Source organism: Bufo bufo, chromosome 7 (genome assembly GCF_905171765.1).
Source record: "Bufo bufo chromosome 7, aBufBuf1.1, whole genome shotgun sequence".
Classification (NCBI taxonomy): domain Eukaryota; kingdom Metazoa; phylum Chordata; class Amphibia; order Anura; family Bufonidae; genus Bufo; species Bufo bufo.
In genome coordinates this window covers 164,368,514-164,656,871 of record NC_053395.1, presented here as the reverse complement: position 1 = coordinate 164,656,871, position 288,358 = coordinate 164,368,514, and the positions used below count along the sequence as shown (strand labels likewise).

The 288,358-nt window shown below is 45.6% G+C and overlaps 1 protein-coding gene across 1 annotated transcript; it reads right to left on the bottom strand.

Moving 5' to 3' along the window:
• Positions 1-51,383: 51,383 nt before the first annotated feature.
• LOC121008606 (putative methyltransferase DDB_G0268948) lies at positions 51,384-167,863 on the bottom strand. Its single transcript, XM_040441255.1, has 6 exons — positions 167,785-167,863; positions 111,124-111,287; positions 110,818-111,031; positions 109,046-109,146; positions 80,004-80,141; positions 51,384-51,505 (listed from the first exon to the last, which is right to left on the bottom strand). The coding sequence occupies exons 1-6, from the start codon at positions 167,839-167,841 to the stop codon at positions 51,418-51,420; spliced, it is 762 nt and encodes a 253-aa protein (XP_040297189.1). The 5' UTR covers positions 167,842-167,863; the 3' UTR covers positions 51,384-51,417.
• Positions 167,864-288,358: the final 120,495 nt, after the last annotated feature.

Below are 288,358 nucleotides of genomic sequence, written 5' to 3'. Positions count from 1 at the left end.
CCAGACAAGGTCTTAAAGAACAATCTTTTTTCTTAAAAAAAAACAAACAGCGGCAACAGGTGACTTCGAGGGTCGGATGTGTCCCTTTCTCAGGCTCTCAGAGATATAAGTACGCATAGCGACTCTTTCAGGTTGGGAGAGATTGTATAAACGTGATATTGGCAGTTTGGCGCCTGGGATGAGATTAATAGGGCAGTCGTACTCCCGGTGCGGGGGCAACTCCTGGACACCACTCTCGTAAAACACATCCGAAAATTCTGAGAGAAAAGATGGCACAGTCTTGGTAGAAACCTCTGAAAGAGACGCCGTGAGGCAATTCTCTCTGCAAAACTCACTCCAACCATTTATTTGCCTTGCTCTCCAATCAATGGTGGGGTTATGTTTAGTGAGCCAGGGTAGCCCCAACACTAGAGGAGTAGGTAATCCGCTTAAGACAAAACATGACATATCCTCAATATGAGCGTCAACACACAGTCAAACGGATATTGTGAACTATGCCCTTTAACGATCTTTGTGAAAGTGTAGCTGTCACGGCTGTATGTGAGCAACAAGAGCATACACAGTAAATAGAGCTACTGACCGGACCCAAACTAGGGAGGATAAAGGGTGACCCCTGTCAGACCCTCAAAGCTCTCCCTATGCTGCTAAGCACATGCCCGGATCCAAATGGTGGATCGAGGCATGCCCGCGTACCTAAGACTGATGACCACTGTAACCCCTACAATAGTGGAAGGGGCACGGCCACCGGTGCCCTGCTCAGTATATGGACGGAACCGGGGTCGCCTCAGATCCAGTCAGAAAACAAACAGAAACACACAATGTCTGCACACTTAACTGAAGGAGCTGCAGCAGCAGTGAAGACAGATCCAAAGACAGCTGGCAATATCCGGAGTACTTGCTGCAGCAGAACACAGGTCCAGTGAAATGATGGCACACAAGTGAAGATACTCAAGCGAGAGATACAACTCAAATGAGAAATATAATCCGCACCCTACAAAGGAGGAGGGGTGATTTAAAGGCAGAGAAATCAAACACAGGAGGAACAGCTGGGAGGAAGGAAACAGAAAGTAAAGACCTCATCACAGGGGCAGAGAAACAGAGCAGAGAGAACTCCTCCAAGCTCTAGTAGTGACATCATCACAGGGGTGGAGAAACAGAGCTGTGAGAACGTCTCAAAGCTCTGGTAGTGACAGTAGCGAAATCGATAGCAAAAACAGGTATATCCTTTTCAAAGTGCATACCTGGAAACCATGCGTTATTGCAAATTGATTATCAATGAGATTGACAGCTGCTCCACTATCTACAAAAATCTCACAAACAATGTTCTTGCTGTCTAGCGCCACCCTGGCAGGTAGGAGAAAACGGGAACTACAAGTAAATGGCAAACCTTCAATTTCCGCATCAACCTTGCCAATAGTAGCAAATGGAAAGTTTTTAGAGGGTTTTTTTCTTTTTGTTTTTCTTTTATTACCCTCAGAAAACTCCATGAATCTCCTAGAGGGACAAATATTAGCCAAATGATTTATACCCCCACAACAGAAACAAACCCTCCTCTGAGAGCTGAATCCTCTACTATCGGAGGCAAGCAAACCCAGCTGCATGGCCTCCTCTTCAGAGGGGATTGATAGAGACTGAGACCCCTGCGCACTGAATGAGACAGCCCCACTGTCCTAGGACTGAATATGGCAGGAAGGAGTAGTCTCCTCTCTCTCTCTAAGATGCCTGTCAATACGAACAGCTAGAGACATGGAAGATTCTAACGAGGCTGGTCTCTCATGAAAAGCAAATGCATCTTTCAATCTTTCTGAAAGACCATGGCAAAATTGACTTCGGAGTGCAGCATCATTCCAACCAGTATCAGCTGCCCATCTCCGAAATTCGGAACAATATACCTCTGTGGACTGTTTACCCTGGCATAAAAGACGCAGTTTAGATTCAGCCAGAGCAATACGATCCGGGTCATCATATATCTGCCCCAGGACAGCAAAAAATTAATCCACCAATCGGAGGGGCCGTGTCCCGACCGGCAGCGAAAAAGGCCCAAGACTGAGCGTTATCCCTGAGCAGCGAGATGATGATCCCCACCCTCTGCTCCTCATCACCAGAGGAATGGGGAAGTAGGTGAAAATGGAGTTTGCAAGCCTCTCTAAGGCCTCATGCACACGGACGTTTTTTTTTGCGGTCCGCAAAACGGATTTCCGTTGTTCCGTGATCCATGACCGTTTTTTCGTCCGTGGGTCTTCCTTGATTTTTGGAGGATCCGTCCCTGCCGTGCGGAGCCAAACGGATCCGTCCTGACTTACATCGCAAGTCAATGGGGACGGATCCATTTGACGTTGACACAATATGGTGCAATTGCAAACGGATCCATCCCCCATTGACTTTCAATGTAAACTCAGGAGTTAATATACCATAGAATCAGAGTTTTCTCCAATCCGATGGTATATTTTAACTTGAAGCGTCCCCATCACCATGGGAACGCCTCTATGTTAGAATATACCATCGGATTTGAGTTAGATTGTCAAAACTCAGATCCGACAGTATATTCTAACACAGAGGTGTTCCCATAGTGATGGGGACGCTTCAAGTTAGAATATACTAAGAACTGTGTACATGAGTGTCCCCTGCTGCCTGGCAGCACCCGATCTCTTACAGGGGGCTGTGATCAGCACAATTAACCCCTCAGGTGCCGCACCTAAGGGGTTAATTGTGCGTTTCATAGCCCCCTGTAAGAGATCAGGTGCTGCCAGGCAGGAGGGGGCAGACCCCCCTCCCCTGTATTTAACTCATTGGTGGCCAGCGCGGCCGCCCTCCCTCCCATGTATTTAACTCATTGGTGGCCAGTGCAGCCCCCCTCCCTCCCTCCCTCCCCTGTATTTAACTCATTGGTGGCCAGTGCGGCCCCCCTCCCTCCCCAGTATTATATTCATTGGTGGCCAGTGCGGCCTCCCCTCTCCCTCCCCCCCCTAATTAAAATCACCCCCCCATCATTGGTGGCCAGTGCGGCCTCCCCTCTCCCCCCCCTAATTAAAATCACCTTCCCCCATCATTGGTGGCAGCGGAGAGTTCCGATCGGAGTCCCAGTTTAATTGCTGGGGCTCCGATCGGTAACCATGGCAACCAGGATGCTACTGCAGTCCTGGTTGCCATGGTTATTTAGCAATTTTAGAAGCATTAAACTTACCTTCGCTGTCTGTGACCGGCCGGGCGCTCCTCCTACTGGTAAGTGAAAGGTCTGTGCGGCGCATTGCCTATAGCACAGACCTGTCACTTACAAGTAGAAGGAGCGCCCGGCCGGTCACAGACATCGCAGGTAAGTATAATGCTTCTAAAAATTGCTAAGTAACCATGGCAACCAGGACTGCAGTAGCGTCCTGGGTGCCATGGTTACCGATCGGAGCCCTAGCGATTAAACTGGGACTCCGATCGGAACTCTCCGCTGCCACCAATGATGGGGGAAGGTGATTTTAATTAGGGGGGGAGAGGGGAGGCCGCACTGGCCACCAATGATGGGGGGGTGATTTTAATTAGGGAGGGGGGGAGAGGGGAGGCCGCACTGGCCACCAATGATGGGGGGGGATTTTAATTAGGGGGGGGGAGAGGGGAGGCCGCACTGGCCACCAATGAATATAATACTAGGGAGGGAGGGGGGCCGCACTGGCCACCAATGAGTTAAATACAGGGGAGGGAGGGAGGGGGGCCGCACTGGCCACCAATGAGTTAAATACAGGGGAGGGAGGGAGGGTCTCCGCACTGGCCACCAATGAGTTAAATACAGGGGAGGGGGGTCTGCCCCCTCCTGCCTGGCAGCACCTGATCTCTTACAGGGGGCTATGATACGCACAATTAACCTCTCAGGTGCGGCACCTGAGGGGTTAATTGTGCGGATCACAGCCCCCTGTAAGACTTGATCGGGTGCTGCCAGGCAGCAGGGGGCAGTCATGTACAAGTTCTTAGTATATTCTAACTTGAAGCGTCCCCATCACCATGGGAACGCCTCTGTGTTAGAATATACTGTCGGATTTTAGTTTTCACGAATTGAAAACTCAGCTCTGAAAAAGCTTTTATGCAGACGGATCTGCGATCCGTCTGTGTGAAAGTAGCCTACGGCCACGGATCACGGATGCCAATCTTGTGTGCATCCGTGTTTTTTCACGGACCCATTGACTTGAATGGCTCCGTGAACCGTTGTCCGTCAAAAAAATAGGACAGGTCCTATTTTTTTGACGGACAGGAAACACGGATCACGGCCGCGGATGAACAACGGTGCATTTTCCGAGTTTTCAATGGACCCATTGAAAGTCAATGGGTCCGCAGAAAATCACGGAAAATGGAACAATGGCCATGGATGCACACAACGGTCGTGTGCATGAGGCCTAAAGCGAACAAAATTCTCACTACCCCCGGAAAACGTATCCGGAAGCGAGATCTTAGGCTCTGAACAAACTCCATGAACGCAAGCAGAATCGGTCACCTGAAACTGAGACACAGTTTTACAGAGATCTGCTACCTCCAGTGAAAGACCTTGCATGTGGTCAATCAAGGCTGAAACCGGATCCATGCTTAACCCCTTAAGGACTCACCCTATTTCACCTTAAGGACTTGGCCATTTTTTGCAAATCTGACCAGTGTCACTTTAAGTGCTGATAACTTTAAAACGCTTTGACTTATCCAGGCCGTTCTGAGATTGTTTTTTCGTCACATATTGTACTTTATGACACTGCTAAAATTGGGTAAAAAAAGTGATTTTTTTTTAAATAAAAAAATACCATATTTACCAAAAATTTTGAAAAATTTGCAAATTTCAAAGTTTCAGTTTCTCTACTTCTGTAATACATAGTAATACCCCCAAAAATTGTGATGACTTTACATTCCCCATATGTCTACTTCATGTTTGTAGCATTTTGGGAATGATATTTTATTTTTTGGGGATGTTACAAGGCTTAGAAGTTTAGAAGCAAATCTTGAAATTTTTCAGAAATTTACAAAAACACCATTTTTAGGGACCACTACAGATCTGAAGTCACTTTGAGAGGTTTACATAATAGAAACCGCCCAAAAATGAGCCCATTCTATAAACTACACCCCTCAAGGTATTCAAAACTGATTTTACAAACTTCGTTAACCCTTTAGGTGTTGCACAAGAGTTATTGGCAAATGGGGATGAAATTTGAGAATTTCATTTTTTTGCCTAATTTTCTATTTTAACCCATTTTTTCCACTAACAAAGCAAGGGTTAACAGCCAAACAAGACTGTATCTTTATTGCCCTGTATCTTTATTACCGTTTACAGAAACACCCCATATGTGGCCGTAAACTACTGTACGGGCACACAGTAGGGCGTAGAGGGAAAGGTGCGCCGTATGGTTTTTGGAAGCCAGATTTTGCTGGACTGGTTTTTTGACACCATGTCCCATTTGAAGCCCCCCTGATGCACCCCTAGAGTAGAAACTCCATAAAAGTGACCCCATCTAATAAACTACACCCCTCAAGGTATTCAAAACTGATTTTACAAACTTTGTTAACCCTTTAGGTGTTGCACAAGATTTAATGGAAAATAGAGATACAATTTCAAAATTTCACTTTTTTGGCAGATTTTCCATTTTAATATTTTTTTTTCCAGTTACAAAGCAAGGGTTAACAGCCAAACAAAACTCATTATTTATGGCCCTGATTCTGTAGTTTACAGAAACACCCCATATGTGGTCGTAAACAAAAAGAAGAAGGAAAGGAATACCATATGGTTTTTGGAAGGCAGATTTTGCTGGACTGTTTTTTTTGACACCATGTCCCATTTGAAGCCACCCTGATGCACCCCTAGAGTAGAAACTCCAAAAAATTGACCCCATTTTAGAAACTACGGGATAGGGTGGCAGTTTTGTTGGTACTAGTTTAGGGTACATATGATTTTTGGTTGCTCTATATTACACTTTTTTGTGCGGCAAGATAACAAGAAATAGATTTTTTGGCACGTTTTTATTTTTTGTTATTTACAACATTCATCTGACAGGTTAGATCATGTGGTAATTTTATAGAGCAGGTTGTCACGGACGTGGTGATACCTAATATGTATACAATTTTTTTTATTTATGTAAGTTTTACACAATGATTTCATTTTTAAAACAAAAAAAATGTTTTAGTGTCTCCATAGTCTAAGAGCCATAGTTTTTTCAGTTTTTGGGCGATTATCTTAAGTAGGGTCTCATTTTTTGCGGGATGAGATGACGGTTTGATTGGCACTATGTTGGGGTGCATATGACTTTTTGATCGCTTGCTATTACACTTTTTGTGACGTAAGATGACAAAAAATTGCTTTTTTTACACCGTTTTTTTTTTTTTTTTTTACGGTGGTCACCTGAGGGGTTAGGTGCCGGTCGATACGGATGCGTCGATACCTAATATGTATACTTTTTTACTGTACTGTTTTACACAATGATTTCATTTTTGAAACAAAAAAAATCATGTTTTAGTGTTTCCATAGTCTAAGAGCCATAGTTTTTCAGTTTCTGGGCGATTATCTTGGGTAGGGTATGATTTTTGCGGGATGAGATGTCGGTTTGATTGGTACTATTTTGGCGTACATGCGACTTTTTTGATCACTTTTATTACCTTTTTTGGGAAGTAAGGTGGGCAAAATTTAAATTTTCTCATAGTTTTTATCTTTTTATTTTTATGGCGTTCACCGTGCGGGGAAAGTAACATGACCGTTTTATAGATCAGGTCGTTACGGACGCGGCGATACCTAATATGTGTAGTGTATTTTTTTATTCAGTGATAAATGTGTTTTTGTTTTATCTTAACTTTTTCACTTTTTTTACATTTTTTTGACCCAGACCCACTTGGTTCTTGAAGATCCAGTGGGTCTGATGTCTGTATAATACAGTACAGTACACTATATAGGGTACTGTACTGTATTTTACTCAGTGCCATCTTAAGAGCATTATAGGCCCCCGGGCAATACAGTGCACTGGGGCCCTGTCTACACAATCACGCACTAGAATAAAAATGCAAATTATCAATAAGGCGATATTTATTGGTACTTTCAACAAAATCAGTGTTTAATATAGGAATAATATATAGGGGGGGCACAAAGATACCACAGTCAAAAATGGGGGGGCAAAAACAAAATAAGTATATATAAATAAGATTACAAAATATGAGAGAATTGCGGTATGCAGGGATACATTTATAATAAAACTATTTACTTACAAAAGAAGCTGTTCAATCGTCTGCTGTACCGTCCTCTGCTTGCTTCCGCGGATTCTTTCCCCTTCTTTCTGTCTCTCGTCAGTGCGCAGGCGCACTGTTATGGTGGATCTGTGGAAGACACACTGTTATGGGGGCATCTGTGGATGACAGTGTTATTATGCCTCTCATTAGCCCCCATATGCTGCCTCTCATCATTAGCCCCCATATGCTGCCTCTCATCATTAGCCCCCATATGCCTCTCCATTAGCCCCCATATGCCTCTCCATTAGCCCCCATATGCCTCATTAGCCCCCATATGCCTCTCCATTAGCCCCCATATGCCTCTCCATTAGCCCCCATATGCCTCATTAGCCCCCATATGCCTCTCCATTAGCCCCCATATGCCTCTCCATTAGCCCCCATATGCCTCTCCATTAGCCCCCATATGCCTCATTAGCCCCCATATGCCTCATTAGCCCCCATATGCCTCATTAGCCCCCATATGCCTCTCCATTAGCCCCCATATGCCTCATTAGCCCCTATATGCCTCTCCATTAGCCCCCATATGCCTCTCCATTAGCCCCCATATGCCTCATTAGCCCCCATATGCCTCTCCATTAGCCCCCATATGCCTCTCCATTAGCCCCCATATGCCTCTCCATTAGCCCCCATATGCCTCATTAGCCCCCATATGCCTCTCCATTAGCCCCCATATGCCTCTCCATTAGCCCCCCATATGCCTCTCTCCATTAGCCCCCCATATGCCTCTCTCCATTAGCCCCCCATATGCCTCTCCATTAGCCCCCCATATGCCTCTCCATTAGCCCCCCATATGCCTCTCCATTAGCCCCCATATGCCTCTCCATTAGCCCCCTTATGCCCCCAGCAGCCACATTTTCTTATAAAATAAAAAATCACTTACCTCTCCTGCTCCTGGACGCCGCCTGCCTCTCCTGTGCTCTGAACTGGCGCGCACAGCGTGAGGTCACAGAGCGCCCTCACGCTGTGCGCAGCCCTGCACAGCCGACAGCCGAGGACCAGGAAGTGGTGAGTACAGAGCGTTCACCACTTCCTGGTCTCTCGGTTCTAATGAGCGCTTCCATAATGGAAGCGCTCATTAGTATTCAACTGGGGGAATCAGCGGGGGGGAAACCGGGGGGGCAAAGGACAACATAGGGGGGGCGATTGCCCCCCCTCGCCCGCTGCTAAATGACGGTTGGGAAGTTGGCTGGTGGGTTCACTGGGCAGGCGGGCCCCCAGGCAAGTGGGGCCCCCGGGCAACTGCCCAGCGTGCCCATTCGAAAAGACGGCCCTGATTTTACTTACACTTTGTCTGAACAGATCTATGCCTTTAGCATAGATCTGTTCAGCCACAACTCCGCAGACGGGGAAGGGTAAGGACGGGGCTGTCGGGGGGCTGTCTGGGGGCTTTCTCCCTCTCCCATCGGGGGGCTGCAAAGGCACAGCAGCCCCCTGATGGGAGAGGGTGGGTGCTCCCTGAGCTGTTAACCTTTTCCATACAGCGGTCCATACGGACCGCTGTATGGAAAGGGTTAAACGGCTGACATCGCATCACCGATGTCAGCCGTTTATACCACGGTGTCAGCAATGTGCTGACACCCTGGTATAACCACTGTCCACCAACGATTATTCAAGGGGAGGCGGGCGGGGGATCGCGATCCCGCCTGCCGCACCGCCCGCCTCCCGCACATCCAGCGACACCCCCCCTGCACCACCCGCCCACATAATATCATTCAGGGGTTCAGGGGGGGTTAATAAAACTTTATTTCAGGCATTTTAAAGTTTGATCCCCGCGGTCAGAGACCGCGGGGATCAGAATCAGCTAAAAGCGCAGCAAACCGCAGGTCTGAATTGACCTGCGGTTTGCTGCGATCGCCGATATGGGGGGGTCACATGACCACCCCCGGCGTTGTGACAGGATGCCGGCTGAATGATTTCAGCCGGCATCCCGTTAGGATTAACCCCCGGGGCGGCCGCAATCTTATTTTAAACTCATGACGTACCGGTACGTCATGGGTCCTTAAGGACTCGGGACCCATGCCGTACCGATACGTCATGGGTCCTTAAGGGGTTAAGACGGTTATGGCGGTTTATAATGTCACGGATGGTGTTGCAGAAAGCTGGCTTGATCCCAAACTAAGGAGCATATGGGTGAGCCCTATAAAACCCCTAGAGCTCTCCCTGACTGCTATGCCCATACAAAGGTCTTTATGGTAGACGATTGCATGTCAACGTACCTCATACTATGTGACACCTGAAAACTCTATAATAGTGAGTGGACACACTCACCGGCTGCCTGCACTTAATACGGAAGGGGGGGGGGGGTCACCAACAATCAAGCCAGCAAGGAAACACAAATAAAGGAAACAGACTTATCTGAGGAATCAGGAGAAGGAGCATCCAGCAGTGAACAACTCATCCAGGAAGAAGTATAAACCGCAAAGGGAGGCAGTATGGGAGGGAATATAAAGGGAGACAATCAGTGCAAATAGATGACAGCTGGGAGAAGGAAAGGAGGTGACAAACTGAAACCAAAACAAAGAACGTCATGCAAGAGATAGCGAAGAACGTCTAACAGACCTTCTCACAGAGCTGGCGGTGACACACATTTGCCGCTGAGAGGCTGACAGCCTTGCAGCGTGATCGTGTCTCCTGTCCGTGGATTTGAGCATTTGATGCAAGCAATAGCAGCATCATGGCGGCTAACAGCATTCCGCTGCCTGAGCAGATGAGGCTAAGCGGCAATGTTTGTGATAACTGGGACACCTTCAAAACTGAGTTTGATGACTACTGCCTCGCCACAGGGTTAAAGGAGAAGCCTGCAGAAGTGCAGGCAGCCACTCTGAGGAGGGTGATGGGCAATTAATGTGTAATGGAGACGGACCGTGGGTACAGCTACACGGATGCCAAAATATGCAGTGGATCAGGATATGGGTTTAATAGTCTATAGTTTTGTTTGTAACACCAATTGCAGCATGCGCAGGGTGCTGTCACAGGGCCCTCTAAGGTATTCTAACTCATGCCCCAGGTTAGGAATGCCAGAGTGGTGTAATGTCTCTGTATGGTAGTAGTAATGGTGTCAACGGTGTCTCCTACCTGGGTATGGCTGGACTCCTGGCTCACTTGCAATAAATTGAGTGTGGTGCTAGTAGGAGTAATTGAGGAATTTGCAGCAGAAATTGAGATCCAGACCTTTGGTAAAGTTCAAACTTGCCTTTACTGGTTGTAGCTTTCATCCAAGCAAGGTACAGCATTCGTCTTTGGTCCCAAGAGGTATTGGCAATGTGTGGCAGGAATTTATCTTCTGCTCTATCATGTACCTGGAGCTTTGCAGGAAAGGACATTTGCTTGTTAGCTCTAAATTGTGGCAGGAACTTCTGCGCTTTCTATCTTCTGTTGTCTGGGGACTGACTAGCTGAGAAGGAATATGGCTTCTCCTGGGGTCTCTGGACTTTACTCACAGCTTCACAGGGTATGCTTTCTTCCTGGAGTTTTGGAGTTGTCTGCTTGCTTCTACCAGCTGAGGCTGCAAGCCTCAGGCTGGGGATGATGATCAATTGTCTCAGCCGAGACAAGATCCTGGCTTGGATCCCTATATCTGGGAGCTCCTAGCATGCACACCCTACCCCTAGCAGGGGGTGGGTTACACTAACTCTAACTTCCTTCCCTCCCTATGAGGCAGGATATGGTCGCAGCCCACTTTGCTCACAGAAGGGGGGAGCTGAACTGGAATGTACTATTCCAGCTTAGAGACACTAAACTGACTTTAACTCCTTGCTAACGCATTGCTGCCACCTGCTGGTGAACATAGAAATTACAGCAATATACATTTAACAAGGCTTTCAATGCACATTTGTGAGGATATTATGTGAAATTACACAAGATGACAAGGTAAATGCTCTTAACAGGTTGTAGCGGGGTAAAAGAGTTTCGTAACACAACTCTGGGGTGTTACAAATGCCTCCATGTTTACAAGCATAATTTAAAACTTACAGAGGAGCAAAAGAATGACACCAAAGCCATCCTGGATACTTTAGAAACTTTCTTCAGGCCTTCTAAAAATGTCATATATGAAAGATATATATTTGATATATTTGGCTGCTGCAAGCAAGAAGACGGTGAATCGATAAACAAGTTTGTCACACGGCTTAGAGAAAAATCTGCAATCTGTGAGTATGGCTCTTTGAGAGATGAACTTATTCGTGATAAACTGGTTCTGGGTATCATCAATGAAAACGCATGCCACCACTAGTTGAGGAAACGCGATTTCGATTTGCAAACAGCGCTTGAGATATGTCACACCGCAGAACTTACTGACAAGCATATGAAAGCTATGGAGCAGGATAAAACGACTGACAATATCAATATAGCCTCTTCACAGCATCACAAGTTTCAACACAAGAGTCGCTCACACAACTAGCCTGAGCAGAAGCCTGGATCATGCAAGTATTGTGGCAGTTTGCATTTACGTGTGAAAGAAAAGTGCCCTGCATATGGGAAATTCTGTACTGCATGCTGTAAGCCAAATCACTTTGCAAGGGTGTGTCTCTCCCGTGACATGAAAGTAAGGAAGCTACACCCAATTCAGCAAGTACCTGATTCTGAGGATGCACAACTGTTTAGCACTGATATGCTTTACTCCTCAGAATGCATTGGTGCTGTAAACACAAAAGGCAAGAAATGGTTTGTAAACCTCAATTTAAATAATATAATCCAACCTTGTCAGCTGGATTCAGGTGCAACATGTGATGTAATGATGTAATGAGTTTAACCCCTTTAGGACACAGCCTTATTCAGGCCAATTTACCAAAAATGTCCAAGTTTCAATTTCTCTACTTCTATAATACATAGTAATACCTCCAAAAAAAGTTATTACTTTACATTCCCCATATGTCTACTTCATGTTTGGATCATTTTGGGAATGATATTTTATTTTTTGGGGATGTTACAAGGCTTAGAAGTTTAGAAGCAAATCTTGAAATTTTTCAGAAATTTTCAAAAACCCAATTTTTAGGGACCAGTTCAGGCCTGAAGATAATAATTTTTTGCCAGTTACAAAGCAAGGGTTAACAGCCCAACAAAACTCAATATTTATGGCCCTGATTCTGTAGTTTACAGAAACACCCCATATGTGGTCGTAAACTGCTGTACGGGCACACGGCAGGGCGCAGAAGGAAAGGAATGCCATACGGTTTTTGGAAGGCAGATTTTGCTGGACTGGTTTTTTGACACCATGTCCCATTTGAAGCCCACCCTGATGCACCCCTAGAGTAGAAACTCCAAAAAAGTGACCCCATATTAGAAACTACGGGATAGGGTGGAAGTTTTGTTGGTACTAGTTTAGGGTACATATGATTTTTGGTTGCTCTATATTACACTTTTTGTGAGGCAAGGTAACAAGAAATAGCTGTTTTGGCACCATTTTTTTTTTTGTTATTTACAACATTCGTGTGACTAGTTAGATCATGTAGTATTTTTATAGAGCAGGTTGTCACGGACACAGCGATACCTAATATGTATATTTTATTATATTTATGTAAGTTTTACACAATAATATCATTTTTGAATAAAAAAAATATCATGTTTTAGTGTCTCCATAGTGGGAGAGCCATAGTTTTTTCAGTTTTTGGGCGATTATCTTAGGTAGGATCTCATTTTTTGCAGGATGAGATGACGGTTTGATTGGCACTATTTTGGGGTGCATATGACTTTTTGATCGCTTGCTATTACACTTTATGTGATGTAAGATGCCAAAAAAAAGACTTTTTTTACACCGTTTTTATTTTTATTTTTACATGAAACTTTTAATTTTTTCAGGGGAAAACTTTATTTTTGCAATTCTTTTTTTACTTTATTTTTTGTCCCACTTTGAGACTGCAACTTTTGGGGGTCTAATCCCTTTTACAATGCATTCCAATACTTCTGTATTGGAATGCATTGGCTGTATGTGTAATACCGGGACATCAGGGCGTACCTGTACGCCCTGTGTCCGGAAGATGTTAATGTACGACATACAACCGTGCCTAAAAAAATGCAGAAACTAAAAATATCGGCGTTCACGCCCGCCTCACTGCTTCACATGCATCCTCCTCCAATTGTGGTGATTCGCTCTCTTAGACAGGACAAACGGGTGCAGTATAGAGGCAAAGACACGTCTGTAACTCAAAAACTGCAGTGTTTATTCACACTAGTTGCAGGCTCACAGTATGACAGTTCAATTTCAGTATTGGTGTTAGTTCACACCCAAAACAGTTCGTACAGAAAAAACATTCACCTTTGATCCTGGGTGTTTAATCCACACCCGGGTGAATGCTCAGCCTCAGAAATTCAACCTGCAGGCTTTAGGCGGCCTGCTCACCCGACACACTGTCTTCAGCTTTCAGCCCACACACAGGCCTCAGATCTCAGCAGAGTTTCACACAGCTCCAGTGTCAGAGAGGAGTAATCCCCCCACCTGACACTGCTGGCTGTTTTTTATAGGCCTCTCAAAACCCGGTGTCATTGCTTGGTGGTAGTTTACCGTCACACTTTTGCAGCGCATGATGGTTGCCGGTAGTGTAACATCCCAGAGTTATGTTACGAAACTCTCTTACCCCGCTACAACCTGTCAAGTGTATCTGCATTGTCATCCTGTGTAATTTAACGTCACATCCTCACTAATGTGCATTGAAGCCCTTGTTAAATGTATATTGCTGTAATTTCAATGTTCACCAGCAGGTGGCAGCAATGCCAGGGACCTAGAGCCAGTTTAGCATTGCTAGACTGGAATAGTACATTCCAGTTTAGCTCCCCCCTCTCTGAGGAGGTGTGGAATGTTCCCACATCCCAGTGGCGGATCCAGGGGGGAAGGGAAACGGGGCAACTGCCCCCCCCCAAGCTTGCGGCGGCGGCGGGGCACAGGGAGATGAACGCTTCCATTGTGGAAGCGCTCATCTCCATAGTCATCTGTATCGCCGTCCTCAGGACAGCGATACAGATGGCTGTGCTGAGGCAGGGGAGGGAGAGGCGTGTCCCTTTCCCTTCCTCTGATAGGCTGCAGGCACTAGGCCGGCAGCCTATCCGAGGCCGGCGCAGGTGGCGCGATGACGTCATCTCGCCGCCTGAGCCGTACAGTGCGGGACACAGGCCGGAAGAGGCCTGCATCGCATCGCTGACATGGAGGTAAGTATGTATTTTTTTTTGTGTTTTTTTTTAAATATATACAATACTTTTACTGGCACATGGGGGGCTGTTATTACTGGCACAGGGGAGGGGGGCTGTTATTGCTGGCACATGGGGGGCTGTTATTGCTGGCACATGGGGGCTGTTATTACTGGCACATGGGGGGCTGTTATTACTGGCACATGGGGGGCTGTTATTGCTGGCACATGGGGGCTGTTATTGCTGGCACATCGGGGCTGTTATTGCTGGCACATGGGGGCTGTTATTACTGGCACATGGGTGGCTGTTATTACTGGCACATGGGGGGCTGTTATTACTGGCACATGGGGGGCTGTTATTACTGGCACATGGGGGGCTGTTATTGCTGGCACATGGGGGGCTGTTATTACTGGCACATGGGAGGCTGTTATTGCTGGCACATGGGGGCTGTTATTACTCGCACAGGGGGGGCTGTTATTACTGGCACAGGGGGGTTGTTAGTACTGGCACATGGGGGGCTGTTATTACTGGCACATGGAGGGCTGTTATTGCTGGCACATGGGGGCTGTTATTGCTGGCACATGGGGGGCTGTTATTACTGGCACGGGGGGGCTGTTAATACAGGCACATGGGGGGCTGTTATTACTGGCACATGGGGAGCTGTTATTGCTGGCACATGGGGGCTGTTATTGCTGGCACATGGGGGGCTGTTATTACTGGCACGGGGGGGCTGTTAATACTGGCACATGGGGGGCTGTTATTACTGCCACATGGGGGCTGTTATTACTGGCACATGGGGGGCTGTTATTACTGGCACATGGGGGCTGTTATTGCTGGCACATGGGGGCTGTTATTACTGGCACATGGGGTGCTGTTATTACTGGCACATGGGGTGCTGTTATTAATACTGGCACATGAGGGGCTGTTATTAATACTGGCACATGGGGGGGCTGTTATTAATACTGGTACGTGGGGGGGCTGTTAATACTGGCACATGATTGGGGGCACTATAGGGGCATCTACTGAGGCCACAAAGAAGGGGTATTTTATATGGGCGCTCTGTACAGTACAATTTTATACTGGGACACATTATGGTGGGTACTATGGGGAAGGGCGGAGAGGAGTACTATGGGGTCATCTACGGGGGGCACTAAAAAGGGGTATTTTATACTTGCAAATTATGGGGGACACTGAGGGCATCTACTGGAGCATTTTATACTGGTACATTATGGGGGACACTAGGAGGAAGGAGCGTGTGGAGCACTATGGGGGCATTTACTGGGGGCACTATATAGGGGTATTTTATACTGGCACATTATGGGGGCACTATGGGGACATTAGCTCACTGGGGGCATTACAAGGGGGTATTTTTTGCACTGTCACATTATAAGGAGAATTATTTCTACTGGGGGGGCATTATGGTGGGCTTTATTACTCCCCCATGGTATGACCCCCTAGTAGCAGCACCATCCTCTCCCTGCTCTGCTATTCTTCTGCCCCTTCTCCAAATCCTTATTATGAAATCTTTCTCATTAGGATAAAACACATCAGCTCCACCGAGCCCCCCAGCCAAAGTGTTGAAGTGGTGTCCGAGATCGCCAAGGGCCAAGTAAAGTAATTGTAAGGCTACTTTCACACTAGCGTTCGGGGCTCTGCTTGTGAGCTCCGTTTGAAGGGGCTCACAAGCGGCCCCGAACGCATCCGTACTGCCCTAATGCATTGTGAGTGGAGGCGGATCCGCTCAGAATGCATCAGTCTGGCAGCGTTCAGCCTCCGCTCCGCTCAGCAAGCGGACACCTGAACGCTGCTTGCAGCGTTCGGGTGTCCGCCTGGCTGTGCGGAGGCAAATGGATCCGTCCAGACTTACAATGTAAGTCAGTGGGGACGGATCCGTTTGAATTTGACACTATATGGCTCAATTTTCAAACTGATCCGTCCCCCATTGACTTTCAATGTAAAGTCTGGACGGATCCGTCTGAAGCTTCTTTCACACTTAATGCTACTTTCACAATATAATGCAGACTGATCCGTTCTGAACGGATCCAAAGTCTGCATTATATGAGCGGATCCGTCTGGGCAGACCCCAGACGGATCCGCTCTGAACGCTAGTGTGAAAGTAGCCTAAGTTTTCATGTGAAATATGTTTGTTATACACATATAGCATACACTGTGTAGTCTGTTCTATAAGCACCATTGTTTTGTGGCGGCGGACAGAAAATAATCTGAAAGTGCCCCTCCCGAGACCAGTCTCTGGATCCGCCACTGCCACATCCTGCCTCATGGGTGGGGAAGGAAGTTAGAGTTAGTGTGCCAGCCACCCCGGCTAGGGGAAGGCTGTGCGGGTAGGAGTTCCCAGTTCTAGGGATCCAAGCCAGTCTCTTGTCTCGGCTGAGACAAAAGATCATTCCCAGTCTGAGCCCTTCAGCCTCAGCTGGTGACAAGCAAGCAGCCACCTCCAGAACTCCAGGAAGAACCATACCCTGTGAGCATAACTGTGAGTACCATCCAGAGACCAGGAGAAGCCAAATTCCTCCTCAGCTAGTCAGTCCCCAACACAGCAGAAGATAGACAGAGCAGAAGATAGTAATTCCTGCCACATATTGCCAATACCTGCTGGGACCCAATACTATTGCTGTATCTCACATGGATTACTGCTGCTTCAAGTAAAGACCAGTTTGAATTACAGTGCTGCCCATAATTATTCATACCCCTGGCAAATTTTGACTTAAAGTTACTGTTATTCAACCAGCAAGTAATTTTTTGACGGGAAATGACATAGGTGTCTCCCAAATGATAATAAGACGATGTACAAGAGGCATTATTGTGGAAAAAAAAAAACATTTCTCAGCTTTTATCTACATTTGAGCAAAAAATACAAGATTTTCTGCACTGTGGAAAATCTCAGAGAACGTGGTCGAAAGCCAAAAGTGACACCTGTGCTGGCCAGGAGGATAGTTAGAGAGGTGAAAAAGAATCCAAGGATCACCACCAAGGCCATCCTGGTGAATGTGGGCTCTGCTGGTGGCAATGTCTCAAGGCAGACAATCCAACGGACACTGCACAATGCAGACCAAGGAGGACTCCACTTCTCCAGATAAGGCACATAAAAGCTCACTTGGCCTTTGCAAAAGCTCATCTGGACAAAGAAGAAGACTTCTGGTCTTTTGTGTTATGGTCAGATTAAACAAAAATGCAATTGTTTAGTCACAATGATGTTTCCTTCATTTGGCGTAAAAAAAGGAGAAGGCTTCAACCCAAAGAACACCATCCCCACTGTCAAACATGGTGGTGGGAACCTAATGCTTTGGGGGTGTTTTTCAGCCAATGAACCAGGGAACCTAATCACAGTAAACGGCACCATGAAAAAAGAGCAATACTTGAGGATTCTCAACGACAACATCAGGCAGTCTGCAGAGAAACTTGGCCTTGGGCACCAGTGGACATTTCAGCATGACAATGACCCAAAACACACAGCAAAAGTGGTGAAGAAATGGTTAGCAGACAATATTAACGTTTTGGAGTGGCCCAGCCAGAGTCCAGACTTGAATCCAATTGAGAATCTGTGGAGGGAGCTAAAGATCAGGGTGATGGCAGGAAGACCCTCCAACCTGAAAGATTTGGAGCTCATTGCTAAAGATGAATGGGCAAAAATACCTGTGGAGACATGCAGAAAGCTGGTCTGCAATTATAGGAAGCGTTTGATTGCTGTAATAGCCAATAAAGGCTTTTTTATTGATTATTGAGAAGGGTATGAATAATTTTGGACTGGACACTTTTTGCTCAAATGTAAATAAAAGCTGAGAAATGTTTTTTTTCCCACAATAATGCCTCTTGTACATCGTCTTATTATCTTTTGGGAGACACCTATGTCATTTCGCGTCAAAAAATTACTTGCTGGTTGAATAAAAGTAACTTTAAGTCAAAATTTGCCTGGGGTATGAATAATTATGGGCAGCACTGTATATTCCAAGTCTGGATCTCAATTATTGCTACCAAATCCCTCAATTACTCCTACTAGCAACACTCATTTTATTGCAAGTGAGCCAGGATCCAGGAGTCCAGCCGTACCAAGGTAGGAGACACCGTTGACACTATTGCCACTATCACACAGAGACAGTACACCACTCTGGCATTCCTAACCTGGTACGTGAGTTGCAACACCTTAAAGGGCCCTGAGACTGTACCCTGCACCCACTGCATAATTGGTGTCCGTGTAACTGTACCACGATCCAGCTCATTGCATAAGTGGCGTCACTGGAACAGGATCGAGCTGTGTGCCAACCGGATCCAATTGTGTGTCAACAGAACCGGATCCAATTGTGTGCTTAACTGGATCAAATTGCATGTTTCACAGTACTGCAAGATCTACAGATTGTGCAAAAACCCTGAAAATTGACTTTATTGCTTTGTTGCTGTGCCAGAAAGCGCTAAACGTGCACTCCAGCACTCAAAGGGTTAATTCGCCATTTTCGCAAAATGGCGCTGTTTCTTCATGCCCAGAAGCGGGAAAACTCAGGAACGCCCTCTCAAGAGCGCGAAGATGCCGAATACGCCCCCCTAGAAGCGGGAAATCTAAAGCCTGCCCACCAAGAACTTTGCAATGCGAGCCAAGGGAGTGAAGTCTCCTCCCTCTGGGCTCTACCCTCTCTTCCTGAAAGCACCCCGACAGTGGAGCCAAGGAAGATGGCGCTCCCTCCTCCGAAATGGTACCAGATGGCGATCCAGGGAGAGCTTGTCTATGAGACCATCGTACCTGAGATCCGGGTCTCTCAGCTTGTCAAGAGAGCTGGCCCCTGCACGTTTGGAACGTCCCCCGCGCCGGCGCTTGCCGCAACCAGGGAAGAAGACGCGACTCCAGCCAAATCCTCGGAGGCTGTGGATCCCTTCGCTACTTCTGCTGACAGCGTCGAAGGCGAGACGTCCCCCAAGATGGCCACCGTTGCTGAGCCTGCTCCCGCGGATGATGCCGCTGACGTAGCTGCCCAGGCTTTGGACCAGCCTGCACCGCAGACGGCGATTGGACCCCGCGATGACCTGGCACCGGAACCGACCGCCGGCCGCGACATCAGGTAGGAGCAGCCGTGCTCCCTGAGGCCCAGGAATGGCTTGGGTTGGACGGCACTCCTCTAGTGTCGTTTTGGTACGGTGCTCAATGGTAATTTGAGGTAATATAGTGAAGGAAAACCACGGCACTCGTTTGTAGTAATTTTGAAAAATTATATTTTCATTTCATAATATTCATTTCATCATTTCATTTCATCATTTATCAGCATCCAGGAATATACATAATTTGCACAGACTGGCCAACGTTTCGGTCCTAGTATGGGACCTTGATCACGGCCTGGAGTAAAATATAATGCAATATATCAGGGTATATTTTACATGATGAAAGGTGCATATTTAGTTCATAGTATATACAGCAAAAATGTCCAATGTGCAGTATATGAGAATACAGAGGAGAAAAAGGCATATTTTCAGCTCATATTAACATCATCAGTAATAAAGGTACGTTGAAAGAGGTATATGAAGACATATGTAATCAAATGCATCGGTGATTAACATTGAAAAAGCAGCAAAGAAATCAGCAGCAGCCGGGATCTTAAATGTGCTTGGCGAGGTTAGCACAGTCAGAGTAGTGCAGGACAGCAGAGCGTCTCAGGGGTGGCATGACCTATAGAGTATGGCATAAGTTATACCATGTTAGCAATAATCAAATAGCAGACCATAGAAAGGCTAGGTATACAGACACAAGGCAGATCTGAGGTATTAGTGAATGAGTGAATAAGTAAGTAAGGGCCATGGTCCGGTCACCTATGGGCATCTATGGAAGCTGCCGATGATGAAGAGAACAACAAGGGTGCAGGCAGAGCGGCGAGATATAGGTAGTAGAAAGTCCAGTATTTACCTTAGTCTTGGTTGCATGTTGCCTGTATGGGATGCGCTAGCATGCACTGCGCTTGTGTTCCTTTTGAATGGTGCCGCTGGTGTGGGCGGGCGTCCTGCGCACGCGCGTCCGGCTACGTCGCACGGATGACGCCATCACGATCGGGCAAGTGACGTCACTGCGGCAGCGGCGCCTGCGCGCATGCGCAGTGGGCCGGCCGGGACCCGGACTGGCAAAATGTTATTGGCAGCGTAATGGAGAGGGGATTAGATTACCCAGATATAGATCATAAAAGGTGATATAGTATGCCCCTTAGGAGAAAGACCGGTTAGAGCAAATTTTGGAATACAATTGTATATATATGAGGTGACCCAACCAGGGTAGACGTTTTGCTAGCAAGCATGATATATTTATTTATACCTTAAGGCAGTAGTGTATACAGGTCCTTTTCAAAAAATTAGCATATTGTGATAAAGTTCATTATTTTCTGTAATGTACTGATAAACATTAGACTTTCATATATTTTAGATTCATTACACACAACTGAAGTAGTTCAAGCCTTTTCTTGTTTTAATATTGATGATTTTGGCATACAGCTCATGAAAACCCAAAATTCCTATCTCAAAAAATTAGCATATTTCATCCGACCAATAAAAGAAAAGTGTTTTTAATACAAAAAAAGTCAACCTTAAAATAATTAAGTTCAGTTATGCACTCAATACTTGGTCGGGAATCCTTTTGCAGAAATGACTGCTTCAATGCGGCGTGGCATGGAGGCAATCAGCCTGTGGCACTGCTGAGGTGTTATGGAGGCCCAGGATGCTTCGATAGCGGCCTTAAGCTCATCCAGAGTGTTGGGTCTTGCGTCTCTCAACTTTCTCTTCCCAATATCCCACAGATTCTCTATGGGGTTCAGGTCAGGAGAGTTGGCAGGCCAATTGAGCACAGTAATACCATGGTCAGTAAACCATTTCCCAGTGGTTTTGGCACTGTGAGCAGGTGCCAGGTCGTGCTGAAAAATGAAATCTTCATCTCCATAAAGCTTTTCAGCAGATGGAAGCATGAAGTGCTCCAAAATCTCCTGATAGCTAGCTGCATTGACCCTGCCCTTGATAAAACACAGTGGACCAACACCAGCAGCTGACATGGCACCCCAGACCATCACTGACTGTGGGTACTTGACACTGGACTTCAGGCATTTTGGCATTTCCCTCTCCCCAGTCTTCCTCCAGACTCTGGCACCTTGATTTACGAATGACGAGCAATAGTCCAGTGCTGCTTCTCTGTAGCCCAGGTCAGGCGCTTCTGCCGCTGTTTCTGGTTCAAAAGTGGCTTGACCTGGGGAATGCGGCACCTGTAGCGCATTTCCTGCACATGCCTGTACACGGTGGCTCTGGATGTTTCTACTCCAGACTCAGTCCACTGCTTCCGCAGGTCCCCCAAGGTCTGGAATCGGTCCTTCTGCACAATCTTCCTCAGGGTCCGGTCACCTCTTCTCGTTGTGCAGCGTTTTCTGCCACACTTTTTCCTTCCCACAGACTTCCCACTGAGGTGCCTTGATACAGCACTCTGGGAACAGCCTATTCGTTCAGAAATTTCTTTCTGTGTCTTACCCTCTTGCTTGAGGGTGTCAATGATGGCCTTCTGGACAGCAGTCAGGTCGGCAGTCTTACCCATGATTGCGGTTTTGAGTAATGAACCAGGCTGGGAGTTTTTAAAAGCCTCAGGAATCTTTTGCAGGTGTTTAGAGTTAATTAGTTGATTCAGATGATTAGGTTAATAGCTCCTTTAGAGAACCTTTTCATGATATGCTAATTTTTTGAGATAGGAATTTTGGGTTTTCATGAGCTGTATGCCAAAATCATCAATATTAAAACAAGAAAAGGCTTGAACTACTTCAGTTGTGTGTAATGAATCTAAAATATATGAAAGTCTAATGTTTATCAGTACATTACAGAAAATAATGAACTTTATCACAATATGCTAATTTTTTGAAAAGGACCTGTATTTTAAAGACATATTATTGGTATTGGAGCAGCACAATACATTTTTGTTGTATATAGTTATATACTATATTGGCGTCAGTACAGCTATATTAGACTTATGCTATATGGAGTACTATACGACTACTGTATATCTCATACTACCTGGTTGGGATGGACTTTATGAGTCATTTGGTCTGTGGAAGGTAAGGGAGAAAATATGGTGTTAGTAAACATATCATAACAGGTTGAAAATATAATCGTTAACAAGTGATACAAAAGGCGAGAGGGATTATAAGGTTACAATGTCCAATCCTATATGTCATACAATATAGTGATATAGATCACGATGTGCAAAAGTCAAAGTCCCTGTTCATACCGTTTGGAGAAAGGGTATTGATTTCAAATATCCAAAAGGATTCGCGTTCTTTGAGACGCGCAATCCGGTTCCCACCTCTTCTTCCCGCTGGTATTTGCTCCAATATTTGGAACCTGAGTTGACTGATCTGGTGTTTTGCCATAGAGAAATGATGTGGGATGGGTTGTTCTGTTCTGTTACAACGGATATCGGATTTATGTTTGGAAATTCGGTCACGTATATTTTGAGTAGTTTCTCCCACATAAGCCAGGCCACAGGGGCATTTAATGAGGTACACTACGAACGAGGAGTTACAGGTGAAGAAGTTTTTTGAGTAATATATTTTGCCCGAACAGGGATGTACGATACGGTTCCCTTTAATTACATTGGTGCATTGTGCACAATGTAGGCATGGGTATGTGCCTGTTTTTTTCGGGGCTAGAGTAGTTTGTTGTAGTGTGGGTTTAAGTGGGCCGATGTCGGCATGTACTAATTTGTCTTTGAGGTTATTTGGTCTCTTATAGCACATACGGAATGGATGTTTGAATTCAATGACCTCAGGGTAAGACTGTTGGAGGAGGGGCCAGTGTCTTTTGACAATGGATTGGATTTTGGGGGCAAACGGATGGTAAGTCATCACTAGGGGGACCCGTGGTGGAGACACGGTCTTAGGTAGTATGGGTTCTGTGGATGTGGCTATTGAGAGTTCTTTTGTGAGCAAAGAGGTAGGATAACCCCTGTCTTGGAATTTGTGGGCCATTTCTGTAAGACGTTGTTCTCTCAGAGTAGGATTTCCTACGACCCTAGTTACCCGTTTAAACTGTGAGCGTGGTAGAGATTTTTTGGTATTCTTGGGATGGCAACTGGAGTAATGTAACAGGGTGTTACGGTCAGTAGGTTTGGTGTATAGATCAGTTGCAAGGGTGCCTGCCTCCGTTTTCAGAACTACCGTGTCCAGGAAGTTAATGGATAGCACATCAGTGTGGGAGGTGAAAGTAAGATCAGGGTCCTGATTATTAATGTATTCCGTAAATTTGATAAATGAGTTAATATCTCCGTGCCAGATGCAGAACACATAGTCGATGTAGCGATGCCAAATTTTGGCATGGGTCTGGAAAAGGGTGTGTGTGTAGACTAGGTCCTCCTCGAATTTAGCCATAAATGCATTAGCGTATGGCGGCGCTACGTTGGCCCCCATAGCTGTGCCCCGTTGCTGTACGTAGAAATCATCCCCAAACATGAAATAGTTATTCTCCAATACAAATCAAAGTAGATCTGTGCAGAACCTTTGGGTATCTGTGGAGTAGTCGGAAGTAGTTAGGAGTGCTGCAACAGCTTGGATGCCCTTGTCGTGTGATATTGAGGTGTAAAGACTATTGACGTCAAGCGTGATCAGTAAGTCCTCAGGAGTGATGTTAGTGGTGTTAAGGATAATGGATAAAAAATGTGATGTGTCTAAGAGAAAGGAACGTGTCTTTTTCACTAGTGGGGTCAGAATTTTCTCAAGAAGAATGGACAGGGGGGAGAGTATGGAGTCCGTTGAGGCTACAATGGGTCTGCCCGGTGGGTTGGATAAGTTCTTATGTATTTTGGGTAATGTGTAGAAGACTGGGGTCACAGGATTTTCGTTGATGAGGAACGTATACGTGGCCTTATCAATAGTACCTATCTGAAGGTGGTGATCAAGGAAATTACCAATTTCTTTTTTAATGCGGAAAAGGGGGTTAAGTGTTACCTTTTTGTAAGTGGAGACATCAGCCAGTTGCCGTTGAATTTCGGCTATATAGGCTGTGGTGTCCATTACTACAATAGCTCCCCCTTTGTCTGCTGGTTTGATGGTTATAGATTTATCGTCTTGAAGAAATTTAAGTGCCATGTGTTCCTCACTTTTTAGGTTTTGGGGAGTGTGTATAGCACCTGTTTTGAGATCATTTACGTTTTTATTAATCTCGTTTTGTACGAGACTAATAAACGTTTCAGCGGCGTGATAATGCTTGGGGGGCATAAATTTGCTTTTATTGCTTAAGTTTAGGGACTTTAAAGAAAGTTCTGTAGTGGTAGTGGGTATTGGAGCTAGTGACGGTACTATTGGCTGTGTGGAAAAATGTGCCTTAAGTCGTATGGACCTGTAAAATCTTTGCAATTCCTGTTCAAGTGTGAAGCGACGTAGGTTACCATATGGGCAAAAGGATAGACCTTTTGAGAGTATGTTGAGTTCGGCAGGGGATAGTGTGCGTGAGGCAATGTTCACAATTATGTTCCTACCTGGGAGGGAGTCTGGATGCTTGTCTGACTGCGGTCGGTGGGAACCTCGTCCTCGACGTACGCAGCGGGTCTTCTTCTCCCGGGTCGGTATCCACGTCTGTGGAAAAAACGTTGGTTGCGGTAATTGGTTGGTCTGTCGCTTCCTGAGGAGGAGGATGCGTATCCGAGGAAGGAGGAATAATCGGAGCCCTTGGAGGTACTTTGCCATTGCCAACGATAGATCTTTTGTAGATGGTAATCCTCAGAATCACGGATAAACTTATTTCTCTTGGTATTTTCTAGGAACTTCCGGTGTTCTTCTAAAATGTTGTCGGTCTTCTTCTTGAGCTCGGACCACTCATCAGATGAGATTGTAGAGACTAATTGGGTTTCGATGGCCGTTAGTTTTTCTTGTGATTCTTTAATTGATTGTTGTAGAAATTCTATACTTAGCACAATGATATCCAAGGAGCACTTGTTAATAATGGATTCGAATTTAGCACAATATTCAGTGTTTGAAGGAAAAAGAGTCGGACGGAGATGCACTCGTAGACCCCGTGGGATTTTCTTTTGCCTGTGGTACTCTGCCAATGTAGTGCAGTGTAACTCAGCGGAGAGTAACTTCTTGGATTCGCGTTCCCAGTCACGTGATTTTAATTCGCTGTGTGAAACGTGTAGAAAATTACTTGATGCGTTCACCCTGGAAACAATCTCCTCTGCGATTGCGTTATCGTACGAGAAGGTGTTTGAAGACATTTGGAGGGTGCTCAGTCACAAAATTTCTTGAAATCTTGGAATGGCTTGGGTTGGACGGCACTCCTCTAGTGTCGTTTTGGTACGGTGCTCAATGGTAATTTGAGGTAATATAGTGAAGGAAAACCACGGCACTCGTTTGTAGTAATTTTGAAAAATTATATTTTCATTTCATAATATTCATTTCATCATTTCATTTCATCATTTATCAGCATCCAGGAATATACATAATTTGCACAGACTGGCCAACGTTTCGGTCCTAGTATGGGACCTTGATCACGGCCTGGAGTAAAATATAATGCAATATATCAGGGTATATTTTACATGATGAAAGGTGCATATTTAGTTCATAGTATATACAGCAAAAATGTCCAATGTGCAGTATATGAGAATACAGAGGAGAAAAAGGCATATTTTCAGCTCATATTAACATCATCAGTAATAAAGGTACGTTGAAAGAGGTATATGAAGACATATGTAATCAAATGCATCGGTGATTAACAACGGCCCGGTCCGTACCTGCCCCTGCACTGCTTCCCGCGGGTCCCGAAACTACTAACAGCTTCCACTCCGCCGCCCAGTGCCTCAACTACTGCAAAACCGGGATGTCTTAACCCCGAAGTCCCTTGGGAAATTACCGCCTATGCCCAGACGGCTTGGGAATACAAGTCCGCCATAGAAGAATAGGTGAAGCAGGTAGTAGATGACCCCCAGCCAGGAGACCCCAAATTGGCCAGGCGCACTGGGACTGTGCTCTGGTTTTCAGTTGAGAGAGGAGTGGGATTCCTGCAAGATAGCCACTCTGGGTCAGAAATCTTTGCGGTCCGCCGCTCAGTCAAGCGACATTACCTGCCACAGGCCCGTCACAACCTGTACGCATTATAGGTTAAATATCCACGGCACTCCAAAAAGTTTTTGCAAGAATAATTTCATTTAATTCTTAATAAACAGAATGCTGTTAATATACATCCAGTGCAAGTTCATTTACATATGGTAAGTATTTTATGCCATATCAGATAGAAAAATCCCGAACGTTTCGGTCTGTACGACCTTCTTCAGCGGGGTCTGAAGGCAGAGAGAATAGGCATGCGCATGCCTATTCTCTCTGCCTTCAGACCCCGCTGAAGAAGGTCGTACAGACCGAAACGTTCGGGATTTTTCTATCTGATATGGCATAAAATACTTACTATATGTAAATGAACTTGCACTGGATGTATATTAACAGCATTCTGTTTATTAAGAATTAAATGAAATTATTCTTGCAAAAACTTTTTGGAGTGCCGTGGATATTTAACCTATATTGTCTAAACCACTCTCACAGGCACCCACACTGGACCCAAGGTGTGCAGAGTACATAATCATTCAAACAACCTGTACGCAGGGAATCAAGTGGAGTATACCCCTATGCGTTCAGTCTAAGGCCCCTTTGCTGCCGGTGTGACTCTGCTGGACAAACCATTAACCCCTGCAGTGACCCCATAGACCTGGCAGGAAGACCCAGGCTCTGCAGGAAAGGTCAGATCTTTGCAAGAAACCCCAGACGGCAGGTTGCGTTTCAGAGAGCAACCCCAGCCAGAACCTGCACCACTCATCCATGACCTGGCCGCACCACCAACCCTGCGGGTGGGCCAGATAAATAATTCTGTTTTAACATTTAACCCCAGGGTGCAACCTTATGTCCTTTCTTGGGAGCTGCCCCAGGCACCCGCAAGTAGCCTTCCAGAACCCCTTCAGCCGGAGGTTTTGAATGCCTCTGCACTGGCTAGGGATCCCGGCTTGCAGAATGTCACAGCTGCTTTCACCAGGCTGTCTGCACAGCCAGTACCCAAGGATACCACTAGAGGTCAGTGGCGTACCAGTACTGCTGCAACCATGAGCTACCAGAGGCAAGAGCGCCCCCTGATGCGCTTTAGTAGCTCCAGCAGCGAGGAGGACATGGATGTCCTTCTCTAAATGCATCCTTCTTCAACAAATAAGGAACTATATGGGAGCCACATCGTGGACTATTCCTGTCGGGTGAGGACCCGTTGGCATTGTGTTTTAACGTTTTTATTTTCAGGTTGCCCTATTTTGTCCTCACCCTGATGGTCATGAGCTGTAAGGACTCCCCCATCAGCATTTAACCCCTCACGTCTAAGTTCATTGTTTTACCCCCCTTTCTCAGGTTACATGATAACCTTATGGAACTATGGTTATTAAATATGTGCTTTTATATAACATTTTATACCTCCTTTGGATTACAATTGACTTTTATCCCTGTGGATTACAATTGACTTTTACCTGTTTCCAGAGGATTCAACTTCAAGCACTTCAAGTCAAAGGACTCAAGTTATTTTTGAGCCTACTCATGCATTAATAAAATTGCAATACTTTTACAAAAAATGTTTACCGCAACATAAAAGCTTGCACCCAAAGAAAAGACTCAAACGATTACCTGAGCTCTTTGTGATATTAATGTGATACTATTGCACTAATTACCAGTTTACCTTTTATGCAACGTTTAAGATAACATGCCCATTGTGTGTATTCTTTTCCAGGTGCCGCAATGTGACCTTCCTGCACTATTTGTGATGATTGCACTTAACATTGCACTTAACCTAAAATGTAGCAAATTACTCAATTATGCCTTATTTTACAGCTCTTATTCTCTCCTCTCTTTACACGGACTGCCTTTATGCGGATGCTTAATACTAATGGCCTACTCTTAGTGCACAGGTAGGACCAAGTGGTAAGTCCAGGCAGGTCTAGTAACTACACGGGTAACCCCGCTGCTTTGGGAATGGTTAGTAGTCATAGACCCCTCCTTCCAGCTCGTTATATGTTCAGGATTGCTCCCATCCTGAGGTGTTTTACTTCCAGGAGTTTCATGGGATTATACTACCCTTCTCCTGTGACATTGCCAGAAGCGCATGGAGACGCTAAATACCTCCCCTTCTGAGCCTTTGCCTAAGGTATGGTACCTCAATCCTTAGAGCCACAATTTAGCTACCCCTTATTCACCATAGTGATCGTGCTATAAGCCAAATTTCTCAGGCTTTGGTGCAGGGAAGGGAATACAGGATAAAGCCACCTTTTTATTTGTGGGCATTCCATTACACCATGGTGGGACTACAGAGTAGAGACACCCCCATGCTTTCTTTGGTGTTTACAGCACTTAGAATACTTCAAAGTCAGTCAGTAATGTTTGCTTAGTGCAGTATTTGGTTCACTGGTTATACCGAGAGAGGGAAACTGTGTATTGGACACCGTCAGTGGCGTAGCGTGGGTTGCCAGCACCCGGGGCAAGCCAAAAATTGCGCCCCCCCCCCTACCCCAGGCACGCCCCTTTTAACAGATACTGTAGTAGATCACTAGCAGTCCTATGTAACACCTCAGATAACACAGAGATAACTCTCTGAGTACAGATAATGTAGTAGATGGGTGTGAGGCCCCAGAATTCAAAACACAGTGTGACCTGAAGTCTGGGGCCAGGATGCAGCAGGGTGGGCCATATTCTCAATCTCCTGCCCCAACCCTACCGTGAAACAGATATGTGCATGGACATTATTATTACAGTAGAATACCGCACCATACCTGTTACATCCAGTGACGTCTCCTGTGATGTAGACTTTCCTCAACGTCTTCATTCAGAGATAAGACCGTCATGATACCTTCTTTCAGCCGCTTCTCGTCTCTGCAGTGTTTCACAGAAAAAAATTTAGGTTCCTCACTTTACTATCATCCTCTCCTTCCTGGTGTCTCAACACTGTCATCCTGCTGCCCCCCAATACTGTGCTAGAGCCAGACAGATAGTCCCCCATTCTCCAAAATATTATTCCCCCTGTATATTATAATGGCCCCCTCTTTATTATTAATATTATGGCCCCTCTTTATTAATAATGTACTGGCCCCCTCTTTATTATTAATCTACTGGCCCCCTCTTTATTATTAATGTACTGGCCCCCTCTTTATTATTAATATAATGGCCCCCTCTTTATTATTAATATAATGGCCCCTCTTTATTATTAATGTAATGGCCCCTCTTTATTATTAATGTAATGGCCCCCTCTTTATTATTAATGTAATGGCCCCCTCTTTATTATTAATGTAATGGCCCCCTCTTTATTATTAATATAATGGCCCCCTCTTTATTATTAATATAATGGCCCCTCTTTATTATTAATGTAATGGCCCCTCTTTATTATTAATGTAATGGCCCCTCTTTATTATTAATATAATGGCCCCTCTTTATTATTAATGTAATGGCCCCTCTTTATTATTAATGTAATGGCCCCTCTTTATTATTAATATAATGTCCCCCTCTTTATTATTAATATAATGTCCCCCTCTTTATTATTAATGTAATGGCCCCTCTTTATTATTAATGTAATGGCCCCCTCTTTATTATTAATGTAATGGCCCCCTCTTTATTATTAATGTAATGGCCCCCTCTTTATTATTAATATAATGGCCCCCTCTTTATTATTAATATAATGGCCCCTCTTTATTATTAATGTAATGGCCCCTCTTTATTATTAATATAATGGCCCCTCTTTATTATTAATGTAATGGCCCCTCTTTATTATTAATGTAATGGCCCCCTCATTATTATTAATGTAATGGCCCCCTCTTTATTATTAATATAATGGCCCCTCTTTATTATTAATGTAATGGCCCCTCTTTATTATTAATGTAATGGCCCCTCTTTATTATTAATATAATGTCCCCCTCTTTATTATTAATATAATGTCCCCCTCTTTATTATTAATGTAATGGCCCCTCTTTATTATTAATGTAATGGCCCCCTCTTTATTATTAATGTAATGGCCCCCTCTTTATTATTAATGTAATGGCCCCCTCTTTATTATTAATATAATGGCCCCCTCTTTATTATTAATATAATGGCCCCTCTTTATTATTAATGTAATGCCCCTCTTTATTATTAATGTAATGGCCCCCTCTTTATTATTAATGTAATGGCCCCCTCTTTATTATTAATGTAATGGCCCCCTCTTTATTATTAATATAATGGCCCCCTCTTTATTATTAATATAATGGCCCCTCTTTATTATTAATGTAATGGCCCCTCTTTATTATTAATGTAATGGCCCCTCTTTATTATTAATATAATGTCCCCCTCTTTATTATTAATATAATGTCCCCCTCTTTATTATTAATGTAATGGCCCCTCTTTATTATTAATATAATGTCCCCCTCTTTATTATTAATATAATGGCCCCTCTTTATTATTAATGTAATGGCCCCCTCTTTATTATTATTAATATAATGGCCCCTCTTTATTATTAATATAATGGCCCCTCTTTATTATTAATGTAATGGCCCCCTCTTTATTATTAATATAATGGCCCCTCTTTATTATTAATGTAATGGCCCCCTCTTTATTATTAATGTACTGGCCCCCTCTTTATTATTAATCTACTGGCCCCCTCTTTATTATTAATGTACTGGCCCCCTCTTTATTATTAATATAATGGCCCCCTCTTTATTATTAATATAATGGCCCCTCTTTATTATTAATGTAATGGCCCCCTCTTTATTATTAATGTAATGGCCCCCTCTTTATTATTAATGTAATGGCCCCCTCTTTATTATTAATATAATGGCCCCTCTTTATTATTAATGTAATGGCCCCTCTTTATTATTAATGTAATGGCCCCCTCTTTATTATTAATGTAATGGCCCCCTCTTTATTATTAATATAATTGCCCCCTCTTTATTATTAATATAATGTCCCCCTCTTTATTATTAATATAATGGCCCCTCTATTATTAATATAATGGCCCCTCTTTATTATTAATGTAATGGCCCCCTCTTTATTATTATTAATATAATGGCCCCTCTTTATTATTAATATAATGGCCCCTCTTTATTATTAATATAATGTCCCCCTCTTTATTATTAATATAATGTCCCCCTCTTTATTATTAATATAATGGCCCCTCTTTATTATTAATATAATGGCCCCCTCTTTTTTATTATTATTAATGTAATGGCCCCTCTTTAATAACAAAAAGGGGGCCATTACATTAATAATAAAGAGGGGGACATTATATTAATAATAAAGAGGGGGGCATTATATTAATAAAGAGGGGCCATTATATTAATAACAAAGAGGGGGCCATTATATTAATAATAAAGAGGGGGCCATTATATTAATAACAAAGAGGGGGCCATTATATTAATAAAGAGGGGCCATTACATGAATAACAAAGAGGGGGCCATTATATTAATAATAAAGAGGGGACCATTATATTAATAATAAAGAGGGGGCCATTACATTAATAATAATGTACTGGCCCCCTCTTTGTTATTAATATAATGGCCCCTTCTTTGTTATTAATATAATGGCCCCCTCTTTGTTATTAATATAATGGCCCCCTCTTTGTTATTATAATGTCCCCCTCTTTGTTATTAATATAATGGCCGCCTCTCCACTCTTATTACTATGCCATTCAGTAGGATATCCTCTTTCTGCTCCAGCCCTCTCCCACCCCCCATACTGCCCCCAGTGCCTCTGCAATTAGGTAAGGTTACATAAAAAAAATACTTACCTGTCTCCATCACAGCTTGTGGCGTCCCGGCGCAGGCGGTCACGAACGCCTCACTGTGCCTTTCTGCGCCGCGTCATCGCGTCATCTCGCGAGATCCGATGCAGGAGGTCCCAGTGAGGTTATCGTGACCGAGTCCTGCATCGCTCTACTGACTTATAGGCTTCAGGCCTAGTGGCCTGAAGCCTATGAGGCATAATGGAGGGGACGGGAGCCATAGGCTCCCGTAGCCCTCATTGAAATTTCGGCTGCCTGGCGCCCCCTGCAATTTGGCGCCCGGGGCAACGGCCCCTCCGCCCCCCCCCCCATGCTACGCCCCTAGACACCGTACTCATGCGGGCAGGAACCTGGGGATAGCCGTTTGTCTTTGTATGTCATTATGTGTAATACATGCAGCACTTTGTACTTATTTGGGTACCCCAGAGCTGGTTCCTCTTCACTCCTAAGCATAAGCCGAGGGCGGCTTAACTCAAAGTAAGGGGGAATGTAACATCCCAGAGTTATGTTACGAAACTCTCTTACCCCGCTACAACCTGTCAAGTGTATCTGCATTGTCATCCTGTGTAATTTAACGTCACATCCTCACTAATGTGCATTGAAGCCCTTGTTAAATGTATATTGCTGTAATTTCAATGTTCACCAGCAGGTGGCAGCAATGTGTTACCAAGGACCTAGAGCCAGTTTAGCACTGCTAGTCTGGAATAGTACATTACAGTTTAGCTCCCCCCACTCTGAGGAGGTGTGGAATGTTTCCACATCCTGCCTCATGGGTGGGGAAGGAAGTTAGAGTTAGTGTGCCAGCCACCCCGGCTAGGGGAAGGCTGTGCTGGTAGGAGCTCCCAGTTCTAGGGATCCAAGCCAGTCTCTTGTCTCGGCTGAGACAAAAGATCATTCCCAGTCTGAGCCATTCAGCCTCAGCTGGTGACAAGCAAGCATCCACCTCCAGAACTCCAGGAAGAACCATACCCTGTGAGCATAACTGTAAGTACCATCCAGAGACCAGGAGAAGCCAAATTCCTCCTCAGCTAGTCAGTCCCCAACACAGCAGAAGATAGACAGAGCAGAAGATAGTAATTCCTGCCACATATTGCAAATTCCTGCTGGGACCCAAGACTATTGCTGTATCTCACATGGATTACTGCTGCATCAAGTAAAGACCAGTTTGAATTATATTCCATGTCTGGATCTCAATTATTGCTACCAAATCCCTCAATTACTCCTACTAGCAACACTCATTTTATTGCAAGTGAGCCAGGATCCAGGAGTCCAGCCGTACCAAGGTAGGAGACACCGTTGACACTATTGCCACTATCACACAGAGACATTACACCACTCAACCTGGTACGTGAGTTGCAACACCTTAAAGGGCCCTGAGACTGTACCCTGCGCACGCTGCAATTGGCGTCATAAACAAAAACTCTTAACTTTCATTTACACCTGACCCAGTCATTGCATATTATAGCGTCAGTGTGCATTATTCCAATCCGGCTTACTGCAGTAGCAACGTGTTGTTTGCTATGCATGCATGTGCATTTCCCCTTTTAGGATGTTTCCCTTACCTTCTCTGTTGTGTATGGGGTTAATTTGTGTGCCAGGTGGTGCTTGGTGTGGCCTCTTGGCTCTTATTGTTTTGAGTTGTGAGCATAAGGTCAGATTGTCTTCAGTGTCTTGAGGAGCTGGTGCTTTTCCATCTGCCCAGTCCTTGAGGGCCACCTTATGGGACATAAATGTCACCTGATGTCTTCTGATGTCACCCTTTTGTGTTGCTATTACCCTAATTCACTTGTTCTATTTTTGGTGTGGGTTTATGTTTGGGGTTGTTGTTATGTCTGGTTTGGTGTTTCATGTCTGGCCTATTTGGTGTTTCAGGTCAGCATGGATGCCAGACATATCCTCTGTATGTCCTTACCTCCGGAAGGGGGTCCCTGCAGTTCCCCGTAGGGGGAACTACAAGCAACTCAGCCTGGTGCCGCCATTGTTTATGCCTCATGGTGGTCCAGGTTGTTTCTACTGGATTCTGTGTTTGGTGTTTGTGCTGTGTCCAGCATGGTGTGTGTTTGGGCCTATGCGCATTTCCAGGATGCAGTAGTAGCGTCGTCGACGGCTCGAGTTCCTAGTGCAGCTGTGTCAGATAGGTGTCCATGTTGGTCCTGTTGGCAGTGGTGTTTTCTGCCTCTGGACACTTACCTGTCTTGTCGTCCACTGCTGGCTGCTTTCTTCCCCTTGATTGCTAGGCCTGTTGGAGACTCCGGTTCCTCCATGTTGTTGAGAAATCGGTTGTCTACACCTTCTGACGCCATATTGCAGGGACCGTTAGGGTCAGTAGGGCCCAGGTTCGAGAATATAAGTCCCCCTACCATCGAGGGCGGCTCATACAGTCAGGGATAGGATTTAGGGATGCTTAGTTTTGTTACCAGCTCCCTTTTCCCTGTTTTCTGGCCTAGCTGCTACCTGATTCTCCTAACATTGTACGGTGGGGGTTTTTCCCCACTCCCCACCGTGACACTCGGTCTGGACCGTGTGAAGTAGTCACCCACCCAGCACTTTGACTACTCCCAGTAAGAGCAGCCCCGGATCAGCTAGTTACAGCCATACTAGATAGCAAGGTGTCAAACAGCAACTGCTGCTGACCCAGAAAACTGGCTCTTACTCCACCGAGGCCAGGAACCTTGGTGACACATACCTATCAACTACGATGATTCCTTGTACCTTCTTACACAGCACACTGCCCCATGCACAAAGACACATGCAAACATTGGATTATTCAGAATTGCATTACTGCAGTGCTTACTGTACTTGAAAATTTGAAGCTCTTTGCGTGCATTTTTTATCTCAATTGTGTAGGGCCATCTACCAATGGCAAGGTGACTTCTTTAGATGGGAGAAGAGTTGAGCGAACACCTGGATGTTCGGTTCGAGAAGTTCGTCCCGAACTTCGTCCCGAACCCGAACCCCATTGAAGTCAATGGGGACCCGAACTTTTCGGCACTAAAAAGGCTGTAAAACAGCCCAGGAAAGAGCTAGAGGGCTGCAAAAGGCAGCAACATGTAGGTAAATCCCCTGCAAACAAATGTGGATAGGGAAATGAATTAAAATAAAAATAAAATAAATAAAAATTAACCAATATCAATTGGAGAGAGGTCCCATAGCAGAGAATCTGGCTTCACGTCAGCAGAGAATCAGTCTCTTCATGCCATAGCAGAGAATCTGGCTTCACGTCACCCACCACTGTAACAGTCCATTGTCATATATTTAGGCCCCGGCACCCAGGCAGAGGAGAGAGGTCCCGTAACAGAGAATCTGGCTTCATGTCAGCAGAGTATCAGTCTGCATGTCATAGCAGAGAATCATGCTTTACGTCACCCAACAGTGGAACAGTCCATTGTCAGATATATAGGCCCAGGCAGAGGAGAGAGGTCCCGTAACAGAGAATCTGGCTTCATGTCAGCAGAGAATCAGTCTGCATGTCATAGCAGAGAATCAGGCTTTACGTCACCCAACACTGGAACAGTCCATTGTCAGATATTTAGGCCCAGGCACCCAGGCAGAGGAGAGAGGTCCCGTAACAGAGAATCTGGCTTCATGTCAGCAGAGAATCAGTCTGCATGTCCTAGCAGAGAATCATGCTTTACATCACCCAACACTGGAACAGTCCATTGTCAGATATTTAGGCCCAGGCACCCAGGCAGAGGAGAGAGGTCCCGTCACAGAGAATCTGGCTTCATGTCAGCAGAGAATCAGTCTGCATGTCATAGCAGAGAATCATGCTTCATGTCACCCAACACTGGAACAGTCCATTGTCAGATATTTAGGCCCAGGCACCCAGGCAGAGGAGAGAGGTCCCGTAACAGAGAATCTGGCTTCATGTCAGCAGAGAATCAGTCTGCATGTCATAGCAGAGAATCAGGCTTTACGTCACCCAACACTGGAACAGTCCATTGTCAGATATTTAGCCCCAGGCACCCAGGCAGAGGAGAGAGGTCCCGTAACAGAAAATCTGGCTTCATGTCAGCAGAGAATCAGTCTGCATGTCCTAGCAGAGAATCATGCTTTACGTCACCCAACACTGGAACAGTCCATTGTCAGATATTTAGGCCCAGGCACCCAGGCAGAGGAGAGAGGTCCCGTAAACAGAGAATCTGGCTTAACATCAGCAGAGAATCAGCCTCTTCATGCCATAGCAGAGAATCTGGCTTCACGTCACCCACCACTGTAACAGTCCATTGTCAGATATTTAGGCCCAGGCACCCAGGCAGAGGAGAGAGGTCCCGTAACAAAGAATCTGGCTTCATGTCAGCAGAGAATCAGTCTGCATGTCCTAGCAGAGAATCATGCTTTACGTCACCCAACACTGGAACAGTCCATTGTCAGATATTTAGGCCCAGGCACACAGGCAGAGGGGAGAGGTCCCGTAACAGAGAATCTGGCTTCATGTCAGCAGAGAATCAGTCTGCATGTCATAGCAGAGAATCATGCTTTACGTCACCCAACACTGGAACAGTCCATTGTCAGATATTTAGACCCAGGCAGAGGAGAGAGGTCCCGTAACAGAGAATCTGGCTTCATGTCAGCAGAGAATCAGTCTTCATGTCATAGCAGAGAATCAGGCTTCACGTCACCCACCAGTGGAACAGGCCACTGTCAGATATTTTTAGGCCCAGGCACCCAGGCAGAGGAGAGAGGTCCCATAACAGAGTTTCAGGCTTCATGTCAGCAGAGAATCAGACTTCATGTCATAGCAGAGAATCAGGCTTCACGTCACCCACCACTGGAACAGGCCACTGTCACATATTTAGGCCCAGGCACCCAGGCAGAGGAGAGAGGTCCCGTAACAGAGAATCTGGCTTCATGTCAGCAGAGAATCAGTCTTCATGTCATAGCAGAGAATCAGGCTTCACGTCACCCACCACTGGAACAGGCCACTGTCACATATTTAGGCCCAGGCACCCAGGCAGAGGAGAGAGGTCCCATAACAAAGAATCTGGCTTCATGTCAGCAGAGAATCAGTCTGAATGTCCTAGCAGAGAATCATGCTTTACGTCACCCAACACTGGAACAGTCCATTGTCAGATATTTAGGCCCAGGCACACAGGCAGAGGGGAGAGGTCCCGTAACAGAGAATCTGGCTTCATGTCAGCAGAGAATCAGTCTGCATGTCATAGCAGAGAATTATGCTTTACGTCACCCAACACTGGAACAGTCCATTGTCAGATATTTAGACCCAGGCAGAGGAGAGAGGTCCCGTAACAGAGAATCTGGCTTCATGTCAGCAGAGAATCAGTCTTCATGTCATAGCAGAGAATCAGGCTTCACGTCACTCACCAGTGGAACAGGCCACTGTCAGATATTTTTAGGCCCAGGCACCCAGGCAGAGGAGAGAGGTCCCATAACAGAGATTCAGGCTTCATGTCAGCAGAGAATCAGTCTTCATGTCATAGCAGAGAATCAGGCTTCACGTCACCCACCACTGGAACAGGCCACTGTCACATATTTAGGCCCAGGCACCCAGGCAGAGGAGAGAGGTCCCGTAACAGAGAATCTGGCTTCATGTCAGCAGAGAATCAGTCTTCATGTCATAGCAGAGAATCAGGCTTCACGTCACCCACCACTGGAACAGGCCACTGTCACATATTTAGGCCCAGGCACCCAGGCAGAGGAGAGAGGTCCCATAACAAAGAATCTGGCTTCATGTCAGCAGAGAATCAGTCTTAATGTCCTAGCAGAGAATCATGCTTTACGTCACCCAACACTGGAACAGTCCATTGTCAGACATTTAGGCCCAGGCACACAGGCAGAGGGGAGAGGTCCCGTAACAGAGAATCTGGCTTCATGTCAGCAGAGAATCAGTCTGCATGTCATAGCAGAGAATTATGCTTTACGTCACCCAACACTGGAACAGTCCATTGTCAGATATTTAGACCCAGGCAGAGGAGAGAGGTCCCGTAACAGAGAATCTGGCTTCATGTCAGCAGAGAATCAGTCTTCATGTCATAGCAGAGAATCAGGCTTCACGTCACCCACCAGTGGAACAGGCCACTGTCAGATATTTTTAGGCCCAGGCACCCAGGCAGAGGAGAGAGGTCCCATAACAGAGATTCAGGCTTCATGTCAGCAGAGAATCAGTCTTCATGTCATAGCAGAGAATCAGGCTTCACGTCACCCACCACTGGAACAGGCCACTGTCACATATTTAGGCCCAGGCACCCAGGCAGAGGAAAGAGGTCCCATAACAGAGATTCAGGCTTCATGTCAGCAGAGAATCAGTCTTCATGTCATAGCAGAGAATCAGGCTTCATGTCACCCACCACTGGAACAGGCCACTGTCAGATATTTTTAGGCCCCGGCACCCAGACAGAGGAGAGGTTCATTCAACTTTGGGTTGCCCCGCAATATAATGGTAAAATGAAAATAAAAATAGGATTGAATGAGGAAGTGCCCTGGAGTACAATAATATATTGTTAAGGGGAGGTAGTTAATGTCTAATCTGCACAAGGGATGGACAGGTCCTGTGGGATCCATGCCTGGTTCATTTTTATGAACGTCAGCTTGTCCACATTGGCTGTAGACAGGCGGCTGCGTTTGTCTGTAATGACGCCCCCTGCCGTGCTGAATACACGTTCAGACAAAACGCTGTCCGCCGGGCAGGCCAGCACCTCCAAGGCATAAAAGGCTAGCTCTGGCCACGTGGACAATTTGGAGACCCAGAAGTTGAATGGGGCCGAACCATCAGTCAGTACGTGGAGGGGTGTGCACAGGTACTGTTCCACCATGTTATTGAAATGTTGCCTCCTGCTAACACGTTCCGTATCAGGTGGTGGTGCAGTTATCTGTGGCGTGGTGACAAAACTTTTCCACACCTCTGCCATGCTAACCCTGCCCTCAGAGGAGCTGGCCGTGACACAGCTGCGTTGGCGACCTCTTGCTCCTCCTCTGCCTTCGCCTTGGGCTTCCACTTGTTCCCCTGTGACATTTGGGAATGCTCTCAGTAGCGCGTCTACCAACGTGCGCTTGTACTCGCGCATCTTACTATCACGCTCCAGTGCATGAAGTAAGGTGGGCACATTGTCTTTGTACTGTGGATCCAGCAGGGTGGCAACCCAGTAGTCCGCACACGTTAAAATGTGGGCAACTCTGCTGTCGTTGCGCAGGCACTGCAGCATGTAGTCGCTCATGTGTGCCAGGCTGCCCAGAGGTAAGGACAAGCTGTCCTCTGTGGGAGGCGTATCGTCATCGTCCTGCGTTTCCCCCCAGCCACGCACCAGTGATGGGCCCGAGCTGCGTTGGGTGCCAGCCCGCTGTGAACCTGCTTCATCCTCATCCTCCTCCACCTCCTCCTCATCCTCGTCCTCCTCATCCTCCAGTAGTGGGCCCTGTCTGGCCACATTTGTACCTGGCCTCTGCTGTTGCAAATAACCTCCCTCTGAGTCACTTCGAAGAGACTGGCCTGAAAGTGCTAAAAATGACCCCTCTTCCTCCTCCTCCTCCTGGGCCACCTCCTCTTCCATCATCGCCCTAAGTGTTTTCTCAAGGAGACATAGAAGTGGTATTGTAACGCTGATAACGGCGTCATCGCCACTGGCCATGTTGGTGGAGTACTCGAAACAGCGCAACAGGGCACACAGGTCTCGCATGGAGGCCCAGTCATTGGTGGTGAAGTGGTGCTGTTCCGCAGTGCGACTGACCCGTGCGTGCTGCAGCTGAAACTCCACTATGGTCTGCTGCTGCTCACACAGTCTGTCCAGCATGTGCAAGGTGGAGTTCCACCTGGTGGGTACGTCGCATATGAGGCGGTGAGCGGGAAGGCCGAAGTTACGCTGTAGCGCAGACAGGCGAGCAGCGGCAGGATGTGAACGCCGGAAGCGCGAACAGATGGCCCGCACTTTATGCAGCAGCTCTGACATGTCGGGGTAGTTGTGAATGAACTTCTGCACCACCAAATTCAGCACATGCGCCAGGCAAGGGATGTGCGTCAAACCGGCTAGTCCCAGAGCTGCAACGAGATTTCGCCCATTATCGCACACCACTAGGCCAGGCTTGAGGCTCACCGGCAGCAACCACTCGTCGGTCTGTTGTTCTATACCCCGCCACAACTCCTGCGCAGTGTGGGGCCTGTCCCCCAAACATATGAGTTTCAGAACGGCCTGCTGACGTTTACCCCGGGCTGTGCTGAAGTTGGTGGTGAAGGTGTGTGGCTGACTGGATGAGCAGGTGGAAGAAGAGGAGGAGGAAGCTGAGTAGGAGGAGGAGGAGACAGGAGGCAACGAATGTTGCCCTGCAATCCTTGGCGGCGGAAGGACGTGCGCCAAACAGCTCTCCGCCTGGGGCCCAGCCGCCACTACATTTACCCAGTGTGCAGTTAGGGAGATATAGCGTCCCTGGCCATGCTTACTGGTCCACGTATCTGTGGTTAGGTGGACCTTGCCACAGATGGCGTTGCGCAGTGCACACTTGATTTTATCGGATACTTGGTTGTGCAGGTAAGGCACGGCTCTCTTGGAGAAGTAGTGCCGGCTGGGAACAACATACTGTGGGACAGCAAGCGACATGAGCTGTTTGAAGCTGTCTGTGTCCACCAGCCTAAATGACAGCATTTCATAGGCCAGTAGTTTAGAAATGCTGGCATTCAGGGCCAGGGATCGAGGGTGGCTAGGTGGGAATTTACGCTTTCTCTCAAATGTTTGTGAGATGGAGAGCTTAACGCTGCCGTGTGACATGGTTGAGATGCTTGGTGACGCAGGTGGTGGTGTTGGTGGTACATCCCATGTTTGCTGGGCGGCAGGTGCCAACGTTCCTCCAGAGGCGGAGGAAGAGGCCGAGGCGGCGGCAGCAGCAGAAGAGGTAGCAGGGGGAGTCTGAGTGACTTCCTTGTTTTTAAGGTGTTTACTCCACTGCAGTTCATGCTTTGCAAGCAGGTGCCTGGTAATGCAGGTTGTGCTAAGGTTCAGAACGTTAATGCCTCGCTTCAGGCTCTGATGGCACAGCGTGCAAACCACTCGGGTCTTGTCGTCAGCACATTGTTTGAAGAAGTGCCATGCCAGGGAAATCCTTGAAGCTGCCTTTGGGGTGCTCGGTCCCAGATGGCGGCGGTCAGTAGCAGGCGGAGTCTCTTGGCGGCGGGTGTTCTGATTTTGCCCACTGCTCCCTCTTTGTCTTTTGCTACGCTGTTGGCTCGGTCTCACCACTGCCTCTTCCTCCGAACTGTGAAAGTCAGTGGCACGACCTTCATTCCATGTGGGGTCTAGGACCTCATCGTCCCCTGAATCGTCTTCCACCCATTCTTGATTCCTGACCTCCTGTTCAGTCTGCACACTGCAGAAAGACGCAGCAGTTGGCACCTGTGTTTCGTCATCATCAGAGACGTGCTGAGGTGGTATTCCCATGTCCTCATCATCAGGAAACATAAGTGGTTGTGCATTCTATCTCTTCCACCCCTGGGGAAGGGCTAGGTGGATGCCCTTGGGAAACCCTGCCAGCAGAGTCTTCAAACAGCATAAGAGACTGCTGCATAACTTGAGGCTCAGACAGTTTCCCTGATATGCATGGGGGTGATGTGACAGACTGATGGGCTTGGTTTTCATGCGCCATCTGTGCGCTTTCTGCAGAAGACTGGGTGGGAGATAATGTGAACGTGCTGGATGCACTGTCGGCCACCCAATTCACTAATGCCTGTACCTGCTCAGGCCTTACCATCCTTAGAACGGCATTGGGCCCCACCAAATATGGCTGTAAATTCTGGCGGCTACTGGGACCTGAGGTAGTTGGTACACTAGGACGTGTGGCTGTGGCAGAACGGCCACGCCCTCTCCCAGCACCAGAGGGTCCACTAACACCACCACGACCATGTCCGCGACCGCGTCCCTTACTAGATGTTTTCCTCATTGTTACCGTTCACCACAATAAGAAAAATATTATTCAGGCCAATGTATTGAATTAAAATTCAGCCCTTTTTTTACAGACACCTAACACTAAGTCTATCTGGCTATCTATTTAGGTACCGTATTACACTAATACACGCACACCAGTAATGACAGATTTAGCTGAATATAAATTTGAGGCCTATTATTTAGGCGCTGGGTGACAGGTATACGTTTACGGACAGAATTAGACTTGGATCTGCACTGTAGCGTGTGTGTGAAGTTCTTGAGAATTACCCTATCAGCACCTTGAATCTAATATACCCTTTTAGGGATAGATTTAAAGTAGGCTTGATACAGCAGAAACCACTAATTTTGAGAATTGCAAATTTGGGAATTGTTTTTCAACCCACAACAAAAACTGTGCTTTGACGGTCACTAAAAATAACTTGACCAGCTAAAGCAGTACAGATTTGGATGAATATAAATGTGAGGCCTATTTTTTAGGCGCTGGGTGACAGGTATACGTTTAATCACAGAATTAGACTTGGATCTGCACTGTAGCGTGTGTGTGAAGTTCTTGAGAATTACCCTATCAGCACCTTGAATCTAATATACCCTTTAAGGGATAGATTTAAAGTAGGCCTGATACAGCAGAAACCACTAATTTTGAGAATTGCAAATTTGGGAATTGTTTTTCAACCCAGAACAAAAACTGTGCTTTGACGGTCACTAAAAATAACTTGACCAGCTAAAGCATTAATGACAGATTTGGATTAATATAAATGTGAGGCCTATTTTTTAGGCGCTGGGTGACAGGCTCAACTTGCCCCTGATGTAGTATATGGCCAAAAAATAACCACTCTATTGATGGTTAAATGCACTTGTGACAGGCTCAACTTGCCCCTGATGTAGTATATGGCCAAAAAATAACCACATTATTGATGGTTAAATGCACTTGATGAAAGCTTGAGCCTGATGTAGGATATAGCAAAAAATAACCACACTAATGATGGTAAGGCTACTTTCACACGAGCGTTCGGAGCGGATCCGTCTGATGTTTCATCAGACGGATCCGCTCCGATAATGCAGACGTTTGCATCCGTTCAGAACGGATCCGTCTGCATTATTACTTAGAAAATTTTCTAAGTCAGAAAGTAGCCTGAGCGGATCCGTTCAGACTTTACATTGAAAGTCAATGGGGAACGGATCCGCTTGAAGATTGAGCCATATGGTGTCATCTTCAAGCGGATCCGTCCCCATTGACTTCCATTATAAGTCTGGACGGATCCGCTCGCCTCCGCACGGCCAGGCGGACACCCGAACGCTGCAAGCAGCGTTCAGGTGTCCGCTCACTGAGCGGAGCGGAGGCTGAGCGCTGGCAGGCGGATGCATTCTCAGTGGATCCGCCTCCACTGAGAATGCATTAGGGCCAGACGGATGCGTTCGGGGCCGCTCGTGAGCCCCTTCAAACGGAGCGCACGAGCGGACACCCGAACGCTCGTGTGAAAGTAGCCTTAAATGCACTTGGGTGACACAGGCTCAGCCTGCACCTGATGTAGGATATAGCAAAAAATAACCACACTATTGATGGTTAAATGCACTTGGTGGTAGCTTGTGCTGGCGCACCACAAGCCACAAAATGGCCGCCGATCACCCCAGAAAAAAGTGATATAAAAACGCTCTGGGCAGCCTAAAAAAAGTGAGCAATTCAATATCAGCACTTCAATGATCCACAGCTGTAGATCGATCACTGAATGAAGTCTTTTGGAGGAGTTAATCACTGCCTAATCTCGCCCTAACGTCGCAGCTGCAACCTCTCCCTACACTTGTATCAGCAGAGTGACGTGCAGCGCTACGTGACCCAAGTTTATATAGAGGCTGGGTCACATGCTGCACTGGCCAATCACAGCCATGCCAATAGTAGGCAAGGCTGTGATGGCCTCTTGGGCCAAGTAGTATGATGCTTGTTGATTGGCTGCTTTGCAGCCTTTCAAAAAGCGCCAAGAAAGCGCCGAACACCGAACCCGAACCCAGACTTTTACGAAAATGTTCGGGTCCGTGTCACGGACACCCCAAAATTCCCTATACAGTTCGGGTTCGCTCATCCCTAGATGGGAGCCTACACTATCAGACTTGCCTCTCCTGAGCCTAGGCATTCAAAATTCAGGGCAATGTAGGATCTAGGTAAACTATGCTCGAATTTAAAAGCCAGTACACTAAATTCATCTCAGTGGATGATTCATATGGTGCATAATTAGACATAGTTGTCTAACTTTACACCACACAGTTTTATCCATAAAGACATTGGGGATCATTTACTATCCAGAAATACTTCTATATTAGGCATATTTCTGGCGCAATCTGCGACTTTTCCTCACTCACATCAGGTCTAAAAAAGTGGGCGTGGTGTAGGCAGTAAAGGAGCTGTCCATCCATTCCATCTCATTTATCATTTTCTACTCCTGTTTTAGGCATAGAAAGTGTTCTAAAATGTAAGCCAGCAATGAAGCTGGGTTACATTTAGACTGGTGCTGGATAGACTGAAGTTATGTAGAGGCCGACGCCTCTACTGGCAGCTATAGGGGTTATTAGGATAGGCGTCTAAAACGTCGGTTTTAATAAATGACCCCCCCATTGTGTTATCTTCTCCTGCTATCATCTTGATGAAATCTCAAATTTCTTAAATAAAAATTAAAAATGATTCAAAAGTTTTAAAAGTCCTGTCAGACATTTACCCATTTCAGACAGTGCAGTGTGTCCTTAACCTACACCAGTGATGGTGAACCTTTTACCAATTGAGTGCCCAAACTGTAACTCAAAACCCACATGTTTATCGTGAAAGAGCCAACACGGCAATTTAACCTGAATACCAATGTACAGTAGTATATTTTCCATGTACTATATCATTTAGTTATAATAGCCTGCCTACATTTAGTGCCCTGCCTGTGCCATTCATAGTGCGCCCTGCGCTGATAAATATCAGGAAAAGTCTAAGGCATATTGGTACTCTTTAGACTTTTTCCAGGGTGTGGGTGCCCACAGAGAGGGCCCTGAGTGCCGCTTCTGGCACCCATACAATAGGTTCACCACAACTGACATACACCATGTGTTTGCTTAGCCTGCAACAGACTCTTATGCCCCAACTGTGGCATAATGTTGGTGCAAATGGTGCATATTAGGCCATGCCTCTTTCGTATTTAACAACCCTGCTGTACATATACAACAGGGGTTGGGTCTTTAAAGATGGCATATCCACCGGTTTCTGCTGTTTTAAACAGCAGACACCCAGGGCTAATGTCTGTGATCAGGAATAACGCCAATCAAAGACATTTAACCCTTGAGATGCCATGTCAAGTGGGATCATGACATCTGAGGCAGTTTTCCCGGGAGCTCTGTACTCCCGGGACCCAAATGGCTTCCCCACATAGAGATTGAGGAAGCTTTTTGTGCTCTCTAATAGCCTGGATTTCTCTGAAGAGTTACGGCTAATAGAGCCATAGTTCCTATTGAGCCCTTCTGGTGGTAGAGCTCCATAGGAAAAAGCTGAATTTTAAGTCCCCATAGGGATTTTCAAATACACAATTTTTAGATCACTTTTCCCATACACTACTGTGATTTAATACAGTAGTGTATGGGAAAAGTGATCTAAAGATTGTGTATTTGGAAACCCCTATGGGGACTTAATATAAGTGTAAAAAACTAAATTCAAATTACCCCACTTTCTCTATAATAAAATAAAAAAAAATATATAAAAACATCATAGGTATCGGCTTGTCCCAAACCACCTAAACTATAAATGTATTTATCCTGTATGGTGAACACAGTATCAGGGAAAAAATCTAAATATTCAATTTGCCATTTTCGTCGCTTCATCTACCACAAATAATTGAATAAAAAGTGATCAAAACGTCAAACACATTTCAACATGGTTTCAAAAAAAGTACAGATCACCCCTCAAAAATTGAGCCCTCACACAGCTCTGCAGATGTAACTGTAAAGAAGTTATGAGGGTCCGAATATGGTAATGAAGTTGTATTTTTTTCAGTATTAAAACACAAGAAATTATATACCATAAATGTGGTGTCACTGTAATCGTACTGACCTAGACAATAAACCTGTTTAGAACATAGGGCGTACTGGTACGCCCTAATGTCCCGATCCTTAAGGACACAGGACGTACCGGTACGTCCTATGTATTTCCGATCACCGCCGCGCGGCGGGCGGAACAAGGTGCCTGCTCAAATCATTGAGCAGGCACCTTGGCTAAATGCGCAGGGGGGGGGGGGCGATTGCCGCAAACTGCAGGTCAATTTAGACCTGCGGTTTGCAGCTTTTTATGGTGCGGCGGCGGCAGGCGGTGATGCCATCGGGTCCTCGTGGGGCTGTAGGGGAGACCCGATGGCATGGAAGGCAGCGCGATACCTTCCTGTGACAAGCCTGTGAGAACTAAAACTGCCACTCTATCCGGTAGTTTCTAAAATGAGGTCACTTTTTTGGAGTTTCTACTCTAGGGGTGCATCAGGGGGGCTTCAAATGGGACATGGTGTCAAAAAACCAGTCCAGCAAAATCTGCCTTCCATAAACCGTATGGCATTCCTTTTCTTCTGTGCCCTGCCGTGTGCCCGTACAGCGGTTTATGACCACATATGGGGTGTATCTGTAAACTACAGAATCAGAGCCATAAATATTGAGTTTTGTTTGGCTGTTAACCCTTGCTTTGTAACTGGGAAAAAAAAAGATTAAAATGGAAAATCTGCCAAAAAAGTTAAATTTTGAAATTGTATCTCTATTTTCCATAAATTCTTGTGGAACACCTAAAGGGTTAACAAAGTTTGTAAAATCCGTTTTGAATACCTTGAGGGGTGTAGTTTCTAAAATGGGGTCACTTTTTTAGAGTTTCTACTCTAGGGGTGCATCAGGAGGGCTTCAAATGGGACATGGTGTCAAAAAAACAGTCCAGCAAAATCTGCCTTCCAAAAACCGTATGGCATCCCTTTCCTTCTGCGCCCTGCCGTGTGCCCGTACAGCAGTTTACGACCACATATGGGGTGTTTCTGTAAACTACAGAATCAGAGCCATAAATATTGAGTTTGGTTTGGCTGTTAACCCTTGCTTTGTACCTGGAAAAAAAATATTAAAATGGAAAATCTGCCAAAAAAGTTAAATTTTTAAATTGTATCTCTATTTTCCATTACTTCTTGTGGAACACCTAAAGGGTTAAAAAAAAGTTTGTAAAATCAGTTTTGAATACTTTGAGGAGTGTAGTTTCTAGAATGTGGTCATTTTTGGGTGGTTTATATTATGTAAGCCTCACAAAGTGACTTCAGATCTGAACTGGTCCTTGAAAAGTGGATTTTTGAAAATTTCTGAAAAATTTCAAAATTTGCTTCTAAACTTCTAAGCCTTGTAACATCCCCAAAAAATAAAATGTCGTTCCCAAAATGATCCTAACATGATGTAGACATATAGGGAATGTAAACTAATAACTATTTTTGTAGGTATTACTATGTATTATAGAAGTAGAGAAATTGAAGCTTGGAAATTTGCAAATTTTTCCACATTTTTGGCAAATTTGGTATTTTTTTTTATAAATAAAAATTATTATTTTTTTACTCCATTTTACCAGTGTCATGAAGTACAATATGTGAGGAAAAAACAATCTCAGAATGACCTGGATAAGTCAAAGCATTTTAAGGTTATCACCACATAAAGTGACACTGGTCAGATTTGCAAAAAATGGCCTTGTCCTGAAGGTGAAATAGGGCTGTGTCCTAAAAGGGTTAAGATGACAGATCAGTTTTACTGTATAAGGCATGTTATAAAAACAAAAGGCATAAAACTGAACACTAATTTGTACCATCTTCCCACTACATTGTATGCAATAGTAAATGATGCCATTAGAAAATACAACTTGTCCCGCAAATAGCAATCTCTCACACAGCTATGTGAATAGAAAAATAAAAAAGCTATGGCTTTGGGAAAGCAGGGAGTGAAAAACGAAAATGCAAAAACGCCTAGGGCTTAAAGGGTCAGGCTACTTTCAAACTGCCGTTTCTGGGTCTGCTTGTGAGATCCGTTTCAGGGCTCTCACAAGCGGGCCAAAACGGATCAGTTCACCCCCAATGCATTCTGAATGGATAAGGATCCGTTCAGAATGCATCAGTTTGGCTCCATTCCGCCTCCATTCCGCTCTGGAGGCAGACAACACAACGCTCCTTGCAGCATTTTGGTGTCCGCCTGACGATGCAGAGCCAAACGGATCCGTCCTGACTTACAATGTAAGTCAATGGGGACAGATCCGTTTTCACTGACACAATATGGTGCAATTGAAAACGGATCCGTCTCCCATTGACTTTTAATGTAAGTCAGGACGGATCCGTTTTGACTTAGACTTTTTTTTTTAAACAATAATGCAAACGGATCCGTTCTGAACGAATACAAGCGTTTGCACTATCGGTGCGGATCCGTCTATGCAGATACAAGTCGGATCCGCACCGAACGCAGGTGTGAAAGTAGCCTTAATCACACCCCTTTCTCTTTTTCCACAAAAAGGACAATAATGGAAATAATAAAAAAGGACAATAGAAATAATATAATTAAAAGTAGTAGTAGTCCATGTATAACTCTCACCCCTACTAGTAATGGGTCCCACTACCAGATTGTTTCAGCCGCTGATCCCGCTAAGCTATATACACTGCTCAAAAAAATAAAGGGAACACTTAAACAACACAATGTAACTCCAAGTCAATCACACTTCTGTGAAATCAAACTGTCCACTTAGGAAGCAACACTGAGTGACAATCAATTTCACATGCTGTTGTGCAAATGGGATAGACAACAGGTGGAAATTATAGGCAATTAGCAAGACACCCCCAATAAAGGAGTGGTTCTGCAGGTGGTGACCTGACCACTTCTCAGTTCCTATGCTTCCTGGCTGATGTTTTGGTCACTTTTGAATGCTGCTGGTGCTTTCACTCTAGTGGTAGCATGAGACGGAGTCTACAACCCACACAAGTGGCTCAGGTAGTGCAGCTTATCCAGGATGGCACATCAATGCGAGCTGTGGCAAGAAGGTTTGCTGTGTCTGTCAGCGTAGTGTCCAGAGCATGGAGGCACTACCAGGAGACAGGCCAGTACATCAGGAGACGTGGAGGAGGCCGTAGGAGGGCAACAACCCAGCAGCAGGACCGCTACCTCCTCCTTTGTGCAAGGAGGAACATGATGAGCACTGCCAGAGCCCTGCAAAATGACCTCCAGCAGGCCACAAATGTGCATGTGTCTGCTCAAACGGTCAGAAACAGACTCCATGAGGGTGATATGAGGGCCCGACGTCCACAGGTGGGGGTTGTGCTTACAGCCCAACACCGTGCAGGACGTTTGGCATTTGCCAGAAAACACCAAGATTGGCAAATTCGCCACTGGCGCCCTGTGCTCTTCACAGATGAAAGCAGGTTCACACTGAGCACATGTGACAGACGTGACAGAGTCTGGAGACGCCGTGGAGAACGTTCTGCTGCCTGCAACATCCTCCAGCATGACCGGTTTGGCATTGGGTCAGTAATGGTGTGAGGTGGCATTTCTTTGGAGGGCCGCACAGCCCTCCATGTGCTCGCCAGAGGTAGCCTGACTGCCATTAGGTACCGAGATGAGATCCTCAGACCCCTTGTGAGACCATATGCTGGTGCGGTTGGCCCTGGGTTCCTCCTAATGCAAGACAATGCTAGACCTCATGTGGCTGGAGTGTGTCAGCAGTTCCTGCAAGACGAAGGTATTTATGCTATGGACTGGCCCGCCCGTTCCCCAGACCTGAATCCAATTGAGCACATCTGGGACATCACGTCTCGCTCTATCCACCAACGTCACGTTGCACCACAGACTGTCCAGGAGTTGGCAGATGCTTTAGTCCAGCTCTGGGAGGAGATCCCTCAGGAGACCATCCGCCACCTCATCAGGAGCATGCACAGGCGTTGTAGGGAGGTCATACAGGCACGTGGAGGCCACACACACTACTGAGCCTCATTTTGACTTGTTTTAAGGACATTACATCAAAGTTGGATCGGCCTGTAGTGTGTTTTTCCACTTTAATTTTGAGGGTGACTCCAAATCCAGACCTCCATGGGTTAAAAAAATAGATTTCCATATTTTTTTTTTGTGTGATTTTGTTGTCAGCACATTCAACTATGTAAAGAACAAAGTATTTCAGAAGAATATTTAATTAATTCAGATCTAGGATGTGTTATTTTTGTGTTCCCTTTATTTTTTTGAGCAGTGTATATATATATATATATATATACACACACATATATATGTTCAGTTTGACTCCACTCCCCTTTTCTGTTAGGAACAGGTTGCCATCCACAACTTCTCACCCTTGGCCCCACATTAGCTTTCACCTGCACTATAATTTAGAGTATGATGTTAATTATATTTTATGCTACTGTTTCTGGTATGTAGCAGTAGTGGTACAGCTTTTCTTGGTGCTCAAACAGGGATCTGCCCACTCCATGCTTCATCTCTAAAGTTGGCCATCACAGATGTAGGATACACATTCCTTAATTGAATGACTTATTGTCTTCCACAGTTTGTACCATTCTTATTTCTAATACATACTTCATATTTTACTCCCATACATTTCACACATGTACATTCCTCAGTGTAGGACAGAGTGACCTCCGTACAATGTATCTATATCCATTTACGTATTTGGCTTCAGTATTCATCCCAATCCTTCAAAATTGATTTTTTTTTATTTTTTTTTATAAGAGGACACATTGTTCTTATTCCACTAGCGCCTAAGGTGGCCACCTGTTCCACCTTCCCTCGTCCTACTCTATCTATCTATCCATCCTATCTATATCTATCTATCTATCTATCTATCTAATCATTCTTCTAAAAAACAGGGAGAGAGCCCTACTAAATAGAGTAATGACCCCCTCTTCTGTGACAGTAAAGAGGTCTGACTATGGAAAACGGATGACAGCACTAGGTAGGCAGTGAGCAGGACAAATATCTTTTGTTATCAGGAGTAGTGTATTTACTTTTATTCTGCCAGGCACTCCTCCTGCAAGTGCCCAGGAGTTGGTGGTTCATGTAAAGCGCTCTCTTTAGTGAGTTGTCTCACTGTTCTCCTATCTACTACAGCTGGCAGTCAGAGTTGATGGGCAGAGCTCAATGCATAGAGCACTTCACAAAGAAGCACCTGCTCCTGGGCTCTTGCAGGGGCAGAACTTTGCAGAATAAAAGTTTATATTCACACTAGTCCTGATAATAAAAGGTCCACAAAAGTTATGTTTGTACTGTTACCCCAGCCCCCATTTAGGTTAAAACTGCTGACAGATTCCCTTCAATTAAATGATTTTAATCATGTTAGCTTTGTTCAGTATAAGAAACAAGTAGAAGAAAAAAAGACTTCATGAATATATAGATTCAGTAGGTCGTCATCTTAGTCTTTGCAAGCAAGGGCACAATAGTGTTTAATTTGCATATTCAGACGGACAGAATCAGCCTCTTCTCCAAGTATCTCTCGGAATCTGTAACGATAAGATTAATTCAGCAACATCATAGAAATTACGTAAGTACCTTATATGTGCTTGTTAAACTTTATACTATGATATAGATCTTCTGTTGCAAAAAACACGTTTCATTACAAGGCCTCATGCACACGAACGTATTTTATTTCCGTGTCTGTTCCATTTTTTTTGCCGACCGTATACAGAACCATTCATTTCAATGGGTCGGCAAAAAAATGGAAGTTACTCCGTGTGCATTCCGTTTCTGTATTTCTGTTCTGCAAAAAAATAGAACATGTCCTATTATTGTCTGCACTACAGACAAGGATATTACTGTTCTATTAGGGGCCAGCTGTTCCGTTCTGCAATATACGTAAAGCACATGGATGTCGCCTGTATTTTTTGCGAATCCGTTTTTTGCAGACTGCAAAATACATACGGTCGTGTGCATGAGCCCTAAGGGTTAGGGCTCATGCACACGAACGTATTTTTTGTCAGTGTCCATTCCTTTTTTTTTTTTTTGCGGCCCATATGCGGAACCATTCATTTCAATGGGGCCGCAAAAAAAAATGGAAATGACTGTGCATTCCATATCCGTATGTCCACAAGTCCGTTCCACAAAAAAAAATAGAACATGTCCTATTCTTGTCTGTTTTGCGGACAAGGAAAGGCATTTTTGCAATACATCTGCAAAAAAACTAATGTAACACGGATGTCATCAGTTTTTTTTGCGAGTCCGTGTTTTGCTGACCACAAAATACATACAGTCATGTATAGTCTTTTTTTTAATACATGTGTCTCTGAAACCCATAAAGTTTTTCTTTTCGGTTATGTTTCATAACATTTGTGCCTTTTTCAGTGATATCTGGGGATTTATTTTATAGTACTTTTTATTTTAGTATTTAGTAATATGTTTTAATTTTTTTATTCCCAGGAAAATGTAAAAAAAAAAAAAAAAAAAAAAGTGGGGAAAATAGTCTTTCTCCCTTTTTATTTTATTTTTTAATTCCACAAAATGCAACAATAACTTATGTCCCTTTGCCATAACAGTAGTTTTAAAATATGGGATTTATGGGTTATGGTCACTGGGGGCAGCAGTAGAAGCTTTGGTGTGGAATTTGGTGGACTATTTTTTATTTATTTTTTTATTTTACACTTTGTATCCCCCATAATGTTATCTAAGACCTTTGGGGGGCATTTAACATTTCATTTTTTACCTGATATAACAGCCCCAGATACTAGGGGAGTACAGCTATCAGAGGTTGTACAGGGCTGTACAACTGATCTGGGTCTGCTTAACAACAGCAGCTTTTGCAGATCACATTACACCTGTGATCGGAGCAGGCATGGATCTCGATACACAGCATTTCATTGAGCACTGCATATAGAGCGATAAAGAAGGTGGGGTTGGTAAAAAAAAAGTCTCTGTTCTCTATAGGGAGCCCTGCTGTCACTGACAGTGGGCTGCCTGCTTCTGCATGACTGCCTCGACATTATATTTAGTTGCTATGTAATGGCCTTGCATTTGAATCTGGATTTGGTTATCATCTATCCTAATTTTACAAAGTCTAGTGTGCTTTCTGTATATTCTGTCATCTGAACTTCCACGGAGTCTAGTGTGTTTTCTGGGATGTGTAGTTATGTTTAGATATGGTCAGTTCAGTATTGCTCCATTAAAGGGGTTCTGCAGTTATTTTAAACTGATGATCTAACCTCTGGATAGATCATCAGCATATGGTCGGCGGGGATCCGACACCCGGGATCCCCGCCGATCAGCTGTTTGAGAAGGCAGCAGCGCCGCGGCCTTCTCGCTGTTTACCGCAGGCCCAGTGACGTCACGACTAGTATCACTGGCCTGGGTGTGGCTAAGCTCCATTCAAGTGAACAGAGCTTAGCCCCTCCCAGGCCAGGGATACTAGTCCTGACGTCACTGGGCCTGAGGGTTACCAAGAGAAGGCCACGGCGCTACTGGAGCGCCGCTGCCTTCTCAAACAGCTGATCGGCGGGGGTCCCGGGGATAGATCATCAGTTTAAAAGAACTGCAGAACCCCTTTAATGTTCGTTTTTCATACATCCGCTATTTACATGTATACTACCCATCTGTCATCCACTCCATTACTAGATTATATCCTCTTTACATGACCTACAACACTCAGTTCCTGTCATTTACCTATGATTCTGTGTGTTACTTTCAACCAGTGTTGATATGTGCTTCATTTAACCCCTTAACGACCCAGGACGAGAATGCTCGTCCTCAATCGCCGGCACTTAGCGCTAAAGGACGAGCGTTCTCGTCCTGCAGTCGTTCCTCCCCCCGCGTGCTGTCCCCCCGATCAGCAGCAGAGATCCGGCGGTTACTGACAGCCGGATCCCTGTTCCATCCACCAGCATCGGCGGTAACGCCGATGCCGGTGGATTAGCCCCTCATATGACGCGGTCAGCGCTGACCGCGGCATATGGGAGGTTTGCGCTCCCTCACCTTATACATCGGGTCCCCGCATTGCTGTGGCGGGGACTCGATGGTTGCCATGGCAGCCCCAAGCCATTCCAAGGCTTGGGGCCTGTCATGTACGGAAGCCTAAGTGGCCCAGCCCTCAGGCTGGGTCTCCTATTCAACTGTTAGCGTCTTACAGTGTATTGTGCTGTATTGAAACAAGGATCAGACCCTGTCCCTCAGTGGGACAAAAAATAAAGTGGAAAAAAAAAAAGTTAATAAAATTAAAGTTTTACAAAAAAATTAAAAGTTTCAAGTAAAAAAAAAAGCGTCCTTTTCCAAAAATAAAGTAAAAAAAATTGTAATAAAAAAATAGGGAAAAGACATATAGACATATTAGGTATCGTCGCGTCCGTATCGACCGGCTCTATAAAAATATCACATGACCTCTAACCCCTCAGGTGAACACCGTCAAAAAGAAAAAACTGTGCTAAATAAACCATTTTTTGTCACCTTACATCACAAAAAGTGTAATAGCAAGCGATCAAAAAGTCATATGCACCCCAAAATAGTGCCAATCGAACCGACATCTTATCCCGCAAAAAATGAGACCCTACCCAAGATAATCGCCTAAAAAATGAAAAAACTATGGCTCTCAGAATATGGAGACACTAAAACATGATTTTTTTTTTTTAAACATAGAAACATAGAATGTGTCGGCAGATAAGAACCATTTGGCCCATCTAGTCTGCCCAATATACTGAATACTATGGATAGCCCCTGGCATGGGCGTAGCTAGAAATGCATGGGCCCCATAGCAAAAAAAATTTATGGGCCCCCCACATATCTATCGGGCCTCCCACCACCCCTTCCAGAGCTCCCACCCAAACACCCATCCTAGATCTCCCACCGCCATGAGCAGTTTCACACTTGCGGCAGGACGGATCCGACAGGCTGTTCACCATGTCGGATCCGTCCTGCGGCTATTTCGCCGTGCCCGCGGACCTCTGCTCCGTCCCCATTGACTATAATGGGGACGGGGCGGAGCTCCGGCGCAGCACGGCGGTGCATGGAGAAAGGCCGCCGGACTAAAATTACTGCATGTCAGGCTTTTTAGTCCGGCGGCTTTCTCCGTGCACCGCCGTGCTGCGCTGGAGCTCCGCCCCCGTCCCCATTATAGTCAATGGGGACGGAGCGGCGGTCCGCGGGCACGGCGAAATAGCCGCAGGACGGATCCGACATGGTGAACAGCCTGTCGGATCCGTCCTGCCGCAAGTGTGAAAGTACCCTTAAGAATTTAGATTATCTCAGAAATCATAAATTCTCAATAATCTCACTTCCTTAAATTCCAATGAATCACATATTCACATCACTTACTTGTAGTCACACAGACAGCAGGTGCCAGCCAGGCACAGACTGGAGTGGCACGACCGACGGCGTCACGGCCGGGACTGAGTCTGTCACTGGACTGGAGACTGGAGAGTGGAGACCAGGCAGTGAGGCAGGCACTGACTCCACTGAGACTGAGGACTGGAGTGACTGTGAGGTCACCGGTGAGTTCCCCTCTCTCTCACTTTCTCTGAGTGTCTGAGGCTCTGAGCTGCGCCGCCGCCTGCTCTGCTCAGCCAGACTGGTTTAGGGCAGTCAGATTAGCATATCAGCCGCCAGCCGCATAGCGCCTAATCTGACTGGCGCCAGTGCGGCCGGCGGGACCCTCCACTCTCCACAACAGCCAACAGGTACCCCGGCCCGGCCCCGCCCCCTCCACCGCCTGAGTCCGCCTCCTGAGTCCTCCCTCTAGTTACTAGGACTCTAGGAGGCGGAGCCGGAGGAAGTCTTTCCTGCACGCACTGCGCTGGTGCCAGCCTGGCTCCGCCTCTGCTACTCCCCTGTTCCGGCCCCCTCCACCGCCTACCTCATGTTCTCCTTCCTTGTGTGTGCGGCAGACAGTGCGCCCCGGCCCGGGCCCTCCTGCTCCTACTGCAGCTCCTCCTTCCTGTTGGCTTCCTTCCCCCCAGCCAGGCCCGAGCCGCGGACCGCCCGATCCTCGCCCAGTGGGCGGGCGGGCCTGGCTGGCTGTGCCTGCCTGTGTGTGTCATGTTTGTATTAATAAAAAAATTAAAAATTATGCGGTCCGGACGGGCCCCCAGTGGCGTAGGGCCCCATAGCCACTGCTATGGTTGCTATGGCGATCCCTACGCCACTGGCCCCTGGCCCTATCTTATATGAAGGATGGCCTTATGCCTATCCCATGCATGCTTAAACTCCTCCACTGTATTTGCAGCTACCACTTCTGCAGGAAGGCTATTCCATGCATCCACTACTCTCTCAGTAAAGTAATACTTCCTGATATTACTTTTAAACCTTTGCCCCTCTAATTTAAAACTATGTCCTCTTGTAGCAGTTTTTCTTCTTTTAAATATTCTCTCCTCTTTTACCTTGTTGATTTTCTTTATGTATTTAAAAGTTTCTATCATATCCCCTCTGTCTCGTCTTTCTTCCAAGCTATACATGTTAAGGTTCTTTAATCTTTCCTGGTAAGTTTTATCCTGCAATCCATGTACCAGTTTAGTAGCTCTTCTCTGAACTCTCTCCAAAGTATCAATATCCTTCTGGAGATATGGTCTCCAGTACTGAGCACAATACTCCAAATGAGGTCTCACTAGTGCTCTGTAGAGCGGCATGAGCACCTCCCTCTTTCTACTAGTAATGCCTCTCCCTATACACCCAAGCATTCTGCTAGCATTTCCTGCTGCTCTATGACATTGTCTGCCTACCTTTAAGTCTTCTGAAATAATGACCCCTAAATCCCTTTCCTCAGCTACTGAGGTTAGGACTGTATCACTGATTTTATATTCTGCTCTTGGGTTTTTACGCCCCAGGTGCATTATTTTGCACTTATTCACATTAAATTTTAGTTGCCAGATTTTTGACCATTCCTCTAGTTTTCCTAAATCCTTTTCCATTTGGTGTATCCCTCCAGGAACATCAACCCTGTTACAAATCTTTGTGTCATCAGCAAAAAGACACACCTTACCATCGAGGCCTTCTGCAATTTCGCTAATAAAGATATTAAATAATATGGGTCCCAGAACAGATCCCTGAGGTACCCCACTGGTAACAAGACCTTGGTCTGAATATACTCCATTGACTACAACCCTCTGTTGCCTGTCCCTCAGCCACTGCCTAATCCATTCAACAATATGGGAGTCCAAGCCCAAAGACTGCAATTTATTGATAAGCCTTCTGTGTGGGACAGTATCGAAAGCCTTACTGAAGTCTAGATAAGCGATGTCTACTGCACCTCCGCCATCTATTGTTTTAGTCACCCAATCAAAAAAATCAATAAGATTAGTTTGACATGATCTCCCTGAAGTAAACCCATGCTGTTTTTCATCTTTCAATCCATGGGATTTTAGATGTTCCACAATCCTCTCCTTAAGTATGGTTTCCATTAATTTCCCCACTATTGATGTCAGGCTTACTGGCCTATAGTTGCCCGATTCCTCCCTACTACCTTTCTTGTGAATCGGCACAACATTTGCTAATTTCCAATCTTCTGGGACGACTCCTGTTGCCAGTGATTGGTTAAATAAATCTGTTAATGGTTTTGCTAGTTCACCGCTGAGCTCTTTTAATAGCTTTGGGTGTATCCCATCAGGCCCCTGTGACTTATTTGTATTGATTTTTAGACAGCTGACTTAGAACCTCTTCCTCTGTAAAGACACATGCATCAAAAGATTCATTAGTCTTCTTTCCTAACTGAGGTCCTTTTCCTTCATTTTCCTTCGTAAAGACTGAACAGAAGTATTCATTGAGGCAGTCAGCTAGTTCTTTATCTTCTTCCATATACCTTCCTTCTTTTGTTTTTAATTTTGTAATTCCTTGTTTTAGTTTCCTTATTTCATTTATGTATCTGAAGAATGCCTTATCGCCTTTTTTCCCTGACTGAGCTAATTTCTCTTCTGCCTGTGCTTTAGAAGCTCTTATAACTTGTTTGGCCTCTCTCTGCCTAATCTTGTAAATTAGCCTGTCATCCTCGTTTTTATTTTTTTTTAAACATGATATTATTGTGTAAAACTTACATAAATAAAATAATGATATACATATTTAGGTATCACCGCGTTCGTATCGACCGGCTCTATAGAAATATCACATGACCTAACCCCTCAGGTGAACACCTTAAAAAAATAAAAATAAAAACTGTGCTAAATAAACAACTTTTGGTCACCTTACATCACAAAAAGTGTAAGGCTGGGTTCACACTTGAGCGTTTTACAGCGCGTTCAAACGCGCTGTAAAACGCTCAACACATGAAAACCAATGCTTCACTATGGCCCTGGTTCTCACTTGAGCGTTTTACAGCGCTGAAAAACGCGCTGTAAAACGCCCTACGCTCAAACAAGTACTTGAGCTTCTTTGGGGCGTTTTGACGCGCGTTTGTGGCCATAGGACATTGCAGTCAATCACACAAACGCGCGTCAAATGCGCGTTTACTATTGCAAAAAACGCTCGTCAAAAACGCGCGTCAAAAACGCGCGTTAAACGCGCATATCAAAGACGCTCAGGTCTGAACCCAGCCTAATAGCAAGCGATCAAAAAGTCATATGCACCCTAAAATAGTGCGAATCAAACAGTCATCTCATCCCGCAAAAATCATACCCTACCCAAGATAATCGCCCAAAAACTGAAAAAACTATGGCTCTTAGACTATGGAGACACTAAAACATGATTTTTTTTGTTTAAAAAATGAAATCATTGTGTAAAACTTACATAAATAAAAATAATTGTATACATATTAGGTATTGCCGCGTCCGTGACAACCTGCTCTATAAAAATACTACATGATCTAACCTGTCAGATGAATGTTGTAAATAACAAAAAAAAAAACTGTGCCAAAATAGCTATTTTTTGTTACCTTGCCTCACATAAAGTGTAATATAGAGCAACCAAAAATCATATGTACCCTAAACTAGTACCAACAAAACTCCACCCTATCCCGTAGTTTCGAAAATGGGGTCACTTTTTTGGATTTTCTACTCTAGGGGTGCATCAGGGGAGCTTCAAATGGGACATGGTGTCAAAAAAACCAGTCTAGCAAAATATGCCTTCCAAAAACCGTATGGCATTCCTTTCCTTCTGCGCCCTGCCGTGTGCCCATACAGCAGTTTACGACCACATATTGGTGTTTCTGTAAACTACAGAATCAGGGCCATAAATAATGAGTTTTGTTTGGCTGTTAACCCTTGCTTTGTAACTGGAAAAAAAATATTAAAATGGAAAAATCTGCTAAAAAAGTGAAATTTTTAAATTGTATCTCTATTTTCCATTAATTCTTGTGGAACACCTAAAGGGTTAACGACGTTTGTAAAATCTGTTTTGAATATCTTGAGGAGTGTAGTTTCTAGAATGGGGTCATTTTTGGGTTGTTTCTATCATGTAAGCTTCACAAAGTGACTTCAGACCTGAACTGGTCCTTAAAAAGTTGTTTTTTTAAAATTTCTGAGAAATTTCAAGATTTACTTCTAAACTTCTAAGCCTTGTAACGTCCCCCAAAAATAAAATGTCATTCCCAAAATTATCCTAACATGAAGAAGACATATGGGAAATGTAAAGTAATAACTATTTTTGTAGGTATTAATATGTATTATAGAAGTAGAGAAATTGAAACTTGGAAATTTGCTAATTTTTCCATATTTTTGGCAAATTTGGTATTTTTTTATAAATAAAAATGAATTGTTTTGACTCCATTTTACCAGTGTCATGAAGTACAATATGTGACGAAAAAACTATCTGAGAATGGCCTGGATAAGTCAAAGCGTTTTAAAGTTATCACCACATAAAGTGACACTGGTCAGATTTGCAAAAAATGGCCTTGTCCTGAAGGTGAAAATGAGCTCGGTCCTTAAGGGTTAAGTGATTTTTGTAGCCATCTGGTTGTTGTGAAATTCAGTCCTACTGTAGGTCCTTGGGTGTATCTGAGTACCATAAGTCACAGGTACACAAAGGAAGGGCCGAGTCTAGTCTCTAGAGCAGGCATGCTCAACCAGTGGCCCTCCAGCTGTTGTAAAACTACAACTCCCACCATGTGCTGCTGTAGGCTCATAGCTGTAGACTGTCTGGGAATGCTGGGAGTTGTAGTTTTTCAACAGCTGGAGGGCCACAGGTTGAGCATGCATGCTCTAGATGTTCACTTCTGCAGTCTTGTGCACGGCTGGGGTTAGTATAGTCAGCCACAAATGTTTTCATTCCACCCCCAATTATATTCTTCTAGGTTGTTATTGTAACACCCCAGAGTTGTGTTACTAAACTCATCTACCACGCTACAATCTGTTTAAAGCCTTAACCTTGTCATCTCATGTAATTTCACATAATCTCCTCACAACTGTGCATTCTAAACCTTGTCAAATGTATAATTGTTGCAATTTTCATGTTCACCAGCAGGTGGCAGCAATGTTCTGGCAAGGACTTAAGTTCAGTTTAGTGTTCCTAGGCTGGAATAGTTCATTCCAGTTTAGCTCCCCCCTCTGTGAGCAGAGTGGGTTGCGCCCACATCCTGCCTCATAGGTGGAGAAGGAAATTAGTGTGTAGTCCACCCCCTGCTAGGGGTAGGGTGTGCATGTTAGGAGCTCCCTGAGATAGAGAAGAAAGCCAGGATCTTGTCTCGGCTGAGACATTGATCATCATCCTCAGCCTGAGCTCTGCAGCCTCAGCTGGAAGAAGCAAGCAGACACACTCCAGAATTCCAGGAAGAAAGCATACCCTGTGAAGACAACTGTAAGTAAAGTCCAGAGACCCAGGAGAAGCCATATTCCTCCTCCGCTAGTCAGTCCCCAGACAGCAGAAGATAGAAAGTGCAGAAGCCAAATTCCTGCCACAGTATAGAGCTACAAAGCAGACGTCCTTTCCTGCAAGCTCCAGGTTGAGAGAGCAGAAGATAAATTCCTGCCAACTATTGCTGTATCTTGCTTGGATGAAAGTTGCAACCAGTAAACACAAGTTTGAACTTCATCAAAAGTCTGAATCTCCATTTCTGCTACAGAATCCCTCTATTATTCCTACTAGCACCACACTCATTTTATTGCAAGCGAGCCAGGATCCAGGAGTCCACCCGTGCCCAGGTAAGAGACACCGTTGACACCATTCCTACTACCATACAGAGACATTACACCCCTCTGGCATTCCTAACCTGGGGCGTGAGTTATAACATCCTTGGAGGGCCCTGTGACAGTACCCTGCGCACGCTGCAATTGGCGTCACAAACTAAACTATAGACTATTATACCCATATCCTGACCCACTGCATAATTTGGCGTCAGAGTGCATACCCCGGTCCAGCTCATTGCATTATCTAGAAGAATACACAAGTTTAAATATGGTTGTTTAGGGGTTAGAAATTCCTATATGTATTCTTGTAATATCCCTAGTGACCTACAGTAACTTAGTGATTAACTTAGTATCTCTGGTTGTCTAGAGAAGGCATTCTCAAACTGCGGCCCTCCAGCTGTTGCAAAACTACAACTCCCAGCATGCCCGAACAGCCTACAGGTATCAGCCTACAGAAGGGCACTGTGGGAGTTGTAGTTTTACAACCGCTGGAGGGCCGCAGTTTGAGGATGCCTGGTCTAGAGTGATTAAGTAATAAATATTAATATCATTATCCATGGTGGTCTAGGATGATTGTGGGTTAATAAGTATGACTTAAAGGATGGAAGATACTCAGGCCCGTAAACCACCCGTCTACCTTACCGCCCCCTCCTGTTCCCCAATTAACACACAGAGACATCTTCTTGGGAAAAGAGCCTTCTCGGCCAATTTATTCAACAACATTAATTATCACTTCACAGAAATACGTAATAACACGCATAACATATCAATTACCATAACAATTACCATAACATCTGAACCATTGAATAGGATCCTAGAAGGCAACAGGTAAGCTGTGTTCTCCACCATTCACCTCCACTTGTAATATCGCCTTACCCTCGGCCGCGGTCACCGACCCGAGAGCACCGAATACTCCAACTGTAATTAGTCTCCCCTGTAGGCCCATCTGCCCAACAGGAGCCCCATGCACAAGCTTACCGAACCTCCTGAGATGCACACTCCACCTTGGCATGCACCTCTTAAACCTATCATTGCCTTCCAGGACCCTCCATTACCACGCCACGAACGACCATAGGAGAAACCTCACCTATGGGAGTCCTGCCACACACGAAAAGCCGTCTCCAGACCCTTCTGAATTCCTAAGGCCCACATGTCAATACCCACCTCATTCAGGTGAACACCATCAGACCTAAGGAACTGAGGCGATGCCGCCTCCAGCTCCCGGTGCCGCACCACAATTCCACCATGGCGCCTCACAAAACGTCCAACCTCCCTATTAAGTTTAGCCCGGGCCTTGTTAAGCCGGTCAACCGACCTCGCAAAACGCCAGACTCTCTGAGCCACCACCTCGGACCAAACCACCAACACACCCGGAACATCCGACCACAAACGCAGGAGATCCAGCTTCATATCACGAATCACCTCCTTAGTACTGCGAACACCCAGGTCATTCCCCCCAATGTGCAATACCACAATATCAGGTGACCTATCCAACGAAACTGAAGCATGAAATTCCGGAAGCACCCCGTATGCCAATCCAGCGCACTTGCATGTCAGCCGGGTCAAACCCCAACTGCCGTCCGTTCCTCCGCACGTCCGCCCGCAATGCTCCCCAGTACACGTAGGAGTGTCCGAAGATCCAAGCCATACAAGCCGACCCTGTAAACACATAAAATTATAACCTAACTCACCAGACAGCGTAATAAAAATACCGTATAAACAACTGAACATTGCTCCCCTTGGCACTCACAACATGTGAGTACGAACATACGACTGATAACACCTAGATTCCCACCGGCCAATACGTTTAATGGCCTCCTCCCCTAGGCCCCATCTGGCCGCCTCCGTTGCCGCCCCAATCCTAAAGGAATGGGACGCAAAGTCCTGAGCCGGGTAACCCGCTGCAACCAAACACTTCCGAAAAACAGCAACAAACTGATACCTCGACAATGCCGACCCATCTACATGCATCAACAACGAACCCACCTCATCCGGCCTAACCACTAACAACTCCTCCACACACCTGACCGGACACAAGACCGACCCAAGCAAAGGGCGCAATATAATAACCACCCCTTTGCCCTCCTGATCCGTCTTAGACCTACGCAATATGCAACGCAGACCCCCCCAGAAAAACACACATCCTGCCGCAACAAACCTCCCCCACATGACCGATTACCCGACACCAATTCAGACACCCTGAATGCCCCAATAAAGGCCAAGGAAAAAGCAGCCCTAAACAAACAAACCTCATAAGGCGTCAAACACACCACACCAACCATCTCCCACAACGACTGCAACACTGCCCACGAAACCGGCCTGCGCGTATCTGGCCGCGCGGCACTACACCTATAACCCTTCAAAGCTTGCCTAACCAGAAAGCAGTTAGACACCTCCATAAGACCCCGCAACCGCAACCAAAAATTGACGGCTGCCACTCGCTTGGAAACCACCGAAACAGACACCCCCGAACTATAAGACAAACCGATAAAATAAACCAACAACATCTGAAAATCCTCCACTACCTCACAACCCCCCACCTGATCCAACAACTGCTCCCACTGGGACCACACCGAAGAATACGCCAACCACGTACTCATACTCACGGACCGGCAAATCAACTCAGAGGAGACCCCAAGGCCATGTTCCAGAGCCACTGAGGACATAATAGACCCGTCTCGTCCGCATCCGGCACCAGCCCGCGAAAACGATCCCACTGAAAGTGAGAAAGTGAATCAGCAATGTCGTTATCAACACCCGGGACATGCACAGCCACAAAACAGGCATTCAACCGCAAGCCACTAAGCACTAAATGGCGAAGAAAGCGCACCACCGGGGGCGAATTAGCAGACTGACTGTTAATCGCCTGAACCACCCCCATGTTGTCACAGCAAAATCTCACTCTTTTATTCCTGAGCACGTCCCCCCACAACTCAACAGACAAAATGATCGGAAACAATTCCAACAAAACCAGATTTCTCAAAAAACCTGCCTCTACCCAAACCTCCGGCCAGGCACCAGCTCTCCACTGCCCCCCGCAAAAGGCCCCGTAACCACAAGACCCCGACGCATCCGTACTCAACTCCAAATCAACACTGGACACAGGCGCCCCCATCCACACCGAACGCCCATTAAATTCCTCCAGAAAACGCTCCCACACCAGCAGTTCATCCCGAACCTCAGATGATAATCGCAAAAAATGGAAGGGCATCCGCACCCCAGCCGTCGCCATGGCCAAGCGCCTGCAGAACACCCGGGCCTTTGGCAGAATTCTGCATGCAAAATTCAGCTTCCCTAGAACCGACTGCACACGCCGCAACTGCACCTTTTTCGCCCTCCTCAAAAAAGCAATATCATCGCGCAAGTCCGCCACCTTCTCCTCCGGCAACCGACACTCCATGGCCACACTGTCTATCACTATACCCAAAAATTTCACAGACGTCGCCGGGCCCTCCGTCTTTTCGGGCGCCAACGGGACACCCAAACGACCAGCTATGCTCTCCATCGTGTGAAGTAACACCGAACAAACCTGCTGTCACGGCTGTGACTGATCCAGACAGGTCTGGGAGGAGAAGGTTGCAGCGACTTGCTACTCGCGATAGCTTGTGAGTTTGCTCCGTGGTTCAGGGTATGTCATCTGGGTTTTGCCTTGTGAACCTTTTTGTCCTGACTGGGAGTTTGTAGGCATCCTTCTCAGGTGAGTCCTGTCTGCCACTCCCAGCTACTATATTAGTTTCACTTTGACTTGCAGTCATTGCCAGATATAGTCCTTACTTCCAGTGCTACTCTGACCTTGGAAGGAGATCGTTTGATGGTGTTGCTGTGGAGCTCTTGTCCGGCGTGGACTGTCGTGTTTGGGATCACCTTCTCTGCTCGTGACTGGATAAGTCTACCTCTGCTGTTGTTTGTTTGTTGCTGTCTTTCCCTGTTGTTTTCCTAGACGTGAGTGATGGTGACTAGCGCTCCCATCGGCCTTTCCCCAGTCCAGTCTTGTTAGGGCGACTGAGGGTTTAGGCATCCTGCTCGCCGCACGGGTTCACACCCCGTCTAGGGTATCAGGGCAGACAGGTGCCAGCTTAGGGTTAGTCAGGGGTGGCCATTCTATTTCCCATCCGTAGATAAGGGTCCCCCTTCCCCTCCGTCTGGTGCGACACGACTGCTGCTGGGATAGCGGTCGTGACAGTATATCTGGCCTTTTAAAAAAAAAAAAAAAAAAAAAGTGACATTTCTTTTTTTTTTTTTTTTTTTTTTTTTTTGATGCTTGCTGTTTTGCTTTGTATTTTGTCTGTTCCACTATGGATCCGGTTTCGGTTTTGGCGAAACATTTACAGGGGTTATCCCTTGAAGTGGCAGGATTAAAAGCAACAGTGCTGCAGCAGCAATCCTTGGGTTCCACCGTTGCTATGGGAAACCAAGGTACTCCTGAGCCAAAAGTGGCTTTACCTGATAGGTTCTCTGGAGGGAGAGACCAATTTGTAACCTTCAGAGAAGCTTGCAAATTGTTCTTCAGGTTACGCCCTAGATCCTCCGGCGGTGAGGAACAACGGGTGGGCATTGTAATTTCTCTCCTGCAAGGAGATTCGCAGGCTTGGGCTTTCTCCCTACCATCAGACTCTCCGGCCTTACGATCAGTGGAGGAGTTTTTGGAAGCCCTGGGTCTCGTATATGATGACCCGGACAGGGTCTCACTGGCTGAGTGTAAGCTACGTAGACTTCGGCAAGAGAACCGGTCTGCTGAACTATATTGTTCCGAATTCCGTAGGTGGGCTACTGATACGTTATGGAACGACTCGGCCCTTAGGAGTCAGTTCTGCCAGGTGTTGTCTGAAAAATTAAAAGACGCGCTGGCGGTATACGAGGTCCCTGGGTCTCTTGAGGCTGCTATGTCTCTGTCCATAAGAATCGACAGACGACTCAGGGAGAGACTATTAAATTTTACGGAGGCCTCTATAGGGCAGGGATCGGTCTGTTATGGTCCAGTCGAACCAATGCAAATAGGGGGCGCCACTAGACGGTTGAATCCTCCTAAGTTCCGCCGTAGGTCAGAGGTTTGTTTTCGTTGTGGGGGGAGGGGTCATTTTGTAAAGGTTTGTCCCTCAGAACCCAAGAGACCACAAACAAAGGAGCCGCCGGAAAAACTAGAGTCCCCAGATTGTGCGGAGGAGAACAGTCTGGGCGTATTCGTTTCCTCCATACGCATGTCTCAGTTTTTGTTGTCCGCTACCGTTGAGGCGGGCAATAAAACTGAGATCTGTTCCGTTTTTTTGGACAGTGGGGCCGGGGTCAACTTGGTGGATTCACTGTTTGCTCAGGCTCTGGGTTTTACTCCGGAACCGGTATGCAGAACTATTCCTGTGTTTGCCATCGACTCCTCCCCTCTTACTCAGAGAGAGTTAACTCAGATCATCCATAATATCCATCTGCAGGTAGGGGACCTCCATAAAGAGCATATCTCTTGTTATTTCCTGGACGGTCTTCCGGCTCCTATGGTATTGGGGCTTCCCTGGCTGGTGACTCACAATCCAGTGGTGGATTGGCAGGCCGGGGAGATTGTGGAGTGGAGTGAACATTGTAAGGACAACTGCTTGAGTAGTAGGTGCTCTACACTCTCTGTAACATCTTTACCTGCCTTTCTGTCAGATTTTATGGATGTGTTCTCTGAGAAGGGTTGTCAGGGGTTACCACCTCATCGTCCATATGATTGCCCGATTAATCTATTACCTGGGGCAAAACTACCTAAAACCCGGTTATACAATCTTTCCGGCCCGGAGAGGAAGGCTATGAAAGATTATATTTCAGAGAGTTTGGCTAAGGGACACATCAGACCCTCTTCTTCACTTGTGGCTGCAGGGTTCTTTTTCGTTAAAAAGAAAGATGGGGGCCTACGTCCTTGCCTGGATTTCCGGGAATTAAACCGGATAACTATCCGAGATCCCTATCCTCTTCCTCTCATTCCCGACCTCTTTAATCAGGTTGCTGGTGCTAAATGGTTCTCCAAAATGGATCTCAGAGGAGCCTATAACCTGGTTCGCATCAAAGAGGGGGATGAGTGGAAGACGGCTTTTAATACTCCGGAAGGGCATTATGAAAATCTGGTCATGCCATTTGGTCTTACTAATGCGCCTGCGGTATTCCAACATTTTGTCAACGATATTTTTAGTCACCTTATCGGGAGATTTGTTGTGATATATCTTGATGACATCCTGGTGTATTCCCCGGATCTGGATACACATAAGATCCATGTGAGACAAGTGCTGCAGATATTAAGGGCCAACAAATTGTTTGCTAAGTTAGAAAAATGTGTGTTCGCCGTAAAAGAACTGCCATTTCTGGGGTATGTGTTGTCAGATTCAGGTTTCCGCATGGATCCAGAGAAAGTCCGGGCGATTATAGACTGGGATCTGCCTGAGAACCTGAAGGCATTGCAACGCTTCCTGGGGTTTGCCAATTTTTATAGAAAGTTTATAAAGAACTATTCCTTGGTGGTCAAACCACTGACGGACATGACCCGAAAGGGATCCGATTTTTCCAAATGGTCACATGCAGCCAAAACTGCCTTTGCATCTCTGAAGGAGAGATTCACCTCGGCCCCTATTCTCGTACAGCCAGATGTCTCGCTTCCTTTTATTGTAGAGGTTGACACATCAGAGGTGGGGGTGGGAGCGGTACTATCTCAGGGCCCGTCCCCTGGTGAATTGCGTCCGTGTGCTTTCTTTTCGAAGAAATTGTCTACTGCAGAAAGGAACTATGATATTGGCAACAGGGAACTTTTGGCTATTAAGTTGGCTTTTGAGGAGTGGCGTCATTTTTTGGAGGGGGCGGTTCATCCCGTCACGGTGATTACTGATCACAAAAACTTATTATATCTGGAGTCTGCTAAACGTCTCACCCCTAGACAGGCTCGGTGGTCGTTATTTTTTACTAGGTTTAATTTTGTAATAACCTATCGCCCGGGGGCGCCCCGGCCTCCTGCCCCTCGGGTAAACTGTTTGTGCCAGATAATTTACGACTGGAGATACTAAAAGAACACCATAACTCCACACTGGCAGGACACCCAGGTAGTAGGGCAACCTCTGAGTTAGTGTCTCGTCGGTTCTGGTGGCCTAAATGGCGCCAGGAGGTGTTGAATTTTGTGTCTGCATGTGCTACCTGTGCTCGTTCTAAGGTAGATCATACTCGTCCGGCAGGGCGTCTTTTACCTCTGGCCATCCCCAACAGGCCTTGGACGCACCTGTCAATGGATTTCATTACGGATCTACCAGTATCAGCGGGGAAGACTGTTATTCTTGTAGTTGTTGACAGATTCAGTAAAATGGTGCACTTTATTGCTCTTGCCGCATTGCCTAATGCTAACACACTGGCTCAGGTTTTTATTGACCACATCGTGAAGCTTCACGGGGTCCCTTCCGATATTGTTTCGGATCGTGGTACCCAATTCGTTTCTAAATTTTGGAAAGCTTTTTGTTCTCGTTTAGGGGTTCATCTGTCGTTTTCTTCATCTTTCCATCCACAGTCCAACGGTCAGACTGAACGTACCAATCAAAACTTAGAGACATATTTGAGATGCTTTGTTTCCGAAAATCAGGAGGAATGGTCATCTTATTTACCGTTAGCCGAGTTTGCCATTAATAATCGTCGTCAAGAATCCACCGATAAGTCACAATTTTTTGGTGCGTATGGTTTCCATCCTCAGTTTTGTACGTTTAGTGAGGGGGGGCCGTCTGGGATTCCCGAGGAGGAACGATTTGCGTCTTCACTTTCTTCAGTGTGGCAGAGTGTGCAAGAAAGTTTGAAGAGAATTGGTGGTAGATAAAAACGTGCAGCTGATAGGAAGCGCTCTGAAGGTCCGGACCTTGGGGTGAATGACTTGGTGTGGTTGTCTACCAGAAATATCAAGTTGAAGGTTCCCTCGTGGAAATTAGGTCCGAGATTTATTGGTCCTTTATAGGGTAATTAAGATCATTAACCCGGTGGCTTTTCGTCTGGAGCTACCTCAGACTCTAAGGATCCATAATGTCTTCCACAGATCTCTGCTTAAGAGATATGTAGAACCTCCTGAACCATTGCCACTACCGCCTCCACCGGTGGTTGTTGATGGCAGTCTTGAGTTTCAAGTAGAAAAGATTGTTGATTCACGATATGTTCGCCGCTCTCTTCAGTACCTGGTGCACTGGAAAGGTTATGGTTCCGAAGAGAGAATGTGGGTTCCAGCATCAGAGATAAAAGCGGACAGACTCATTCGGGCTTTTCATAGCTCCCATCCGGAGAGGCCTGGTCTTGAGGGTCCAGGGGCCCCTCGCAGAAAGGGGGGTACTGTCACGGCTGTGACTGATCCAGACAGGTCTGGGAGGAGAAGGTCGCAGCGACTTGCTACTCGCGATAGCTTGTGAGTTTGCTCCGTGGTTCAGGGTATGTCATCTGGGTTTTGCCTTGTGAACCTTTTTGTCCTGACTGGGAGTTTGTAGGCATCCTTCTCAGGTGAGTCCTGTCTGCCACTCCCAGCTACTATATTAGTTTCACTTTCACTTGCAGTCATTGCCAGATATAGTCCTTACTTCCAGTGCTACTCTGACCTTGGAAGGAGATCGTTTGATGGTGTTGCTGTGGAGCTCTTGTCCGGCGTGGACTGTCGTGTTTGGGATCACCTTCTCTGCTCGTGACTGGATAAGTCTATCTCTGCTGTTGTTTGTTTGTTGCTGTCTTCCCCTGTTGTTTTCCTAGACGTGAGTGATGGTGACTAGCGCTCCCATCGGCCTTTCCCCAGTCCAGTCTTGTTAGGGCGACTGAGGGTTTAGGCATACTGCTCGCTGCACGGGTTCACACCCCGTCTAGGGTATCAGGGCAGACAGGTGCCAGCTTAGGGTTAGTCAGGGGTGGCCATTCTATTTCCCATCCGTAGATAAGGGTCCCCCTTCCCCTCCGTCTGGTGCGACACGACTGCTGCTGGGATAGCGGTCGTGACACCCGCGACCCAGCAGGTCCCAGAAAATAAAAATCGTCAAGGTAGTGTAACACGGACGTCCAACCCGCCTCCTGCTTCACCACCCACTCCAAGAAGGAAGCAAACTTCTCAAACAAAGAACATGAAATTGCACAACCCATCGGCAGACAACAATCAACATAAAAACTGTCCTCCCACTTAAAACCCAACAAGTGAAAACTGTCCGGATGAATGGGTAACAAACGAAAAGCGGCCTCTATATCCGTCTTCGCCAACAAAGCCCCTTTTCCAAAACGACGCACCCACCGAACCGCCTCATCAAATGAAGTATACGAAACCGAACAAAGCTCCTCAGCAATACCATCATTAACAGAACTACCCTCAGGAAACGACAAGTGGTGTATGAGTCTAAACTTGCCCGCCTCCTTTTTTGGGACCAAACCTGGCAACGGGGATTCCGCAAATGGGCCAGCGACCCGCCCGCCGCGACCTCCTTACCAATCATCTCCGCTACCACGTCCGGCCTACGCAAAGCCGATGCCAAGTTACGGGGAGCCACCACCGGACTGACCGAAAAACACGGGATCCGAAAACCATGCCTGAAACCAACAAACAACAAAGCCGCTGCAGCCCTATCTGGGTACCTCTCTAACCACGGCACCATCTCTTCCACCTTCACCAGCGTCACCCCTCTTCTGCGCCCCATCAACTCCTTTTCCTCGCCCCCGCTTGAAACACCGTGACAGACTGTGTGCACCACCGCATCCGGAACACTCGTGCTTGAAACCGACAGTCAGCGAGGTATCTGCAATAACCTTCATTAAACTGCCAACAGCAACCCTTCTTTTGCCCGCCACCAGGCTCGGACACCGAGGGACCCCCGGCTGCCCCACGAAAGGACTGATGACCCACCTTCGGAGCCGCCATAAGCCGCATCCAAAGACCGATATCTTTGTGATCCCAGCGAATACTCGCCCGGACCGCCTTCCGCTGCCGAAATTGCTCGTCGTACCTCAACCATGCCACACCCCCATACGTCCTATAAGCCTCACCAATGGCATCCATGTAACAGAAAAGCGCGGAACAGTGTTCCGGCGCTTTTTCCCCCACCACGCTTGCCAAAATGGCAAAAGCCTGCAGCCAATTTAAATACGTCCGCGGTATCAACCGGTACCGTCGCTTCTCCTCTTCCTCCTTTTTGGACTCATCAGGCCTAACCCTATCCAAACTAAACTTTTCCAACTAAAGCAAAGAGAATATCTCCACATACTCGTCCTTCCAGATCTTCTCTTTAACCTCAGCCTTCAAATGAGCCCCCAGCGGCCCCTCAAAACAGACGTAGACCTCGCCCTTAGCTGCGTCTGCCAACCGCACCTCATCCCCAACTTTTCCTATTTCCCCAACACCGACCGACACATCCCCAGTCCCCGGAGCCGCCAAATCCGCCCCAACGCTACTCGAGCCAGCCCCGCCAGACTGACACCCCGCAACACCGGACACCACTGGAGCCCATACCGCCGCAGGTGACTCCCGCACACCCGACCCCAACCTAGACAAAAGCGACACCATCCCCTCTAGCAATTCCTGCGCCAACCCCTGGCCCTGCAAAACACCCCCCCCCACCGATTGCTCAACAGGAGCCCGTTGCTGACCCGAAGGCCCCTCACCTGACCGGCCCTGAGGTATCCGCCCAGCAGCCACGGTCCGCCCAGACACTCCAGCCATCGATGGTCCGCTCAGCTGCGCCGCCGCCGGACCGGCTCCATCCTCGTCCATCCGCCCGTCGTCAGCTTCCCAGTCGTCCTGGCTCACCTCGCCGTCCTCCACTTCCGCCAGCTGTCCAGGCCCGCCGACAGGCGGCCGCTGTCTCTCGTCGCCCCCGGCAACCGACGTAAACCGACTCTGTCCAGGCTCACCAGAAGGGGAACCGGCAGCCGCATCAGAAATACCTCCATCACTGCCGTCGTCCTGTACTGCAGCACCTCCAAATCCAGCTCCCACAGCAACCTCAGCCTCCTGAACAAATCCAGCTGCAGTACCTGGGCCTGCCACCGGTGTCGCTGCCGCGCTCCGCCCGCTCCTCTGCAGTCTCACAGAAGAACGCCGCCGGCCCTGCGACAAGGGCCGCAGCGCAACGCGCACCACTGCTGACCGCACTCCAGGATCCAGGCCCCCACTGACAGGCCGTGGGGCCGCACGCTCCTCTCCCCGCCGTGGCTGACTCACTGCCCGCTCCTCAGGTAAGGGACGAGGCCTGGCTCGCTCCCCATCCGACAAGGCCTCAAGGGGAGACGCCGCACCACCATATCTCCTCCCACGCCGTGAATAGGACGAGGCGACGGGCGCAGCCCGGTCCTCTCCCGCTGGTGCCCGGCGCCGACCAGGATTCCTCCCGCTGCGGCGGCGAGGCGCCGGGCTCACTGCCCTCACCGCCCGCAACGAAGGGTCCCTGCTGGGGCTCCTTAAGCACCGCCGCACCCGTGGGGTAGCCTCAGGGCTCAGCCTCTCTGGGGGCACAGACCTCCTAGCCCTGGGCCTAGCAGCAGGGGCGGCCGGTGTGGGGACCGGACCCGCCAAGACAGCTTGTAAATTCTGCTGCAACCAATCGGCCCCATGTCTCTCCGCCGCTGCCTTCACCGCATCCAATAAAACGTCCAAAGACTCCATAACTCCCAGCAAAATCCTTCCAAAACCTAAAAAAACCTTCCTGCTTCTTCCACAAGCGCCGTCTGATAAACTCCGCCCCCACTCCCCTCATATACTGCCCGGGAAAATACATGACCAAGACCCCTCGCCATGACCTAACCTTAACCCTCAACTGCCTGAACTTCCCCCCAAGTCAAAGAGCACTATGCCCAGGCTGCGCCTAGCTCCGTTGCTCCCAGTATCTCTGGTGGTTCAGGGTGATTAAATGACAAACACTAAATAATACAATTCAGAACATTTTTACTTTTACATTTTTCCTTTTCTGCAAGCGCGGCTGTGTGAGGGCTCATTTTCTTTACAGGGAAAGCTTGTAAACTTGTAATTTATACATAAATGTCTGTTAGGTGTGAACTTTAGACCACACCCATGTACAGCAATCTGAGAAAGAGCTATGTATATACACTAATACATGGAAGGCTATAAATCACTGATAACACCTCCACTGTTTACAACTGTAGTCAGAAAGAGCAGAGATATAATGTATAAGTTTCAAGTATTACAGAATTTTTACCCACAAGTATACATATATCATTATTTTTTTTTAATGTTTTTGCTTTATAACCTGTTGCCTGCAGATTGCACTGCATTGTGTGGTGATAGGTTCTCGAAGTCTGACATATCTGTCATGAGATTCTTCTCCAAATTTTATGGAGTACATTTGCATACAAGAGTAAGGCCTCATGCACACGGTCGTTGCCCGGCCGTGGCCGTATTGCGGCCCGCAAACAGCCACTTGAATGGGTCCACAATCCGGAGCTGCAGTGCGGAACAGAGGCACGGAACCCCACGGAAGAACTACGCAGTGCTTCTTTGGTGTTTCTGTCCGTGCCTCCGCACCGCAAAAAAATAGAACATGTTCTATTTTTTTGCGGTGCGGATGGATCCGTCCCGGTTGCCGCACGGATGTTGTCCGTGCATTGGGGACCGCAAATTGCTGTACCCAGTGCACAGAACGGCCGCACAACGGCCGTGTGCATGAGGCCGAAGGCTTCATTCACACATCAGTGTTTGGTCAGTGATTTCCATCAGTGATTGTGAGCCAAAACCAGGATTGGAGCCTCCACAGACATAAGATATAAGGGAAAAATCTGCACCTGTTCTGTGTTTAGACTTGCACCTGGATTTGGCTCACAATCCCTGATGGAAATCACGAACCAAACAATGACGTGTGAATAAGGGCTTGTACACAAGGCTGCTACCCGGCCATGCCCATATTTCCACCCCCAAACAGTGGGTCCACAAAATATAGGCACCGGCTATGTGCACCTCACATTACGGATGCAGGCCCATTCACTTGAATGGGTCCACAATCCGGAAGGTCATGTGCGGAATCGAGGCACGGAACCCCACGGAAGCACTACAGAGTGCTTCGTGGGGTTTATCTCCGTGTCTCTGCACCGCAAAAAAAAGTGCATTCACTACTTTTTTGTGGTGCAGATGGATTACGGACCCATTCAAGGCGTCTATCAATGTGTATAGCAATAGACCTAGCAGCCTCCAGAGACACTGGGGTTTCATGAAAGGCCAAAGCGTCCTTCAGCCTCTCTGATAACTCTTGACAAAACTGGCTATGGAGGGCAGATTCGTTCCACTCTGTATCCGTAGCCCACATCCTAACCTCAGAGCAATAAATCTCAATGGAACGATCACCCTAACGAAGGTCGCGCAGCTTGGTTTCGACTAGAATGGTTCAATCCGGATCATCATAGATGAGACCCAAAGCTTCGAAAAATTCATCTACTGACCGGAGAGACTGCGATCCAGTCGGCAGAGAAAAAGCCCATGACTGAGCGTCCCCCTTAAAGGGATTTTGTGTATAGAGATGAGGACATGGGTTGCTAGATGGCCGCTAGTACATCCGCAATATCCAGTCCACATAGCTCTGTGTGCTTTTATTGTTAAAAAAACCCGATTTGATACATATGCTAATTAACCTGAGATGAGTCCTGTCCCTGACTCATCTCACGTACAGGACTCATCTCAGGTTAATTTGCATATGTATTTAATCATTTTTTTTACACAATAAAAGCACACAGAGCTACAGATGGAGCAGGGTTAGCACTCCAGCTCTTAACTCAAATTTCTTAGCTCATCGTGTTATCTTGAGACAAAAGACATTGAAAAGCAATTGAAGGTGTTTGCTTAGATTAGATAACACAACTCAGAAATCTCAGAAAACAGGAGTGTTAACTCTACTCCATCCGTATGGGGACTGGGTATTGCGGATGTGCTAGCGGCCATCTAGCAATTCATGTGCTCTATACACAAAATCCCGGTGACAGGTTCCCTTTAAGCAACAAAATGACCACACCAACTATCTGATGCTCATCCCCAGATGAGTGTGGACGTAGCCTAAAATACAGTTTGCACGCCTCTCTAAACAAAATGAAATTATGTCCCCCAGAAAATCTGTCTGGGAGGGCAATTTTAGGCTCCAGATAGGCCTGGTCTCGACCACTACCACCAGGACCAACAGCCTGTGATCTCTGCATCTGGAGACGGTCGTGCGGAGGTTAGCTACCTCCAAAGATAGCCCTTGCAGCTGACCTGCCAGTGCAGCAATAGGATCCATGGCTGCACACAAACAAACAAAAAAATGAAGTTTTTGGCGGTATATAATGTCACGCTTTGGTGTGGAAGGAAACACCACACCGAGCATAGGAGGGAAGGGGGGACGACGACAGGGAATCAGGCCTGAGAACTATGGAAGGAAAATGGACACCTCCTAGTGAAAACCCTAACAAAAATCCTAACTGACTACCAGTATGAACAGACCCCAAAGGTAGGCGAGTTCATACACCGGAATACATAGAGTCCTATAGGACCCTGGTACTAATGGCAGGGACGAGACTACCTGTTACTCCAAAAGGAAGAACGAACAGGACTCTCCTTCAGGCCTAATACAAACAATAGGGAATTGCAACACACAGAACCCAAACAAAATACAAAAGGGAAAGGAAAGACTTAACTTCAAAGGAGCAATGGAAGCACCATGAACTCAGCCGAGATCCAACCACAATCTATCCAAAGGTCCAAACAGAAGCTATAAACCACACAGCATTGTGGGAGAAGCAACTATAAATAGAGAAGGTTAAATGACCCTAATAGCCACACCTGGGAAAGAAGGTGTGGCAAGCACCAGAAACAACACAGACGTCATTTGATCCAAACGGAAAACATGTCAGATCAAATCACGTGCTGCCAGTCTCACAGATCTCCTGCAACCTGTCACGGGAACGTCCGTGACAGTTGCTACTGGAAAAAAAGGTTCAAAACCTCATGGATTTGCTAGGGCAATGGAACCAGAATATCACAGAGGGCTTGGAGCTTGCATTGACAGGCAGAGAAGCTGCTTAGTCTGTGCATCCTCCTTGCATGTGTGGCAAGTTCCGTGCACAGGAGGACGCTGTGTCTGAGAACTGTATTTGAGCTGGAATCTTCTTTCTTTGAGATCCTGAAAGGAGCCTATGAAGAGACAAGTCAGAGACCTGCCAGGCTGTCACCCAGGGCCGGCCTTAGGTGTTCAGGCGCCCTGTGCGAGCTAACCTTGTGGCGCCCCCCCCCCCAAAAAAAAAAACCAAAAACACTGCTTGTTGCTGGCATCATGGCATAGGCTGGCCGACTATCCAACCAAGTAGTTACCAGCCCGCACACCCCAAAGGCCGGTGTAATGTTATACTTCCCTACTTCGTGAGATTTCCCTACCCTCGTCACTTCCGGTCGCACCGGACATGACGTGAGGAGGTGTGCAGCGCCGCGCAGGCGCACAACGACAGGTTAGGGAAGTTTCACAGCAGAGTGCGCATGCGCCAGGAGCCTCGCCGGCGGTTAGGGTAGGAAAAAACTATGGGCCAGTGCGCAGGCGCAGTGATCGGATGGATGTTCTCAGCTGGACACCGGCCGACACTGCGCATGCACCGGGAGCCTCACCAGCGGTTAGGGAAGGGAAAAATTACGTACGGGCCAGTGCTTTTTCCCTACCCTAACCGCTGGTGAGGCTCCCAGCGCATGCGCAGTGTCGGCCGGTGTCCAGCTGAGAACATCCATCCGATCACCGCACCTGTGCACTGGCCCATAATTTTTCCCTACCCTAACCGCCGGCGAGGCTCCCAGCGCATGCGAACTTTGCTGTGAAATTTCCCTAACCCATCGTTGTGCGCAGTGCGCCCCCCCTAATATAATAAACATTGGCGCAGTGCGCCCCCCCAATATAATAAACATTGGTGGCGCAGTGCGCCCCCCCAACACCCCAGTATGATAAACATTGGTGGCGCAGTGCGCCCCCCCAAACACCCCAGTATAATAAACATTGGTGGCGCAGTGCGCCCCCCCCAACACCCCAGTATAATAAACATTGGTGGCGCAGTGGGCCCCCCCAATATAATAAACATTGGCACAGTGCGCCCCCTAATAAAATAAAAATTGGCACAGCGCGCCCCCCAATATAATAAACATTGGTGGTGCAGTGCGCCCCCCAACACCCCAGTATAATAAACATTGGTGGCGCAGTGCGCCCCCCCTCAATATAATAAACATTGGTGGCGCAGTGGGCAGTGCCAATGAGGGTTAAAAAATAAAAAAATAATTAACTCACCTCCTCCAATTGATCGTCTCCTGTTCTTTCTTCATGACCTGTCAAAGTACCTGTGCTGACATCACATGATACATCACCATGGTAATGGACCATGTGATGAGCTCAGTGACGTCACCACAGATCCTGAAGAAAGAACAGGAGACCGGCAGCTACGCGATCAACTGGAGGAGGTGAGTTAATTTTTTTAATTATTTTTTAACCCTCATTGGCACTTCCCCCTGAGCCACCAATGTTTCTTATACTGGGGTGTTGGGGGGGGGGGGCGCACTGTGCCACCAACGTTTCTTATACAAATACAGGAGGCGGGTGCTGGAATCAAATAGCCGGCACCCGACCTCTGTGACAGGGAGCTGCGATCAGCGGCAGTTAACCTCTCAGGTACCGCACCTGAAGGGTTAACTCAACTGCAGCTGATCGCAGCTCCCTGTCACAAAGGTCGGGTGCCGGCTATTTGATTCTGGCACTCGCCTCCTGTATTTGTATTTCAGGTCAGTTATCTTCATTGGTGGCGCAGTGGCCACAGCCCCTCCCCTCCTCCTCCTGTCTCTCTTCTTATTGGCAGCGGCGGGGGCAGCAGGCAGGTCAGACACAGGGGAGGAGGAATCGGGTCAGACAGGGGAGGGGGAGATGGAGGGGGCGCCCCGAGGGAGAACACAAGTGCCGCCTCGCCTGCCGCATATTACATTGTGAGCTGTCGGCCGCCCAGCTCCCCTGTTGCTATGGCGCCCTGTGCGGCCGCACAGCCCGCACACCCCAAAGGCCGGCCCTGCTGTCCCCAATAGTATGTGTTGCAGAGATACACGTATCTGCTGCAGAGTGAGACATCTTGACCTGTGTGTTTCGGAAGGCAGAGATACCGCGATAGATCAGTGTGTGTGCAGTGGTTGTGAAGTGAGAAACTGCAACATGGAAGTGCCTGTTAGGCTACTTTCACATTTGCGTTTTTCTTTTGGCAGAGGATCTCAATACTGGAGAAAAACGCTTACGCTTTGTCCCCATTCATTGTCAATGGGGACAAAACTAAACTGAACAGAACAGAATGAACCAGAATGCATTCCGTTCCATTTGGTTGCGTTTCCATACCTGTTCGGTATGGGATGCGGAGCAAAATTGATCCGTTTTCTCAGACACAATACAAAACATATCTGGCACCCATTGACTTACAATTGGTTTTAATGGCGGATCTGTCATTGCTATTTTAAAAGATAATACAACCGGATCTGGTCATAACAGATGAAGGCGGTTGTATTATCAAACATGGAAGCATTTTTGCTGATCCCTGCCGGATTAGGCAAAAACGCAAGTGTGAAAGTAGTCTTAGAGACTGTGTGATGCTGTGCCACTTGGAAAGGTATATGTTGTGATAATGTAATGTACATTGCTGCCACTCTGAGGAAACATGAGCCAAAGTATTGTTGCCCAGGGAGAGAGAATTTTTACTCTTAAAGGGACAGTAATATATCTGCTGCCTCTTAAAGAGACAGTGTACCAATTTATTCTGTTGCCTCTAACTAAGCCTCTGTCTTCATTAAGATTGTAACCACTAAGCCTGTGGCCTGTCAAAAACTGTTGTACCCGCATGCCTGTTACCCCTCATAAGTAAAGTAAATACCACTTTGGTTAAGTTACAACTGTGTCTGTCTGATTCCTTCCAGTAGCCTAGAGTGCGGAGCCATGCATATCGCTCAGGGCCAAAAATATTCTCCCATTTTCTCTAAGGCCCCTTTCACACGGGCGTCACAGATTTTGTCCGGATGCGTTGCTGGTGCATTGCGGGAAACCCACGCAATTGCGCACGCAATTTCGGTCAGTTTTGTCTGCGATTGCGTTGCATTGTTTCGTTTTTTCCACACGAATGCAAAGCGTTTTAATGCGTTTTGCACGCGCATGATAAAAAACTGAATGTGGTACCCAGACCTGAACTCGGACTTCTTCACTGAAGTTCGGGTTTGGGTTCGGTGTTCTGTAGATTTTATTATTTTCCATTATAACATGGTTATAATGGAAAATAATAGCAATCTATAATACAGAATACTAAATAAAATGTCGCTTGAGGGTTAAAAAAATAAATAAAAATTACTCACCTCATCCTCTTGATCGTGCAGCCGTTATAGTCTTCTTTCTTCTTCTTGCAGGACCTGCGCTGACTTCATCGCGCTCACCACGTGGTGACATCAGCGCTGGTCCTGCAAGAAGAAGAAAGAAGACTATAACGGCTGCGCGATCAAGTGGATGAGGTGAGTAATTTTTTAACCCTCAAGTGACATTTTACTTAGCATTCTGTATTATAGAATGCTATTATTTTCCATTATAACCATGTTATAATGGAAAATAATAAAGTGAATGGACCTCCACATCATCTCCTTAGCAACCATCCGTGAAAATGGCATAGCATCCGCACTTGCTTGCGGATGCTATGCGATTTTCACGCAGCCCCATTCACCTCTATGGGGCCTGCGTTGCATGAAAAGTGCAGAATATAGAACATGCTGCGATTTTCACGCAACACACAAGTGATGCGTGAAAAACATCGCTCATGTACACAGCCCAATTGAAATAAATGGGTCAGGATTCAGTGCGGTTGCAATGCGTTCACGTCACGCATTGCAGCTGCGTGGAAAACTCGCCCGTGTGGGGAGGGGGACAAAACCGCCTCAATACTAGCAATTGATTGGAAGGCAAATTATCATTGAATCCATGAAATGTTATAAGCAAAGAACCGTGTATTTATACTGCACCTTTTTTCAGTCTGGGTAAGGAAATGTTCTGCTCCTTTCACATCTTTCTCCATGAATTCCTGATACATGTAAACTGACTGGATAAATCCAATAATTTCAGGAATGGACAGCTGAACGGTCACTGGTATATCTGTGATCCTGTAAAGGAAAAATATATGCTTACAATATAGTTTATCTTAGTAAAAATGAAAATTTTTATGGTTACAGCATTTAACCGTTTCACTACCGGAGGTTTTTTCGTTTTTGTGTTTTAATTTTTCTTCCCCATCTTCCTTGAGACATAACGTTTTTATATTTCCGTTCACATAGCTGTATGAGGGCTTATTTCCCTTACGCCCATGGCAGCACCCTTGAGAGACCACCTCCATCCAGGACAGGAAACAGGAACCTTCCTGGAGAGCACTTAAGGAGGGATACCTCCCCTATACCACCAGTTTTCTGTTTCCTGTCCTATGGATAGGACGTTCTGTGTAAAGCTGGATTAGGCTGCAGGAGCCCCGCAGGCACTTTATTATAGAGGTTACCTGGTGCAGCATAAGTCTCCTCTAGGAGCCGCCTACTAAGACTGGGATACACCCTTCTGGGTCCTGGATAGTTTATCTGGCCGGTGTTCCTGGGTAGTCCCAGCATAACCGAGAGCGGATGCTGACACGCCGGTTCCTCCTAGCGGTGTTCAGGAGCCTTTTCTCTGCCATCCTCCCTGTCTCGAAACTTACAGAGGCGGGGGGCGGGGTTTGATTAATTTGCGTGCCCTGTGCGCAAACCGGAAGTTGTAAGACGCAGCTTCAGGTACTTGGAACGCACGCGGAGTGCGTTCCGGACGTAGTAGAAGGAAGGTCCTACTGAGGCCGCATAATGGGTGCACCGGCAGGGACCCGACCGAATTGGTATTTAAACCCTCAGCGCGCGGTCAGAAGGAGCCCAGCCAGCCTACGATCTTCAGAGGATCTTTAATGGAAAACTCTCGATCCTTGCCCACTATCATGGATGCTGAGAGTATCCAGCGTGCTGATATCCAGGAGACTCATGATGCCAGACCGGTATTCCTGGTGGGATAAGGGGGTCAATCCCCAACTTTTATTTTTCCTCTATCAGATCTAATGGGGATTATTCTCTTATTTTAATTGTAGAATATCAAAGAGGGCCCCAGTAAATCTACCACTAAATCCAAAGGGAGGGAATGTGCTGTGTGCAAGAAAAAACTCGTCCCTTCTTGGTCTAAGTTACTGTGTCAGCATTGTGTGAATAAAAATGGTAGAAGAGGAATCTCCATCTTTACTTTAAAGTATCAAAGATATTGTTAAATCTGAAATTTCAGATTCAATGAAAATGTTTAGGAAATGAATCCCTTCCTCGGCCTCGGGCAAACAGAGTCACGCTACTATAATATCTGATTTGGACTCTTCAGATGAGAATGAGCAGGGAGAAATCCTGGAAAATTCAAGCTCATCTTCAGATGAAGAAGCCATGAGCAGACCTCTTTTATTCCCTGAGGATACAGAATCCCTACTGAAAGCTATTAGAGCTACTATGAAAGTGGATGTTCCTAGGGAACCAAAATCTGTCCAGGACATACCGGTAATGTTTGGTGACCTGGGGCACAAAAGGTCAAGAGTTTTTCCTTTAAATGAAAACATAAAATGTTTAATTCAAAGAGAATGGAATAAGCCTGATAAGAAATTCTTTATTCCCAAGAATGTAAAAAGAAAATACCCTTTTGATGAGGGAGAGTGCTCCTGTTGGGATAAGCCTCCTAAACTTGACGCCCCTATCGCCAAAATGTCAAAAAAGGCGGCGTTACCTTTTGAGGATCTTGGTAGTTTAAAGGATCCTATGGACAGACGTGCAGAAGTATACCTTTAAAATAGCATGGGAAGCCTCGACCCAAGAATTTAAACTAAATATTGCTACTACCTCTACTGCCAGGTCGTTAAAATTATGGCTACAAGAGCTGGAGTCCCATATTCAAGATAAAACCCCTAGGGACCAATTACTAGAAGTATTTCCTACCATCCTTAAAGCAGTGGACTTCATTTCTGATGCTTCTGCAGATGCCTTAAAGTTAGGTGCCAAGTCAGCTGCTCTATGCGAGAAGAGCTATTTGGCTTAAAAGATGGTCAGGTGAAACAGGTTCAAAGAATAAACTTTGCTCTATCCCATGCCAGGGAGATTATCTCTTTGGGCCTGTTTTGGATGACCTTTTAGAAAAAGCTTCTGATAATAAATAGCGTTTTCCTGTTTCTAGACCTCCAAGAAAACAACAGTTTTTTCGCAGGAACAAAAAACCTAACACACAGACAGAAGGCAGATTTTTCGACAAGAAAACAAAAATAGAAAAATTAAGGGATTCCTCTTTAACAATCAGTCTGCTTCAAGATCCAAGGACAGTCAGCAATTACGGTTTCTGTCCAGACTTTCTCAATTTTTTCGGGCATGGGAAAAGATCTCGTTAAGCCTGTGGATATTAGGCATCATAAAAGAAGGGTTCCATCTAGAGTTTGCTTCCCCCCACGGAAAGATTAAAAATTACAAATCTAGTTCAAAATTCCGCTAGAAACCTGCTCTAAGACAAGAAATATTTTCTCTAATAGAAAAAAGGGTTCCTGTTCCAGACTTGGAAAAGGGCATAGGTTTTTATTCATCCCTTTTTCTAGTACCCAAACTGGACGGGTCATTTAGGATGATCATAAATCTGAGGGACCTAAATAATTTTCTGAAATACAAAAAATTCAAAATGGAATCTGTACAGTCCACAATAAAGCATCTCTATGAAGACTGCTTCATGGCCACCATAGACATAAAAGACGCTTACTATCACATTCCAATTCATACAGATTTCCAGAAATATCTCAGAGTGTCAGTATCCATGGAAGGTCAAATTCATCACTTCCAATACAAAGTGCTTCTGTTTGGAATATATCAGGCCCCCAGACTCTTTACAAAAGTAATGGCAGAGGTTATGGCCCACATAAGAGAAAGAGACGTTCTGGTCATCCCTTATTTGGACGACCTCCTGGTGGTGGCGGAATCCGGAGATCTGATAACCTCTCATCTTCTGGAAGTAATAGACATCCTGACAAAAACTAGGATGGCAAATAAACTGGGGAAAGTCAAATCTGATACCGTCCCAAAGATGTGTGTTTCTGGGTCTAATCCTGGATTCAGTGAACCAGTGTTGTTTTCTTCCTCAACACAAAGTATCCCAAATAAGAGAAGACGTGTGGTCCCTTCTAACCTCAACGAATCGAACCATCAGACACGGGAGGACCGTATTTGGGCAGAATGACCTCCACAATACCTGCGGTCAATTGGGCCCTTTTTCACTCCAGGTCTCTTCAGTGGCAGATTCTAAAAGAGCGGCAGGGATCTCTATTCCCATTAGATGCCCCACTTTCCCTGACCCCTCAGGTGATTCAATCTTAAACCTGGTGGCTAGAACCTGCAAATCTGTCTCAGGGTCTACATTGGGATCCCCAGGAGCAGATATCCATCACTACGGATGCCAGTCCGTCTGGGTGGGGCGCTTATTGTCAGGGGGAGGTCCGTCAGGGGGTATGGAGCTCGATAGAGAGTCAGGACTCTCAGAATATGAGGGAACTCAGAGCAGTCCTATTAGAATTCCTACCCAAAATACAAGGAAAAGGAATAAAAATCTTTTCAGACAACGCCACGGTCATTTCTTATTTAAACAGGCAAGGAGGAACCAAATCAGAAAACCTTATGTCCTTAACCGCAGACATTTTCTCCCTGGTCATTCCTTACGTTCCCTTTGTCAAAGCTGTACATTTAAAAGGAGTAGAGAACAAGGTGGCAGACTTTCTAAGCAGAAACCAGTTAGATCAAGGAGAATGGTGCTTAAACCAACAAGTCTTCAGTCAGATAATTCAACTTTGGGGGTCTTCCTCAAATAGACCTCTTTGCGACCAGGCAGAACAAAAAATGCAATCTATTCTTTTCCCTAAATCCGGAAAAAATTCCCCGACAGGGATAGATGCGTTCTCCCTTCCGTGGCCGAATCCGCTTCTGTACGCCTTTCCTCCTCTAAGACTCCTTCCGAGAATATTACAGAAGTTGAGGAAGGAATGGATGAGGCTTATTCTAATTGCCCCCTTTTGGCCAAGGAGGACTTGGTTCACTTGGTTGAGGAAACTTTCCCTGACAGATCCCTGGATTCTTCTGGACAGGCAGGATCTGTTGTTTCAAGGTCCTGTCTTCCATCCAGAAGTGAGAAGTCTTCATCTAACAGCATGGTATTTAAAGGGGGAAATCTTAAAACATAGGGGCCTGTCTAAGGAAGTTATATCTACTCTTTTATCATGCAGGAAAGAAGTAACCTCTATCATTTATCTCAGAATATGGAAGACTTTCCTAAAACTTCTGTAAAATCGCGGTAGATCCCTTGAGTTATCCTCCCATGCCAAAAATTCAAGATTTTTTGCAAAAGGGTCTGGATAAAAACCTAAGACCGAGTACTCTTAGGCTGCGTTCACACGGGCGAGATTTCCGCGCGGGTGCAATGCGGTAGGTGAACGCATTGCACCCGCACTGAATCTGGACCCATTCATTTCAATGGGGCTGTTCAGATGAGCGATGATTTTCACGCATCACTTATGCGTTGCGTGAAAATCGCAGCATGCTCTATATTCTGCGTTTTTCACGCAACGCAGGCCCCATAGAAGTGAATGGGGTTGCGTGAAAATCGCATGCATCCGCAAGCAAGTGCGGATGCGGTGCGATTTTCACGCACGGTTGCTAGGTGACAGTCTATACACTGTATTATTTTCCCTTATAACATGGTTATAAGGGAAAATAATAGCATTCCGAATACAGAATGCATAGTAGGTGATCAATTGAGGGTTAAAAAATAAAAAAAATTAACTCACCTTCTCCTCTTGTTCGCGTAGTTCTCCCGGTCTTCAGTTCTTTAACCACCTCCGGACCGCCTAACGCAGGATCGCGTTCCGGAGGTGGCAGCGCTGCGCACAGTCACGCATATACGCGTCATCTCGCGAGACGCGAGATTTCCTGTGAACGCGCGCACACAGGCGCGCGCGCTCACAGGAACGGAAGGTAAGAGAGTTGATCTCCAGCCTGCCAGCGGCGATCGTTCGCTGGCAGGCTGGAGATGTGTTTTTTTTTAACCCCTAACAGGTATATTAGACGCTGTTTTGATAACAGCGTCTAATATACCTGCTACCTGGTCCTCTGGTGGTCCCCTTTGTTTGGATCGACCACCAGAGGACACAGGTAGCTCAGTAAAGTAGCACCAAGCACCACTACACTACACTACACCCCCCCCCCATCACTTATTAACCCCTTATTAGCCCCTGATCACCCCTAATCACCCCTGATCACCCCATATAGACTCCCTGATCACCCCCCTGTCATTGATTACCCCCCTGTCATTGATCAACCCCCTGTAAAGCTCCATTCAGACGTCCGCATGATTTTTACGGATCCACTGATAGATGGATCGGATCCGCAAAACGCATCCGGACGTCTGAATGAAGCCTTACAGGGGCGTGATCAATGACTGTGGTGATCACCCCATATAGACTCCCTGATCACCCCCCTGTCATTGATTACCCCCCTGTCATTGATTACCCCCCTGTAAAGCTCCATTCAGATGTCCGCATGATTTTTACGGATGCACTGATACATGGATCGGATCCGCAAAACGCATCCGGTCGTCTGAATGAAGCCTTACAGGGGCATGATCAATGACTGTGGTGATCACCCCCCTGTCATTGATTACCCCCCTGTAAAGCTCCATTCAGATGTCCGCATGATTTTTACGGATGCACTGATAGATGGATCGGATCCGCAAAACGCATCCGGACGTCTGAATGAAGCCTTACAGGGGCATGATCAATGACTGTGGTGATCACCCCATATAGACTCCCTGATCACCCCCCTGTCATTGATTACCCCCCTGTCATTGATTACCCCCCTGTAAAGCTCCATTCAGATGTCCGCATGATTTTTACGGATGCACTGATAGATGGATCGGATCCGCAAAACGCATCCGGACGTCTGAATGAAGCCTTACAGGGGCATGATCAATGACTGTGGTGATCACCCCATATAGACTCCCTGATCACCCCCCTGTAAAGCTCCATTCAGATGTCCGCATGATTTTTACGGATGCACTGATACATGGATCGGATCCGCAAAACGCATCCGGTCGTCTGAATGAAGCCTTACAGGGGCATGATCAATGACTGTGGTGATCACCCCCCTGTCATTGATTACCCCCCTGTAAAGCTCCATTCAGATGTCCGCATGATTTTTACGGATGCACTGATAGATGGATCCGATCCGCAAAACGCATCCGGACGTCTGAATGAAGCCTTACAGGGGCATGATCAATGACTGTGGTGATCACCCCATATAGACTCCCTGATCACCCCCCTGTCATTGATCACCCCCCTGTCATTGATTACCCCCCTGTAAAGCTCCATTCAGATGTCCGCATGATTTTTACGGATGCACTGATAGATGGATCCGATCCGCAAAACGCATCCGGACGTCTGAATGAAGCCTTACAGGGGCATGATCAATGACTGTGGTGATCACCCCATATAGACTCCCTGATCACCCCCCTGTCATTGATCACCCCCCTGTCATTGATTACCCCCCTGTAAAGCTCCATTCAGATGTCCGCATGATTTTTACGGATGCACTGATAGATGGATCCGATCCGCAAAACGCATCCGGACGTCTGAATGAAGCCTTACAGGGGCATGATCAATGACTGTGGTGATCACCCCATATAGACTCCCTGATCACCCCCCTGTCATTGATCACCCCCCTGTCATTGATTACCCCCCTGTAAAGCTCCATTCAGATGTCCGCATGATTTTTACGGATGCACTGATAGATGGATCGGATCCGCAAAACGCATCCGGACGTCTGAATGAAGCCTTACACGGGCGTGATCAATGACTGTGGTTATCACCCCATATAGACTCCCTGATCACCCCCCTGTCATTGATCACCCCCCTGTCATTGATCACCCCCCTGTCATTTATCACCCCCCTGTCATTTAGCACCCCTCTGTAAGGCTCCATTCAGATATTTTTTTGGCCCAAGTTAGCAGAATTTTTTTTTTTTTTTCTTACAAAGTCTCATATTCCACTAACTTGTGTCAAAAAATAAAATCTCACATGAACTCACCATACCCCTCACGGAATCCAAATGCGTAAAATTTTTTAGACATTTATATTCCAGACTTCTTCTCACGCTTTAGGGCCCCTAGAATGCCAGGGCAGTATAAATACCCCACATGTGACCCCATTTCGGAAAGAAGACACCCCCAGGTATTCCGTGAGGGGCATATTGAGTCCATGAAAGATTGAAATTTTTGTCCCAAGTTAGCGGAACGGGAGACTTTGTGAGAAAAAAATTAAAAATATCAATTTCCGCTAACTTGTGCCAAAAAAAAAAAATTTCTATGAACTCGCCATGCCCCTCATTGAATACCTTGGGGTGTCTTCTTTCCAAAATGGGGTCACATGTGGGGTATTTATACTGCCCTGGCATTCTAGGGGCCCCAAAGCGTGAGAAGAAGTCTGGTATCCAAATGTCTAAAAATGCCCTCCTAAAAGGAATTTGGGCACCTTTGCGCATCTAGGCTGCAAAAAAGTGTCACACATCTGGTATCGCCGTACTCAGGAGAAGTTGGGGAATGTGTTTTGGGGTGTCATTTTACATATACCCATGCTGGGTGAGAGAAATATCTTGGTCAAATGCCAACTTTGTATAAAAAAATGGGAAAAGTTGTCTTTTGCCAAGATATTTCTCTCACCCAGCATGGGTATATGTAAAATGACACCCCAAAACACATTCCCCAACTTCTCCTGAATACGGCGATACCACATGTGTGACACTTTTTTGCAGCCTAGGTGGGCAAAGGGGCCCATATTCCAAAGAGCACCTTTAGGATTTCACAGGTCATTTACCTACTTACCACACATTAGGGCCCCTGGAAAATGCCAGGGCAGTATAACTACCCCACAAGTGACCCCATTTTGGAAAGAAGACACCCCAAGGTATTCTGTGAGGGGCATGGCGAGTTCCTAGAATTTTTTATTTTTTGTCACAAGTTAGTGGAAAATGCTTATTTTTTTTTTTTTTTTTTTTTTCATACAAAGTCTCATATTCCACTAACTTGTGACAAAAAATAAAAACTTCCATGAACTCACTTTGCCCATCAGCGAATACCTTGGGGTCTCTTCTTTCCAAAATGGGGTCACTTGTGGGGTAGTTATACTGCCCTGGCATTCTAGGGGCCCAAATGTGTGGTAAGGAGTTTGAAATCAAATTCTGTAAAAAATGACCTGTGAAATCCGAAAGGTGCTCTTTTGAATATGGGCCCCTTTGCCCACCTCGGCTGCAAAAAAGTGTCACACATCTGGTATCTCCGTAATCGGGAGAAGTTGGGGAATGTGTTCTGGGGTGTCATTTTACATATACCCATGCTGGGTGAGAGAAATATCTTGGCAAAAGACAACTTTTCCCATTTTTTTTATACAAAGTTGGCATTTGACCAAGATATTTATCTCACCCAGCATGGGTATATGTAAAAAGACACCCCAAAACACATTCCTCAACTTCTCCTGAATACAGAGATACCAGATGTGTGACACTTTTTTGCAGCCTAGGTGGGCAAAGGGGCCCACATTCCAAAGAGCACCTTTCGGATTTCACAGGTCATTTACCTACTTACCACACATTTGGGCCCCTAGAATGCCAGGGCAGTATAACTACCACACAAGTGACCCCATTTTGGAAAGAAGAGACCCCAAGGTATTCGCTGATGGGCATAGTGAGTTCATGGAAGTTTTTATTTTTTGTCACAAGTTTGTGGAATATGAGACTTTGTATGAAAAAAAAAAAAAAAAAAAAAAAATCATCATTTTCCACTAACTTGTGACAAAAAATAAAAAATTCTAGGAACTCGCCATGCCCCTCACGGAATACCTTGGGGTGTCTTCTTTCCAAAATGGGGTCACTTGTGGGGTAGTTATACTGCCCTGGTATTCTAGGGGCCCAAATGTGTGGTAAGGAGTTTGAAATCAAATTCAGGAAAAAATGAGGAGTGAAATCCGAAAGGTGCTCTTTGGAATATGGGCCCCTTTGCCCACCTAGGCTGCAAAAAAGTGTCACACATCTGGTATCCCCGTACTCAGGAGAAGTTGAGGAATGTGTTTTGGGGTGTCTTTTTACATATACCCATGCTGGGTGAGATAAATATCTTGGTCAAATGACAACTTTGTATAAAAAAATGGGAAAAGTTGTCTTTTGCCAAGATATTTCTCTCACCCAGCATGGGTATATATAAAATGACACCCCAAAACACATTCCCCACCTTCTCCTGAGTACGGAGATACCAGATGTGTGACACTTTTTTGCAGCCTAGGTGGGCAAAGGGGCCCATATTCCAAAGAGCACCTTTCGGATTTCACAGGTCATTTTTTCCTGAATTTGATTTCAAACTCCTTACCACACATTTGGGCCCCTAGAATGCCAGGGCAGTATAACTACCCCACAAGTGACCCCATTTTGGAAAGAAGAGACCCCAAGGTATTCGCTGATGGGCATAGTGAGTTCATAGAAGTTTTTATTTTTTGTCACAAGTTAGTGGAATATGAGACTTTGTAAGGAAAAAAAAAAAAAAAAAAAAAAATCATCATTTTCCGCTAACTTGTGACAAAAAAAAAAAAGTTCTATGAACTCACTATGCCCATCAGCGAATACCTTAGGGTGTGTACTTTCAGAAATGGGGTCATTTGTGGGGTGTTTGTACTGTCTGGGCATTGTAGAACCTCAGGAAACATGACAGGTGCTCAGAAAGTCAGAGCTGCTTCAAAAAGCGGAAATTCACATTTTTGTACCATAGTTTGTAAACGCTATAACTTTTACCCAAACCATTTTTTTTTTACCCAAACATTTTTTTTTTATCAAAGACATGTAGAACTATAAATTTAGAGCAAAATTTCTATATGGATGTCGTTTTTTTTGCAAAATTTTACAACTGAAAGTGAAAAATGTCATTTTTTTGCAAAAAAATCGTTAAATTTCGATTAATAACAAAAAAAGTAAAAATGTCAGCAGCAATGAAATACCACCAAATGAAAGCTCTATTAGTGAGAAGAAAAGGAGGTAAAATTCATTTGGGTGGTAAGTTGCATGACCGAGCAATAAACGGTGAAAGTAGTGTAGGTCAGAAGTGTAAAAAGTGGCCTGGTCTTTCAGGGTGTTTAAGCACTGGGGGCTGAGGTGGTTAAAAAGATGAACTATGGGCTAAAGGACCTTTGGTGACGTCAGATCACATGCTCCAATCACATGGTACATCACCGCGGTACATCAATCCGGACACGCTCGTGTGAACCCAGCCTAAGGCCCCTTTCACACGAGCGAGTTTTCCGAGCGGGTGCAATGCGTGACGTGAATGCATAGCACCCGCAGTGCACCTGCGCGGAAAAAACTGAACAACTGAACGCAATCGCAGACAAAACTGACTGAACTTGCTTGCAAAATAGTGCGAGTTTCACTGAAGTGCGAGTTTCACTGAACGCACCCTGAACGCATCCGGACCTAATCCGTCACGCTCGTGTGAAAGGGGCCTTAAGGAACAGGTCTCTGCCCTTAGGCCCCTTTCACACGGGCGTTGCGGAAAAATGTGCGGGTGCGTTGCGGGAACACCCGCGATTTTTCCGCGCGAGTGAAAAACATTGTAATGCGTTTTGCACTCGCGTGAGAAAAATCGTGCGTGTTTGGTACCCAAACCCGAACTTCTTCACAGAAGTTCGGGCTTGGGATCGGTGTTCTGTAAATAGTATTATTTTCCCTTATAACATGGTTATAAGGGAAAATAATAGCATTCTGAATACAGAATGCAAAGTAAAATAGCACTGGAGGGGTTAAAAAAAAATAAAAAATAATTTAACTCACCTTAATCCACTTGCTCGCGTAGCCCGGCATCTCCTTGTGTCTCCCTTTGTTGAAAGACCTGTGGCGAGCATTAACTATAGTTCAAGGACCTGGGATGACGTCACTCCGGTCATCACATGGTACGCCATGGTAAAAGATCATGTGACGTACCATGTGATGACCGGAGTGACGTCATCCCAGGTCCTTGAACTATAGTTAATGCTCACCACAGGTCTTTCAACAAAGGGAGACACAAGGAGATGCCGGGCTACGCGAGCAAGTGGATTAAGGTGAGTTAAATTATTTTTTATTTTTTTTTAACCCCTCCAATGCTATTTTACTTTGCATTCTGTATTCAGAATGCTATTATTTTCCCTTATAACCATGTTATAAGGAAAAATAATAATGATCGGGTCCCCAGCCCGATCGTCTCCTAGCAACCGTGCGTGAAAATCGCACCGCATCCGCACTTGCTTGCGGATGCTTGCGATTTTCACGCAACCCCATTCATTTCTATGGGGCCTGCGTTACGTGAAAAACGCACAATATAGAGCATGCTGCGATTTTCACGCAACGCAAAAGTGATGCGTGAAAATCACCGCTCGTGTGAACAGCCCCATAGAAATGAATGGGTCGGTATTCAGTGCGGGTGCAATGCGTTCACCTCCCGAATCGCATCCGCGCGGAATACTCGCTCGTGTGAAAGGGGCCTTAGTGCCTACTTTGATTCTCCTATTGCAAATCATCCATGGATAAGGAGATTCTTTATGCCCCTTTCACACGAGCAAGTTTTCCGTGCGGGTGCAATCCGTGACGTGAACGCATAGCACCCGCACGGAATCCTGACCCATTCATTTCAATGGGTCTGTGTACATGAGCGTTTTTTTTCACGCATCAGTTCTGCGTTGCGTGAAAAACACAGCATGTTCTATATTCTGCGTTTTTCACGCAACCCTGGCCCCATAGAAGTGAAAGGGGCTTTAGTGAAAAACGCATTGCATCCGAAAGCAAGTGCGGATGCAATGCGTTTTTCACTGATGGTTGCTAAGAGATGTTGCTTGTAAACCTTCAGTTTTTTCTCACGCATCAAAACGCATTGCACCCGCACGGAAAAAACTGAACTGAACGCAATTGCAAACAAAACTGACTGAACTTGTTTGCAAAATGGTGCGAGTTTCACTGAATGCACCCTGAACGCATCCGGAGCCAATCCGTCACACCCGTGTGAAAGAGGCCCTAAAGCACTTAGTAGGATTAAGCCTGTGATCAGATCCTCAGTCCCCCCCCCTGGGACCTTAATCTAGTTTTATCTAGATTGATGTAGCCTCCTTTCAAGCCTTTGCAGGATCTACCTATTACAATTTTGGCTTTCAAAACTGCTTTTTTGGTGGCGATTACCTCGGCCAGGCGTGTTGGCGAAATTTCGGCCTTCTCCCCTTATACTAACATCCTGGAAGACAGAGTGCTCATTAAGCCAGATCCCTCCTTTTTACCTAAAGTGGTCTCCATGTTCCATAGGACCCAAGATATTCTTCTTCCATCCTTGTGTCAGGACCCAAAGAATGAGAAAGAGAGGAGGCTCCACTGTCTACAGGTCCTTTTCAAAAAATTAGCATATTGTGATAAAGTTCATTATTTTCTGTAATGTACTGATAAACATTAGACTTTCATATATTTTAGATTCATTACACACAACTGAAGTAGTTCAAGCCTTTTCTTGTTTTAATATTGATGATTTTGGCATACAGCTCATGAAAACCCAAAATTCCTATCTCAAAAAATTAGCATATTTCATCCGACCAATAAAAGAAAAGTGTTTTTAATACAAAAAAAGTCAACCTTAAAATAATTAAGTTCAGTTATGCACTCAATACTTGGTCGGGAATCCTTTTGCAGAAATGACTGCTTCAATGCGGCGTGGCATGGAGGCAATCAGCCTGTGGCACTGCTGAGGTGTTATGGAGGCCCAGGATGCTTCGATAGCGGCCTTAAGCTCATCCAGAGTGTTGGGTCTTGCGTCTCTCAACTTTCTCTTCCCAATATCCCACAGATTCTCTATGGGGTTCAGGTCAGGAGAGTTGGCAGGCCAATTGAGCACAGTAATACCATGGTCAGTAAACCATTTCCCAGTGGTTTTGGCACTGTGAGCAGGTGCCAGGTCGTGCTGAAAAATGAAATCTTCATCTCCATAAAGCTTTTCAGCAGATGGAAGCATGAAGTGCTCCAAAATCTCCTGATAGCTAGCTGCATTGACCCTGCCCTTGATAAAACACAGTGGACCAACACCAGCAGCTGACATGGCACCCCAGACCATCACTGACTGTGGGTACTTGACACTGGACTTCAGGCATTTTGGCATTTCCCTCTCCCCAGTCTTCCTCCAGACTCTGGCACCTTGATTTACGAATGACGAGCAACAGTCCAGTGCTGCTTCTCTGTAGCCCAGGTCAGGCGCTTCTGCCGCTGTTTCTGGTTCAAAAGTGGCTTGACCTGGGGAATGCGGCACCTGTAGCGCATTTCCTGCACATGCCTGTACACGGTGGCTCTGGATGTTTCTACTCCAGACTCAGTCCACTGCTTCCGCAGGTCCCCCAAGGTCTGGAATCGGTCCTTCTGCACAATCTTCCTCAGGGTCCGGTCACCTCTTCTCGTTGTGCAGCGTTTTCTGCCACACTTTTTCCTTCCCACAGACTTCCCACTGAGGTGCCTTGATACAGCACTCTGGGAACAGCCTATTCGTTCAGAAATTTCTTTCTGTGTCTTACCCTCTTGCTTGAGGGTGTCAATGATGGCCTTCTGGACAGCAGTTAGGTCGGCAGTCTTACCCATGATTGCGGTTTTGAGTAATGAACCAGGCTGGGAGTTTTTAAAAGCCTCAGGAATCTTTTGCAGGTGTTTAGAGTTAATTAGTTGATTCAGATGATTAGGTTAATAGCTCCTTTAGAGAACCTTTTCATGATATGCTAATTTTTTGAGATAGGAATTTGGGGTTTTCATGAGCTGTATGCCAAAATCATCAATATTAAAACAAGAAAAGGCTTGAACTACTTCAGTTGTGTGTAATGAATCTAAAATATATGAAAGTCTAATGTTTATCAGTACATTACAGAAAATAATGAACTTTATCACAATATGCTAATTTTTTGAAAAGGACCTGTAGATGTCAAAAGATGCTTATCAGAATATTTGAGAATCACTAATCAATGGAGAAAATCCTCTATACTTTTTATACAGTTTGGTGGTAAAAATAGAGGTAATAAAGTTTCTTCCAGTACACTATCTAGATGGATAGTAGGAGCCATCACCTTAGCCTATTCTTCAGCTGGGGAATCGCCCCCTTTCGGATTTGGTGCTTACTCTACCAGATCCATTTCCACTACTTGGGCAGAAAGGGCTGAAGCATCTCTAGAGCAAATTTGGCCGCTACATAGAAATCTCAGTGTACTTTCTTTTGCAACTAGAGATTAGACTTATACTCTAAGGAGTGGCTAGCTTTTGGCAAGAAAGTTCTGCAGGCAGTTGTCCTACCCTGAGCTAGGTACTATTCTAGTCGTCTCTCAAGGGTGCTGTCATGGGCGTAAGGGAAATTTAACCGGCAATCACTTTTCCATGAGCCCATGACAGCACCTGGGATATTACCCCCCCCCCCCCAAAAAAAATAAATAAAATATATATATATATATATATATATATATATATATATATATATATATACACAGTACAGGCCAAAAGTTTGGACACACCTTCTCATTCAAAGAGTTTTCTTTATTTTCATGACTATGAAGGCATCAAAACTATGAATTAACACATGTGGAATTACAAACCAGATTCCAAAAAAGTTGGGACACTATACAAATCGTGAATAAAAACTGAATGCAATGATGTGGAGGTGCCAACTTCTAATATTTTATTCAGAATAGAACATAAATCACGGAACAAGAGTTTAAACTGAGAAAATGTACCATTTTAAAGGGAAAAATATGTTGAATCAGAATTTCATGGTGTCAATAAATCCCCAAAAAGTTGGGACAAGGCCATTTTTACCACTGTGTGGCATTTCCCCTTCTTCTTACAACACTCAACAGACGTCTGGGGACCGAGGAGACCAGTTTCTCAAGTTTAGAAATAGGAATGCTCTCCCATTCTTGTCTAATACAGGCCTCTAACTGTTCAATCGTCTTGGGCCTTCTTTGTTGCACCTTCCTCTTTATGATGCGCCAAATGTTCTCTATAGGTGAAACATCTGGACTGCAGACTGGCCACTTCAGTACCCGGGTCCTTCTCCTACGCAGCCATGATGTTGTGATTGATGCAGAATGTGTTCTGGCATTATCTTGTTGAAAAATGCAGGGTCTTCCCTGAAAGAGATGACGTCTGGATGGGAGCATATGTTGTTCTAGAACCTGAATATATTTTTCTGCATTGATGGTGCCTTTCCAGACATGCAAGCTGCCCATGCCACACGCACTCATGCAACCCCATACCATCAGAGATGCAGGCTTCTGAACTGAGCGTTGATAACAACTTGGGTTGTCCTTGTCCTCTTTGGTCCGGATGACATGGCGTCCCAGATTTCCAAAAAGAACTTCGAATCGTGACTCGTCTGACCACAGAACAGTCTTCCATTTTGCCACACTCCATTTTAAATGATCCCTGGCCCAGTGAATACGCCTGAGCTTGTGGATCTTGCTTAGAAATGGCTTCTTCTTTGCACTGTAGAGTTTCAGCTGGCAACAGCGGATGGCACGGTGGATTGTGTTCACTGACACTGGTTTCTGGAAGTATTCCTGAGCCCATTCTGTGATTTCCTTTACAGTAGCATTCCTGTTTGTGGTGCAGTGTCGTTTAAGGGCCCGGAGATCACGGGCATCCAGTATGGTTTTACGGCCTTGACCCTTACGCACAGAGATTGTTCCAGATTCTCTGAATCTTCGGATGATGTTATGCACAGTTGATGATGATAGATGCAAAGTCTTTGCAATTTTTCGCTGGGTAACACCTTTCTGATATTGCTCCACTATCTTTCTGCGCAACATTGTGGGAATTGGTGATCCTCTACCCATCTTGGCTTCTGAGAGACACTGCCACTCTGAGAAGCTCTTTTTATACCCAATCATGTTGCCAATTGACCTAATTAGTGTTAATTGGTCTTCCAGCTCTTCGTTATGCTCAAATTTACTTTTTCCAGCCTCTTATTGCTACTTGTCCCAACTTTTTGGGGATTTGTTGACACCGTGAAAATTGGAATCAACGTATTTTTCCTCTAAAATGATACATTTACTCGGATTAAACGTTTGATCTGTCATCTACATTCTATTACAAATAAAATATTGACATTTGCCATCTCCACATCATTGCATTCAGTTTTTATTCACAATTTGTTTAGTGTCCCAACTTTTTTGGAATCCGGTTTGAATATACAGGGAGTGCAGAATTATTAGGCAAGTTATATTTTTGAGGATTAATTTTATTATTGAACAACAACCATGTTCTCAATGAACCCAAAAAACTCATTAATATCAAAGCTGAATATTTTTGGAAGTAGTTTTTAGTTTGTTTTTAGTTTTAGCTATATTAGGGGGATATCTGTGTGTGCAGGTGACTATTACTGTGCATAATTATTAGGCAACTTAACAAAAAACAAATATATACCCATTTCAATTATTTATTTTTACCAGTGAAACCAATATACATCTCAACATTCACAAATATACATTTCTGACATTCAAAAACAAAACAAAAACAAATCAGTGACCAATATAGCCACCTTTCTTTGCAAGGACACTCAAAAGCCTGCCATCCATGGATTCTGTCAGTGTTTTGATCTGTTCACCATCAACATTGCGTGCAGCAGCAACCACAGCCTCCCAGACACTGTTCAGAGAGGTGTACTGTTTTCCCTCCTTGTAAATCTCACATTTGATGATGGACCACAGGTTCTCAATGGGGTTCAGATCAGGTGAACAAGGAGGCCATGTCATTAGATTTTCTTCTTTTATACCCTTTCTTGCCAGCCACGCTGTGGAGTACTTGGACGCGTGTGATGGAGCATTGTCCTGCATGAAAATCATGTTTTTCTTGAAGGATGCAGACTTCTTCCTGTACCACTGCTTGAAGAAGGTGTCTTCCAGAAACTGGCAGTAGGACTGGGAGTTGAGCTTGACTCCATCCTCAACCCGAAAAGGCCCCACAAGCTCATCTTTGATGATACCAGCCCAAACCAGTACTCCACCTCCACCTTGCTGGCGTCTGAGTCGGACTGGAGCTCTCTGCCCTTTACCAATCCAGCCACGGGCCCATCCATCTGGCCCATCAAGACTCACTCTCATTTCATCAGTCCATAAAACCTTAGAAAAATCAGTCTTGAGATATTTCTTGGCCCAGTCTTGACGTTTCAGCTTGTGTGTCTTGTTCAGTGGTGGTCGTCTTTCAGCCTTTCTTACCTTGGCCACGTCTCTGAGTATTGCACACCTTGTGCTTTTGGGCACTCCAGTGATGTTGCAGCTCTGAAATATGGCCAAACTGGTGGCAAGTGGCATCTTGGCAGCTGCACGCTTGACTTTTCTCAGTTCATGGGCAGTTATTTTGCGCCTTGGTTTTTCCACATGCTTCTTGCGACCCTGTTGACTATTTTGAATGAAACGCTTGATTGTTCGATGATCACGCTTCAGAAGCTTTGCAATTTTAAGAGTGCTGCATCCCTCTGCAAGATATCTCACTATTTTTGACTTTTCTGAGCCTGTCAAGTCCTTCTTTTGACCCATTTTGCCAAAGGAAAGGAAGTTGCCTAATAATTATGCACACCTAATATAGGGTGTTGATGTCATTAGACCACACCCATTCTCATTACAGAGATGCACATCACCTAATATGCTTAATTGGTAGTAGGCTTTCGAGCCTATACAGCTTGGAGTAAGACAACATGCATAAAGAGGATGATGTGGTCAAAATACTCATTTGCCTAATAATTCTGCACGCAGTGTACATAACAAACAAGTGTGAAACAACTGAAAATATGTCATATTCTAGGTTCTTCAAGGTAGCCACCTTTTGCTTTGATTACTGCTTTGCACACTTTTGGCATTCTCTTGATGAGCTTCAAGAGGTAGTCACCTGAAATGGTCTTCCAACAGTCTTGAAGGAGTTCCCAGAGATGCTTAGCACTTGTTGGCCCTTTTGCCTTCACTCTGCGGTCCAGCTCACTCCAACCTATCTCGATTGGGTTCAGGTCCGGTGACTGTAGAGGCCAGGTCATCTGGCACAGCACCCCATCACTCTCCTTCATGGTCAAATAGCCCTTACTTTCAAAGTTTTCCCAATTTTTTGGCTGACTGCCTGACCTTCATTTCTTAAAGTAATGATGGCCACTCGTTTTTCTTTACTTAGCTGCTTTTTTCTTGCCATAATACAAATTCTAACAGTCTATTCAGTAGGACTATCAGCTGTGTATCCACCTGACTTCTCCTCAACGCCACTGATGGTCCCAACCCCATTTATAAGGCAAGAAATCCCACTTATTAAACCTTACAGGGCACACCTGTGAAGTGAAAACCATACCTCTTGAAGCTCATCAAGGGAATACCAAGAGTGTGCAAAGCAGTAATCAAAGCAAAAGGTGGCTACTTTGAAGAACCTAGAATATGACATATTTTCAGTTGTTTCACACTTGTTTGTTATGTATATAATTCCACATGTGTTAATTCATAGTTTTGATGCCTTCAGTGTGAATCTACAGTTTTCATAGTCATGAAAATAAAGAAAACTCTTTGAATGAGAAGGTGTGTCCAAACTTTTGGTCTGTACTGTAAATACACTGCTCAAAAAAATAAAGGGAACACTTAAACAACACAATGTAACTCCAAGTCAATCACACTTCTGTGAAATCAAACTGTCCACTTAGGAAGCAACACTGAGTGACAATCAATTTCACATGCTGTTGTGCAAATGGGATAGACAACAGGTGGAAATTATAGGCAATTAGCAAGACACCCCCAATAAAGGAGTGGTTCTGCAGGTGGGGATCACAGACCACTTCTCAGTTCCTATGCTTCCTGGCTGATGTTTTGGTCACTTTTGAATGCTGGCGGTGCTTTCACTCTAGTGGTAGCATGAGACGGAGTCTACAACCCACACAAGTGGCTCAGGCAGTGCAGCTTGTCCAGGATGGCACATCAATGCGAGCTGTGGCAAGAAGGTTTGCTGTGTCTGTCAGCGTAGTGTCCAGAGCATGGCAGGCCAGTACATCAGGAGACGTGGAGGAGGCCGTAGGAGGGCAACAACCCAGCAGCAGGACCGCTACCTCCGCCTTTGTGCAAGGAGGAACAGGAGGAGCACTGCCAGAGCCCTGCAAAATGACCTCCAGCAGGCCACAAATGTGCATGTGTCTGCTCAAACGGTCAGAAACAGACTCCATGAGGGTGATATGAGGGCCCGACGTCCACAGGTGGGGGTTGTGCTTACAGCCCAACACCGTGCAGGACGTTTGGCATTTGCCAGAGAACACCAAGATTGGCAAATTCGCCACTGGCGCCCTGTGCTCTTCACAGATGAAAGCAGGTTCACACTGAGCACATGTGACAGACGTGACAGAGTCTGGAGATGCCGTGGAGAACGTTCTGCTGCCTTCAACCAGGGGCGTAGCTAGAAATGACTGGGCCCCATAGCAAAAAAAATTTATGGGCCCCCCCTCCCGGATTTCCCACCCCCACACACCTCTCGGACCTCGCCACCACATCCGCAGCTCTTCATGCGCTTGCGACGGTTACGCGTAGGACTGAGCACATACAGTTAGTCACTGGCAACGCATTTGTGCCAGTGTAGGAAATGTATGAATCTAAATGTCTGTGTATTAAAGAAAATTGTTAAATTGTACAGGGGTCTGTAACACAAGAAGGTGAAAGTACATATTGTGGGGTGTGTATGTGCATTGGACAGAAGGTAGGGATATGTATCTTGTGTAGTTTGGGTATTAGGGAGAGTAAGGGGTATATATCTAGTGCTGATACACGTGTAGGTGAAGAGACGCTTTGACATAATTCGTCTCTTTCATATTATAAGCTCCCCTTATATATAATTTACTTACAGTTCTGAAGACTCAGGGGTGCTGGCTGGCTTGGCCTCAGGGGTGCTGGCAGGCTTGGCCTCAGGGGTGCTGGCAGGCTTGGTCTCAGGGGTGCTGGCAGGCTTGGCTGGGCAGAAGGAGTGTCGGAGACTGTGAGGCTTTTTTTCGCCAAGCTGCTCCGGAAAAAAAATATTTTTCATTATACCTCAGGTCAGACCACCAATCGGACCCCCAATGTTAATCAGACCTCAGCTAACAGCCCCAATAAGATCCCCAATGGTAATAAGACCCCAATAAGACCTCAGATCACACCTCAGCTCAGACCCCAATATGAATGACCCCCAATCAGACCTCAGATAAAAGCCCTCAGTAGCCTCATAGCAGCCCCAAGTAGCCTCATTGCAGCCCCCAGTAGCCTCTCCATCAGCCCCCAGTGCCTCTCACCAGCCCCCAGTACCATCTCCATCAGCCCCCAGTGCGCCCTCCCCGGTATTAAAATCATTGGTGGGCAGTGTGCCCTCCCCAACCCCGGTATTTAAATCATTCATTGGTGGGCAGTGTGTCCCCCCCTCCCCTGTATTAAAACCATTCATTGGTGGGCAGTGTACCCCCCCTCCCCTGTATTAAAACCATTCATTGGTGGGCAGTGTGCCCCCCCTGTATTAAAACCATTCATTGGTGGGCAGTGTGCCCCCCCTCCCCTGTATTAAAACCATTCATTGGTGGGCAGTGTGCCCCCCCTCCCCTGTATTAAAACCATTCATTGGTGGGCAGTGTGCCCCCCCCTCCCCTGTATTAATACCATTCATTGGTGGGCAGTGGGCCCCCCCTCCCCTGTATTTAAATCATTCATTGGTGGGCAGTGTGCCCCCCCTCCCCCCGGTATCAAAATCATTGGTGGGCAGTGTGCCCTCCAGCCCCCCCATCAGTGGTGTCAGCAGCAGTTGGTAAGTTACTCTAAAGCATACTTACATCATTACATGTGCTGTGGCTGCCTGGCGCTCTTTCTTCTTGTAACGCGTCACAGGTCTGTGCGGCGCATTGCTTATGCTTATAGCAATGCGCCGCACAGACCTGTGACGAGTTACAAGAAGGAGGAGCGCCCGGCGACCACAGCGCATGTAAGTATGATGACTAACTGACCATGGCAGCCAGGAATTCAGTAGCGTCCTGGCTGCCATGGTAACCGATCGGAGCCCCAGCATTACACTGCTGGGACTCCGATCGGAGCTGCCGCTGCCACCAATGAGGAGAGGGGGGGCCCCGATTGCACCGCCACATTAATTTTTTTTTTTTATCCTCAGCCAGCATCCCGGGCCACCAGTGGCGTAGGGCCCCATAGCCATTGCTATGGCTGCTATGGCGATCCCTACGCCACTGCCTGCAACATCCTCCAGCATGACCGGTTTGGCATTGGGTCATTAATGGTGTGGGGTGGCATTTCTTTGGAGGGCCGCACAGCCCTCCATGTGCTCGCCAGAGGTAGCCAGACTGCCATTAGGTACCGAGATTAGATCCTCAGACCCCTTGTGAGACTATATGCTGGTGCGGTTGGCCCTGGGTTCCTCCTAATGCAAGACAATGCTAGACCTCATGTGGCTGGAGTGTGTCAGCAGTTCCTGCAAGACGAAGGCATTGATGCTATGGACTGGCCCGCCCCGTTCCCCAGACCTGAATCCAATTGAGCACATCTGGGACATCATGTCTCGCTCTATCCACCAACGTCACGTTGCAGCACAGACTGTCCAGGAGTTGGCAGATGCTTTAGTCCAGGTCTGGGAGGAGATCCCTCAGGAGACTGTCCGCCACCTCATCAGGAGCATGCACGGGCGTTGTAGGGAGGTCATACAGGCACGTGGAGGCCACACACACTGCTGAGCCTCATTTTGACTTGTTTTAAGGACATTACATCAAAGTTGGATCAGCCTGTAGTGTGTTTTTCCACTTTAATTTTGAGTGTGACTCCAAATACAGACCTCCATATACACACTGCTCAAAAAAAATAAAGGGAACACAAAAATAACACATCCTAGATCTGAGTTAATTAAATATTCTTCTGAAATACTTTGTTCTTTACATAGTTGAATGTGCTGACAACAAAATCACACAAAAATAAAAAAATGAAAAATCACATTTTTCAACCCATGGAGTCACACTCAAAATTAAAGTGGAAAAACACACTACAGGCTGATCCAACTTTGATGTAATGTCCTTAAAACAAGTCAAAATGAGGCTCAGTAGTGTGTGTGGCCTCCACGTGCCTGTATGACCTCCCTACAACGCCTGTGCATGCTCCTGATGAGGTGGCGGACGGTCTCCTGAGGGATCTCCTCCCAGACCAGGACTAAAGAATCTGCCAACTCCTGGACAGTCTGTGGTGCAACGTGACGTTGGTGGATAGAGCGAGACATGATGTCCCAGATGTGCTCAATTGGATTCAGGTCTGGGGAACGGGCGGGCCAGTCCATAGCATCAATGCTTTTGTCTTGCAGGAACTGCTGACACACTCCAGCCACATGAGGTCTAGCATTGTCTTGCATTAGGAGGAACCCAGGGCCAACCGCACCAGCATATGGTCTCACAAGGGGTCTGAGGATCTCATCTCGGTACCTAATGGCAGTCAGGCTACATCTGGCGAGCACATGGAGGGCTGTGCGACCCTCCAAAGAAATGCCACCCCACACCATTACTGACCCAATGCCAAACCGGTCATGCTGGAGGATGTTGCAGGCAGCAGAACGTTCTCCACGGCGACTCTGTCACGTCTGTCACATGTGCTCAGTGTGAACCTGCTTTCATCTGTGAAGAGCACAGGGCGCCAGTGGCGAATTTGCCAATCTTGGTGTTCTCTGGCAAATGCCAAACGTCCTGCACGGTGTTGGGCTGTAAGCACAACCCCCACCTGTGGACGTCGGGCCCTCATATCACCCTCATGGAGTCTGTTTCTGACCGTTTGAGCAGACACATGCACATTTGTGGCCTGCTGGAGGTCATTTTGCAGGGCTCTGGCAGTGCTCCTCCTGTTCCTCCTTGCACAAAGGCGGAGGTAGCGATCCTGCTGCTGGGTTGTTGCCCTCCTACAGCCTCCTCCACGTCTCCTGATGTACTGGCCTGTCTCCTGGTAGCGCCTCCATGCTCTGGACACTACGCTGACAGACACAGCAAACCTTCTTTTCACAGCTCGCATTGATGTGCCATCCTGGATAAGCTGCACTACCTGAGCCACTTGTGTGGGTTGTAGACTCCGTCTCATGCTACCACTAGAGTGAAAGCACCGCCAGCATTCAAAAGTGACCAAAACATCAGCCAGGAAGCATAAGAACAGAGAAGTGGTCTGTGGTCACCACCTGCAGAACCACTCCTTTATTGGGGGTGTCTTGCTAATTGCCTATAATTTCCACCTGTTGTCTATCGCATTTGCATAACAGCATGTGAAATTGATTGTCACTCAGTGTTGCTTCCTAAGTGGACAGTTTGATTTCACAGAAGTGTGATTGACTTGGAGTTACATTGTGTTGTTTAAGTGATCCCTTTATTTTAGATGTGTTTTAAGAAAAGTTTTTGCAATTAACTGGTGGTATCCCTCCTTAAGTGCTCTCCACAAAGGTTCCTGTCCTGGATGGAGGCAGTCTCTCAAGGGTGCTGTCATGGGCTCATGGAAAAGTGATTACTGGTAAGTAATCTTAAATTTTTTGTTAGACAAGTTGTACTTTTTTAATGCCACCATTAATCGTGGCAAACAATGTAGTTGGAAGCAGTAAAAAAATTCCAAATGGGGTGGAATGGGAAAAAAACGCAATTCCTCCACCGTTTTATTGGTTTTCTTCCCACGGCGTTTCGTTTGCATCAAAACTGTCCCATGCCCTTCATTCTCTGGGTGATTAGTATGATTACAACAATACCCCATATGTATAGGTTTTTATATGTCTAAATAGTGTAAAAATACATTTAAACTTTGAAATTATTTTTTTATTTACATGACCATATTTAGACCCCAATAATTTTTTTATTGTCATGTCTACTGAGCTGTATAGGGGACAATCTGTACTTTTTATTTATACCATTTTAGATTGTTTGACTTTTAGATCACACTTTACTAAAAAAAATTTAAATAAGAGAAGCAATGGAAAAATTGGCCATTTTAACCCTTTTTTCTGTTACGCCATTCGCCGTATTGGAAAAATATTTTTATATTTAATTAGTACAATTGTTTTCGGTCGCTGTGATACCCATGATGTTTATATTTTTTGTTAATTATGTATTTTTTTTTATTATACGGAAGGGGGGTGGTTTAACCTCCTCAGGACCGCCGTACGCAGGATTGCGTCTTTGCGGCGGCCCTGCTCTTCTGGGTGGACGCGCCGGTGCGCCCTCTCGCGAGACGCGAGATTTCCTGTGAACGCGCGCACACAGGCGCGCGCGTTCACAGGATCGGAAGGTAAGCGAGTGGATCTCAAGCCTGCCAGCGGCGATCGTTCGCTGGCAGGCTGGAGATGTGATTTTTTTAACCCCTAACAGGTATATTAGACGCTGTTTTGATAACAGCGTCTAATATACCTGCTACCTGGTCCTCTGGTGGTCCATTTTGTTTGGATCGACCACCAGAGGACACAGATAGCTCAGCAATATGTAGCACCAAGCACCACACTACACTACACCCCCCCTGTCACTTATTAACCCCTTATTAGCCCCTGATCACCCCATATAGACTCCCTGATCACCCCCCTGTCATTGATTACCCCCCTGTCATTGATCACCCCCCTGTAAAGCTCCATTCAGACGTCCGCATGATTTTTACAGATCCACTGATAGATGGATCGGATCCGCAAAACGCATACGGACGTCTGAATGGAGCCTTACAGGGGCGTGATCAATGACTGTGGTGATCACCCCATATAGACTCCCTGATCACCCCCCTGTCATTGATTACCCCCCTGTCATTGATCACCCCCCTGTAAAGCTCCATTCAGTCGTCCGCATGATTTTTACGGATCCACTGATAGATGGATCGGATCCGCAAAACGCATACGGACGTCTGAATGGAGCCTTACAGGGGCGTGATCAATGACTGTGGTGATCACCCCATATAGACTCCCTGATCACCCCCCTGTCATTGATCACCCCCCTGTAAAGCTCCATTCAGACGTCCGCATGATTTTTACGGATCCACTGATAGATGGATCGGATCCGCAAAACACATACAGACGTCTGAATGGAGCCTTACAGGGGCGTGATCAATGACTGTGGTGATCACCCCATATAGACTCCCTGATCACCCCCCTGTCATTGATAACCCCCCCTGTCATTGATCACCCCCTCTGTCAGGCTGCATTCAGATGTCCGTATGATTTTTACGGATCCACGGATACATGGATCGGATCCGCAAAACACATACGGACATCTGAATGGAGCCTTATAGGGGGGTGATCAATGACAGGGGGGTGATCACCCCATATAGACTCCGTGATCACCCCCCTGTCATTGATCACCCCCCTGTCACTGATCACCCCTCTGTAAGGCTCCATTCAGACATTTTTTTGGCCCAAGTTAGCGGAAATTATTATTTTTTTCTTACAAAGTCTCATATTCCACTAACTTGTGTCAAAAAATGTAATCTCACATGAACTCACCATACCCCTCACGGAATCCAAATGCGTAAAATTTTTTTGACATTTATATTCCAGACTTCTTCTCACGCTTTAGGGCCCCTAGAATGCCAGGGCAGTATAAATACCCCACATGTGACCCCATTTCGGAAAGAAGACAACCCCAGGTATTCCGTGAGGGGCATATTGAGTCCATGAAAGATTGAAATTTTTGTCCCAAGTTAGCGGAAAGGGAGACTTTGTGAGAAAAAAATAAATAAAATCAATTTCCGCTAACTTGTGCCAAAATTTTTTTTTTCGATGAACTCGCCTTGCCCCTCATTGAATACCTTGGGGTGTCTTCTTTCCAAAATGGGGTCACATGTGGGGTATTTATACTGCCCTGGCATTTTAGGGGCCCTAAAGCGTGAGAAGAAGTCTGGGATCCAAATGTCTAAAAATGCCCTCATAAAAGGAATGTGGGCCCCTTTGCGCATCTAGGCTGCAAAAAAGTGTCACACATCTGGTATCGCCGTACTCAGGAGTAGTTGGGCAATGTGTTTTGGGGTGTCATTTTACATATACCCATGCTGGGTGAGATAAATATCAAATGCCAACTTTGTATAAAAAAATGGGAAAAGTTGTCTTTTGCCGAGATATTTCTCTCACCCAGCATGAGTATATGTAAAAAGACACCCCAAAACACATTGCCCAACTTCTCCTGAATACGGCGATACCACATGTGTGACACTTTTTTGCAGCCTAGGTGGGCAAAGGGGCCCACATTCCAAAGAGCACCTTTAGGATTTCACAGGTCATTTACCTACTTACCACACATTAGGGCCCCTGGAAAATGCCAGGGCAGTATAACTACCCCACAAGTGACCCCATTTTGGAAAGAAGACACCCCAAGGTATTCCGTGAGGGGCATGGCGAGTTCCTAGAATTTTATATTTTTTGTCACAAGTTAGCGGAAAATTATGATTTATTATTTATTTATTTTTTTCCTTACAAAGTCTCATATTCCACTAACTTGTGACAAAAAATAAAAACTTCCATGAACTCACTATGCCCATCACGAAATACCTTGGGGTGTCTTCTTTCCAAAATGGGGTCACTTGTGGGGTAGTTATACTGCCCTGGCATTTTAGGGGCCGAATGCGTGAGAAGTGGTTTGAAATCAAAATCTGTAAAAAATGGCCGGTGAAATCCGAAAGGTGCTCTTTGGAATGTGGGCCCCTTTGCGCACCTAGGCTGCAAAAAAGTGTCACACATGTGGTATCGCTGTACTCAGGAGAAGTTGGGCAATGTGTTTTGGGGTGTCATTTTACATATACCCATGCTGGGTGAGAGAAATATCTTGGCAAAAGACAACTTTTCCTATTTTTTTATACAAAGTTGGCATTTGACCAAGATATTTATCTCACCCAGCATGGGTATATGTAAAATGACACCCCAAAACACATTCCCCAACTTCTCCTGAGTACGGCGATACCACATGTGTGGCACTTTTTTGCAGCCTAGGTGGGCAAAGGGGCCCACATTCCAAAGAGCACCTTTCGGATTTCACCGGTCATTTTTTACACATTTTGATTTCAAACTACTTACCACACATTTGGGCCCCTAGAATGCCAGGGCAGTATAACTACCCCACAAGTGACCCTATTTTGGAAAGAAGACACCCCAAGGTATTCGCTGATGGGCATAGTGAGTTCATAGAAGTTTTTATTTTTTGTCACAAGTTAGTGGAATATGAGACTTTGTAAGAAAAAAAAAAAAAAAATCATCATTTTCCACTAACTTGTGACAAAAAATAAAAAGTTCAATGAACTCACTATGCCCATCAGTGAATACCTTAGGGTGTCTACTTTCCGAAATGGGGTCAATTTGTGGGGTGTTTGTACTGTCTGGGCATTGTAGGACCTCAGGAACCATGACAGGTGCTCAGAAAGTCAGAGCTGCTTCAAAAAGCGGAAATTCACATTTTTGTACCATAGTTTGTAAACGCTATAACTTTTACCCAAACCATTTTTTTTTTTACCCAAACATTTTTTTTTTATTAAAGACATGCAGAACAATAAATTTAGAGCAAAATTTATATATGGATGTCGTTTTTTTTGCAAAATTTTACAACTGAAATTGAAAAATTTCATTTTTTGGCAAAAAAATAGTTAAATTTCGATTAATTACAAAAAAAGTAAAAATGCCAGCAGCAATGAAATACCACCAAATGAAAGCTCTATTAGTGAGAAGATAAGGAGGTAAAATTCATTTGGGTGGTAAGTTGCATGACCGAGCAATAAACGGTGAAAGTAGTGTAGGTCAGAAGTGTAAAAAGTGGCCTGGTCTTTAAGGGTGTTTAAGCTATAGGGGCTGAGGTGGTTAAACTTATATTTTTTTTAATTGTATATATTTTGTTAACATTTTTTTATTTTTGTAATGATTTTGAAGCATATGTATGAGCCTATAAAATCTGTTTTTGAATTTAATTTTTAATCATCATGTATTTTTTAAATGAGTTTATTACTGCCAATTGCTCATTTCTTATGTTGGCATGCCATCTGGTGGCTAAAATAAGAATTGCAGCATGAATACTGTGGGTCTCGTCAGCGAGACTCACAGCATTCAAAGCAATTACCGACATCCCCATTGGCACCAGGGAATATCAGTAGGAAGCCTGGAAGCGCAAGCTTGATCACGGCATCTAAAGCCTTTGATTACCGCGATCGGCACTATTGCCAGTCATGGTAATTAGCGGCAGGTCTCTGCTGTTTGAAACAGCAGAGACCTGCCGGCCATGATGCCTGCTGCACGTGCGAGAGGGCGCCATGTTTGCCTATTGCTATAGCGCCGTACATGTACAGGTAAAACGGGTTAAAAAAATAGAACTGTTTAATTAATGACACAATTTACATGATTTTTTTCACCATTCATGATTATTTTCTTTCAGAATTTAGGTTTTCTATAACTAGAAAACAATGCATTGTGGAAGCTCGAAAGATATTTCTAAGAGAAAAGTGCAGGATTCAGAAACCTATGTGCACAAGTGGAGAAAAAGACATTAAATGGGTATTCCGATTGTTTGACGTTTGATTGTTTTAACTATTAGATTTGTAGGGGTCCTACCAGATCAAGAGAACAGAGTCTCCGTACCCCCTGCATCCCCACTGATATGAACAGATTGGCCAGTCGTGTATGCGTGCGGCCACTCCATTCATTTCTAGCGCTGCACTCGGATATCTCTGGAACTCCCATAGAAATTAATGTAGCGGCCGTATGCATGTGCGAGCGTCCGCTTCCTTCATTTCAGGAGGGCTGCAAGGGGTACGGGGTCCCCATTCTCGTGATCGGTTGGGGTCCCAGTGGTAAGACCCGAACTGAACTAATAGTTATTCCCTATCCTGTGGATAGAGGACAACTTCAAACAACCGGAATACCCTTTTAAATATGTTAAAACTTACAATTCCTTGTCTTTTAGTGGAATAGCCTCATATATATTTTGGTACTGACAAAGCATGTGCCCTGTGGTTTTATCAAAATACTGGAACAACGTATCCCACACCTGCCAAAAAAACAAAAATAATATGACATAATACAATAATATAACAGGTCTCCAAAACCAAGAAAACCTCATTGTAACAGACTTTGGAGCCATTCATGCTACTTCTGTCTGTTTCTTATGCGTTGATCCACAAATTACCGGTTAGACCTTATTGATAAAGATTGTAAGCCCTCACGGGCAGGGCCCTCTCTCCTTCTGTACCAGTTTGTAACTAGTCTTGTTCATGTTTAGTGCACTTGTCTGTATTATGTATGCAGGGGTGCACCACCAATGAGGCCAGGTGAGGCAATCGCCTCAGGCAGCAACAGGAAGGGGCAAGAGGGGGGCAGCAGAAGGGCCATGGGCAATAAGCATTTTCATTGTGGCAAAGGGGTTAGGTTAAGAAATTGGCATGCTAGGGGTCACCGTTTCAGTTTTCACCTCAGGCAGCAGAAAGGCTAGGTGCACTCCTGTATGTACAGTACAGAGCAAAAGTTTGGACACACCTTCTCATTCAAAGAGTTTTCTTTATTTTCATGACTATGAAGGCATCAAAACTATGAATTAACACATGTGGAATTATATACATAACAAACAAGTGTGAAACAACTGAAAATATGTCATATTCTAGGTTCTTCAAAGTAGCCACCTTTTGCTTTGATTACTGCTTTGCACACTCTTGCCATTCTCTTGATGAGCTTCAAGAGGTAGTCATCTGAAATGGTCTTCCAACAGTCTTGAAGGAGTTCCCAGAGATGCTTAGCACTTGTTGGCCCTTTTACCTTCACTCTGCGGTCCAGCTCACCCCAAACCATCTCGATTGGGTTCAGATCCGGTGACTGTGGAGGCCAGGGCATCTGGCACATTACCCCATCACTCTCCTTCATGGTCAAATAGCCCTTACTTTCAAAGTTTTCCCAATTTTTCGGCTGACTGACTGACCTTCATTTCTTAAAGTAATGATGGCCACTCGTTTTTCTTTACTTAGCTGCTTTTTTCTTGCCATAATACAAATTCTAACAGTCTATTCAGTAGGACTATCAGCTGTGTATCCACCTGACTTCTCCTCAACGCAACTGATGGTCCCAACCCCATTTAAAGGCAAGAAATCCCACTTATTAAACCTGACAGGGCACACCTGTGAAGTGAAAACCATTTCAGGGGACTACCTCTTGAAGCTCATCAAGAGAATGCCAAGAGTGTGCAAAGCAGTAATCAAAGCAAAAGGTGTCTACTTTGAAGAACCTAGAATGACATATTTTCAGTTGTTTCACACTTGTTTGTTATGTATATAATTCCACATGTGTTAATTCATAGTTTTGATGCCTTCGGTGTGAATCTACAATTTTCATAGTCATGAAAATAAAGAAAACTCTTTGAATGAGAAGGTGTGTCCAAACTTTTGGTCTGTACTGTATGTGCACCCCTTTTCATATGTACAGCGCCATGGAATAAATGGCACTTTAATAATAATAAATAAAAAAGAAATGTACAATCTATAATAACATAGATTGCAGTTAAACATGGATGTGCACCTGTTCTGTATAGATGGAGCTTGGTCCTTCACAATCAATTTCTCTTTTGGGCCCAAAAAAAATTTGTATGCAAATGCAACACAGCAGAATTCTACTATACACAATAAAAATGTATACATTGTATCTGCATTGTCACTAATATTTATCAGCATGTTACCTCTGACATTGCTGAGTTCAGATCATGTGACAAATCCTTGTATTCAAACTTAGCGGCCGGATAAAAAGCATGTAAAGCCAGGCATCCATTTGTCTTCAGTACTCGAACTGACTCATTGACAAACTTGTCTATTGTGAACCAATGTGCAGCAAGTCCGGCATGCACCAGGTCCACAGAATCATTCTTCACAGGTATCTTCTCTGCTGAAGCCACCCTATAGACAGAAGAGAGATTCCCAGGGTGACTTGAGGCCATCTAATCCTCTCATTATATTAGCAGAACTAGTAATTCCAGCGCAGTACTCACATGTATGACACATTGTTTGCCAACGTATTTTGTTTAGCCACATTTATTTGGGATTCACTCATGTCTATTCCCAGGACCTTCTTGAAGTGAGGAGCTAGAGGTAAAGTGTAGCGTCCAGTCCCACAGCCAACATCCACCAGCATTTCAAGAGGCTGCTCATTTGTCTATAGAGAAGAACATAGTAAAGTAAAGCTGATGTTCTTTATAAATACATTTGGGTAGTTTTACGATTCTTGTGTAATTTTGAGACAGTGTAAACTTAGCCTTGATGACCTGAAAATCCACTAGTTTTTCCCATTTATGTGAGCTGATGAATGGCTCACCTATACCACCTATTAGCTTACTCCATAACTGAATTTAGCAGAACAAATTTGGCACATTTTTGGTGCACATTGGCATGGTCCAATACACTCTACTTTCTGGTAGGCCGCACCCCTGCCCAGGTAAGCCACGCTGCATCAGACAAATTTAAAAAACCTTTAAAAGGGGTTGTCCAAGTTCAATTAAAATTTTGCCAGCAACAATAAATGTGTTAAATCAAAAGAAGCGATGATTACCATTTTCACCCCTACAGCTTCCTGCGCCATCTTCCAATCCTCTCTGTTGGCAATGGTTTACCTCAGTGCAGAAGTGAAGTCCCATACTCACTACTGCAGCCAGTCAGTGGCCTCAGCACTCATGTGTAGCATTCTGTTGAGACGAGTGATTGGCTATCAGGTAACGTGGTGAGTACGGAACATTACCCATGCAGCCAGGAAGATGACTTCATTGTGTAGGATTAGAGCGCATTGTTGGAGGTGGCAGGGAAGAAAAAGCATTGAGAACTTCCTTTTGTTATTTTGTCACATTGTTTACTGCTGGCAATTGAACTTGGACAAATCCTTTAATAAATTATGCAAAGTAGGTACACCATTTTGTGTGGGTAAATCTCCCCTATTAGGCTACTTTCACACTAGCGTTCGGGTGTCCGCTCGTGCGCACCGTTTGAAGGGGCTCACGAGCGGCCCCGAACGCATCCGTCTGGCCCCAATGCATTCTCAGTGGAGGCGGATCCACTGAGAATGCATCCGCCTGCCAGCGTTCAGCCTCCGCTCCGCTCAGTGAGCGGACACCTGAACGCTGCTTGCAGCGTTCGGGTGTCCGCCTGGCCGTGCGGAGGCGAGCGGATCCGTCCAGACTTACAATGTAAGTCAATGGGGGCGGATCCGCTTGAAGATGACACCATATGGCTCAATCTTCAAGCGGATCCGTTCCCCATTGACTTACAATGTAAAGTCTGAACGGATCCGCTCAGACAACTTTCACACTTAGAAAATTTTCTAAGTTTTAATGCAGACGCATCCGTTCTGAACGGATGCGAACGTCTGCATTATCGGAGCGGATCCGTCTGATGAAACATCAGACGGATCCGCTCCGAACGCTAGTGTGAAAGTAGCCTTAGGTTTACTATACTGCCAGCTGTAAATGGTACATAAAGTATTCATCTAATTTCCCGCAGGAGGGGGGGGGAAGTTGTATATTTACATACATAGTATATGCACTTGAGAACACTTTAGCACATTTCTAAAGTATTGTCTGTTTACAGATCCTTAACCCTAATGGCCAAGTGATTATTATTTTTTTTTATCATTGCATTCTAAGAGCCATAACTAGAGTTGAGCGGACACCTAGATGTTCGGGTTCGACCGAACTTCACAAAAAAGTTTGAGTTCGGGACCCGAACTTGACCCCGAACCCGAACCCCATTAAAGTCAACGGGGACCCGAACTTTGGAGCACTAAAATGGCTCTAAAAAAGTAATGGAAAGGGCTGGAGGGCTGCAAATGGCAGTGGCTCTGCAGCCTTTAAAAAAGCGCCATTAAGTCGCCGAACCCGAACTTTTCCTGAATATGTGGAGATTTTATTTTTGCAGTTTATTCCACTGAAAAGTGTTCTTTCAATGGAAATTTTTTATTTTTTTTGGAATTTTTGGTATTTAATTTTTTTTACTTTTTAAACATTAAATCATTCCACAAATGAATTATAATGGGCAATCTATTGATTGCTTCTAAAATACATTGCACTAGTCATGGAGTACAATGTATTTTACGGTCATTGCTATACTGACACTCTGGAGAGAGTCCTGGGGCCTTCACTAGGCCCTCGCCTGCTTCCACAGACATCAGTAGCCCACAATCTCATGGGAGACAGAGAGAATCCACTACCTCTGTAACCACTTACATGCCGCGGGCCCTACTGCCCACAGCATGTAAGGGGCTAAATGGCCCAGATCGTAGCTTCTTCCAGTTAGGGCCATTAGAGCAGGTGACAGTGCAGTGCTTAGACTGGGCTGCCGTAGAAAAGGGCAGCCCAGCTCAAGGCCTCTTAGTGACCTCTTGTGGTCACTAAGGGGTTAATATATCTTGTCTCTATGGCATATGTGCTCAGGAGTTTGCCTTCAGTGCCTGAATACACATTTAAGCAGATTGATCACCTGTGTAATAATCTCTATATCCCACAAGTACAGCAACCTGTTCAATAAAGGAGCTGGGAGTTTGCCTGCCATTAGGGTGAAGGGCCCTTTTGGTTGCATTGCATAGCCTAAAAGAAAAGTGTACACCCTGTGCCTGGATACTTATGTGCCCACGTCATCTAGTCAAGTGCAGAGTAAGGAAAACTACTTTAAAGAGACACTTTGGTCCATTTACTACCTGTGCGGCTGTGAAACCTGTGGAAACAGTGGAAAGTGCATTTTGTGTACCAACTACAGGGCCATCACAAGCTAAGAACTGTCCCGATCTGCTTACATTTTAATTCTTCAGTTAAGAAGTGTTCTGCTGCACAATTGCCTCCTCATTGCTTCCTGCTGGTTGTTGGTATCACGACCCAGGACCCTGCCTTGCACCTTCTACAACAAGGGCATCTCAACCGTCATCAGACATGCTGTACTTTCATGGTTTGCTGCACTATGGGCTAGTGGACTGTGATGTTAGGCACTTTTGCCATGTCCTATCACAACGGTTGATGACATGAATTATAGTTTCCCAACCGTCAGCTACAGGAGGAGGTGCCAGCATCAGTGTAGGCACAGGAAGAGCCTGGCACTAAAGTAGGTGTGTGTTGTGGCACCACAACGCTGATCGGAGGGGTGAAGAGGAGTAAACAAAGAATGGTTTGGTGCTAAAGGGCATAGTGTGGTTGTGTTGTCTGCAGACCTGTTATATACAGTGGGATGCTAAAGTTTGGGCAACCTTGTTAATCGTCATGATTTTCCTGTATAAATCGTTGGTTGCTAGATAAAAAATGTCAGTCAAATATATCATATAGGAGACACACACAGTGATATTTGAGAAGTGAAATGAAGTTTATTGGATTTACAGAAAGTGTGCTATAATTGTTTAAACAAAATTAGGCAGGTGCATAAATTTGGGCACTGTTGTCATTTTATTGATTCCAAAACCTTTAGAACTAATTATTGGAACTCAAATTGGCTTGGTAAGCTCAGTGACCCCTGACCTACATACACAGGTGAATCCAATTATGAGAAAGAGTATTTAAGGGGGTCAATTGTAAGTTTCCCTCCTCTTTTAATTTTCTCTGAAGAGTAGCAACATGGGGGTCTCAAAACAACTCTCAAATGACCTGAAGACAAAGATTGTTCACCATCATGGTTTAGGGGAAGGATACAGAAAGCTGTCTCAGAGATTTCAGCTGTCTGTTTCCACAGTTAGGAACATATTGAGGAAATGGAAGACCACAGGCTCAGTTCAAGTTAAGACTCAAAGTGGCAGACCAAGAAAAATCTCGGATAGACAGAAGCAACGAATGTTGAGAACAGTCAGAGTCAACCCACAGACCAGCACCACAGACCTACAACATCATCTTGCTGCAGATGGAGTCACTGTGCATCGTTCAACCATTCGGCGCACTTTACACAAGGAGATGCTATATGCGAGAGTGATGCAGAAGAAGCCTTTTCTCCGCCCACAGAACAAAAAGTGCCGCTTGAGGTGGGCTAAAGCACATTTGGACAAGCCAGCTTCATTTTGGAATAAGGTGCTGTGGACTGATGAAACTAAAATTTAGTTATTTGGCCATAACAAGGGGCGTTATGCATGGAGGAAAAAGAACTCAGCATTCCAAGAAAAACACCTGCTACCTACAGTAAAATATGGTGGTGGTTCCATCATGCTGTGGGGCTGTGTGGCCAGTGCAGGGACTGGGAATCTTGTCAAAGTTGAGGGACGTATGGATTCCACTCAGTATCAGCAGATTCTGGAGACCAATGTCCAGGAATCAGTGACAAAGCTGAAGCTGCGCCGGGGCTGGATCTTTCAACAAGACAACGACCCTAAACACTGCTTAAAATCCACTAAGGCATTTATGCAGAGGAACTCGTACAACGTTCTAGAATGGCCATCAGTCCCCAGACCTGAATATAATTGAAAATCTGTGGTGTGACTTAAAGAGAGCTGTCCATGCTCGGAAGCCATCAAACCTGAATGAACTAAAGATGTTTTGTAAAGAGGAATGGTCCAAAATACCTTCAACCAGAATCCAGACTCTCATTGGAACCTACAGGAAGCGTTTAGAGGCTGTAATTTTGGCAAAGGGAGGATCTACTAAATATAGATATCATTTCTTTTTTGTGGTGCCCAAATTTATGCCCCTGCCTAATTTTGTTTAAACAATTATAGCACACTTTCTGTAAATCCAATAAACTTCATTTCACTTCTCAAATATCACTGTGTGTGTCTCCTACATGATATATTTAACTAACATTTTTTATCGTAACAACCAACGATTTATACAGGAAAATCATGACGATTAACAAGGTTGCACAAACTTTCGCATCCCACTGTAACAGTTCAGCCTGGGCATATCCATCGAGTAAATGTCAGTGGGCTGGAGGCCGGTGTGAGTCACAGTGTACTTGAGGACCAAAAAGCTAGTACCGCACTATGTATCAAGGTAGAGTAGGTCCAGAATGAAGGGTTTGCAGAGGTAGGCAACTGCCTACAGCACCACCTAATGTCAGTTGGGGGGGGGTGTAATTTCCTTATAAAGCCGCATATGTTGCGGTTACCAATACAACGCTTCCTAACGCCTACTTCATTGCATGTATTAATTGTTGGCATAGCTCTTACAGGTAGATTAAAGTCCCAAAAGGAGTCAGAAACTTTGTCCCCCACCCGCTAAGCTCAGCAGAGGTGCAGTGTACATCCTCCCTTCTTACTTTCCGTTCTTCACTCTGCTAGTTTTAACTGATCAAAATCTCATAGCACTGTACTATAATTATGCACCTTAGCTATTCTCGTTTTATACAATAAGCAACTAATAAAAATAAAGTTTTAATCATTAGTATCTGGGGCAAGAAGGGTATTTAAACGCCAGCGAGGCAATAAGTAATTGAATATACAGAAGTCAAGCTACCAAAATAATCAGACAATGTAAGTTTGTGTATTTGTGCATTGTCTGTGCTCCATCGTGTCCATCTTTACATTTTACAATACTATGACAAATATCTATCTACCCCACCCCACTGTGCACATAAAAAAGAGGTCAAGAAGTCAAAAAGAATTTTTGGCACTGTCATAGTGTCACTGAGGTGGTACTCCACCCAAAGTCCCTGAACACAGATACATGTATGTTAACTCTAATCTCTGGGACTGTGGAAGAAGTCAAGCTTTGTGGTTACTAATTCTCTTTATGACATCTTAACCTTTGTTATATGACCGGAGGGAGGGGAGGATTTAAATACATTCTTGTCATAGTTTGTAAGTGTTTCTGCTTCTCTATGGTAAAAACAAAATAGCAGGAGTATTGCTATACATGTAGCAAGCAATAATACAAACACATGTAAAAGGTAACAATAGATCCTCATTCAAGGGATTTAGGGTACTTTCACACTAGCCTTATTCTTTTCCGGCATTCAGTTCCGTCCTAGGGGCTCAATACCGGAAAATAACTGATCAGTTTTATCCTAATGCATTCTGAATGGAGAGCAATCTGTTCAGTATGCATCAGGATGTCTTCAGTTCAGTCTTTTTTGCCATTTCAGGACGGAGAAAATACCGCAGCATGCTGCAGTTTTCTCTCCGGCAAAAAAGACTGAACACTTGCCGGAATGCCGGCATTTTTTTTCCCATTGACATGCATCAATGCCAGATCCGGCCCCAAGTGTTCCGGGGATACTCAGACTGCAAAAAATGTGGTAAAAAATAAATGCCGGATCCGTTTTTCTGGATGACACCGAGAGACGGATCCAGCATTTCAATGCATTTGTCATACTGATCAGGATCCTGATCCGTCTGATAAATGCCATCAGTTTGCATGCTTTTTTTTGACGGATCCGGCAGGCAGTTCAGGCAATGGAACTGCCTGCTGGAATCCTCTGCCGCAAGTGTAAAAGTACCCTTAGGCCTCTTTCACACGGGCGTCGCGTGTGAGGGCCGGACAAGATGCGGGTGCGTTGCGGGAAAATGCGTGATTTTTTAATGCGAGTGCAAAGCATTTTAATGCGTTTTGCACGCGCGTGAGAAAAATCGCCATGTTTGGTACCCAGACTTCTTCACAGAAGTTCGGGTTTGGATCGGTGTTGTGTAGATTATCATGGTTATAAGGGAAAATAATAGCATTCTTAATACAGAACGCTAAGTAAATTAGGAATGGAAGGGTTAAAAAAAAAATAAAGTGCGGGTGCAATGCGTTCACCTCACGCATTGCACCCGCGCGGAAATCTGGCCCGTGTGAAAGGGGCCTTACTGTTAGAAAAAAATTGCTCTAAAGTGGTGATGGTGCTCTGTAAGCTTAAAAAAGCAGTACAGATTGCCCCCGACTCTTATACCACCTATGCTTGGTCTAATCCTTGTCCAATCACTGGCAGCGGCAGTCACATGCTCCTGTGGTGGAACATAATTGCTGGATGAGGAAGCAGAGAGAATTTGGACTGCGCAGGATTGGTACTGGAGCAACAAAGTATCTATGGGAACAGTACTGCTCGTTAAATTTACACAGCACCGTCACCACTACAGAGCAACAATTTTTTTCAAACAAAACTCCATATTTATTTGGTGACACTCGACGACCTGTTGTTAATATGGTGTGGCGATGTGGTGGCCATACTGAAGTTTGTCTGTTTCCTGAACAGTAACACCCTTAGGCCTCTCAGTAACACCCTTAGGCACACAAACATATTTTATTTCCGTTTCCGTTCCGTTTTCGCGATTTCCGTTTGCGGTCCTTATGCGGAACCATTCATTTCAATAGTTCCGCAAAAAAAACAGAAGGTACTCCGTGTGCATTCTGTTTCCGTATTTCCGTATATTCGTTCCGCTAAAAGATAGAACTTGCCCTATTATTGTCTGCATTACGGACAAGGATAGTACTGTTCTATGAAGGGCCAGCTTTTCCGTTCCGCAAATACAGAATGCACACTGATGTCATCCGTATTTTTTGCGGATCTGTTTTTGCGGACCGCAAAATTCATACAGTCGTGTGCAAGAGGCCTTATTCTCAGTTCTACTTATTACCATCATCATGAACATATCACTTTTTTGGATCTAAATTTACAAATAAATTGGATGACCCGAAAGGTTATAAGTACAAAGCACAGAAAAAGCAGAGCGTGCCACATCAAATTGCATGCTGATTCCTACCACTCATTCAACACTATTAATTAAGTCTTTTCCGATTGGTGGATTTATCGTGCCAAAAAGAACTGCTCTACGGATGGTGGTTTCAAACAGGAGTCTGTTCACATTAGGAACAGACTGAGCAACCGCGGTTAACCCTTATGGATGCTTAATAGAGCACAGAACATAGTGAAGCAAAAAAAAAAAAAAACTGAATGTATTTGTTATATTCCAATAAATCAGTTACTGTACACAATGGTAAAACTACTAAACTGGTGTATTTCTCAACCCCATATAGCTGTGAATTTAAAGCTATCAGTGGTATTATAAAGAAATACTTACCAGTGTTAAACATTAATACTGGCTTCTCAGAAGTCATCAAAGGTGGCATTCAATGTATTCCAAAAAAAAAGCTAAGTCTTTAGCACAGACTCTCCCTAAGTGTGTTTGTGGACAGTGCTGGTGGCCCTGTTCAGCCAACTTGGGTACGGTATAATTGTTCCTTCAAATGTGGACCCTCCTGATGCACATGCTGTAGTGTGATCATAAGGATTTTGTTTCTTCAGCCAATGGTACGAAGCACAACATCAAACAATATATCAACTATAATACTAATAATGTAATATATGTTATCACATGAAAAACCTGCAACCTACAGTACGTGGGCTGTACAGCGTGACTGCTCAAAATGAGAATCCGCAGACACTTACCAAATGGTACCAACTAGGAAAATGAGACAAAAAAAAACAAAAACACTAAAACATACTGTATATCTGCTGTTTCTCACCATACTCTCCATGTGCATGAAGGTAACAGTTCACAGTTGGAGGAGCAAGGCATTGAAAAAGAGGTGGAGATGCACCAGTCAGAGGTGGAGATGCACACCGTAGATTATTACATGCTGAAGCTAGATGGATGTTCAAATTGGAGACTTGTGTACCTAATGAGCTAAATTGCAAGTTTATTTCTTTTCTTTCACTTTAGTTTTTCCTTTGTATATTGCTGGCTGTGTCTGTTGTACTTGAGGCTAGTGGAGGTCATTCACTGTGAGTTGCTCACAGGCCCATCTCGTTCATCATTTTCTATGCCTGGTTTAGGCGTAGAAAATGGTCTAAATGTAAGACAGCAAGAAAGCTGTCTTACATTTAGATTTGACGGTGGATACGCCAAAGCTATGTAGAGGCCGGCACCTCTATATAACTTCAACGAGCCACCACCAGTGCAGGAACTTATTAAGACCGGCATTTTAGATGTGCCCTTTTATGTTTGACATACCTGGATTTTATGACTATACATCCATAAAGGATTCCATTGTTTTATCCGGAGGCTGATTAACTTTTTTTTGCCAGTTTGCATGTGTTGGAGTTCCACGCTTTTCCGTGCCCGGGACCTCTGCATTGGAGCTGGCAGTGATTATCTCTTTGCATTAATATACCAGTTTCATTCAGTGCATTGTATTGTGTTAATATACCATTATAAATTGTCAATACCAGTGTGCAGCGTGTGTTTAGAAGGGGAGAGATATCTAGTTGAGGAGCATGTGGCACATACCTGCTCCCTCCTTAATGCCAGACTGAACTGCACACAGCACAGCCAGCCTAAGAGCGGCTTTTGGAACTGAGTGAATGATAACCTGTGACCACAGGTTATAATTTACTGCCTGAAGTAAAATAGGGTAAATGTGAACAAGGCTCCAGGTCCAGATGGATTACACACAAGAGTGCTTAAAGAGCTCAGTTCAGTCATTGCTCTGCCCCTGTTTATAATTTTTTAAGATTCTCTAGGGACTGGTACAGTGCCAAGTGATTGGTGCAAGGCAAACGTGGTGCCCATATTAAAAAAAGGATCAAGGTCCTCCACAAATAATTATAGCCCAGTTAGTTTAACTTCTGTTGTGGGAAAAATGTATGAAGGACTCTTAAGGGACTATATACAGGAGTATGTGACTATAAATAATATTCTAAGTGATAACCAGCATGGGTTTACCGAGGACAGAAGTTGTCAGACTAACCTGTTTTGTTTTTATGAGGAGGTGAGTAGTAGCCTGGACAGAGGGACGTCAGTGGATGTAGTGTTCCTGGATTTTGCAAAGGCTTTTGATACTGTCCCTCATAGATGCTTAATAGGTAAATTAAGTTCTATAGGCTTGGAAAGTATAGTTTGTAATTGGATTGAAAACTGGCTGAAGGTCCGTGTCCAGAGAGTTGTGGTCAATGATTCCTATACAGAATGGTCCCGGTTATAAGTGGTGTACCCCAAGGTTCAGTGCTGGGCCCTTTATTATTTAATTTATTTATTAATGATATTGAGGAGGGGATTAATAGCACCATATCTATTTTTGCAGATGACACTAAGCTGTGTAGAACTGTATGGTCTATGGAAGATGTCCATAAACTACAAGCTGACTTGAACACTCTGAGTGATTGGGCATCAACTTGGCAAATGTGGTTCAATGTGGACAAATGTAAAGTTATGCATCTTGGTAGTAATAATCTCTGTGCTTCATATGTCCTAGGTCATGTAGCACTGGGAGAGTCACTTATAGAGAAGGATTTGGGTGTCCTTGTGGATGGTAGATTAAATTACACCATACAATGTCAATCAGCTGCTTCTAAGGCCAGCAGGATATTGTCATGCATTAAACGAGGCATGGACTCGCAGGGCAGGGATGTAATATTACCAAAGCGTTGGTGCGGCCTCATCTGGAATATGCAGTTCAGTTCTGGGCACCAGTACATAGAAAGGACGCACTGTAGCTGGAAAAAGTACAGAGGAGAGCGACTAAACTGATAAGGGGAATGGAGGGTCTTAGTTATGAAGAAAGATTAAAAGAATTGAATTTATTTAGTCTTGAGAAGAGACGTCTAAGGGGGGACATGATTAACCTATACCAGGCATGCTCAACCTGCGGCCCTCCAGCTGTTGTAAAACTACAACTCCCACAATGCCCTGCTGTAGGCTGATAGCTGTAGGCTGTTCGGGCATGCTGGGAGTTGTAGTTTTGCAACGGCTGGAGGGCCACAGGTTGAGCATGCCTGACCTATAAAAATATATAAATGGGCCATACAAAATACAGTAAAAAGCTGTTCCATGTAATATGCACTCAAAAGACAAGGGGCACGGCCTTGTCTCCGGAAGCGTCAAAGCTTCTTTACTGTAAGAACTGTGAAGCTGTGGAATAGACTTCCTCAGGACGTGGTCACAGCAGGAACAGTAGACCATATCAAAAAGGGTTTAGATGAATTCTTAAAAGTAAAAAACATTAATGCTTATGAAAACTTGTAGAAATCGGAGTCTCAATTCCTTCTGGGATTCGCATCCCCACTTATCCCTTGGATGAACTTGATGGACGTATGTCTTTTTTCAACCGTATTAACTATGTAACTGCATTGTTACTGTTTTGCTCCTAAAATTCTAAATTAAATTTTTTTATTATTTTGTTAGTATTTTGTAAATCCACCTTTGGCTTTCAACACTGCTTGAATCCTTCTGGGCATGCTCTCAATCAGATTCAAGCAAGTCAACCAAAATTTGTTCCCAGGTCTCTTCCACACATTCCCAATGTTGGTGCATACTGGTCGACTCCCTTGGGTACGAATACAGCTTTTTCTTCAAGTGTTCGATTGAGTTGAGGTCTGGGGACTGTGGGGGACAATCCAGCACCTCTACTTCCACCTCTGCTATGCTGTAACACTATGTTGTCCTTTTCATACCCATAGTACTCAAGTGTATGAAGTAACTCATCTTGTAGGATACTCACATATAGCTCAGCATTAAGACCCCCATCAAGTATCCAACACCTTTGGTAATGGAACAACCCCATATCATCATGCGTCCTCCATGGAACTTGACAGTTCCTTAAATTTCTCTATCTTTTAGCCCCCTTTTCCCTTGTTTCTTCTAGATCCATTTGCTCCCTTCAGAGCCCAGTCCAGTGACCTTCATTTCATTGCTCCAAATCACCCCTTTCCAATCTTCTACTGTCCACTGTTCATCCCTTTTGCAAACTCGAGCTGAAACTTCTTATGATGATACTGAAGTTGAGGCTTCTTCACCTTTTTTCAGGCCACCATTGCAGACTTGTGTAATGCGCGTTGTGATCTCACTATTACGAAGCATACAAGTCACCTCCACTGCCGTGTTTGTCGTGCCAGAACTGATAGACCTTGTGATAAGCTGACTTTTTAACTCTGATATTTTGCATGGACGTCCACCTCTTGGCTTTGGAATGGATGGACAGACTTCCTTTCGTATTCTTCTAACTTTCATGGCGCTCACATGATGCATTTTGGCAATTTTCTTGGCCAAGTTAACTCTATCGATGAGCAGGATGATGCTGTTTCTCTTTTCTAGGGAAATCTTCTTCATACTGTAGCTGCTCGTGGATTCAAACCAGTGACCTAATAGCACACTGAGGTATTAGGGAATGTGAGAACAGGTTGTAATCTTGTATACTACAAGAAGAAAAATATTGTTCTACCACCATGAGCAAAACAGTAACACTGCAGTTATCGTATTTTTCGCCCATAAGACGCACCTAGGTTTTAGAATAAGACACCAATCAGACACCCAATGTTAATCAGATCTCAGCTGACAGCACCAATTAGACCCCCAATGTTAATAAGACCTCAGATCAGACCCCCATGCCTCATATCGGTCCTCCATGCCTTATATCAGCCCCCAGCCATACTGTATGTATTATCAGTCCCCAGCCATACTGTATGTATTATCAGCCCCCAGCCATATGTATCATCAGCCCCCAGCCATATGTATCATCAGCCCCCAGCCATATATATCATCAGCCCCCAACCATATATATCATCAGCCCCCAGCCATATATATCATCAGCCCCCAGCCTCAGATCACAAAATAAATAAACCTCTCCTGCTCTTGGACGCCGCCGCTCCTCTCCTCCTGCGCGATTCTCTTCCTCCTGCTGTGCTGTGAACTGGCGTGCACAGCGTGAGGTCACAGAGCGCCCTTACGCTGTGCGCAGCCACTGCACAGCTGGAAGCCGAGGACCAGGAAGCTGTGAGTACAGAGCCTTCACTGCTTCCTGGTCCTCCATTACTAATGAGTGCTTCCATAATGGAAGCGCTCATTAGTATTCACCCCATAAGACGCAGGGGCATTTCCCCCCCAGTTTGGGGGGGGAAAAAGTGTGTTTTATGGGGCAAAAAATACAGTACATGACAAGAATCTGCATAACTAATCATATGCTAAATAGTTGCAAGTCCAATTTATGTATGAGATAGCCAAGATGATTGTCTATAAAATGCTGGTAGTCTCATGTTTTAAGCTGTAGTGGATGGTGAGATATGGAGCCTGAAAGTCAAAAGTTCAAAACATTGTTACCCTTTTGCTCATCAATGTATATAGTAAGTTTGGTTCTGTTAGAGTATGTTCACATGTGGGATAAATGCTATGAATTTGCCTTCGGCAAATTCACAGTATTTTACAAATGACAGCATTTTACGGTCATTGTTACATATCAAAGGTTTTGATCGGTGAGGGTTTGAGTGCCAACATTCCTCAGGCAGCAGATAGGCTAGGGGCACCCCTGAGGACAAGGAGGATGACATTGTGGACTGGATGCCTGCTACAAAGAGCATCAATCACCACCAGCCTTGCTAGTAAACAGCTCAGTTTATACCAGTGCGGTTCACATGCTGAGTGGACATGGTGAACCAACATCTAGAAGTTAGTACTCCACAGGCAGCGTGATAGTGTATAGGGCTGATATCGGCACCTAACGTCAGTAACCCTATTACTAAGTGAGCGCTACTGTAAAACAATACAGAGCGCTGACTTACTGCCTAATACCTCACTGGTATAGACTAGGCTGTTTACTAGCAAGGCTGGTCGTGATTGCTGCTCTTTGTAGCAGCTGATATGTAGCTGTGGTGTATACCATTGTGGAAAACTACCTGGCTGAAACAGTTAGTTTATCCTTACACCTTATGGAGAGCAATAGGATTGAGGGGAATATTTATAGACATACCTCTGATTAACTATTGCACCCTAGCTGTCATGCCCCACTCTGACGATGTGCGGAGGTCGGCCAGGATAGCAGCACGAGTTTAGTATTTGTTTTGGTGCCGTGCTGGATCCGCCTCTCATCAGATGCACTGGGTGGAGTCATTAGTTTAAATGGTCTCCAGCTAAGTGCTCTGAGCAGAGGTATCAGGGATAAACTAGGAGGTGACCCTTCCCCTGTCTCTCGTCCAGAGCCTGGTTGGTGTGTAATCTTTTATACTGTGCACGTCCGCCGTGACACTAGCCTGCATTTGATGCTTTAGGTGGGCTGTTTTGCCCCAGATTTTAGTATTGAATCCACAATAAAGTTAGTCTTTGTTTTATTTTAACGTTCGTTACCAGGCTGAGAATTAATGACAATTGTGAATGTCTACTTTTTACACAGATTTAACCTGTTAGTTACTTATCCTGCCAGTCACAGCAGAATGATGTTGATGTCACATCTGAGTATGATACCGTGCCTTTGGGCCAGGGCTCAGCACATCCCTTCTGCTCCTCTTTGTGGCCCCAGAGAAGCCTTTCATTTGCATCATCTCGGTTTTCACTACCCCCTCCTAGTGGCTGCCTTCTTTTTTTTCGTAAGAGGCTACAATGCACTACGTGTTATGACAGACACTCAAGGCAGACCCATGAGGCAGAGGCAGGGGACCCAGATTCATAGCTTTGCTGATGGTGGTGATAGTAGTGGCACTTGTAGCCACAGTGGTGGCAATAAGGGCAGTAGTAACTGTGGTAACAGGGGCACTTGGGGCAACTACAGAGAAGAGAATTGGCAGAGGTGCCAAGTACGCCACAAAGATACGGTATCAGTCTGTTAAAAGTGGTGGGAGGGTGAAGACTATGATGATGGTTATGTGTTGGACAGGACCTGGGAGCTGGATCGAGATGCTGGGGAGGTGATAAAATCATAGGAGGAGGGTGGTGGCCGTGGTGATAATAAAGAGCAGAAGCAACATGCTGCCAAAACCTCCAAAATAAACTGTCAGGGCCAGCTTCTAATGTGGTCAGCTCAGGAACTGATGATACCACTGATACAGTGGGTGCAGGCTCAAAACATGCCAGATCTAGGTCAAGCTCAGCTGCCACTAACTCTTTGCCAGTATCTTCCATTTTTTTATCCACAAGGTTGGCACATAAAACCACTGTCATGTGCAAGATCTTCAGGATTAAAATAGGCTGTGGGAATTCAAACACAAACATAGGTACCAGGCCTCTATTGCAGCACATGAGGTGGCATCATTGGATTCATTCCAAATCAGAACAAGTCTGTCCTCTTTCTCCAAATCTTCTTTTGTGGCAGGTAGTCTGCATCTGTAACATCCCAGAGTATGTCACTAAACTCTTTCTCCCCGCTACAACATGTCAGGTGCATATGTATTGTCATCTTGTGTAATCTAACAATGCATTTTCCATTATGTGTATTTTCCAAGCCTGTTATATACATATTTGCTGTAATTTCCATGTACACCAGCAGGTGGCAGCAATGTGTTTAGTTCAGTTTAGTATAGCTAGACTGGAATAGTTCAATCCAGTGTTTAGCTCCCCCTCTTCTAGGAGCAGAAGTGGGCTGGTCCCACGCCCTGCAGCAAGGGATGGAAGAAACCAGTTAGATCCAGTGTGTACCAGCCACCCTGGCTAGGGGAAGGCTGTGTTAGTAGGAGCTCCCAGAAACAGGGATCCCAAGACAGGATCGAGCCTCGGCTGAGGCCAAGATCACTCTTCCCAGCCTGAGCCATCAGCTTCAGCTGGTTGACAAGAAAAGCAGCCATCTCCAGCCTCCAGGAAGAAGCATTCCCTGTGAGCCAAGCTGTGAGTACAACATATCCAGAGACCAGGAGAAGCCAAATTCCTCCACAGCTAGTCAGGCCCATATCAAGCAGAAGATAGACAGAGCAGAAGAGACAGATTCCTGCCATATTCTCCAGGCATATGATAAGAAGCATAAGAGATATTGATCCCTGACACATATTGCCAATACCTGCTGGGACCTAAAGGACTATTGCTGTACTCATATGGATTTATGTTGCCATTCAGTAAAGACAAGTTGAATTATATCACAAGTCTGGATCTCATTTACTGCTACCAAGTTCCTCCATTACTAATACTGACCACACTCAACTTTATTGCAAGTGAGCCAGGATCCAGGAGTCCAGCCGTACCAAGGTAGGAGACACCGTTGACACTACTATACCTACTACACAGAGACATTACCCCCCTCTGGCATTCCTCACTTGGTACGTGAGCTATAACATCTTAAAGGGCCCTGTTAGAGTACCTGCGCAAGCTGCAATTGGCGTCACGAACTAAAAACTATTAATATTGCGCCAGTGTGCATCTGTCCAAATCCGGCTTACTGCACATCCACAAAAAAGTATGCTCCATCGCGAGACATCCATAATGGAATGTGTGGTTACAAGAAAGCTATTGGTGATGGTGACTAGTGTTGAGCGGGATGTGCCATATTCGATTTTGCGATATTTCGCGAATATTCGTCTTATATTCGTCAAAATCGAATATTCGTCATTATTGTATTTATCGCGATTAATATGCGATTTAATCATTCACATATTGCAATTTTTAAGCTTAGATTTAGAAGTTATAAATTATAACTTTTAATTGCCTTATAACTTAATAATAAGGCAACTTTCCTATTCTTTAATCTTGGAGATCTAGATTTAACACAAATATAGCACTATATTCTATGTCTTTGTTAATAAAAGAATCAAAATAGCGAAGCATTCTTTATTCTACATCAACGAAGATAGCGAAGTATTCTACATCAACGAAGATAGCGAAGTATTCTACATCAACGAAGATAGCGAAGTATTCTACATCAACGAAGATAGCAAAGTATTCTACATCAACGAAGATAGCGAAGTATTCTACATCTTCCTCAACTTAAGTTATTATCGCATTGTGATTAAAACGTAGGCGATTTTGATAATGGTGGTATTGGGAGAATTAATGGTCGGATATTACGAATATAGTACTATATCTAAGAATAGTGGATTATAAAAGTTGGATTCGCAATGCTGTTAATAATAATAGCAAATATTATCGCATTGAGATTACAAATTAGCACTGCTATATTCCATATTCGTTAACTTCGTTAATTCTAGCAAGCTGACCCATTCCATTAGAGACCTAGCAGCAGCTACAAGTTTAAATCGCAATGCGATTAATATAACTTGAATTAATCGCATTGCGATTTCAACTTAGACCTGGTTTACTAAATTAGCGAGGATGACGAATATATTTATTAGTCAAATCAAAATATTCTCCATCTTTGCTAATTCAAGAAAGCCAACAATTGTAAACCAGGTACAAGTTAAAATCATTATGCAATTTATTCAAGTTATATTATTCGCATTGCAACTTGATTCTCACATCCGACAGTACATTCTAGCATGGAGGCGTTCCCATGGTGATGGGGATGCTCCATGCGCACGGGAAGTAGATAGAGGCGGCAACGGGCACTGACTTGAGCGGGCAGGGAGCAAGGAATCCTCTCTTAAAAGTACTGCTTTTGGACAAAGCTAGGGTAACAATAAAAAATAATAATAATAATATTCGAAATAACGAATATATAGCACTATATTCGAAATATTCGCGAATTAGCGAAGTGCCGATATTCGCTTAATAATTTCGATATTCAAATATTCGCGCTCAACACTATTGGTGACTAGTGTTGAGCGAACAGTTCGAGCATAGTTCGGGTCCGTACCGAATTTTGGGGTGTTCGTGACACGGACATGGGGTTCGTCGTTCGGCATGTATTTTGGCGCATTTTGAAAGGCTGCAAAGCAGCCAATCAACAAGCGTCATACTACTTGCCCCAAGAGGCCATCACAGCCTTGCCTACTATTGGCATGGCTGTGATTGGCCAGTGCAGCATGTGACCCAGCCTCTATATAAGCTTGGGTCACGTTGCGCTGCACGTCACTCTGCTGATTGAAGCATAGGGAGAGGTTGCTGCTGCGACGTTAGGGCGAGATTAGGCAGGGATAATTGAATAACTGGAAGCAAATTTCTCTCCTCCACCTGTGATTCATCTGAACAACTGCAGCTGAGCTGCTTTTTTGATAGGGATTGGCTATTTTTAGAGTGGCCAGAGTGATTTTTCCATCCACATGTACCTGGGCTGACCGCCGGCCGCCATTTTGCGACTTGTAGTGCTGCAGCAGAAGCTGCCACAGTGTGCATTCCAAAGCTCCAAACAAGTCAGACATCTACACCTGGGATTCAGACCAATAGCGATTTAGCAGCACAGTCCAAGGCTATTTTTTTTAAAGGTTGTGCAGACCATTTTGTGGCACATGTTACTGGGCTGATAGGCGGCGGCCATCTTGGGACTAGTGCTGCAGCACAATCTCTCCCAACGTCCATTAATCACTTGTAATAGTGGTCTGTGCCATAGAAATCCTACATCAGGGACTTGGGTGTGCTTGTGTCACCCCTACTAATACCAGTCCACCTGTAATCCATACAGTGAAAAGCCATAAAGTATTCCAGTGAGGGAATTTTTTTTTTATTTAAAAAAGGCCAAGTTAGTTTATCTGGCGTTCAATATACTAGATACAGTTAGGCCTGCGTTTCATACATCTGGAATTAGCAAACTAATGTGCTGGGGTTGGGAAAACATATATGTACCCATACTAGAATCTGTCAAAGAAAGCGGTACTCACATATAACAGTCATTCCATCTGTAATCCATACAGTCAAAAGACTGAAAGTATTCCAGTGAGGGAATTTTTTTTATTTAAAAAAGGCCAAGTTAGTTTATCTGGCGTTCAATATACTAGATACAGTTAGGCCTGCGTTTCATACATCTGGAATTAGCAAACTAATGTGCTGGGGTTGGGAAAACATATATGTACCCATACTAGAATCTGTCAAAGAAAGCGGTACTCACATATAACAGTCATTCCATCTGTAATCCATACAGTCAAAAGACTGAAAGTATTCCAGTGAGGGGATTTTTTTTATTTAAAAAAGGCCAAGTTAGTTTATCTGGCGTTCAATATACTAGATACAGTTAGGCCTGCGTTTCATACATCTGGAATTAGCAAACTAATGTGCTGGGGTTGGGAAAACATATATGTACCCATACTAGAATCTGTCAAAGAAAGCGGTACTCACATATAACAGTCATTCCATCTGTAATCCATACAGTCAAAAGACTGAAAGTATTCCAGTGAGGGGATTTTTTTTATTTAAAAAAGGCCAAGTTAGTTTATCTGGCGTTCAATATACTAGATAAAGTTAGGCCTGCGTTTCATACATCTGGAATTAGCAAACTAATGTGCTGGGGTTGGGAAAACATATATGTACCCATACTAGAATCTGTCAAAGAAAGCGGTACTCACATATAACAGTCATTCCATCTGTAATCCATACAGTCAAAAGACTGAAAGTATTCCAGTGAGGGAATTTTTTTTATTTAAAAAAGGCCAAGTTAGTTTATCTGGCGTTCAATATACTAGATACAGTTAGGCCTGCGTTTCATACATCTGGAATTAGCAAACTAATGTGCTGGGGTTGGGAAAACATATATGTACCCATACTAGAATCTGTCAAAGAAAGCGGTACTCACATATAACAGTCATTCCATCTGTAATCCATACAGTCAAAAGACTGAAAGTATTCCAGTGAGGGAATTTTTTTTATTTAAAAAAGGCCAAGTTAGTTTATCTGGCGTTCAATATACTAGATACAGTTAGGCCTGCGTTTCATACATCTGGAATTAGCAAACTAATGTGCTGGGGTTGGGAAAACATATATGTACCCATACTAGAATCTGTCAAAGAAAGCGGTACTCACATATAACAGTCATTCCATCTGTAATCCATACAGTCAAAAGACTGAAAGTATTCCAGTGAGGGGATTTTTTTTATTTAAAAAAGGCCAAGTTAGTTTATCTGGCGTTCAATATACTAGATACAGTTAGGCCTGCGTTTCATACATCTGGAATTAGCAAACTAATGTGCTGGGGTTGGGAAAACATATATGTACCCATACTAGAATCTGTCAAAGAAAGCGGTACTCACATATAACAGTCATTCCATCTGTAATCCATACAGTCAAAAGACTGAAAGTATTCCAGTGAGGGGATTTTTTTTATTTAAAAAAGGCCAAGTTAGTTTATCTGGCGTTCAATATACTAGATACAGTTAGGCCTGCGTTTCATACATCTGGAATTAGCAAACTAATGTGCTGGGGTTGGGAAAACATATATGTACCCATACTAGAATCTGTCAAAGAAAGCGGTACTCACATATAACAGTCATTCCATCTGTAATCCATACAGTCAAAAGACTGAAAGTATTCCAGTGAGGGGATTTTTTTTATTTAAAAAAGGCCAAGTTAGTTTATCTGGCGTTCAATATACTAGATACAGTTAGGCCTGCGTTTCATACATCTGGAATTAGCAAACTAATGTGCTGGGGTTGGGAAAACATATATGTACCCATACTAGAATCTGTCAAAGAAAGCGGTACTCACATATAACAGTCATTCCATCTGTAATCCATACAGTCAAAAGACTGAAAGTATTCCAGTGAGGGAATTTTTTTTATTTAAAAAAGGCCAAGTTAGTTTATCTGGCGTTCAATATACTAGATACAGTTAGGCCTGCGTTTCATACATCTGGAATTAGCAAACTAATGTGCTGGGGTTGGGAAAACATATATGTACCCATACTAGAATCTGTCAAAGAAAGCGGTACTCACATATAACAGTCATTCCATCTGTAATCCATACAGTCAAAAGACTGAAAGTATTCCAGTGAGGGAATTTTTTTTATTTAAAAAAGGCCAAGTTAGTTTATCTGGCGTTCAATATACTAGATACAGTTAGGCCTGCGTTTCATACATCTGGAATTAGCAAACTAATGTGCTGGGGTTGGGAAAACATATATGTACCCATACTAGAATCTGTCAAAGAAAGCGGTACTCACATATAACAGTCATTCCATCTGTAATCCATACAGTCAAAAGACTGAAAGTATTCCAGTGAGGGGATTTTTTTTATTTAAAAAAGGCCAAGTTAGTTTATCTGGCGTTCAATATACTAGATACAGTTAGGCCTGCGTTTCATACATCTGGAATTAGCAAACTAATGTGCTGGGGTTGGGAAAACATATATGTACCCATACTAGAATCTGTCAAAGAAAGCGGTACTCACATATAACAGTCATTCCATCTGTAATCCATACAGTCAAAAGACTGAAAGTATTCCAGTGAGGGGATTTTTTTTATTTAAAAAAGGCCAAGTTAGTTTATCTGGCGTTCAATATACTAGATACAGTTAGGCCTGCGTTTCATACATCTGGAATTAGCAAACTAATGTGCTGGGGTTGGGAAAACATATATGTACCCATACTAGAATCTGTCAAAGAAAGCGGTACTCACATATAACAGTCATTCCATCTGTAATCCATACAGTCAAAAGACTGAAAGTATTCCAGTGAGGGGATTTTTTTTATTTAAAAAAGGCCAAGTTAGTTTATCTGGCGTTCAATATACTAGATACAGTTAGGCCTGCGTTTCATACATCTGGAATTAGCAAACTAATGTGCTGGGGTTGGGAAAACATATATGTACCCATACTAGAATCTGTCAAAGAAAGCGGTACTCACATATAACAGTCATTCCATCTGTAATCCATACAGTCAAAAGACTGAAAGTATTCCAGTGAGGGGATTTTTTTTATTTAAAAAAGGCCAAGTTAGTTTATCTGGCGTTCAATATACTAGATACAGTTAGGCCTGCGTTTCATACATCTGGAATTAGCAAACTAATGTGCTGGGGTTGGGAAAACATATATGTACCCATACTAGAATCTGTCAAAGAAAGCGGTACTCACATATAACAGTCATTCCATCTGTAATCCATACAGTCAAAAGACTGAAAGTATTCCAGTGAGGGGATTTTTTTTATTTAAAAAAGGCCAAGTTAGTTTATCTGGCGTTCAATATACTAGATACAGTTAGGCCTGCGTTTCATACATCTGGAATTAGCAAACTAATGTGCTGGGGTTGGGAAAACATATATGTACCCATACTAGAATCTGTCAAAGAAAGCGGTACTCACATATAACAGTCATTCCATCTGTAATCCATACAGTCAAAAGACTGAAAGTATTCCAGTGAGGGGATTTTTTTTATTTAAAAAAGGCCAAGTTAGTTTATCTGGCGTTCAATATACTAGATACAGTTAGGCCTGCGTTTCATACATCTGGAATTAGCAAACTAATGTGCTGGGGTTGGGAAAACATATATGTACCCATACTAGAATCTGTCAAAGAAAGCGGTACTCACATATAACAGTCATTCCATCTGTAATCCATACAGTCAAAAGACTGAAAGTATTCCAGTGAGGGGATTTTTTTTATTTAAAAAAGGCCAAGTTAGTTTATCTGGCGTTCAATATACTAGATACAGTTAGGCCTGCGTTTCATACATCTGGAATTAGCAAACTAATGTGCTGGGGTTGGGAAAACATATATGTACCCATACTAGAATCTGTCAAAGAAAGCGGTACTCACATATAACAGTCATTCCATCTGTAATCCATACAGTCAAAAGACTGAAAGTATTCCAGTGAGGGGATTTTTTTTATTTAAAAAAGGCCAAGTTAGTTTATCTGGCGTTCAATATACTAGATACAGTTAGGCCTGCGTTTCATACATCTGGAATTAGCAAACTAATGTGCTGGGGTTGGGAAAACATATATGTACCCATACTAGAATCTGTCAAAGAAAGCGGTACTCACATATAACAGTCATTCCATCTGTAATCCATACAGTCAAAAGACTGAAAGTATTCCAGTGAGGGGATTTTTTTTATTTAAAAAAGGCCAAGTTAGTTTATCTGGCGTTCAATATACTAGATACAGTTAGGCCTGCGTTTCATACATCTGGAATTAGCAAACTAATGTGCTGGGGTTGGGAAAACATATATGTACCCATACTAGAATCTGTCAAAGAAAGCGGTACTCACATATAACAGTCATTCCATCTGTAATCCATACAGTCAAAAGACTGAAAGTATTCCAGTGAGGGGATTTTTTTTTATTTAAAAAAGGCCAAGTTAGTTTATCTGGCGTTCAATATACTAGATACAGTTAGGCCTGCGTTTCATACATCTGGAATTAGCAAACTAATGTGCTGGGGTTGGGAAAACATATATGTACCCATACTAGAATCTGTCAAAGAAAGCGGTACTCACATATAACAGTCATTCCATCTGTAATCCATACAGTCAAAAGACTGAAAGTATTCCAGTGAGGGGATTTTTTTATTTAAAAAAGGCCAAGTTAGTTTATCTGGCGTTCAATATACTAGATACAGTTAGGCCTGCGTTTCATACATCTGGAATTAGCAAACTAATGTGCTGGGGTTGGGAAAACATATATGTACCCATACTAGAATCTGTCAAAGAAAGCGGGTACTCACATATAACAGTCATTCCATCTGTAATCCATACAGTCAAAAGACTGAAAGTATTCCAGTGAGGGGATTTTTTTTATTTAAAAAAGGCCAAGTTAGTTTATCTGGCGTTCAATATACTAGATACAGTTAGGCCTGCGTTTCATACATCTGGAATTAGCAAACTAATGTGCTGGGTTGGGAAAACATATGTACCCATACTAGAATCTGTCAAAGAAAGCGGTACTCACATATAACAGTCATTCCATCTGTAATCCATACAGTCAAAAGACTGAAAGTATTCCAGTGAGGGGATTTTTTTTATTTAAAAAAGGCCAAGTTAGTTTATCTGGCGTTCAATATACTAGATACAGTTAGGCCTGCGTTTCATACATCTGGAATTAGCAAACTAATGTGCTGGGGGTTGGGAAAACATATATGTACCCATACTAGAATCTGTCAAAGAAAGCGGTACTCACATATAACAGTCATTCCATCTGTAATCCATACAGTCAAAAGACTGAAAGTATTCCAGTGAGGGGATTTTTTTTATTTAAAAAAGGCCAAGTTAGTTTATCTGGCGTTCAATATACTAGATACAGTTAGGCCTGCGTTTCATACATCTGGAATTAGCAAACTAATGTGCTGGGGTTGGGAAAACATATATGTACCCATACTAGAATCTGTCAAAGAAAGCGGTACTCACATATAACAGTCATTCCATCTGTAATCCATACAGTCAAAAGACTGAAGTATTCCAGTGAGGGATTTTTTTTATTTAAAAAAGGCCAAGTTAGTTTATCTGGCGTTCAATATACTAGATACAGTTAGCCTGCGTTTCATACATCTGGAATTAGCAAACTAATGTGCTGGGGTTGGGAAAACATATATGTACCCATACTAGAATCTGTCAAAAGAAAGCGGTACTCACATATAACAGTCATTCCATCTGTAATCCATACAGTCAAAAGACTGAAAGTATTCCATGAGGGGATTTTTTTTATTTAAAAAAGGCCAAGTTAGTTTATCTGGCGTTCAATATACTAGATACAGTTAGGCCTTGGCGTTTCATTACATCTGGAATTAGCAAACTAATGTGCTGGGGTTGGGAAAACATATATGTACCCATACTAGAATCTGTCAAAGAAAGCGGGTACTCACATATAACAGTCATTCCAATCTGTAATCCTACAGTCAAAAGACTGAAAGTATTCCAGTGAGGGGATTTTATTTATTTAAAAAAAGGCCAAGTTAGTTTATCTGGCGTTCAATATACTAGATACAGTTAGGCCTGCGTTCATACATCTGGATTAGCAAACTAATGTGCTGGGGTTGGGAAAACATATATGTACCCATACTAGAATCTGTCAAAGAAAGCGGTACTCACATATAACAGTCATTCCATCTTAATCCATACAGTCAAAAGACTGAAAGTATTCCAGTGAGGGAATTTTTTTTATTTAAAAAAGGCCAAGTTAGTTTATCTGGCGTTCAATATACTAGATACAGTTAGGCCTGCGTTTCATTACATCTGGAATTAGCAAAACTCATGTGCTGGGGGTTGGGAAAACATATATGTACCCATACTAGAATCTGTCAAAGAAAAGCGGTACTCACATATACAGTCATTCCATCTGTAAATCCATACAGTCATAAAGACTGAAAGTATTCCAGTGAGGGGATTTTTTTTATTTAAAAAAGGCCAAGTTAGTTTTATCTGGCGTTCAATATACTAGATACAGTTAGGCCTGCGTTTCATACATCTGGAAATTAGCAAACTAATGTGCTGGGGTTGGGAAAACATATATGTACCCATACTAGAATCTGTCAAAGAAAGCGGGTACTCACATATAACAGTCATTCCATCTGTAATCCATACAGTCAAAAGACTGAAAGTATTCCAGTGAGGGGATTTTTTTTATTTAAAAAAGGCCAAGTTAGTTTATCTGGCGTTCAATATACTAGATACAGTTAGGCCTGCGTTTCATACATCTGGAATTAGCAAACTAATGTGCTGGGGTTGGGAAAACATATATGTACCCATACTAGAATCTGTCAAAGAAAGCGGTACTCACATATAACAGTCATTCCATCTGTAATCCATACAGTCAAAAGACTGAAAGTATTCCAGTGAGGGGATTTTTTTTATTTAAAAAAGGCCAAGTTAGTTTATCTGGCGTTCAATATACTAGATACAGTTAGGCCTGCGTTTCATACATCTGGAATTAGCAAACTAATGTGCTGGGGTTGGGAAAACATATATGTACCCATACTAGAATCTGTCAAAGAAAGCGGTACTCACATATAACAGTCATTCCATCTGTAATCCATACAGTCAAAAGACTGAAAGTATTCCAGTGAGGGGATTTTTTTTATTTAAAAAAGGGCCAAGTTAGTTTATCTGGCGTTCAATATACTAGATACAGTTAGGCCTGCGTTTCATACATCTGGAATTAGCAAACTAATGTGCTGGGGTTGGGAAAACATATATGTACCCATACTAGAATCTGTCAAAGAAAGCGGTACTCACATATACAGTCATTCCATCTGTAATCCATACAGTCAAAAGACTGAAAGTATTCCAGTGAGGGAATTTTTTTTATTTAAAAAGGCCAAGTTAGTTTATCTGGCGTTCAATTACTAGATACAGTTAGCCTGCGTTTCATACATCTGGAATTAGCAAACTAATGTGCTGGGCTGGGGTTGGGAAAACATATATGTACCCATACTAGAATCTGTCAAAGAAAGCGGTACTCACATATAACAGTCATTCCATCTGTAATCCATACAGTCAAAGACTGAAAGTATTCCAGTGAGGGAATTTTTTTTATTTAAAAAAGGCCCCAAGTTAGTTTATCTGGCGTTCAATAATACTAGATACAGTTAGGCCTGCGTTTCATACATCTGGAATTAGCAACTAATGTGCTGGGGTTGGGGAAAACATATATGTACCCATACTAGAATCTGTCAAAGAAAGCGGTACTCACATATAACAGTCATTCATCTGTAATTCCATACAGTCAAAAGACTGAAAGTAATTCCAGTGAGGGGATTTTTTTTATTTAAAAAAGGCCAAGTTAGTTTATCTGGCGTTCAATATACTAGATACAGTTAGGCCTGCGTTTCATACATCTGGAATTAGCAAAACTAATGTGCTGGGGTTGGGAAAACATATATGTACCCATACTAGAATCTGTCAAAGAAAGCGGTACTCACATATAACAGTCATTCCATCTGTAATCCATACAGTCAAAAGACTGAAAGTATTCCAGTGAGGGGATTTTTTTTATTTAAAAAAGGCCAAGTTAGTTTATCTGGCGTTCAATATACTAGATACAGTTAGGCCTGCGTTTCATACATCTGGAATTAGCAAACTAATGTGCTGGGGTTGGGAAAACATATATGTACCCATACTAGAATCTGTCAAAGAAAGCGGTACTCACATATAACAGTCATTCCATCTGTAATCCATACAGTCAAAAGACTGAAAGTATTCCAGTGAGGGGATTTTTTTTATTTAAAAAAGGCCAAGTTAGTTTATCTGGCGTTCAATATACTAGATACAGTTAGGCCTGCGTTTCATACATCTGGAATTAGCAAACTAATGTGCTGGGGTTGGGAAAACATATATGTACCCATACTAGAATCTGTCAAAGAAAGCGGTACTCACATATAACAGTCATTCCATCTGTAATCCATACAGTCAAAAGACTGAAAGTATTCCAGTGAGGGGATTTTTTTTATTTAAAAAAGGCCAAGTTAGTTTATCTGGCGTTCAATATACTAGATACAGTTAGGCCTGCGTTTCATACATCTGGAATTAGCAAACTAATGTGCTGGGGTTGGGAAAACATATATGTACCCATACTAGAATCTGTCAAAGAAAGCGGTACTCACATATAACAGTCATTCCATCTGTAATCCATACAGTCAAAAGACTGAAAGTATTCCAGTGAGGGGATTTTTTTTATTTAAAAAAGGCCAAGTTAGTTTATCTGGCGTTCAATATACTAGATACAGTTAGGCCTGCGTTTCATACATCTGGAATTAGCAAACTAATGTGCTGGGGTTGGGAAAACATATATGTACCCATACTAGAATCTGTCAAAGAAAGCGGTACTCACATATAACAGTCATTCCATCTGTAATCCATACAGTCAAAAGACTGAAAGTATTCCAGTGAGGGAATTTTTTTTATTTAAAAAAGGCCAAGTTAGTTTATCTGGCGTTCAATATACTAGATACAGTTAGGCCTGCGTTTCATACATCTGGAATTAGCAAACTAATGTGCTGGGGTTGGGAAAACATATATGTACCCATACTAGAATCTGTCAAAGAAAGCGGTACTCACATATAACAGTCATTCCATCTGTAATCCATACAGTCAAAAGACTGAAAGTATTCCAGTGAGGGGATTTTTTTTATTTAAAAAAGGCCAAGTTAGTTTATCTGGCGTTCAATATACTAGATACAGTTAGGCCTGCGTTTCATACATCTGGAATTAGCAAACTAATGTGCTGGGGTTGGGAAAACATATATGTACCCATACTAGAATCTGTCAAAGAAAGCGGTACTCACATATAACAGTCATTCCATCTGTAATCCATACAGTCAAAAGACTGAAAGTATTCCAGTGAGGGGATTTTTTTTATTTAAAAAAGGCCAAGTTAGTTTATCTGGCGTTCAATATACTAGATACAGTTAGGCCTGCGTTTCATACATCTGGAATTAGCAAACTAATGTGCTGGGGTTGGGAAAACATATATGTACCCATACTAGAATCTGTCAAAGAAAGCGGTACTCACATATAACAGTCATTCCATCTGTAATCCATACAGTCAAAAGACTGAAAGTATTCCAGTGAGGGGATTTTTTTTATTTAAAAAAGGCCAAGTTAGTTTATCTGGCGTTCAATATACTAGATACAGTTAGGCCTGCGTTTCATACATCTGGAATTAGCAAACTAATGTGCTGGGGTTGGGAAAACATATATGTACCCATACTAGAATCTGTCAAAGAAAGCGGTACTCACATATAACAGTCATTCCATCTGTAATCCATACAGTCAAAAGACTGAAAGTATTCCAGTGAGGGGATTTTTTTTATTTAAAAAAGGCCAAGTTAGTTTATCTGGCGTTCAATATACTAGATACAGTTAGGCCTGCGTTTCATACATCTGGAATTAGCAAACTAATGTGCTGGGGTTGGGAAAACATATATGTACCCATACTAGAATCTGTCAAAGAAAGCGGTACTCACATATAACAGTCATTCCATCTGTAATCCATACAGTCAAAAGACTGAAAGTATTCCAGTGAGGGGATTTTTTTTATTTAAAAAAGGCCAAGTTAGTTTATCTGGCGTTCAATATACTAGATACAGTTAGGCCTGCGTTTCATACATCTGGAATTAGCAAACTAATGTGCTGGGGTTGGGAAAACATATATGTACCCATACTAGAATCTGTCAAAGAAAGCGGTACTCACATATAACAGTCATTCCATCTGTAATCCATACAGTCAAAAGACTGAAAGTATTCCAGTGAGGGGATTTTTTTTATTTAAAAAAGGCCAAGTTAGTTTATCTGGCGTTCAATATACTAGATACAGTTAGGCCTGCGTTTCATACATCTGGAATTAGCAAACTAATGTGCTGGGGTTGGGAAAACATATATGTACCCATACTAGAATCTGTCAAAGAAAGCGGTACTCACATATAACAGTCATTCCATCTGTAATCCATACAGTCAAAAGACTGAAAGTATTCCAGTGAGGGGATTTTTTTTATTTAAAAAAGGCCAAGTTAGTTTATCTGGCGTTCAATATACTAGATACAGTTAGGCCTGCGTTTCATACATCTGGAATTAGCAAACTAATGTGCTGGGGTTGGGAAAACATATATGTACCCATACTAGAATCTGTCAAAGAAAGCGGTACTCACATATAACAGTCATTCCATCTGTAATCCATACAGTCAAAAGACTGAAAGTATTCCAGTGAGGGGATTTTTTTTATTTAAAAAAGGCCAAGTTAGTTTATCTGGCGTTCAATATACTAGATACAGTTAGGCCTGCGTTTCATACATCTGGAATTAGCAAACTAATGTGCTGGGGTTGGGAAAACATATATGTACCCATACTAGAATCTGTCAAAGAAAGCGGTACTCACATATAACAGTCATTCCATCTGTAATCCATACAGTCAAAAGACTGAAAGTATTCCAGTGAGGGGATTTTTTTTATTTAAAAAAGGCCAAGTTAGTTTATCTGGCGTTCAATATACTAGATACAGTTAGGCCTGCGTTTCATACATCTGGAATTAGCAAACTAATGTGCTGGGGTTGGGAAAACATATATGTACCCATACTAGAATCTGTCAAAGAAAGCGGTACTCACATATAACAGTCATTCCATCTGTAATCCATACAGTCAAAAGACTGAAAGTATTCCAGTGAGGGGATTTTTTTTATTTAAAAAAGGCCAAGTAGTTTATCTGGCGTTCAATATACTAGATACAGTTAGGCCTGCGTTTCATACATCTGGAATTAGCAAACTAATGTGCTGGGGGTAGGGAAAACATATATGTACCCATACTAGAATCTGTCAAAGAAAGCGGTACTCACATATAACAGTCATTCCATCTGTAATCCATACAGTCAAAAGACTGAAAGTATTCCAGTGAGGGGATTTTTTTTTATTTAAAAAAGGCCAAGTTAGTTTATCTGGCGTTCAATATACTAGATACAGTTAGGCCTGCGTTTCATACATCTGGAATTAGCAAACTAATGTGCTGGGGTTGGGAAAACATATATGTACCCATACTAGAATCTGTCAAAGAAAGCGGTACTCACATATAACAGTCATTCCATCTGTAATCATACAGTCAAAAAGACTGAAAGTATTCCAGTGAGGGGATTTTTTTTATTTAAAAAAGGCCAAGTTAGGTTTATCTGGCGTTCAATATACTAGATACAGTTAGGCCTGCGTTTCATACATCTGGAATTAGCAAACTAATGTGCTGGGGTTGGGAAAACATATATGTACCCATACTAGAATCTGTCAAAGAAAGCGGTACTCACATATAACAGTCCATTCCATCTGTAATCCATACAGTCAAAAGACTGAAAGTATTCCAGTGAGGGGATTTTTTTTATTTAAAAAGGCCAAGTTAGTTTATCGGCCGTTCAATATACTAGATACAGTTAGGCCTGCGTTTCATACATCTGGAATTAGCAAACTAATGTGCTGGGGTTGGGAAAACATATATGTACCCATACTAGAATCTGTCAAAGAAAGCGGTTACTCACATATAACAGTCATTCCATCTGTAATCCATACAGTCAAAAGACTGAAAGTATTCCAGTGAGGGGATTTTTTTTATTTAAAAAAGGCCAAGTTAGTTTATCTGGCGTTCAATATACTAGATACAGTTAGGCCTGCGTTTCATACATCTGGAATTAGCAAACTAATGTGCTGGGGTTGGGAAAACATATATGTACCCATACTAGAATCTGTCAAAGAAAGCGGTACTCACATATAACAGTCATTCCATCTGTAAACCATACAGTCAAAAGACTGAAAGTATTCCAGTGAGGGAATTTTTTTTATTTAAAAAAGGCCAAGTTAGTTTATCTGGCGTTCAATATACTAGATACAGTTAGGCCTGCGTTTCATACATCTGGAATTAGCAAACTAATGTGCTGGGGTTGGGAAAACATATATGTACCCATACTAGAATCTGTCAAAGAAAGCGGTACTCACATATAACAGTCATTCCATCTGTAATCCATACAGTCAAAAGACTGAAAGTATTCAGTGAGGGAATTTTTTTTATTTAAAAAAGGCCAAGTTAGTTTATCTGGCGTTCAATATACTAGATACAGTTAGGCCTGCGTTTCATACATCTGGAATTAGCAAACTAATGTGCTGGGGTTGGGAAAACATATATGTACCCCATACTAGAATCTGTCAAAGAAAGCGGTACTCACATATAACAGTCCATTCCATCTGTAATCCATACAGTCAAAAGACTGAAAGTATTCCAGTGAGGGGATTTTTTTTATTTAAAAAAGGCCAAGTTAGTTTATCTGGCGTTCAATATACTAGATACAGTTAGGCCTGCGTTTCATACATCTGGAATTAGCAAACTAATGTGCTGGGGTTGGGAAAACATATATGTACCCATACTAGAATCTGTCAAAGAAAGCGGTACTCACATATAACAGTCATTCCATCTGTAATCCATACAGTCAAAAGACTGAAAGTATTCCAGTGAGGGGATTTTTTTTATTTAAAAAAGGCCAAGTTAGTTTATCTGGCGTTCAATATACTAGATACAGTTAGGCCTGCGTTTCATACATCTGGAATTAGCAAACTAATGTGCTGGGGTTGGGAAAACATATATGTACCCATACTAGAATCTGTCAAAGAAAGCGGTACTCACATATAACAGTCATTCCATCTGTAATCCATACAGTCAAAAGACTGAAAGTATTCCAGTGAGGGGATTTTTTTTATTTAAAAAAGGCCAAGTTAGTTTATCTGGCGTTCAATATACTAGATACAGTTAGGCCTGCGTTTCATACATCTGGAATTAGCAAACTAATGTGCTGGGGTTGGGAAAACATATATGTACCCATACTAGAATCTGTCAAAGAAAGCGGTACTCACATATAACAGTCATTCCATCTGTAATCCATACAGTCAAAAGACTGAAAGTATTCCAGTGAGGGGATTTTTTTTATTTAAAAAAGGCCAAGTTAGTTTATCTGGCGTTCAATATACTAGATACAGTTAGGCCTGCGTTTCATACATCTGGAATTAGCAAACTAATGTGCTGGGGTTGGGAAAACATATATGTACCCATACTAGAATCTGTCAAAGAAAGCGGTACTCACATATAACAGTCATTCCATCTGTAATCCATACAGTCAAAAGACTGAAAGTATTCCAGTGAGGGGATTTTTTTTATTTAAAAAAGGCCAAGTTAGTTTATCTGGCGTTCAATATACTAGATACAGTTAGGCCTGCGTTTCATACATCTGGAATTAGCAAACTAATGTGCTGGGGTTGGGAAAACATATATGTACCCATACTAGAATCTGTCAAAGAAAGCGGTACTCACATATAACAGTCATTCCATCTGTAATCCATACAGTCAAAAGACTGAAAGTATTCCAGTGAGGGGATTTTTTTTATTTAAAAAAGGCCAAGTTAGTTTATCTGGCGTTCAATATACTAGATACAGTTAGGCCTGCGTTTCATACATCTGGAATTAGCAAACTAATGTGCTGGGGTTGGGAAAACATATATGTACCCATACTAGAATCTGTCAAAGAAAGCGGTACTCACATATAACAGTCATTCCATCTGTAATCCATACAGTCAAAAGACTGAAAGTATTCCAGTGAGGGGATTTTTTTTATTTAAAAAAGGCCAAGTTAGTTTATCTGGCGTTCAATATACTAGATACAGTTAGGCCTGCGTTTCATACATCTGGAATTAGCAAACTAATGTGCTGGGGTTGGGAAAACATATATGTACCCATACTAGAATCTGTCAAAGAAAGCGGTACTCACATATAACAGTCATTCCATCTGTAATCCATACAGTCAAAAGACTGAAAGTATTCCAGTGAGGGAATTTTTTTTATTTAAAAAAGGCCAAGTTAGTTTATCTGGCGTTCAATATACTAGATACAGTTAGGCCTGCGTTTCATACATCTGGAATTAGCAAACTAATGTGCTGGGGTTGGGAAAACATATATGTACCCATACTAGAATCTGTCAAAGAAAGCGGTACTCACATATAACAGTCATTCCATCTGTAATCCATACAGTCAAAAGACTGAAAGTATTCCAGTGAGGGGATTTTTTTTATTTAAAAAAGGCCAAGTTAGTTTATCTGGCGTTCAATATACTAGATACAGTTAGGCCTGCGTTTCATACATCTGGAATTAGCAAACTAATGTGCTGGGGTTGGGAAAACATATATGTACCCATACTAGAATCTGTCAAAGAAAGCGGTACTCACATATAACAGTCATTCCATCTGTAATCCATACAGTCAAAAGACTGAAAGTATTCCAGTGAGGGGATTTTTTTTATTTAAAAAAGGCCAAGTTAGTTTATCTGGCGTTCAATATACTAGATACAGTTAGGCCTGCGTTTCATACATCTGGAATTAGCAAACTAATGTGCTGGGGTTGGGAAAACATATATGTACCCATACTAGAATCTGTCAAAGAAAGCGGTACTCACATATAACAGTCATTCCATCTGTAATCCATACAGTCAAAAGACTGAAAGTATTCCAGTGAGGGGATTTTTTTTATTTAAAAAAGGCCAAGTTAGTTTATCTGGCGTTCAATATACTAGATACAGTTAGGCCTGCGTTTCATACATCTGGAATTAGCAAACTAATGTGCTGGGGTTGGGAAAACATATATGTACCCATACTAGAATCTGTCAAAGAAAGCGGTACTCACATATAACAGTCATTCCATCTGTAATCCATACAGTCAAAAGACTGAAAGTATTCCAGTGAGGGGATTTTTTTTATTTAAAAAAGGCCAAGTTAGTTTATCTGGCGTTCAATATACTAGATACAGTTAGGCCTGCGTTTCATACATCTGGAATTAGCAAACTAATGTGCTGGGGTTGGGAAAACATATATGTACCCATACTAGAATCTGTCAAAGAAAGCGGTACTCACATATAACAGTCATTCCATCTGTAATCCATACAGTCAAAAGACTGAAAGTATTCCAGTGAGGGGATTTTTTTTATTTAAAAAAGGCCAAGTTAGTTTATCTGGCGTTCAATATACTAGATACAGTTAGGCCTGCGTTTCATACATCTGGAATTAGCAAACTAATGTGCTGGGGTTGGGAAAACATATATGTACCCATACTAGAATCTGTCAAAGAAAGCGGTACTCACATATAACAGTCATTCCATCTGTAATCCATACAGTCAAAAGACTGAAAGTATTCCAGTGAGGGAATTTTTTTTATTTAAAAAAGGCCAAGTTAGTTTATCTGGCGTTCAATATACTAGATACAGTTAGGCCTGCGTTTCATACATCTGGAATTAGCAAACTAATGTGCTGGGGTTGGGAAAACATATATGTACCCATACTAGAATCTGTCAAAGAAAGCGGTACTCACATATAACAGTCATTCCATCTGTAATCCATACAGTCAAAAGACTGAAAGTATTCCAGTGAGGGGATTTTGCTTATAAAAAATAATATATTTCATTGTGGTGCGAGTTGAATCGCAACAATGAAGAAAAATACTATTAAGGGACGAGGACGCGGTCGTGGTGGTGTCCGTGGAGCCTCTGTTGCTGGTAGAGGACGTGGCCGTTCGGCCCCAGGCGCACACAGTAGGGAACGAACTCCCTCAACTAGCCGGCAGAATGTACCGCAATATCTCGTGGGGCCCAATGCCGCTCTTAGGATGGTAAGGCCTGAGCAGGTACAGGCATTAATCGATTGGGTGGCCGACAGTGCTTCCAGCACGTTCACCACATGGTCTTCCACCCAGTCTTCTGCGGAAAGCGCACAGGTGGCACCTGAAAACCAAGCCCATCAGTCTGTCACATCACCCCCAAGCATATCAGGGAAACGGTCTGAGCCACAAGTTATGCAGCAGTCTCTTCTTCTGTTTGAAGACTCTGCTTCCAGGGTTTCCCAGGGGCGTCCACCTAGCCCTTCCCCAGTGGAGGAAGACATACCATGCACTGACGCACAACCACTTATGTCTCCAGATGAAGAGGACATGGGAATACCACCACAGCAGAGTCACCGACTCTCTGATGATGACGAAACACAGGTGCCCACTGCCGCGTCTTTTTGCAGTGTGCAGACTGAACAGGAGGAGGTCAGGGAGGGAGACTGGGTGGAAGACGATGCAGAGGACGATGAGGTCTTAGACCCCACATGGACTGAAGGTCGTGGCGATGACTTTCACAGTTCAGAGGAAGAGGTAGTGGTGAGACCGAGACAACAGCGAAGCCAAAGAGGGAGCAGGGGGCCAAAGCAGACGAGCCGCCGCCCCCAGAGTTCGCCTGCTACTGGACATCGCCAACAGGGACCCAGCCCCACAAAGGCAGCTTCAAAGAGTTCCCTGGCATGGCACTTCTTTAAACAATGTCCTACCGACAAGACCCGAGTGACTTGCACGCTCTGCCATCAGAGCCTGAGGCGAGGCATTAACGTTCTGAACCTCAGCACAACCTGCATGACCAGGCATCTACATGCAAAGCATGAACTGCAGTGGGGTACACACCTTAAAAACCAGGCACTCGCTGAGGCTCCCCCTGCTCCCTCTACCGCTGCTGCCTCGGCTTCCGCCTCGAGAGGAATGTTGCCACCTGCCGAGCAGCAAACAGAGGATGTGCCACCGACACCACCACCACCGCCACCGTCAACTAGCGTCTCCACTATATCACACAGCAGCGTTCAGCTCTCAATATCTCAAACCTTAGAGAGGAAGCGCAAATTCCCCCCGAGTCACCCTCGAGCCCTTGGCCTGAACGCCAGCATTTCTAAACTGCTGGCCTTTGAAATGCTGTCATTCCGGCTGGTGGACACAGACAGCTTCAAACAGCTGATGGCCATGGCTGTCCCGCAGTATGTGGTTCCCAGCCGCCACTACTTCTCCAAGACAGCCATGCCTTCCCTGCACATGCAAGTGTCCGATAAAATCAAGTGTGCACTGCGCAACGCCATTTGTGGCAAGGTCCACCTAACCACAGATACGTGGACCAGTAAGCACGGCCAGGGACGCTATATCTCACTAACTGCACACTGGATGAATGTAGTGGCGGCTGGGCCCCCGGCGGACAGTTCCTTGGCGCACGTCCTTCCGCCCCCTAGGATCGCAGGGCATCATTCTCTGCCTCCTGTAGCCTCCTCCTCCTACTCGGCTTCCTCCTCCACTGCTTCCACCAGCTCATCCGGTCAGCCACACACCTTCACCACCAACTTCAGCACAGCCCGGGGTAAACGTCAGCAGGCCATTCTGAAACTCATATGTTTGGGGGACAGGCCCCACAGCGCAAAGGAGTTGTGGCGGGGTATTGAACAACAGACCGACGAGTGGTTTCTGCCGGTGGGCCTCAAGCCAGGCCTGGTGGTATGCGATAATGGGCGAAATCTCGTGGCAGCTCTGGGACTAGCCGGTTTGACGCACATCCCTTGCCTGGCGCATGTGCTGAACTTGGTGGTGCAGAGGTTCATTCACCACTACCCCAACATGTCAGAGCTGCTGCATAAAGTGCGGGCCGTCTGTGCGCGCTTCCGCCGTTCACATCCTGCCGCTGCTCGCCTGTCTGCGCTACAGCGGAACTTCGGCCTTCCCGCTCACCGCCTCATATGCGACGTGCCCACCCGGTGGAACTCCACCTTGCACATGCTGGAGAGACTGTGCGAGCAGCAGCAGGCCATAGTGGAGTTTCAGCTGCAGCACGCTCGCGTCAGTCGTACTGCCGAACAGCACCACTTCACCACCAATGATTGGGCCTCCATGCGAGACCTGTGTGCCCTGCTGCGCTGTTTCGAGTACTCCACCAACATGGCCAGTGGCGATGACACTGTTATCAGCGTTACAATACCACTTCTATGTCTCCTTGAGAAAACACTTAGGGCAATGATGTTAGAGGAGGTGGCCCAGGTGGAGGAGGAGGAGGAGGATGAGGGCTCGTTTCTAACACTTTCGGGCCAGTCTGTTCGAAGTGGCTCAGAGGGAGGTTTGTTTAAGCAGCAGAGGACAGGTTCACAAGTCGCCAGCCAAGGCACTGTACTCGAGGACGAGGAGGATGAGGAGGAGGAGGTGGAGGGGGACGAGGATGACGCAAGTTCACAGCGGGGTGGCAGCCCAGGCCCATCACTGGTGCGTGGCTGGGGGGATACGGTGGACGATGACGATACGCCTCCCACAGAGGACAGCTTGTCCTTACCCATGGGTAGCCTGGCCCACATGAGCGAATATATGCTCCAATGCCTGCGCAACGACAGCAGAGTTGCCCACGTTTTAACGTGTGCAGACTACTGGGTGGCCACCCTGCTGGATCCCCGGTATAAAGACAATGTGCCCACTTTAATTCCTGAACTGGAGCGCGACCGTAAGATGCGCGAGTACAAGCGCACGCTGATAGAGGCGCTCTTGAGAGCATTCCCACATGTCACAGGGGAACAGGTGGAAGGTGAAGGCAGAGGAGTGGCAAGAGGTCGCCAACGCAGCTGTGTCACGGCCAGCTCATCTGAGGGCAGGGTTAGCATGGCAGAAATGTGGAAAAGTTTTGTCTCCACGCCACAGCTATCTGCACCGACACCTGATACGGAACGTGTTAGCAGGAGGCAGCATTTCACTAACATGGTTGAACAGTATGTCTGCACACCCCTCCACATCCTGACGGATGGTTCGGCCCCATTCAACTACTGGGTTTCGAAATTGTCCACGTGGCCAGAGTTAGCATGTTATGCCTTGGAGGTGCTTTCCTGCCCGGCGGCCAGCGTTTTATCTGAACGCGTATTCAGCACGGCAGGGGGCGTCATTACTGACAAGCGCAGCCGCCTGTCCACAGCCAACGTGGACAAGCTGACCTTCATAAAGATGAACCAGGCATGGATCCCACAGGACCTGTCCCTCCCTTGTGCAGAGTAGTCCTTATTAACTGCCTAAAACATGTCTTGTTGTGCTACGGGCCACTTCTTTATTTGATACAAATTTTATGAAACCCACAGTTGAATGAAACTCTTCTCTGTCTGGGCGCCGGGGCCTAACCAGATGAAAGTGGCCGGTTAAACTAACGGGTGACATGAAGCCATAACCTCTGCCATGCTACCTCTGTCTTCTGTCTGGGTGCTGAGGCCTAAGTCAAATAAAGCGGTCTTCTGCTGTGCTGGGGGATATGAAGCTAATCTCTGACCTCTCTCCTCTGTCTGGGTCCAAAGGCCTAAATCACTGAAAGAGGCCTTCTCCTGTGGTGTGTGATATGATGCCAGAATATGTGCTGTGGGGCCTCTCTCCTCTTCCTGGGTGCAGGGGTCAAATAAACTAAATTGTGGCCTACTCCTGTGGTGGTTGATATGATGCCTGATTCTCTGATGTGGAACCTCTCTCCTCTGTTTGGGTGAAGGGGTCAAAGTAACTAAATGGTGGCTTCTCCTGTGGTGGCTGATATGATGCCAGAATATGTGCTGTGGTGCCTCTCTCCTCTTCCTGGGTGCGGGGGTCAAAGTAACTCAATGGTGGCTTCTCCTGTGGTGGCTGATATGATGCCAGAATATGTGCTGTGGTGCCTCTCTCCTCTTCCTGGGTGCGGGGGTCAAAGTAACTCAATGGTGGCTTCTCCTGTGGTGGCTGATATGATGCCAGAATATGTGCTGTGGTGCCTCTCTCCTCTTCCTGGGTGCGGGGGTCAAAGTAACTCAATGGTGGCTTCTCCTGTGGTGGCTGATATGATGCCAGAATATGTGCTGTGGTGCCTCTCTCCTCTTCCTGGGTGCAGGGGACAAAGTAACTAAATGGTGGCTTCTCCTGTGGTGGTTGATATGATGCCTGATTCTCTGCTGTGAAACCTCTCTCCTCCATCTGGGTGTAGGGGTCAAAGTCTTTCAAAGTCGCCTTCTCCTGTGCTGATTGATATAAAGCTGATGGTTGTGCCATCTGACATGGTTGCCAGGGTCTGATTCAATGGGGGCCTACTCCTGTGGTGGGTGATCTAAATGCCTGATTCTCTGCTGTGAAACCTCTCTCCTCCGTCTGGGTGTAGGGGTCAAAGTCTTTCAAAGTCGCCTTCTCCTGTGCTGATTGATATGAAGCTGATGGTTGTGCCATCTGACATGGTTGCCGGGGTCCCATTAAATTGGGGCCTACTCCTGTGGTGGGTGATCTAAATGCCTGATTCTCTGCTTTGAAACCTCTCTCCTCCGTCCGGGTGTAGGGGTCAAAGTCTGTCAAAGTCGCCTTCTCCTGTGCTGATTGATATAAAGCTTATGCTTGTGCCATCTGACATGGTTGCCGGGGTCTGATTCAATGGTGGCCTACTCCTGTGGTGGGTGATCTAAATGCCTGATTCTCTGCTGTGTAACCTCTCTCCTCCGTCTGGGTGTAGGGGTCAAAGTAACTAAATGGTGGCCTACTCCTGTGGTGGTTGATATGATGCCTGATTCTCTGATGTGGAACCTCTCTCCTCTGTTTGGGTGAAGGGGTCAAAGTAACTAAATGGTGGCTTCTCCTGTGGTGGCTGATATGATGCCAGAATATGTGCTGTGGTGCCTCTCTCCTCTTCCTGGGTGCGGGGGTCAAAGTAACTCAATGGTGGCTTCTCCTGTGGTGGCTGATATGATGCCAGAATATGTGCTGTGGTGCCTCTCTCCTCTTCCTGGGTGCGGGGGTCAAAGTAACTCAATGGTGGCTTCTCCTGTGGTGGCTGATATGATGCCAGAATATGTGCTGTGGTGCCTCTCTCCTCTTCCTGGGTGCGGGGGTCAAAGTAACTCAATGGTGGCTTCTCCTGTGGTGGCTGATATGATGCCAGAATATGTGCTGTGGTGCCTCTCTCCTCTTCCTGGGTGCAGGGGTCAAAGTAACTAAATGGTGGCTTCTCCTGTGGTGGTTGATATGATGCCTGATTCTCTGCTGTGAAACCTCTCTCCTCCATCTGGGTGTAGGGGTCAAAGTCTTTCAAAGTCGCCTTCTCCTGTGCTGATTGATATAAAGCTGATGGTTGTGCCATCTGACATGGTTGCCAGGGTCTGATTCAATGGGGGCCTACTCCTGTGGTGGGTGATCTAAATGCCTGATTCTCTGCTGTGAAACCTCTCTCCTCCGTCTGGGTGTAGGGGTCAAAGTCTTTCAAAGTCGCCTTCTCCTGTGCTGATTGATATGAAGCTGATGGTTGTGCCATCTGACATGGTTGCCGGGGTCTGATTCAATGGTGGCCTACTCCTGTGGTGGGTGATCTAAATGCCTGATTCTCTGCTGTGTAACCTCTCTCCTCCGTCTGGGTGTAGGGGTCAAAGTAACTAAATGGTGGCCTACTCCTGTGGTGGGTGATATGATGCCTGGTTCTCTGCTGTGGGACCTCTCTCCTTTGTCTGGGTGCTGTGGTCAAAATAATAGTAAGTGACCTTCTCCATTGGTGGGTGACTTGAAGCCTGATTCTGTGCTATGGGACCTCACTCCAATTAATATTGTTTAATTTTTATTTATTTTATGTTAACTCATCATTTCCCTATCTACATTTGTTTGCAGGGGATTTAACTACATTTTGCTGCCTTTTGCAGCCCTCTAGCCCTTTCCGGGTGTGTTTTACAGCCTTTTTAGTGCCCAAAAGTTCGGGTCCCCATTGACTTCTATGGGGTTCGGGTTCGGGATGAAGTTCGGGTCGAGTTCGGATCCCGAACCCGAACATTTTTCGAAAGTTCGGCCGAACTCGTCGAACCCGAACATCCAGGTGTTCGCTCAACTCTATTGGTGACCAGAAATTAGCTTGTGAGCAGCGGAACTTTCTCTCAGCCAAATTGCTGGCGGTGCTGTTGTTGCCATACCACTAAGTCGTGGCTACTGTGGTGCAGCTCCGCACCTTAAAGAGGACCTTTCAACGATTTTTACCCTATGAACTAAGTATGCATACATGTGAAGCGGCGCCCCCGGGGATCTCTCTGCACTTACTATTATCCCCGGGCGCCGCTCCGTTCTCCTGCTATGTCCTCCGGTATCTCTGTTCCCTAAGTTATGGTAGGCGGAGTCTGCCCTAGCGCTGGCCAATCGCATTGCAGAGCTCACAGCCTGGGAGAAAATAACCTCCCAGGCTGTGAGCTCTGCGCTGCCATTGGCCAGCGCTAGGGCAGACTCCGCCTACCATAACTTAGGGACTGGTATCTCCGCCTACTATAACTTAGTGAGCGGAGATACCGGAGGGCATAGCAGGAGAACGGAGCGGCGCCCGGGGATAATAGTAAGTGCAGTGAGATCCCCGGGCGCCGCTCCACATGTCTGTATAGTTAGTTCATAGGGTAAGAATCGGTGAAAGGTCCTCTTTAAGCAAAATTTAAATCAGTAGGCATTTACTTCCACTGGCCAGCTGTCCATAAAATGTGTCTTGTCGTTCTCCAAATATGGTGCACTTCTCCACCTTCACCTAAATCGAATTCAGCAATCATTAATTAATAGCTCAAGCCAGCTGTCTGTAAAAATTGTCTTGTGGTTCTGGTAATGTGGTAATGTAATTCTGCTGTATGACAGTTGCCTATTTTTTAAATGGTTTAAAATGGTCCCTTCCCTGGCACATACACTGTTCCCTGACCCCATGGACTTCTGGGCAGACAGGTTGGAATGTAAGTGGCCAGAAAAAGCCCACTTTTCTCTCGTTGTACTGTCTTGTCCAGCCAAATGCTATGTCGATGGAGGGAAATCCATCATAAGGGGAATATTTGAAGTCAGCTTTGCTTGAGTCTTTGTTGGTTTCTTTATGCCACATTTATCAAAGGTTGCATGTTGTTTAATAAATTTGTCTTATCCTTAAACCTAACACTTTTTTGTAGAAAAAACTACTCCAGTTTTACTACTCCACCCTCCTACTGGATGCAAATTTGTGTGACTTATTAAAAAAGTCTCATTGATAAATTTGGAGTGATCTAAGTGAGTTAACAACACTCATTTTTTCACTCATGTTCCAAAACTGGAATTAGGGGTGTAAGAATGCAATCAAGCAAGTGCAAAAGGTTGCAAAAACCCAATTTTGTGACTTTTTGAAGTCAGAATTTTGGAATGAAGGCATGTTAAATCTGCCTGTTTTTGTGAACACCATCAACCAGGGGCGTACGTAGAAATTACTGGGCCCTATAGCAAGAATATGAATTGGGCCCCGTAACCATGCCCACTACCCACCACTTGCCCATCCCACCTCCCGTCCTGGCTCTGCTCAGCCTCTGCTCCACGTCCACGGACTCCAGCGGTGGCTGCAGGGTGACCGAGTTCCAGAAAATCTTACTGCACATCACGTCCTGCTCTGAGGACCCAGCGAACACCATGTAATCGTCATCCCTGGGCTCCTCCATGCTGCCTTGTTTACCCGGAAATGCTCGTCACCATGAAAATGGAACACCACGCGTGCGCAGAGAGAGATTTGAGAGAGTGAAGTGTGTAAGTGTGTGAGAACTGCAGAAATGCTGGTGACTGTGCAGCAGCAGCGACCTGAAGTTCTGCTATATGAAAGTGCCACAGGAAGAGCAGAGCTGATGACTTGAAGCAGACGTGAGTGCAAAGAATGCTATTCCGGGTGCACGCCTCTGTGTGTGCTTGAGAGGCGCCTGCTCCTAATGCCTCCCAGCGATACACTGGCCAATCAGCAGCAGAATCTTTGCGCTGCTAAATGCTGATTGGCCAGTGTGAAATGCAGCAGGAGCCCGCAGCCCAGATCATGGAGAGGTCAGACAGGGAACGGTCGTGTGAACCACAAGTGGGCGGGCCACGGGCCGCCTCAATGCCTTAACTATGAATAAACTGTCTGTGCAGAATATACATGGGGGCGGGGCCTTCCATGCTCTCCGGGCCTCCCTGTGCCGTGGGCCCATAGCAATGGTGTGGTCTGCCTATATTGGCAGTATGCCACTGCATCAACCATGCATTTACCCATAGCTGTATATGTCAGTCTCAATCTGACATTATTTGCTATTGCTGTCATTGCGTTCAAGAGAATAAAGGAAGGGGGAGCAAAAGTGTGAAAAAATAAATAAATAAAAGAAATAGAAGAGTGGAGTGACCCGAATCAAATCAAACGGTTTGACAAATCAGACACAAAACAAACTTAAAGAACTTCCCTCATCTGTAATTTGTACCTTTTTCATGTTTTGATCCCACTCCTAGTTTTGCTGCCAAATACTGATGCAAAATGCTGACAAATTACTACAGTCTGAAAGTGGCCTTAGGTAGTGTAGCCAGAAATAGAAAGAGCCAGACAGGTGTTCTAGCATGCGATCATGTAGCGAATTATTCCTGTTGGGAGTAGATTCTTCAATGTAAGTAAAGATGAGTTTAATGTTTACAAGACTGTAATTAATGTCCAATTAGTTTCAAACAGAAACCAGGATGTGTGTGCTGACTTTCATGGTGCACGCTTCTTGGCAAACATCCCTGTCTCTCATGCTTGCTCTTAAGGCCTCATGCCCGGCCGTGGCCGTACTGCGGACCGCAAACAGCGGGTCCACAATATGCGGGCACCGGCCGTGTGCTCCCCGCATCACGGATGCGGACCCATTCACTTAAATGGGTCCGCAATTCTGAGCTGCGGTGCGGAATGTAGGCACGGAGTCCCACGGAAGCACTACGGAGTGCTTCCGTGGTGTTTCTGTACTTGCCACCGTACTGCAAAAAAAGAGAGCATTTTTTGCGGTGCGGAAGGATCACGGACCCATTCAAGTTGAATGGGTCTCGAATCTCGATCCATCCCGGGCGCCGGACGGACGTTGCCCGTGCATTTTGCAATTTGCAGTCCCCAATGCACAGAACGGCCACACAATGGTGGTGTGCATGAGCTCTAAGACTAATGTTTACTTGCATACTAAGCAAGACAGGGTAGTCATGTTTGAGAACTGGTTGTGATACATAGTAAAACATGGGGATCTGTAGGGGGGGGGGGGGGGTCGAAAAAAACTGGATGGGGAGATCGGAACAGACATTTTGAGATCAAAGAACTCTTTTTGAACTTCTCCAGAACAACAATGTAATTACTGATTCTTCTTATTTTATGTTGTTATCTTATGCTGCTTATTTGACATATTATTAGGTAAAATTGCATTATTGTTGACTTACCTATTGTGTTTGACATCTTTAATTCATACTATCCTTGAATTCAATGTATTACAGCCCACTACCTGGAGGTTCCAGTTGAGATTTGGGTGGTGATACTCCACTGAGAAAAATAAATTATTATATACATACCCAGGAATAGTAAAATATTATAGACAAAATACATTTTTGCAAAACTAACAAAAACAAAAAATAGAAAATAAGTCTAATAACCCTTTATCAACCTCTGCCATATACAGTATATTGTACTTCTTTTAGGAAGTCATTCACACTATTGTCAACTAGAGATGTCGCGAACATAAAATTTTCCGTTCGAGAACGGCGAACACGAATTTCCGCAAATGTTCGTGAACGGGCGAACCGCCATAGACTTCAATAGACAGGCGAATTTTAAAATCCACAGGGACTCTTTCTGGCCACAATAGTGATGGAAAAGTTGTTTCAAGGGGACTAACACCTGGACTGTGGCATGCCGGAGGGGGATCCATGGCAAAACACCCATGGAAAATTACGTAGTTGACGCAGAGTGTGGTAAGTTAAATTCGCAATGCGATTACAACTTAGATCTGAGTTCCTAATGGTTGTATTGCTAGAATATAACGAAGATTGAGAATATAGTGCTATATTCGTCAATTCTAGCACTAGCTATACAACCATTAGGAACTCAGATCTAAGTTGTAATCGCAATGCGATTAATACAGGTAATATTAATCGCATTGCGATTACAACTTAGATCTGACTGCGTTCCTAATGGTTGTATTGCTAGAATATAACGAAGATTGAGAATATAGTGCTATATTCGTTAATTCGAGCAATTCTAGCAATACAACATAAAGTAACACAGTACTGTGTGTTAAGTAGTACTATTCCTATCAGTTTAATCCCTGTTACGTTCACTAGTATTATTATTATTATAAGGTGTGTTAAGTAGTACTATTCCTATCAGTTTAATCCCTGTTACGTTCACTAGTATTATTATTATTATAAGGTGTGTTAAGTAGTACTATTCCTATCAGTTTAATCCCTGTTACGTCCCCTATCAGGGGACGTGTATGTGGAATCGATTTTAGGAACCGGGAGATGGAAAAAGATGCTTGGTCGGTCCTCCTACTTCAAATTTGGGGCACTGCGCGTGCAATCTAATGTGCCACCAGATATGAGTGGTGTGTTAAGTAGTTCTATTCTTATCAGTTTAATCCCTGTTACGTCCCCTATCAGGCGTAAGTCTCTCCCTCAGGGATGTGCTTACTGCGCAACCCAGCGTCACATACAGACGGGGGGAGGAGCCTTAAAGACTGTTTGGTCCAAAGCCACTACACAACACCAGGTGCAGTGGGGGCGTGGCTTGACCGCAAACCCTGCAGTATGTATAGATGTGGCTCGTGTAAGGCATGCGCATTCATTTCTACAGCTAAAGTGATTACATGTTCGGTAACCGGACAGACCTTTAAAATTAGAGACTTCTATAATTGCAGGAGCAAAGGGGTGGTGTACATATGCCAATGTCCATGTCCTATTGACTATATAGGAAAAACTATTAGAGAAGTTAGGCGGCGGATATGCGAACATGTGAACGACGTGGTCAAAAAGAATATCACTTCGGTTGCGTCACATGTTAACGAAGTCCATGGTGGTAACCCCAATTGTCTGAAGTTTTCGATCCTGGAAATCATCCCCCCATCGCCAAGGGGTGGTGACTGGGATCGTAAAATTCTGCAGAAGGAGTGTGTGTGGATCCACTGGTTCAAATCCCAGGCACCCCTTGGAATTAACGAGAGACTTACCTTCTCTTGTTTTTTATAGCATGTGAAGGATGTGCTCAATCTGATCACTCTGAGGGGCTTGCTTATGGTGCCATAGGTGAGACCTACACCTGTACACCATATGTTTTTCTGTCTTTCCATCTACATGGGCTGTTGTCAATACAGGTGAGAATCAACCTGTGACACAGGTTATACCCGTCTTTTATACGGGGTACCGGAATATCGGTCACTGAGAGGAGGGTGTACGTAGGGCAGCCAGTCCAGGTTCGAGGACAGGGAGTCTCCACCACCAGGGGACGTCCCTGGGATGAGGCTTTATAAAGGGTGAGTGCAGGGATAGGATAGACACTCCAATACTCCCCAGTACTGCCCTGTGTACACCAACCATCCTCACCATATCAATGGTTGGCTACCCTGTATAAGTATTGATTATTATCTTCTGATTATCATTTTGTTTCACAAATATTCACTGGTGAACCACGCACGTGGTGGTATTATTTTATGAGGATAATTAAGTAAAAGTTAAGTTTTAAGAGGGTCAATATTGCTGGAACACTACTATTCTTATCAGTTTAATCCCTGTTACGTCCCCTATCAGGGGACGTGTATGTGGAATCAATTTTAGGAACCGGGAGATGGAAAAAGATGCTTGGTCGGTCCTCCTACTTCAAATTTGGGGCACTGCGGATGCAATCTAATGTGCCACCAGATATGAGTGGCGTGTTAAGTAGTACTTTTCTTATCAGTTTAATCCCTGTTACGTCCCCTATCAGGGGACGTGTATATGGAATAGATTTTAGGAACCGGGAGATGGAAAAAGATGCTTGGTCGGTCCTCCTACTTCAAATTTTGCGCACTGCGCGTGCAATCTAATGTGCCACCAGATATGAGTGGTGTGTTAAGTAGAGATGTCCCGAATAGTTCGCCGGCGAATAGTTCCCGGCGAACATAGCTTGTCCGCGTTCGGCGCGGCGGGCGAACATATGCGATGTTCGGTCCGCCCCCTATACATCATCATTGAGTAAACTTTGACCCTGTACCTCACAGTCAGCAGACACATTCCAGCCAATCAGCAGCAGACCCTCCCACCTCCTGGACAGCATCCATTTTAGATTCATTCGGAAGCTGCATTCTCAGTGAGAGGAGGGACAGTGCTGCTGCTGATGCTGATTCAATAGGGAAAGTGTTAGCTAGGGCAGTGTTCTGTGTCCACAGACTCATCTGCTGTAAGGACAGCGTCCTGACAGCGTCCTGACAGCACCCCAAAAAGCCCTTTTCAGGGCTGGTACATCAGTCTGCTTTTTTTAATTTATTTTTTATATATATATTGCAGTTGCCTGCCCGTGTGTGAGAGGCTGCAGGCTCAGTCACAGACAGTACTATGTGCACACCATTCATACAGGGTGTGACAGAAAATACCTCGCAGATAAAAAAAAATTCTATTTAATCTTTTTCTGTGATCTAATCACAGTTGCAAGCCAGTGTGTGTCAGGCCCACACAGACTGTATTGTGGCCACTGGCTAGGCCTCCACTCATACCGTTACAGGGTGTCACTCACTCAAATACCTTTCAGATAAAAAAAATTATATTTAATCTTTTGCTGTGATATAATCACAGTTGCAAGTCAGTGTGTGTCAGGCCCACAGAGACTGTATTGTGGCCACTGGCTAGTGGCTAGGCCTCCACTCATACCGTTACAGGGTGTCACTCACTCACAAATACCTCGCAGATAAAAAAAAATTCTATTTAATCTTTTTCTGTGATATAATCACAGTTGCAAGCCAGTGTGTGTCAGGCCCACACAGACTGTTCTGTGCCCACTGCCCACCACTTATATAGGGTGGCACAGTACCTTGCACGCATAGTAACACTTAAAAAATGGCAGGCAGAGGCAGGCCGTCGTGGTCGTGGGGCTGTGATTTCCACTGGCCCTGGAAAAATGCACAGTGTTCAGAGGCCACGTACCCTGAACCCAAAAAATTCGGAGAAAATAGTCGACTGGCTTACACAGGACACCCAATCTTCAACAGCTTCCGCTAAGAAACTTGACGCACCATCCTCCTCCAGCTCAGCTTTGGTCACCTGCTCACAAGTTACCACTCTTCCGCCCGCCGCCGCCACCACCACCACCACCACAGCCGCTTCACTTGATCCCACAGAGGAGTTATTTACACATCACTTGGATGAAATTAGTGATGCGCAACCATTATTGCCAGAGGATGGAAATAAAAGGGATATGTCTCAGTCAGGCAGCATTACACACATGGACGTACAGTGTGATGATGATGATGATGATGATGTTGTACCCGCAATGTTGCCACACCCCAGATGATAAGGCCGTTGCTTCATTATGATCAGACCAAAAGCGATCGGCTGGATAATTTTTCATAGAAAAAACATATAAAAAATTAAAAATTAAGTTGTATGGGTGGGTTTTTAATACATAAAATAAAAAAATCATAATAAAGTCTCTTAATAGTTTATTAGAAATAATGCAGACAATTTAAAAAATCCCCATCAATTCCAATACAAAAGCAAGTACAAAGCTCAGAACTAAATTATTGCAGGATGTCGTAATGGTTCGTTAATTCGACAATGGTTAATCAATTCGACACACGTCCCCGGATAGGGGACGTAACAGGGATTAAACTGATAGGAATAGTACTAGTTAAAGAGGACCTTTCACCGATTCTTACCCTATGAACTAACTATACAGATATTTAGAGCGGCGCCCGGGGATCTCACTGCACTTACTATTATCCCCGGGCGCCGCTCCGTTCTCCCGCTATGCCCTCCGGTATCTCCGCTCACTAAGTTATAGTAGGCGGAGATACCAGTCCCTAAGTTATGGTAGGCGGAGTCTGCCCTAGCGCTGGCCAATCGCAGCGCAGAGCTCACAGCCTGGGAGGTTATTTTCTCCCAGGCTGTGAGCTCTGCAATGCGATTGGCCAGCGCTAGGGCAGACTCCGCCTACCATAACTTAGGGAACGGAGATACCGGAGGACATAGCAGGAGAACGGAGCGGCGCCCGGGGATAATAGTAAGTGCAGAGAGATCCCCGGGCGCCGCTCCACATGTCTGTATACTTAGTTCATAGGGTAAGAATCCGTGAAAGGTCCTCTTTAAGACACCACGCATATAGGGTGTCACAGCACATTGCTCCGTGCACGCGCAGTGCCCCAATTTGGGAGTAAGAGGACCGACCAAGCTGTTTTTTCCATCTCCCAGTTCCTAAAATCAATTGAGTTTGGTGTATCAGAGTTTGGTCTGTCACTGTGAAGGCAGTCGAAGGTACCCGGCCTAAAAATTTTTTCCGTGGAAAAATCGGAAAATTCCCCGTTTTGCAGCCACATCCGTGATTCGTGTTTCCTGTCCGTCAAAAAAATAGGACCTGTCCTATTTTTTTGACGGACAACGGTTCACGGACCCATTCAAGTCAATGGGTCCGTGAAAGAACACGGATGCACACAAGATTGGCATCCGCGTCCGTGATCCGTGGCCGTAGGTTACTTTCATACAGACGGATCCGAAGATCCGTCTGCATAAAAGCTTTTTCAGAGCTGAGTTTTCACTTTGTGAAAACTCATATCCGACAGTATATTCTAACACAGAGGCGTTCCCATAGTGATGGGGACGCTTCTAGTTAGAATATACTACCTGAGGGGTTAATTGTGCATATCATAGCCCCCTATAAGAGATCAGGGGCTGCCAGGCAGCAGGGGGCAGACCCCCCTCCCTCCCCAGTTTTAATTTCATTGGTGGCCAGTGCGGCCCCCTGGCCCCCCTCCCTCCCTCTATTGTATTATTTTCATTGGTGGCACAGTGTGCGGCCCCCCCGCACCCCCCTCCCTCCCTCTATTGTATTATTTTCATTGGTGGCACAGTGTGCGGCCCCCCCCGGCTCCCCCTCCCTCTATTGTATTATTTTCATTGGTGGCAGAGTGTGTGGCCTCCCCTCTCCCCCGATCATTGGTGGCAGCGGAGAGTTCTGATCGGAGTCCCAGTTTAATCGCTGGGGCTCCGATCGGTAACCATGACAACCAGGACGCTACTGCAGTCCTGGTTGCCATGGTTACTTAGCAATATTAGAAGCATCATACTTACCTGCTGCGCTGTCTGTGACCGGCCGGGTGCTCCTCCTACTGGTAAGTGACAGATCATTAAGCAATGCGCCGCACAGACCTGTCATTTACCAGTAGGAGGAGCACCCAGCCGGTCACAGACAGCGCACCAGGTAAGTATGATGCTTCTAATATTGCTACGTAACCATGGCAACCAGGACTGCAGTAGCATCCTGGTTGCCATGGTTACCGATCGGAGCCCCAGCGATTAAACTGGGACTCCGATCGGAACTCTCCGCTGCCACCAATGATCCGGGGGGGGGGGAGAGGGGAGGCCGCACACTGTGCCACCAATGAAAATAATACAATAGAGGGAGGGAGGGGGGGCCGGGGGGGTGGGGGCCGCACACTGTGCCACCAATGAAAATAATACAATAGAGGGAGGGAGGGCCGCACAATGGCCACCAATGAAAATAATACAATAGAGGGAGGGAGGGGGGCCGCACACTGGCCACCAATAAAATTAATACAATAAACTGATGAGAAGAGAGAACTACAGAAAATACCACTCATATCGGGTGTGAGAGTAAATAGCACGGCGCAGACGCAGTGACCGTGGCGTGGATTCAAACAAAGGGGAGGGAGCCAGCGTTTTTTTAACCATCTCCCCGTTCGAAAAATCTATTTAATAAATGGATCCCAGATTGGGGACCATACAGGGATTAAACTGATGGGAATAGTACTACAGAAAATACCACTCATATCGGGTGTGACAGTAAATTGCACGGCGCAGACGCAGTGACCGTGGCGTGGATTCAAACAAAGGGGAGTGAGCCAGCGTTTTTTTAACCACATCCCCGTTCGAAAAATCAATTCAATTCACCTTTCGGGGACCCTTGGTGTTGTACGTGGCTGGGTGGAGGAAGAAACCTTCAATGACATCAACGGGACATGGCTAGCTTGGTATCCAACCTTGTGCAAATGGGAAGATCGCGGTTGGGCAAATGGACTGTTTGCGGTTGTTTGCGGTGCATTAAAAGGGGAGTTTGGTCTGTCAATGTCTGTGAAGCGGGCCGATACAACATCATACCTGATCGTATACACACACTGGATGTTTTAAACCACGTTGTTCAAAAAATTTTGGGATTGTTAGGTGATTTATGCCCTTTATGGATTAAAATTCAACTCTGCGTCAACTATGTAATTTTCCATGGGAGTTTTGCCATGGATCCCCCTCCGGCATGCCACAGTCCAGGTGTTAGTCCCCTTGAAACAACTTTTCCATCACTACTGTGGCTAGAAAGAGTCCCTGTGGGTTTTAAAATTCGCCTGCCTATTGAAGTCTATGACGGTTCGCCTGTTCGCGAACATTTGCAGAAATTCACGTTCGCGAATGGAAAATTTTATGTTCGCAACATCTCTAGTGTTAAGTAGTACTATTCTTATCAGTTTAATCCCTTTTACGTCCCCTATTAGGGGACGTGTATGTGGAATCGATTTTAGGAACCGGGAGATGGAAAAAGATGTTTGATCGGTCCTCCTACTTCAAATTTGGGGCACTGCGCGTGCAATCTAATGTGCCACCAGATATGAGTGGTGTATTAAGTAGTACTATTCTTATCAGTTTAATCCCTGTTACGTCCCCTATCAGGGGACGTGTATGGAATAGATTTTAGACAACCACAAAGAGTTGTCAATAGTTGACACACTCAAGACATCAATTTTATACCTCTATGCGTCAATCTTGGTGTAGTTATGACTGTGCTCGTGCGCACGTTTGGGAGATTGCAGGCGATGGGGGTTTTTCAAAGCCTATGGTCGTGTGGGCCCATTGTTGGCCTAGTAGGCTTTAATGATCACAAAGAAAATGAATGTTTTTTCTATGCAAAATTATCCATCCGATTGCTTTTGGTCTATTCACAATGAAGCAACGACCTTATCATCTGGGGTGTGCCAACATTGCCATTGCCAACACACTCATAGAGGTGGTCGCCTCAATGTGATACGCAAGCCCCTTCACCACAACAAGGTAATGATCACAAAGAGGAATTGACACATGTATGTGCCTTTTTTTTTGTTTGGTTTTTGAAGCCACAGTGCAGCACCAGAGGCCAGAAAAATTAGGCATATACACATGCCTGAAAAATTTGGTATTGTTGCAGCAGCCGCAGAAAAATTGATGTTTGTTTCCCAGGCAAAAAGTGCCCTAAAACATTGTGGCTTGAACCCTAGTTGGTGGCGGATAAGTCACGCAAGTCATCCGGCATTCAAAGATAAAATACAGCAGCGTGTGGACCATTTTTAGCCCAAGGCAGATCTCATCAGGCCTTTTTTAGTCGAATGTATCGCCCACTGTCAGTCCCTTCGGGATCCATCCCACATTCATCTTAATAAAGGTGAGGTAATCTAGACTTTTTTGACCTAGGCGACTTCTCTTCTTAGTGACAATACCTCCTGCTGCACTGAAGGTCCTTTCTGACAGGACACTTGAAGCGGGGCAGGCCAGAAGTTCTATCGCAAATTGGGATAGCTCAGGCCACAGGTCAAGCCTGCACACCCAGTAGTCAAGGGGTTCATCGCTCCTCAGAGTGTCGATATCTGCAGTTAAGGCGAGGTAGTCTGCTACCTGTCGGTCAAGTCGTTATCTGAGGGTGGACCCCGAAGGGCTGTGGCGATGCGTAGGACTTAAAATGCTCCGCATGTCCTCCATCAACAACACGTCTGTAAAGCGTCCTGTCCTTGCCGGCGTGGTCGTGGGAGGAGGAGGATTACTTTCACCTCTTCCCCTGTTAGATTCCCGTTGTGCTGTGACATCACCCTTATACGCTGTGTAAAGCATACTTTTAAATTTATTTTGGAACTGCTGCATCCTTTCCGACTTGCGGTAATTCGGTAACATTTCAGGCACTTTCTGCTTATACCGGGGGTCTAGTAGCGTGGCCACCCAGTACAGGTCGTTCTCCTTCAGCCTTTTTATACGAGGGTCCCTCAACAGGCACGACAGCATGAAAGACCCCATTTGCACAAGGTTGGATGCCGAGTTACTCATGTCCCGTTCCTCGTCCTCAGTGATCTCACCGAAGGTATGTTCTTCCCCCCAGTCACGTACAACAACACGGGTACTAGATAGGTGACAACGAGCACCCTGGGATGCCTTTTGTGGTTGGTCTTCCTCCTCCTCCTCAAAGCCACATTCCTCCTCTGACTCCTCTTCCTCATACTCCTCTTGCAGCGTTGCCGCAGGTCCGGCAAGCGATTATGACAAGGCTGTTTCTGGTGGTGATGGTGACCACAACTCTTCCTCTTCACGCTCATCTACAGCCTGATCCAGCACTCTTCGCAGGGCACGCTCCAGGAAGAAAACAAATGGGATGATGTCGCTGATGGTGCCTTCAGTGCGACTGACTAGGTTTGTCACCTCCTCAAAAGGACGCATGAGCCTACAGGCATTGCGCATGAGAGTCCAGTAACGTGGCAAAAAAATTCCCAGCTCCGCAGAGGCTGTCCTAGCACCCCGGTCATACAAATACTCGTTGACGGCTTTTTCTTGGAGCAGGCGGTCGAACATTAGGAGTGTTGAATTCCAACGTGTCGGGCTTTCGCAAATCAAGCGCCTCACTGGCATGTTGTTTCGGACCATGGCCATGTAGGAACGCCTGAAATGGCCACACACCTTCCTGGCCTGCTTCAGGACGTCCTGTAAGCCTGGGTACTTATGCACAAAGCGTTGTACGATCAGATTCAACACATGTGCCATGCACGGCACATGTGTCAACTTGCCCAAATTCAATGCCGCCAACAAATTGCTTCCGTTGTCACACACCACTTTGCCGATCTCCAGTTGGTGCGGAGTCAGCCACTGATCCACCTGTGCGTTCAGGGCGGACAGGAGTGCTGGTCCGGTGTGACTCTCTGCTTTCAGGCAAGTCAACCCCAAGACGGTGTAAATAGCCCCTGGGGAGCTGGGGGAGTGCCGTTGATGTGGAGCAAGATGCAGCAGCAGAAGAGGACTCAGCCGAGGAGGTTATGGAAGAGGATGGAGTTGGAGGAGTAGAGGAGCTGGCAGCAGGCCTGCCTGCAAGTCGTGGCGGTGTCACCAACTCCTCTGCAGAGCCACGCATTCCATGCTTGGCAGCCGTCAGCAGATTTACCCAATGCGCAGTGTAGGTGATATACCTGCCCTGACCGTGCTTTGCAGACCAGGCATCAGTGGTCAGATGGACCCTTGCCCCAACACTGTGTGCCAGACATGCCATTACTTCCTTTTGCACAATCGAGTACAGGTTGGGGATTGCCTTTTGTGCAAAGACATTTCGGCCGGGTACCTTCCACTGCGGTGTCCCAATAGCTACAAATTTTTGGAACGCCTCAGACTCCACCAGCTGGTTTGGTAAAAGCTGGAGGGCTAAGAGTTCAGACAAACCAGCTGTCAGACGCCGGGCAAGGGGGCGACTTTGTGACAAACATGTCAAACATGTCCTTGACAGACACCTGACTGTGGGCAGGTGAGATGGAACTGCTCAAGGCAAGAGACGGAGTGGCGGATGGTTGAGAGGGGGCAAGGAGGACAGCAGTGGTTGACGTGGCTGAAGATGCTGGACAAGGAGGAGGATGGCGGCTTTGAGTTTGTGTGCTGCTTGTACTCATCATGTGTTGATCCCATAGGTGTTTGTGATGTGCGATCATGTGCCTTCGCAAAGCAGTTGTACCTAGGTGGGTGTTGGACTTCCCGCGACTCAGTTTCTTTTGGCACAGGTTGCAAATGGCATCGCTGTTGTCAGAGGCAGACACACAAAAAAAATGCCACACTGCTGAGCTCTGCAATGACGGCATTCTGGTGGTGGCAACAGCATGCGTTGATTGGCGTGCTGTCTGGCTGACACCGGGTGCCGATGCATGCTGTCTGACTGTGCCACTAGCTCCTTGCGATGACCTCCCTCTGCTTCCAACTCGTCTCCTCCTCCTCTCTGTCTCCCCATCAGAACTTTCCCCCTGTTCTTCTTCTCTTCGAGCGGGCACCCACGTGACATCCACGGACACATCGTCATCATCAACCGCTTCACTTGTATCTGACAACTCAGCAAAGGAAGCAGCAGCGGGTACATCATCATCATCACACCGTACGTCCATGTGTGTAATGCTGCCTGACTGAGACATATCCCTGTTATCTACATCCTCTGGCAATAATGGTTGCGCATCACTCATTTCTTCCAACTGATGTGTAAATAACTCCTCTGACAGATCAAGTGAAGCGGCTGTGGTGCTAGTGTTGGTGGTGGCGGCAGGCGGGATAGTGGTAACTTGAGAGGTTCTCGAAGCTGAGCTGGAGGAGGATGGTGCGTCAAGGTTCCGAGCGGAAGCTGTAGAAGATTGGGTGTCCTGTGTTAGCCAGTCAACTATGTCCTCAGAACTTTTCGAGTTCAGGGTACGTGGACTCTGAAAACACTGGGCATTATTCTAGGGCCGAAGGGAATCACAGCACCACGACCACGACGGCCCCTGTAGGGTGGCCTGCCGGTCATTTTTTTTAGATTCGTTAAGTTGTACTATGCGTGCAAGCTACTGTGACACCAGATATGAGTTGCGCAGGTGACACTATGCACTTGCAGCTGGGCCTTAAACACACAAACACGTGTGTGCAACTGACTGCTATTTATTCACAGCCAAAATTGTTGTTTTTATTTAAATGGAATCGAATGTGACACCAGATATAAATGGCGCTGAAGTGACACTATGGACTTGCAGCTAGGCCTTAAACACACAAACACGTGTGTGCAACTGACTGCTATTTATTCACAGTCAAAATTGTTGTTTTTATTTAAATGGAATCGAATGTGACACCAAATATGAGTTACGCTGAAGTGACACTATGCGCTTGCAGCTGGGCCTTAAACACACAAACACATGTGTGCAACTGACTGCTATTTATTCACAGCCAAAATTGTTGTTTTTATTTAAATGAAATCGAATGTGACACCAGATATGAGTTGCGCTGGTGACACTGTGCACTTGCAGGGCATGAAACACACGCACGTGCCGTCAACTTACTGCTATTATATTACCGTCAAAAAAGTTTTTGTTTTTTTTTTAATGCAAGCTACTGTGACACCAGTTATGAGTGGTGGCACTGGGCAAGTGGGCACAGTATACGCTGTGAGCCTGACACACACGCTGGCAGGCAGGCAACTGCAATTAGATTACACAGGAAAAAAAAAAAAAGCAGACTGATGTTCTAGACCTAAAAAGGGCTTTTTGGGGTGCTGTCCTTACAGCAGAGATCAGATGAGTCTTTCAGGACTGTAGTGGACACTGAATACACTAGCCTAGCTATCGATTTCCCTATTAAATCAGCAGCAGCTACACTGTCCCTCCTCTCACTAAGAATGCAGCTTCTGAATGAATCTAAAATGGATGCTGTCCAGGAGGTTGGAGGGAGGGTCTGCTGCTGATTGGCTGGAATGTGTCTGCTGACAGTTCATATATAATGTTTGTCTATTGTGTTAGTGCATCATTTTTCTTTTTTAAATGTAGCAATGTACATCCGCATATTCATTTATTACATTGTGCAGGATTTTTTTTTGGCCTTCTTCGTGATTTTTGCTTTGGTATATGTACAGTGACAAATCAATAATCCAAATGTGGGAGATGTGTGCAAGGATTACCTTGCCCATAACATTTCCCTATTCAGCAACATTGTAAACTAAGATTACTCTGCTCTCCTATTTAGGAGTTTTATCTCTCTCAGATTACTGCTACAGTATTTTGTATTTAAATTTCAATGGTACATAATGCTGCCAAAGATTTTTTAAAGAATTGTTTTTGATGAATACTTTTGTCAAGTAAATAGATTTGCCCTTTAAACAGACATGCCTAAAGATGACAGGTCTAATGTACATATGAATAGTATTGGAACAGTCACTCAATAACATATCTACTTACTTTTGCTTTCACATAGGACAAAAGAATATTAATGACTTCGTTGGATACCGGAATCATATATTTTTGATATACTGAAGAAAATGCCATCTTGAACAGTTGGACTGCCATGATGATGTGTGCTTTCGCTGTCGCAGTTTTAATTAAAGAATCTATCAAATGAATAAAAAAAACAATTTTTTCCTTTATTTTCAATAAACATTAAATAGTATTAATTAAAATCAACATTAATCTACATGCATTTGTCTGTCAGAGTAATTTCAAGGCATGAATGTTTCTTTTTTTTAAAGTTAAGTAGATGGATTACTAAAATGACACTTTTTGTTTACGGTTATGTATAACCTTAATTTACAGTGCCTTGCAAAAGTATTCACCCCCCTTGACTTTTTTTTGTATTTTGTAACATTACAGCCTTAAGTTCAATGTTTTTTTAATCAGAATTTTATGTGATGGATCAGAACACAATAGTCTAAGTTGGTGAAGTGAAATGAAAAAACTATATAAATAAAACAATTGTTCAGAAATAGAAAAAAAAAATTGGCATGTGCGTATATATTCACCGCCCATAAAAAGCTCTGGTGCAACCAATTACCTTCAGAAGTCACATCATTAGTGAAATGATGTGCAATCTAAGTGTCACATCATCTGTCATTACATATACACACCTTTTTTAAAAAGGCCCCAGAGGCTGCAACACCTAAGCAAGATGCATCACTAACCAAACACTGCCAGGAAGACCAAGGAACTCTCCAAACAAGTAAGTGACAATGTTGTTGAGAAGTACAAGTCAGGGTTAGGTTTTAAAAAATTATCCAAATCTTTGATGATCCCCAGGAGCACCATCAAATCTATCATAACCAAATGGAAAGAACATCGCACAACAGCAAACCTGCCAAGAGACGGCCGCCCACCAAAACTCACGGATCGGGCAAGGAGGGCATTAATCAGAGAGGCAGCAGAGAGACCTAAGGTAACCCTGGAGGAGCTGCAGAGTTCCACAGCAGAGACTGAAGTATCTGTACATAGGACGACATTAAGCCATACGCTCCATAGAGTTGGGCTTTATGGCAGAGTGGTCAGAAGCAAAAAACAAAAAGGCACGTTGTGAGTTTGTGAAAAGGCATGTGGGAGACTCCCAAAATGTATGGAGGAAGGTGCTCTGGTCTGATGAGACTAAAATAGAACTTTTCAGCCATCAAAGAAAACACTATGTCTGGAGAAAACCCAACACATCACATCACCCAAAGAACACCATCCCCACAGTGAAACATGGTGGTGGCAGCATCATGCTGTGGGGATGTTTTTCAGCAGCCGGGACTGAAAAACTGATCAGAGTTGAGGGAAAGATGGGTGGTGCAAAATACAGGGATATTCTTGAGCAAAACCTGTACCACTATGTGCGTGATTTGAGGCTAGGATGGAGGTTCACCTTTCATAGAAAAATTAGAATGTGTCGGAAGATAAGAACCATTTGGCCCACCTGGTCTGCCAAATATACTGAATACTATCAATAGCCCTTGGCCCTATCTTATATGAAGGATGGCCTTATGCCTATCCGATGCATGCCTAAACTCCTTAGGGAGGTTCCACCACCTGATATAGGCACTAATAGCAAACAGAAAAATAGAAACACAAACAATATTATCAAGGACAAGGGCAGAAGGAATAATCTGTTTGTGACACAATATAGTACAGAGTACCAACAGATATGTCATATTATAAAAAAACATTTTCCTGTCCTGTCTTATGATAGAGAATGGACTGACATAGTTGCAGATGGGGTTAAATGCGCAGCTAGAAGGGCGCCCACAATTGCAAACTATGTCAGCCCTAGCCTATATCAAGAAGAGAAAAAGTCGCAACCAGTGTGGCTTAGGACCAAGGGGAGTTATAGGTGTGGACACCACAGATGCATTTGCTGCACACATATGATGAAATACAAAACTTTTTCCTCAACTGCAAACAACAGAGTTTTCCCAATGAAAGCGTATCTTAACTGCAATACAACCCACGCTGTCTATTTGATCACTTGCACAACATGCAAATTGCAATACGTGGGCTGCACCATTAATGCAATAAAATCTAGAATACGCAAACACATCTCTGATGTGCCCCATCATGGCAGTCGCAATGTGTCTGCAGCTAGCCTCCATTTTGCTGTCTGCCATGGTGGGGACACATCAGATATGGTAGTACAAGGCATAGAAAAAGTTTTTCTGCCTAAACGTGGAGGAGACTATAGAAGAAAATTATTAAACAGGGAATCGTTTTGGATTTTTTCACTGAACACACGTCAACCTGTGTGTATTTCCCCTTTCTCTGAGAATGTTATAGTAAATTTCTGATGATCTGATCTCCATTACATTCCAACATAGTCTGCTAGAACACTGCTATATACCCGGCTCATACCCCATGTATCCTTTTTATATGTATACCCTTGTATGACATAGTTTTTTTGCATAGTTATTATACATTTATTTTCTCTATGCAGATATATGGTTATATTTTTGTTTTTTCTTTCATTTAATTTTCATGAGAAGAGTTAACTGAAGGTGTGGCACCTTTTCTTGGAGGCGGTTACAGGCCTGTGGAAACAATCAGTGAACACAGGTGCACCCTCCCCTTTAAAAGGTCTCACTTTTAATGTCTTTCTGTGTCATGAAGAAGGGCTGGAAATGTCTCTGGTAGCCCGAAACGCATAGACAAGACTGCTAATATTTGTATTTCATGGATGAGTTTTTAACCGCAAGCTGAATAAACGCACATTCCTTTAAAGTGGAGCTGGATTTTTCTCAACTTCTTTCTGCATAAACTCCTTAACTGTATTTGCAGCTACCACTTCTGCAGGAAGGCTATTCCATGCATCCACTACTCTCTCAGTAAAGTAATACTTCCTGATATTACTTTTAAACCTTTGCCCCTCTAATTTAAAACTATATCCTCTTGTAGCAGTTTTTCTTCTTTTAAATCCCCTCTGTCTCGTCTTTCTTCCAAGCTATACATGTTAAGGTCCTTTGATCTTTCCTGGTAAGTTTTATCCTGCAATCCATGTACTAGTTTAGTAGCTCTTCTCTGAACTCTCTCCAAAGTATCAATATCCTTCTGGAGATATGGTCTCCAGTACTGCGCACAATACTCCGAATGAGGTCTCACTGGTGCTCTGTAGAGCGGCATGAGCACCTCCCTCTTTCTACTGGTAATGCCTCTCCCTATACACCCAAGCATTCTGCTAGCATTTCCTGCTGCTCTATGACATTATCTGCCTACCTTTAAGTCTTCTGAAATAATGACCCCTAAATCCCTTTCCTCAGATACTGAGGTTAGGACTGTATCACAGATTTTATATTCTGCTCTTGGGTTTTTACGCCCCAGGTGCATTATCTTGCACTTATCAACATTAAATTTTAGTTGCCAGATTTTTGACCATTCCTTTAGTTTTCCTAAATCCGTTGGTGTATCCCTCCAGGAACATCAACCCTGTTACAAATCTTTGTGTCATCAGCAAAAAGACACACCTTACCATCGAGGTCTTCTGCAATTTCGCTGATAAAGATATTAAACAATATGGGTCCCAGAATAGATCCCTGAGGTACCCCACTGGTAACAAGACCATGGTCTGAATATACTCCATTGACTACAACCCTCTGTTGTCTGTCCCTCAGCCACTGCCTAATCCATTCAACAATATGGGAGTCCAAGCCCAAAGACTCTAATTTATTGATAAGCCTTTTATGTGGGACAGTATCAAAAGCCTTACTAAAGTCTAGATAAGCTATGTCTATTGCACCTCCGCCATCTATTATTTTAGTCACCCAATCAAAAAAATCAATAAGATTAGTTTGACATGATCTCCCTGAAGTAAACCCATGCTGTTTTTCATCTTTCAATCCATGAGATTTTAGATGTTCCACAATCCTCTCCTTGAGTATGGCTTCCATTAATTTCCCCACTATTGATGTCAGGCTTACTGGCCTATAGTTGCCCGATTCCTCCCTACTACCTTTCTTGTGAATGGGCACAACATTTGCTAATTTCCAATCTTCTGGGACGACTCCTGTTACCAGTGATTGGTTAAATAAATCTGTTAATGGTTTTGCTAGTTCACCGCTGAGCTCTTTTAATAGCTTTGGGTGTATCCCATCAGGCCCCTGTGACTTATTTGTATAAATTTTAGACAGCTGACTTAGAACCTCTTCCTCTGCAAAGACACATGCATCAACAGATGCATTAGTCTTCCTTCCTAACTGAGGTCCTTTTCCTTCATTTTAATTTGTAAAAACTGAACAGAAGTATTCATTGAGGCAGTCAGCTAGTTCTTTATCTTCTTCCATATACCTTCCTTCTTTTATTTTTAATTTGGTAATTCCTTGTTTTAGTTTCCTTTTTTTATTTATGTATCTGAAGAATGTCTTATCGCCTTTTTTCACTGACTGAGCTAATTTCTATTCTGCCTGCGCTTTAGAAGCTCTTATAACTTGTTTGCCCTCTCTCTGCCTAATCTTATAAATTTGCCTGTCATCCTCGTTTTTAAAAAAAATAATTACTAAATACTATCTTTTTGTTTTTAATGATTTTAGCCACTTCTGCTGAGTACCACAGTGGTCTCTTCCTTTTTTTGCTTTTACTGACAAGCCTAATGCAATTTTCTGTTGCCTTCAATAGTGCCACTTTTAAGTAGTCCCATTTCTCCTGGACTCCATTGAAACTGTTCCAATCCGATAGGGACTCGTATACCACTAATCTAATTTTAGAAAAGTCTGTTTTTCTAAAATCTAAAACTTTTGTTTTTGTGTAGTGTGAATCAGTCACTGTACTTATAGTAAACCACACTGACTGATGATCACTAGATCCCAAGCTTTCCCCTACAGTAATATCAGATACCAAATTCCCATTTGTGAATGCTAAATCTAAAATGGCCTCCTTTCGGGTTGGCTCCTCAACTACTTGCTGTAGAGATAATCCCAGTTGGGAATTTAGAATATCTGTACTCCTGGCAGAACTAGCTATTTTGGTTTTCCAGTTTACATCAGGAAGATTAAAGTCTCCCATAATGATAACTTCCCCCTTCAATGTCATTTTAGCTATTTCCTCAACTAGTAGATCATCTAATTCTTTGACTTGGCTAGGTGGTCTATATATCACACCTACACGAGTTACCTTCTGATTATCAAGCTGCAAGGTAACCCAAACTGACTCTAAAATGGTCTTGCTAACTTGTATTAAATTATATTTTATGCTATCTTTCACATACAGGGCCACCCCTCCGCCCTTATTGCCTCCTCTGTCTTTCCTATATAGAGAGAACCCTTGTATTGTTATATCCCAGTCATTACTTCCATTGAACCACATCTCAGTTACAGCCACTAAATCTATATTCTCAGATGCCATTATAGCCTCAAAAGTTCATTGATCTTATTCCCTAAACTGCGATCATTTGTACAGTAGACAAGACTCTGAGCTTGTCATTTCTTAACCTATGTGCTACTGGCATCTTCTGGCATTGTTCTGGGGGGCAGTCGGACTGCTGGATTGTCACTCTTTTGCCCAGCAGCAGTTCAGCAGGACAATGACCCCAAACACACTGCTAAAGCAACACTTGACTGGTTTAAGGGGAAACATGTAAATGTGTTGGAATGGCCTAGTTAAAGCCAAGATCTCAATCCAATAGAAAATCTGTGGTCAGACTTAAAGATTGCTGTTCACAAGCGCAAACCATCCAACTTGAAGGAGCTGGAGCAGTTTTGCAAGGAGGAATGGGCAAAAATCCCAGTGGTAAGATGTGGCAAGCTCATAGAGATTTATCCAAAGCGACATGGAACTGTGATTGCTGCAAAAGGTGGCTCTACAAAGTATTGACTTTAGGGGTGTGAATAGTTATTCACATTGACTTTTTCTGGTATTTTGTCCTATTTGTTTGCTTCACAATAAAAAAAAAACCAAACATCTTCAAAGTTGTGGGCATGTTCAGTAAATTAAATGATGCAAATCCTCAAACAATCCATGTTAATTCCAGGTAGTGAGGCACCAAAATATGAAAAAAGTCAAGGGGGGTGAATACTTTTGCAAGGCACTGTAGGTGCACCATTTGAAGTTGGCTTTTTGAGGTGAACATAGAGGAATGCATGCAAGTATCATTAAAAAAAAACACAGGAGTGAGCAATAAAACTACAGAATAGTAGTAGGTATTCTACTCACCTGAGGCTGTTGTGTCAGGCACAACATCATGAATGCATACACAGTTGTCAGATCATCAGATCCCCTGTCTGCTGTTTAGGGACCAACAGGATGTCAATGTCAGATCTTATAATGGTTGGTATGAAGTGGACGTTGATTCAGTGGGCTACTTGAACAGATTTGGCTTGGGGCTACTCATAAGTATTAAGTGTTATCTTGGTGACCCTCTGGTATTCAACAATTAACCTTTATATAGGCAATTGAACTTTGCTGCAAGGGAATCACCTGGCCTCTTAAAATAGCTTCTGTTCAAGTGATAGCTGATGCACAGAGGGACACGGATGCAGAGCACAGAGGAATCAGGCAAAACTGCAGTCAGGGAACAGGCCAATGTCAGGGCAAGCAGAGTTTGTGTGATTGGCTAAAGAATCTGAGGTCAGGGGAGGCAACTCAGGGTCAGAATAGAGATCAGAAAGAGGTCAGATCAGGCAGCAAATTCCAATCCGGAAAACAGGCAGAAGTTGGTACAGGGGCAGAAAAATGTAGACCAGCACACTTTTGCAGAACATTAGGGGACTAGAATGTATTGCTTAGGCACCTTCCCAGAGGGGAAAATGCTTTAAGTACCCCTGGGTGACCAGTTATAGGCTGGGGAAGATTTAGGTGCGTGCACACTGAACCTTTAAGAGCTGGAGGGAGTGTGACCCCTATGGGAAGAGTGAGGGATGCCTAGCGAGCAGGCCATAGCCTGTGGGGAATCAAAGAGATACCCCAGCAGTCCGATCAGCCAGGAAGAAGGCTTCTGATCCGTGCCTCTGTTCTGCACTGGTGCACAGTTCATTTTTTATAGACAAAGGGGGTCATTTATTAAGAACGGAGTTTAAGACGTTGGTCTTAATAACCCCTATATCTGGCGGTGGATCCGCCTACATAACTTCAGTGCATCCAATGCCAGGCTAAATGTAAGACGGCTTCCTAGCTGGCTTACATTTAGACCATTTTCTATGCCTAAAACAGGTGTAGAAAATGATAAATGAGAGAGACATGCTGGCCTGTCCCCTTCCCCCACACCCACTTTTTTAGACCTGGCGTGAGCAGGGAAAAGTTGCATATATAACCTTTGCGCCGCAATCTGCACCAGAAATACGCCTAATATAGGCGTATTTCTGGATAATAAATTATTCCAAAATTCATTTTGTAGATTTCTATGTCATTCTGTGAGAAAGATTAGTCAGTCAAACTAACCAATTACATGCTATCATCAATCAGAAGTTATTGAGAAAGTACTGAAGCTGTAAGCCACACCTCCTGAATGACCTCCTTCCTTTCTTCTCCAGCCAGAACAGCACTTGTGTGAACTGCAGGCTGGTTCTATGTTTGCCTTAGGCCTCATGCACACGACCGTGCCATTTTTTGCGGTCGGCAATATAAATGCCTATTCTTGTCTGCAAATCGCGGACAAGAATAGGACATGTTATTTTTTTTAGTGGGGCCGCGGAATGGAGCCACTGATGGGGACAGCACACGGAGTGCTGTCCGCATCTTTTGCGGCCCCATTGAAATGAATATTTTTGGCGGCTCGGATGCGGACCCAAACAACGGTTGTGTGCATGAGGCCTTACAGTGAAAACTTTTTATTGACATGAATTTCGCTCTGTAGTATTGTCCAAATCCCACCTTTTTCTCTCCTGTCAGAGCCATGTTATTAGTGTGTCTGCACTAGGGTTGCCACCCGGGCAGTATCTCACCTGCCAAGCCGGTAACTTTAGTACCCGTGCCGGTAATTTATTTCTACAGGCAATTTTCCTATATCAATTGTGGAGCGCTCATTAGAACAGCCTTTAACTCCCACCCTACCCCACTTGTGTTAACAAAAAAAAAACAGAACTCACCTCCTCCATTTGATCACATCGAGGTGAATACTCGCTGCTGACTGGATGTGCAGGACAGGACCTGCGAGATGTCATCACCGCAGCGCGATCAAATGGATGAGTTCTTTTTTTTGCACAGAGAAGATAACTATAAAACTCTTGAACAGACATACACTTATGTTTGTTTTTTTTTATTCACTGTTATGCATACTGTTATGTTTCTTTCCCTTTAAGGGAAGTTTTCTTGTTTACGTTTTTATTACTTTATAAATTTAAAATGCAACTGAGATAAATGCTTATCAAGATGGTTTGAATCTTCACTGTAATGACAGCTGCAACTGTCTTGGTTTGATCATAACCGACAGCTGCGACTGTCTCCCACATATTACTTTTTGTGTTATTTGTACTCCCTATTTCTTTGAAAATTAATAAAGAACTATTGAAAGTAAAATATATATATATATATATATATATATATATATATATATATGAGAAAATAATGGCGGCACCGGAAAACAGCAATGTGGGTGCTAGGTCCAGGGATGTAGCTGCTTACCCCAAATCGACAGTGATGAAAGACGGACAGCACTCCAAGTAAAAAGCAATGGTGTTTATTCACCCATGTGGATGGCAACGTTGTATGAGCTGAAACGTTGCCATCCACATGGGTGAATAAACACCATTGCTTTTTACTTGGAGTGCTGTCCGTCTTTCATCACTATCTATCTATATATATATAATGTAATATAAAAATACAGTAAAAGTAAAATAAACTAAGGTCAACTCCACATGCCACAGATAAATAGATGGAAGCATCTCTTACCTAAGACCTCTCTGCTGTGAATAACATGAGTGCCTCAATGCGACTGCTATATATAGCTGCTGACAAACATATGACTCAGGACTGATTGAATCAGTTATCTGTATATGACTGCAGGCCATGCAGAGCACCTTTCACAATCCCCTTTGGCAAAAATAACCAACTGTGACTTGGAATGCTCTTTAGTGGCCACTAATTGGAATCAAAGAGGATTAATTTAGTAAAGAAGTAAAAAAACGAACTATTTGAGGTCAACATTTTGAGATCCTAAAATAATATAAAAAAGTAAAAATTATAAATAGCTTTACATCACAATTCCAAGCTTAGGATGGAGTGGTGCAAATCACGCTGCCACTGGACTCTGAAGCAGTGGAAACTAGAGATGAGTGAATTTAATCTACCGGATTCTAACGAACTGATTAATTTTTGATAATAAGGCCTCTTGCACACGAACGATATGTATTAGGTCCAGATGCGTTCAAGGTGCGTTCAGGAAAAAACTCGCACCATTTTGCAAGCAAGTTCAGTCAGTTTTGTCTGCGATTGCATTCAGTTGTTCAGTTTTTTTCGCTCGGGTGAAATGCGCATTGATGTGTTTTTCACGCGCGTGATAAAAAAACTGAAGGTTTACAAACAACATCTCTTAGCAACCATCAGTGAGAAATGCATCGCATCTGCACTTGTTTGCGTATGCGATGCGTTTTTCACGCAGCCCCATTCACTTCTATAGGGCCAGGGCTGCGTGAAAAACGCAGAATATAGAACATGCTACGATTTTCGCGCAACACACAAGTGATGCGTAAAAAGCAATACTCTTGTACACAGACCCATTGAAATGAATGGGTCAGGATTCAGTGTGGGCGCAATGCGTTCGCATCACACATTGCACCCGCACGGAAAACTCGCTCGTCTGAAAGGGGCCTAAGACTTTCCCCTGGTGGTAGCCTCAAACTTTTCAGTCAGTGTTTTTTTTTTCATAAAGAGAATTTGCTTACTAATAGGCTTCTGGGAAAGATATTCAAATTAGCTTTTTTTCTAAAGAGAAAAGAACACTAAGCCTATCTGATGCCAGTAGAACTAAGATATGTGCACCTGAATAAAATTTTTGAAGAAAAAAAAATATATTTTACGAATTTCAGGAAATTCTCTCATCTTTAGGCCTCATGCACACGACCGTTGTGTGTTTTGCGGTCTGAAAACCGCAGATCCGCAAAACACGGATGGCATCCGTCTGCGTTCCGCAAATTTGCGGAACGACACGGACAGCCTTTATTTTAACTGCCAATTCTTGTACGCAAAGGGAGTGCTGTCCGCATCTTTTGCGACCCTATTGAAGTGAATGGGTCTGCATCCGAGGGGCCAAAACTGCGGCTCGGATGCGGACCAAAACAACGGCCGTGTGCATGAAGCCTTAGTGGAAACGTTCTGTGGAGTGACAAATCATCCTTTGCTATCTGGCGGCCTGTACACAGTGCGGATTACGTGCATTTTTCTGTGTGGATTTTGTGTGTAAAATGCAGCGTAATACAGTACCAGGAAAGTGTATGTGATTAGACAAATCTCATGTATACTTATGTTTTTCTTAGGTGCTGTAATTGACCCGCTGTGCAGATGTCAATTGTTTATTTTTTTGTGCGGATTTTCACTTTTCAATGGAATGTAAGATATGCGCAAAATCTGCATCAAACACTCACTAGAAAACGAACAAAAATGTACGGATTTTTTCAGCAGTTTTGGTGTGGATTTCATGCTGGTTTGCACATAAATCGGCACCATGTGCAGCCACCCTGATGGACGAGATTGGCTTTGACAATACAAGGAGAATGTTACCTGTCTGACTGGATTGTTACAGCTGTAAACTTTGTGGAGGAGGGATAATGCGAAGGTTTTTTTTATTTTTTATCAGAGTTTGCCCTAGGCCCCATACGCTGCGTTCAGACCTGAGCGTACGGGATGGAGCGCTCTGTATGCGCGATTTTATGGGCGTTTACAGATGCGGCTCCGGAACAAGCGAACGCCCATTGTCGCGCTTTCCCGTCAGTCTATGTACGGGAACGTGCGACAAGACGCCCCAAAGAAGCTCCTGTACTTCTTGGGGCGTTGGGCGTTTTACAGCGCGATCGTACGCGCTGTGAAACGCTCAGGTGAGAACCATTCCCATAGGGAAACATTGGTTCTTGCCTGTTGAGCGTTTTACAGCGCGTAGGAACGAGCTGTAAAACGCTCAGGTCTGAACCCAGCCTAAATCCCAAAGAAGAGACATCTGAATGCTTCAGCATACCAAGACATTTTGGATAATTGTATCCAGGACGAGGTAGTTTGGTGCCCTAGGCACAACAAGCAAAAGCCCCCCCCCCCCTTCCAAATCAATTTAAAGTGATCCTACTCACTAATAAATAGATTAAAACACATTTAACCACCTCCGGACCGCCTAACGCACGGATGCGTCCGGAAGGTGGTTGATTCATTCCTCCTGGACGCATCCGTGCGTCATCTCGCGAGACGCGAGATTTCGGTCAGAGCCGGCCCGCGCATGCGCATCGCGGGCCGGCAAAAGTTAAAGGAGTATTTTGTCAGCAACCTGCCAGCCAATGATCGTGGCTGGCAGGTTGCTGATTTTTAAAAAATCGAATCACAAGCCAGATAACAGATCATATTAGTAAATATGATCTGTTATATGGCTTGTCTGCTCCTCTGCTGGTCCTTTTCGTCGGTTGGATCCAGGAGAGGAGCAGGCTTCACAGTGAGTACACCAAAACTACACTTTAGCCCCAGATCACCCCCTGCACCCCAATTAACCCTTTGATCACCCCTTTGATCGCCCCTGTCAATCACTAGTGAAAGGAAAAAAGTGATCAGTGTAAACTGTCACTTTTTTTGTTTCACTGGTATTGACTGTTAGGTTTTAGGGATAGTTTAGGCCTCTTGGTTAGGTAGTTTAGGGATCAGTTAGCACCCAGCCCACCGCACTGCAGTCCCTTATTCGCTGATTAGCGTATCGCTAATCAGCATTTGTACTTTTATAGTATCGGTAAGTGATCAAAACTGATCACGGTCAGATCTATAATAGTATTAGTGTCACTTCAGTTCGCCCCCTCACCCAAAACGCAGTGTTTGCCCGATCAGGCCTGATCGGTCGCCCACACGTGCGTTCACCCACGCCCGCCCCACCGCAGTGACAAAAAAATTATTTTTTTTGATCACTGCACATTCACTTTACACGCGCTGCAGCGATAAAAAAAACTGTTTTGATATTTTTTATCAACCGCAGCGGTCTCCGGTACTTCGCTAGCCTCCCATTTGTAAGACAGGCTTGCTTTTTTTCTTGGGTAGTCTCAGGGAATACCCCTAAATTTAGTTGCCCAGATGTCAAACAGGGGGTATTCTTCTGAAGAGGCCTACAGGATTCTGACCCAGTCGGATGAGGAATGGGAACCCTCATCTGATGAATCTAGCGGGTCAGAATATGAACCTGTAGAAAGCAGTGGCTCTCTGACCCAAAGTTCGGACGAGGAGGCTGAGGTCCCTGATAGCACCAGGCGTACCCGGCCCTGTGTCGCTAGACCACAGGTTGCGCAGGATCCGCTTCAAGAGCAGCAGAGTGGGGCTGGCGCTGTCGGATTACGTGGTGAGGCATACACCAGCAGCGCAGCCCTTCCTGGACCTAGTACCAGCACTGCCGTACAACATGGTGAAGTAGCGAGCACCAGAAGGGCAGTTGAAGCTGGTACGGTGGCACGTGCAGTAGTTACCCCGTCGCAGCCACCGCAAAGACGGGCCCGTAGAGCCCCTAGAATCCCTGAGGTGCTGGCAAACCCTGATTGGCAGTCCCCCGTTTCACCGCCCAGTCTGGAGTTCGGGTTGAGACAGCTCAGATCGGTTCGGCCCTGGGATTTTTTGAGCTGTTCTTGACTGCGGAGCTCTTAGACTTAGTTGTGGCAGAAACAAATCGGTATGCCACACAATTTATAACCACCAACCCGGGAGGCTTTTATGCCCAGCCTTTCCGGTGGAAACCAGTCCAAGTTTCCGAAATTAAAATTTTTCTGGGCCTTCTCCTCAACATGGGTCTAACTAAAAAGCATGAATTGCGGTCATATTGGTCCACGAACCCAATTCATCACATGCCCATGTTCTCTGCTGCTATGTCCAGGACACGATTTGAGACCATCCTGCGTTTCCTGCACTTTAGCGACAACACCACCTCCCATCCCAGAGGCCACCCAGCTTTTGACCGGCTCCACAAAATTCGGCCCCTCATAGACCATTTCAACCAGAAATTTGCACATTTGTATACCCCAGAGCAAAACATCTGCATAGACGAGTCCCTAATACATTTTACCGGGCGCCTTGGCTTCAAACAATACATCCCAAGCAAGCACGCCCGGTATGGGGTCAAATTGTATAAGCTCTGTGAAAGGGCCACAGGCTATACCCACAAATTTCGTGTCTATGAGGGAAAAGATCAGACCCTGGAGCCAGTCGGTTGCCCTGACTACCTGGGAGCAGTGGGAAGACAGTCTGGGACTTGGTGTCACCCTTATTCGGCAAGGGGTACCATCTTTATGTGGACAATTTCTACACAAGTGTGGCCCTCTTTAGGCATTTGTTTCTAGAGCAGATTGGCGCCTGTGGCACCGCGCGAACTTCCCCCAACGGCTCGTTACCACCCGTCTTGCAAGGGGGGAGAGGGCTGCCTTGTGTAACAAAGAACTGCTCGCGGTGAAATGGAGAGACAAGCGTGACGTTTACATGCTCTCCTCCATTCACGCAGACACGACAATCCAAATTGAGCGAGCAACCCGTGTCATTGAAAAGCCCCTCTCAGTCCACTACTATAACCTTCACATGGGAGGGGTGGACTTCAATGACCAGATGTTGTCTCCGTATTTAGTGTCCCGCAGAACCAGACGCTGGTATAAGAAGGTGTCTGTATATTTGATTCAATTGGCTCTGTATAATAGTTTTGTTCTCTACAGTAAGGCTGGGAGAACAGGATCCTTCCTCAAATTTCAGGAAGAGATCATCGAGAACCTCCTGTACCCAGGAGGTTCCGTGGCCCCATCCACCAGTGTAGTTAGCCGTCTACACGAGCGACATTTCCCCAATGTCGTTGCCGGTACCTCAACCCAACCGTCACCCCGAAAAAGATGTCGTGTCTGTAGCAGGAGTGGAATAAGGCGTGACACACGCTATTTCTGTGCTGACTGTCCTGACCACCCTGCCCTATGCTTAGGGGAGTGTTTCCGGAAGTACCACACACAGGTACACCTAGCATAGGGATCACATCTCACCAGGACAGGCACACAGGGCTATTAGGGCCCATTCACTCACAGCTGCTGCAAACGTCTCCTTTCACCTGGGACAAAGTGCATAACGCACTTCGCCACATCTTTGGGCGATTTGCGCTTTGCACATTGACCCATGGGGAAGGAGAGGTTTGTCCTATAAAGGTAAAAAAAAAAAAACACCAGTAAGCAAAAAGGTTAATGTTCAGTTCAAAAAGTTAAAGTTTATATGTTCTGTTCCAAAGTTAATAAAATTATTGCGTTGCGGCCTGTTTTTTCTTTTTTTACCTTCCAGGTGGACCAACCAATCGACTAGCTGCAGCACTGATGTGCATTCTGACAGAAGCATTGCGCTGCTTTCAGATTACACGCAAGTCAGTGTATGCGGCGCTGCAAGACGAGATTTCTCCTCTGCAGTAAAAGATACGTTTGCCAAGGCATATGAGCTGAGGAGGAGGCGGTGTTCCTATGCTTTGGCAAACACTTTGTATATAAAAAAAAAAAAAAATCCCGGCAATGATTTATTCATCCACATCGATTGATGTGAATGGAGAAATCTGGTTTGCCAGGGCATACAAGCTAAGTGGGTATGGATGTTGGGCGGAGCTCCTATGTCCTGGCAGACGCCTTTCCCCTCCTTTTTTTTTTTTGGCAGAGATTTTTTCATCCACATTGATCGATGCGAATGAAGAAATCTGTGCCGTTCATTTTTTTCTTTCAGCCCAGAGGCTGAACGGAAAAAAAAAATCTCATTACCTGTATGCTCAATATAAGGAGAATAGCAGAAACTCCTAATGCTGGCCATACATGTAATGATTGCGGAGACCCTCAAATGCCAGGGCAGTACAAACACCCCACAACTGACCCCATTTTGGAAAGAAGACACCCCAAGGTATTCGCTGAGGGGCATATTGAGTCCATGAAAGATTTAAATTTTTATCCCAAGTTAGCGGAAAGTGAGACTTTGTGAGAAAAAAAAAAAAAAAAAAAAACAATTTCCGCTAACTTATGCCCAAATTTTTTTTTTCTATGAACTCACCAGGCCCCTCATTGAATACCTTGGGGTGTCTTCTTTCCAAAGTGGGGTCACATGTGGGGTATTTATACTGCCCTGGCTTTTTAGGGGCCCTAAAGCGTGAGAAGAAGTCTAGGATCCAAATGTCTAAAAATGCCCTCCTAAAAGGAATTTGGGCACTTTGCGCATCTAGGCTGCAAAAAAGTGTCACACATGTGGTATCGCCGTACTCAGGAGAAGTTGGGGAATGTGTTTTGGGGTGTCATTTTACATATACCCATGCTGGGTGAGATAAATATCTTGGTCAAATGCCAACTTTGTATAAAAAAATGGGAAAAGTTGTCTTTTGCCAAGATATTTCTCTCACCCAGCATAGGTATATGAAAAATGACACCTCAAAACACATTGCCCAACTTCTCCTGAGTATGGCGATACCACATGTGTGACACTTTTTTGCAGCCTAGGTGGGCAAAGGGGCCCACATTCCAAAGAGCACCTTTCGGATTTCACCGGCCATTTTTTACAGATTTTGATTTCAAACTACTTACCACACATTAGGGCCCCTAGAATGCCAGGGCAGTATAACTACCCCACAAGTGACCCCATTTTGGAAAGAAGACACCCCAAGGTATTCCGTGAGGGGCATGGCGAGTTCCTAGAATTTTTTATTTTTTGTCACAAGTTAGCGGAAAATGATGATTTTTTTTGTTTTCTTACAAAGTCTCATATTCCACTAACTTGTAACAAAAAATAAAAACTTCCATGAACTCACTATGCCCATCAGCGAATAACTTGGGGTGTCTTCTTTCCAAAATGGGATCACTTGTGGGGTAGTTATACTGCCCTGGCATTTTAGGGGCCAGAATGTGTGGTAAGTAGTTTGAAATCCAAATGTGTAAAAAATGGCCGGTGAAATCCGAAAGGTGCTCTTTGGAATGTGGGCCCCTTTGCCCACCTAGGCTGCAAAAAAGTGTCACACATGTGGTATCTCCGTACTCAGGAGATGTTGGGCAATGTGTTTTGGGGTGTCATTTTTTATATACCTATGCTGGGTGAGAGAAATATCTTGGCAAAAGACAACTTTTCCCATTTTTTTATACAAAGTTGGCATTTGACCAAGAGATTTATCTCACCCAGCATGGGTATATGTAAAATGACACCCCAAAACACATTGCCCAACTTCTCCTGAGTACGGAGATACCACATGTGTGACACTTTTTTGCAGCCTAGGTGGGCAAAGGGGCCCACATTCCAAAGAGCACCTTTCGGATTTCACCGGCCATTTTTTACACATTTTGATTTCAAACTACTTACCACACATTTGGGCCCCTAAAATGTCAGGGCAGTATAAATACCCCACAAGTGACCCCATTTTGGAAAGAAGACACCCCAAGTTATTCGCTGATGGGCATAGTGAGTTCATGGAAGTTTTTGGTTAAAGGGATTCTGTCACCTGGTTTCACCCCTGTCAGCTAAACATATGCTGATGTTCAGGGCCTCATCAGGGTTCCTAATGTGGGCTTCTAAATGTGATCCGTAGCCTTATTTTGCTAAAAAACAGGTTTTACTAACCTGTCACTCAAAGAAATAAGGTGCCCAAGGGGATGTCAAGGGATGCAAGGTGCCCACCGCCGTTCGTGCCCAGCGCCGCCTTTCCAGACTTCTGCACCGCCTCCTAATCCTCTGTGCCGCCTCTCGCTCTCGCTCTCCCTCCATCCCCCCCTCCCCCCTCCTCCCTCCTCCTGCTGCTGTAAGATCTCGCGCGTGCGCACAGGGCTCTGCCTGATGCGCCGGGGCGGACTTCTCGATTTGGCTTCTTAAAGCGAAGTGCTCATGCGCCGGCACTTCGCTCAACCCAGGTATGACCTGCACTCTGGCGCCAGCCTTTCAGAGTTCTGTGCGCACGCGCGATATCTTACAGCAGGAGGAGGGGGAGGGAGAGCGAGAGGCGGCACAGAGGATTAGGAGGCGGTGCAGAAGTCTGGAAAGGCACGAACTGCGGTGGGTGCGGCCGGCACCTTGTATCCCTTGACATCCCCTTGGGCACCTTATTTCTTTGAGTGACAGGTTAGTAAAACCTGTTTTTTAGCAAAATAAGGCTACGGATCACATTTAGAAGCCCACATTAGGATTCCTGATGAGGCCCTGAACATCAGCATATGTTTAGCTGACAGGGGTGAAACCTGGTGACAGAATCCCTTTAAAAGAAGCAGTCAGGGGAATATCCAGTGACTTACAGGTGACATCTCCACGGATTTCAGTCGTTCACTTCCCTTTTCTTCTCCATTTGGTACAGACCATCACAGGCAGACGTCTTTGGTCAGTTGTGTGCAACCCCCTCTGCTACATAAGAAGACACTAGTATTACTATATGTCACATGGGGACTGTTAAAGATTTAGCAAATCAACCCTCAAATTTATACATGGTCAGTAGGCCACTGTCACCGCACTACTACTACTAATACTGTGCTCTCCCATGCCCACAAACACCATACAGTGCCATACAAATAACAGTGCCATACAGATAGTCCCCCATAGCAATAGTCCTCTCTGACTGCCCTTATTAGTAACAGTGCCCCCAAAAGTGATAATACTCCCCAAGAGTGCCCCATTATAGCAATGACCTCCATAATATGCCGAATAATAATAGTGCCCCTACAGTATCTCTAATAGTATTAATATAACCATAATTCTCCTCCTGCAGTGCCCCCTGTAGCTCTAATGTCCCCTTGTAGTTATAACATCCCTGTTGTGCCAATATATATATGCCCCCTGTAGTTCCAGTATATAATGTTCCTCTGTCCCCCATAGTGCCAGTATATATATATATATATATATATATATATAATGTCCCCCTGTAGTGCCAGTATACAATGCTCCCCCATAGTGCCATTATATAATGCTGTCCCCCAGTGCCAGTATATAAGGCTCCCCCATAGTGTCAGTATATAATGCACCTTCCCCTTAGTGCTAGTACATGCTCCCCCCATTAGTGCCAATATATAATGCTCTCCCACTGCTTAGTGCCAGTATATAATGCCCCCCCCCCTTAGTACCAATACATAATGCTCCTTTGTGCCCCCTGCAGGCCACAGACCTTTTCCAATTTGTGGCCTATGTTGTTGGGTCCTGGTGCAGGTGGTACACATGATATCTGCCCTCCTGCATCGGCGGGTCTCATGCAATGACGTGATTGTGACCTCTTGCGCACCTCTACTCCCTTATAGGCCTCAGGCTGCAAATGCGGGGGCAGAATGCCTGCCCATATTTATACACACACAAGTGTTAATTGTCAGAATAAAGTGAAAACATTCTCTCTTTTAATTTGGAACTACAGCAGTACAGTGTCAAAGCTGACCTCGGCATACAGGGGGTTTGCAGGGGTCTGCAGTCCCATTTACTTCCCTATCCGATCCCTGCGCTGCGGTGAAGGGCGATGTTTTTGCATTCTCATTTTCTGAAAGCCATTTTATTTTTATTTTTTCTGGTGATGATCTTGTGTGGGGGCTCATTTTTTGAGGGATGAGGTAATACTTTTCTTGGTACCATTTTGGAGTAAATATCAGTTTTTGATCACTCGATATTACACTTTTTGTGAGGTGAGGTGACCAAAAAATGGCTGCTCTGGCAGTTTTTTTTTTTTTTGCATTCACCTGGTGGCGTAGATTATGTTTTTTTTTTTATAGAGCTCTATTTTTATGGAGTAGGTCGTTATCGACACAGTGATATCTAATAGCTAGTATGTTTTTTTTTTTTCAATTTTACACAATGAAAGCATATTTGAAAAGAAAAAAGTTTTCGTGTTGCCATTTTTTGTAGGATGTGTTGACATTTTCATTGGTCCCATTTTGAGGTACATAGTAGTTTTTGATCGCTTGATATTAGACTTTATGTGAGGCAAGATGACCTGATGGAGTAGATCATGTGATATTGTTATAGAGCCGGTCGATATGGAAGCAGCGATACCTAATATGTCTATTTTTTTTCTATTATTTTAAATGATTTGATTATGAGAAAGGGGATCTTTTTTTTTTTCTTTTCTTATTTTACTTGAAACGTAATTTTTTTTTATTTTGTAAAACACTTTTTTTTCCACTTTTTATTTTTGACCCAATATGGGACTTCAAATGTTTAGGGTCTGATCTCTGTTTTAATGCAGTACAATACATGATGTATTGTACTGCATTGAGTCTATCAGCTTTAGGGCTCATGAACACAGCCGTTCCCCAGCCGTGCCTGTATTGTGGCCCGCAAACAGTGAGTCTGCAATATGCAGGCACCGGCTGTGTGCACCCTGCATCACGGATACAGACTTATTCACTGTTAAGGGGACAGGGGCCACTATTAAAGGGGAAGCTGCTGTGGAGGTCACTTTTAAAGGGGCGGGCACTGCAGAGGTCACTGTTAAAGGGGCTTTCACTGTGGATGTTACTGTTAAGGGGGCTGTCACGATCAGTGTGGGGAGAAACTCCACACTGAACACAGGGGGGAAGGGGAACAGTAACTGGGCCTGGAAACTAGGGAATAAACAGGTCACCTCCTAGACAACCCTAATCCGGGCCCTAACTATCTATTAATATGAATAGACCTTGAAGGTAGGAATATTTATAAGCAGGATACCTAGGTCTTTATATCCTTATAAGGCCCTGGAAAGTTTAGGACCAGATACAACCCATTCCTCCCCAGATGGACAAATAGAAGTCTCTGTCTCAGGCCCAGATACAAACAACAGGGAATATAACAAACACAAACAAACGCGACACTTAACTTCTGTAGAGACAAACTCACACCAGCTCAGCCAAACCCAAATTAAGCTATCTACCGCATAGTCAGAAGGGTGGGGTTAGACTATATAGAGTAGAAGTGATGACCACTGAGCAGCAGCTGAGAAAAGGGAAGTGGTCATTAACCCTATCAATACTGAATCAAGAGAAATCAAGGAGGCTGTTAGATTCCTCCACGCTCAGCCAATCTCCTTGATTTCCTGACATCAGTCACCTGAGGGACCGTCACAGTACCCCCTTCAACTGGTGACCTCCGGGCACCCAGGACCGACCTTTTCAGGATGGGCTCTGTGAAAGGCCTTCACCAGACGATTCGCATTAACATAAGCTGCTGGAACCCACATCCTCTCCTCTTTTCCGTAACCCTTCCAGTGGACGAGATACTAGAGGGATCTACGTAGAACTCGGGAGTCCACAATCCTGCTGATTTGAAATTCTAAATTACCGTCCACCATGACAGGAATGGGAAGCATGGATTAGTAGAACTACAGGTAACAGCACTCTGCTAGGCAATTGCACAAAGATATAAGCAAACACTGAAAGAATAAATGCTTGGTGGCCATACTTACTGCAAATGCAGCTAGAAGCTCTTTGCGAATATAATTGATCAAAAATATTTCGGGCCCATCTACCGGTCGTCAAGGTCGCTTCTAATCAGATGGGTCCTACTCTAACATGCCTCTCCTGGGCTTACAGCCTACAATCTGGGCAAAGTAGTACCAAGCTGTATCCTACGCATGCCTCTCCCAGGCTGTGAGCCTGCAGTATGGGCTGGGTAGAATACAGCTGTACAAGCTATCTAATTAAAAGCACATGGTAAATGGGCTGGTGGTGCACGGTTCAATCTCACCACCAGGGGGAGCCACTCCCCTAGTGGCAGTGACAATGGGGAAAAAATAAACGAACCAGCACCTCCACAATAAGTGAATATGAGAACGCAGGTGCACGCTACCTTGGCTAAAACACACTTGGATTAGTAGAACTACAGGTAACAGCACTCTGCTAGGCAATTGCACAAAGATATAAGCAAACACTGAAAGAATAAATGCTTGGTGGCCATACTTACTGCAAATGCAGCTAGAAGCTCTTTGCGAATATAATTGATCAAAAATATTTCGGGCCCATCTACCGGTCGTCAAGGTTGCTTCTAATCAGATGGGTCCTACTCTAACATGCCTCTCCTGGGCTTACAGCCTACAATCTGGGCAAAGTAGTACCAAGCTGTATCCTACGCATGCCTCTCCCAGGCTGTGAGCCTGCAGTATGGGCTGGGTAGAATACAGCTGTACAAGCTATCTAATTAAAAGCACATGGTAAATGGGCTGGTGGTGCACGGTTCAATCTCACCACCAGGGGGAGCCACTCCCCTAGTGGCAGTGACAATGGGGAAAAAATGAACGAACCAGCACCTCCACAATAAGTGAATATGAGAACGCAGGTGCACGCTACCTTGGCTAAAACACACTTGGATTAGTAGAACTACAGGTAACAGCACTCTGCTAGGCAATTGCACAAAGATATAAGCAAACACTGAAAGAATAAATGCTTGGTGGCCATAGTTACTGCAAATGCAGCTAGAAGCTCTTTGCGAATATAATTGATCAAAAATATTTCGGGCCCATCTACCGGTCGTCAAGGTCGCTTCTAATCAGATGGGTCCTACTCTAACATGCAGGAATGGGAAGCAAGGAGGACGGCTCAACAGGTTCGACACATTTCTTCAACAACGACTTATGAAATAATGTACGTTATGAATTTTCAAAGCCTGAGGAAGTTTAAGACGGAAGGCTACTGGGTCAACAATGGCAGTGATCTTATATGGACCAATAAATCTTGGGCCCAACTTCCAAGAAGGTACCTTAAGCTTAATGTTTCTTGTGGACAGCCACACAGAATTACCCACTCTCAGGTCCGGACCATTTATACGTCTCCTGTCAGCCACACGCTTATACCTGTCACGGGGTTCCGAAGGTGCACTCGGTCCCCCATTGCCCGCAGACCTGTTGCTTAGATTTTGGAATGAGGTTCTGTGTTTGACCTCATTCCCAGGGCGGCTTTACTAGCTGGGTGGCTCCCTGCTCCTAGTCTGCCTTGAGCGCCGAGCTGATCACTCGGTGCTCGACTGGTTGGTCTGTCGGTCATGTGACGCTGGCCACGTCACATGACGCTCACTCCCCACTATAAATACAGGCAGCCTGCTGGCTACAGGTTGCCTGTTAATTTCTAGGTTCCTGGCTATTTGTTGGACTGCTGAATACTTACCTGATCCTGTTCCCTGACCATCCTTTTGCCTGCTCCTCCTGTACTGCGCATCCGTCCTGGTATTGTGACCTCGGCTCCCACCTGACTACTCTCTTAGGACTCCATTTGTACTTTGCAGCTTTCCTGGTATTGACTGGGTCCGTTCACGTCCTGTTGTTTGTCTGTCTGTCATCCCTGCACTTATTCCAAGTTAGGGATTGCCGTCCAGTTGTCCCCTGTCATTAGGACTCGCGAGGCAAGTAGGCAGGGCCAGGGGTAAGGGTGGAGCGCAGTGGTCACTTCCCTCCCCCCTGTGTGTGTGTGTACGCGACCGTTACAGATTAACAGGCCCAATAACCACTGTATTATGAATCCTCTGGTGACCCTGACTGACCATGTCTCTAATCTGACGCAGAGGGTGCAGGAGTTAGGGGAAAAACTCAGTTCTTTTGAGTTAGGGCAGGGTTCTTCCACTCCTCAGGCCTCCAGTCCGCATTTTGAGCCCCAGATTAAGCTCCCAGAACCCTTTTCTGGAGACCGGAGGAAGTTTCTCTCTTTTAAGGAGAGTTGCAAACTTTACTTCCGTTTGCGCCCCGTGTCCTCTGGCCCCGAGAGTCAAAGCGTGGGCATTATCATTTCCCGATTACCGGGTGATCCCCAGGACTGGGCGTTCTCTTTACCTGCTGGCACCAGTTGTTTATATTCTGTGGAGGGGTTCTTTCAGGCCTTGGGTACCCTCTATGATGAACCAGACAGGGCTCTAGTAGCAGAGACGGCTCTAAAGGCACTGGTTCAGGGCAATTTACCAGCGGAGGATTATTGCACCCAATTCAGAAGGTGGTGTGTCCCCTCAGGATGGAACGAACCAGCCCTGAAGAGTCAGTTCAGGTCAGGTCTGTCTGATAAATTAAAGGATCTTCTGGTCAGTTATCAACTTCCAGAGACCTTAGAGGAGATGATGACCCTTGTTGTCCGACTTGACCGACGGGTTAGCGAGAGACGACAGGAACAACAGTTCTCTTCCCAGATGGTGGTCCAGCCAGAGGCCTATCCCAGAGACAATGCTGAGGTCTCCACCGAGGAACCCATGCAGGTTGGCATGACCCGAGGGAATCTTCGCCGCAGACGTGGAGAATGCTTTTACTGTGGAGATCCTGACCATTGGATCAACCAGTGTCCTAAGAAGGTCCTCTCTGTCAAGTCTCCTAAGACAAGGCAATCTAAAGACCAGGTACACCCTGAATTTTCTAAATGTAAGCTTTCGGTACCCATTACGATTTCTCTGGGAGTAGATAAATGGCCGGGTGAGGCCTTTATTGATTCTGGCTCAGCGGCTAGCTTTATTGACTCTGAGTATGCTGTAAGATTGGGTATTCCTATGTTTGCCTTACCAACTCCTATCCATGTCATGGCTATTGATGCTACTCCTCTTATTGGTGGTACAGTGAGCTTATGTACCTCGGAGATTTCTCTAACCGTGGGTGTGTGCCACTCAGAGAGATGTTCGCTTCTAGAACCTACCTGCTGAGGTGGTACTAGGGTTGCCTTGGCTCCGACTACATAACCCCACTATAGATTGGTCCAATGGGGAGTTGGTGAGATGGGGGCCTAAGTGTGACTCGTGCTTGTCCGTGGTACAGGCTGGGGTCTCAGTAAAGTCTGATACTTTACCCTCTGTTGTTAGAGAATATTCTGATGTATTCTCATCACCAACCCCGGAGGTTCTACCCCCCCATAGACCTTATGATTGTACCATAGAGCTAGTAGAGGGGGCCAAGTTTCCTAAAGGACGAATTTATAATCTTTCTATGCCCGAACGCAAGGCCATGGAAGATTATATTAAGGAGAGCCTTGGTAAAGGGCATATTAGACCTTCTGTCTGTCATGGTCTTACCTTCTTGCTGTTCTCCTTCGTTTGACATGTGCTGGCGGCCATCTTGGTTTCTGGGTTTCTTGTAGCCTTCCACCCTGCTGCTCCTCCTTCCCACTGGGAGGAGCTGGATGCCTAGCTCATATATATAGGAGGTCTGTGGCTTCAGTTCCTTGCTTGGTCCTCTTGTGTACACATGCTTCTAAGACTGCTGCTGCTTCTGGTTCCTGATCCTGGCTTCGTCTGACTACCCTGCTGGTTCCTGATCCTGGCTTCGTCTGACTACCCTGCTGGTTCCTGATCCTGGCTTCGTCTGACTACCCTGCTGGTTCCTGATCCTGGCTTCGTCTGACTACCCTTCTGGTTCCTGACCTCTGGCTTCGCAAAGACTCTGCTCGGTTTCACCATCCGTTTGGACTTTTGCTTTACAGTTTTATTTTCAATAAAGCCTTCTTATTTTCTCTTATCTCTTGTTGTACGTCTGGTTCATGGTTCCGTGACATTAGGACCAAGCCATGAATTCTGACGGTACAGGGCCATCCTCGCTACCCACGCTGGTTGCCAGACTTGATCAGCAGGATCACCTGTTGGGTCGGTTCGCTGTGGCGTTGCAAACCCTGCTTGAACGCACGGCTCATTTCGCTCCCGTTGCCGATGGGTCGGTTGTCGCTCCTGGGCTCGCTCCTACTGCCGCTCCGGTTGTTGCGCCAGAGTCTACCCCGACACCTGTTGTTGCGCCTACGGTGTTTCGGGGTATGACCGGTTCTGCCCCTCTTCCACAGCGCTTTGGGGGAGAGCCAACTCAGTGCCGAGGTTTCCTTAACCAGGTGGGCATTTATTTCGAGTTGCTGCCACATGCCTTTCCTACTGAGAGATCAAAGGTGGGCTTCTTGATCTCGCTGCTCTCGGACAAGGCCTTGGCCTGGGCCAGCCCTTTATGGGAGAACAACAATCCGGTGGTTGCCGAGTTTTCCGGTTTTGTTGCTTCTCTTCGGAAGGTATTCGATGTGCCGGCTCGTGCTGCCTCTGCTGCGAAGCTCCTTATGTCCATCAGACAGGGTTCACGATCCGTAGCTGAATACGCCATTGAGTTTCGTACCCTGGCAGCAGAGGTGGGCTGGAATAATGAGGCTCTGGTCGCTGCTTTCTCTCATGGTCTCTCGGATGCCTTGAAGGATGAGGTTGCAGCTAAGGACCTACCAGTTGAGCTCGAGTCCCTTATTTCATTCCTGATTTTGATTGACACCAGACTCAGGGAGAGACCTTCCTTTAAGGAGAACCTGCGGAGGTCTTCTAACAGATTGGTGCCTACGTTTGCTGTCCCACCCGTGCCTCCCTCTCCTCCCACGCCTCCTGGGGATGACTTGTCTGGGGGTGAACCCATGCAGCTGGGGTTTGCTCGCCTGTCCGAGGGGGAGAGGGCACTCCGGAGACGCGAGGGCCGATGCATGTACTGTGGTCTCGGTGGGCATTTTCGGTTAGCATGTCCGAACCGTCCGGGAAAACGCTCGTACCTGAGATCCTGTCGGGGGCAGATCTTGGGTGGAGTCTCCTCGTCCCCGGTTTCCCGTGTTGACAAACCACTGATCACTGTTGTCCTCTCCTGGGTCGGGGGCTCGGTGACGACCCAGGCGTTGGTGGACTCTGGTGCTGGTGGTTTGTTCATTGATAGTGTGTTCGCTGCCGCCAATTACATTCCTCTGCAGGCTCGAGGTTCCCCACTGGCTCTTGAGGCGATAGACGGCAGACCCCTTCTGCCGCCACACGTGACTCATGAGACCCTTCCAGTGGGGATAGCCATTGGTGCCGTTCACAGAGAGTCGGTCTGTCTCCAGGTTATTTCGTCTCCACACTACTCGGTGGTCTTGGGGTACCCCTGGCTCCAGAAGCATAATCCGACTTTCGATTGGAGATCGGTCGAGATCCTCTCGTGGTCACCGCAGTGTGGGGCTAGTTGCATCCATGGGCCTGTCAAGTTGCTGTGTACTTCCTCGGACTCTCTGTTGCCTCCTGAATACGAGGAGTACCGGGATGTATTCGATAAGGTGCGTGCGGTTGCCCTACCTCCGCACCGCCCATACGATTGTGCCATAGAGTTACAATCTGGTGCCGTTCCTCCTCGTGGCAAAGTCTATCCACTGTCGGTAGCGGAGAATGAGGCCATGGAGGAGTACGTGAGGGAGGCGCTTTCACGCGGACACATTCGCAAATCTTCGTCCCCGGCAGGGGCTGGATTTTTCTTTGTGAAAAAGAAGGGCGGTGAGTTGAGGCCTTGCATCGATTACAGGGGTCTCAATCGCATCACGATCAAGAACGCTTACCCGATACCCTTGATTTCCGAGCTGTTCGATCGCCTTAAAGGGGCCACGGTCTTTACCAAACTCGACCTGAGGGCGGCATATAACCTGGTAAGGATCAAGGCGGGCGATGAGTGGAAGACCGCGTTTAACACCAGGACCGGTCATTATGAATCCTTGGTTATGCCCTTTGGGTTGTGCAATGCGCCCGCAGTCTTTCAGGAATTCATCAACGATGTTTTCCGTGACCTGTTGCAGCAGTGTGTGGTGGTCTATTTGGATGACATCTTGGTATATTCTGAATCCATGGAGGTCCACATTCTGGATGTCAGACGAGTGTTGCAACGGTTACGAGAAAACAAGCTGTTCGGTAAGCTTGAGAAATGCAAATTTCACCGATCCCAGGTAACCTTCTTAGGTTACATCATTTCCGCTGAGGGGTTCTCCATGGATCCTGAGAAGGTTTCGGCTGTCTTACAGTGGCCCCAGCCCAGTGGTCTTCGTTCCCTGCAGCGCTTTTTGGGCTTCGCCAATTATTATCGGAAGTTCATCAGGGACTTTTCCATGCTGGCCAAGCCTCTCACGGATCTGACCAGGAAGGGCAGTAATTCCCAGGTCTGGCCGCTCGAGGCCATCCGAGCTTTTGAGGCCCTAAAGTCCGCCTTTGTGTCGGCTCCGATTCTGTCGCATCCCAACCCTGGGTTGCCCTTTGTCCTCGAGGTGGACGCGTCTGAGACGGGAGTAGGCGCCCTTCTGTCTCAGCGTAGAACACCAGAGGGTCCTCTGCTTCCTTGTGGGTTTTACTCCCGGAAACTGTCTTCCGCGGAGTGCAACTATCAGATTGGTGACAGGGAGTTATTGGCCATCGTGCAGGCCCTTAAAGAATGGAGGCACTTGCTCGAGGGTTCGGTGGTTCCGGTTCTCATCCTGACGGACCACAAGAATCTGACCTACCTTTCTGAGGCCAAGAGATTGACACCACGTCAGGCCAGATGGGCTCTGTTCTTGTCACGTTTTAATTACGTGGTCTCCTACCTACCCGGTTCCAAGAACATCAGGGCGGATGCCTTATCACGGCAGTACTCCGAGCTGTCCAGGGAGGAGTCGATTCCGACTTCGGTCATACCTCCGAATCAGATCCTGGCCGCCATTCGCACCAGCCTGACCTCTCCCCTGGGTGAGCAGATTTTGGCGGCTCGATCTGGTGCTCCCTCTGGGAGACCCAACGGCAGATGTTTTGTGCCTGAGGAGTTGCGCACTCGGTTGTTGCGTACCTACCATAACTCCAAGACCGCGGGGCATCCTGGAAAGAATCAGCTGTCCTGGGCTGTTTCACGTCTGTTCTGGTGGCCTTCCCTACGTTCCGACATCGCCGCATATGTAGCGGCATGCTCCGTTTGTGCCCAGAGTAAGTCCCCTCGGCACCTTCCGTTGGGTCTTCTGCAACCCATAGCCACCGGGGAGCGCCCATGGTCACACCTGGGGATGGATTTCATTGTGGACCTCCCTGCATCCCGAGGCCATACGGTCATTCTCATGATTGTGGATCGGTTTTCCAAAATGTGCCACTGTGTTCCTCTCAAGAAGTTACCCTCTGCACAAGAGTTGGCCACGATTTTTGCCAGGGAGGTCTTCCGGTTGCACGGTTTGCCCAAGGAGATTGTGTCGGATCGGGGGAGTCAGTTTGTGTCCAGGTTCTGGCGCGCCTTTTGCTCCCAGTTGGGGATTCATCTCTCCTTCTCCTCGGCCTACCACCCTCAGTCCAATGGGGCCGCAGAACGATCCAATCAGGCCTTGGAGCAATTCCTTCGTTGCTATGTCTCCGACCACCAAGACAATTGGGTTGACCTCCTGCCTTGGGCTGAGTTTGCCAGGAACACGGCGGTGAACTCTTCCTCTGGGACGTCTCCCTTCATGGCCAATTATGGGTTCCAACCTGCCGTGTTACCGGAGGTATTCTCTCCCCAGGATATTCCGGCTGTGGAGGATCACCTTTCCGTCCTACGTGCTTCTTGGGTACAGATCCAGAGGTCCCTTGAGGCCTCTGCGCAGCGCCAGAAACTCCAGGCTGATCGCAGACGAGCGCCTGCTCCTTCCTACCAGGTCGGAGACCGTGTATTGTTGTCCACCCGCAACCTCAACCTTCGAGTGCCCACTCCCAAGCTGGCGCCTCGCTTTGTTGGTCCCTTCCGAGTGCTTCGCAGGGTAAACCCGGTAGCCTATGCCCTTGCGCTTCCTCCTGGCATGCGGATCTCCAACGTGTTTCATGTCTCCCTGTTGAAGCCACTGGTGTGTAATCGTTTCACTTCCTCGGTTCCTCGGCCTCGTCCGGTCCAAGTGGGCAATCGTGAGGAATATGAGGTGAGCAATATCCTGGACTCACGCCTGGTCCGCGGTCGGTTGCAGTTTTTGGTCCATTGGCGTGGTTATGGTCCAGAGGAGCGTTCCTGGGTTCCCTCCGCAGATGTCCATGCTCCTGCCTTGCTCCGAGCCTTCCACGCACGCTTCCCTCAGAAACCGTTTTGTGCTCCGCGGAGGAGGGGCCCTTGAGGGGGAGGTACTGTCATGGTCTTACCTTCTTGCTGTTCTCCTTCGTTTGACATGTGCTGGCGGCCATCTTGGTTTCTGGGTTTCTTGTAGCCTTCCACCCTGCTGCTCCTCCTTCCCACTGGGAGGAGCTGGATGCCTAGCTCATATATATAGGAGGTCTGTGGCTTCAGTTCCTTGCTTGGTCCTCTTGTGTACACATGCTTCTAAGACTGCTGCTGCTTCTGGTTCCTGATCCTGGCTTCGTCTGACTACCCTGCTGGTTCCTGATCCTGGCTTCGTCTGACTACCCTGCTGGTTCCTGATCCTGGCTTCGTCTGACTACCCTGCTGGTTCCTGATCCTGGCTTCGTCTGACTACCCTTCTGGTTCCTGACCTCTGGCTTCGCAAAGACTCTGCTCGGTTTCACCATCCGTTTGGACTTTTGCTTTACAGCTTTATTTTCAATAAAGCCTTCTTATTTTCTCTTATCTCTTGTTGTACGTCTGGTTCATGGTTCCGTGACACTGTCTCTCCTATGGGGGCAGGGTTTTTCTTCGTTAAGAAAAAAGATGGTGGTCTTAGGCCATGTATCGATTACCGGAGATTAAATAAAATCACTGTCCAGAATAGATACTCCCTCCCATTGATTCCGGATTTATTTAACCAGGTTCTGGGGGCAACCTGGTTTTCCAAAATTGACCTGAAAGGGGCATACAATCTAATCCGAATCAAGGAGGGAGACGAATGGAAGACGGCGTTCAATACTCCGGTAGGACACTTTGAATATCAAGTGATGCCTTTTGGACTCAGCAATGCCCCAGCTGTGTTCCAAAACTTCATGAATGACATTCTTAGGGAGTTCTTAGGTAAATTTGTTATTGTCTATCTTGACGACATTTTGATATTCTCTCCTGACTTCGAATCCCATGTGTCTCATGTTAAACAAGTATTAGAGGTGTTGAGGGAGAATCAGCTATCCGCTAAACAAGAGAAATGTGTCTTTGGTGTACAGGAGATTCTGTTTCTAGGGCATGTTCTGACTCCTCACACCTTCAAGATGGATCCTGGTAAGGTACTAGCAATTAAGGAATGGGTAAGACCTTCATCCTTAAAGGCTTTACAACGGTTCTTGTAGAGGTGGGACGAATCCAAATTTTTTCGAATCCAAATCCGAATCCGAATCCGAAAAGGTTCTCGAATATATCGAATCTTTCGAATCTCGAATCCTACGAATCCTGTACATAATTGTGTGAACGTACGGTGTAAGAAACAAAGTCAGACCGCGTCAGTTTGTCTGAACCTCCACCTCCCAGTCACGGTCGCACCCTATATGACCGCGATGACCCCTGCTCCTATCACTACAGAACATACAGGGTAATACAGCCACATACCTCTTACATTCAGTGACGTCTCTTGTAGATGTTCTCTTTCCTCATCTTCTCCTTTCAGACCTTCAGACCAGACACCAGTTTTCAGCCATTTTTCGTCTCTGCAGCTTGACAAAAAAAAAAAATCTTAGTTTACTACTTTTCCATCATCCTCCCATCTTCTGGACAAATCATCCTAACACCCCCAATACTGTGCCGCTGTGCTCCCCAATACTATACTGCAGAAACTACCCCTGATAATACTAGTACCACACAGAGCCCCCCCATATAAAATACCTCTTCTTTGTGGCCTCAGTAGATGCCCCCACAGTGCCACCCAATAATGTTCCAGTAAGTGTCCCCATAGATGCCCCCCTAATCATGTGCCAGTATCAAGTGCGGAGTGCCTCTCTCCTCCCCCCATGTGCCGGTATCATAGTGCCATCTCCCCCCCAATGTGCCCGTATGATAGTGCCACCTCCCCCCCATAATGTGCCCGTATCATAGTGCCATCTCCCCCCATAATGTGCCCGTATCATAGTGCCATCTCCCCCCATAATGTGCCCGTATCATAGTGCCATCTCCCCCCATAATGTGCCCGTATCATAGTGCCACCTCCCCCCATAATGTGCCCGTATCATAGTGCCATCTCCCCCCATAATGTGCCCGTATCATAGTGCCATCTCCCCCCATAATGTGCCCGTATCATAGTGCCACCTCCCCCCCATAATGTGCCCGTATCATAGTGCCTCCCCCCAATGTGCCAGTAGTATCATAGTGCCTCTCACCTCTCCCCCTGGCATTCACAGACCCCCCCACCCCATAACGGTGCCATCCACAGACCCCCCCACCCCATAACAGTGCCATCCACAGACCCCCCCCCACCCCATAACAGTGCCATCCACAGACCCCCCCCACCCCAACCCCATAACAGTGCCATCCACAGACCCCCCCCACCCCATAACAGTGCCATCCACAGACCCCCCCCACCCCATAAAAGTGCCATCCACAGACCCCCCCACCCCATAACAGTGCCATCCACAGACCCCCCCCACCCCGTAACAGTGCCATCCACAGACCCCCCATCCTATAACAGTGCCATCCACACCCCATAACAGTGCCATCCACACCCCATAACAGTGCCATCCACACCCCATAACAGTGCCATCCACAGACCCCCCCCACCCCATAACAGTGCCATCCACAGACCCCCCCACCCCATAACAGTGCCATCCACAGACCCCCCCCACCCCATAACAGTGCCATCCACAGACCCCCCCCACCCCATAACAGTGCCATCCACAGACCCCCCCACCCCATAACAGTGCCATCCACAGACCCCCCCCACCCCATAACAGTGCCATCCACAGACCCCCCCCACCCCATAACAGTGCCATCCACAGACCCCCCATCCTATAACAGTGCCATCCACACCCCATAACAGTGCCATCCACACCCCATAACAGTGACATCCACAGACCCCCCCCACCCCATAACAGTGCCATCCACAGACCCCCCCACCCCATAACAGTGCCATCCACAGACCCCCCCTATCCTATAACAGTGCCATCCACAGACCCCCCTATCCTATAACAGTGCCATCCACAGACCCCCCCATCCTATAACAGTGCCATCCACAGACCCCCCCCACCCTATAACAGTGCCATCCACAGACCCACCACCCACCCCTTAACAGTGTCATCCACAGACCCCCCCACCCTATAACAGTGCCATCCACAGACCACCTCATTGCCACTCCAGTAGTTATATAACGTGTAATTGTGATTAATAATCATGCTGCCCCCTCTGTGTGTAGTATTACATTCAATAAATCTTACTTACAGCCGGCTACTGCTATCGGAACAGGCCGGCCGGGCAGACGAGCGGCAGCGTCACTGACTGACGTCACCTGCCTGAGCCGCCTGCTTTATGAATGAAGCGGCGCAAGCAGGTGACGTCAGTCAGTGATGCTGCCGCTCGTCTGCCCGGCCGGCCTGTTCCGATAGCAGTAGCCCTGTAAGTAAGATTTATTGAATGTAATACTACACACAGAGGGGGCAGCATGATTAATCACAATTACACGTTATATAACTACTGGAGCGGAGGGGCCGGAGCACAGTGAACGCACCGGCCCCCAGCTCCGCCTCCCAGTCCCTCCCACCAGATTCGTCGGATTCGTTTCAGGAAAATTACGTCTGGATTCGAGTCCACGAATCCCACGAATCCAGCAAGATTCGAGGGATTCGTGGATTCGACGAATCCCCCGTCCCATTTCTAGTTCTTAGGTTTCGCCAATTACTATCGTAAATTTATTATGAATTTTTCCGTAATTGCTAAACCGTTGACCGACCTTACTAAGAAAGGGGCGGATTTGGAGAATTGGTCTACTGAGGCCATTTCTTCATTTGAAAAATTAAAAAAGGCATTCAGTAGCGCTCCCATTCTGATCCAGCCTGATCAGGAGAAACCTTTTATTGTGGAGGTGGATGCGTCCGAGGACGGCGTAGGAGCAGTCCTTTCACAAGGTCCTGCTAGCCTCACTAATCTGAGACCATGTGCCTTCTTCTCCAGGAAACTCTCTCCCACGGAGAGAAACTACGACATAGGGAATAGGGAGCTGCTGGCCATTAAATGGGCATTTGAGGAGTGGAGGCATTTCCTGGAGGGGGCAAGACATTGTGTAAGTGTTGTCACTGACCATAAAAACCTTATGTTTCTCGAGTCTACTAAGAGGTTGAATCCCCGTCAAGCCAGATGGGCTCTGTTTTTTACTCGTTTTGATTTTTCCATCACGTTCAGGCCGAGAAGTAAAAATGTGAAGGCGGACGCATTATCTCGGAGCTTCCAGGCTTTTCAACCTACTGAGGTACCACCTGAATCCATCCTACCAGCAAAAATCTTCTTAGCAGCTCTTACCCAGGATATCTCGGCTCACATTAGGTCTGAACAACATCTGGCACCGGTATCCACCCCAACAGATAAGTTGTTTGTTCCCGTACAATTTTGTCTCCAGCTGTTGGGTGAGTGTCACGATTCTGCCTTTTGTGGACATCCGGGTGTTGAGGGCACTAACGATCTGGTTTCTAGATCTTATTGGTGGCCCACTCTAACTAGGGATGTCAAGTCCTACGTGTCAGCCTGTGAGGTTTGTGCCAGGTCCAATGACACCTAGGACTCGCCCTGCTGGTAACCTACGACCCCTACCCATTCCCAGTAGACCCTGGTCCCATATCTCGATGGACTTTATAACTGACCTACTGCTGGAGGAGGGTAAGACTGTGGTTTGGGTAGTGGTCGATAGGTTTAGCAAGATGGTTCATTTCATTCCCCTGTCTAAACTTTCGAATGCTAAAACCCTGGCGTCTATTTTTGTGAGAGAGATTCTTCGTTTACATGGCATCCCGGAAAATATTGTTTCTGACAGGGGTGTGCAGTTTGTGTCCAAATTCTGGAGGGCCTTCTGTCAAAGATGTAAAATTTCATTGTCTTTTTCTTCCGCCTACCATCCTGAGAGTAATGGGCAGACTGAACGCCTTAATCAGTCTGTGGAACAATTCTTGAGGTTGTATGTTGCTGATGACCAGCAATTATGGGTCAAATTCCTTCCGTTGGCTGAATTTGCTTTGAATAACCGTGTCAATTCTTCTGCTGGGGTCTCCCCTTTCTTTTGTAACCATGGTTTTCATTCCCGTTTTCATTCTGGGTCGTCCGTCTCCTCCTCTAACCCTGAAGCGGATAAACTCTCCTCCGAACTGTGCACAGTTTGGGCCCGGGTTCAATCGATCCTAGAAAAGGCTCAATGTTCTCAAAAACTCAAGGCCGATAGGAGACGTTCAAGGGGGGTAAACTTTCAGGTTGGGGATAAAGTATGGTTGTTCTCCAAAAATCTATCTCTCAAGGTAACTTCTAAAAAATTTGCTCCTCGTTTTATTGGACCATATAAGATCACGGAAGTGATTAACCCGGTATCTTTTAGGTTGGAGCTGCCTGAGTCATTCCACATTCATAATGTGTTCCATAAATCTCTGCTTAAAAAATATTTTGAACCGGTAGTACCATCAAAAGCCTCGCCTCCGCCGGTTCTTGTTAATGATGCTGTCGAGTATGTGGTGTCTAAAATAGTGGATGTCAGGAAGGTGCGTAATTCCTTGCAGTACCTGATTCACTGGAAGGGGTATGGACCTGAAGAGAGATCTTGGGTACCTGCCAGGGAGGTTCATGCTCCTAGACTTGTTCGTAAATTTCATTTAGAACACCCTGAAAAGCCATCGCCTGAAGTCTTGGGTTCGGTGGCCCCTCGTAAAAGGGGGGGTACTGTCACGGGGTTCCGAAGGTGCACTCGGTCCCCCATTGCCCGCAGAACTGTTGCTTAGCTTTTGGAATGAGGTTCTGTGTTTGACCTCATTCCCAGGGCGGCTTTACTAGCTGGGTGGCTCCTTGCTCCTAGTCTGCCTTGAGCGCCGAGCTGATCACTCGGTGCTCGACTGGTTGGTCTGTCGGTCATGTGACGCTGACCACGTCACATGACACTCACTCCCCACTATAAATACAGGCAGCCTGCTGGCTACAGGTTGCCTGTTATTTTCTAGGTTCCTGGCTATTTGTTGGACTGCTGAATACTTACCTGATCCTGTTCCCTGACCATCCTTTTGCCTGCTCCTCCTGTACTGCGCATCCGTCCTGGTATTGTGACCTCGGCTCCCACCTGACTACTCTCTTAGGACTCCTCTTGTACTTCTCTGCTCTCCTGGTATTTATGACCCCGGCTTCTCCTGACAATTCTCTGCTTGCTCCATTTGTACTTTGCAGCTTTCCTGGTATTGACTCGGTCCGTTCACGTCCTGTTGTTTGTCTGTCTGTCATCCCTGCACTTATTCCAAGTTAGGGATTGCCGTCCAGTTGTCCCCTGTCATTAGGACTCGCGAGGCAAGTAGGCAGGGCCAGGGATAAGGGTGGAGCGCAGTGGTCACTTCCCTCCCCCCTGTGTGTGTGTGTACGCGACCGTTACAATACCTGTTGCCCATCTTTTTTAGGTTATTTTGAATTTTCCGCCAAATCGAAGACAAAGAAGAGGAAAATCTTTCCTCCTCAGGAATACCGGAAGTTTGAGAACCAGAAAATGTGGCAAACTGCGGATGAAATCCATATGCCCCAAAAAATGGTGACTTATCAATGGACTCCTGTCTACAGTTATTAATGGCAAACTCAGCTAACGACAAGAATGAAGACCACTCCTCCTGGTTCTCCGAAACAAAACATCTTAAGTAAGTTTCCAGATTATGATTGGTGCGCTCCGTATGTCCGTTCGACTGAGGATGAAAAGGCAAAGAAAAGGACAATTTTACCCCCAGTCGAGTACAAAACGCTTTCCAGAATCTGGAAAAAATCGAGTCCCCCGATCAGACACCACATCAGAGGGAATGCCATGTAGTTTCACAATGTTATCAACAAACACCTGTGCAATAGTCTTGGCATTAGGTAAAGCCATTTTGCTAAACTGATCAACTACCACCAGGATCACGTTTTTTCCCAAAGAATTCGGTAAATCCGTGATAAAGTCCATAGAAAAATGCGTCCAAGGTCTGGACGGGATGGGTAATGGAAGAAGAGATCCAGAAGGCCGAGTATGTGTCACCTTAGCACGAGCACAGGTGTGTTTTCTAAACTCGATTTGAGGGGGGCTTATAACTTGATTCGTATTAAGGAAGGTGATGAATGGAAAACGGACTTTAATACCCCAGAGGGACACTTTGAGTATCTTGTTATGCCATTCGGTCTATGTAATGCCCCAGCTGTGTTTCAGAACTTTATGAACAACATTTTTAGAGAACTTATCTGCAAAGTTATAATTGTTTATCTTGATATTCTTGTCATTTCACCTGACTGGAATACCCATGTATCTCACATCAGATCTGTTCTCAGAATCCTCAGGGAGAATCATCTGTCCGTTAAATTGGAGTAATGTGTATTTGGAGTTCAAGAGATTCCCTATCTTGGGTACATTCTTACTCCACATTCATTTAAAATGGATCCCAGTACGGTTCAGGCTATCCAAGACTGGGTAAGACCATCCTACTTAAAGGCACTTCAACGCTTTTTAGGATTCGCCAACTTTTATCGTAAATTCATAAAGAATTTTTCTGTTATCGATAAGCCCCTTACTGATTTAACTAAGAAAGGGTCTGATCTTGTCAACTCGTCATTGGAGGCCTGTCAGGCCTTTGAGACTTTAAAAAATAGTTTTTAAGTGGCCCCAGTCTTGGTTTAGCCTAATCCTGAGGAACCTTGGTTGGAGGTGGATGCCTCGGAGGATGGTGTGGGGGCCATTCTTTCCCAGGGGTCTTCCAACTTCACAAATTTAAGACCGTGAGCCTTCTTCTCTCGCAAGTTCTCTCCTTCGGAGAGAAATTACAACATTGGAAACCGCGAGTTACCTGCCATAAAATGGGCATTTGAAGAATGGAGGCATTTTTTAGAAGGAGCTAAACACTGTATTACGGTCCTCACTGATCATAAGAATTTAGTGTTTCTTGAGGCGGCTAAACGCCTTAATCCTAGGCACGCTAGGTGGCTCTATTTTTTACTCGTTTTAACTTCTCTGTTACTTTAAGGCCAGGAAGTAAAAATATTAAAGCAGATGTCTTGTCCCGGAGTTTTAATGCCATCCAACCTCCTGACACTCCTCCTGAACCCATCTTACTGGCAAGCATCTTTGTGGCAGCGATATCCTCTGATCTTTCCTCTGAAATTCAACGAGCTCAGCAACTTGCTCCTCCACAAACTCCTTCAGATAAGTTGTTCGTTCCCGAGCATTTTCGTTTTTGCCTTATGGGTGAGTGCCATGACTCTGTTCTGTGTGGTCATCCAGGCATCGCTGCCACTAAAGAATTGCTGCTGAGGTCCTTCTGGTGGTTTAATTTGTCTAAGGATGTACGATCTTATGTTTTGGCTTGTGAGGTATGTGCCAGATCTAAGACCCCGAGAACACATCCTGCTGGTGAACTACAACCACTACCAATTCCCTGCAAACCATGGTCACACATTTCCATGGATTTTATTTCTGACCTGCCCCCCTCCGAGGGGAAGTCAGTGGTTTGGGTAGTGGTTGACTGTTTTAGCAAGATGGTGCATTTTGTTCCTTTAAGTAAGCTCCCTGATACGAAAACCTTAGCATCCTTGTTTATTGAACATGTGGTACGCCTGCATGGTGTCCCTGAAAATATTGTCTCTGATAGGGGCGTTTAGTTTGTTTCTGGATTCTGGAGAGCTTTTTGTCAAAGATGTGACATCTCTTTATCCTTTTCGTCTACTTTCCATCCAGAGACTAATGGGCAGACGGAACGGTTAAATCAGGCAGTGGAACTTTTCCTGAGGTGTTTTGTATCGCACAATCAGCTTTTATGGGTGAGATATCTCCCGTTGGCAGTTTGCCATCAACAATCGGGTTAATTCGTCCACGGGAGTATCTCCTTTTTTTTGCAATAGTGGTTTTTCATCCTCGTTTTAGCTCTAATACCTCCGCGTTCTCACTCAACCCACAGGCAGAGGCTTTCACCTCTAGACTGTGCACAGTCTGGGCGCAGGTTCAAGCGAACCTGAAAAAGGCCCAGGAGTTGCAGCGTAGACATGCCAATAAGAAACGTTCCAAGGGAGTAAATTTCGTACTCGGCGATAAAGTATGGTTGTCGACTAACAATCTTTCTTTGAAACATTGTTCTCGTAAATTTTCTCCGCGTTTCAAAGGACCATATAATATTATTGAGGTTATTAACCCGGTGTCTTTTAGAGTAAAACTACCCAACTCCCTTCGTATACATGATGTGTTTCATAAGTCTTTACTCAAGAAATATGTGTCGCCAGTGGTTCCTTTTAAAAAACCTCCCCCACCTGTGAAGGTTGAAGGTCAGGAAGAATTCGTTATCTCTAGAATCATGTATATTAGAAAGGTTAGAAACTCCTTTCAATACCTGGTCCACTGGAAAGGTTTTGGACCAGAGGAGAGGTCCTGGGTACCTGTGTCCAGGATGCATGCTTCAACGTTAATTGCTAAGGTTTACCGGGAACACCCTGAGAAACCTCGTCCACAATGCTTGGGTTTGATGGCCCCTCGTAAAAGGGGGGGTACTGTAACGGGGCGCCGAAGGCGCACTCGGTCTCCCATCAGCTGCAGACCTGCTGCTTAGCTTCGGGAGCGAGGATCTGTGTTTGGCCTCGTTCCCAGGGCGGCCTTGCTAGCTGGGAGGCTCCCTGCTCCTAGGTCTTCCTTGAGCGCCGAGCTGATCACTCGGTGCTCAATTTGTCTGTCGGTCATGTGACGCTGGCCAAGTCACATGACCCTCACTCCCCACTATAAATACAGGCAGCCTGCTGGCTACAGGTTGCCTGTGATTTTCATCTCTAGGGTTGTGTGTACTATTATTATTGCTTCCTACTTGACCTCTGGTATTGACCTTGTTTGTTTCCTGACCTCGCTTTGCCCGCTCCCTTGGTACCTATGCTATCTCTTAGATTTGACCTCGGCTCGTTCTCGGATTTAGTCTCCTGCCTCATCCCTTGTATTGACGTGACCTCCCGGACCGACCTCGGCTAGTTGACCCGACATTGCCTTTCCCATCACTGGGTACTGTTGTCATATCTACCTCCCTGTCTATCCGTTTGCCTTGTTAAGTCTTGTGTACCGCCTTCTGCCTTGGCTGTCTGTTCCTCTCTTTCTCTGTTCGCTCTGCTCTACACTTACGTAGGTCAGGGACCGTCGCCCAGTTGCGCCCCGTCACCTAGGGAGGGTGGTGCAAGTAGGCAGGGACAGGGTTGAGGGTGGCAGTTTAGGGGGTGCACTTCCTCTCTACCTTCCTTATCCGTGACATTAATGGCTAGCAATTCCCTATTACCCACATCATAATTTCTTTCAGCAGTTGAAAGTTCTTTAGAGAAAAAAAGCACCTGTGCGCCATTTACTAGGTGAAGGAGCTTGCGACAAAACTGCTCCCACCCCTACCTCGGATGTGTCAACCTCTACAATGAAAGGCTGAGACACGTCCGGTTGCACCAGAATAGGGGCTGAAGCAAAACATTCCTTCACAGCAGAAAAGGCTTGTAATGCCGCCTCAGACCAAACAGAGAAATCGACCCCCTTTCTAGTCATGTCTGTTAACGGTTTAACCACAGTTGAATAGTTCAAGATGAATTCACGGTAGTAGTTGGTGAATTCCAAAAACCGCATAAGTGCTTTCAGATTTTCAGGTCGATCCCAGTCCAACATCGCACGGACTTTCTCGGGAACCATACGAAAACCTGAGGGTGAGAGCAGGTAACCCAAGAATTGCACTTCCTGAACAGCAAAAACACATTTTTCCATCTTTGCATACAATTTATTCTCTTTTAGGATCTATAACACCTGTCTCACATGATCCTTATGAGTCTCCATGTCTGAGAATAAATTAGTATGTCATCCAGATATAGTGATGGCCCGAATAGTTAGTCGCCGAATAGTTCCCGGCGAACATAGCTTGTTCGCGTTCGCCGCGGCGGGCGAACATAGGCAATGTTCGGTCCGCCCCCTATATCTCATCATTGAGTAAACTTTGACCCTGTACCTCACAGTCAGCAGACACATTCCAGCCAATCAGCAGCAGACCCTCCCTCCCAGACCCTCCCACCTCCTGGACAGCATCCATTTTAGATTCATTCGGAATCTGCATTCTCAGTGAGAGGAGGGACTGTGCTGCTGCTGCTGATTCAATAAGGAAAGCGTTAGCTAGGGCAGTGTTCTGTGTCCACAGACTCATCTGCTATAAGGACAGCGTCCTGAAAGCACCCCAAGAAGCCCTTCTCAGGGCTGGTACATCAGTCTGCTTTTATTTTTATATATATATATATATATATATATATATATATATATATTGCAGTTGCCTGCCCGTGTGTGAGAGGCTGCAAGCTCAGTCACAGACAGTACTGTGTGCACACCATTCATACAGGGTGTGACAGAAAATACCTCGCAGATAAAAAAAAAATCTATTTAATCTTTTTCTGTGATCTAATCACAGTTGCAAGCCAGTGTGTGTCAGGCCCACACAGACTGTATTGTGGCCACTGGCTAGTGGCTAGGCCTCCACTCATACCGTTACAGGGTGTCACTCACTCACAATACCTCGCAGATAAAAAATACATCTATTTAATATTTTTCTGTGATCTAATCACATTTGCAAGCCAGCCCACACAGACTGTACTGTGCCCACTGCCCACCACTTATATAGGGTGGCACAGTATCTTGCACGCATAGTAACACTTATCTAATAAAAAATGACAGGCAGAGGCAGGCCACGCCACAGGGGCCGTCGTGTTCGTGGTGCTGTGATTTCCACTGGCCCTGGAATAATGCCCAGTGTTCAGTGGCCACGTACCCTGAACCCAAAAAATTCTGAGAAAATAGTTGACTGGCTTACACAGGACACCCAATCTTCAACAGCTTCTGCTAAGAACCTTGACGCACCATCCTCCTCCAGCTCAGCTTTGGTCACCTGCTCTCAAGTTACCACTCTCCCGCCCGCCGCCACCACCACCACTACCACCACAGCCACCACAGCCGCTTCACTTGATCCCTCAGAGGAGTTATTTACACATCATTTGAATGAAATTAGTGATGCGCAACCATTATTGCCAGAGGATGGAGATAACAGGGATATGTCTCAGTCAGGCAGCATTACACACATGGACGTACAGTGTGATGATGATGATGTTGTACCCGCTGCTGCTTCCTTTGCTGAGGTGTCAGATACAAGTGAAGTGGTTGATGACGACGATGTGTCAGTGGATGCCACGTGGGTGCCTGCTCAAAGAGAAGAAGCCAATGTCACAGAGTCACTCCCTTGCCCGGCGTCTGACAGCTGGCTTGACGGAACTCTTAGCCCGCCAGCTTTTACCATACCAGCTGGTGGAGTCTGAGGCCTTCAAAAAATTTGTCGCTATTGGGACACCACAGTGGAAGGTACCCGGACAAATTATTTTTTCCAAAAAGGCAATCCCAAACCTCTACTCAGTGATTGAAAAGGAAGTCATGGCATCTCTGGCATACAGTGTTGGGGCAAGGGTCCATCTGACCACTGATACCTGGTCTGCAAATCACGGTCAGGGCAGGTATATCACCTACACTGCGCATTGGGTCAACCTGCTGACGGCTGACAAGCATGGAATGCGTGGCTCTGCAGCGGAGTTGATGACACCGCCACGACTTGCAGGCAGGCCTACTGCCACCTCCTCTACTCCTCCTACTCTATCCTCTTCCATAACCTCCTCTACTGAGTCCTCTTCTGCTGCGGTGTCTGGCTGCACATCAACTGAATCCCCCCAGCTCCCCAGGGGCTATTCCACATCCCGGATATGACAGTGTCACGCTGTCTTGGGGTTGACTTGCCTGAAAGCAGAGAGCCAAACCGGACCAGCACTCCTGTCCGCCCTGAAGGCACAGGTGGATCAGTGGCTGACCCCGCACCAACTGGAGATCGGCAAAGTGGTGTGTGACAATGGAAGCAATTTGTTGGCGGCATTGAATTTGGGCAAGTTGTCACATGTGCCGTGCATGGCACATGTGTTGAATCTCATCATACAATGCTTTGTGTCTAAGTACCCAGGCTTACAGGATGTCCTCAAGCAGGCCAGGAAGGTGTGTGGCCATTTCAGGCGTTCCTACACGGCCATGGCGCACTTTTCAGACATTCAGCGCCGAAACGACATGCCATTCAGGCGCTTGATTTGTGACAGCCCGACACGTTGGAATTCAACACTCCTAATGTTCGACCGCCTGCTCCAACAAGAAAAAGCCGTCAACGAGTATTTGTATGACCGGGGTGCTAGGACAGCCTCTGCGGAGCTGGGAATTTTTTTGCCACGTTCCTGGACGCTCATGCGCAATGCCTGTAGGCTCATGCGTCCTTTTGAGGAGGTGATAAACCTAGTCATTCGCACTGAAGGCACCATCAGCGACCTCATCCCATTTGTTTTCTTCCTGGAGCGTGCCCTGCAAAGAGTGCTGGATCAGGCTGTAGATGAGCGTGAAGAGGAAGAGTTGTGGTCACCATCACCACCAGAAACAGCCTTGTCATCATCGCTTGCCGGACCTGCGGCAACGCTGCAAGAGGAGTATGAGGAAGAGGAGTCAGAGGAGGAATGTGGCTTTGAGGAGGAGGAAGACCAACCACAGCAGGCATCCCAGGGTGCTGGTTGTTGTCACCTATCTGGGACCTGTGGTGTTGTACGTGGCTGGGGGGAAGAACAGACCGTCAATGACATCAGTGAGGACGAGGAACGGGAAATGAGTAGCTCTGCATCCAACCTTGTGCAAATGGGGTCTTTCATGCTGTCATGTCTGTTGAGGGACCCTCGTATAAAAAGGATGAAGGAGAACGACCTGTACTGGGTGGCCACGCTACTAGACCCCCGGTATAAGCAGAAAGTGGCGGAAATGTTACCAACTTACCGAAAGTCAGAAAGGATGCAGCAGTTCAAAACCAAACTAAAAAATATGCTTTACACAGCTTATAAGGGGGATGTCACAGCACAACGGGAATCTAACAGGGGAAGAGGTGAAAGTAATCCTCCTACAACCACGGCGGCAAGGACAGGACGCTTTACAGATGTGTTGTTGATGGAGGACATGCAGAGCTTTTTCAGTCCTACACATCGCCACAGCCCTTTGGGATACAGAATTAGAGAACGACTCGACCGACAGGTAGCAGACTACCTCGCCTTAACTGCAGATATCGACACTCTGAGGAGCGATGAACCCCTTGACTACTGGGTGTGCAGGCTTGACCTGTGGCCTGAGCTATCCCAGTTTGCGATAGAACTTCTGGCCTGCCCCGCTTCAATTGTCCTGTCAGAAAGGACCTTCAGTGCAGCAGGAGGCATTGTCACTGACAAAAGAAGTTGCCTCGGTCAAAAAAGTATTGATTACCTCACTTTCATTAAGATGAATGAGGCATGGATCCCGAAGGGACTGACAGTGGGGGATACGTTTGACTAGCAAAAGGCCTGATGACATGCCTTGGCCTCAAAATGGTCCCCACGCTGCTGTATTTAATGTCTGCATACCGGATGACTTTTGTGAATTCTCCGCCACCAACTAGGGTTCAAGCCGCAATGTTTTAGTCACCTTTCATCAAACATCAATTTTTCCGGTCGCTGCTACAACAGCGGCTGCAACAATAACATTATTTTTCAGGCATGTGTACATGCCTAATTTTTCTGGCCTCTGGTGCTGCACTGTGGCTGCAAAAACAAAACAAAAAAAAAAAGGCACAACATACAAGTGTCAATTCCCCTTCGTGATCGTTACCTTGTTGTGGTGAAGGGGCTTGCGTATCACAATGAAGCGATCATCACCTCTGAGTGTGTTGGCAATGTTGCCACACCCCAGATGATAAGGCCGTTGCTTCATTATGATCAAACCAAAAGCGATCGGCTGGATAATTTTTCATAGAAAAAACTTACTTTTTTTTTTTAGGATGTATGGGTGGGTTTTTAACAGGGGGGGACGTAACAGGGATTAAACTGATAGGAATAGTACTAGTTAAGACACCACTCATATAGGGTGTCACAGCACATTGCTCCGTGCACGCGCAGTGCCCCAACTTGGGAGTAAGAGGACCGACCAAGCTGCTTTTTCCATCTCCCGGTTCCTAAAATCAATTCAGTTTGGTGTATCAGAGTTTGGTCTGTCACTGTGAAGGCAGTCGAAGGTACCCGGCCTAAATTTTTTTTCACAAAAGGCAATCCCACCCTGATATGGGACGTAACAGGGATTAAACTGATGAGAATAGTACTACAGAAAATAGCACTCATATCGGGTGTGACAGTAAATTGCACGGCGCAGACGCAGTGACCGTGGCGTGGATTCAAACAAAGGGGAGGGAGCCAGATTTTTTCTAACCATCTCCCCGTTCGAAAAATCAATTTAATAAATGGACCCCAGATTGGGGACTTAACAGGGATTAAACTGATGAGAAGAGAGAACTATAGAAAATACCACTCATATCGGGTGGGACAGTAAATTGCACGGCGCAGACGCAGTGACCGTGGCGTAAATTCAAACAAAGGGGAGGGAGCCAGCTTTTTTTTAACCATCTCCCCGTTCGAAAAATCAATTTAATAAATGGACCCCAGATTGGGGACGTAACAGGGATTAAACTGATAAGAAGAGAGAAATATAGAAAATACCACTCATATCCGGTGGGACAGTAAATTGCACGGCACAGACGCAGTGACCGTGGATTCAAACAAAGGGGAGGGAGCCAGCGTTTTTTTTAACCATCTCCCCGTTTGAAAAATAAATTCAATTCACCTTTCCGTGACCCTTGGTGTTGTATGTGGCTGGGTGGAGGAAGAAACCTTCAATGACATCAACGGGACATGGCTAGCTTGGTATCCAACCTTGTACAAATGGTGAGTTTGCGGTTGGGCAAATGGACTGTTTGTGGTGCATTAAAAGGGGAGTTTGGTCTGTCAATGTCTGTGAAGCGGGCGTAACCCTTATACTACCTGATCAATACAACATCATACCTGATCGTATACACACACTGGATGTTTTAAACCACGTTGTTCAAAAAAATTTGGGATTGTTAGGTGATTTATGCCCTTTATGGATTAAAATCCAACTCTGCGTCAACTATGTAATTTTCCATGGGAGTTTTGCCATGGATCCCCCTCCGGCATGCCACAGTCCAGGTGTTAGTCCCCTTGAAACAACTTTTCCATCACTACTGTGGCTAGAAAGAGTCCCTGTGGGTTTTAAAATTCGCCTGCCTATTGAAGTCTATGGCGGTTCGCCCGGTTCGCCCGTTCGCGAACATTTGCAGAAATTCGCATTCGCCATTCGCGAACGGAAAATTTCATGTTCGCGACATGTCTATCCAGATATACAACAACAAATCTCCCCACCAGATGATGAAAGATGTAATTGATAAAGTGTTGATAAACCGCTGGAGTGTTGTTTAATCCAAAGGGCATGACCAGGTTTTCAAAATGACCCTCAGGTGTATTAAATGCGGTCTTCCACTCATCCCCCTCCCTGATCCTTAACAGATTATATGCCCCCCTCAGATCCAATTTAGAGAACACCTTAGCACCGACAATCTGACTAAACAAATCCGGAATCAAAGGAAGGGGGTAAGGATCACGGACGGAAATACGGTTGAGCTCACGGAAGTTCAGACATGGTCTAAGATTACAATCTTTTTTTTTTTTTTTTTACAAAGACCAACCCAGCAGCCACTGGGGATTTGGATGGTCTGATATGACCCTTCGCCAAGCTCTCGGTAATATACTCTCGCATAGCCTTTCTTTCGGGCTCCGAAAGATTATACAACCAAGATTTGGGCAGTTTAGCTCCAAGAATAAGATTGACGGGACAATCATACTCCCAATGCGGTAGTATCTCCTGGTTACCATTCTCAGAAAATACATCAGAAAATTTGGAAATGAACGAGGGTACAGTTTTAGTGGTGACCACAGAGAAAGACGCATTAAGGCAGTTGTCCATGCAAAAATCACTCCAATCGAGAATCTGTCTCGCTTGCCGGTCGATGGTAGGGTTATATTTGCTTAACCATGGTAAGCTTAAAACCATCGGAGCAGGCAGACCCTCCAACACATAACACGAGACAGATTCCTGATGGAAATCACCCACTCTTAAATGGAAGTCATAGACCACCTGCAACAGGCATTTTTGGGTAAGAGGTGCAGAATCAATTGCAAAGACAGAAATGCTTTTCTCTAGTGCACTAGTAGTCAACCCATGAATACGAACAAACTGTCCATCAATCAGGTTAACCCCAGGCCCACTGTCGATAAATACCTCAATTTCCACAGTTTTGGGCTCTAGCGCCACCTCGGTAGACAGGAGAAATCGGGTACTACCAGTAAATGACAAAAGTAAGTTTTCTTGCTCCCCACCCACACCACCAATAGTAATTTGGGGATTAAGCATTTTTTTTGTTTTTTTGTTTAAACCTTGACGCTGAATGTACAGACAAATATTCATGAAATTGTCCCTTCTTTCCACAACAAAAACAGACTCCCTTCATATGACCAGAGTTCTTATCAGCAGTCCCAGGAGTAGCTTCCCCCAACTGCATAGGGTCCTCACAAGGCGTAACCACAGGTGTCTCTTTACCATATGTGTCAAAAGAAGCCACCACCTTATTTGACAGTAGTGTTGAGCGCGAATATTCGAATTACGAATATTTATCGTGAATATCGCAACTTCGAGAATTCGCAAATATTTCAAATATAGTGCTATATATTCGTTATATCGAATATTCGTTATTTTTTTCCATCTGAAAACATGATTCCTTCCTGCTTCTTGCTTGTGGGCCAATGAGCCATTGGCCCACAAGCAACTTAAGCAGGGAGGAATCAAGACTTCAGATGGAAAAAAATGACGGATATTCTCAAAAACTAATATATAGCACTATATTCAAAATAGTGCTATATATTCGTTTTTTAGAACATTCGTCATTTTTTTCCATCTGAAGTCAGGATTCCTCCCTGCTTAAGTTGCTTGTGGGCCAATGACTCATTGGCCCACAAGCAAGAAGCAGGGAGGAATCATGTTTTCAGATGGAAAAAAATAACGAATATTCAATATAACGAATATGTAGCACTATATTCGAAATATCAGCGAATTCTCAAAGTTGCGATATTCGCAATAAATATTCGTAATTTGAATATTCACGCTCAACACTATATTCTATAGTGCTATATATTCATTTTTTAGAATATTCATCATTGACGAATATTTTAAAAAACGAATATATAGCACTATATTCAATATAGTGCTATATATTAGTTTTTTTGAATATTCGTCATATTTTTCCATCTGAAGTCATGATTCCTCTCTGCTTAAGTTGCTTGTGGGCCAATGACTGTTCACTTCAGATGGAAAAAAATGACGAATATTCTAAAAACGAATATATAGGACTATATTCTATAGTGCTATATATTCATTTTTGACCCACTTTACATTTACACGATTTTTACATTGCAGACTTTTCTGAATCACAAAAATAATCTTATGATATTTTTACATTGCAGATTTAATATCGAATACGAATATTCGCAAATATATGACGAATATTCTACCACTAAGGCCTCATGCACACGACAGTATTTTTTCACGGTCCGCAAAACGGGGTTCCGTTGGTCCGTGATCCGTGACAGTTTTTTCGTCCGTGGGTCTTCCTTGATTTTTGGAGGATCCAGGGACATGAAAAAAATGTTGTTTTGGTGTCCGCCTGGCCATGCGGAGCCAAACGGATCCGTCCTGATTTACAATGCAAGTCAATGTGGACGGATCCGTTTGACGTTGACACAATATGGTGCAATTACAAACGGATCCGTCCCCCATTGGCTTTCAATGTAAAGTCAGGAGTTAATATACCATAGGATCGGAGTTTTCTCCAATCCGATGGTATATTTTAACTTGAAGCGTTCCCATCACCATGGGAACGCCTCTATGTTAGAATATACCATCGGATTTGAGTTACATCGTGAAAACTCATATCCGACAGTATATTCTAACACAGAGGCGTTCCCATGGGTATGGGGACGATTCAAGTTAGAATATACTACGAACTGTGTACATGACTGCCCCCTGCTGCCTGGCAGGACCCGATCTCTTACAGGGGGCTGTGCTACGCACAATTAACCCCTCAGGTGCCGCACCTGAAGGGGTTAATTGTGCGTATCATAGCCCCCTGTAAGAGATCAGGGGCTGCCAGGCAGCAGGGGGCAGACCCCCCTCCCTCCCCAGTTTGAATATCATTGGTGGCCAGTGTGCGGCCCCCCCCAGCCCCCCCTCCCTCCCTTTTATTATATTATCATTGGTAGCCAGTGTGCGGACCCCCCTGGCCACCCCTCCCTCCCTTTATTGTATTATCAGTGGTAGCCAGTGTGCGCCCCCCCCCGGACCCCCCTCTATTGTATTAATATCATTGGTGGCCAGTGTGCGGCCTCCCCTCTCCCCCCCCTCCGATCATTGGTGGCAGCGGAGAGTTCCGAACGGAGCCCCAGTTTAATCGCTGGGGCTCCGATCGGTAACTATGGCAACCAGGACGCTACTGCAGTCCTGGTTGCCATGGTTACTTAGCAATATTAGAAGCATCATACTTACCTGCTGCGCTGTCTGTGACCGGCCAGGAGCTCCTCTTACTGGTAAGTGACAGGTCTGTGCGGCGCATTGCTTAATGATCTGTCACTTACCAGTAGGAGGAGCTCCCGGCCGGTCACAGACAGCGCAGCAGGTAAGTATGATGCTTCTAATATTGCTAAGTATTAGGGGGGGGGAGAGGGGAGGCCGCACACTGGCCACCAATGATATTAATACAATAGAGGGGGGGGGGCGCACACTGTGCCACCAATGATATTAATACAATAGAGGGAGGGGAGGCCGGGGGGGGGGGCCGCACTGGCCACCAATGAAATTAAAACTGGGGAGGGAGGGGGTCTGCCCCCTGCTGTCTGGCAGCGCCTGATCTCTTACAGGGGGCTATGATACGCACAATTAACCCATTCAGGTGCAGCACCTGAGGGGTTAATTGTGCGTATCACAGCCCCCTGTAAGAGATCGGGTGCTGCCAGGCAGCAGGGGGCAGTCATGTACACAGTTCTAAGTATATTCTAACTAGAAGCGTCCCCATCAATATGGGAACGCCTCTGTGTTAGAATATACTGTCGGATTTGAGTTTTCACGAAGTGATACTCAGCTCTGAAAAAGCTTTTATGCAGACGGATCTTCGGATCCGTCTGTATGAAAGTAGCCTACGGACACGGATCACGGATACGGATGCCAATCTTGTGTGCATCCGTGTTTTTTCACGGACCCATTGACTTGAATGGGTCTGTGAACCGTTGTCCGTCCAAAAAATAGGACAGGTCATATTTTTTTGACGGACAGGATACACGGATCACGGAGGCGAATGACAAACGGTGCATTTTCCGAGTTTTCAACGGACCCATTGAAAGTCAATCGGTCCACAGAAAATCATGGAAAACGGAACAACGGCCACGGGTGCACACAACGGTCGTGTGCATGAGGCCTTATTCGCGAAATAACCCAAATTCGAATATTGCCTCTGCCGCTCATCACTATTTGACAGTACGTCCTGAGGGTGAGGACCCTTAGCTCTCCCCCACAAGCATCTATCCAGACTTACAGCAAGGGACATAGCTGCTTCCAATGACTCAGGTTTTTCATGAAAGGCCAACGCGTCCTGCAGCCTCTCAGATAGACCCTGACAGAACTGGCTACAGAGAGCAGGATCATTCCACTCCGTATCCGTTGCCCATCTCCTAAATTCAGAGCAATAGATTTCCACAGAGCGTTCTCCCTGCGGTAAACCACGTAACTTGGTCTCAGCCTGAGAGATCCGATCCGGGTCATCATAAATAAGACCCAAGGCTCTAAAACATTCATCTACCGACTGGAGGGACGGTGATCCGGTCTGCAGAGAAAAAGCCCAAGACTGTGCATCATCCTTAAAGGGATTCTGTCACTTCGTTTTCGGTTATAGAGATGCGGACATGCACGGCTAGATTGCTGCTAGCATGTCCGCAATATACCGGTCCTATAGGGCTGTGTCCTTTTTATTTTGTTTAAAAAAGGATTTTAGAGATATGTAAATGAGCCTTGTAAGGTGCCCAAGGGGCTGTACAAACCTTCCTGGAGCCCAGCCACGCCCCCTGTGAAGGAGCCCAGCACCGCCTATGTCCTCTGAATCTCCTCCTTTCGTCACAGTTAGATTGCCGTAATCTTGCGATGCGCGAGCTCACGAATGCGCAGTGCCGGTATAGTGTTCCTTCCCTGTGCTGGCATCAGCCTCAGGGAAGGAACTGCGCATGCGCGAGATTACGGCAATCTAACTGTGACGAAAGGAGGAGATTCGGAGGACATAGGCGGTGCTGGGCTCCTTCACAGGGGGGCGTGGCTAGGCTCCAGGAAGGTTCGTACAGCCCCTTGGGCACCTTACAAGGCTCATTTACATATCTCTAAAATCCTTTTTTTAACAAAATAAAAGGACACAGCGCTATAGGACCGGTATATTGCAGACATGCTAGCGGCGATCTAGCCGTGCATGTCCGCATCTCTATAACCAAACACGAGGTGACAGAATCCCTTTAAGCAAATAAATGATCATACCCACATGTTGACACTATCCCCAGAAGAGTATGGACGCAGCCTAAAGTACAGCTTACACGATTCCCTGAACCGAATGAAATATTCACTACCCCCAGAAAATCTGTCTGGGAGGGCAACCTTAGGTTCAGGGCAGGCCTGGCACCCACCATCGGAACCAGCCACCTGTGGTCTCTGAATCAGTAAGACTGTCGCGCGGAGGACAGCTACCTCCAAAGACAGTCCCTGCAGCTGTTCGACCAGTACAGACATAGGATCCATAGCTGCACTGACCTGAAAGAAATGGCGGTTTATATGGCGGTAGATAATGTCACGATCAGTGTGGTGGGAAACTCCACACTGAACACAGAAGGGAAGGGGAACAGTAACTGGGCCTGGAAACTAGAGAAGAAACAGGTCACCTCCTAGACAACCCTAATCCGGGCCCTAACTATCTATCAATATGAATAGACCTTGAAGGTAGGAATATTCATATGCAATATACCTAGGCCTTTATATCCCTTTAAGGCCCTGGAAAAGGTTAGGACCAGATACAACCCATTCCTCCCCAGATGGATGAATGAAAGTCTCTGTCTCAGGCCCAGATACAAACAACAGGGAATATAACAAACACAAACAAACACGACACTTAACTATAGTAGTGATGGACGAGCAGGAACACCAGAGACAGAGACAAACTCACACCAGCTCAGCCAAACCCAAATGAAGCTATCTACCGCATAGTCAGAAGGGTGGGGTCAGACTATAAAGGGTAGAAGTGATGACCACTGAGCAACAGCTGAGAAAAGGGAAGTGGTCATTAACCCTATTAACACTGAATCAAGAGAAATCAAGGAGGCTGTTAGATTCCTCCATGCTCAGCCAATCTCCTTGATTTCCTGACATCAGTCACCTGAGGGACCGTGACAGGGGCAGGCCGCGGTGGATGTCACTTTTAAATGGGCGGGCACTGTGGAGGTCACGGTTAAGGGGGAGGGGCCACTATTAAAGGGGCAGCTGCTGTGGAGGTCACTGTTAAGTCAGCAGAGTACTGTGAGGTCACTGTTAAGGGAGCGGGGTACTGTGCAGGTCACTGTTAAGGGAACGGGGTACTGTGGCAGTCACTGTTAAAGGGATGGGTGCTGTGGAGGTCTCTGATGTGCCGTGCTGGAGGGCTGAGAGCCACACGCTGGGAAACAGGCCCCATAAAGCCTGCTGTGGACCACTGGAGATAAAACTGCAAACAAGGTAATTTTTTGTTCTGTGGACTTTCCATTGTGTGAACTAACACCAAGACTGAAAAGTGTCATTTTGTTTTGGCCTTATGTGTGAATAAACACTGAAGTTTTGCTTTACAAACAGTTTTTTTTGCCTCTGTACTGCGTCCGCTTACCCTGCCTACCAGAGCGAATCGTACAATTGGTGGAGGATGCAGGCGAGCGCAGTGAGGCTGGCCTGAAGGCCAAATTTTTTTTGTTTTTCCGGGCACGGTTGCATGTCTTACATCAAACCAGCGAGATTACAACCCGTGTCCCTGGAAAAAATCAAAGCTGTCGTGAAAGCCCTCATGGAGGCTAACTTGCAGCAGCGGGAGGCTAATAAGCAGCAGCAGGAAACCAACCAGCTGCTGTTGCAGCATGTGATAGCTTTACAAGCTGCAGGAGCGTCCCAGAACTTCCACGATGCCAGGAAAGCGGTCCAAGCGGCGATCTCTAAGATGACCCCCGCAGACGACGTCGAGACCTATCTGGCGGTGTTTGAAAAGGTGGCAGTGAGGGAGAAGCTACCCCGAGATCAATGGGCTGAGGTCGTCGCTCCTTTCCTGACATCTGGACCGCAGCAGGTGTTTTTCGACTTACAGGATGATCAAGCGGCCGATTACACGACAGTAAAGGGTGAGATTCTGGCAAGACTGGGGGTGAATGTGTTGTCTGGGCCCAGCGGGTGCATCAGTGGGAGTTTAACCCGGCTGAACCAGCGAGACCTCAGTATTATTATCGGTTACACTGGTTGCAAAAATGGCTGCAGCCTGATGTGCTGAGTTCCACTGCTATGCTGGACCATCTGTTGGCTGATGTCTTCTGGAGGTCTTTGCCATACCCTCTCCAGCACTGGATCGGCCAGGTGTCTCCTGGCAATGCCCTTGAGATGGTCGACCTGGTGGAGCGCTATGCGGCTACCAGGAATCTACAGGGGGGTTCTTTTGGGAGGGGGGCAGTCAAATCCCGGAAATCTCCACCCCAAACTTCAGACCCAGCTCGGATGGTCTGCTGGTGGTGTCAGGAATACACCAAAAGAGGGAGACAGGGCTAGCACTCAATAATATTATATATAATCTTTATTAGTGTCTCCATACGAGACAAATGACAATAAAATATACATGGGGAACAGCATGATGGTGAATAGGGAGCACACAAGATGACATGGAGCACAACTGAGGGCTAATCCTGAAATGGCAGATAAATTCAGACAATGAATATATATATGTAGCATATATTATGCGTATGGGCCGAACAGGATGTCAAAAATGCATATAATCAGGCAGAACTATGCTGGTGCACCACTCAGGTATCCTTCCTATGGCTTTGTAGTGAACTATCCAGCTTTAGTTATCTATATACTCTGTGACATTTGCACTATGCACTTTATATTTATATTTTTTGTACAGTGTATGATATTTCTACTCAGTTTTTATAGTTCTGCCTGATTATATGCATTTTTGACATCCTGTTCGGCCCATACGCATAATATATGCTACATATATATATATTCATTGTCTGAATTTATCTGTCATTTCAGGATTAGCCCTCAGTTGTGCTCCATGTCATCTTGTGTGCTCCCTATTCATCATCATACTGTTCCCCATGTATATTTTATTGTCATTTGTCTCGTATGGAGACACTAATAAAGTTTATATATAATATTATTGAGCAGGGGCGTAACTAGAAGTGACTGGGCCCCACAGCAAATATTTGTAAGGGCCCCCCCCCCCCCAGCGCGCTTCGCACCTTCCTCCTCCTGTGTAAACCCCACTCCTTTGGCACAGTGTAGCGGTATACTGTATATTGTGGGGCACGGTGTAGCAGTATACTGTATATTGTGGGGCACAGTGTAGCGGTATACTGTATATTGTGTGGCACAGTGTAGCGGTATACTGTATATTGTGTGGTACAGTGTAGCGGTATATTGTGTGGCACAGTGTAGCGGTATACTGTATATTGTGGGGCACAGTGTAGAGGTATACTGTATATTGTGTGGCACAGTGGATGCTATATGTGTATAACAAACATATTTCACATGAAAACTTACAGTTACTTGACCCTTGGGGATCTCGGACACCACTTCAACACTTTGGCCGGGGGCTCGGCGGAGCTGATGTTGTGCTTTATCCTAATGAGAAAGATTTCATAATAAGGATTTGGAGAAGGGGCAGTGGGGTCGCAGAGCAGGGAGAGGCTGGTGCTGCTACTAGGGGGTCATACCATGGGGGAGTAATAAAGCCCACCATAATGCCCCCCCCCCCCCAGTAGTAATAATTCTCCTTATAATGTGACAGTGCAAAAATACCCCCTTGTAATGCCCCCAGTTGAGCTAATGTCCCCATAGTGCCCCCATAATGTCCCAGTATAAAATACCCCTATATAGTGCCCCCAGTAAATGCCTCCATAGTGCTCCTCTCCCCCCTTCCTGCTAGTGCCCCCCATAATGTACCAGTATAAAATGCCCCATATATAGTGCCCCAGTAGATGCCCCTCAGTGTCCGGCCTCTGATAGGCTGCCGGCCTAGTGTCCCCCATAATGCCCCCCCATCATGTGCCAGTATCAAGTGCCTCTCTCCCCCCCCCCCACATGTCCCAGTATCATAGTGCCACCTCCCCCCCCACAAAAAAAGTGCCAGTATCAAGTGCCTCTCCCCCCCCCCCCAAGTGCCAGTATCAGGTGCCAACCCCCCCTCCCCCCCAGGTGCCAGTATCAGGTGCCAACCCCCCCTCCCCCCCAGGTGCCAGTATCAGGTGACAACCCCTCTCCCCCCCATGTGCCAGTATCAGATGCCTCTCTCCCCCCCCCCCATGTGCCAGTATCAGGTGCCAACCCCCCTTGACCCCCCAGGTGCCAGTATCAGGTGCCTCCCCCCATGTGCCAGCATCAGGTGCATCCCCCCCATGTGCCAGTATCAGGTGCCAACCCCCCCTCCCCCCCAGGTGCCAGTATCAGGTGCCAACCCCCCCTCCCCCCCAGGTGCCAGTATCAGGTGACAACCCCTCTCCCCCCCATGTGCCAGTATCAGATGCCTCTCTCCCCCCCCATGTGCCAGTATCAGGTGCCAACCCCCCTTGACCCCCCAGGTGCCAGTATCAGGTGCCTCCCCACATGTGCCAGCATCAGGTGCATCCCCCCCATGTGCCAGTATCAGGTGCCAACCCCCCCTCCCCCCCCAGGTGCCAGTATCAGGTGCCAACCCCTCTCCCCCCCATGTGCCAGTATCCGGTGCCTCTCTCCCCACCAGGTGCCAGTATCAGGTGCCTCCCCCCATGTGCCAGTATCAGGTGCCTCTCTCCCCCCCCCCCCATGTGCCAGTATCAGGTGCCAACCCCCCCAGGTGCCAGTATCAGGTGCCAACCCCCCCTTCCCCCACCAGGTGCCAGTATCAGGTGCCAACCCCTCTCCCCCCCCATGTGCCAGTATCAGGTGCCTCTCTTCCCCCCCCCCCCAGGTGCCAGTATCAGGTGCCTCTCTCCCCCCCCTCCCATGTGCCAGTATCAGGTGCCAACCCCCCCTCCCCCCCAGGTGCCAGTATCAGGTGCCAGTATCAGGTGCCAACCCCTCTCCCCCCCAGGTGCCAGTATCAGGTGCCAGTATCAGGTGCCAACCCCTCTCCCCCCCAGGTGCCAGTATCAGGTGCCTCTCTCCCCCCCCATGTGCCAGTATCAGGTGCCAACCCCTCTCCCCCCCCAGGTGCCAGTATCAGGTGCCTCTCTCCCCCCCCCCCCCCAGGTGCCAGAATCAAGTGCCCCCCGCTCCCCCCATGGCAGTAACAGTCGGGTATTAAAAAAAATATAATAAACACTTCTACTTACCTCCATGTCAGCGATGCGATGCAGCCTCTTCCTGTATGTCCATATATGGAGTCAGTGCTTATATTTCAGAAAAGGTTTCTGCTGGGATTCAAACCCACGACCTTCTGTATCAGAGACAAAGCATCAAACCCCATAGACCATAGGAGACACCTTGCTGCTGACTGAAAAAATTTGAGACTTCTACTGTTATAGCTGGCTAAGTGTACATCTATACACATAACAGCTGCTCATATATAGAGATATAGCAGAGCTGAGTGTGCTGGGATAGCTGTCATATAGAGATATAGCAGTGCTGGGTGTGTTGGGGCAGATGTCATGTGTATAGCTGTACACTTAGCCAGCTATAACAGTAGAAGTCTCATTTTTTTTCAGTCAGTTGTAATGCAACCTTTATGGTTGCAAGAAAGATTAGATCATATTAGCGAGGGGGCCTGGTCAGCTGCTGTGAAGGGGCCCTGAACAGTTAAGACATCGATAGAACTTGAAAATAAACTGTCACACACGCCGGGCCCCCTTGGCAGCCCGGGCCCCGAAGCAGCTGCTTCCCCTGCTTCCCCGGTAGTTACGCCACTGTTATTGAGTGCTAGCCCTGTCTCCCTCTTTTGGTGTATTACTATACGTGTTGGCTTTGCACGGGTACTCACTATTGTGAGTCATTTACTATTGGTGTGTGGTGGTGTCAGGAGCCTGGCCACATAAGGGCCGACTGTCCCCATCGGGGCGAACCCATGGATACTATGGCTACCGCCACTCATTGTATGCCAGGAAGCTGTGTGCAACAGGTACCCCCGAGACTATAGACAGTAGCAACTTGTGCCAGGTGTAAGTGGGATCTTCAAGGTCGGGCGTATCTAGATTCCGCTCGGAGACGAGGGGAATGAAGACAAAGGAGGGAAGGGGGGGGCGCACAGTAGGGTAGTATGTTCAACATGAATGCAAGGAAATTAAAAGGCAAAAGGTGCTCACCCTATAGGGTTGTGCTACTGATAGGCACAACCCTATTGTAGACTTGTGTAATTTAGACCTTTTTACCAGGACTGCAGCCGCAGAAGGAATTTCTTTGGGATCGAATGCGCAGTCCCCCAAAGGATACTTGTAGAAGAAAGAATTCAGTTCAGGCGCTAAATCACTGATAGAGACCGTCTTGATGATCAGATACAATTCTTCTTTATTTGAAGGTAGCTCATGTACATAAAATCAACGCGTTTCGGGCATCCTAAAGTCCCCTTCATCAGGTTATTTTGAATCATATTGTAAACAAGGAACAAATACCTGTATATATCCATAAAAAAACGCCAAAAAGGGGTACCTGTGGGCTGCCCCCAATGGGAGGGGCTATCCCCAGGTGTGATTACAAACACACTTTATGAAATCTTTATTAAAACAGAAGTTGGAACTCACAATATGGTGGGGGAATGTTAAAAAACTATTTTTAGAGGTGAGGGAATATCTTAGAAAGATGGTCAACCGACCATATTAAAACAAAGGGTCACATGACCGCGCCTCCCCGGCGCCTCCCCGGTCACGTGGTCAGATAGACGCTGTGTAAATTAAATCCGGCTAGAAACCATGCTGACAACCATGGTATTACTCTGCCCCAAAAGGCAGCTCTAGATGCGGCCACCAAAGATGTCTATGCTGAACAATCATATGCCAAAGATCCACCTTCTGCAGTTGAGTCAATGGAGAGTCCTTCCCCATTCTGAGTAATTTAAATTGTGACTCTACCTATGTCATATACCTTCTGGAATGTCCGTGCCATTTACAATATGTTGGCCGCACGATTCAAACATTGCGGAACAGATTCAATAAGCATCGATCAAACATAAAGAAAAAATACCTTAAACATAGTGGCCCAGATTCAAGAAGCACTTGCGCGGGAACAAGTGTGATTTGCGCCGCGCAAGTACTGATTTGCTCCTATGCAAATTTGCGGCTGATTCTGTAAACCAGTTAAGCCTGAAATGCTGCCATTTTCCCGCGCACGCAGCCTAGCTGTTCCTGCGCAATTTTGCGCGGGGTGTAAGTTGCGCCTTCATGGAATTCCCTCAGCGAATATGCAAATTAGGTACTGCCGATGATTCAGAAACATGCGCGTGTGATGCGCATCTTGCGCTGGAAGCGTGCAAGCTTTTTTCCCTGGGCAAACTTGCTCCTGTTAAAAGCAGGGGCAAGTTAGCAAAAGATGGCCAAATGTCATCTGAAGGAGCGCGCAACTTCAGCAGCACCTAGACAGACGATCTGAACAAGCAGAGCACCCACATTTTCGGGGACTACAAATAAATATAAAAACTCATATCCTGAGCATATTGAAAAAATAGAAACTCATATCCTGAGCATATAAAAAAAAAATAATCTCATACCCTGAGCATATAGAAAAATAATAAAAAAATCATATTGTGTTGAGCAAAAAAATGTAGACATAAAATTTTTATTTTTTTTTTTCTTTGGGCCAAGGGTGCCCCGGCTCTGGCTCCTCAATCTCCGTGGTGCGGAGGAGGCATGGGGTGGGGATGGAGGGGTGGGGGGAGGAGGGGGGGGAGGAAAAAGCAGGATGAAATTCAGCAAAGAACCTGCGCAAGTCTGCTCCTATTTATTTGCTCTGTGCATGCAGCTGAGCAGGATTTGCCCTGAAATTATGCTAGCAAACCTCTGCTGAGCCGAAAATTCCTCATTTACATAGGGGCACACCCACTTTGACTTGCACGGCCTTGCGCCTTCAGCTTTGCCTTAAACAGGAGCAAATTAAATGAACAAACGATTCCTGAATCAGGTGGCAATTTGGCAAAATTGCTCCAGCGCAGAGAAATTCAGCTGAGCGGCTCAGGTGTAAGTAATGGGCAAATCTACCTGAATCTGGGCCAGTGTGTCTAGACACGCGGCAGAACGCCATGAGGGTAGTCCGGTTTGTTTCACAGTAACACCAATGGAACAAATCCCAGTCCAGTCAGACGCAGAGAGATGTATTGGATCTTTAAACTGAATAGCCTAAATCCGTATGGTCTCAACGAGGCCTTTAAGATAAATCTATGAAGGCGGGTCCGTTATGGGTGTGCATGCGCATATGCATGTGGGCACGGACCTGCAGTAGGTTCATGCTTTTTGGTGTGTTTTTCTCTATCATGTATATGCGTATGCACACTTCCCACACTTTTTTGGTTATCACTTTTTTGGTTATTACTGTTTTACATAATTTTTTCCACCAATTAACGTATTTTATATACACTATTCAGTATCATTATATATATATATATATATATATATATATAGTTGCGGAAGTTCAGGGCAGCACTCCTAGTAGCCAGTAATTGGGTGCCAGCGATGAAAACACTTTACCAAGGTGTATAACGTAAAATAAATAAATGACACCGCAGCACATCCGTTGGTGAAGAAAAAGTGGAATCCTTTATTCACCTATGCGACGTTTCGGTCCACTTGCTTGAGAATGGTCCCAGCAAGTGGACCGAAACATCGCATAGGTGAATAAAGGATCCCACTTTTTCTTCACCAACGGATGTGCTGCGGTGTCATTTATTTATTATATATATATATATATATATATATATATATATATATATTTTTTTTTTTTTTTATAGACACATTTTATGTCAACTTTCAAAGTTTATATATATAATCCCTTACTCAAGTTTTTATATATAATCCCTCATGAATTACGGTAGCCATTTTTATGTCCCCTGATTTTATATCACCAATACCTTTTTTGTATATATATATATATATATATATATATATATATATATAATTCGTGCATTTTCTAGGTAAAATTTCTCTCAGGGCGAGGGTCAAAAAAAAACTCCCCCTACCCCCCTCAAAACTGCTCGATGAAATAAGTGTCTCCCCATTGTAAAAAATGTGTCACCACATTGCACGGACGGTCACAGTGACGCACCCAGTGACCCACTGTCCCACAGACTCAGGCTCTCACTCACAGCAGGCTTCTTTCTCAGCACTGCTCCGGGCGGGCGGTAACAGGCAGGCTCTGCGGGCGGCGGTGCTCACCTCACTCACTGTACGTCACGCGGCGCGTGACGTACAGTGAGTGAGCGCCGCCGCCCGCAGAGCCTGCCTGTGGGGGGACATTATTTTTAATAAGGATCACTATGGACATTATTTAGAATGGAGGCTGCTGTGGGTATCATTATAACTGTATAATGTCTGATAGGCCTAGTCCTGAGTTATATTACCCTGCCCTGTATAATAATGTACCCTGATACCCCTTAGTTATATTACCCCGCTGGGGATCAGGGATGGGTACATTATTATACAGGGCATGGGCAGGGTAATATAACTCAGCTCAGGACTAGGCCTATCAGACATTATACAGTTATAATGAGTAATGACACCCACAGCAGCCTCCATTCTAAATTATATCCATAGTGATCCTTATTAAACTTAACACAGTGACAGTGGCCCCCATTTTCATGTCTCCCACAGTGGCCCCCGCCCCCATTGTAATTAATGCTCCCCCCCACAGACCATCACTCGCCTCACAGCAGGCTTCTTTTCAGCATCAGCACTACTCAGGGGCTCAGGGCGGGCGGTAACAGGCAGGCTCACTGTATGACATCACACGCCTAGTGGGAGGAGCAGGCGTGTGATGTCAGTAAGTGCCGCCCGCACGTGCCAGAGCTGAGTGACTGGACTCGGTAGTACGTACGGGCACTGTCTGAAGAGTGAGAGGACTCGGCACTCGGGCGCAGGGCAGGCGAGATCTCAGAGGGAGGGAGCCAGGGCGCAAGGCAGAGAAACGACAAGAGGGCGCCCCCCTTATGACAGCGGGCGGCCGCACGGCCCGCCCGCCCCTAGAAACGGCCCTGCGTGCAAATAACATATTACTGATTATATTTATTTATATAATTTTTTTATTACCTATATTTTTACACGTAATCCTCAATCTATTAATTACCGCATGTCCCTCAAGAATATGAGCCTCCATACCTATGTTTTTATTTCAATTACTATTGTATATTCCATAATACCTCTATTTTAAACTAAACAATTTCTATATACCTCCACCAGCAGCCACGTGAGCGCATAGTATTCTTCTGGAAGTACGCTATGCCCTAGGCGTCCCCAGTTCCATGGTTACTGGTCACGTGACCGCGAGAGCGGCGGCCACGTGACCGCATTGTCTCTTTGAAGCACCGCGGCAGATTGATATAATCTCGCAGTGCTGTAGCCTAGCTGGGCGCATGCGCCAGCACTTCTATAGCAGTCAATTAAAACTGCAAGCGAGACTTCCGGTTCCGGCGCCAGCATGAGAGGACACGCTGATTAGAGCTCTCTCCCAAGAACCTGCAAGTACCGTGAATTTAATAGACCCAGCAGCCAAAAACTCTCCTAAAACAAAGTTTATTATCACCCTCAAGAGCGACTGAGCGTATGGACCGCTATATAGAACACATGAGGAATAGAACGAGACAGAACAACAAGCAAAAGTCAAGCAGCGCGCCAACCGCACATACTAAGATGGCGGATCCCGCCCCCATGAGAGAACAGCAGGAGAAGACGTCTCAAAAGCCGGTGTTTTTCCCGGAAGATGGAGAGGCATCTAATGACTCAACAGGAGTCGACTATAAACGACTAGCCCTGGAAGTAGCGGCTAGAATACTGCCTGATCTCCAAGAATCGCTGTCCAGTACAGTGGCGGAGTCGCTTTCCCATATACAAAATGAAATAGCGGGACATGGTCAGCGACTGTATGAAGTGGAGGACAGAGTCTCCAAACTTGAAGATGAACACAGCCGGCTACGCAATGCAAATGCCGAGCTGTGGACAGACAACAAAAGATTGAATGAAGAGGTGGAGGATCTGGAAAATCGCTCTCGGCGAAATAACCTGAGGTTGGTCGGAGTGCCAGAATCATTAACGGCGCAGGATCTATTCACGATTTGCGAAAAAGAATTACCGGAGGCGCTCAATATTATGATGAAATGTAAGGTGGAAAGAGCGCACAGGATCGGACCGCCATTACCAGCAAGAAGAGGAAGAGAGAGTCAAGAGCATCCAGCATTGCACAACCGCCCAAGACAAGTGATTACCAGATACCTGGACTTCTCAAACAAAGCGGCGATTATCAGAGCGTACAAAAGCCGCAAGGGACCATTGGAAATAAGGGGCCACAAAGTGATGATCTTTGAAGATTATTCGGTAACGGTGGCCAAAAAGAGAAAAGAATTCTCAGCTGTATGCTCGGAACTTTATCATGCCCAGACCAAATTTGCCTTATTATTCCCCGCAATACTAAGAATCTATACTCCAGATGGATCGTATCATACCTTTCATACACCGCAAGATGCCAGATCAGCAATGAAAAATGGCGACTTACAAGAAGAAGGCGGGAGAGCGCGGGAACCTGGTCAGCGCAGAGCGGAGGAGACACAGCAGTTGAGAGAGCCGCGATAAGGAAAACGCAGGACTGTCACAACAGCGGAGGATAGCGGTGAAGTCTGTAAAAAGTGATATATGCTAGTGGGGAACTGGTATTATAAAGGGGAGAAAATGTTATATAAAATTTGCCATATAATTTGTGTAGCCCAAAAGAGGGGACAGTGATATGGAATAGTAGGAGGATAACTAGTTTTATGTGAATCATATATCGCTGGGTCATCAATAGACCATTTAGAATGCAGGAGGGAAGGAGGGGAGTAAGCCAGCGAGTCCATAGGAGGGAGAGTAGTCTCATGTTGGGAAGAAGAGAAGTCAGAGGTGCACAGCATGGAGAAAAGCAAAAGTTGAAAAAGTTAATGTTATTTTGTTTGTTGAATGTTTGGGGAACACATGCACATGCTACATATGAAAAAGGAGAAAAAGTAGGCGCTAAAGAGAATAGGGAGATAAGTAATCCTAGCTAGTTACTAATATGCCTAAATTTATAACATGGAACGTAAAGGGACTGAAGTCCCCACAGAAAAGGTTAATGGTGTTACGGCATTTAAAGAGGTTAAAGGCAGATATTGCAATATTGCAGGAGACGCACCTTCAAGAGGAAGACTATAATCGTATGCAGAGACTATGGGTAGGCAGAGTAGTGGGAGCCCCAGCAATAGGGAAGAAAGGCGGCGCTATGATCCTAATCCACAAGAGATTGTCACACATGACAGTTCAGTGTATTGATGTAAAAGAGGGTAGTCTAATACATATATGTATAAGTTCGCCATCGGATACATGGAGCATATATAACATATATGGTCCAAATGATAGTAATACAGAATTTTTTTCAGAATTAAATGAATTGCTAATCAAAGACACAGTTAATATTAAGATAGTGGCAGGAGACATGAATACGGTAATGTCACATTTAGAAGACAGAAAGACACATAGGGAGCAGGCAGTAATCCCCAGACACCGGGACAAAATACTCCAAAAGGTAATGCCGTCTAGAAACCTTACTGATGTATGGCGATATTTCTACCCGGAAGGAAGGGAATTTACCCACTTTTCTGCAGTGCATAATTCTTGGTCGAGAATTGATTATTTTTTTGTGTCGGAAAATGCACTGCAGAAAACGTTGACAATAGAGATTAGGGATTTAGCCATATCTGATCACTCGCCGGTGATATGGGACATGATGGATACTGTACCCAGAGGCAGCGACTATATATGGAGATTTCCCTCGGATCTAGCTCAAAATGAGCAGTTTACAGAAAAACTCACACATTGGTGGATAGAGTACTGGGATACTAATTCAGAAAGTGGAGATCCGCACTTAATATGGAGAGCAGGGAAAGCAGTCATGAGAGGTCAGATTTTGAAATTTACCACAAGCTTAAGAAAATCCATTCAATCTAAATTACAAGATCTGTCAAAGGAGTTACGGAAGAGCTATACAGAATTTAAAGCAAATCCATCTCTTCTGAACAGACAGACGTGGTTAGCAACCAAAAACAAATATGAAAAGTGGTTAAAACAAAAAGAGGAATATTATGGCCTAAAGAGAGAAGCTCACTTATTCAAGTATGGAAATAAGTCAGGTAAGCTGTTGGCGAACCTAGCTAAGGGCCTAAGATGTGCATCATCAATACCCCTTTTAAAAAACTCAAAAGGTACAGTGAGCCATGACCCAAAAGAGATAATAGAAATCCTGCGCGATTTTTATAAATCCTTATATGAGAATAAACGTAAAAATCAGGAAACCTGTAGGGAAAATGTACAGGAATATCTATCATTACTAACGCGAATATCAGAAGATGACTTGTCCAAACTTAATCAACCTATCACAGAACTAGAGGTTTTAAATGCCATACGATCGGCGAAGAACGGTAAAGCCCCAGGCCCAGATGGCTACACCAATGAATTTTACTAAATAATGGCCCCCAAAATAACTCCCATTCTCACAACACTATATAACCAAATATTACAGGGAACACCCATACCAGCGGACATGAACACTGCGTATATAAAAGTATTACCAAAGCCAGGAAAAGATGGAACTTTGCCGTCCTCCTACCGCCCGATATCGCTAATTGATAATGATATAAAATACCTATCAAAAATAATGGCAGATAGGCTTTCAAAGGTAATGCCAAAACTGATATTGCGCCACCAAACAGGTTTTATTATGGGAAGATCAGCAGTATATAACATTAGAAAAGTATTAGCAATATTAGATGTCATTAAAACTTCACCAAATAAGTACCCAGATCCAGCTTTTTTAGCAATTGACGCCGAAAAAGCGTTCGACAACGTAAACTGGGAATGGCTCAATGTAGTGTTAGATCATATGAAGCTAACTGGCCCTTTCAGAACATACATCTCTTCTTTGTATAAAGATCCCACAGCCAGGATACATATCCCCGGATACATATCACAACCTTTTCAGCTACAGAAAGGGACGAGGCAAGGTTGCCCATTATCTCCATTACTTTTCAACCTAGCCCTAGAACCGCTGTCCAGGAAATTAGCAACACATAAGAATTTTTCAGGAATTAAGATTGGGGAGGCATCGATGACACACGCATTATATGCTGATGATCTATTATTATTTTTATCTCAAGCCCGGACAGATGTACCCAAAGTATTAGAACAGATTGAAAGCTTTGGCAAATTGTCAGGTTTCAAAATTAACAAATCCAAATGTGAACTATTAGATCTGTCCCCTCTAGCGCATAGGAGGGTTAGTTCAAAGGTATCAGAAAAAGTTGTAGTATCTTCACAAACAATAACATATTTGGGAATTAAAATAGGGAAAACACCAGATCAACTCTATACTCTAAACTACCCCCCTTTAATAAATAAAATTATAGCAGAATTGAAAACTTGGAGGAATTTACCCCTGTCATTTTTAGGACGTTGTCACCTTATAAAGATGATGAGCTTTAGCAAGCTGCTTTACCCAATGCAAACGCTCCCAATACTGATTAAACATAAAGACGTACAAAAACTCAATAGAGAGTTTAGACAGTTCATATGGCAAGGTATGGAAGCCGAGAATTGCATTCAACAAGTTGACAAGAACTAGAAGCAATGGAGGCGTAGGCATGCCAGATATCAGGAGGTATATCCTGGAGAGCTTAATGAGGCACAATATGGATTGGCTAAAGGGCTCGTCACACTATTCAGTAGTAGATCTTGAATCAGAAATGGTCAAACCCTGGAGTTTAAACGCCATATTACACACAAAATACTCGGCCATACCTAAAGCGGTAAAATATAGTGTGCTACTGAGGGACCCCATAGCTGCATGGAAGGCAACAAGAAAATTATACCAACTACCGGTAACTATATCTAAACATATGGCACTTTGGTCACACCCAGAATTTAAGGCATTCTCAATAAATAAGCAGTTTGCAAAATGGAATGAGTTAGGGGTAAAAGAAGTGAAACACCTCTGGCACAAAGAAGAAAACAGATATTTAGACTTTAAAGAGGTACAAACAATATACAACATCCCGAAATCACACTTTTTAGCATATCATCAGCTGACAGCATTTCTGAGACCCAGAGTACAAGATATTACAAATGAAAGGAAAACCAACCCCTTTGATTCCCTGATTGGAACAAAAACATCAGTATCTTCGCTGGCTCACATATACGGGGCAATAAATGAAAGAGTCTCACGGCAGGGAGATAAGTCACTTTTCAAAGGGTGGGCCAAGGAATTCCCAGATTTGGATCTCCCAGGGGACATAATGGAGGGATGGGACAAAGTATGTAGATGGGTAAGTAACGAAATATGGAGGGAGACGCAATACAAAATAATACATAAAGCAATATATGGTTTTCATACCCCTAGGGATCAGGGAACCGTAAACACGGGCAGGATCACGCACTGTCCAAAATGTCAACAGAAGAATACGGATGTATTGCATGGTCTGTGGTCCTGCCCGGAGACTGGAAAATTTTGGGAGAAGATGATATCCGAGATTAGACACAGAATGAAGGTGACGCTACCAACGGAACCAACTTTATTTCTATTCCATAGACGAAAAAACACAAGCAAAGGAAAATTTCCCTCAATACTGCATATGTTAATATTAGCAGCTAAGAGAAGTCTACTAAGACATTGGTTGAATGAAAACACACCTTCTATATCAGAAACACTAAATGACATGAAAAAATGCCTAAACCTAGAGAGAATAGAGGCAGAATATCAGAAGACCAAATTGACGGGTGCATTCTTTGGGAAGTGGAGACCATATATTGCGGCATTTCTTTCAGCAGAAGAAGTGAGGGAGGTAGTGCGGCCATTCCAACATACGGAATGGTTTCTGAAATTGTATCCATCAGATCCATGGAACTCGTTGTTCATTGAACAATAACGCCAACAGCCTGCTTTGTGAATGAATGAGACATACAACTTAAGCATTCTATGGTGCCCTATTGTGAGATAATAATAATTGAAAACTCAGGAAAGAGAGAGGAGGTAGCATGTGTTGGGGGGGGGGGGGGAGTTCTTAAGTCTCACTAAATAAAGCTGTCGTTTAAAAGGGTTGTAATATGTAATGGATGCCCTGTCGCTATTAAACAAATCATACTCAGGGATAGCAATAGAGTAATGGTATTAATGGTATAATTGTACTTTTGTAATTACACTGGATACAAGAAATATGTGATGGTTTTTTATGATGTACTATTGTAACAACCTTTTGAAAAATAAAATAAAGCATTTTGGTTTAAAAAAAAAAAAACTGCAAGCGAGCCTCTTCCTCTAGTTTAACACGGCGTCTATCTGACCACGTGACCGGGGATGCGCGGTCATGTGACCCTTTGTTTTAAAATGGTCAGGTGACCATCTTTCTTAGATATTCCCTCACTTCTAAAAATCGTTTTTTAACATTAAAGGGAATCTGTCACCTGGTTTGACCATATTAAGCTGTCACCATTGCCATGTTTAATAAAATACCTTATTTCCTGAAGTGGTTTTCTTTCTTCTTTTGATGCTTTCATTTTGTTAAAAAAGCAATTTTTGTATTATGCAAATGAACCCCTTCAGTGCCCAGAGGGGCGTTATTCATCACCCTTTGAGCCCAGTAATGCCCCCCTTCAGTGCCTAGCCCACCTTAATTTAGAGCCCAAGCACGCCTCCTCATTATGCAGTATCGCCTCACAGCCTAGTTTAACGGTGGCGCCCCCTCCGCTACGTCAACTAATTCTTCAAGCTACGCACCTGGAATCTTCATTTCGTCCGCCTACTGACTGCGCTTGTGCGATCCAACCGCTCCTGAGGGTAACAGCCTCAAAAGTGTCACTGGGCATGCGCCGAGCCCAGTGATGTCTTCTTATCGCTGTTGCCTCTGGGAGCTTGTAGAGGAAGCGCGCAGGAGAGGATCCTCTACATTCAGACTTCAGCTATCATCATTTATTTCCCAGCTAGACAAAGTGGCCAGCATCTTGAGAATTATTGTTTTATATTCTAATTGTAGGTAGAGATTATGTTATGGGTTAACAAACACCCCCGACACAGAAGCGTAAATACAGTCAGGTCCATAAATATTGGGACATCGACACAATTCTAAAATGTTTGGCTCTATACACCACCACAATGGATTTTAAATGAAACAAACAAGATGTGCTTTAACTGCAGACTGTCAGCTTTAATTTGAGGGTATTTACATCCAAATCAGGTGAACGGTGTAGGAATGACAACAGTTTGCATATGTGCCTCTCACTTGTTAAGGGACCAAAAGTAATGGGACAGAATAATAATCATAACTCAAACTTTCACTTTTTAATACTTGGTTGCAAATCCTTTGCAGTCAATTACAGCCTGAAGTCTGGAACGCATAGACATCACCAGACGCTGGGTTTCATCCCTGGTGATGCTCTGCCAGGCCTCTACTGCAACTGTCTTCAGTTCCTGCTTGTTCTTGGGGCATTTTCCCTTCAGTTTTGTCTTCAGCAAAGTGAAATGCATGTTCAATCGGATTCAGGTGAGGTGATTGACTTGGCCATTGCAAAACATTCCACTTCTTTCCCTTAAAAAACTTTTTGGTTGCTTTTGCAGTATGCTTTGGGTCATTGTCCATCTGCACTGTGAAGCGCCGTCCAATGAGTTCTGAAGCATTTGGCTGAATATGAGCAGATAATATTGCCCGAAACACTTCAGAATTCATCCTGCTGCTTTTGGCAGCAGTCACATCATTAATAAATACAAGAGAACCAGTTCCATTGGCAGCCATACATGCCCACACCATGACACTACCACCACCATGCTTCACTGATGAGGTGGTATGCTTAGGATCATGAGCAGTTCCTTTCCTTCTCCATATTCTTCTCTTTCCATCACTCTGGTACAAGTTGATCTTGGTCTCATATGTCCATAGGATGTTGTTCCAGAACTGTGAAGGCTTTTTTAGATGTCGTTTGGCAAACTGTAATCTGGCCTTCCTGTTTTTGAGGCTCACCAATGGTTTACATCTTGTGGTGAACCCTTTGTATTCACTCTGGTGAAGTCTTCTCCTGATTGTTGACTTTGACACACATACACCTACCTCCTGGAGAGTGTTCTTGATCTGGCCAACTGTTGTGAAGGGTGTTTTCTTCACCAGGGAAAGAATTCTTCGGTCATCCACCACAGTTATTTTCCGTGGTCTTCCGGGTCTTTTGGTGTTGCTGAGCTCACTGGTGCGTTCCTTCTTTTTAAGAATGTTCCAAACAGTTGTTTTGGCCACGCCTAATGTTTTTGCTATCTCTCTGATGGGTTTGTTGTGTTTTTTCAGCCTAATGATGGCTTGCTTCACTGATAGTGACAGCTCTTTGGATCTCATCTTGAGAGTTGACAGCAACAGATTCCAAATGCAAATAGCACACTGGAAATGAACTCTGGACCTTTTATCTGCTCATTGTAATTGGGATAATGAGGGAATAACACACACCTGGCCATGGAACAGCTGAGAAGCCAATTGTCCCATTACTTTTGGTCCCTTAACAAGTGGGAGGCACATATGCAAACTGTTGTAATTCCTACACCGTTCACCTGATTTGGATGTAAATACCCTCAAATTAAAGCTGACAGTCTGCAGTTAAAGCACATCTTGTTTGTTTCATTTCAAATCCATTGTGGTGTTGTATAGAGCAAAAAAATTTTGAATTGTGCCGATGGCCCAATATTTATGGACCTGACTGTAAATGTACAGTAAACAACACTGCAATGTTTTGATGTATGGCCAGATGTTCCCCTCATCACATTATGTGCCCCCACCACATCCTGTACCCCCACGTGCCCCCCTCAAATTCAGTACCCCCCTCAAAATTATTACCCCCAGATGTTCCCCCTCAGAAGCAGTACCCCCAGAAGTGCCCCCCTTACATCATGTACCCCCACCACATCCTGTACCCCCAAGTGCGCCCCCCCAAAATCAGTACCCCCTCAAAATTATTACCCCAAGATGTTCCCCCTCAGAAGCAGTACCCCAGATGTGTCCCCAAAACAGCATCTATGCCCAGATGTGGCCCCATCACAGCATGTACACCCAGATGTCTCCCCAACACAGCATCTACGCCCAGATGTGTCCACATCATAGCATGTCCCCCAGATGTGGCCCCGATAAAGCATCTACGCCCAGATGTTGCCCCATCACAGCATCTACGCCCACATGTGGCCCCATCACATCATGTACCCCCAGATTTGTCTGCATCATAGCATGTACCCCAGATGTGTCCTCATCATAGCATGTACTCCCAGATGTGTGCCAAACACAGCATGTACCCTCAGATGTGTCTGCATCATATCATGTACCCCAGATGTGTCCGCATCACACTATGTACCCCCAGATGTGTGCCAAACACAGCATGTACCCCCAGATGTGTCCGCATCATAGCATGTACCCCCAGATGTGGCCCCATCACATCATATTCCTCCATATGTGTGCCAAACACAGCATGTACCCCCAAATGTGTCTGCTTAATGGCATGTACCCCCAGATGTGGCCCCATCACACCATGTACCCCAGATGTGTCCGCATCATAGCATGTACCCCCAGATGTGGCCCCATCACACCATGTACCCCCAGATGTGTCTGCATCATAGCATGTACCCAGATGTGTCCGCATCATAGCATGTACCCCCAGATGTGTTCGCATCATAGCATCTACGTCCAGATGTGGGCCCAATAAAGCATCTATGTCCAGATGTAGTCCCATCACAGCATCTACGCCCACATGTGGCCCCATCACACCATGTACCCCCAGATGTGTGCCAAACACAGCACGTACCCCCAGATGTGTCCGCATTATAGCATGTACCCCCCGATGTGGCGCCAACACAGCATGTACCCCCAGATTTGTCTGCATCATAGCATGTACCCCAGATGTGTCCGCATCATAGCATGTACCCCCGGATGTTCCCCCATCACAGCATGTACGTCAATACGTGCACCTTAACAATTGTATCATATTGATGTAGTCAGTGGACCTTTATACGGCCATAGAAATACTATGTATAATAGTCATTTATCTCTCCAAATATTGCCAATTGAATAAAAAAAAAAAAATTTTATGTTTAATACACAGAATAAAATATATTTTTTTAACCTGTTAGGGACATAGGGCGTACAGGTACGCCCTGATGTCCTGGTACTTAAAGACACAGGGCGTACCTGTACGTCCTGTGTAGTTCCGATCACCAAAATAACGTTTCCCCCAAAAAAAAATTAAGTTTCAAGTAAAAAAAAAAAAACGTCATTTCCCCCAAATAAAGTTAAAAAAAAATTGGTAAAGAATAGGGGAAAAAAAAAGTTGACATATTAGGTATTGCCACATCTGTATCGACTGGCTCTATAAACATATCACAGGACCTAACCCCTCAGATGAACACCGTAAAAAAGAAAAACTGTGCTAAATAAACCATTTTTTTGTCACCTTACATCACAAAAAGTACAACAGTAAGCGATAAAAAAGGCGTATGCCCACCAAAATAGTACCAATCTAACCATCACCTCATCCCGCAAAAAATGAGCCCCTACCTAAGACAATCGCCCAAAAAATAAAAAAACTATGGCTCAGAATGAAAAAAAATATTAAAATGGAAAATCTGCCAAAAAAGTGAAATTTTTTAATTGTATCTCTATTTTCCATTAATTCTTGTGGAACACCTAAAGGGTTAACAAAGTTTGTAAAAATAGTTTGTATAGTTTTGAATACCTTGACGGGTGTAGTTTCTAGAATGGGGTCATTTTTGGGTGGTTTCTATTAGGTAAGCCTCACAAAGTGACTTCAGACCTGAACTGGTCCTTAAAAAGTGGTTTTTTGAAAATTTCTGAAACATTTCAAGATTTGCTTCTAAACTTCTAAGCCTTGTAATGTCCCCAAAAAATAAAATATCATTCCCAAAATGATCCAAACATGAAGTAGACATATTGGGAATGTAAATTAATAACTATTTTTGGAGGTATTACTATGTATTATAGAAGTAGAGAAATTGAAATTTGGAAATTTGCTAATTTTTCTAAATTTTTGTAACGAAAAAACAATCTCAGATTGGCCTGGATAAGTCAAAGCGTTTTAAAGTTATCACCACATAAAGTGACACTGGTCAGATTTGCAAAAAATGGCCTGGTCCTTATGGTGAAAATGAGCCCGGTCCCTAAGGGGTTGAAGACATAAAATTAATAATTTATTTTTTATTTTTTTGAACTTAGTAATTATTCTTTCGACTAAAATACAATGAATTGCGGTGAAAATAAGGACATCTTTGAAATGGTTATGGAAACTAACAATACCGAATCTTCATCGCGGACCAATTTGAGTATATAACTAGAGTTGAGCTGACACCTGGATGTTCGGGTTCGACGGGTTTGGCTGAACTTCACAAAAAAGTTCTAGTTCGGGACCCAAACTTGACCCCGAAACCGAACCCCATTGAAGTCAATGGGGACCCGAACTTTTGAGCAATAAAATGGCTGTAAAAAATGTCATGGAAAGGGCTAGAGGGCTGCAAATGGCATCAAAATGTGGTTAAGAGCATGGCAAGTGCTCTGCAAACAAATGTGGATAGGGAAAGGACTTTAAATAACATAAAATATGTAAAAACAAAAAATAATAATCTTGATCTAGGAGGACGAGGTCCATATGGAGAAGGAGGTTAAGGAGGCGGTGGATGTGGCGGTGTAGGTGGAAGCGGCGGTGGAGGAGGAGGTAGCCTACACTGCTTTTTGGTTTTAAATTTATTAGAATTTTTTTAAATTAGGGTACACCCCAAAACATTGGGAAATATAACCTGTGATAACCCCCTCCAGTCGTGCTAAACACACGTTCAGACAATACACTAGCTGCAGGGCAGGCCAGTACCTCCAAGGCGTAAAGTGCAAGCTCAGGCGATGTGCCCAATTTGGAGACCCAGAAGTTGAAGGGGGCAGACCCATCATTCAGTACGTGTAGGCGTGTGCACACATACTGCTCCACCATGTCGCACGTCCCCGTGATGTCCACGATCCAATTGGATATCTTCTCTATCAACTTTCGATGTTCTTTTATGCGCCTACCATGGTGATCACGGGTGGTGGGGAATCAGGGTTCCAGGCCGGAGAGGGAGCCTGAGAAAGGGATACCACATCCAAGGGAGGTCAATGGATTAAATTAAATGTAATCAAGCGGAAATGTGGGACAAAGTATTGAAGCATAAGCTTCCAAGTTAAGGAGGGGGTATTTTGGATTTGGAAACGTTAGACAGGAGAGGCCCTGCTGCCGCTTTGTTGACTCTAGATAGCTTCTGTCTGATCGCATGTCCCTGTGACGTCCACGATCCATTTGGATATCTTCTCTATCAACTTTCGATGTTCTTTTCTGAGCCTACCATATTGATCATGGCTATCGGTAAATCAGGGTTCCACGCCGGAGAGGGAGCATGAGAAAGGGAGATCTCATCCAAGGGAGGTCAATGGCTGCAATGGGATGAAGTGGAAATGTAGGACAAGTTATTAAAGCAGAAGGATCGAATGAAAGGGCCAATTAAAGATGAATTTTTTAAATTTAAGTCCCTGTCACCTATGCAGAGCAGGGGTTTTTCATCGCCAGAAATGGGTTAATGTCACCCACGAATGGAACAGATTATTTTAAAAAAATTCTGTCCCTGTCACCTATGCAGAGCAGGGGTTTATTCACGTCAAAAATTTTAAAATGTCAACCCAAGAATGTAACAGAAAAATTAGTGAAATGTATTAACCTGTCTACTAGGTAGAGGAGGGGTATATCACAGCCAGAAATTGTTGAATGTCACCCGAAAATGTAACAGACAAAAAAGTGATTTTATTTTTCATGTCTACTAGGTATAGCAGTGGTATATGCAGCATCCCAATACGTGTGTGTGGGCACTGCTTAAAAGCACTTTTTACATTATTAAAAGCACTAGGTTGTAATGTATAACTTTGCATTTGTGTATCTGCAAAATCCCTGTTAACAGGCCTATTAGGTGCAATATATACCTAGGTCAGGCCTAGTGGTAAAGAGATGTGAGGAAGATGATGATCAGGATAGCTAGGAAAATGTAGTTCAGAAGATAGCAGATCTGAGGTAGTCAGATCAAATTAGTGGGAGGAAAGATAGAGTGAAGATTTCGGAACACAGATTAGTGAGTGGAGCCAACTTCGCTAGTAGGTGATACTCAGATGTGAGGCGCAGAAGAGTGTTTTCCTTTTGTAGCCGGACTGTAGACTTGCATCCCTGACCAGTAGGAGAAGAGTTTGCCTCCCTGGAAAAGAAACAAGCATTCCTAGGAATTCATCGGTGATATGAGCCATTATTGAGGGCCACAGACACCTTTGCATGGTGGAGGTTTTATAGCTTCAGGCAGCCACACCAAACCTCTATGAGGGAGTTGAGTTTTCCTGTCTAAAATATTGAGCTTGTAGGGAAAGTCAAGGAATAGGATCCAGCACATCTAAAGGAACCAGGTACACCTAACCCACTGCTCCAAAACCAAGAAACCTAAACAGCCTGAAACTGTGGATTTGCAGAATTAACTCTGTACCATCTAGAGACTGTATAATTGTACTGCTGCAACCAAGAGACATCCAAAGTAAAAGTTGTGAGTTGCATCTTATCACTGTCTACCTCATTATTACTACCTATGGTTGTACCACCATTAACGGTACTGGCGTCATGACAAAAACCATCAAGGGACTCAGCCACAACAAGCACCCTAAGCACCCCTAACATCAAGGGCACCTCAACCACCATCTTGGCTGATGCTTCCTACCACAGAGCGTGCCCCGGAGGATTTCGTGCTGTCCACCTCAACACTGTGCTGCCAGCCCAGGGAGGCTCTCTGCTAACCGTGAGTAAACTGATGAACTGTGTGTTATATTATTTGGCCCCTCATCGGTCCACCGTGCACCTCACGTGTTTCCCCTGCTACTGGCTGGCTGCATAACTTTTTATTGGCGTCACGAACAGGATATTAACCCTTGTGCCATATTTGAGAGACTGTCGCATGTGAATAAGCCCCTTTATTTGCTTGAGAGACTTTTGCTTATTGTGCGCTGTTTTGGGGTCCAGAACTGTTCAAACTAATTGCAAACTATATAGAGGTGCTATACTAGTCCCCAGCATCAAAACCGCAGTGTCAAAAATGAGAAAATCCAACATTTGTCTGTCACTATAACTGCTTGCTGTCAGTGAATAGACTGTTACTGTGAAATTAATATGGCCGCCGGAGCTCCAATTTGAAAAATAATACTGCGCCATCACTGTGTACAATTTGGCGACACCCCCTGCAGAGCGGGAAACCAGTGTGCCGCCCCTTTATGCAAAATTGCCCAATTAAAGCCATCCTACCTGTACTGTGTGGGTTTCTGAGATGCCGACCCTATATGCAACACAGCACCGCCCTCTTTTCCCTAGGAAGAGCTTCACCATTGCACCAAAATGAGTGGAACTATGTGTGGCTTAACAATGTGCCTAACTATTAACAGTTGGGACGAAAGTGCAGATGTAGATACAGTCCCCTATGAACCTCTTTATGCACAAAAGACTGCCCCAGCATTGTGTGTTAATAAACAACCAAACACAATAGGGGTACTGACCGATACTGTGCCGAAGATCTGGCTTCCTGAGACCGCCCCCCGTGTGGTGGATAGTGGTTGCGCCACTCCCGTCATTCAAACAGACCTGGGAGGTGGGCCTGGAACTTTGGAAGAGCGTGACGTGCGTGCGCACCTAAGAAACAGAAGTGCCGATCGCTATAGAGAGAGAGAGAGAAAGTGCAGGAGCAGCATGGCTGAAAAATCAGAGCGCTCTGTAGCTGAAAATGATTCCGGACGGAAACAGTCACCGCTCTGCCTTGGACCCCCACAGAGATGACTCCGGAGCGGCAGGCTCGAGTGCAGGAGTTTTGGGATCGTCACTGGAGGGAGCACAGTGAAGACCGTGGCCCTAAGTCTGCAAAAGATAGTGCAGGTCAGCATGCAACCGCGACGCCGCGACCCCAGTCTCATAAATTAACCGAAAGGTCCTGTCACTCTGAGAATGTATCCACCATAGCGTGGCTCACCATGGAGCACACCATGCTCTGGGCAAAGTTGTCAGCAGAAATAAAGTCTGCCCGGCTGCTGCGTAATCATGCCTGCAAACATTACAATGAAGGACTTACCCACAGACTGTTGGAGGCACCAGTAAAGGATTTCCCGGTACCAGTACGCAAACTGGGCTGAGTACTGGATTTCCGTAAACAGAGAGGATTCGGGTTCATCCGTGACTTATCAACAGATCGTGAGTGTGGCGAAACCAACCTCGCCACAGTGTTTTGGAGGGGGCTGTTTGCCAGCCTCCTGCCCCAGGATTATGGCCCATACTAACTTTGAAGGAGAAGACAGACCGGCCGCACAGCTTAAATCTGTGGAACTGTTTTGGGCAGGAAAGCCATGCTTGCGGCCGGCCAAATGTGACTTCCATGGAATTCGGGAACCCCTACTCGGATCTGGGTGCTTTTTGGATATGTTGTTCACCCAGATCAGAGCTATTCATGGATGTATACATTATGGGGGTATGTGGGGTTTTGGGGTGTTTTCTGTGTTTTAGGGAAAAATGTGTGTTTTCTGTCTGTGAGTGATTAACCACTTCAGCCCCCCTACCTTAAACACCTTTAATGACCAGGCCACTTTTTACACTTCTGACCTACCCTACTTTCACCGTTTATTGCTCGGTCATGCAACTTACCACCCAAATGAATTTTACCTCATTTTCTTCTCCCTAATAGAGCTTTCATTTGGTGGTATTTCATTGCTGCTGACATTTTTACTTTTTTTGTTATTTATCGAAATTTAATGATTTTTTTGCAAAAAAATGAAATTTTTCACTTTCAGTTGTAAAATTTTGCAAAAAAAAGACATCCATATATAAATTTTTCTCTAAATTTATTGTTCTACATGTCTTTGATAAAAAAAAAATGTTTGTGTAAAAAAAAAAAAGGTTTGGGTAAAAGTTATAGCGTTTACAAACTATGGTACAAAAATGTGAATTTCCGCTTTTTGAAGCAGCTCTGACTTTCTGAGCACCTGTCATGTTTCCTGAGGTTCTACAATGCCCAGACAGTACAAACACCCCACAAATGACCCCATTTTGGAAAGAAGACACCCCAAGGTATTCCATGAGGGGCATGGCGAGTTCCTAGAATTTTTTATTTTTTGTCACAAGTTAGCGGAAAATGATGATTTTTTTTTTTTCTTACAAAGTCTCATATTCCACTAACTTGTGACAAAAAATAAAAACTACCATGAATTCACTATGCCCATCACGAAATACCTTAGGGTGTCTTCTTTCCAAAATTGGGTCACTTGTGGGGTAGTTATACTGCCCTGGCATTTTAGGGGCCCAAATGCGTGCAAAGTAGTTTGAAATCAAAATCTGTAAAAAAATGGCCGGTGAAATCCGAAAGGTGCTCTTTGGAATGTGGGCCCCTTTGCCCACCTAGGCTGCAAAAAAGTGTCACACATGTGGTATTGCTGTACTCAGGAGAAGTTGGGCAAAGTTTTTTGGGGTGTCATTTTACATATACCCATGCTGGGTGAGATAAATATCTCGGTCAAATGACAACTTTGTATAAAAAAAATGGGAAAAGTTGTCTTTTGCCAAGATATTTCTCTCACCCAGCATGGGTATATGTAAAAAGACACCCCAAAACACATTGCCCAACTTCTCTTGAGTACGGGGATACCAGATGTGTGCCACTTTTTTGCAGCCTAGGTGGGCAAAGGGGCCCACATTCCAAAGAGCACCTTTCAGATTTCACCGGCCATTTTTTACAGATTTTGATTTCAAACCACTTCTCACGCATTCGGCCCCTAAAATGCCAGGGCAGGATAACTACCCCACAAGTGACCCCATTTTGGAAAGAAGACACCCCAAAGTATTTCGTGATGGGCATAGTGAGTTCATGGAAGTTTTTATTTTTTGTCACAAGTTAGTGGAATATGAGACTTTGTAAGAAAAAAATAAAAATCATCATTTTCCGCTAACTTGTGACAAAAAATAGAAAATTCTAGGAAATCGCCATGCCCCTCACGGAATACCTTGGGGTGTCTTCTTTCCAAAATGGGGTCACTTGTGGGGTAGTTATACTGCCCTGGCATTCTAGGGGCCCTAATGTGTGGTAAGTAGGTAAATGACCTGTGAAATCTGAAAGGTGCTCTTTGGAATGTGGGCCCCTTTGCCCACCTAGGCTGCAAAAAAGTGTCACACATGTGGTATCGCCGTATTCAGGAGAAGTTGGGCAATGTGTTTTGGGGTGTCTTTTTACATATACCCATGCTGGGTGAGATAAATATCTCGGCAAAAGACAACTTTTCCCATTTTTTTTACAAAGTTGGCATTTGACCAAGATATTTATCTCACCCAGCATGGGTATATGTAAAATGACACCCCAAAACACATTGCCCAACTTCTCCTGAGTACGGCGATACCAGATGTGTGACACTTTTTTGCAGCCTAGATGCGCAAAGGGGCCCACATTCCTTTTAGGAGGGCATTTTTAGACATTTGGATCCCAGACTTCTTCTCACGCTTTAGGGCCCCTAAAATGCAAGGGCAGTATAAATACCCCACATGTGACCCCATTTTGGAAAGAAGACACCCCAAGGTATTCAATGAGGGGCATGGCGAGTTCATAGAAATTTATTTTTTTTGGCACAAGTTAGCGGAAATTGATATTTTTTTTTTCTCACAAAGTCTCCCTTTCCACTAACTTTGGACAAAAATTTCAATCTTTCATGCACTCAATATGCCCCTCACGGAATACCTTGGGGTGTCTTCTTTCCGAAATGGGGTCACATGTGGGGTATTTATACTGCCCTGGCATTCTAGGGGCCCTAAAGCGTGAGAAGAAGTCTGGAATCTAAATGTCAAAAAAATTTTATGCATTTGGATTCCGTGAGGGGTATGGGGAGTTCATGTGAGATTTTATTTTTTGACACAAGTTAGTGGAATATGAGACTTTGTAAGAAAAAATAAATAAATTCCGCTTACTTGGGCCAAAAAAATGTCTGAATGGAGCCTTACAGGGGGGTGATCAATGACAGGGGGGTGATCAGGGAGTCTATATGGGGTGATCACCCCCCTGTCATTGATCACCCCTCTATAAGGTTCCATTCAGATGTCCGTATGTGTTTTGCGGATCCGATCCATGTATCCGTGGATCCGTAAAAATTATACGGACATCTGAATGCAGCCTTACAGGGGGGTGATCAATGACAGGGGGGTCATCAATGACAGGGGGGTCATCAATGACAGGAGGGTCATCAATGACAGGGGGGTGATCAGGGAGTCTATATGGGGTGATCACCCCCCTGTCATTGATCACCTCCCTGTAAGGCTCCATTCAGACGTCCGTATGTGTTTTGCGGATCCGATCCATGTATCAGTGGATCCGTAAAAATCATACGGACGTCTGAATGGATCTTTACAAGGGGGTGATCAATGACAGGGGGGTGATCAATGACAGGGGGGTGACCAGGGAGTCTATATGGGGTGATCACCCCCCTGTCATTGATCACCCCCCTATAAGGCTCCATTCCGATGTCCGTATGTGTTTTGCGGATCCGATCCATGGATCCGTGGCTCCGTAAAAAAACATTCAGACATCTGAATGCAGCCTTACAGGGGGGTGATCAATGACAGGGGGGTGATCAATGACAGGGGGGTGATCAGAGAGTCTATATGTGGTGATCACCCCCCTGTAAGGCTCCATTCAGACGTCTCTATGTGTTTTGCGGATCTGGTCCATGTATCCGTGGATCCGTAAAAAACATACGGACATCTGAATGCAGCCTTACAGGGGGGTGATCAGGGAGTCTATATGGGGTGATCACCCCCCTGTCATTGATCACCCCCCTATAAGGCTCCATTCCGATGTCCGTATGTGTTTTGCGGATCCGATCCATGGATCCGTGGCTCCGTAAAAAAACATTCAGACATCTGAATGCAGCCTTACAGGGGGGTGATCAATGACAGGGGGGTGATCAATGACAGGGGGGTGATCAGAGAGTCTATATGTGGTGATCACCCCCCTGTAAGGCTCCATTCAGACGTCTCTATGTGTTTTGCGGATCTGGTCCATGTATCCGTGGATCCGTAAAAAACATACGGACATCTGAATGCAGCCTTACAGGGGGGTGATCAGGGAGTCTATATGGGGTGATCACCCCCGTCATTGATCACCCCTCTGTAAGGCTCCATTCAGACGTCCGTATGTGTTTTGCGGATCCGATCAATGTATCAGTGGATTTGTAAAAATCATACGGACGTCTGAATAGAGCCTTACAGGGGGGTGATCAATGACAGGGGGGTGATCAGGGAGTCTATATGGGGTGATCAGGGGTGATCAGGGGTTAATAAGGGGTCAATAAGTGACAGGGGGGGGTGTAATGTAGTGTGGTGCTTGGTGCTACTTATTACTGAGCTACCTGTGTCCTCTGGTGGTCGATCCAAACAAAAGGGACCACCAGAGGACCAGGTAGCAGGTATATTAGACGCTGTTATCAAAACAGCGTCTAATATACCTGTTAGGGGTTAAAAAAAAATCGCATCTCCAGCCTACCAGCGAACGATCGCCGCTGGCAGGCTGGAGATCCACTCGCTTACCTTCCGATCCTGTGAACGCGCGCGCCTGTGTGCGCGCATTCGCAGGAAATCTCGCGTCTCGCGAGATGACGCATATATGCGTGACTCTGCGCAGGGCTGCCGCCTCCGGAACGCAATCCTGCGTTAGGCGGTCCGGAGGCGGTTAAGTTAGCCCATTACGTTTGGTAATTGTATTTTGTTGATTGCGTCTCAGACAATGCCAGTGTGTTAGTTAATTGCGTCTCAGACAATGCTCATTGTATTTTGTTGATTGCGTTACAGAGGGAAGGGGATTTTGTGTACAATTGCTGGGAAGGTTTGAATACTGTAAATGCATGTGATTGGCTGTTTTTACAAAACCCTGTGGGTGGTAACCTTGTTGGAGGATGTGTATAAATCAATGCTTGTGTGTTCAAATAAAGAAAATTCCTGCTTTGCCCCTTTATGAAGTCTTGGCTCATGTTTGGGGGATGGGATAACTACACTCTTGGGGATTGCTATATCATAATACTCCCCTGAGTATAAGCTCTTGTAAGAGCTTGTTCCTGTCTCTGCATTTAGGAGAGGTTCACCCACTGGAGCCTGGAGCCTTGGCGTCGGTCCAGGGTGGGTAGGAGACGGCGAGACCTCCACCAAGCTTCGGCGGTTCGTGGGGTCTGCAGTGCTGACGGTGTCAAGTGGAGTGCTTGGAGTCCTCTGGAAGCACTAGGAGCAACTATCAACGGAGGTACCCGGTCGGGGTGCTAGGCGTTCCGTTACATTGGTGGCAAGCAGTGGGATGGCGTCCTAGTGTGAGGAGAAGCAGCTCGGAGACACAGTTCGTGGAGTATATTGAGGGCAACGCTAGTATCCGTACAGCGCCCCTGGCTACAGCAATATGGATGCCGTTGGTTCCTGCACAGCATTCCATGAGGAAGATCACCCGGATTACAGGGATGCCGAGTGGAAAGGCGTATGGCACCAGGCCCTGGAGAACGTGCAGCGTCGGAGGGGTGAGAGTCTTTCCAGTGAGGAGCAGAGATTACGAATGCGATTGGCGCTGCGACTACCTCTACTGGGAGAGCAACCATTGACGGAGTGGAGGTCAGAGCTTGAGACCCTGGTATGGCAGGAAACCTGGCTGGATGACGCTTACCAAGCACTATGGTGGGACACAGTACGACAGTCTCCATGGATGGAGGAGTACGCCAAGCCCGAAGGTGAGGAATATAATTGCCCTGGGTTATTGTGGGAGTCTTTTGAAGACATTGACTTTGGGAGCACAGAAGAATCTAGATTTTGGGACATTACTGACTACAGGGGGGACTTGCACAATTGGCCTACAACTAGTGGGGTGAGGGCAGATCTGACCTTTCTGGTCCAAAGGGAGTGGGAGCTGGAGCAAGATTATCAACAGTTGTTTCGCTCCATTCAAGCCCAGCGCAAGATACAAGACAGTTGGATACCAGGACCAGACCTGTAGCCCTACCCCTGGCAAGTCACAGCTGAGGTATCCCCTACTTCCTCACCAACTGTGGAGGTAGGGGACTTCATAGACTGCTACTGGGAGGAACCCCAGTTGGCAGGTGGAGATGGGACCGTAGTCACTCCACCGGCCCAACAGGGTGGCTGGGGAGGCGGCCCAGATCCCCAACTGCCATTGGGAGTCCAGGGGGAGGAGATGTATAGTTCGGGTTCGTACCGAATTTTGGGGTGTTCGTGACACGGACCCGAACATTTTCGTAAAAGTCTGGGTTCGGGTTCGGTGTTTTTTTTTGAAAGGCTGAAAAGCAGCCAATCAACAAGCGTCATACTACTTGCCCCAAGAGGCCATCACAGCCATGTCTACTATTGGCATGGCTGTGATTGGCCAGTGCAGCATGAGACCCAGCCTCTATTTAAGCTGGAGTCATGTAGCACCGCACGTCACTCTGCTCTGATCAGAGTAGGGATAGGATGCAGCTGCTGCTGTTAGGGCCAGATTAGGCAGTGATTTACTCTTCAAAAACACTTACTGAAGTGATCGATGTACAGCTGTGTATCACCCTCAACCTCTGCTATTTAATTGCTCACTGTTTTTAGGCTGCCCAGAGCGTTTTTCTGTCACTTTTTTCTGGGGTGATCGGCGGCCATTTTGTGTCTTGTGGTGTGCCAGCACAAGCTGCCACCAAGTCCATTTAACCATCAATAGTGTGTTGTTTTTTTTTGCTATATCCTACATCAGGGGCTTGGCTGTGCTTGCTATTTTATTGAGGGGTAAAATACAATTGCCAAAATAGCAGAACCCTAAATCTGGTGTTTCAGCTGTGGCTAGCCAATTGTAATACTGTCTGCTGTCTGGCAAAGGATATATTTTTTTCTGGGTTGAAATACAATTCCCAAATTAGCAATTCCCTAAATCTGTGGTTTCTGCTGTAGCAGGCCAAGTTTAAATCTATCCATAAAAGGGTATATTACATTGAAGTTGCTGATAGGGTCATTCTCAATAACTTCACACGCTACCGTGCATCTCCAAGTCTAATTCTGTCCGTAAACGTATACCTGTCATCCAGCGCCTAAATAATAGGCCTACAATTTATATTCAGCTAAATCTGTGGTTACTGCTGTGGCTGGTCAAGTTATTTAGTGTCCGTCAAAGCACAGTTTTTGTTCTGGCTTGAAATGCAATTCCCAAATTAGCAATTCCCTAAATCAGTGGTTTCTGCTGTGCCTGAATTAGTGTAATACGGTACCTAAATAGATAGCCAGATAGTGTTAGGTGCCTGTAAAAAAATGCCTGAATTTGAATACATTGGGCCAAATAATTTTTTTCTTATTGTGGTGAACGGTAACAATGAGGAAAACATCTAGTAAGGGACGCGGATGCGGACATGGTCGTGGTGGTGTTAGTGGACCCTCTGGTGCTGGGAGAGGACGTGGCCGTTCTGCCACAGCCACACGTCCTAGTGTACCAACTACCTCAGGTCCCAGTAGATGCCAGAATTTACAGCAATATTTGGTGGGGCCCAATGCCGTTCTAAGGATGGTAAGGCCTGAGCAGGTACAGGCATTAGACAATTGGGTGGCCGACAGTGGATCCAGCACGTTCACATTATCTCCCACCCAGTCTTCTGCAGAAAGCGCACAGATGGCGCCTGAAAACCAAGCCCATCAGTCTGTCACATCACCCCCATGCATATCAGGGAAACTGTCTGGCTCAACTTATGCAGCAGTCTCTTATGCTGTTTGAAGACTCTGCTGGCAGGGTTTCTCAAGGGCATCCACCTAGCCCTTCCCCAGCGGTGGAAGACATAGAATGCACTGACGCACAACCACTTATGTTTCCTGATGATGAGGACATGGGAATACCACCTCAGCACGTCTCTGATGATGATGAAACACAGGTGCCAACTGCTGCGTCTTTCTGCAGTGTGCATACCGAACAGGAGGTCAGGGAGGAACACTGGGTGGAAGACGATGCAGGGGACGATGAGGTCCTAGACCCCACATGGAATGAAGGTCGTGCCACTGACTTTCAGAGTTCGGAGGAAGAGGCAGTGGTGAGACCGAGCCAACAGTGTAGCAAAAGAGGGAGCAGTGGGCAAAAGCAGAACACCCGCCGCCAAGAGAGTTCGCCTGCTACTGGCCACCGCCACCTGGGACCGAGCACCCCAAAGGCAGCTTCAAGGAGTTCCCTGGCGTGGCAGTTCTTCAAACAATGTGCTGACGACAAGACCCGAGTGGTTTGCACGCTGTGCCATAAGAGCCTGAAGCGAGGCATTAACGTTCTGAACCTTAGCACAACCTGCATGACCAGGCATCTGCATGCAAAGCATGAACTGCAGTGGAGTAAACAACTTAAAAACAAGGAACTCACTCAGGCTCCCCCTGCTACCTCTTCTGCTGCTGCCGCCTCGGCCTCTTCCTCCGCCTCTGGAGGAACGTTGGCACCTGCCACCCAGCAAACAGAGGATGTACCACCAACACCACCACCTCCGTCACCAAGCATCTCCACCATGTCACACGGCAGCGTTCAGCTCTCCATCTCACAAACATTTGAGAGAAAGCGTAAATTCCCACCTAGCCACCCTCGATCCCTGGCCCTGAATGCCAGCATTTCTAAACTACTGGCCTATTAAATGCTGTCATTCAGGCTGGTGGACACAGACAGCTTCAAACAGCTCATGTCGCTTGCTGTCCCACAGTATGTTGTTCCCAGCCGCCACTACTTCTCCAAGAGAGCCGTGCCTTCCCTGCACAACCAAGTGTCCGATAAAATCAAGTGTGCACTGCGTAACGCCATCTGTGGCAAGATCCACCTAACCACAGATACGTGGACCAGTAAGCATGGCCAGGGACGCTATATCTCCCTAACTGCACACTGGGTAAATGTAATGGCGGCTGGGCCCCAGGCGGAGAGCTCTTTGGCGCACGTCCTTCCGCCGCCAAGGATTGCAGGGCAACACTCTTTGCCTCCTGTAGCCTCCTTCTCCTACTCGGCTTCCTCCTCCTCTTCTTCCACCTGCTCATCCAGTCAGCCACACACCTCCACCAACTTCAGCACAGCCCGGGGTAAACGTCAGCAGGCCATTCTGAAACTCATATGTTTGGGGGACAGGCCCCACACCGCGCAGGAGTTGTGGCGGGGTATTGAACAACAGACCGACGAGTGGTTGCTGCCGGTGAGCCTCAAGCCCGGCCTGGTGGTGTGCGATAATGGGCGAAATCTCGTCGCAGCTCTGGGACTAGCCGGTTTGACGCACATCCCTTGCCTGGCGCATGTGCTGAATTTGGTGGTGCAGAAGTTCATTCACAACTACCCCGACATGTCAGAGCTGCTGCATAAAGTGCGGGCCGTCTGTGCGCGCTTCCGGCGTTCACATCCTGCCGCTGCTCGCCTGTCTGCGCTACAGCGTAACTTCGGCCTTCCCGCTCACCACCTCATATGCGACGTGCCCACCAGGTGGAACTCCATCTGGCACATGCTGGACAAACTGTGCGAGCAGCAGCAGGCCATAGTAGAGTTTTTAGCTGCAGCACACACGGGTCAGTCACACTGCGGAACAGCACCACTTCACCACCAATGACTGGGCCTCCATGCGAGACCTGTGTGCCCTGTTGCGCTGTTTCGAGTACTCCACCAACATGGCCAGTGGCGATGACGCCGTTATCAGCCTTACAATACCACTTCTATGTCTCCTTGAGAAAACACTTAGGGCGATGATGGAAGAGGAGGTGGCCCAGGAGGAGGAGGAGGAGGAGGAGGAAGAGGGGTAATGTTTAGCACTTTCAGGCCAGTCTCTTAGAAGTGACTCAGAGGGAGGTTTTTTGAAACAGCAGAGGCCAGGTAGAAATGTGGCCAGACAGGGCCCACTACTGGAGGACGAGGAGGACAAGGATGAGGAGGAGGTGGAGGAGGATGAGGATGAAGCATGTTCACAGCGGGGTGGCACCCAACGGAGCTCGGGCCCATCACTGGTGCGTGGCTGGGGGGGAAACGCAGAACGATGATGATACGCCTCCCACAGAGGACAGCTTGTCCTTACCTCTGGGCAGACTGGTACACATGAGCGACTACATGCTGCAGTGCCTGCGCAACGACAGCAGATTTGCCCACATTTTAACGTGTGCGGACTACTGGGTTGCCAACCTGCTGGATCCCCGGTACAAAGACAATGTGCCCACCTTACTTCCTGCACTGGAGCGTGATAGGAAGATGCGCGAGTACAAGCGCACGTTGGTAGATGCGCTACTGAGACCATTCCCAAATGTCACAGGGGAACAAGTGGAAGCCCAAGGCGAAGGCAGAGGAGGAGCAAGAGGACGCCAAAGCAGCTGTGTCACGGCCAGCTCCTCTGAGGGCAGGGTTAGCATGGCAGAGATGTGGAAAAGTTTTGTCACCACGCCACAGCTAACTGCACCACCACCTGACATTTCACTAATATGGTGGAACAGTACGTGTGCACACCCCTCCACGTACTGACTGATGGTTCGGCCCCATTCAACTTCTGGGTCTCCAAATTGTCCACGTGGCCAGAGCTAGCCTTTTATGCCTTGGAGGTGCTGGCCTGCCCGGCGGACAGCGTTTTGTCTGAACGTGTATTCAGCACGGCAGGGGGCGTCATTACAGACAAACGCAGCCGCCTGTCTACAGCCAATGTGGACAAGCTGACGTTCATAAAAATGAACCAGGCATGGATCCCACAGGACCTGTCCATCCCTTGTGCAGATTAGACATTTATAACTACCTCCCCTTAACAATATATTCTTGTACTCCAGGGCACTTCATTCAATCCTCTTTTTTTAATTTTACCATTATATTGCGGGGCAACCCAAAGTTGAATGAACATTTCCTCTGTCTGGGTGCCGGGGCCTAAATATCTGACAGTGGCCTGGTTCAGTGGTGGGTGACATGAAGCCTGATTCTCTGCAATGGGACCTCTCTCCTCTGTCTGGGTGCCGGGGCCTAAATATCTGACAATGGCCTGTTCCAGTGGTGGCTGACGTGAAGCCTGATTCTCTGCTATGACATGAAGCCTGATTCTCTGCAATGGGACCTCTCTCCTCTGTCTGGGTGCCGGGGCCTAAATATCTGACAATGGCCTGTTCCAGTGGTGGGTGACGTGAAACCTGATTCTCTTCTATGACATGAAGCCTGATTCTCTGCTATGGGACCTCTCTCCTCTCTCTGGGCGCCGGGGCCTAAATATCTGACAGTGGCCTATGCCAGTGGTGGGTGACGTGAAGCCTGATTCTCTGCTATGACATGAAGCCTGATTCTCTGCATTGGGACCTCTCTCCTCTGTCTGGGTGCCGGGGCCTAAATATCTGACAATGGCCTGTTCCAGTGGTGGCTGACGTGAAGCCTGATTCTCTGCTATGACATAAAGCCTGATTCTCTGCAATGGGACCTCTCTCCTCTGTCTGGGTGCCGGGGCCTAAATATCTGACAATGGCCTGTTCCAGTGGTGGGTGACATGAAGCCTGATTCTCTGCAATGGGACCCCTCTCCTCTGTCTGGGTGCTGGGGCCTAAATATCTGACAATGGCCTGTTCCAGTGGTGGGTGACATGAAGCCTGATTCTCTGCAATGGGACCTCTCTCCTCTTTCTGGGTTCCGGGGCCTAAATATCTGCCAGTGGCCTGTTTCAGTGGTGGGTGACATGAAGCCTGATTCTCTGCTATGGGACCTCTCTCCAATTGATATTGTATTGGTTAATTTTTATTTATTTTATTTTTATTTTTATTCATTTCCCTATCCACGTTTGTTTGCAGGGGATTTACCTACATTTTGCTGCCTTTTGCAGCCCTCTAGCCTTTTCCTGGGCTGTTTTACAGCCTTTTTAGAGCCGAAAAGTTTGGTTCCCCATTGACTTCAATGGGGTTCGGGTTCGGGGCGAAGTTCGGGTCGAGTTCGGATCCCGAACATGAACATTTCCGGGAAGTTCGGCCGAACTTCTCGAACCCGAACATCCAGGTGTTCGCTCAACTCTATTCCTGACCAGTAGGAGAAGAGTTTGCCTCCCTGGAAAAGAAACAAGCATTCCTAGGAATTCATCGGTGATAAGAGCCATTATTGAGGGCCACAGACACCTTTGCATGGTGGAGGTTTTATAGCTTCAGGCAGCCTCACCAAACTTCTAAGAGACAGTTGAGTTTTCCTGTCTAAAATATTGAGCTTGTAGGGAAAGTCAAGGAATAGGATCCAGCACATCTAAAGGAACCAGGTACACCTAACCCACTGCTCCAAAACCAAGAAACCTAAACAGCCTGAAACTGTGGATTTGCAGAATTAACTCTGTACCATCTAGAGACTGCATAATTGTACTGCTGCAACCAAGAGACATCCAAAGTAAAAGTTGTGAGTTGCATCTTACCACTGTCTACCTCATTATTACTACCTATGGTTGTACCACCATTAACGGTACTGGCGTCACGACAAAAACCAATAAGGGACTCAGCCGCAACAAGCACCCTAAGCACCCCTAACATCAAGGGCACCTCAACCACCATCTTGGCTGATGCTTCCTACCACAGAGCGTGCCCCGGAGGATTTCATGCTGTCCACCTCAACACTGTGCTGCCAGCCCAGGGAGGCTCTCTGCTAACCGTGAGTAAACTGATTAACTGTGTGTTATATTATTTGGCCCCTCATCGGTCCACCGTGCACCTCACGTGTTGCCCCTGCGACTGGCTGGCTGCATATATCACACTCAAAAAATTGGTGCATTTCACCCGAAAATGTAACAGACAAATTAGTGAATTTTTCTTTAACTGTCTACTAGGTATAGCAGTGGTATATCACACCCAAAAATTGGTGAATTTCATCCTAAAATGTAACAGACAAATTAGTGATTTTTTTTTTTTTTAACCTGTCTACTAGGTAGAGCAGTGGTATATCACATCCAAAAATGGGTGAATTTCACCCGGAAAGGTAACAGACAAATTAGTTTAATTTTTTTTACCTGTCTACTAGGTAGAGCAGTGGTATATCACACTCAAAAATTGATGAATTTCACCCGAAAATTTAACAGACAAATTAGTGAAATGACATAAAATAAAATACGTACAAATAATAAAAATAAAAAAATTGATTTATGAGGTTGAGGTCCATATGGAGTAGAAGTTTGAGGAGGCAGTGGACGTAGCGGTGTAGGAGGAAGCAGCGGTGGAGGAGGACAAAGTAGCCAACACTGGTTTTTTGTTTTAATTTTTTATTTTTTTTAATTAGGGTACACTCCAAAATAGTGTGAAATATCCAAAATACAAGAATGAGCAATTGCGCTGTAGTATAACAATGGCTGGTTAAGGCCGGTATACATGTCTTTTCTGCACAAGGTACGGACAAGTCCTGTGGGATCCATACCTGGTTCATTTTAATGAACGTGAGCTTGTCCACATTGGCTATGGACAGGCGGCTGCGCTGGTCTGTGATGACGCCCCCTGCCGTGCTAAACACACGTTCAGATAATACACTGGCTGCAGGGCATGCTAGCACCTCCAAGGCGTAAAGGGCAAACTCAGGCCATGTGCCCAATTTGGAGACCCAGAAGTTGAAGGGGCAGACCTGTCATTCAGTACATGTAGGCATGTGCACACATACTGCTCCACCATGTTGGTGAAATGCTGTCTCCTGCTAAGACGTTCCATATGAGCTGGTGGTGCTGGTTGTTGTGGCGTGCTGACAAAGCTTTTCCACATTTCGGCCATGCTAACCCTACCTTCTGAGGTGCTGGCGGTGCCCCAGCTGCGTTGGCGACCTCTTCCTCCTCCTGTGCCTTCGCCTTGTGCTTCCACTGTGCCCCCGCTGTCAGGTGGGAAGCCACCAGCAGCGCGTCTACCAGCGTGCGCTTGTACTCGCACATCTTACGATCACGCTCCAGTGAGGGAATTAAGGACGGTACGTTGTCCTTGTAACGGGGATCCAGCCGCGTTGCCACCTAGTAATCAGCACAAGTTAGAATGTGGGCAACTCAGCGGTCATTGAGGAGACACTGCAGCTCATGTGTTCGAGGCTGCCCAGAGGCAACGAAAAGCTGTCCTCTGTGGGAGGTGTATCGTCTGTGTCCTCTGTATCCCCCCAGCCACGCACAAGTGATGGCCATGAGCTGGTCTGGGTGCCACCCTGCTGTGAACATGGTTCCTCCTTCTCATCCTCCACCTCGTCATCCTCCAGAACTGTGCCATGTCTGGACAATTGTGTACCTGGCATTTGTGGGTGCAGGAACCCACCCTCGGAGCCACTTGTGAATGACTGGCTGGAAACCCTATGAAATGATCCCTCTTCCCCCTCCTCCTCCTGTGCCACATCCTCTTCCATCATCGCCAGCAGTGTTTTTTCAAGGAGGCATAGAAGTAAGATAGTAATGCTGGGAACGGCGTCATCAGCACTGGCCATGGTGGTGGAGAACTCGAAACAGCGCAACAAGGAACACAGGTCTCGCATGGAGGCCTAGTCATTGGTGGTGAAGTGGTGCTGTTCCGCAGTGCGACTCACCAGTGCGTGCTGCAGCTGAAACTCCACTATGGCCTGCTGCTGCTCTCACAGTCTGACCAGCATGTGCAAGGTGGAGTTCCACCTTGTAGGCACGTTGCATATGAGGCGGTGAGCAGGAAGGCCGAAGTTACGCTGCAGCGCTGACAGGCGAGCATCAGCAGGGTGAGAACGCCGAAAGCGCGCACTGACAGCCCGCACTTTATGCAGCAGCTCTGACATATCAGGGTAATTTTTAAGGAACCTCTGCACCACCAAATTCAGCACATGCGCCAGGCAAGGGATGTGCGTCAAATCGGCTAGTCCCAGAGCTTCTACGAGATTTCGCTCATTATTGCACACCACCAGGCCGGGCTTGAGGCTCACTGGCACCAACCACTCATCGGTCTGTTGTTCAAGGCCCGTCCACAGCTCCTGCGCGGTGTGGGGTTTGTCCCCCAAACAGATAAGTTTTAAAACTTCCTGCTGTCGTTTACCTCTGGCTGTGCTGAAGTTGGTGGTGAAGGTATTACGCTGACCGGATGGGGAGCCGGTAGAGGATGAGGAAGCGGAGTAGAAGGAGGAAGCAACAGGAGGCAAACTGAAGCACCCTGCAATCCTCGGTGGTGGAAGGACATGCGCCAAACTGCTATCCGCCTCAGGCCCAGCCGCCACTGCATTTACCCAGTGTGCTGTTATGGAGATATAACATCCCTGACCGTGCTTACTGGTCCACGTATTTATAGTCAGGTGCACCTTGCCACAGATGGCGTTGCGCAGTGCACACTTGATTTTGTCCCCCACTTGGTTGTGCAGGGAAGGGATGGCACACCTGGAAAAATAGTGGCGGCTGGGCACGACGTGCTGTGGGACAGCCGCCGCCATAAGACTTTTAAAACTCTCCATCTCCACCAGACGGAATGACAGCATTTCAAAGGCCAGTAATTTTGAAATGCTGACATTCAGGGCCAGGGATCGTGGGTGGGTAGGGCGCTACTTTCTCTTCCGCTCCAGTGTTTAGGATATGGAGAGCTGAACGCTTCCGTGCGACATTGTGGAGATGCTTGGTGACCCAGATGGTGGTGTTGCTGGCAGAACCTCTGTTTGCGGGGTGGCAGGTGGCACTGTCACTCCAGAGGTGGATTAGGAGGCCGAGACGGCAGCAGAAGAGGAAGCAGGAGAAGCCAGAGACCTTTCTTGGTTTTTGAGGTTTCTACTCCACTGCAGCTCGTGCTTTGCACTTAGATGCCTGGTCCTGCAGGTTGTGCTCAGGTTGAGAACGTTTATGCCTCGCTTCAGGCTCTGATTGCACAGCGTGCAAACCACTCGTGTCTTGTTGTCAGCACATTGTCTGAAGAACTGCCACGCCAGGGAACTCCTTGGAGTTGGCTTTTGTGTGCTCTGTCCCTTGCTGCGGTGGGCAGTAGCAGGCGTACTGTCTAGGGGACGGCCGCTCCGCTTTTGCACCCTGCTCCCTTTTCTGCTGTGCTGGTGGCTCTGTGCGACCACCGCCTCTTCCTCCAAACTACACAGGTCACTCGCATGACCTTGATTCCATGTGGGGTCGAGGACCTCATCGTCCTCCACATCATCTTCCACCCAGTCTTCACCCCTGCCTCCTTGTCGGTCTGCACACTTTCAAAGGCCCCAGCAGTTGGCACCTGTGTTTTGTCATCATCTGAGACGTGCTGCGATGGTCCTCCCATGTACTCATCTTGAAACATAAGTGGTTGGGCATCGGAGCACTCAATCTCTTCCACTTCTGGGGCAGGGCTAGGTGGATGGCCCTGGCAAACTCTGCTCACAGAGTTATCAAAAAGCAGAAGAGACTCCTGCATGACTTGGGGCTCAGACTGCTTGGCTGATTTGCAAGGAGGTGAGGTGAAAGACTGATGGACATCGGCTGCATGTGCCAACTCTGATCTTTCAGCAGGAGACTGGGTGGGAGACAATGTGAAGGAACTGGAGGCACTGTCAGCAACCCAATCCACTTTCGCCTGTACTTGTTCTGGCCTCACCATTCGTAGAGCAGCATTAGGACCGACCAAATACCGCTGCAGTTTCTGTCGCTTACTCGCACCTGAGGAAGGTGTTTCACTTGTGCGTGTAGCTGGCACAGATTGACCACGTCCTCTCCCTGCAACAGGAGCTCCACCAGCAGCATCACGACCGGGGCCACATCACTTATTTGACGCTCTCCCCATATTTCTCAAATTTAGGATCTTGCCCTAAATAGGTGTTTTTTTAATAGCAGAATAGAACAACAGTATGTAAAGGGTGTATCTCACAATGACAGCAAAGGCTGCAATATTAAGATTTCTGCCCAAAAAAGGTGTTTTTTTTATTAACAGAATATGACAGCAGTATATAATGCTTGAATTTCACACGTGCAGATGTAGCAAGGGCTGTAAAATTGTATATTTTGCCCAAAAAGGGTGTTTTTTAAAACCCAGAAAATTATAGCTGTATTTATAGCTTAAAATGCATACTGACTAATGCGGCAGAAGCCCCAGATGGAGGGTATTGACAAAAATGGGTGTTTTTTCAAAGCCAGAAAACTATTGAAGTATTTCAAGCTTGTTTTTAACAATAACAAATGCAGCAAAGGCTGCAATATTAAGTATTTTGCCCAAAAAGGGTGTTTTTTTACTAACAGCAGGGCCGTCTTTACCAAGGGGCAAAAAGGGCAGCTGCCCCGGGCCCAGTTGCTTCTGGGGGGCCCAAAGCAGCTGCCTCTTGAGCCCTGCTAGCCACTGCCCCGGGTGTCAAGCTGTCAGCTACACAGGGGGTGCTGCCATGCCATGCCTGCCGACACTGAGTCCAGGCATCATGATCGTACTGTGTTAAAGTTGTGATCTAGGACCTTAATGACATCATCACCATGTGACCAGTAACCTAGCAATTACTGGTCACATGGCTATGAGGTCATCACAGATCCTACAAGGAGTGTTGCAAAAGTTAACTGTGGAGCTTTTTTGTGTGAAGATTACATCAGAAAAAGGTGACAGGGGCTGTTATGTTTTTTTTTTTTTTTTTTTAATAAATATATTTTATTTTCCAAAAGATAGAAATCGACAGTCTTCCATTTCAATGTCACAAAACAATAGAATAGGAATACAATAATAAATTCATCTCATCTTATACTGAATTTCCCTTTTGTTTTTTTAACCCCCCTATCCCTCCCTCCACCCCCCTTTTCTTTCCGCGGAGCTGCCGTATCTACATCGACTGTCATTGTTTCCAGTTGCCCCAAATCCGCAACCAGGTTGCCTTTTTCCCCGCTGTTTGAGCTAGAATATGTTCATACTGCCTAACCCTATTCATCCACTCCATCCACTCCTGAAAACTAGGGTATTTGGCCCAGTGTTTAACAATTATTATTTTGGCCAGTGCAGTGCCCCGAAACCAAAGTATCTGCTCCGTTTTATTTTATCAGTCTCTGGGAATATGCCCAGGATGGCGTAGTCAATGCATGCCTGATACTTCATAGAGGAGCAATCCTGCAATTTCCGGAATATTTTAATCCAATATTCATTTATCCCTGGGCATTCCCACAGCAAATGTTTATAATCTCCTCTGTCTTTATTACATTTATAGCAGTTCTGTTTCCTGTCTTTATAAATGATATGCAGTAATGCTGGTGTATAATAGAGACGGTGTATGATTTTCAAAAGAATCCTCTTTTATCAGGGGCAAGTCGACCTAGCTGCATGGGCTCCTCCTCAGAGGGGAGCGAGACAGGATGAGGCCCCTGCACACTGAATGAGTCCGCACCACTGCCCCTAGACTGACAATGGCTGGACAGAGAGGTCTCGTTTCTTTCTCTTAGACGCCTGTCAAGGCGTACCGCCAAGGACATGGCAGACTCTAAGGACGTTGGTCTCTCATGGAAAGCAAACGCATCTTTTAATCTCTCCGAGAGACCATGACAGAACTGACTCCGGAGTGCAGCATCATTCCAACCCGAATCAGCTGCCCATCTCCGAAATTCAGAACAATAAAGCTCCGCAGACCGTTTGTTCTGGCATAAAACACGTAGGTTAGATTCGGCCAGAGCAACACGATCCGGGTCATCATAAATCTGCCCCAGGGCCACAAAAAATCCCTCCACGGATCGAAGGGAGGGATCCCCTGATGTCAGCAAAAAAGACCAAGTCTGAGCATTACCCCTGAGCAGGGAAATGACAATCCTCACCCTCTGCTCCTGATTACCAGAAGAGTGAGGACACAAGCAAAAATGGAGTTTGCATGCCTCTCTGAAACGAACAAAATTCTCACTGCCCCCGGAGAACGTCTCCGGAAGTGAGACCTTTGGCTCGCAACAGACTCCATGAGCCGGAGCAGGGCCCAATGCTTGAAGCTGGGTCATAGATTGACGGAGATCCGCTACTTCCAAAGAAAGACCCTGCATGCGGTCAAACAGGTCAGAAAGCGGATCCATGTCAAAAAAGGACGGTTTTGGTGGATTATACTGTCACGGCTGTATGTGAGCAACAATAGTAATACACAGTACAGAGCTACTGACTGGACCCAGAACTAGGGAGGATAAAGGGTGACCCCTGGCCGACCCTCAACGCTCTCCCTATTCTGCTAAAGCACATGCCCGGATCCCAATGGCAGAACGAGGCATGCCCACGTGCCTAAGACTAATGACCACTGTAACCCCTACAATAGTGGAAGGGGCACGGCCACCAGTGCCCTACTCAGTATATGGAGGGAACCGTGGCCACCTCAGATCCAGTCAGAAATAAACAGGAACACAACAATGTCTGCACACTTAGCTGGAGGTGTTGCAGCCGCAGAGAAGACGGATCCAAGGACAGGCTGGCAATATCCGGAGTGCTAGCTGCAGCAGAACACAGGTCCAGTGAACTGATAGCCACAAGTGAAGAAACTAAAGCAAGAGCTACAACTGAAGTGAGAACTATAATCCACATCCTATCATAGGAGGAGGGGTGATATAAAGAGAGGGAAATCAAACACATGAAGAACAGCTGTGGTGAAAGAAACCAAAAGTAAACAGAGTAGTGAGAACTCCTCCCAGCTCTAGTAGTGACATCATCACAGGGGTGGAGAAACAGAGCTGTGAGAACGTCCCAAAGCTCTGGTAGTGACAGGGGGGCTGTATACTGTGGTGGGGCTGTATACTGTGTGGGGGCTTGTATACTGTGGGGGGGCTGTATACTGTGTGGGGGGCTATATACTGTGTGGGGGGCTATATACTGTGTGGGGGGCTGTATACTTTGTGGGGGGCTGTATACTGGGGGGGGCTGTATAGTGTGGGGGGGCCTGTATAGTGTGGGGGGCCTGTATAGTGGGGGGGCCTGTATAGTGTGGGGGGGGCCTGTATAGTGTGGGGGGGGCCTGTATAGTGTGGGGGGGCCTGTATAGTATGGGGGGGCCTGTATAGTGTGGGGGGGCCTGTATAGTGTGGGGGGCGTCTGTATAGTGTGGGGGGGGCCTGTATAGTGTGGGGGGCGCCTGTATACTGTGGGGGGCACCTGTATAGTGTGGGGGGCGCCTGTATAGTGTGGGGGGCCTGTATAGTGTGGGGGGCTGTATATTGTGGAGTGCTATACTGCTGTACTGTATACTGTGGGGGTCTGTATACTGTATACTGTGAGTGCGGTATAGTGTGGAGTGCTATACTGCTGTACTGTATAGTGTGGGGGGCTGTATCGTGTATAGTTTGGGGTGCTGTATACGGTGAGGTGTTGTATACTGCTCTACTATATACTGTGGGGTACTGTATAGTGTGGGGTGCTATACTGCATACTGTGTGGTGCTGTATACTATAGGGTGCTATACTGCATACTGTGGGCATGCTGGGGTGCACTGTAACACTAGGGTGAGCCAAGCCCTGGTCTCCTTCCTGCAGAGCGGTGCCCACTTCCAGCCTGAGCCCAGCTGCCCAGAGCACTGATCCTGAGCCGCTGGAGTCTTCAGAACTGGAAGTATTTACAGTCATTCACTGTACTCTACCAGATGTGTGGATTTTTTGTGTGTGTGTTGTGGTGGAGGGCGTGATTGCCTGCTAAGGTGTGGGAAGGCGGGATCCAGGGGGCCCAAGTAAATTTTTGCCCAGGGTCCAATCAATATTAAAGACGGCCCTGACTAACAGAATATGACAGCAGTATATAACGCTTGAATTTCACACGTGCAGATGCAGCAAGGGCTGTAAAATTTAATATTTTGCCCAAAAAGGGTGTTTTTTAAAACCCACAAAATTATAGCTGTATTTCTAGCTTAAATTGCACACTGACTAATGCTGCAAAGGCACCAGATGTAGGATATTGCCAAAAAAGGGTGTTTTTTTAAAAACCAGATTATTATTGCAGTATTTCAAGCTTGGATTTGAATGTCACAAAAGCACATATGTAGTGCTGGTGCACTGAGCTTGCATAAAATGGCCGCCGCCCACCTAACTAACAGACGGATAAAAGTTCTTTTTCTCTGTCACTGGGCTCAGGGCAGGGTAAAAAGATTGTGCACTGCACCCACACAACAAAATCTATGTAGATCGCTGAGTTCAATTAGAGTTCTGATTAAAGATTCTGTCCTATTCTCTCCCTCACAGCAGCAGAATCCTATCCCTACACTAAGCACAAGAGAGTGACGTGCAGCGCTACGTGACTCCAGCTTATATAGAGGCTGGGTCACATGCTGCACTGGCCAATCACAGCCATTACATTAGTAGGCATGGTTGTGATGGCTTCTAAGGGCACACAGTTAAACGCTTGTTGATTGGCCGCCCTGCAGCCTTTCAAAAAGTGCCAAGAAATCGCCGAACACCGAACCCGAACTCAAACTTTTACAGAAATGTTCGGGTTCGGGTCCAGAGTCCAAAAATCCTAAAGTTTAGTACGAACCAGAACTTTATAGTTCGGGTTCGCTCAACCCTAATCTTGACTTCTCCAAAGCATTTGATACTGTACTACATAAAAGGTTAGTATAAAAAATTAGAATGCTTGGACTGAGAGAAAATGTCTGTATGTGGGTAAGTAACTGGCTCAGTGATAAAAAACAGAGGGTACTTATTAACGGTACAATCAGATTGGGTCACAGTCACTAGTGGGGTACCACAGCGATCAGTATTGGGCCCTATTCTCTTCAATATATTAATGATCTTGTAGAAGGCTTGCACAGTAAAATATCATTTTTTGCTGATGACACTGTAAAGTAATTAACACGGAAGAGGACAGTATACTGCTATAGATGGATCTGGATAGTGTCACGGATGTACCAAGACATACGGACGTTCCCGCAACAGGTGCCAGGAAATCTGTGAGACTGGCAACACATGGTTTAATCTGACAGGTTCTCCTTTTGGATCAAATGACGTCTGTGTTGTTTCTGGTGCTTGCCACACCTTCTTTCCCCAGGTGTGGATATTGTTGTCATTAAACCTTCCCTATTTATTGTTGTTTCTCTCACTATGCTATGCGGTTTATAGCTTCTGTTGGATTTGTGGTTAGCTTGTGTTTGGTTCTCAGCTGAGTTCCTGGTGCTACCAAAGCTTCATTAAAAGATAAGTGTTTCCCTTTTGTATTTTGTTCATTATATGTGTGTGTTGACTTCCGAGTTTTTTTGTCATAAGGCCTGAGGGAGACTCTTGTTTGTCCTTCCCTTTGGAGGAACAGGTAGACTCAGTCCTGATATTAGTTCCAGGGTCCTATAGGGTGAGATAGGATTCTATGTATCCAGTGTATGACCTTGCCTACCCTTGGGGCCTGTTCATACTGGTAGTCTGTCAGGACTGGAGTTATTTTTTTTTTAGGAGGTGTCAATCTTCCTTATCTAGTTTACAGGCCTTATTCCTGTATCCCCTTTCCTTCCTATGCTCGGTGTGGTGTTTTGCTCACATACACGAGCGTGACAGATAGATTGTAGGCTTAGGCAGAGAAGTGGCAGATGCGGTTTAACAATGACAAGTGTAAGGTAATGCACATGGAAAGTAAAATACATGTAACCAGTACATGCTAAATGGTAAAACACTGAGTAACACTGACATGGAAAATGACTTAGGCTGGTTTCACACGGGCGTTGCGGAAAAAGATGCGGGTGCGTTGCGGGAACATGCACGATTTTTCAGCGCGAGTGCAAAACATTGTAATGCGTTTTGCACGCGCGTGAGAAAAATCGGCATGTTTGGTACCCAAACCTGAACATCTTCACAGAAGTTCGGGTTTGGGTTAGGTGTTCTGTAGATTGTAATATTTTCCCTTATAACATGGTTATAAGGGAAAATAATAGCATTCTTAATACAGAATGCATAGTACAATAGGGCTGGAGGGGTTAAAAAAAAATAAAAAAAATTTAACTCACCTTAATCAACTTGATCGCGCAGCCCGGCTTCTCTTCTGTCTTCATCTTTGATTTGCACAGGAATAGGAGCTTTGATGATGTCACTGCGCTCATCACATGGTCCATCACACAATCTTTTACCATGGTGATGGATCATGTGATGGACCATGTGATGAGCGCAGTGACGTCATCACAGGTCCTTTTCCTGTGCACAGCAAAGATGAATACAGAAGAGAAGCCGGGCTGCGCGATCAAGGGGAGTTAAGCACAAAGCCGTATTTCTGGCCTAAATGTGACACTCACTTATGCACGTCTAATCCCAGATGTGCAGTATATCAGAGGGTTTTTTCACCCCAGTAAGCACAAAGCCGTATTTCTGGCCTAAATGTGACACTCACTTATGCACATCTAATCCCAGATTTGCACTATATGAAACAGATGTATTTTTTTCACCCCAGTAAGCAAAAAGCTGTATTTCTGGACTTGCAGACTTGCAGATATCCTGTGCTGGTTCACTATCGTTGCATAAAATGGTTGCTGATTATGTATTGATATTGACTAACTGAAGGAAAAAAAGTTTGTTTTCAGTAGTAGTTGGCTCAGGGCAGGCTTAAAAATTTGTGCACTGCACCCACAAAACACATTTGCTGTAGATCGCTGAGTAAAGAAGCAGTTCTGAATCTTCATAAGATTTCTCCCTGATCTCTCCCTCACAGCAGCTGCAGCCTCTCCCTACACTAATCCGAGCAGAGTGACGGGCGGCGCTACGTGACTCAAGCTTAAATAGAGGCTGGGTCACATGTTGCAGTTGGCCAATCACAGCCATGCCAATAGTAGGCATGGCTGTGATGGTCTTTTGGGGCAAGTAGTATGACACTTGTTGATTGGTTGCTTTGCAGCCTTTCAAAAAGTGCCATAAAAATCGCTGAAAGCCGAACCCGAACTTTTACGTAAATGTTCGGGTTCGGGTGTCGAAAACTCTAAAGTTCGGTACGAACCCGAACTGCCCAGTTCGGGTTCGCTCAACTCTACTCACGCATTGCACCCGCGCGGAAAACTCGCCCGTGTGAAAGGGGCCTTAGGAATTTTAGTGGACAGGAAACTAAACTGCAGAAACCATTGTCAGGTAGCTGCTGCCAAGGTCAATAAGATAATGGGTTGCATCAAAAGGGGCAAAGAGGCCCGTGATGAGAACACTTTACAAATCACAGGTCAGACCACACATGGAGTACTGTGTACAGTTCTGGGCTCCTGTCAACAAGGCAGAAATAGCATAGCTGGAGAGGGTTCAGAGGAGGGCAACTAAAAGAGCTGCAATGGGTGGATTATAGTACCTAGAAAGATTATCAAAATTAGGGTTATTTACTTCAGAAAAAAGACAACTGAGGCGAGATCTAATAACTATGAATAAATATATCAGGGGTCAGTACAGAGATCTCTCCCATCATCTATTTATCCCCAGGACTGTGACTGTGACGAGGGGACATCCTCTGCTCATAGAGAAAATAAGGTTTGTACATAAACATAGAAGAGGATTATTTACGGTAAGAGCAGTGAGACTATGGAACTCCATGCCTGAAGAGGTGGAGATGGGGAATTCACTAAAAGAGTTCAAGAGGGTCCTGGATGTATTTCTGGAGTGTAATAATATTACATGTTATAATTACTAGAGATAAGTTGTTGATATAGGGAGTTATTCTGATTGCCTAATTGGAGTCGGGAAGGAATTTTTTTACCCTAAGGGCCCATTCACACGACCGTATAAACGGATCCGCATCCGTTCCGCATTTTCGCGGATGGTATGCGGATCCATTCATTTCTATGGGCTCTGAATAGATGCGGACAGCACACCGTGTGCTGTCCGCATCCGTAGTTCCGTTCCGCAGATCCGCAAAAATAAACTCACATGTCCTATAGTTGTCCGCATTAAACATTCCGTTGCCCCATTCAAGTCTATGGTTCCGCAAAAAAACGGATCATACGGAAGAGCTTCCGTATGTTATCAGTTTTTTTGCGGATGAATGTCCGCTTTTTTACATATCCCTGCCCCCAGTAAAAATAGATACATTTTTCAGACATGTCTATGTGCCCCTCTCAAAAATCTGACAGAAGAGCCATATTTGTCAGAAAGCAAGATGTCTTTTTCAGTGGAGCGCTTAATCGTCTTGGTTCAACAAAATCCCGAGCTGTGGGATACACGCTCTGATTTGTACCATGACCGTGTCCGTAAGGATAGGTCGTGGTACGAAGTTGCTGAGGAGCTTATGCCGGAGGAGTGGGCGAAGGGCGATGGCAAGGTGCACAAGAAACTTGGTAAGTAAACTAAAAATGTAAAAAAAAAGTTAAAAATTAAAAGTCGAAAAGGTTTAATTGTAGTGTAGCATGCGCAGATAACTTAGCAAACTTCCCTGAGCCTGCACATCATATTCAATAAGTGCACGTGCATCATGTCATTTTGCAAAGTGCACTTGCAGGTACGATCTAGCATGATCTGCATGCTCAGAGAACTTAGCAAACTTCCCTGAGCATGCACATCATATTCAATAAGTGCACGTGCATCATGTCATTTTTGAAAAGTGCACTTGCAGGTACGATCTAGCATGATCTGCATGCTCAGAGAACTTTGCTAACTTCCCTGAGCATGCACATCATATTCAATAAGTGCACGTGCATCATGTCATTTTTGAAAAGTGCACTTGCAGGTACGATCTAGTATGATCTGCATGCTCAGAGAACTTAGCAAACTTCCCTGAGCATGCACATCATATTCAATAAGTGCACGTGCATCATGTCATTTTTGAAAAGTGCACTTGCAGGTACGATCTAGCATGATCTGCATGCTCAGAGAACTTTGCTAACTTCCCTGAGCATGCACATCATATTCAATAAGTGCACGTGCATCATGTCATTTTTGAAAAGTGCACTTGCAGGTACGATCTAGCATGATCTGCATGCTCAGAGAACTTTGCTAACTTCCCTGAGCATGCACATCATATTCAATAAGTGCACGTGCATCATGTCATTTTTGAAAAGTGCACTTGCAGGTACTTTATCTAATACATTTTGAAATTGTATTGTGACAATAAAAAATTCACACTATATTAATTTTTTACTTTAATTATTTTTATTTAAATACAGTCAAAACCGTGAAGACAAGATGGCACTCTTGCAGAGATCAATTTCGGCGGGAGGAGACGGCCAAAAAAGGACGTAGTGGTGATAGCGGTGGGAAAAAAAAAAAAACTTATCTCTACACCCAGCAACTACAGTTCCTGAAGCCCATTTTTGAGATGCGGTCGTAATTTTTTTGTTTTTGTTTTTTTTTTAATAAAAAATAAAAATAAATATTAATTATAAAATCAAATTTTATTCCTTATTAAGAACTGTCGACAGTCTGGATGAAGGCCCATCAGAAACACGGTCTGTGGACAGCAATCCAGTGATGTCACCTCCGGACCCCTGCTCACCAGCACGTACACCACCGCAGCCTTCTACTCCACCAGCTGACCTTCCTGATGAACCCCAGACTGGCACAGCATCCAGGAAGAGGAGACGACAGAGTCCCACTCCGCAGCCTGTTTCGGGATCAAATACTCGAGAACTGGTGGATACTCACGTTCTCGAGTATTTATCCCGAAACAGGCCGGAGTGCCAGGAGGACTCGATAATGCTTGGACTAGGTCCATTTCTGCAAAGAGTTCCTCGGTCAAGGCAGCATATGTGTGTCTCGTCCTTGACTGCAGTCCTGGAATTATTTGCTGGGCCAATAATGCCTATGGATGTTTATAATTGTTTAAATGAGGCGCGAAAAAAACTGCATGGAACGTCGGAACAGCCAACGTTCGAGCCAGTATTGAGCCAGCCTCAAAGGGTCACTCGCGTTTACCCCCCCGCCTCTACCTCCTCAACATACTCATTTACCCAAGACCTATATGAGTTATGATTTTTTTGTTTTATAAAATTTATTTGATTCAAACTCATTTACGTATTTTTCATATTGTTTTATTAATTCAGGAAACTCGTGATGAAATACACAACTAGATTGGAAGAGGTTGCACCTTACACACTTTAGTTTCCTTAACTAAATAACACGATTTATCTAACTGCGGCCCTTCAGCTGTTGGAAAACTACAACTCCCACCATGCCAAGTAGTAGGCTGATAGCTGTAGGCAGTATGGGAGTTGGAGCTTCAAAACAGCTGGAGGGTCGAGTTTGGCCATCCCTGGTAGCCATTCAAAAATTTAAAGGCCTCTAATTACACACGCCCATTGGGCTGCCATGGCTGTGCCTGACTACATTCAGCCGTGATATAGCATAAAGTTTGTTTCCATATCCTAATGAGGTATTAGTCAGTTTTTGGATAAATCATTGATGTTTTAATGATTCTCCAAAATACCTTAGCTCGCAAGCCAACGTCAAGGCTCCTCATTATATTGCGAGTCCCTAATCTAATCTAACAATATGGGAGCTAACTAACTAGAAAATTATTTTAAATTAATTTAGATAACCATAACCCAAAAATTAACGACGAGTACCACGGATGCTGTTCAGCTGCCATGATAATGCACCCTCTCTACTAATGAAGTAATCAGCAAAAAGTTCTCGAACTGCTAGTCCAGCAGATCCAGGCCTTCCTTGCGGATTATGGTCAAATCCAACAGATGTGATTGTCGGAGAAGGGGCCACTTCAGGTAATGAGGGTGCATCATGAATCCTGGTGAAGTTGTGTAAAATCACAGTTGCCTGTATCACCAGGGTGGCATTTTGCGGATTCATTTGCAAGGATGACATGAACACTCTCCATTTATTGGACAGTATCCCAAAAGCACATTCTACATATCGACGTGCACGAGACAGACGATAATTAAATATGCGCTTTCGGTCATCCAAATCGCGTCTAGGAAAAGGTCGCATTACATGGGGAGATAATGCAAACCCTTCATCTGCCATGATTACAAATGGAGCGGCTGTAGCAGAAGATCCGGGTAGTCGTCTGGGCGCTGGCAAGGCAAGTTGGTTGGCGCGAAGCCGTTCACCCATTCTGGAAGAACAGAAGATGCGGGCGTCTGCTGTGCTTCCATAGGCCCCAATATCAACAATAATAAATCTATAATTACTGTCAACTAATGCCAACAGCACTATAGAAAAATATTGTTTAAAATTAAAATACTGGGACCCTGAGTGAGGCGGTTTCTTAACACGTATGTGTTTGCCATCCAATGCCCCTAGACAGTTGGGAAACTGTGCAGATTGATAAAACCCATCAGCAATTTTAAGCCAATCTTCTGCCTTGGGTTGGGGCATCACCGCATCTCTGAGTCGCTGCCAGATAAGTTGACATGTGTGACAGACGATACCAGATATCGTTGAGATTCCCAGCAGATACTCATAATGCAAAGATGCAAAAGAGTTCCCAGTCGCAAGGAATCTGTGAAGATAAAAGTGACATTATTAAGTCTCTGGTTTTTTTAAAAATTTACTTAAAAAAAAAAAAGAAGATAGACTAGTAAACTTACCTCAACGTGACTAGAAGTCTTTCTTCTGGTGAGATGCTGCGCCTCATGTTGGTGTCCTGGAAAGTGAGCCCAGAACGGAGAGACGCAAGCAACATATCAAATGTCTGTACAGACATACGGCAGTAACCCTGGAATTTTTCAGGGTACTGCCTTAAGTCCAAGTATAATTTGTGAAAGTGGCCCTTCTGTAGACGCTGCGAGACAATGGGATGAACCCACCGCCTCCTCCTCGGTTCTTCAGACAGCATTGCTGGCTGCTGTCCAAATCTGCGAGAAATTAGCCAATACAGAAGAACCTCTCGATGATTAGCCATGATAGACCAGAAATATAGCACGAAACAGATGCCGACCAAGCACAAGTCTCACACTAAGCTCTTGGTGCAATCAAAGCCAGACAAAATGGCTGTCAAGCTATCTGACAGGAATTATTTATATAACTTTTTTTTTTTCACCACAGAGATCTTTATATAAAATTAACAAAGACACCTTCCGTTTTTTTGCGGATCCGCAAAAAAACGGAACAGCATCCGTTCCGTTTTTTCACGGAAGAACGGATCCGCTTATTTGCGGATCCGCACAACACACACGGTCGTGTGAATGGGGCCTAAAGTGAAGAAAATTGGCTTCTACCTCAATAGGGTTTTTTCCTTCCTCTGGATCAACTTGCAGGATAACAGGCTGAGCTGGATAGACAGATGCCTTTTTTCAGCCTTATAAACTATGTTACAAATGTAAAATCTGCAGAGGAAAGTATCCTCCTCAGTCTGCTACTTTTCTCTGTTTATTTTGCAGTGGTTTGGGAGCAGCAGGTGTAATTTTACAGTTGTTAGTGTATCTAGTTTCTCAACAGCAAGTTTGAAATTAATTTTTGCATTCTTATCTGTTGTCCACAGATGTAAACCAAGTTCATTGAATGTACAATATAAATTGAACTTCACTGCCCGAGCAAATGATTAAAATGAGTACACAAAATGTATCTAGTTCCTATTCATGTTAAAAATGGGCTTAGAACCCTATACTAATTCATAGCAGCCAAATTAAAGCACAGAAGGCCTATAAAAATCAGCAGGTGGGTATGAGAACTCTGAATCATAAGTATCCACTGTTTGTAAACACTGTAAACTCTTATAGGGATGAGCAAATCGATTCATAACTAACTTTTGTTACGAATGTCACAAAAATACAGTACAGACCAAAAGTTTCGACACACCTTCTTATTCAAAGAGTTTTCTTTATTTTCATGACTATGAAGGAATCAAAACTATGAATTAACACATGTGGAATTATATACATAACAAACAAGTGTGAAACAACTGAAAATATGTCATATTCTAGGTTCTTCAAAGTAGCCACCTTTTACTTTGATTACTGCTTTGCACACTCTTGGCATTCTCTTGAAGAGGTAGTCCCCTGAAATGGTCTTCCAACAGTCTTGAAGGAGTTCCCAGAGATGCTTAGCACTTGTTGGCCCTTTTGCCTTCACTCTGCGGTCCAGCTCACCCCAAACCATCTCGATTGGGTTCAGGTCTGGTGACTGTGGAGGCCAGATCATCTGGCGCAGCACCCCATCACTCTCCTTCATGGTCAAATAGCCCTTACTTTCAAAGTTTTCCCAATTTTTCGGCTGACTGACTGACCTTAATTTCTTAAAGTAATGATGGCCACTCATTTTTCTTTACTTAGCTGCTTTTTTCTTGCCATAATACAAATTCTAACAGTCTATTCAGTAGGACTATCAGCTGTGTATCCACCTGACTTCTCAACGCAACTGATGGTCCCAACCCCATTTATAAGGCAAGAAATCCCACTTATTAAACCTGACAGGGCACACCTGTGAAGTGAAAATCATTTCAGGGAACTACCTCTTGAAGCTCATTGTAACGGTCGCGTACACACACACACAGGGGGAAGGGAAGTGACCACTGCGCTCCACCCTTACCCCTGGCCCTGCCTACTTGCCTCGCGAGTCCTAATGACAGGGGACAACTGGACGGCAATCCCTAACTTGGAGTAAGTGCAGGGATGACAGACAGACAAACAACAGGACGTGAACGGACCGAGTCAATACCAGGAAAGCTGCAAAGTACAAATGGAGCAAGCAGAGAATTGTCAGGAGAAGCCGGGGTCATAAATACCAGGAGAGCAGAGAAGTACAAGAGGAGTCCTAAGAGAGTAGTCAGGTGGGAGCCGAGGTCACAATACCAGGACGGATGCGCAGTACAGGAGGATCAGGCAAAAGGATGGTCAAGGAACAGGATCAGGTAAGTATTCAGCAGTCCAACAAATACCAGGAACCTAGAAATTAACAGGCAACCTGTAGCCAGCAGGCTGCCTGTATTTATAGTGGGGAGTGAGGGTCATGTGACGTGGCCAGCGTCACATGACCGACAGACCAACCAGTCGAGCACCGAGTGATCAGCTCGGCGCTCAAGGCAGACTTAGGAGCAAGGAGCCACCCAGCTAGTAAAGCCGCCCTGGGAATGAGGTCAAACACAGAACCTCATTCCAAAAGCTAAGCAACAGTTCTGCGGGCAATGGGAGACCAAGTGCACCTTCGGAACCCCGTGACAGTACCCCCCCTTTTACGAGGGGCCACCGGACCCAAGACTTCAGGCGATGGCTTTTCAGGGTGTTCTAAATGAAATTTACGAACAAGTCTAGGAGCATGAACCTCCCTGGCAGGTACCCAAGATCTCTCTTCAGGTCCATACCCCTTCCAGTGAATCAGGTACTGCAAGGAATTACGCACCTTCCTGACATCCACTATTTTAGACACCACATACTCGACAGCATCATTAACAAGAACTGGCGGAGGCGAGGCTTTTGATGGTACTACCGGTTCAAAATATTTTTTAAGCAGAGATTTATGGAACACATTATGAATGTGGAATGACTCAGGCAGCTCCAACCTAAAAGATACCGGGTTAATCACTTCCGTGATCTTATATGGTCCAATAAAACGAGGAGCAAATTTTTTAGAAGTTACCTTGAGAGATAGATTCTTAGAGGACAACCATACTTTATCCCCAACCTGAAAGTTTACTCCCCTTGAACGTCTCCTATCGGCCTTGAGTTTTTGAGAACATTGAGCCTTTTCTAGGTTCGATTGAACCCGGGCCCAAACTGTGCACAGTTCGGAGGAGAGTTTATCAGCTTCAGGGTTAGAGGAGGAGACGGACGACCCAGAATGAAAACGGGGATGAAAACCATGGTTACAAAAAAAAGGGGAGACCCCAGCAGAAGAATTGACACGGTTATTCAGAGCAAATTCAGCCAATGGAAGGAATTTGACCCATAATTGCTGGTCATCAGCAACATACAACCTCAGGAATTGTTCCACAGACTGATTAAGGCGTTCAGTCTGCCCATTACTCTCAGGATGGTAGGCGGAAGAAAAAGACAACGAAATTTTACATCTTTGACAGAAGGCTCTCCAGAATTTGGACACAAACTGCACACCCCTGTCCGAAACAATATTTTCCGGGATACCATGCAATCGAACAATTTCTTTCACAAAAATAGACGCCAGGGTTTTGGCATTCGGGAGTTTAGACAGGGGAATGAAATGGACCATCTTGCTAAACCTATCCACCACTACCCACACTACAGTCTTACCCTCCGCCAGCGGTAGGTCAGTTATAAAGTCCATCGAGATATGGGACCAGGGTCTACTGGGAATGGGTAGGGGTCGTAGGTTACCAGCAGGGCGAGTCCTAGGTGTCTTGGACCTGGCACAAACCTCACAGGCTGACACATAGGACTTGACATCCCTAGTTAGAGTGGGCCACCAATAAGATCTAGAAACCAGATCCTTAGTGCCCTCAACACCCGGATGTCCACAAAAGGCAGAATCGTGACACTCACCCAACAGCTGGAGACGAAATTGTACGGGAACAAACAACTTATCTGTTGGGGTGGATACCGGTGCCAGATGTTGTTCCGACCTAATGCGAGCCGAGATATCCTGGGTAAGAGCTGCTAAGAAGATTTTTGCTGGTAGGATGGATTCAGGTGGTACCTCAGTAGGTTGAAAACCCTGGAAGCTCGAGATAATGCGTCCGCCTTCACATTTTTACTTCCCGGCCTGAACGTGATGGAAAAATCAAAACGAGTAAAAAACAGAGCCCATCTGGCTTGACGGGGATTCAACCTCTTAGCAGACTCGAGAAACATAAGGTTTTTATGGTCAGTGACAACAGTTACACAATGCCTTGCCCCCTCCAGAAAATGCCTCCACTCCTCAAATGCCCATTTAATGGCCAGCAGCTCCCTATTCCCTATGTCGTAGTTTCTCTCCGTGGGAGAGAATTTCCTGGAGAAGAAGGCACATGGTCTCAGATTAGTGAGGCTGGCAGGACCTTGTGAAAGGACTGCTCCTGCACCGTCCTCGGACACATCCACCTCCACAATAAGAGGTTTCGCCTGATCAGGCTGGATCAGAATGGGAGCGCTACTGAATGCCTTTTTTAATTTTTCAAATGAAGAAATGGCCTCAGTAGACCAATTCTCCAAATCCGCCCCTTTCTTAGTAAGGTCGGTCAACGGTTTAGCAATTACGGAAAAATTCATAATAAATTTACGATAGTAATTGGCGAAACCTAAGAACCGTTGTAAGGCCTTTAAGGATGAAGGTCTTACCCATTCCTTAATTGCTAGTACCTTACCAGGATCCATCTTGAAGGCGTGAGGAGTCAGAACATGCCCTAGAAACAGAATCTCCTGCACACCAAAGACACATTTCTCTTGTTTAGCGGATAGCTGATTCTCCCTCAACACCTCTAATACTTGTCTAACATGAGACACATGGGATTCGAAGTCAGGAGAGAATATCAAAATGTCGTCAAGATAGACAATAACAAATTTACCTAAGAATTCCCTAAGAATGTCATTCATGAAGTTTTGGAACACAGCTGGGGCATTGCTGAGTCCAAAAGGCATCACCTGATATCCAAAGTGTCCTACCGGAGTATTGAACGCCGTCTTCCATTCGTCTCCCTCCTTGATTCGGATTAGATTGTATGCCCCTTTCAGGTCAATTTTGGAAAACCAGGTTGCCCCCAGGACCTGGTTAAATAAATCCGGAATCAATGGGAGGGAGTATCTATTCTGGACAGTGATTTTATTTAATCTCCGGTAATCGATACATGGCCTAAGACCACCATCTTTTTTCTTAACGAAGAAAACCCCCGCCCCCATAGGAGAGACAGAAGGTCTAATATGCCCTTTACCAAGGCTCTCCTTAATATAATCTTCCATGGCCTTGCGTTCGGGCATAGAAAGATTATAAATTCGTCCTTTAGGAAACTTGGCCCCCTCTACTAGCTCTATGGTACAATCATAAGGTCTATGGGGGGGTAGAACCTCTGGGGTTGGTGATGAGAATACATCAGAATATTCTCTAACAACAGAGGGTAAAGTATCAGACTTTACTGAGACCCCAGCCTGTACCACGGACAGGCATGAGTCACACTTAGGCCCCCATCTCACCAACTCCCCATTGGACCAATCTATAGTGGGGTTATGTAGTCGGAGCCAAGGCAACCCTAGTACCACCTCAGCAGGTAGGTTCTCCAGGACTAGAAGCGAACATCTCTCTGAGTGGCACACACCCACGGTTAGAGAAATCTCTGAGGTACATAAGCTCACCGTACCACCAATAAGAGGAGTAGCATCAATAGCCATGACATGGATAGGAGTTGGTAAGGCAAACATAGGAATACCCAATCTAACAGCATACTCAGAGTCAATAAAGCTAGCCACTGAGCCAGAATCAATAAAGGCCTTACCCGCCCATTTATCTACTCCCAGAGAAATCGTAATGGGTACCGAAAGCTTACATTTAGAAAATTCAGGGTGTACCTGGTCTTTAGGTTGCCTTGCCTTAGGAGACTTGACAGAGAGGACCTTCTTAGGACACTGGTTGATCCAATGGTCAGAATCTCCACAGTAAAAGCATTCTCCACGTCTGCGGCGAAGATTCCCTCGGGTCATGCCAACCTGCATGGGTTCCTCGGTGGAGACCTCAGCATTGTCTCTGGGATAGGCCTCTGGCTGGACCACCATCTGGGAAGAGAACTGTTGTTCCTGTCGTCTCTCTCTAACCCGTCGGTCAAGTCGGACAACAAGGGTCATCATCTCCTCTAAGGTCTCTGGAAGTTGATAACTGACCAGAAGATCCTTTAATTTATCAGACAGACCTGACCTGAACTGACTCTTCAGGGCTGGTTCGTTCCATCCTGAGGGGACACACCACCTTCTGAATTGGGTGCAATAATCCTCCGCTGGTAAATTGCCCTGAACCAGTGCCTTTAGAGCCGTCTCGGCTACTAGAGCCCTGTCTGGTTCATCATAGAGGGTACCTAGGGCCTGAAAGAACCCCTCCACAGAATATAAACAACTGGCGCCAGCAGGTAAAGAGAACGCCCAGTCCTGGGGATCACCCTGTAATCGGGAAATGATAATGCTCACGCGTTGACTCTCGGGGCCAGAGGACACGGGGCGCAAACGGAAGTAAAGTTTACAACTCTCCTTAAAAGAGAGAAACTTCTTCCGGTCTCCAGAAAAGGTTTCTGGGAGCTTAATCTGGGGCTCAAAATGCGGACTGGAGGCCTGAGGAGTGGAAGAGCCTTGCCCTAACTCAAAAGAGCTGAGTTTTTCCCCTAACTCCTGCACCATCTGCGTCAGATTAGAGACATAGTCAGTCAGGGTCACCAGAGGATTCATAATACAGTGGTTATTGGGCCTGTTAATCTGTAACGGTCGCGTACACACACACACAGGGGGAAGGGAAGTGACCACTTACCCCTGGCCCTGGCCCTGCCTACTTGCCTCGCGAGTCCTAATGACAGGGGACAACTGGACGGCAATCCCTAACTTGGAGTAAGTGCAGGGATGACAGACAGACAAACAACAGGACGTGAACGGACCGAGTCAATACCAGGAAAGCTGCAAAGTACAAATGGAGCAAGCAGAGAATTGTCAGGAGAAGCCGGGGTCATAAATACCAGGAGAGCAGAGAAGTACAAGAGGAGTCCTAAGAGAGTAGTCAGGTGGGAGCCGAGGTCACAATACCAGGACGGATGCGCAGTACAGGAGGATCAGGCAAAAGGATGGTCAAGGAACAGGATCAGGTAAGTATTCAGCAGTCCAACAAATACCAGGAACCTAGAAATTAACAGGCAACCTGTAGCCAGCAGGCTGCCTGTATTTATAGTGGGGAGTGAGGGTCATGTGACGTGGCCAGCGTCACATGACCGACAGACCAACCAGTCGAGCACCGAGTGATCAGCTCGGCGCTCAAGGCAGACTTAGGAGCAAGGAGCCACCCAGCTAGTAAAGCCGCCCTGGGAATGAGGTCAAACACAGAACCTCATTCCAAAAGCTAAGCAACAGTTCTGCGGGCAATGGGAGACCGAGTGCACCTTCGGAACCCCGTGACACTCATCAAGAGAATGCCAAGAGTGTGCAAAGCAGTAATCAAAGCAAAAGGTGGCTACTTTGAAGAACCTAGAATATGACATATTTTCAGTTGTTTCACACTTGTTTGTTATGTATATAATTCCACATGTGTTAATTCATAGTTTTGATGCCTTCAGTGTGAATCTACAATTTTCATAGTCATGAAAATAAAGAAAACTCTTTGAATGAGAAGGTGTGTCCAAACTTTTGGTCTGTACTGTATGTCTATCAAACGAACCTGGAGATTTTCAGGTTCACTTTAGAAGAATCCAGTAAAACAGCACTCTGCTCCACTTTACTGAACATGTTGGTGGCCAAAACCATGAGGAAGGATGAGATGCTCACATGACCCTGCAAGGAAGTGGGCAGGGGGGCTTGCTCTGATTGGCTCATAGGCTGAAAAAGTCTCATCAGCCAATCAGGGGTGGCAGCAGGCAGAGGGATGCCTGTGCAGAACGAGCAGACATAATTTTGTGTTGAGTGGTTGAGGAGGGTGGATGGGTCTATAAAGTGTCTGACAGAAAATGATTTTTCATAGTATCAGAGAAAGCAGTTTAAGGGGCTTGGGCACAGTGTTTAATAAAGCGGCTGCAGAACCTCATTCTTGCTGTTCTGCACTATAAAACCAGCCACCTGAAGGGAATTTTTTTTAATTTTTTTTTACATTTGAACAGAGAGACAGCTGTTTTATCCAAAGTTTTTATCAAGTTTCCACATATTGCCAGCACAGCACCCCAATAGCATTCTGCTAATGAGAAATAGCTCTCTTTTTTTCAGTGCATTGTAGCTGTCCAGTGTTACTAAATGTGTTGCATTACAGCAAGCATTTTATGGCAGCAATACAATTTTTTGACCAGTGAAATTAAAAGCAAATTACACAATGGACAAAAATATTACCACTTTTCATGCATCATTATATTGTGGGTGTGAGGGGAGAATAATTGCATTAGCAGTTTGCAATGTGTGTTTTACAGTAGAGAAAGGTCTCTCCTGAAACTGCATTTTTGAACACAAATAACCGATTAGCCAAATATTACACCAGCCTTCACTGCATTGTCATATTGGTGTTGTTGGAGGGGGGGTAGAGTAGTTGACAGAAAACGTTCTTAGACAGTATAGACGCACAAGCAAGCATCTCTTCTAGTGTAATAGGTACGGTGTAGGGAAAGAAAATATCTAAATAATTAAGGGTCTTTGATCAGAGAAGGCAGTTTGAAGGAGTGAGGGGCTGGGGCACAGTGCTTAATAATACAACTGTTGCAGAACCTCATTTTTGCTGTTCTGCACTACAAAACTAGCCACCTGCTTAAAGTTACAAGGGAAAGAAAAGAAAAATAATCTTTGATCAAAGAAATACCGGTAAGTTTGAGAGAGTAAGGGCCTAAGGGGCTAGGGCACAGTACTTAATAATACAACTGTTGCAGAACCTCATTTGTGCTGTTCTGCACTACAAAACTAGCCACCTGCAAGAAAAAAAAAATCTTTTCTCATTTCAAAGAGACTCTTTTTCCAAAACCTCAAGTTTCTAAATATTATTTCCAGCAGAGCACCATAATAGCATTCTGCTGCTGAACAATTAAAAAAAAATTTCAATACGTTAAATCTATCTGGTGTCATTAAACACTTTGCATTATAGCAAAAGCATTTTATGGCAATAACACCATGTATAGAACAGTGAAATGAAATGCAAATTACACCGTAGACACAAATATTACCACCTGCAATCTTTACATTGCTGGTGTGTGTGTGTGTGTTTACAATGTATTTTTTACACTAGAAAGGTCATTTGTGGAATCTGTGGATTTAACACAGTAAGCAAAAATCTTACCAGCGCCAATACTACCTTTGGGGTCTGTTCATACTAATAGCCAGTCAGGACTGTGACTAGGGATTTGACTAGGAGGTGTCCTTCTTTCTTCCCTTGCTTTCAGGCCTTGTTCCCTCTCCTTGTTAATTCGAGTGCAGCCATGGACCCGATTGCTGCACTGGCAGGACAGCTACAGGGTCTATCTTTGGAAGTAGCTGATCTCTGCACGACCGTCTCTCAGATCCAGAGACCACAGGCTGCTGGTCCTGGTGGTGGTGGTTACCAGACCTGTCTGGAGCCTAAAGTTGCTCTCCTGGACAGATTCTCTGGGGGACGTAATAATAAAATTTTATTTAGAGAGATGTGTAAACTATATTTTAGGCTATGTCCACACTCATCTGGTGATGAGGAACAGCGAGTCGGTGTGGTGATTTCTTTGCTTAAGGGGGATGTGCAGTCATGAGGTTTTTCTCTGCTGACCGTATCGCAGTCTCTCCGGTCGGTGGCCGACTTTTTCAAAGCCTTGGGTCTGATCTATGATGACCCGGATCGGACCTCCCTGGCCAAAACCAAGCTGCGTGGCCTTCATCAGGGCCTCTACTACCGTCTCAGCCTGAATATTAGAGAGGGCCACTGCCTCCAGGTACCTAGTGGAATAATCTAGTATAGTGAGGATATACCTCTTGCCCGTGGAGCTAGGTTTGCTAAGGGGTCCCACTAGGTCTACGGCTACGTGGAAAAAGGGTTCACCTATTATGGGGGGGGGGTCGTAGCCCGGGGGTGGTCACCTCTCTTCCCTACCAGCTAATATACCTCACAGGTCCTACAATGCTGGTCTATGTCCTGTGTGATTCTGGGCCAAAAGAAGGTCTGGGTCAATCTATTCCGGGTTTTCTTTATCCCTAAATGTCCAGCTAGGAGAATGTCGTGGCTAATCAGCAACAGTTCGGTTCGGTATTTGCGAGTTACTATTAGTTGTTTTTTGGTCACTTGGTTGGCCCCCTGTCCGGCTCTGCGGTAACCTCCTAGCGGCTCTGCGGTAACCTCCTAACGTAGGGTTTTCCCTTTGTTCCTTCTCAAAATCTTGGGTGTTGTCCCAGTACATAGTGGCGTTTAAGGCAAGGGTTGGGACATCAGTTCCTTCCTGGGGTTCCTGAGAGTGGGCGGTCTCCGTTGCCTGGGTCTGCTGCCGAGTAGTCACCGGTAAAGCTCCCTCCTGGGCTGACGTAACAAACTGGGAGGTCATACATCCCAAGTCTTTTCCCAGCAGTACTTCGGCCGGCAAGTCAGCCATAATCCCCACCTCCAGTGATTTAGCCCCCGTACCCCAGTCAATATGAACCCAGGCTGTTGGTATCTTATGTAGCCCCCTCCAGCTACCCGGACTGCTACGGTGTGTCTGGTGTGTTGGGACGGCTTGACCCGGTGAGGTTGGACCAGGTTGATGGTGACTCCGCTGTCTCTCAGGACCCTAGCCTCCTGTCCATTTAGGTGGACGGACTGGCGGTGATGTGCCCGGTTGTCTCCAGCGGCCTGTATGGGGTTGACCTCGTGCAGTACGGACCATTGCTCGGTGGGTTCGTTCTGGGGGTGAATATGCTGTATAACCCCCTTGGGTATCTTTACTGTAGTCCTCCTGGACACAATGGGCTGCAGCTCGGTGGAGTGATGCTGGTTGTCAACCCCCTTGGTTAGACATGCGCTGCGGGCAGTTGGGTTTGATGTATCCTATTTGGTTACACCCATAGCACATCGGTGGTGGCCTCCATGCTCCCTGATTGCTTGGTGCAGTGTGGGACGCATTGGGCCTGGCCGGTGTCGTGGATGTTAGGTGTAGGTGGGGGTACGCTGGACCGTCGGTGCTCTGCTACTCTCCATAGTCCTGCTATTGTGGTGTTCATCAGCCAGTCTAGCAGCCTCTTCCACCGTCCAAAGCTTGCGGTCACAAACCCACTCTAACCTCTGGCGGAGCAAAATCAAAAAACTGCTCCAGCAGTCACAACTGTAAGGCATCTGCCAACGTGGTCGCCTGGCACCCCTGCATCCAGTTGCAGGCAGTGCAGTGCATACGGAAGGCCCACTCAGTAAAAGTGTCTCTGCCCATTTTCCTGAGGGCCCTGAACTTTTTCCTATATGCCTCTGGCGTGACAGCATAGCGGGCCAGCAATATTTCTTTTAACTGGTCATAGTTTTTGACCTCTTCATCTGGCACCGCTCTGTAGGCTTTCGCTGCTCGACCTGATAGCTTAATGATCAATATTGCAGCCCAGCTATCTCTCTCCAGGTTCTCCAATGCACATTGTCGTTCGAAATCCTGCAAATAGCTGTCTATGTCCATTTCTCTATCTGTAAAGGCTTTAAATGCAGCATAATTAATATTACGTGCCTGTCCATTAGCAGCTCTCTGTAGTGCCATTACATCCCCTTGTTGTGTTGCAGTCACTTGTACTCTTGCGATGTGTGCTTGCGCCATTATTTGGGGGATAGTCTCTTGTGATGGGTTGGGCCCCAAAATGCTAAGCCTCCATCTTACGTCCTTTTGAAATTCTGTTTCTTCTGGCATCTTCGTGGTAGCGTCGCTGGTTCTGTTGCTCTCTAGCAATTCAGCAATTATCGTGGCTTTCGGCTTGTTACTTGCCACTATGCTGCAAGCTTCCAGTAGTTCCTTTAACGTCGTTTTTTTGAGCCGTTCGTATCTGTGGGCCATTCACTCCTTCTATCAGTTCAATATATCCATTCAGGAGAAAATCCCGCCGCTTGCCACCAGTGTTACGGATATCTTACACTCCAGCTGAGTAAATCCGTACAGCGTCTCCCGAAATCCAAGTAAATCCGAAGGTGTTCTGAATATATAGCTCCGAATCCCCCCAAACATTGGTAAAACGATCTGCTTTATTGATGGCCACAGCTCAGCCTTTTATGCAAGTCCTCTAGCGAGGGTTGCTCCCACGGGGACCTTGTGGAGGACAGGCACACAAAATTCAGTGACCAATCAATATACAATAAGATATAACACTCCCATATGAACAGTAAAATTCCTCCTCTCTATCCTGGAGATAATTGGATAAAGGGTCCGGACATAGTTTCATGCGGTCGGCGACCAAGCCCATTGTGTTTGTTAAATGTATCACAGGCAATGCCCATTGTGTTTGTCAATTGCGTCACAGGCAAAGCCCATTGTGTTTGCTAACTGTGTCACAGGCAGAGGGGGTGGTTTGTGTACATTTAAAGGGCAAAATAGGGCTAACTACATGAACAGCAGATGAAATACAAAAGGCTGGGCATTCCTAAAACAGGGGTTTTGTCACACACGGTTTGGCACCAAGTGCAATAGAGAGTTTTTTTCAATTTTTGCTATTGATTCTGCACCTTTAGCTCAGAAGTGTTTGTCTCAAGTTGTGCATGATATCAGATTAAAAGTGGGTGACTTTCATCAGGAATTTATCTCGTGCTTTATGTTGGAGGGTCTCCCAGCTCCAGTAGTAGAGAGGGCCTTGCTGTTTGCCCGGCGGTCATTTCGCAGCGAACTTTGCTTGTTTGCGATTCGCCGAACATGCGAACATATGGCGATATTCGCACGCGCCATATTTTTTTGCACAGCGCCAAACTTTGACCCATGATACATCCATCAGGTGGGACAGGACAGCCAATTGAGACGTTTCAGCAGATGGACAAACCCCCAACCCTATAACAGAACCCGATCTGGCAGCCATTTTACATTATGTGTTTTGCCAGTGTAGGGAGAGGTTGAATTTTGGAGCAGGGACAGTTAGGGACACCAAAACGCTAGCTAATAGGGTCACAAAAGTCCTTTTAAGGACTGGTATAGGTGTGCTATCGATAGGTGTGATATAGAGGAGTGTGATATACTTCTAATTAGGGTTGAGCGAACCCGAACTGTAAAGTTCGGGTTCGTACCAAACTTTAGGATTTTGGGACCCCGGATCCGAACATTTCCGTAAAAGTTCGGGTTCGGTGTTCGCCGCTTTCTTGGCGGTTTTTGAAAGGCTGCACAACAGACAATCAACAAGCGTCATACTACTTGCCCCAAGAGGCCATCACAGCCATGCCTACTAATGGCATGGCTGTGATTGGCCAGAGCGGCATGTGACCCAGGCTCTATATAAGCTTGAGTCACATAGCGCTGCACGTCACTCTGCTGTTACAAGTGTAGGGAGATGATGCTGCTGGACTTGTGATTTCAGGGAGAGAATAGGAGAGAATCTAACTCAGCGATCTACAGACAAATAGTTGTGTTGGTGCAAGGCACTATCGTTTAACCCTGCCCTGTTAGTTAGGTGGGTGGCGGCGGCCATTTTATGCATGCTCAGTGCACCAGCACTGCATCTGAGCTTTTGGGACATTGCAAATCACCATTTTTTGGGGGGCAAACTACAACATCTGGATTAGTCAGTGTGCAATTTAAGCTAGAAATACACCCATCATTTTCTGGGGTTTTAAAAAAACACTTGACAAAAAACACTATTTTCAGGCCTTGCAGCATCAGCACGTGTGAAATTACAGGCTTATATACTGCTGTCAAATTCAGTTTTTAAGCAAACACTCATTTGGGCACAAAAAATTTAGTTGGCAGCCTTTGATGCAGATGTCATTGTGAGATACACCCTTAATACATTTGGGTTACATTCAGAGATTTTAAATACCGCCATTTGGTGCACCAATATTGAATTCAGGCCTACACTGGTTCAGGCCGTGTGAGAGCCCCCCTACATACAGGGGTTTGAATTTGGCATTTGAAATACAGCCATTTTGTGCAAAGATATATATACTTCAGGCCTACAGAGGTTCAAGCCCCCTGAGATACCACCTCTACATACAGGGGTTTGAATTAGGCATTTGAAATACAGCCATTTGAAATACAGCCATTTTGTGCAAAGATATATTTACTGCAGGCCTACACAGGTTCAGACCGTGTGGGATACCCCCCTACATACAGGGGTTTGAATTAGGCATTTGAAATACAGCCATTTGAAATACAACCATTTTGTGCAAAGATATATTTACTGCAGGCCTACACTGATTCAGGGCGTGTGTGATCCCCCCTATACATACAGGGGTTTGAATTAGGCATTTGAAATACAGCCATTTGAAATACAGCCATTTTGTGCAAAGATATATTTACTTCAGGCCTACACTGATTCAGGGCGTGTGTGACTTCCCCCCTATATATACAGGGGTTTGAATTAGGCATTTGAAATACAGCCATTTGAAATTCAGCCATTTTGTGCAAAGATGTATTTACTGCAGGCCTACACTGGTTCAGGGTGTGTGTGATCCCCCTATACATACAGGGGTTTGAATTAGGCATTTGAAATACAGCCATTTTGTGAAACAATATATTTACTTCATGCCTACAGAGGTTCAGGCCCTGTGAGAAACTACCTCTACATACAGGGGTTTGAATTAGGCATTTGAAATACAGCCATTTTGGTCAAAAAAAATATTTTATTGAGGCCTAGTCTGGTTCAGGCCGTGTGAGATACACCCTTTACATACTGTCGTTCTATTCTACGATTAATTAAACACCCATTTAGGGCAAGATCCTAAATTTAAAAAATATGAGAAGAGCGTCAAATAAGGGACGTGGCCCAGGTCGTGGTGCTGCTGGTGGAGCGCCTGTTGCAGGGAGAGAACGTGGTCGATCTGTGCCAGCTACACGCACAAGTGAAACCCCTTCCTCAGGTGCGAGTAGGCGACAAAACCTACAGCGGTATTTGGTCGGGCCTGATGCTGCTCTACGAATGGTGAGGCCTGAACAAGTACAGGCAATAGTAGATTGGGTTGTGAGGGGGTCACAGTCTGGCGCCCCCAAGATGAAACATATGATACTCCAATTGGATACATCTGTGACTACATTGAAGAAGCTATAGTGATATAACATGCAGTTTGTGTGACTGGCCACTAGAGGCCCTTAGTCGGACAGCCCCCTTAGAACTAACGGAGCGAGATGTTGACAATTAATATATAAAAAGAAAAGTAATCTTATAGCTGCACCTGATTGGCTTTCTTATTGAAATAGACTGTAAAAAATAGCTTCTTATTTATTTTGTGCATTTTGTTATTTTGTTGCCATGTCCTAACTTCCTGAGAAAAGCTACAGGGACTGGAGAAAGGAAGTGGCAGGAGGACAGAGAGTCGGCAGTTGGAGAGCAACGGATTCAGACGTGTCTGCTAAATTGTTTACCTGAGGTGTCCTGTGATCAGCCATAGATTGAAGGCTTTATCCACAGCAAGCAAGGGACGATTGGGGAATATCTACTGCCTGCTACCAGAGATTAAAGGCTTTATTCACAGCAAGCAAGGGACGATTGGTGAATATCTGCTGCCTGCTAAAGAGGATCTGTAGTCGCCTGCCTGCCCTGAGGCCAGCGGTGAATCATCATCAAGAAAACCAAGCTGCCATTCAAGCCTGCACTGGAGATCTCAGCCTGAAGCATTTTACACTCGGTTAGTGCGCACTTTTAATGGGACTTAAAGCGAACCTTTCACCTCATTTTCACCTTATAAACCAGCAACAGTACCTTATAGATTATCTTGAGTGTGTTGTTATGCATGTTAGTGCCGCTTTCCTGGGCTCTTTATACTTCAAAAAATCGTCTTATAATCTTCACATTCTGTGCTCCAACAGTCATGCAAACAGTCAAGGGGGTAGCCCTTCCATCTCCTCTGGCCGTACCGCCCCTGCCCTAACCCCTCCTCTATGCTCCTTAACTGACAGCCGGCTCAGTCGCCGGGACGGCGCTTCTGAAACCTGCGCATGCGCCGTCCTCCTGATTCGCCGCGCGATCCCGTCTTTCTTGCTGACAATAGTGGAGCGCGCGCACGGGAGGGAGAGCAGACAGGAGAGCAGACAGGCCGGCATTGCGTAAGGCGCATGCGCGATTCTCTTACATGATCGCGCTTTTGTCAGCAAGAAAGACGGGATCGCGCGGCGAATCAGGAGGACGGCGCATGCGCAGGTTTCAGAAGCGCCGTCCCGGCGACTGAGCCGGCTGTCAGTTAAGGAGCATAGAGGAGGGGTTAGGGCAGGGGCGGTACGGCCAGAGGAGATGGAAGGGCTACCCCCTTGACTGTTTGCATGACTGTTGGAGCACAGAATGTGAAGATTATAAGACGATTTTTTGAAGTATAAAGAGCCCAGGAAAGCGGCACTAACATGCATAACAACACACTCAAGATAATCTATAAGGTACTGTTGCTGGTTTATAAGGTGAAAATGAGGTGAAAGGTTCGCTTTAAATCCTGAGCTCAGGTCCCTCCCTGCAATCAGGGTGAGGACAAGTTTTGGCACCGCTACAGCAATTAAAGCTTTACTGCAACAGCAAGTGGATCCACATCCCGGCACTGGAGTTACAAATAGCCATGTGGAAGTTCAAGGGAGTCTAGCTAAAGTGGGGAAGTGGGCATTACCGGCATTTGAGGGGATAGTGTGGGATTTTTCTGTATTTGGCCTCTGTGAGCCACAGTGCCCCTCAGCTGAGATCCCAGGTACACAGAGCCCAAATTTAGTGTTGATTCCTAGTGGCTTCGG

Coding starts and splice junctions, on each gene's coding strand:
- LOC121008606 (XM_040441255.1), bottom strand. CDS start 167,841: ATGATTCCGGTATCCAACGAAGTCATTAATATTCTTTTGTCCTATGTG. Junction 111,032..111,123: donor GCAAACAATGTGTCATACAT/GTGAGTACTGCG, acceptor TTCTGTCTATAG/GGTGGCTTCAGCAGAGAAGA. Junction 80,142..109,045: donor CCACTAAAAGACAAGGAATT/GTAAGTTTTAAC, acceptor TTTCCTTTACAG/GATCACAGATATACCAGTGA.